Source organism: Castor canadensis, chromosome 4, assembly GCF_047511655.1.
Source record: "Castor canadensis chromosome 4, mCasCan1.hap1v2, whole genome shotgun sequence".
Lineage (NCBI taxonomy): Eukaryota > Metazoa > Chordata > Mammalia > Rodentia > Castoridae > Castor > Castor canadensis.
In genome coordinates, this window is record NC_133389.1 from 109,772,606 (window position 1) to 110,060,963 (window position 288,358).

General features: G+C 34.2%; 3 non-coding genes and 1 pseudogene across 3 annotated transcripts; 2 read left to right on the forward strand and 2 right to left on the reverse strand.

Annotated features, from left to right (window-relative positions):
• The first annotated feature begins 20,038 nt into the window (after positions 1-20,038).
• On the forward strand, positions 20,039-20,169 carry LOC141422975 (small nucleolar RNA SNORA33). The gene has a single exon (XR_012447657.1). It is a non-coding gene; the product is annotated as a small nucleolar RNA SNORA33 (small nucleolar RNA).
• Positions 20,170-23,137: 2,968 nt separating this feature from the next.
• On the reverse strand, positions 23,138-164,658 carry LOC109674574 (small ribosomal subunit protein eS1 pseudogene; annotated as a pseudogene).
• A 51,038-nt stretch (positions 164,659-215,696) lies between these two features.
• LOC141422806 (U6 spliceosomal RNA) lies at positions 215,697-215,804 on the reverse strand. The gene has a single exon (XR_012447529.1). It is a non-coding gene; the product is annotated as a U6 spliceosomal RNA (small nuclear RNA).
• Positions 215,805-283,064: 67,260 nt separating this feature from the next.
• Positions 283,065-283,192, forward strand: LOC141422958 (small nucleolar RNA SNORA51). Its single transcript, XR_012447647.1, has one exon. It is a non-coding gene; the product is annotated as a small nucleolar RNA SNORA51 (small nucleolar RNA).
• Positions 283,193-288,358: the final 5,166 nt, after the last annotated feature.

The window sequence follows — 288,358 nt, forward strand, 5'->3', positions numbered from 1 at the left end:
TTATGCTTGTTTTGTGTATATGTTTATGTTTTGTACCTATTTTCCACATATGAGAGAGAACATGTGTTTTTGGGCCTGGATTACTTCACTTAATATAATGTCCTCCAATTGCATCCATTTACCTTCAAACCACATGTCATTATTCCTTATGGCTGATACTCAATGTGAATATATATCATATTTTCTTGATCTATTCATCAGTTGTAGGGTACCTGGGTTGTTATAGAGCTTGGATATAGTGGATAGTGCCACAACACTCATTCAGAAAAGTAGCAGGATAAAAAACTAACATACAGAAATCAGTAGCCTTCCTATTTACCAATAATGAATAGACTAAAAAAGAAATCAGGGAAATGGTCCCATTTATAATAGCCTCAGAAACAATTAAGTTCCTTGGAATAAAAGAAATCAAAGACCTTTTTAATGAATACTATAAACCACTGAAGAGCGAAATCGAAGAAGACATCAGAAGATGGAAAGAACTTCCATGCTTGTGGTTTAGTAGAATCAACATTGTGAAAGTGGCCATACTACCAAAAACAATCTACATGTTCAATGCAATTCCTATTAAAATCCCAATGACATTCTGCAGAGAAATAGAAAAATCAATCTTAAAATACATATGGAAGCATAAAAGACCTTGAATAGCCAAAGCGATTCTGAGCAAGACTGAGAATATTTCTTAAGCTATAATTAGTCATACTCTTTATCTGCCATAGTCGTTTTTATTATAATAAAGTTTTTAGGTGGTATTTGAGAGAGGGTCTGGACATAAATTCCTTGCTGTAATTCTCAGACCCTAACAACCCTGCTACCTTGGAGAGTGTCTTGTCAGAACTAACACTTTAGACAGCAGTGTTAAGTGTCTTAGTGTGATTCATATTCTCATGTTTGCTGCTCTAGAATATGGGAGTTGCATTTAATGTATTTTATTTTGACTGCATCTCATTTTTTCCAGTCTTCATTTCCTGTGTTCCTAGCTCTCTTCAATGTTCACTTAAGCAAGAAATGTATTTTGTTGTTTTGTTACTGTTCTTTCTTTTAAAAAATGCATGCTGGCTTCCTGCTTCTGTTTCATATAGTATGTTCTTCTGTTCCTTGAGTATATTTTGCTCCCAGGTTATAGTTACTCACATATGCAGTTTAGTATGTCTTCATTCTTATTTGCTGGTGTTTATTATGTACATCTTGTAATTTTGCTTTAAAAAGTTTATTGTGTAAGTTTCAATGAACTGGAGAAGAGAAGATAAATGACTGGAATGTTTCTCTCTTTCTAACTGACATGCCCTTTCTCCTGCTTTATTTGTCCACAGTGACTTAATTACTGATATTTTCTTCAACTATGATTTTTGAAGGTATGTAAGAGGTATTAATTGCATTATCATTTGTCTGTTTATCCTGTATTTGTTAATATGTTTTGAGAGTTGAACTCATATTATTGTGATCAAATCATAACTCTCCTCTTCAAATGTAATATATTATATATTTGTTTTACACCTGTTTTTCAGATAGGATCTTGGTTGGGCTGGCTTTAGACAACTATCCTCCTACCCAAGCTTCCCAAGTAGCTGGGATTATAGATCTATACCACCATGCCTGGCTCTGTATATATCTTTAAAGTATTCAGCTGAGAGTTCTTTTGCTTTTATAAAGTGAGGATCTTGAGGACTTTTTTCCTCTCTCTGGAGGGATATATTGTAAGTACATTTTCTAAGTTTTTGCAATTCCTGGAAATATCTAGGAATTACTTCACACACAATTTTGTACATGGGAAACAAATATTTCAACAGCTATCCATGTGTTTCCTCCTAACATTTCATATTGAGTGACAAATTGTGAGCTCTCTCATTATCCATACATATGCTAGTTAAATTCCATGCTTAGAAAGCTCTCTGGAGATGTTAGAAAAAAAGGTTGATGTGAAGATTCCCTAGCAAAATAAGTCTCTGTAGACATTTTCTTATTTCCTTCTATTTCCCTTTTCTACAAAGGTCCTTCCCTGCATTTGCTGTTTGATACTCTAGTATTGAAACACTGAAACACCTGAGAAATAGAGTCCTTGGAGATATCGCACATCCACACACAGAGAGACTCAGCAAGCCTAGGTATTCCCCCTGCAGATGTTAGAGTGACTTGTTAATCTGCAAACAAAAGTACAGACTTGAATTTGGGATCCAGCAAACAATGCACAGGTCACCTGAAAGTTATAAACCATCATTATATATAGAAAAAATAGTTGTTTTACTTAACTGGGACTGTCTTTTTTATTAGTGGAAATACTTTCTTGTATTTATTAGTTCTAAATTTCAATGGGTTGTCTTTCTTTTACTTTTACCTTATTGGTTTTTCAGGGAAAAATATGAAAGATTTAACGTTTACCAGACATTACTTACTCATTCACTTCAATGTCAATGCTTTTATAATACAGGTTTTAAAAGATTGAGCATTAGATTAATATTATTAATATTATTCCCTATTTTATTCCCTTTTATTGTCACTTATTTAACACTATTAAAATGTTCTCAGGTCCAGCCCTTGGGGTAAACCTAAATGTCTCAGTGTTTATGTCCTTCAATTTTCTTGATATCCTCTGTTATTTACAGGGAGAGGGGGGATAAAGGAGAATGATGGAGGGGGTGAATTCACTATGATATATTGCAAGAACTTTTGTAAATGTCACAGTGTACCCCCATTGCAATAATAAAAAAAACTTAAAATTATATTTTTAAAGAAATAATTCCACTGGCAATCCAAAGTAGCTCTCACAAATGGAATTAGGTTTCTTAAATGCCTCAGATATGTATAACAGCTAGTTGCTGGTGGAAGCAAAACATTTTAAAAATTAGGCATTGTCTCCTTCTGAGAAACCATTTAATTCTAGGGCTGGCAGAGTGGCTCAACTGGTAGAGTCCTGCTTAGCAAGTGTGAAGCCCTGAGTTCAAACCCCAGTAAGCCAAAAAAAATTAATTCTACTCATATTGATTCAGCTTGCTAAAAACCACACTCTTTAGAAACTAGTTTTTTGGTACTTCGCCAAGAATATTATAGGTTCTATATTAATCCATAGATTAAATTACATAAATTATAAAATTTGAGTTTTTAAAGTAAAAGTAAAAGAAGATAAGTTATGATGAAAACGTTCAAATCAAAATAATAAACATGGAATAAATTTTATATAGGCTTTACATTTATTAGAAGTCTTTGTAAGAATCTCAACTTTAGAAGGACAGATGTTAAAACAGTAGTATTAATATAAATTATCTTGATTTTATTACTTGTATAAGTATGGAAACTTAATTTCTTAAAAAAATATACTTTGAAAAGATAATTTTCTCCAATATATAGTCTTTTCCTGAAGCTTCTATGGGAGGAAATCATATCTAATAGCAATCACAAAATAATTACAACAACAGAGACAACCATTTATTAAAATTTGAGTTCTCTGTGAAAATTGCTGAAAATTTTGATAATTTATTTCTTCCAAACATTGTATACTTTCTTTTTTCCCTCAGTCAAGTGTAAAGTTTTTAAAACTATTTTCAACATACACAAATAACTTTTTGTAGTATAGAAATTAGAATGGAAGTTAGATTTTTAAAGCACTTATACAAAATGATTAATTAGAATTTTCTCTAAGAGACATAGATTTCCTCATTTAAATTTGGGCTACTTAGGCATTACCACATGACTATTCCAAAGACAGAAGAGAGCACTTGGTGATTAAAAGGGAAGTTCTGGACACATAAAAAAAATCCTGAAGCTTTATTAATATCCAACAACATTATCTCTAAAATAAGAAAGGGAATCTGGCTCCATGAAGAAAATATGTAATGCAGATGTATGCAACATCTCTAGGAAAATTATGACACTTCTTAATTTTGTAGAATCAAATACAAAAAAGTTTTGGGTGTGATTTACAAGTTATAACACTGAACAAAAATGTGACAATAGTAATGTCATTCATATGCAATATTCTCTCTATGTGTCACTAAAACCATAAATGTAAAGACTCAACCAAACTAGAATGTTTGAGATTCCTTAAAATGGTTTGTAAAACATTCATATATGTTCTGAAGAAGCCAGTTCAACAGTTAGAATGTAATATTATTGCAAAGCCCACAGTAGATGCAATGATGTTTATCTTTACAGAATAAAATTCACTCTGAATCTAATATAGAGAAAAGTAGTTTTTAAATCAATTCATGTTTTAACATATAGTGGAATATTTAACAACTGAAGGCAATGTTTGAATCTATTTTTGTAAATTCAAATTTATATTCTTCATTAATTCCCTTTGGAAATATGTTCTTCACAATGGACATTACCATAGCAAATGGACTGACTGGGAGTTGACTTTATGATATGCTACATATATTTTTTTGTCACTAGCATGGTATCTTTTCCCATTGTTTGTGTATTTAGAAAAAAGAGTAAATGTTCAGAGCAAAATGACTATTCGGTCTCCATCACAATTACATTTCTCACAGAAAATTCATAAATAGGCATTTTATGCATATATATCAGTGTTAATGTCTACAACAGGCCTGGTGCGCCCACACATCCACACACATTTAGGTCATTTTTTGTTTTCATTTTTAAATTTCATTTTTGTGAAGAATGTTACAATCTTTTTTGTTGGATTTTCTTTCTTTTCTTTTTTTGCAGTACTGGGATTTGAACTCTGAGCTTCGCACTTGCAAGGCCAACACTCTACCACATGAGCCACTCTGTTAGCTAGAATTATAATTCTTTAGCATACTCTAGGAATTTCACTTTATTCTATGTCAAGGCATGTGACAGGACTTATATTCTAAGTTACCTAAGTAAAGGGACTGAGCTCATCAGTACTGAGTTCATAAAGTTAAAGTCCATCTTGTGATGATAATTCCTCACTTTTCAGTGATCTTTTCTCAGATGACACTACCCATTTTTCATGATGGCAAAGCTGCCTGGACACAGTAAATTGATGGGGAGTGGTTGACAGGTTTCATGGTGTTATTCCTGCATAAAAACTATTTGTTACTGTTGGGAAGGTAGAAGTTTATACAAATATATTTAACTGCATAACAGATATCTTAAAAATATAGTATCTTTGCTATTTCTTAAAAATGTTGACTTAGATACCTTTAAACTTAAATGTTTAATTGAGCTTTTGATCAACATAATTAATATTTGAACATAATGTACTCACCTCCAAATAACCTACTTCCATTTTGAACAATACAAAAATGGGTAAACTATATGGTATTCAGAAATAATCACCAGACAGCAAAGAACAGCGGCCTCTATTGGAAGATATTGGAAATGCATAAGGTTCTATCCTAGAACCTTGAATTACTACAGTAGAGAATAGGGATGGGAGCCCCAGAGTAAGCGCTGAGAACTCTCTGAGTGGAGCAGATATATGGGAGGAACTATACAAGAGAGCTGCCATAAAGAGCAACTGTACGAGAGTAGAGAGCTGCTCATAGAAAGAATTTCAGAATATTGTAGAAAGTCTCAAGTATTTAGCTGAGTACTGATTACTGAATGCATATGAGAAAACTACCTAAGTCTAAGGACTGAAGTTCCCAAAGGATCAAAGGAAACAATGACAGGCCATCACACAGGGCTTAGAAAGAGTACTTGATCCCACTGGCTGCATTGGAAAACCTCATGGCTCATGCCACATTGAGTAGAGCTCATCTGAGTTTTGTAACAACAGTAGTGATTACTTCTAGACCAAACACTGCTCTACTTATGACTAATCCAGAAATATCTCAAAAGACTTATACATGTTTCAATAAACTTAACTTTGTCCATGAAAAATTCCATACTATTTATAGAAATATAAACATTTTAAATCCAAAAATTAAAAATTGCTGACAGCCAATAAAAATCAACAAAGAAGAACAGGAATGGGGAAAACACAAACCACTATGACAAGAAAAAACTGATCCATAAGTGATCAGACAATGAAATTAAAACATTATAACTGCATTTAATGTCTAGCCAAATTTAGGGGAAACTGGAAGATATTTTATCATACAGTTTTTTATTTCTGTAATAGAATACTTAAGACAATTAACTTAAATAAAAATGGTTTGGTTCATAGTTTTGGAGATTCTAGTCTGCTGTCTGTTGGCCTCCATCGCCTTTGGTCTAAAGTGATACATCACATTATGATGGGAAGACATGATGGAGCAAAAATGATGCACATCATGAACCTGGAAGCAAAGAGGAAAAGGAAGGGGACAGACTCCTACCACCTAAAGACCTCCCACTAGTCTTCACCTCCCAAAGTTTCCACCAGTTACCAATATACCACCCTTGGGACCAAGCCTTTAAAATATGAATTTCTGGAGGACATTTAACATCTGAAGTATAAAAAATAATGTCACAAATCAAATTTGTACTGTAATGAAATGGAAAATAACTGCATTAATAGAAACTTAGATACTATAGAAGAAAAGAGTAGTGAAATTTAGGACATGGTGATAAGCGTGATCCAAAATAGAACAGAGGACAAAGAGAAAAGAAACAAACATAGAATGAGTATATAGGGTAGGGAGTATACCTCAGTGGCAGAACAATGAAAAACTCCTTAGCAATGAAAAAGAATGAATTATTAATGCATGCTCATTGTATGTCTATTATAACACAATAAAGCTATTGAGGAGATAGTGGTTGAACTTAATGGTGGCAAAATCACCTGAAAACATTTTGCAATATATGTATACCACCAATTAAGTATCAATAAACTTTAATCCAGTTATTGGTAAATTTAATTATGGTTACAAGGAACATTAGATTTCTAAAATTTCAAAATATGTAAAACTATGTTTATAGAATAACATTATTTTATAGCTGGGAAGAAGAAAGGAGGAAGGGGAAAGTGAAACAGCACACCCACACTTGTGTTGGAGATGGGGAAAGCAAGCCTATGTAAACTTTCTGGTAGTGAGAAGTAATGTCCTAATTCCCATTACTCTAGATCTGCTTTCCTTTTTCTTACATTGCTTCAGCTAATTTGCTCCAGAATATTTTCAATTATATTTTTCTGAGAAAATAATAGTACATACTGGCACTGATGTGTCTCAATTAATATAAATTGTTCAGTTATTATAATTTGTTAGCCATTGACAAATTAAAATGTTTCATTTAGGGACACGTCATAATTTCAACAACTTTATGAAATGGTATCACTATCTTCATATGATTTTGAGCTTCACCTTCCTAATCTAAAGTCTTTCTGGAGTTCTTCTGTCTTAAATTATTTTTACAGTCACAATTCTTTTTTTGGCCATACTTACCTGACTCTATTACTTGAACACTTCACCATACAAATATATTAATTTTATTTTTTTGATTGTATTTTAATTCATAGCTATAAGGCTCATTTTGTTAAAGTTTTACTTTTCCCAATCTATTGCTCACAACCCAGAAGAGATTCACTGATTCTTGTTTTCACTTGTTAATAATGGTCTTTTGTATTTGGATGCAAATTACCATAATGGCTTTCTTTATCCCTATACTTCATTATATGTTATATGCAGCTTCTTGCTTTTACCCAAAGAAAAGCACCAGGTATTTATTTCATGTGCCTATAATATTCCTTATCTTGTTATATAAATTTTGAGATCTTACTAAATTTAATGTTTCAAATTTAATAATGTCATATAACACCTCTAGCAAGAACTACCTGTAAATATAAATAGCATCTTATTCTCTTATATTTAATCATGCTTCCTTTCCTTAGAAAACACATTCAGTTTTGACTAAAACATATACATCTGCCAACATATTCAAAAGTTTAATTGTATTTAAAAATTTAAATACAACTTCCTGTATGTTCATGTTTGCCTAGACAATTTGGATATGACTGTAACACAGGAAGTAAACTTAAAGTGGTATAGCTTTCATTGATGTTGAAGTCTTCAGGCACAAATTGTTTTCTAGTCTCTACAAGTCAGAATATTAATATTTAAATCCTCCTATTTTCCCTCTTTCCCTACAGAATGTAAAATAGATGAAAATTTCTTTCTGGTGTAAAAAGATCGCAGTAGTTAATTTGCAGAATTGAAGGACAGTTGAGGTTCTTGGGCTTCCTAAATCAGCATAAAACTCTAAGATAGTTAATGGGAAAACAACAGCTTTATATTTCTTTGACAAAAGTAATAAAGTCACAGCCTTAAGCAAGTCTAGACAGATATTGAAAATTTTCAATTTTTGGTATCTTTGTATAAGTATGAAATATACAAAACTATCAGGAATAGTCCACTGAAGACAGTTAGCCACGTCACGTGTTATTTGTACTTGAACAAAAGAGCCATTTGTTAATTAGAAAAAATTATAAGAAAACACACTTCATTCTATTTGTGTATGAAGTTAGCTGCACTCGAACTGTTACTTGTGTTTGAGGAATGTTCTTTTTTTTTTTTTTTGCCACCCTCAAGGAGACAAGCTGTAGTGACCACTGGTCTGGCTTTGATTATAGGTTTCTTCTTACATACACTTACCTCTAATCTTAGGAAAGATATCCTCCACGTGATCCTATATTCTCTCATAATTCCATACTGGGATTTTAAGTCAAGGACCAGACTCATAAAACCTGACTTCACTGCTTGGGTTCTCTGTACATGTGGTCCTTCATAGTGAGGATGGTTGGTGGAGAACATCTGAAACTTGAATTCTTCAAAGTAATCATAACATCTTAAATTTCCCTATTTCTATAAGTTTTGAAGTCATTTTGACATAAATAATGTTATTTGATCATCATGTTTTGATGTCTCAAGTGAATTATTATTGTCTTCATTTTGCAATGGTTTTGATCAGACATTGTGATCAGTGTTGGAGATGCATTTTTGAACAAAATTGTCATCCTTACCGACCTCATATAAATTATAGTGCCATAAACAAACAAACTACATTCTTACAAGCTATAATACATCATGTGAAGAAAGAAATAGGGTTCCAGGAGAGAACCCTATATTTGGGAACCCTATGTTTGGGAGGGCCACGGAACCTCTCTCTGAGTTGGCAACCATAAAGCTGAGACATAAAGGACCTCATACAGTGTTTGGTGAAAATAGTTCCAGACTTAGTGATTTGCTCTGAGAAAATTATAAAGTCAAACATCTAGCTACATAGAAGAATTGAAATTTAGAAGAAATTTCCAAAAATGAGAATTAACATTTGTGTGGCTCTTTTAAAGTGTTTTCATGTGTATAATTTCAATTAAGAATCATGCTATGAGGTGGTAGGAGAATGATTGATAGGTAGATATTTTGCCATCCTCCTTTTGACTTATATTCTATTGTTAATTGTGAATGGGAAGTCTAAGATTATGTAAAAGACATTCTGAGTGGCATATTAATTATTTGTAGCTAAAATATTCTCTCTGATATTTCCCGTTTGAACAATGTTGAGAATGAAAGCATCTCTCAAATATTCAGAACATATGATTAGATGCTAATCACTTACCTTTATTGAGCCTACACCATATTTAGAACTTTATGTGAAGTATTTTGAGGAAAAAATTAACTGCACAGAGAAGTGAGTTTTAAAACATTCTAATAGTCTTTCAGCAGGAATTTGGTATACGTTTACATATGTCAATTGTGTAAGTGGTATATATGTATGTGGGCCATATTGTGTATCTATACTATCTATATTTAAATTACTCTACACAATATGAACTCATACATGCAAGTGTGTAGAAATATATGCATAGTGCTTGCAGTTATTTTAAATGTTTATATAACTGATTTATCATAAGTTTTGATTACTGTATTTCACTAACTTTCTCAAGTCACAGTCATATAACATACCTAAATGGTTGCTACATTAATTAACAACTTGGTAGAAATTATAAATAATATACATTATTAAAAGACATATTTATATTCTTTAATTAAAAGCATTAGGTTGTATACTCTCTTGAAATAATTTATTCTGTTTTATTATTGTGCTGGGAGGGCATTATGACATTTACAAAAATTCTTACAATATATCAAATATGTCATAGCTGAATTCACCTCCTCCATCATTCTCATTTATCTCCCTCCCCCATTCCACTATAGTTACATTTTCAAAATATTATTATGTTTGTGAAAATTTAAGTGCAAGTCTAAGAGTATACCTGAAACTATCCATTGTAGTGAAAAATTTTCTTATAAGTCACCTTAAATAATTTCCTCTCCTATACCTCTGAAACAATATGGTCATTACTCTACTTAGCCAACTAAGTGGGCCTTCTGGAACATAATGAATCCATGAGCAAAATGCATTTTAAGAATCCCTATACACAACTGTGTATTAATGTTAAGTGTGATTGGTTAATTTCGGTTGTATGCTATTCAATTCTAAAACTCAAAACACTGAACTGTAGCCATCTCAGTCAAAGCCAAAGGGTTTCAGAGGCCAGCAAAACCACATAATTTATTCCCTCACTGCTTCCTGCTTTGTCTCCTAACATTTCCTGTTTGCACACTCTACTGTGTCTATACTGGCATTGGTAGAACACATTAAAAATGTTCCTAGATTAAAATCTTTTTACTTACTCCCTCTTCTTGAAGTATTTTTCCCTCAAACCTACAATTCCCTCATTTCCTTAAGGACATTTAAGAAAAAATTACCTGATCAAATAGGTCTTTCTTTTAGCACTCTTTAAAAATTGAATATAGACTCTCCAGTCTTCCTTAGTTCTCTACTCTGTTTTATTGTTTTTCCATACTGGGACCTGAACCCAGGGCATCATGCATGCTGGCAAGGCACATGCACTCTGCAATCTGAGCCACACTCTCAATCCTTTTGTTTTTATTTTGTTTTTGAGATAGGTTCTTGCTACCCTTTTCCCTGTCTGGCCCTGAAATGGTGATCCTCCTACCTCCACATCCTAAGTAGTGAGATGACAGATGAATACCACCATTCCTGGGTTTCTCACGATGTTCATTGTCATCTGAAAAATAGTTTTATTATTAATCTTTTTTTTTCAATTCTTTGATAGACTACAAACCCATAATAGTAGAGACTGTCGTTTTGTTTTATGTTAACTACCAGCCTGGGAGAATGTGGGTGCTCAAATATTTTTGTATGGTTGAATGACTGAAATTATCACAATAGTTTGTTATAAAAAATGTTGATAAATCTCTACTATCATAGTTCTTAACTTTTTATAGAAAGACATTTTCAATGTAGAAGTAAGATTATGCTAGCCATTTTCCAATACTTACCCCTCTGGGGAACAATGATATAATAAGTATTCATAGCAGAGAGGCAATAACAAAGTGAAGAGAAATTTATTTATGATCTTTTTTTTCTGGGTAAATAAATTCAGTGGTATTGAAATTGAAAAATTGTTCAATATTGTCTAGAGAGTTACTGATATTTGCCTCTCAACACATGCAAATATAACTTCATTCAAGTGAGAGCAAAGAAAACACGAACATGATGGATAACATTTGAAATGATGTAAAATTGACGTAAGATACCAGCTTAAAGCAAGAACAAAGCAGTCTCATTTGATCAAGATGGAGATCATTGTTTAAACATCATCCATCTCCTCTAACAAGGAGGGGCAAACATTAATGAATGCAATGGAAAAAGCACTTATTTTCAGAGATATATTCACATTTATTTACTTTATAACTCCAAAATAGGAAACATAAAGAACCTTAGATGTTATCTGAAATATCCTCTTTAGCCAAAGTTAAAACTGATACGTAGTGAAGCAAGAAAGACTCATAACAGTTGATTTAGCAGTAGATTGACAAGAAATCACACACAAAAAAAAACCAGAGTAAGAGCTGGAATAATGACATAGTCTCATATTGAGAGAGGAAAATGATACTAGAACAAGTGTTTATTGACCATACTCATTTTACATCAAGAGGTATCCATTTATTATTATTATTTTATTTATATTTTTATTTAATTATATTCACTTTTAACTAATATATAAAAATTACATATTCTTATGGAGTAATATGATGTTGCTATACATGTAAACATTACATAAGATTTAAATGAGGTTAAATATATCTACCACCTTAAACATTTATCATTTTCTTGTGGAGAAAACATTCGAAATCCTTTCTTCAAGCTCTTTAACATATGCAGTACATTTTCATTATGTTCTGTCATCCTACAATGTAATAGTACATCAAAAATTCTTTCTCCAATCTAACTATACCTTAGTACCTTTTGATCAACCTTTCCCTCTTCCTAGGCACTGGTAACCACCATTCTTCTCTTAGCTCCTATGAGAGCAACTATTTTATATTCCACATACGAGTGAAATTGTGTAGTATTTGACTTCCTATGCCTTGCTCATTTCATTTAACATAATAATCTCCAGTTCCATTCATGTAACCAACAAGATTTCATTCTTTTTCATAAATATCATTCCATTTTGTATATGTACCACAGCCTGTGCTATCCATAGAAGGTTATTTGGGTCACTTCCAATTTTTGGCTATGTGAATAGTACTGAGATGAGCATAGAATGCAGATGTCTCTTAGACATACTGATTTCATTTCCTTCGGTTACATACATAGTGAAATTGCTGAATCATATTGTAGTTCTATTTTTAATTTTTTCAAGAACCCATGCTGTTTTCCATAATGGCGATGCTAATTCATAGTCACACCAACAATGCATAAAAGTTCCTTTTTGTTCATATCTTCACTCAAACTTGTTACTTTCAGTATTTTTTTTTTGCATCACAGGGATTTGAACTTGGAGCCTCGCACTTGCTTGGGAAACCTGTTACCACTTGAGACACACTTCCAGCCTTTATTTTGTTGGTAATTTTTGAGACAGGGTCTCAGTGATCCTCCTATTTGTGTTTACCTGTATGGATGGGATGACACATGCACACCATGGCACACAACCATTGGTTGAGATGTGGTCTGAGAACCTTTCTGCTCAGGGGTGGCCTTGAACCAAGATCCTCCTGATCACTACCTCCCAAGTATCTGGGATTGATTGCATGAGCCTCTGCATCTGGCCTTTCTTCTTGATAGTAATCAGTCTTACTGGGATCATTTTAGATCTGATTTGCACTCCTATATGGTAATGAGCATTTTCAAATGTATTTATAGTCCATTATTGTATTTTTTCTTTTTGTAAGTATCTACTCAGATCATTTGCCCACTTTTATTGAATTAATTATTTATTGCTCTTATTTTTTTATTTCTTTGAACATTCTAGGCATTAACTGTCTATTCATTATTTGACAAATATTTCCTCCCATTTTGTAGGTTGTCTTTTTGTTGTTTCCTTTGCTGTGCAGAATCCTTTTGGTTTGATGTCATACCATTTGTCTATTTCTCCTTTTGTTTCCTGTGGTTTTGGAGTCTTGTCTGAAAAAAAAAATCCTTGCCTATTCTAATGGCCTTAAGCATTTCCCCTATATTTTCTTCTAGTACTTTTATAGTTTTAATTCTTTCATTTAAATCTTTAATCCATGTTGAGTTGATTTTTATAACTAGTAAGAGACAGAAATCTAGATAGTCTTTTGTATCATGTATATCCAATTTTTCTCAGAACCATTTGTTGAAATGTCTATCATTTTTTCACTAAGTGTTCTTAGCACCTTACTAAAAATTAGTTGGCCATAAATACCTGGTTTACTTCTAAGATCTTTTATTCTGTTCCTTTGGTTTATGTTTCTGTCTTTATGCAATTTCATGCTATTTTTATTACTGCAGCTGTGAGGGAATTCTTCCAAACAAATGCTACAAAGCCAGCATTACTCAGATACCAAATCTAGATAATGACAAAACAAAACCACCAAAAATATTCTGAAACAAAACAGAAAAAGCAAAAATAAAATAATAAAACTGTTGTCAATATCTTTGATGAACATAGATGTAAAAGTCCTTAGCAGAATATTAGCAAACCATACCTAGTAGCACATTATGAATAATTATTTTAATCAAGTGGGATTCATATAAGGTATGCAAATATGCACACTAAAAGAATGAAGGACAAAAGTGATATAGTCATCTCAATAGATGTAGAAAAGGCATTTGATAAAATAAAATATCTCAGAACAATAAAAACCCAGAACAAATTAGGTATATTAGTTAGCTTAATGCAATAAGGGTCATACATAAATAACAAGAACTAACATCATACCATATGGTCAAAAGCTGAAAGTTTTCTTGTAAAGACCTGGAGCAAGAAAAGATCTCCCACTTTTATTCAACAAACTGCTGCGAGTTCAATGCAGAACAATCAAGCAAGAGAAAGAAATGATGGTCATCAAACTGGAAAAGTGAAAAATAGTCATTGTTTGTAGATCACATGATCTTATGCATATAACAAAAGCCAATGATGCCACCAAAAAGCTACTAGAACTAATAAATTTAATAAAGTTGCAGTATACAATCAATATACAAAAATCAGTGCCTTTTCTGTATGTCAATATCCATTTATATGAATTAGAAATCAAGAAGGCAATCCCATTTATAAAAGCCATGAATACAAAACAGTAAAATTCTTAGGAATAAATTTAAACAAAAGTTGAAAGATATCTACAATGAAAATTATAAAACATTAATGAAGGAAATTAAAGAGTACATACAAAATGGAAAGACATTTGTATATCCAGATTAGAGAAATCAATAATGTTACTATGTCCATACTACTGCAGAATCAGTGTAGTCCAGACCAAAGCACGAATACCATTCTTCATAGAACCAGAACAATCCTAAAATCCATCTAGAATCACGAAGAAGCCAGAACAACCAAAGCATCTTGAGCAAAAAGAATAAAGCAGACCTCAAAGCAGGTATCTTTTTCCTTTCCTTTTTCTTTCTTCTTTTTCATTTTTACCATTTCACATAATCTTAAAACTCCTTTTCATGTGTGGCTTGCTTGTAGTTTACTGATAAATGTTTTTGAATTTTTGTGTTTTCACATGTTTTCCAATATTATCTTGGACATCAAAGTCCTGTTTTTAGATTTTGTGTGAAAATTTTCAGTGATAGCAGATGGAAATACTCCTGCCAGAATTCACAGTTATGGAAATCCATAGAACTTAGAGAAAAACTGAAGAATTACAAGTGTACATTATGTCAATGAGGTTAACCAACAAAAATAATTTATACTCTTTTTATTTTCGGTGCATATATATCATTTTGTAAAGAAAGTACATTTTGCAGTTTAATACAGTGTGCTTAACACATATAAAAGAATTAAGTATTTTAAGTTTTTATATGATAAGTTCCTTGAGGAGCAGAATGAATAACAAAATATTTTTGGACTTTTTATAGAAATGTATTTAAAGAAAATATAAAAATATGCATGAGAGACTAATTGATTCTTATTTCTTCTTTATCATTATACACCTAATTTTTCTGTTTTCCCAACCTTATTTTTTATAATTTTTTTATTATTATTTTATTGGGGGCACATTGTGATATTTACAAAACTTCTTACAATATGTCACACTTAAATTCACCCCTCCATTGTTCTCCTTTAGCCCCCCCTATTTCTAGACTAGTTTCAGCAGATCTCATTTTTCCATTTATGAACATGTGTAAAGAATATTTCCATTATATTCACCCTCCTACACACTTTTGTTATATCCTCTCCCTCCCACTGTTACCCACTCCCAAGATAAGACCTATTTTACCTTTCTGTTCTCTGTTTTTGTAAAAAAAAATTATTTTTTTGTTTCAAGTAGCTGTACAGGGTGTTTCATTGTGACATTTCAATGTATATATTATAACCCCAATTGGTTCTTCACCTCTATTTTTCTCCTTTCTACTTTAGTCCTCTTCTTATGGTGATTTCAACACATTTAAAAGTTCTATATTCATTCTTGTATAGGAAGTATATCAACCATATTTGCCTTCTTAACTTCCTTCTTTTACTCTCCCTCTATCATATGTGACCTTCCATTAGTGTAACCTACTTTTCATAATACTTCTTGCATTTGTATTGGGTCAATATTCCACATATGAGAGAAAACATGCAGCCTTTGGTTTTCTGAGCCTGGTTAACTTCACTTAACATGATCCTCTCCATTTCCATCCATTTACCTGCAAAGGACAAAATTTCATTCTTCTTTATGTTTGAATAAAATTGTGTTGTATATAAATTCTACAGTTTCTTAATCCATTCATCAGTAGTGGGACATCTTGGCTGATCTCATAGCTTAGCTATTGTGAATAATGCTGTAGTAAACATGGGTGTGCAGATACACTTATTGTAGCCTGACTTACATTCTTTTGGGTATATCCCTAGGAGTGGTATTGCAAGATCATATGGCAGCTCTATTTTTAGTTTTATGAGCAGCCTCATAATGTTTTCTGTAGTGGTTTTACTAATTTCCATCCCCACCAGCAGTGTAAGAGTATTCTTTTTTCCTCACATCCTCACCAACATTTGTTATTGTTTGTGTTCTTGATAACCATTCTAACAGGAGTGAGGTGGATTATTAATGTGATTTTGATTTTCATTTTCTTTATGGCTGGAGATGTTGAACATTTCTTCATGTGTTTTTTGGCCATTGGGATTTCTTCCTTTGAAAAAGCTGTGTTCAGTTCATTTGCCCATTTCTTCATTGGGTCATTGACTTTTGACGAGATTAGTATTTTGAGTTCTATGTATATTCTGGTTATTAATCCCTTGTCAGATGTATAGTTGACAAAGAATTTTCTCCTATTCTGTGGATTGCCTCATCAATCTGGTCACCATTTCTTTTGTTGTGTAAAAGCTTTTTCATCTCATATGGTCCCATTCATCAATCATTTCTCTTAGTTGCTGAGTCATTTGTGTTCTATTCAGGAAGTCATTGCCTATGCCTATTAATTCAGTGTATTTGTTGCTCTTTCCTGCACTAGTTTCAAACTTTCAGGTCTTATATTAAGGTCCTTAATCTACTTTGGGTTGATACTTGTACAGGATGAAAGACATGAATCTAGTTTCAGTTTTCTGCCTGAAAATATCCAATTTTCCCAGCAACATTTGTTGAAGAGACAGTCTTTTCTCCCTTGTATGTTTTGGGCACCTTGTCAAAAATCATTTGGGCATAGCTGTGTGGAATCATATCTGGTCTTCTCTGTTCCACTGGTTTTCTGTTTTTGTCCCATTTCCATGCTGTTTTTATTATAGCTCTGTAGTATAGTTTGAAGTCAGGTATTGTGATAACCCTTAGTGGTTTTTTTTGCTCAGTATTACCTTGGCTATTTGCGGTCTTTTGTGCTTTCAAATGAACTTTTGGATTGATGTTTCAATCTCTCTGATGAAAGTCACTGGAATTTTGGTGGATATTGAATTATTAACTTTTTATTAAACTAAATTTAGCAATAAAAAGCAATAATGATCATCTAGATAATTGTTTCCTTAATATTTTAATCTTAGAGAATAGGTTGGTTCTCTAAAATATATTTTGTAGTAATTTCTCACATTATTATGTAGTTTTAGATAGTAGTAAAGTAGAGCACAAGTGAAAGGGAAATCTTAAAATTATTTAGCCAGAAAGGGCAGATGGAAAAAGACATGATAATGAGGAAATCAGAACAGACTTTTACTGACATTGACTGAAACAACAGCCGATGTCAGCTGCTATGAAGCAAATATTACCCATTTCCACATAGCATAAAGGGGAATTTGCTTACATTTCTGTAAAGAGTATGTCACATCTTTATAAATGAATATTTAGAAGCCACAAGGTGTAAGAAAGTGACATGTGCTATCAAGAATGGCAAAGAATCCACTTTTCAACAGCTCTTTTAAGAATAGGGCAAATAATTTTCTCCTTGCAAGAAACATGCAAAACTTTTTCTCTGGATTCTAAGAGAAAGTTTGAGACTATATAGTCTTAGGGCTAATTGTTTCTATTCCAAAATATGGACTAGTGGACCAAATTTCTCTTTTCGAATGTCCTGGTTATTTGGCCTCAGCCAAGTTTGTAAACCTCTCTTTATATATTTCCTCATATGTAAAATATAGATGATGGTAACATCTACTTCATAGGATTGCTGTGAGAAGCAACTGACTCAGAGCATAAAAAGTACTTACAACAATGTATGGTAAAGGGTATATACAATTTAAAGGCTTATTATTACATCATTTCCACTACTTCTGTTTTTCTTTACTATTGCAGATGTTTCAAAAATTCACAGGACTGCAACATATTTAACTCATAAATAAAAGTTTTGTTATTCCACTTTGATTCTCTTATATGTATACATTCTCTCTTCTTTTTCTTTATTCATTTATTCATATATGCATACATTGTCTGGGTCATTTCTCCCCCTTGCCCGACACCCCTTCCCTCTCCACTCCAACCTCCCTCGCTTCCAGGCAGAACCTGTTCTGCTCTCTTCTCCAATTTTGTTGAAGAGAAGACATAAGCAATAATAAGAAAGATATAGCATTTTTGCTAGTTGAGATAGGACAGTCATACAGAGAGATTCTTAGCATTGCTTCCATGCACAAGTGTGTTACAACAAGAATTGATTCATATCTACCAGACCTCTTCACTACTTCCCAGTCACCTTCCCATATCGACCTCTCTTGTTTTAAGGTTACTATATTAACTCCTCTGCAGTGGGCACATCAAACACTTTCAAGTTTTGGGTTTCCTACCTTTCCCTATTCCTCCTGTATGTGTTCTCCCCTTAGCATGTGACCCAAGTCTAATAATATTACTGCATTTGTTTTAGATCTAAAGACCACATATGAGGGAGAATATACAATTTTTGGTTTTCTGAGCCTGGTTAATTTCGCTTAAGATGAGATTCTCTCTTATATCAATGAAAAGTAACCAGAAAAGAGTGTAAAGAAAGTAAAAGTACAAAGAGAAGAGGAGAAGGGAAGAGAGGAGACTGTACAGAGTAAGAAGGGGGAGGGAGATACAGACAAGAATTAAAGACAAGAAGATGCAGATAAGGCATAGAAAAGGCAGGATCTAGTGTTAGCTTTTTCTGACTAAAGTGAGAACAGGGTTTATGTCTGGAGCTTTCAGTCAATGGAAACTGAAATTAGGTTCTCTCTTTTATCATGCATATGATCCACATGAACTCACTTCATTATCTTGAAACAAAGTGACATTAAACTCTCCCTTCCCATGATGGAAACTGAGGATACAAAGTATTTTCCCTCTGATGTTTTGTATGACCATCAGATGTTATTTGAAGAAGTACCTGAAGCATGATACAATTTTTAAAAGATTGAACTTGATCTAAAATATAAAAAATAACAGGGTAAAACAGAAATAATATTCATATACCTTGGGAAGGGGAAAAGTTGGAAATCTAGTTCCATATTCCAGGCACATTAAGTCACACAGATGCAATACCAAAAATTATAACATAGAAATTGAGAGAAAAACATGGGCATTACTAGAGGACAACATTTTGAGTTAAACACACATTTGTGAAGACTGACATATATTGCATTTAGAACTACTTTCATATGAAACGAATTTTATTTTAACACAATTTTGGAAGATAATATGCCAAAGATCTACAAAAATAAATAACATGTGAAATTCAGAACATTTTACTTTTTCAACTTTTTTATATATATATTTTTTTTACAGCTGAGAGTAGCAACGAAAATTGTAGTTCACTCTTAATTATAGAGTTGCAAAAGCAGCACTGTAATTAGAGCTGTGAAAATTGTCTGGCGACAAATTTTCTTTGTAGTTTGAAGGAGTGAAAAGTCCTATTGATAGTATTTGATATGATTTTCATCACAGAACACCAAAAGGATACACTAACTTCTTAATATTTCTCTAACACATCTAAAGTGACAACTGCTAATTGTAATCATTTTAGTATGTGGTAGCTGTTTTTAAATATCCAGGCTTGAACTTATAATAGTTTTACTGTTTTTCTTTCCTATATGGAATTATACATTTAGAATATTTGAGATGTGTACAGGGTATAAAGATCAACTGAATGCTAGAGTCAAAGTTATTACCGCTTAGTTTTCATATCACATCAAAAGTATTACCTGCTTCTAAATAATATATGTTGCATGATTTGTAACCAGTTATCTGATCCAAGGTCCTCTTTTCAAGTCTTTATTTAAACTATGTAAGATAAATGCTTAATACTTACCTGAATGTATTTCTGCAGAAATTTAGAAAAAGCTGGCAGTAGTAAAGCTGTGTTACCTTAAGGAGAATATTAAGATCATTAAGGTCCCTGAAAGTGGCTACAAATAATGATAATGATGGAACGCATTTCCCTGAGACACAGCAAATTATTAAAACTTCACTGTGGAGAGTTGCAAGAACATTACGAAATTTCTCAATGCTAACAGGAAAACACATGAAAACAAAATCTTTAGGAAGTTTCATGTTAGCTTGTTCTGGTATTATTTTTATTGAGTGGAAATTTGATTCCCATTGTTTCACCCAGTCAAATATGTGAAACTCTAGAAATAAAATGAATATACTTTTGATTTAAAAAAAAATATCTTAGCCCAGCCTTCCTGGCTTTATTAGCTTCAAGTTAAATATGTAGAAATATGTTTTCAGTCTTAAGAAAATCAGCTTCTGGAAAGAACTCTTGAAAAACAGATGATTGAATAAATTGATATAATGGTAGTGATATTTCTTTCTTTAGTTTTTATTGTTCCAATATGTGATATGAAATAAAATAAACATTTTGCATCACATAGAAATAATATGTTGAATACATAAACATGGAATTTAAGAGTGTTTTTGGTACCTGCTGCCCAGCAGCTGGTGATTAGATCAGATGGCAGTTGATTCTGCTCTGCCCGTGCACTAAGGCTTAGAAAATGGGCTTTCCTTTTTCCTTTCTATTGTGTAATATTTAACAAACAACAAAGAAACAACAAAACATATTTGCTTCATATTAAATAAAATCAATTCATGCTCTATTGAAAAGAGTACATACCGGCAAACTTTGATTTGTCTTATTATTTTAGCCAAAGAAAGATATGGTTGTTTTTAAACATTACATCATTGCCTTCATATACAAATGAGTACATCAGAGAAATCTTTTAAATGTTTTTTCCTTCACAGCATACCTACAAGAAAGTGATAAAAAGAAAAAGTAACTCCATATTTTTACTATTCTATTAAAAATACATCCAAAGATATATTTTATAATGTTTACTTATTCCATCTGCATAAATATGAGCATGGAGCATCTTTAATGATAGTATCAATCTTTTCCTTGTTCTGGTTACTAGTTACACAGGGATTTTCACTTTTGGCCCAGGCAGTGATTCTCAGCTATAGTCCTAGCTATCAGGAGGATCTTGGATCAAGGATAGCCCAGACAAAAATTTAGTGAGACCTGCATCCCAACAAGTAAAGTAGACATGGTGGCACATGCTTGTGGTCCCAGCTACAAAGGAGGCGTATGTAGGAGGATTGTGATCTGAGGCCAACTCCAGGGTAAAACACAAGACCCTACCTGAAAAATCACTAAAGCACAAAAAGGACTGGAGGTGTAGCTCAAGCATGGGGACATGCTAGAGAACCTTGCCTAGCAAGCATGCAACCCTATGTTCAAACATCAGTACAACCAAATACATATCAAGTTTACAATTATAATTTGCACATTTTTCTGTATGTATGTTATACTTCAACAGCTAATTTTGTAAAAATTTGAATAATGTTCTACCTCTATGCTCACAAACATTTCCCAAACTGTGAACAAAACCAAAGTTATTTCCTAGAGTTCATAAGCCATTTTAGTTGTTTTCTTATTTCTTTTACACTATTGCTTCTCTGTCTTTCACTTAATGACAGTTTCTTTGAAACCATAGGACTGACTGGAAAAGTCATACTCTTAATATTTTCCCCACCAAACCAAAAGCCTTTCTTTGACAGTTTCTTCACAGGTTTGTATTGCTCATAGTCTTTTGGGGGTATCATTTAACTGTCTTTTTAGAGTCTTTGATGTTTGCAGTTTTATTTCAGTTTCATTTTCTGCTGTTTGGGCTGTAGTAGTAATTGTTTTTTCCAACCTAGGGAAGAGTTTAAGCTCTGGATTCTTTTTATTGCCTGTCCTCAATATTGTTGAAACCAGTTTGTTCATTCTCTCACCTCATTGCTTTTTGTAATATCTTTTTAAAAGCAGCAAGGAGAAGCCAATATACTCTGACATATTGACATTTTTTTCAACTGTATCTCCTGGAGCTATACACTCAGTAGGGTCTTTGTATGCCTGCCAATTAATCATAGGTTGCTGTTTTCCCAAATGTTTGTTAAGGTGTAAAAAGGACTTTCAGCTCTCCTGTTGGCTAAATCTGAATCTTTGTTGTCTAGTACCTGACAACTAAGCTGAAGTCATGACTTACTTATTCATATTTAGCCCTACAACTTTAGCATGGCTTTTACACTTAAATTTTCCATTTCAAAAAGAAATTATGTCTTTTTTGGCAATTGTAGTATTTACTAGTAAAAGTTAAAGTATATATTGTTGTAATTTTTACATACATGTTTACAAAATGATGTGTAGTACCTTTTCAAAGGTTTTATTTTCTGTTTCATGTCTTGATGTTAAATATCCTACTTCTTGTACTTTAGAAATGTACCTATACAGAGAACTTCGACATGAGTGATTAAAGAGCTTTTTCTGCACTTGTTCTTAAAACCTTTTAATTGAATCAAAATATTTTTGTCATTTTTTTAAATAAAATTAAACTAACCACAAAATATTAGTTATATAATATGAATTTGGAATGTTTTGAATCATTCACTTATAAGACAAAGTGTATTCATGTCAAGTTATAAATGACATTTTTTAAAGGTCCAGTTAAATCAATGAAGATGAGTTTTTGAAACTTATCCCAAATGAGTCTCAAAAGTAAATGGCAGGATTAGTTGACAGAACAGAAGATTTCACAAAGGTGAGTTTAATTTTATTCTTTTATTATCACAAAGTATCCACAATTGCTGGGCAAATTGAGTGCATAAATAAAATTAAAGAAATTTTATAACTGAGAAACCAAGATGGTTACAATGTAGTGCTACTTCAGAAATGTTTTAAGCACTAGGGAGGCTGAGGTAGGAGGACCAGGAGTTTGAAGCCAGCCTGGAATACATAGTAAGACAAAGAACTGGTGATATAATTCAGTGGCAGAGTGCTTGCATATGATGTGCAAGGTCCAGGGTATGATCTCCAGAGCACTGGAAAAAACATCTGAGTTTTAAACAGATCTGTGGAGTTGTGGCTTAGGTACATCGGTTAACTCAATTTCAGCACATGTCTCAATCTCAGTAACTTTTTCTTAACTACTATCTTCATCATGAAGCTCCATGAGTTTTCTCAAGTCAAACTTGGGCTGCTTCAGCATTTTAGCATTTCTAACAAAGACATTTTGAAAAAGATATTTATCCTAGCACACTTTTTCAATGTCTTTGAAATTAATTTGTTGATCATTTCTTTCAAATCACTTGTACGTCTCAGGTCATGATTTCTATCATCTTCCAGGTTTAGTGGATCCTTTGGTGCTGACCATCAAAGTTCTTCTGTATCTGATTGTTACATTTTAAAAATAACTATTGATAGTAGTGACGTCAACATGAGCTTCAATTATAGTCTGACTTTTTTTTATTATCATGGAACACATTTTGTCACAGTTAAGATCCATTCTATGGAAGTTAGTCGGGCAATTTTTTTTTTCTGAACATCCTCAGTAATTAGCTTTAATTTTCTAAGTGCAAGTTCATCATTCTACAAATCAGAAGACTCACTTTACACATACTACCTATGAGGTCAGAAGACGGAATTTTGGTTCCTAAAGTCCTGTGACTAAGATTTTTCCAATATTTCACATATTAAAGGAGCTTGTTTTTTTATATCATGACAGTCATTCTAGAAAATGGATTACTCAGTGGTTCTTTTTTTGCCACATTTTGTAAGGTGTTTGTTCTTACCAGCCCCTATAGCGCTGCTCACATAGCCAAAAGATTAGACACTAACTTTTAATAAACTCTTTATTCTTCTTAAATTATCTTAAGCACAACCAATTTTGGAAGCACATTTAAAGAAGTGTATAGATTTCAATTATGACAAGAAGTGTATAGAATTTAATTGTGACAAGAATTTGCAGCACAAAAACTGCTGTAGCTGCAAAGTACATGACATTTTATAGGCTCAATATCATTTGTGATTCACAACTCTATTAGGCATACAAGATATTTTATGAAAAATATTTTGTGGTAAATTATACAATGAAGAAAATTATGAGATATAAATTTACACACACACACCAAACAGAAAGATATTTCTAAAAAATAAAGCAATACTCAAAAATGCAAATTAACTACGTTAAAAATATAAAAAAGAAAAGTCTAATATTCCAAGTTGAATAGTCATACTTAAGGAAAAAATACAAAGGATGTTTTTATAATTTATTCTTTTTTAAATTTATTATTTAAATTCTCAACATTGAGATCTTAAAAGTCATGGTCTTCCAAATGTAAGGCTAGAAAAAAGAATTATATAGTTGACAACAATCATATTTATTGTATTAAGCATCTTAAATAAAAATAAACTTATTAAATATGAAACCATTCCAACCATCTGTTCTCTCTGAAATAGGATATGTCAGGATCACAGCTAATGAGCAGTCCTGTTACATGGCTCAGAGGTCACTCTTGGATTCTGCATTTGCTATCCTCTAAGCATAAGACTTTGGCAATTAAATTCCCGTTCTTCAGTTTTTCTCAATACAACTATAATGACTTCATTCCTGTGTTTTTCTGAGAACCAAGTATACCACACTATTCCTAGCACATACTGTTACCAAAATTGTAAGCAAGTGGGACTCAATGTAAACACAAATCAAATTTCTCTCTGTTTATACCAATCCAACTTATTCTGACCTTTGGATAAAATCTGGGGTAGACTTCTGCCTTTTCTGACCATCTTTAAATAACAAAAACATTCCTCTTCAGAAAATCTAAGATGTAGAAAAAATACTCTCACTTCCATAATTAAAATGTATATTCCCCACAACAACCAGGCTAATTTTTTTAAATTAAGATGTTCTTCACCTCATAGCAGGAACTTGAAATAGAAACTTGGAAACAGCAGTGGGGAGAATAGAAAGGAAGGTACAATGGATGTCTTCTCTCTTTAATTTTCTAGCTTCTCTCTCACCTTCCATTAACCATTATTCCTCATTCTCCATGGCCAAAGTGGATATAACAGACTAGAATGGAAGAACCAAAATAAGTCTTATTTGCTGTGATTAGATGAGACATATCCTAGGCTTGACAGACATTTATAACACATGCTTCATGCTTTGAAAGCATTTCTCTCCTTTCCTCTCTCTTCTTCCCTTCCTTCCTTTTTTTTGATAGATAGATACCTAGTCCACATGAGTCACCAGTATTTCACTTCCTATTGGTGGAAGAGCAGTCACTTCCCTTCCATAACCCTTCACTCTTCTGCTACAGTCAACTTCATGGAGCCTCTTGCCCTTTAGAGGTTATGATCAGGATTCAGATGGACATGGAATTGCTGTTGATTCCATCCCTGTTCCTCTCTCCTGTCAAGTTCCTAAGAATACTTAAAAAGTCTTCTAAATTGGCTTCTGAGAAAACCCATGATTATTTCTGAGTTTAGTGAGAGGAAACCTTGCTGATTTACCTTTCTAGTAAAATTCCTTCTCTAATATCCTACTTCTTTCTTGATCTTTCCATATTAATTTTTGACCGAAACTGGATAGTTAGCTGTAGATCAATTATTTGAATAGATAATTTAGTCTTATTTTGGAGTAAGGGAGTATGTTTTAATTTGTGTTTCAGACCAACAAATTATCCCCAAACTTAGTGGAAATAACTGATTATTATTGTCCCCTTCCTCTCCTCCCCACCCCCTCGCTATCAGGCAGAAACTATTTTACCCTTATCTCTAATTTTGTCGAAGAGAGAGTGTAAGCAATAATAAGAAGGACAAAGGGTTTTTGCTAGTTGAGATAAGGAGTCTACTCGCATTGCTTTCCTGTACTATGTGTTACATTCTAAATTAATTCTTCTTGAAATAACCTTTTCACTAGTTCCTGGTCCCCTTCTCCTATTGGCCTTTGTCACCTTAAAGTATCTGCATTAGTTTCTCTGCACTGAGGGCAACAAATACTATCTAGTTATGAACAAACTGAGAAAGAATATATGAAAACAATTCCATTTACAATAGCCTCAAAAAAAATTAAAATTAAATACTTAGGTGTAATCTTAATAAAGGATGTGAATGACCTCTACAAGGAAAACTATAAACTTCTGAAGAAAAAGATTGAAGAAGACTATAGAAAGTGGAGAGATCTCCCATGCTCATGGATTGGTAGAATCAACATAGTAAAAATGGCTGTACTCCCAAAAGCAATCTACATGTTAATTCAATTCCCATCAAAATCCCAATGACATTCATCAAAGAGATTGAAAAATCAACTGATAAATTTATTTGGAGACACAAGAGACCACGAATAGCCAAGGCAATACTCAGTAAAAAGAACAACCGGGAAGTATCACAATACCCGACTTCAAACTATATTACAAAGCAATAGCAATAAAAACAGCATGGTACTGGAACAAAAACAGACGTGAAGACCAGTGGAAGAGAATAGAGGATCTGGATATGAAACCACACACCTATAACTAACTTATCTTTGACAAAGGCACTAAAAATATATGATGGAGAAAAGACAGCCTCTTCAACAAAAACTGCTGGGAAAACTGGTTAGCAGTCTGCAAACAACTGAAACTAGATCCATATTTATCACCCTATATCAATATTAACTTAAAATGGATCAAGGATCTTAATATCAAACCCCAAACTCTAAAGTTGGGACAGAAAAGAGTAGGAAATACTCTGGAATTAATAGGTATAGGAAAGAACTTTCTCAATGGAACCCCAGCAGCTGCATTTGTTTTAGGTCTAATGTCTGCATATAAGGGAGAATATACCATTTTTGGCCTTCTAAGCCTGGCTAACTTCACTTAAGATGATGTTCTCCAGTTCCATTCATTTACTTGTGAATGACAAGATTTCATTCCTCTTCATGGCTGAGTAAAATTCTGTTGTGCATAAATACCACATTTTCTTACTCCATTCATCAGTGGTGGGGCATCTTGGCTATTTCCATAACTTGGCTATTGTGAATAGTGCTGCAATAAACATGGGTGTACAGGTGCCTCTGGAGTAACCTGAGTCACATTCCTTTGGGTATATCCCCAGGAGTGGGATTGCTGAATCATATGGCAGATCTATGTTTAGATTTTTAAGAAGCCTCCAAATTTTTTTTCCATAGTGGTTGTACTAGGTTGCATTCCCACCAGCAGTGTATGAGGGTTCTTTTTTCCCACATTCTTACCAACATTTGTTGTTGGTAAGGTGGAATCTTAGTGTTGGTTTAATTTGCATTTCCTTTATGGGTAGAGATGGTGAGCATTTTTTCATGTGTTTTTTGACCATTTGAATTTCTTCTTTTGGGAAAGTTCTGTTTCACTTGCCCATTTCTTTATTGGTTCATTAATTTGGGGAGGGTTTAGTTTTTTGAGTTCCCTGTATATTCTGGTTATCAGTCCTTTGTCTGATGTGTAGCTGGCAAATATTTTCTCCCACTCTGTGGGTGGGCTCTTCAGTTTAGAGACCATTTCTTTTGATGAACAGAAGCTTTTTAGCTTTATGAGGTCCCATTTGTCTATACTTTCTCCTAGTTTCTGAGCTGCTGGGATTCTACTGAGAAAGTCCTTGCCTATACCTATTACTTCCAAAGTGTTTCCTACTCTTTTCTGTACCAACTTTAGAGTTTGGGGTCTGATATTGATCCATTTTGAGTTAATACTAGTACAGGGTGACAAACACGGATCTAGTTTCAATTTTTTGCAGACTGCTAGCCAGTTTTTTAAAATTTTTATTCATATGTGCATACAATGTTTGGGTCATTTCTTCCCCCCTTCCCCCCACCCCCTCCCTTACTCCCTCACTCCCTCCCTTACCCCCCTTACCCCTCGCTAACCAGTAGAAACTATTTTGCCCTTATCTCTAATTTTTGCTATCCAATTTTCTAAACAGCTTTTGTTGAATAGGCTGTCTTTTCTCCATCGTATATTTTGAGCACCTTTGTCAAAAATAACTTGGTTATAGTTGTGCAGATTCATATCCAGGTCCTCTATTCTGTTCCACTGGTCTTCATGTCTGTTTTTGTGTCAGTACCATGCTGTTTTTATTGCTATTGCTTTGTAATATAGTTTGAGGTCGGGTATTGTGATACCTCCAGCATTGTTCTTTTTGCTGAGTATTGCCTTGGCTATTCATGGTGTCTTGTGTTTCCAAATGAATTTTAGGGTCAAAATTTCAATCTCTTTGATGAGTGTCATTGGGACTTTCATGGGAATTGCATTAAACATGTAGATCACTTTTGGTAGTATAGCCATTTTTACTATGTTGATTCTACCAATCCATGAGCATGGGAGACCTCTAGAGATAATCGTAATTAAAAGGACGTTATTGGAAAAAAAAAAAACAATAGTTTTAGAAGACATGGCATATTTATTATTGATTTTGATGAGGAAGGAAAATTTGAAGTCAAGGAAGAAATGTACTAAAACAAAATGAATAAACAGCAATAAAAGGAATATTTTGAAAATTTGAAAAGGTAAGTATCTAAATTGAAAGGTCTGGCTGGATGCCAATGGCCCATACCTGTAATTCCAACTATTTTGGAGACTGAAATCAGGAGGTTCCCAGTTTGAGGCAAGCCCAGGCAAAAAGTTCTCCAGACCCCCCATCTCAAACAATAGTTGGGGTACAATGGCACAGAGCATCCCAGCTACCACTGGGAACACAGAATAGAAGGATTATAGTCCAGGGCAGCCTGGGCAAAAAGTGAAACCCTATCTTTCTAAACAACCAGAACACAAATGGCTGGAAAAAGCAGAGTGCCTAGCAAGCAGGAAGTCCTTAGTTCTAATCACAGTACCACCAAAAAATATGAATAAACAAATTGTAGAGTCTGATCACTACTAAGCTAAATGAATGAAAAGGGACCTACATTTAACTGCATTTATTAAGATCTTCAGAAGTGTAAGGAACTACTAGATAGCTTTCAAAATACAAGCCAAATAAAGAAAAACAGTGATACCTGCAAAAGTAAATATGTTATAGAATATTGTAAAATAGAATATAGGACAAAATAGATGCAGTTTTAAATATTTAGTGTCTGAAGTATTTCCTAACATGAATGTTTTGTGAGAGATTTTACTTGAATTTATGTCTTAGAAAAACGAGACCTGGATCTATGAATAGAAAATACAGAGTACAAGTAGCTGCTAAAATTTTACAGTTTGGCTTAAATAGCTGCCGAGTTTGTGAGTCTATATTTATGTATGTTATATTTTATATTTATATATGTTAAAAACTTATTGGAAAAGGAATGTCAAACTGTTAAAGTATGCACTTAAAATTTATGATTTTACAAAAGCTCATGAGGTCAGGAATTCATACAATGAAAAGAAGTCCTCTTATTTTGGGGATGGCAGCTAATTACAATAATTTTAGTATTGATAAGAAATATTTGCATTTTTGGTACTAAAATTAAAGAGCTTGAGTGATGAAGGTCTATCTCTGGAGAAACAAAGCAAAATATGATGGATAAATCCAATTAATGGAAGCAAAGGGGAAAGAAGAGACAAAACAATGAAATTTGATAAATAAATAGAAAATAAGCTGGCCTTGATGAAGCAGGCCTATAACTCCAGCTACCCTAGAGACTGAAGCAGGAGGACTGAGAATTTGAGACCAGCCCAAACTCTACCACAAAAACAAAATATAAACAAAGGGACAGGAGTAGAACAATTGCTTAGCAAACATGAGGTCCTGGGTTCAAACTCCACTACTGAAAAAAATAGAGAACAGATTGTAAAAATATGTTCAAATATATATATATATATCGCTAGTGCCAGTGACTCTTGCCCATAATCCTAGCTACTTGGGAAGCTGAGATTGGGACAATCATGGTTCAAGGTCAGACCAGGAAATTAGTGCATGACATCTCCATCTCCAAATTAACCAGAAAAAAAATGAGCTGGAGGTGTGGTTCAGTGGTAGAGTACCTGCTTTACAAGTGGGAAACCCTGAGTTCAAACCTCAATCACACAAAAACAACATACAAAATAACATATTAACTGTGAATGGGTTTATTAATGGGAATATATTTCTGATGGTAGATACATCTGTTTTTTTTCAAATCCAGGAAGATGCTCTTTAACTTCTCCCATCTCCAAAGTGCATATTGGTACAAAATCAAAACGTAATTGAGTAGTGAAAAAGTCAATTGATAGAAATTAAAAAGCTCTGCAAAACAAAACAAATGGTCATGAGATTGAAGATGCTGCTCACAGAATGGGATAAAATCTTTGCCAGGTATACATTTGACAAGTATTTAATAACCAGAATATACAGGGAGCTCAAAAAACTAAACTCCCAAAAAATCAATGACCCAGTGAAGAAATGGGCAAATGAACTGAACAGAGCTTTTTCAAAGGATGACTTCTAAATTACTAAAAAGCACATGAAGAAATTGTCAACATCTCTGACCATAAAGGAAATGCAAATTGAAGCCACCTTAAGATTCCACCTCACTCCTGTTAGAATGTCTGCCATCAAGAATACAAACAACAACAAATGTTGGCAAGGATGTGGGGAAAAAGGAATCCTCATACACTGTTGGTGGGAATGTAAGGAAGGTGAATATGGTTGATAGACTCTCTATAGAAGAATGAATATAGAATTTTTAAATCTGTTGAAACCACCATAAGAAGGGGACTAAGGCAGAAAAAAGAAAAATAGAGGAGATGAACCAATTTGAGCAATAATACATATGTACATGGAACTGTCACAAGGAAACTCCCTGTGTAGCTATCTTAAACAAACAAACAATGTCATTTTTTTTTCTTTTACAAAATCGGAGAACAGGAGGGCAGAACATTGCCCCTAGTGGGAGGGGTGAGGAGGTGGAGAAAGAACGTAGAGGGTGAATATAGTGTAAATACTGTGTACCATGTATGCAGATGGAAAAAATTATACCTGTTGAAACTGTTCCAGGAACATAGGGAGAGGGAGATAAAGGAAAATGATGGATGGAGGGGGTGAATTCACCTATGATATATTTGATATATTGTAAGACCTTTTGTAAATGCCACAGTGTACCCCAACCCAGCACAACAATAAAAAAGTCAAATGATAGAAAAGAATGCAAAAACCTGATATATTGACAATACTCAGTGAAAGCAATGTGAAAGTAACCTATGGCATTTAAATGTTTAATTCTCTTAACACTTGAGAGCAGTAGTACCTTTGTCACAATATCAGGTGACAAACCCTTGTGTTTAAATATTAATTCTTCAACTTGGGAACTATTTAACATTAAACATGAAGACTGAGATAAACTGAATGATAGCATATGAATGAGTACTTAACACAAAGACATGTAAGAATCTGTAATAGATGAATAATCATTGTAGAAATTATACAAAGAACTTTCTGTTATAAAATCTTTTATTCAGAAAATATATGGGAAAACTAAACCTTTAAGAAACAGAAATTTTCTGTTATTTAAAATCTCTTGTCTCATAAGTTTGGAAGTACATTGGTATAGCTATACTAATACACTGCCATACTATATAATTAAGATGACAGAAAAATAATAAACTGAGAAGTCTTAGGAAAATAAAAGACCCAATATAATTAACTCAAAATCAAAAGCAACAGAATAATAACAGAACATTATTAATTTGACCAAGAATGATATAAATAACAGATGCAAAAATAAGCAACAGTGAAATATAATTGCATTAGCACTTCAATGAACATTATCTAATATTTATCTATTTATCTGTCCATTCAATTTACCTATCAATCACCTGTCAGTCTATTTCAAGAGATATGAAAATGTGTTTAAAACATTGTTAAATATGAAGCTTAGTAAGCAAAGATAGAAAAAAAAACCATTTTCGTGAACATGTTGCAATTTAAGAGCCTTATCCTTGTCAAAACTTTAAAGCACGTTCATAATATCAGACTGAAAACCGTGACGTTAGTTAGTACAGGAAAGAGCAGAGAATATTATGGAAGCAATAGGTATAAGCAAGGACTTCCTCAATAGAACTCCAGCAGCCCAGCAACTAAGAGAAAGGATGGACAAATAGGACTACATAAAATTAAAAAGCTTCTGCACAACAAAAGAAATGGTTTCTAAACTGAAGAGACCATCCATAGAGTGGGAGAAAATATTTGCCAGTTATACATCTGACAAAGGACAGATAAACAGAATATACCTTTTTCAAAAGGAGAAATCCAAATGGCAAAACAAACAAACAAACAAACAAAAACCAAATGAAAAAATGCTCACCATCTCTACCCATAAAGGAAATGCAAATTAAACCAACACTAAGATTCTACCTCACCCCTGTTAGAATAGCCATCATCAAAAACACCACCACCAACAAATGTTGGCAAGGATGTGTGGAAAAACGAATCTTCATGCACTGCTGGAGTGAATGCAAACTAGTACAACCACTATGGAAAAAAATTTAGAAGCTTCTTAAAAATCTAAACATAGATCTGCCATACGATCCAGCAATCCCACTCCTGGGGATATACTCAAAGGAATGCAACTCAGGTTACTCCAGAGGCACCTGCACACCCATGTTTATTGCAGCACTATTCACAATAGCCAAGTTATGGAAACAACCAAGATGCCCCACCACTGACAAATGGATCAAGAACATGTGGTATTTATACACAACGGAATTTTACTCAGCCATGAAGAGGAATGAAATCTTGTCATTTGCATGTAAATGAATGGAACTGGAGAACATCATCTTAAGTGAAGTTAGCCAGGCTTAGAAGGCCAAAAATGGTATGTTCTCCCTTATATGCAGACATTAGATCTAAAACAAATGCAGCAATATTATTGGACATGGGTCACACACTAAAGGGAGAATGTACACAGGAGGAATAGCAAAAGGGAAAGAAACCTAAAACTTGAAAGTGTTTGATTTCTCCCCACTGATAAGGAGCTAATAAAGTAATCTTAAACTGACAGAGGCCACTATGGGAAGGTGACCTGGAAGTAGTGAAGAGATCTGGTATAAATGAATCAATTCGGGTTGTAACACATTTGTACATGGAAGCAATGCTAGTAATCTCTCTGTGTAGTTATCCTCATTTCAACTAGCAAAAATGCTTTGTCTTTCTTATTATTGCTTATGTCTTCTCTTCAACAAAATTGGAGAAGAGGGCAGAACAGTTGATTCTGCCTGGAAGCAAGGGGGGTGGGAGAGAGTGGAAGGAGGTGGGGGGCAGGGGGGAGAAATGTCCCAAAGCATGTATGCACATGTGAATAAATGAATGAATGAATGAATTTTAAAAGACTTTAAAGCACACATTCATTATTTGAAGAGCAAGAAGACAGGAATTACCATAGCTGTCAGTTGTGTACTGAAGACCGTAACTAATGAAATAACATACACACAAATAAGTACAAATATGGAAAATAAAATGAAGATTTCTCATTATATGTACATCATATGAGTATATTCTCACAAAAAAAATCTCCTATTTGAAGCAAACATGAGAGTTTGGGGAATTAATTAATTTCAAGATCAATTAAAAGATTTCATTACTCATCAGCAAAATTCAGGTAAAGATTCTAATATGAACAATAACAGATTTCAAAACTCACAAACACATAATATTTATTATAATGATACATTTGAAACTGTATATGCAAATAATTTATGAAATAGTTTAAATTTAGAGAACATAAGGTATCTGGATAAGAAACCTCAATATTCAGAAGGAGAGCTGGTGTTAGATTCTTAGAGTGCCTACCAGCAAGCATGAGGCCCTGAGTTCAAGCCCCAGTACAACCAAAAAAAATTTAGAAGGAAAAATACTTTAATATAATTTAAAACTACAAACTCAAGTGAAACTTCAAAGTTTATCTTGAGAAGTAAAAATGCAAAAATAACCACAACAACTTTTTAATAAAAGAATAGCAATAGAGGCTATTCTCAACTATGTTAAACGTAAGTCTACTATACATAAAACAATGGATTAGAACAAAAAATGAGGGAATAATTAGTATTTTGTCATTGATAGATTGTGGCTAGGCATGGTGGCACACAAATAATCCTAGGTATGTGGGAGGCAGAGATGGGAGAATTGTGGATTGAATCTAGTCCTGGCAAAAAAGTTAGTAAGACCATATCTCAAAACACATCATGTCTGATGTTACATGCATGTAATCCCAGAGAAACAGAAGGTGGAGGTAGGAAGATCTCTGTTGGAGGTCCACTCAGGCAAAAGAGAGACCCAATCTGAAAGACAAACAAAAGCAAAAAGATCTGGAGGCATGGATCATTTGGTAAAATGCTTGCCTAAGACAGAATTTCAATTCAGTGGAGAGGAACATACTTTGGCTGTGTGAGTGCATGTATATGTACATGTGTGTGCATGTGTGTATGTGTTAAGTATACACACTCAGGTACATTTTCATGGTATATCAATATATATAAAATCTGCATCTATATGTATATGAATATGTATGTCCATATCTATTTTTTTCAATCTTTTCATTATATTGAAAATTAAAAACTTAAGTTTTTCAGTAAAGCAATAATAGTTAAATAATATGATATTAACATATTATTTTCTCCATGATATTAATATGATAGTTTGTCCATCATAAGAAATGATATGCATACCTACAACACCATAAATATTTTTGTCCTATATTTTTGAATAGAGTAAATCAAGAATGAGAATAAAAACACAGCATAATTTATACCAACATACCATAATACTTCTATTAATACACTTATATCATTCCCTTTGCATCAGAGAAAACAACAGATTTGTACCAAGTCAAAGGTATATACACACATGTTCCTATGTGTTCGAGTGTGAGAGTGTGTGTGCATACAGCATGTATTTTATTTAGGCACAGGAAGAGTTGAAGCATGGGTCTCTATGTATGTGAGAGGGAAAGAAGGTAGACGTGAACTTTAGTTGGCATCCTCTTAATTTCTGTAGTCTTTCAATATTTTATAACTAGAATGGATTAACATGTAAATTTTTTCATAATACAAAATTTATGAAAAATTGAAAATAATATCAGAATACTATTAACTAGCAAGTGATCATTAGTCCTTTCCTGTACTTGGCTTACATTTTTAAAAAATATATTGATAATCTGAAATGTTTTCTTTTTAGAATCTTTCTTGCAAGGAAGAGAATGTGAGCATTATTTTTACACATTTAGGTTACAAAATTAGGTTTCTATGAAATTCTTGTGACAATTAACTTGCTGTCATCTTATTATAGATAACACAACCAATGCTGTCCTGATAATGCATGTGAACTTTTGACCTCAGCAACCACCACATCACTTATAATTGTGATCTATAGAGTAGACGTAGGATGAGCTGTCTTCATTTTAATTTCAGTTTTGATCCTTTATCACTGTCTCTCATCAAGCAGGTAGAATAAATAACAGCTCCCATCTGTGACATTCTGTGGCCTGTGAAATTCCAAGGCTGATTTAATGGTGAGCCTATTGGCCTAAAGCCCACATGCTATTGTGCGGTTCACAGTAATAACACTGGCTTACCATTTCTCATCCCCACACAAGATTTAATCACACCACTACTGTGCCATATGGAGAATATAATTATGCACATTTACATTTCTAATTCAAATTTGTAGTTATAAATTTTTATGAATATTACAAATTAAATGTCCGTCTAATCTGCATGTATGTCCCAAATACTAGGAAAGCATGTTTAAAGTGAATTTAATAATGCTAGCAGACTCATATTTTTAGTGATATCTCAGGTGGGGATATTTGAATAAAGCTGGCATGTTTTTGCTTCAGAGAAATGAACAACAAACAGTAAGTTGATTGATCAACTTATGGTTCCTAACATTTTGATCTATGAAGTGAGCGCGGGATGTTTATCATGTGAATCTCCTGGGGACTAAGAACAGTACTTATCAATGCATCATTCTGGTGGGAAGAGAAAATGGAGCAGTACAGGAAATAGAAAAATTCCATTATGAGCCGATGGAGAGGATTAAGCTCTGAATGCTTAGCAAGGAGTTAATAATTAATAAAAATATCTGGGTCCCTGCATAACCACATTTTGCTCATCTTCATTCAAATGATATCTAATTGTGGGTGCCTTCCCCTCTTCCCTTTCCCTACTGGTACATTGTGTGTGTGCACACAAACACACACACACAGATTCACCTGAAGATTTCATTCATTCAGGATTTCAATGTGCTTGACAATGCCTACTAACATATGCAACTAAGTAGGTCATGCTAGGATGAATATACAAGACCCTATGTTTCTTGTTTTAGAATTTTTTAAATCAATTCTATCTTTGATCCTTACAGGTCATAAAGTCTATGAAAAATCCTTTGGGTTTCACAGTCTTTGGAAACTGGTACCTTGTGTTTCTTCAGTAGTTTTCTTTGATGACTTTCATGTCTGTGTTCCCTAAATGTTCCCATCCAATCTTTTTCCTTAAACAGGCCTTTTTTTTTTATTTTTAAGACTTTTCATGTAACCACACTGGCACTATGGACAGAGAGAAAAAATGAATAAAAAATTTCATGCAGAAGAACTGTATCTTTTAAAAGCATTTCAAATTATTTTCTTCTAATATAATTAAGTTTAAAATTTCCTAATTTTCACAGCTTTCTCTGATAAATTGATATTTTTCTAATCCCCTCCCCTTTCTATTGAGATGGTAGGGATCAAACCCAGTACATTCCACATGCTAGGCAAGCACTATACCACTAGGCTATACCTTCAGTCCCTTGTTTTTCTCTTTACTTGATTTCCATAATGCTGCTATTTCTGACTAATATGATAAGATTAATTCTGATCTTCTCTGAACATTAACTTAGTCTTATATTCTCCATATTTAAGAACACATGTATGGGCTGACAGAGTGGATCAAGTGGTAGAGTGTCTGCCTAGCAAGCATGAGGCCCTGAATTCGAACCCCAATCCCACAATAAACAAAAACAAAAAAAAATCTATAATTTAAGTTGCTAATATAATTTTGATATATGAAAGTAATGAAATATCTGTTCTTTTTTAACTTGCAAAATGTATGTACTAATTCCAAGGAATGTTCCTATTATCTTACAGTTTAACTTACTTAGTGGTTTAAGTGTTTGTATGTGGTGGGGGAAGGAGGTTTCTGCATGGTATAGTTTGCAAGATAGCCATTTCTAGAGACTTTCACTAACCCATACTTTGTGAGAAAAGGCAAATTAATGGGTCAATTAAGAAGGGATGAATTTATAGTAAAAAAGGAGTACATGTTTCTAAACACTTGAGATAAATTGAGAGCTAAACATAACTCTGACAGTTTTTCTTAGCTTTATTGAAACAAAGCACAAGGAAACATATTGGATTATAATAACCTTTCATCTGAAAGCATATGTGTATCTCCACAGACAACACATAGCTAGATCAAAATCCTAGGGAAGACAATATTCATTCAACAGTATGTGCTCAGAGTCAATGTTTAGAAGTTGTGTTTAAACAAATTTTAAAAACTTTAAAAGAAATCTATCTTAAATTTAATACACTCAGAAAAGTCCAACAGTAATGACAAAAATATAAACACTTATTTGAAAATCCTAAAGTACCCCTATGGGAAATAAAGGAGTTGGGTGATCCTGATCAGATTCCCAAAATATTAGGACTAAAACTAAGAAGGAAAATAAAATACTTTAAAAAATGACCACAGAAGTGGAGGTAACATCTCTTTTAATTTCTGAGAGTTGGATGTTGGTAGAACATATTCCCAGTTATTGTGGTCTGAACTTGAACTTTAAATGTTTGGAGATCACAGACAGGACTAAGCACAATGGGATCACATATATACTTTGGAATAGCCACAGTGACATTCTTTTAAATTCTCCCAATATAAGATATATGTATTTGTAAATGTAGTTGAAGAAGTGAATACAAGTGTTCCAAGCTTCTGGAATCAAGTAGATCTTATAGGAACTGAAGGAGGGAAAGTGTGGGCAAAATAGTTGCTGCAGACGTGATCAGTTGTAAGAAACATGTAATACTATAGGAGAAGCAGAAGTTGGAAATGAGAACACAAAAATGAGTTCAGGCATTATTAAAACTTTAAAATAATTCTTAACATCTGGTAATGTGAGTCCTCTCTCTTTGGTCTTTATGATTGCTATAATGAATCTTAGTGCTATTTTCCAGTTAATTTTTTGAAAAATTGTTAAGTTCTTCAAAAACATGGTGCCATGTTGACTGGGTTCACATTACATCAGTGCCTAATTGATAGCGACTAATGGATCAGTTTGTAGAGTAACGGCATCTTTACATTATTCAATACACACGCATACACAAGGTATGCCTTGATATCGAAGGAAAATTCCATTAAATATTTTTGGTTTCATTTAATTAATTTTATTCAACTGTATTTGTCAGTTCTAAAATTTTCTTTTCTTTTAATTCCATTTCTCTACCTACCCCTCCCCCATGCCACCTCCCCCTTCCCCTACACACAACCCTGTCCTACCCTCCAGGCAGAACCTGTTCAGCCCTCCTGTTCTCTGATTTTGTAGAAGAAAATACATAAAAGATAATAAGAAAACATGGTGATTTTGCTGGTTTGAGGTAAAGATAGCTATACAGAAAGATTCCTTGTGTTGTTTCCATGCACGTATGTAGTACAACCCAAATTGGTTCATCTTTACCAGTCGTCTTCACTATTCCCTTCCTCAGCCAGTTTAAGATTACTGTATTTGTTCCTATACAGTAATCATATCAATCATGTTCAAGTTTTTAGTCTCCCTTGAGCTGTCTCTCCTTAGTATGACACGTGTCCATATCCAATATTGTTGCTGGATTTGTTTTAGTTCTATTATCCACATATGATGGGGAATGTGCAATTTTTGGCCTTCTGAGCCTGACTAACTTCATTTAAGATGTTCTCCAGTTCCATCCATTTACCTGCAAATGACAAAATTTCATTCTTCTTGTGGCTGAATAAAATTCTGTTGTGTATATATACCACATTTTCTTAATCCGTTCATTGGTAGTGGGACATTTTGGCTGTTTCTATAGTTTGGCTATTGTGAATAGTGTTGCAATAAACATGGGTATGCAGGTTCTTTGCTCTTCATATGTTACATAATTTTGGACTGCATCTTGAAATTATGAATATTGTTAGGCAGAATCCTACTTTGTTTTTACATCAGTTAATTATTCACTTTTACTTTAGGATAGTTCTCACTAGAGATGTGTAGTCAAACTGCTTGTATGGGAAGTTATCTGCAAAGTTATGTCACACCATGATTAAATATCTCTTTTAAGTTGATCTATTAGCATTATACACTTCTTTAAACCAAAAGACATAAAATAAAAGTGAAGGGATAGCAGTGTAAAGTATTCAGCATGAAGAACAGATATACAATGGCAAAAAAAATAATGCTTTATAGTTCTGTTAGATGATAGGAAGTGGTTAAGTATATGCATGTGGTATACCAAAGATAAAGTAGATGGAGAATAGGACAGAAAAATGTATTTTAAGAAGTAATGGTCAAAACTTTTCAGGTTTTATGAAAGAGATATTTCCAGATAAGAGTTGTTAATGAAATTTAAATAGAATAAACATAAATAACCACAAACCAGTGGGCATAAAAATCAAACATTTGAAAACAAAATCTAAACAATGAATCATAGCATTCATACCTATATGTTTTCCTCTTAGGACTGCCTGCAATGTACCCCATAGATTCTGATAAGTTGTCATTTCATTTTCATTTAATTCAAGAATTTTCTAACATAAAATGTTATTATTTATATTAATTGCACAGGATAATGGTTTTAATTTATGACATTTTCATAAATTACACAAGCTATATTAATCATATTTACATTTCCCTTTTCCCATGCTTATCCCCCCATTCTACCTCCCATTAATTAGTCCCCTTCCTATTTTCTGAAATTCCCCCTTTCACTTCTGTGGTTTGCATTTTTATTTTTGTTTTTATACTCCTCAAACGAAAGGAAATGTGCAATACTTGTCTTTCTGAGTCTGGCTAATTTCACTTGACATGATCATCTCTAGTCACATCTACTTTCTTATAACTGATTCGTTTTCTTTCTGGCTGAACACTGCTACATTATATATATTTGTACATCCAAATATTATATAAACATTTATATTTATAAATATAATATTATATATTTTTTATATTTATATATATATATCCTGCTTCTATTTTCATATTTCTTTCTTTCTTCTAGAGTGCACATATGAAAGAAAATGGGATATTTCTTTCTGATTCTGGTTTATTTTGCTTAACATAATGAGTTCCAGTTCCACCAATTTTCTTGAAAATAGTATGATTTCATTTTTACTTGTGGCATAATAATACCTCATTGTGTCTACTTGCTACATTTTCTATCTATCTATCTATCTATATTGATCCATTGATGGGCATCCAGGCTGATACCATATTTGGCTATTGTGAAATTGTGCTGCAATAAACATGTATGTGTAGGTATCTCTATTATAAGCTAACTTTGATTTCTTTAGGTATATACCTAAGAATGGTACAGCAGGATTATATACAAGTTCTATTTTAGTTTTTAAAAGAACATCCATACTGGTTTTCATGTTGGGTGTACAAGGTTACATTCCCACTTACAGTGTATAAGGATTGCTTTTTTCATGGAATACTCACCAGCATTAGTTGTTGTCTTGATGGCCATGCTGATTGGAGTGAGAAGGAGTCCTAAGGTAGTTTAATTTCAGTTTTTTAGTAAGCTAAGATTTTTTTATATTTTCATTCCCCCATTTCATATATTTATTGACCATTTTTTGCTTCCTCTATTTGAGAATTATCTGCTCAGTTCGTTGCTCATTTATTGATTCAATAATTTCTCCACTTGATGCTCAATTTTTTGGTTCCCTGTTAGATAAATAGCTGGCAAAGATATTTCTCATTCTGTAGACTGTCTCTTCACTCTGGTAATTGTTTCCTTTGCTGTGCAGAAGCTTTTTAACTTGAGACAAACCCATTGGTAAATTCTTGATCAGTCCTATCCAGAAAATTGTTACCTATGCCTATTACTTTGACACATTTTCTCTGTTATCCTCTTGTAGTTTCAAAGTTTTAAGTCCCATATTAAGGTATATGACCCATTTTCAATTTATGTTTGTACAAGATGAGGAATAGGGATCTATGTTCAAAAACACATGCATATGGATATCCAGTTTTCCCAACACCATTTGTTAAAGAGGCTATCTTCTCTTCTATATATGTTTTTGGCTCCTTTGTCAAAAATCAGATGGCTGTAGATTTGCGGGTTTTTTTTCTAGATCTTCTTTTTTATTCTATTTGTCCACATGTTTGTTTTTGTGTCAGTACCATACTGTTTTTGTTACTGTGTCCTGTCATATAATTTGACATCATCTGTTGTGAAACCTCCAGCATTACTCTTTGTGCTCAAGAATAGTTTGTCTATTTGGAGACTATTATGATTCTATATGAATTCTAGGATTATTTTTCCGATTTCTGTGAAGAATGCTATTGGAATTTTGATGGGGGTTCCATGGAATCTGTAGATGGCTTTTGGTAATATGGACATTTCATAATTTTAATTCTGCTAGGCCATGAACATGGAAGGTCTTTCCATCTTCTAGGGTCTTATTAAAATAATTTCACTTTTTTACAGTTTGCATTGTAAAGGTCTTTTACCTCCTTGATTAAATTTATTACTAGCTCTGTGTGTGTGTGTGTGTGTGTGTCCATCATGAATAGAATTGTCCTCCTAATTTCGTTGATAGTCTACTCATTCTTGATAAATAGAAAAGCTACTGGGTTTTGTATGTTGGTTTTGTATCCTGCTACTTTGCTGAATGTGTTTTTAGAATGTAAGAGTTCTGTGGTGTAGTCTTTAGGGTGTATTAAATATAGGATCTTATCATCTGATTTCCTCCTTTCTTATTTGTCTTATTTGTTCTTTCTTCTTTTTCTTGCCTTACTGTCCTGGATAAGAATTCATACAATATATTGGATAATATTGGAAAGAGTAGACATACTTATCTCACTCTTGACTTCAGAGGAAATGCTTTCAGTTTTCCCTGATTTGGTGGAATGCTTGCTCTATGTTTGCAACATATAGCCTTTATTAGGTTAAGGTATGATCTTTCTAACCCTACTTTTTTCAGGGTTCTTATCATGAAACGATGTTGAATTTTTTCAAAAGCTTTTTCTGTATCTATTGATATGATTTTGTGATGTATGTCCTTAGCTATGTATATATACTGTAATACATTTATTGATTTGCATATTTTGAATATCATTGCTTCCTTGAAATGAAAGCAAATTGATCACGGTGCATGATCTTTTTAATATGTTGTTGAATTTGGTTTTCAAGAGTATTATTGAGGATTTTTTAAAGTCTATGTTTATCTAGGAAGTTGATATATATAGTTTTCTTGACTTGCTTTGCCTTATCTGGTCTTGGGATCAATGTCATATTGGTATTGTAGGATAGGTTTTTAAGCATTCCTTATTTATCCATTTTATGGAATAATTAGAAGAGAATTGCTTTCAGTTCTTCTTTAAATATCTGGTGGAACTGAACTGTGAATTACGCTGGACCTGGAATTCTTTTTTTGGGGTGACTACATTGCTTCAATCACATTGCTTTCTGTAGAGATGTTCAGGATGCTTGTATTCTCTTGGTTCAATTTTGGTAGGCCATATGTGTCTAGACATTTATAAATTTCTTCTGTATTTCCAATATATTGGAATGTAAATTTTCCCTAATGAGTCTCTGGATTTCAGTGGTACCCCCTTTTGTCTCTGATTTTACTGATTTTCATCTTCTCTCTCTCTTATGATTGGTTTGATCAAGGGTTTTTCAATATTGTTTTTTGTTTCAAAGGACAAGCTCTTGGTTTCACTGATTCTTTGACTTGTTCTTTTATTGTCCATTTCATTCATTTCTACCCTGATTATTATTATTTCTTTCCATCTACTAATTTTGGGTTTGGTTCGTTTTTGTTTTTCTAATACTAGCTGATTTTAAAATGTAGGCATTCATAGCTATAAATGTCCCTCTTAGAACTACCTTTTCCATATCCCAAAGGCTCTGCTAAATTGTCTTTTCATTTTCATTTGATTCTATAACTTTTTACTTTCCTCTCTGACTTCTCTAATGACATACTGATAGTTCACAGTATAGTGTTCAGTATCTATATATTTCTACATTTTCTTTTAGATTGACTTATAATTTTATCTTTGTACGAGCTGACAAGATACAAGAAACTATTTCAATTATTTCCTATTGGTAAAGACTTGCTTTATGGCCTACAATACAATCTACTGCATTGAATATTCTATGGGTTCCACAGAAGTTCAATAGAAGATTGTGCAGGTGTCTCCTGAGCACATTTGATTTATGGCATAGTTTAACTATGAAATTTATTCGTTGACTTTTTTGTCTAGAGGATCTAACTTTTGATGATAGTGGAATATTAAAGTTGTGTCTGGCCCATACATGTTCCTTTATATACATATTGTTTTTATGAAATTGAGTACACCAACATTCAGTAAATATATATTTGCAATCATCATATCTTCTTGATGTATTATAACGATGTATAGTGGTTTTCTTTATCCCTTTCATCAATTATAGTAATGTTTTAAAACTTCTCCCCTGACTTCTTCATTGATCTACTCATTGTTCAAAAATATATTTTTCAAATCCATGTATTAGTATAGTTAATATAGTTTCACTTGCTGTTGATTCAGAGCTTTATTCTATTATCATCTGAGAGTATTTCAGTATTTTTAATTGTTTTTTAATGGCCAAAAAAATAAAGCCTGCAGTGTAGTTAATAATATGTTATGAATGTTTATTGTTTTTGACAAATGAATCCTGATCATGTGTCATGTTACTATTAGGATATGGGGAACTGAATGCACGTTACATAGGAACTTCCAACATTTGCAACAACAACAAAGAAAACTGCGGGAAAGAATGTGAAAACAGGAGAAGAGAAATGTTAGTATGTAAAGACACCCTGCCCTTCTAAAAACTCACTCCCCAAGCAAACAGTTAGCCCTGGTATAAACTGAGCCAACCCTATTCATGTTCCATTTATCACCATTAATTACCAGTAGATGTTCCAGATAACAGCTCCACTCAGAAAAGATGTCATTGCTCTCTGAGAAGGTGGGCTAGAAAATTCTGACAAAGTGACATTTTTTTACTCTCCTTTTATTAATCAAAAATAGTTGGGCTTCTTTTTATCTATTTTCAAAAATCAAACAAAACAAATTATTTTCCTGAGCATTTAACAATCTCTATAATTAGCTATATTTTAGTACCAGAAGACATGGGATATGGTATAGGCAAATTTTGTGACTTTTGAAAAGTTCCATGGAGTGTTGTGAAGTTATAAATTCCACAGCTGTTGAGTGGAATGTTGTACAGATGTCTGTTAAGTCTGTTGGTGCATGGTACAATTTAACTATGAAATCTCTTTTTGAATTTTTTTGTTTGGATGATCTACTGATAATGACTGGATATGAAATTACCTACTATTATTGTATCTGTACCTATTTGTTTCTTTAAACAGTAGTATATGTTTTATAAAATTGGGTATATCAACTGTGTGTGTGTGTGTGTGTGTGTGCAATCATTATAACTTCTTGAGGGATAGTTTCCTTTATTAGTAAGTAATGACCTTTACCTTTTTTATTCATTTACTCACATGTGCATACATTGTTTGGGTCATTTCTCCCCCCTGCTCCTCCCCTCCCCCCACCTCACTTCCAGGCAGAACCTGTTTTGCCCTCTTCTCCAATTTTGTTGAAGAGAAGTCATAATCAATAATAAGAAAGACAAAGCATTTTTGTGAGTTGATAAGGATAGCTATACAGAGAGATTCCTAGCATTGCTTCCATGCAAAAGTGTATTACAATCCGAACTGATTCATCTCTACTGACTTCTTCACTACTTCCTGGTCACCTTCCCACGTTGACCTCTGTCGCTTTAAGGTTTCTGTATTAGCTCCTGTGCAGTATGAACATCAAACACTTTCAAGTCTTGGGTTCCCTATCTTTCCCTATTCCTCCTATATATGTTCTCCCCTTAGTGTGTGACCCAAGTCTAATAATATTACTGCATTTGTTTTAGATCTAAAGTCCACATATGAGGGAGAACATATGATTTTTGGTCTTCTGAGCCTGACTAACCTTGCACAGAATGATGTTCTACAGTTCTATCCATTTACTTGCGAATGATAAGATTTCATTCTTCTTCATGGCTGAGTAAAATTCCATTGTGTATAAATACCACATTTTCTTAACCCATTCGTCAGTAGTGGGGCGTCTTGTTTGTTTCCATATCTTGGCTATTGTGAATAGCACTGCAATAAACATGGGTGTGCAGTGACCTTTATCTCTTCTGGCTAATTTTGTCTTGAAGTCAGCTTTGTTGGATATTACTGTTCTTTACTGATTTCTGGTTCTATTTGCTTGCAATATTATTTCTTAGCCTTTCACTTTTGGTCTGTGTGTGTGTTTGCTAGTGAGGTAAGATTCTTGCACACAAAAAACAGTTGAATTTTGTTTTTAATCCAATCAGCCAATCTGGATCTTTAATTAGACTGTTAAGACTATTTACACTTTGAATTATTCTTAAAAGTTATGTTTTTTCAATTTTTTCCAGAAAAGTACCTGTTTGTTTCCAATTTTCTTGTATTGTTTCAATTATTCTGTGTTCTTTTTAGTTTTATCTCCACCGTTAATCTTAGAGTTTTGCTTAGTTTGATTCTTTCCTAATTATTTTTTGTTTGGTATTTTTCTGGTAATATTTACTCCTTCCTAAACTCTCCTGATTATAAATGCTTCTCTTATTCTTTTCTGTGTAGTATTCCTTTATATATCTTCTTAAATGCTGTCATGGTGGTCATGAATTGCCTTAGCTTATGTTTTTTTCTTCCTTTCATTATTTCTCCCTTGACTTCAAAGTATAGATTTGCTGGATCTTGTAATCTTGTCTGGCATTTAACTTCTTTCAGGACTTGAAATACATCATTCATTAACTCCTTGCTTTTACAGTTTAGTTGAGAAGTCTGCTCTTATTCTTATGGGGTTGCCTTTATAAGTTACTTGGTGTTTTTTTCTTGCAACTTTCAGTATGCTTTCTTTGTTCTTTATTCTTAGTATTTTATTTTATCGATAACATGATGTAAAGTGGCTCTTTTCTGGTCATGCTTATTTGAACTTGTCAATGCCTCCCATACTCGATGTCCATTTTGGGAATTTTCTGCTAAAATTTTATTGAATAGGTTTTCTATGACATTAAGCCTATGTTCCCACTTCCTATCCAATGCCAATATTTGTAACCTTGTTCTATTAGTTGTGTCTCAGAGGTCTTGAAAATTGAGGTTATAATTTTAATTTCTTTCTTTTTACTATCTGAATGTAAGTATTCCTCAACCTTGACATCAAGTCCTGAGAGTCATTCTTCAGTTTGATCTATGTTATGTTTGTTTCTCCCTTTCATTATTTCTCCCTTGACTTCAAGTATAGCTTTGCTGGATCTTGTAGCAATGATTTTCCTGAATTTTAAATTTGATATATTGACCTTTTCATTTCTAAGATTTTTGTTTGTTTATATTTTTTATAGAAACTCTATCTCTTTGCTTAATTTCTTTTTTAAATAGTGTATTTATTTTCCTTTATTTATTTTATTATTTGCACCCTCTGCCCCCCACTTCCAGGCAGAACCTGTTCTTCCTCTTCTCCAATTTTGTTGAAGATAAAACATAGGAGGTAATAAGGAAGAAAGACATAACATTTTTGCTAGTTTGAGATTAAAGATAGCTATACAGAGAAATTCCTAAGCATTGCTTCCATGCACTCGTGTATGGCAACCCACATGGGTTCATCTCTGTCAGACCTCCTCATTACTTCCTGGTCCCCTTCCCACGGTGGCCTCTGCCACATGCTGGTGGGAATGTAAGCAAGTACAACCACTTTGGAAAACAATATGGGGGCTTCTTAAAAAACTAAAATAGATCTGCCATATGATCCAGCAATGCCACTTCTAGGGATATACCTGAAGGAATGAAAATCAGATTATCAGAAAAGCACCTGCACACCCATGTTTATTGCAGCATTATTCACAATAGCCAAGCTATGGAAACAGCCAAGATGCTGACTAAGATGCCACTACTGGAAACGGATTAAGAAAATGTGGTAGTTATACACAATGGAATTTTACTCAGCTACAAAGAAGAATGAAATTTTGTCATTTGCAAGTAAATGGATGGAACTGGAGAATATCATCTTAAACTACATTAGACAAGCTCAGAAGGCCAAAAATCAAATGTTTTCCCTCATATGCAGATTATAGACCTAAAACAAATTCAGTAATATCGTTGTACATGGGTTACACACTAAGGGGAGAACATGCATGGGAAGAATAGGGAAAGGAAAGGAAACCTAAAACTTTAATGTGGTTGATGTGCTCACTGTAGAAGAGCGAATAAAGTAATCTTTGCTTAATTTCTTATTCAAAGTCTGTATCATCAAGTGGAAATTATCAGAAAAGAGTTTTGAAAAAGCTAATATTAACACGGCCAATGATTTATTGGCTGCTCATTAATAAGTACATGAAAAATAAAAGCTCCCTAATATAAATTTTAAATAAGGAAATCCAAAGTACAAAAATTTGTAATTCCCACAATTAGTTAAACAAAATATTGAGACTTAAAAAGAAATTAAAGTGAAGGAACTTGAATATTTTCTAGCCACTAGTGGTGAAATACAGTGTTTAGCTTTATAATTTAGGGTCTATAAATCAACACAAAATGAGGGGTGTAGTATTTTTCAATCAATGGATTATAAATATTATGGATTTATAATGGATTATAAATATTAATTTTAATATTTATAATTAATAACAATATTAATAAAATAAGTTTACTTACTTAAAGTAAAAATAATTTCCTTAAATAGTGATGAAATATATGAGATAGCTAGCAAATGACTAAATGTAAGCAGATGATATTGTCAAAATGCTTTACAATTTGTAAGAAATGAAAGGCTAAATTGTCTTTAGTAATTATATAAGATTGTGTGGTCAAATCAGCATTTAAGCAAGTAATTAAAGAAATACATATATACCCTTTACCAACCTTTATTTTGTATTTTTCACATATACAATTGATTTAATTCTCAGCCAAATCTTACAAGAAGATAATGTCATTATCTGTACTTTACAGTTGTAGAAACAAAGTCTCAAAGTAAGTAAGTACAAACTATTATAAATCAAAACCATAAGATCTGAATCCAGGCTGTGTGTATCCAAGGAAAAGCTCTTAAAGTACTTCATTATATTGACTCAGCAAGCTGCATCTCATCAAGACTAATGGGAAAGTATAAGCACTAGCCTTATTCAGAGGAAACAAAGGATGGCTCTGGAATAAGTGGTTTGAGTTGGGCTTGTGGGGAGGTAGGGACAAGGCAGGATAAGATCGGCACTTTAAGGCCTTCTCTGTTGATAGGTGAAAACTTTGAGGCTTTTTTCAGCACAAATAGAAGCTCCTGTCATCTCAATAATATTTGTGTGATTTCTAGGCTAAGGTAGAGAATGGAAATTGCATTGGTTTAAGTGATGGATGATCCCCTTTAAGTGAAGACTCAGCTAAAAAACATCAGCAGAAAAATTCAATTCGCAAAGTACTACTTCACATGACACAGAACAAGGTATTAGCTCAATTGGTATTTTTTAATAGAGCTCCATTTTGTGATTCCATTATTGCTTCTCAGAGGCCATTGCCTGGAGATTCTGGAATTATTTATTTAGTAAGACTAGAAAAATCTCCCTCTGAGAAAATCAACTTTCCCCACGGAAGAGATGTTTTATTGTATATTTTGTTTTCCAACTACAATTTAAAAGCCCAGGCCTTGGTGTAAAGTTCTTAAACAAGAATGAGGGAAAGTACTGCTCTATATGACTGATTTATTTATGGTAGATGTATATCCTGCTTCAACCTAGCATTGGTTAAATAACTGTCAGCTTATTTACAAGTATACATACTATGCACACATATGTATGTGTATGGTCACTGGAGTGTACCTGAGTAGCATTACTTGCAAGGAGCATATTAAAAATCATGAACATTAAGGACTTCTCAAGGAAATAGTTTATTTGAATTTATTTTTTGAGGAGTTGTAATATGTAGTCATGGCTGGCTAATTTGCCCAGCATGTACTCAGAAGTAAGCATTTGTATTCATGCAATTATTTGAAATGATGTGAGGAAAAATGAAAAGCCATCCAAGATTCTGGATTTTTCCAACTGTTTCTGAGTGCTAGTTTTAGATAAATTAGATAGAAATAAATATTTTTTTAATACATTGAACTTAAAAACTGATGAAAATAACTAAATCCAGTGTCTGATAAAAATGTTACATGGGAATCCATCTCCCCTTGCTAAAGCAGGAAGACATTTTACCCTATGGTATAAAACTAAAGTCATTTTAAGTAGGCAGAACAATATCAGTTTTACAATAGTCACTCAACAAATAATTATTGAATATGCTTATTGATGGATGAGGATATGAAAATGAGTCTTCAGTTACAAATACACACATAACCATACACCATCAACATGCAATTCTTCTTAGGTTTCATGGTTACTAAAATTAACTGTCTTGACAATGGAGAGAGATATGAAGCTTCAATAGTATCAAGTTATACTGAAAGTAATATTTGTGATTTTGCTCAAGGCTTTGTGAAATCTTTGTGCACTCCAATTCCCTTAACCAGTTAGTTTCAGGAAAATGTCTTTTGTCAAAACTGAGGTACATATTTTTCTCAAAGAATGAGATTTGTGCAGTCTGTTGTGTTTTTTTCCATGTCTCGTAGAAATCATACTAGTTTAAGTAGTATTTTTATTTTTGATTCTTCTGTTTATACTTATTATTGACTTGTAATTGAATTGTTTCTTTCATTTGAAATTGATTTATCCAATGCTTACTGTATTATTTTTTAATCTAAATTATTTAATACCTTGCTCAATTGCTCCTTGGGTGCATAGATAGGAAATTGAGTATAAGAGATTCTGTACTATGCAAGAAATTAGTTTCAGTCATTTGAGTCTTGATTTCTTTACCTTATTTCATCATGCCTAAGACCAAGAGAAAAATGAGTCCACAATTACAGAACTTAAAGGGGGCATTGGGATCATATTGATAAGTCAGAGGTGTTTATAAGTCAATAGATGGCTTGTATGAAGATAGAATTAAATTCAGTGATTACCTCTTGGTAACCTAAGTTGGTTTTGGTTTTTGATTATGTTTTTATTAGTATATAATTTTTATTTGGGGGTTTCTTTGTGACATTTCCATGTATGCATGCAATGTACTCCTGTTTGGTTTATACCCATCTATTATTCTCTTTCTTCCCCCACCCACTTCTTAAAATGACTTCGACAGGTTTCAATGTTTCATATTTACACATGGACAGAAAATACATCACTCATATTACCATCCTTTGCCATCTTCATTTATTTCAAGTTCTATGAGAAAGCCCTTCCACATCAAAAATATGACAAAATTCCTATAATAAAAAGTAGATAATCAAACTAAATCAAATCCTTTAGTGCCAGGCATAATGATTCAATCTTTTTGCATTATTTTATATGGGTTAGATATTCACACCTTGTATGCCTTGATGATATAGACTTCTCTGCTAAAAATATGTTTTTATTTACTTTTCTCAGTCTTTTCAAATTCTACATCAAAGTCATTGACTTCATTTTCTTTAGGAATTTCATTTATAGAGACAGAACAATTACTGCATTTCTTTAATTCAAGGAATTTCCCTTATATTTAAATGAATATTTTGAAGGTCCCAATAATTTGCAAGTCATAATAAATATTCTAATATTGGAATGACTCATATTAGATATAGACTTCTGTGGCATGTTATTTTGCTTCTTATTATTGTATTTCCTCAGAGGGAATGAAGTACACAAATAGAGTTAAGGTGGATAATTTCTAACTTTCTTTCTAGGTTAATTCTACTATATGTGACTATAATTTAAGTGTGGTTTAAAAAGAAAAGGAGGATAATCAGAAATGCTAAGGGGACAGTCTGAACCATAAAACAATTCTGAAAAAATTTTGACCAAATGATCAATATGTAGGTTAACTGAATAAATTTAACAGTTGTATTTACCTCATTTCATAAAAGAAAATTATCATAAATACAAGAGTTCTTTTCAAAAATACTTTTTTCATAATCCTTTTAATAATATTAGTAAATTGACATTTTGTTTTTCTGATATGATGCTTCATTTCTCATATAAGTAGTATTTGATTTTATGAAATTCTTTGCAAGACTGCTTTTTATATTAAAATGAATATTTTATGACTGGTATCCAATTAAATTCATGCTTGAGTTTTACAGGCACATATGACAAATTATGTTTGGGCAACCTTGGCTTTCATTCCACTATCAAAATAAAAATTACTTCTTCTTCATTGATGTATCTTTTGATCATTATGTAGTTTATATACAATAAAATTTACTCATACAGGTATGTAGTCCTATGATCTTTGACAAATGAATACAGTCATGTAACAAACACTATAATCAGAAAGCAAATCAATTATATCAACTCAAAGTTTCTGTCTGTGTTTCTCAGTAGAAATCCCTCTTCTGAATCATGGTTTGTGGCCATGTGATTTGGTCTTCTTTAACAAATCATGATTTATTAGAGATTTATATATTTTTCCATATATCAGAAGTTTACTGATATTTTTCTATGTTGTATTCCAAAGGATAAATGCATCCTGTCTGTGTAGTCAGTTACATGTTAAAAAACTATGAACATACAGATTTAACTTTTTCTAGTTTGAATCCTTTTTAGTTATTTTACTTGATTTATAGGTTAAATAGTGAGAAATTATCAACTGAAATTTAAAACATATTTTCAATTACATAAAAATAGAAAGGATAGGGATATATTTGATAAAATATATACATGGCCTACACAGTGCAAATTATAAAATATTTCTGAAAGAAATTTAAGATGACCTTAAATAAGAGAAGAAATTAACCATCATAAATTGGAAGACTATATTAAAATGTAATTTTTCACAATTAATTGATAGATTAAACATTTTACCAATGAAAATTATTGTAGGGATTTTTTATTAAAATTGGCAAGCTGATTCTAAAATTCATGCAGAAATGTTTAGAATTTATAATAACCAAAGCAGCTTTGAATGAGGACAAATTTGGAAAACCTTAACATTATGTGAAAATTTATTATAAGAGCATATTTATCAAGTTTATGTGTCATTGATGCCAAGATAGACAAATAGGCAACAAAAAAACAGAGCATCCAGTAATAAGCTTACTCATAAGTGGCCAATTGATTTTCAAAAATGAACAAAAGCAATTAAGTATAACATAGTCTTTTCCAAGCATCATTACTAGAACAATTGGAGATTATAAAAAACAATATGAAAACAATTAACTTCAATGTATATTTCCGCCCTCAAAAAAATTAACATTAAATGACCAAGAATATAAATTTAAGCTTAAAACATTAAAATTTTAGAAGAAAACTTTGGGTAACTCTTGTTGAACTTGGGCTAAGTAAAGATTTTTTAGATAGAAACCCAAAAGTATGACTCATTTATGTAAAAAACAATAAGCTCTGGTCTTTATCATTTAAGAATTTTGCTCTTATGAAAACTTTGGAGAAAACAACACAAGCCACAGTGAAACACTGTTAGGAGAATAAAAATCTGTGAATGATAGCTAATAAAAGATATGTATAGAAAGTAATAATTCCTTTAAAAAATAAGTAAATAACTCAAACAGAAACTATCCAAAGAAAATATGTGGATAATAAATGTGCATAGGAAAGATAGAAAGCATACCTAGTCTTTAGGAAAATTCACATTTAAAACTCAATGAAATATCATTTCAATCTCATTTGAATTGTCTAATACTAACAGTGCTAACCACATAAGTTTGACAAGGATATAGAAGAACTAGAATTAATATGTACTTATGGAGTGACAGTAAAATGGAGCATGTGCTTTTGAAACCAGCTTAGCACTTTCTTTAAAAGTTAAATATGCACATATCATATGACATTTCAATTCTGCCACTGTGTATTTACTCAAAAAAATTGATAGCATACGTCCTGTACGAAGACATGTATATAACTATTCATAATATTTTTATGAATAATTATTCCAAATGTAAACCAAAATCAAAGGCCCACTTACTTTTGAGTGGATAAAGAGGTGAATGGATAAACCAAGTATAGTATAGCTATACAATGGAATTTTAGCAATAAAAATGAAGTATTGATATGTGATCCAGTGTATAGCAACAGTAAAAGATATAAAGCTTTGACACACGCAAAATGTAGATGAATCTCAAAGTAATGAAGCTTATTTCAGAAGTCAGACAAAACGAGTCCATATTGTTAGATTTCATTTATAATATATAAAACCTAAAAATGGCAAAAAGTACAAATATTGTTGCCTATGAATGGCAACAATAGGGATATGTGTTTTCAGGATTACCAAGAATTATGAAGAAGCATTAAAGGGTGATGAACAATTTCATTACTTTTGTTATGGTGATGGTTTTATGAAAAATATATCAAATTACACACCTTTACGTATGTGCAATTTATTTCATACAAATGGTATCTCATTAAAATGTAAAAGTAAAACCCTACAAAAATTATGAAAAACAAAAATTATATTAGTATCTATTTCTATGTGCCTATATATTTGTATTGATCTATCATCTGTCTGTATATCTGTCTATCTCTTTATCTATCATGTATCTACCAACTAGAAGAGAGAGGGGATAGACAGAGCAAAACACTGAAAGAAGAAATGAGCAAAGAAGTTAAAGGAGTCAAAGCATTTAAATTAAGAGAAAAAAAAGATTTACTTACATAAACCTAACTTCAAAGGTTATTGAAACTATAGTAGTCAAGATAGTGTGGTATTCATAAAAAAAATTAAGCTCAGAGTCTTTACGTCAAAATACTGTAATTGCCTGTATATGTGTGTTTAAGTATATATTACATATGTTTATTTCTTTTTATTAGTGTATATTAATTATATAAAACAATAGATTTTAGTGTGATATTTTCATACATAAGTATAATGTAGCTTAATCATATTCACCTCCTCATTAACCTCTCTTGTCTCCTGCCCACTGGTTTTGTTCCTCTCCCCAAACAGTCCCCTATCTACCTTTACAATTTGTTTTTTAATTCCCAGTTCCACCAATGAGAGAAAAATACAACATTTGTCTTTCTGAGTCTGTCTCATTTTGCTTAAAATAATGATCTCTAGTTTCATCCATGATTTGCAAATTACATGATTTCATTCTTATATTTTTTCTAAAAGATAATGTTTATACTTACTCCAGATGTTTCCTATAATTGGAGTAAGCTCCAGATATAATTATGATTTAATACAATACAATTTAATGTAATATAACATAACAAACATAACAATATAGTATGTTCTATTATATTGTAATATAATATAATGCAATATAATATAATTCTGATGCCTCACGTATTTCTCCACTGGAGATAAGGAGCAGGTTTTTTTTCTTTTTTTATGTTATTTATTTATTAACATGTGCATACATTGTTTGGGTCATTTCTCCCCCCACCTTCTCCTCCCCTCCCCTCTTGCTTCCAGGCAGAACCTCTTCTGCACTTTTCTCCGGTTCCGTTGAAGAGTAGAAATAAGCAACAATAAGAAAGACATAGCATTTCTGCTAGTTAAGATAAGGACACCTATATAAAGAGATTACTAGCATTGCTTTCATGTACAAATGTGTTACAACCCAAGCTGATCTACCTCTAACTGATCTTTACACTGGTTTCTGATCCCCTTCTCATGTTGACATCTGTCACTTTAAGGTTTCTGTATTAATTCCTCTGGAGTGGAGACATCAAATGTTTTCATGGTTTGGGTTTTCTATCTAACCCAGTAACTCCCGTAACCCAAGTCTTACAACATTGCTGTATTTGCCCTACATCTAAAGACTGCATTTCAGGGAGAACACACAATTTTTGGTCTTCTGAATCTGGCTGACCTCTCTCAGCATGATGTTCTCCAGTTCCATTCATTTACTTGATAAGATTTCATTCTTCTTCATGGCTAAGTAAAATTCCATTGTGTATAAATACCACACTTTCTTGATCCATTAGTCAGTAGTGGGGAATCATGGTTGTTTCCATAACTTGGCTACTATGAATAGCACTAGAATAAACATGGGTGTTCAGGTGCCTTTGGAGTAACCTGGGTAACAATGTTCAGGTATACCCCCAGGAGTGGGATTGCTGGATCATATGGCAGATCTATGTTTAGATTTTTAAGAAGTCTCCAAATTTTTTTCCAGAGTGGTTGTACCAGCTTGCATTCTCACCAGCAGTGTATGAGGGTTCCTTTTTCCCCACATCCTCGCCAACACATGTTGGTGGTGGTGTTTTTGATGATGGCTATTCTAACAGGGGTGAGGTAGAATCTTAGTGTGGTTTTGATTTGCATTTCCTTTATGGCTAGAAATGGTGAGCATTTTTTCATGTGTTTTTTTGCCATTTGAATTTCTTCTTTTGAGAAAGTTCTGTTTAGGTCAGTTGCCCATTTCTTTATTGGTTCATTGACTTTGGGAGAGTTTAGCTTCTTAAGTTCCCTGTATATTCTGGTTATCAGTCCTTTGTCTGATGTATAGCTGGCAAATATTTTCTCCCACTCTGTGTGTGGACTCTTCAGTTTAGAGACCATTTCTTTTGTTGTGCAGAAGCTTCTTAATTTTATGAAGTCCCATTTGTCCATTCTTACTCTTAGTTGCTGGGCTGGTGGGGTTCTATTGAGGAAGTCTTTGCATATACCTATTAGTTCCAGAGTGTTTCCTGCTCCTTCCTGTACTAACTTCAGAGTTTAGGGTCTGATATTGAGGTCCTTGATCCATTTTGAGTTGATAATAGTACAGAGTAATAGACATGGATCAAGTTTAATTTCTTGCAGATGGATAATCACTTTTCTCAACAACATTTGTTGAAGAGGCTGTCTTTTCTCCATCATATATTTGTCAAAAATAAGATGTGTATAGTTGTGTGGATTCATGTCTGGGTCCTCTATTCTGTTCCACTGGTCTTCATCTCTGTTTTTGTGCCAGTACCATGCTATTTTTATTGCTATTGCTTTGTGATACTGTTTGAAGTCAAGTATTGTGATACCTTCAGCATAGCTCTTTTTGCTGAGTATTGCCTTGGCTATTCATGGTCTTTTGTGTTTCCAAATGAACTTTAGTGTAGATTTTTCAATCTCTGTGATGAAAGACATTGGGATTTTGATGGGAGATGTATTAAACGTGTAGATTGCTTTTGGTAGTATAGCCATTTTTACTATGTTGATTCTACCAATCCATGAGCATGGGAGATCTTTCCATCTTCTGTAGTCTTCCTTAATGTCTTTTTTTCAGGGGTTTGTAATTCTCCTTGTAGAGGTCATTCACATCTTTTGTTAAGTTACTCCTAGGTATTTGACTTTTTTTGAAGCTATTGTAAATGGAATTGTTTCCATGTGTTCCCTCTCAGTTTGTTCTTTGTTGGTATATAGAAAAGCTAGTGATTTTTGTAAGTTGATTTTGTATCCTGCTACCTTGCTATACCTGTTTATGGTATCTAAGAGATTTTGGGTAGAGTTTTTGGGTCTTTAAGGTATAGGATCATATCATCTGCACATAGAGATATTTTGACAGTTTCTTTACCTATTTGTATTCTTTTTATTTCTTTTTCTTGCCTAATTGCTCTGGCTAGAAATTCCAGTACTGTGTTGAATAGGATTGGGGATAGTGGACACCCTTGTCTTGTTCATGATTTTAGGGGAAATGGTTTCAGTTTTCACTATTAATTATGTTGTTGGCTGTAGGTTTGTCATATATAGCCTTTACAATGTTGAGGTACTTTCCTTCTATTCCTAGTTTTCTTAGAGCTTTTATCATGAAGTGGTGTTGAATCTTATCAAAGACTTTTTTGCATCTATTGAGATGATCAAGTGGTTTTAGTCTTTGCTTCTATTAATGTGCTGTATTACATTTATAGATTTGCATATGTTGATCCACCCCTGCATCACTGGGGTGACGGTGATTTGGTCATGGTGAATGATCTTTCTGATGTGTGTTGGATTTAGTTTGCCGTTATTTTATTGAGGATTTTTGCATCAATGTTTATTAATGAGGTTTGCCTATAGTTCTCCTTTTCGGAGGTCTCTTTGTCTGGTTTTGGGATAAGAGTAATACCAGCTTCATAAAATGAGTTAGGCCGTGTTCCTTCCTTTCTAGTTCATGGAACAGTTTAAGGATGGTTGGTATTAGTTCTTTAAACATCTGATAGAATTCAGCAGAGAATCCTTCAGGTCTTGGACTTTTCTGTTTTGGGAGACTCTTTGTTGCTGCTTTGATTTCATTTTGTGTTATAGATCTATTCAGGTGATTAATGTGCTCTTGGTTCAGTTTTGGATGGTCATAAGTATCTAGAAATCTGTCCATTTCTTCAAAATTTTCAAATTTATTACAGTATAGGCTCTCAAAGTAGACTCTGATGATTTCCTGGTGTTTTTTGTTATCTCCCTTTTGTATATCTGATTTTACTGATTTGAGTTTTTTCTTTCCTCATTTTAGTCAGGTTTGGCAGGGGTCTGTCAATCTTATTTATTTTTTCAAAGAATCAGTTTTTTGTTTCATTGATTCTTTGTATGGCTTTTTTTGTTTCTATTTCATTGATTTCAGCCCTTGTTTTAATTATTTCTTGCCTTCTGAAAAGATTCTCCAAGGATTTCTGCACACAGAAGGTGAAAGCAAACAAAACCATGAAAGGGCAGGCAGTTCCAAACCACAGGAGAATAAAAGACAAGAAAGTAGAGAATAACATTGATTCAGCTGCACACAATTAAACCCTTAATCAACAAAGATAACTAAATGACAGGGATCACCACATACCTATCAATAGTAACACTAACCATTAATGGACTTAATTCTTCCATCAAAAGACACTGATTTGCAAACTGGATTAAAAAGGAAGATCCAACAATCTGCTGCATACAGGAGACCTATCTCATTGACAGAACCAAGAACAGGCTTAAGATGAAAGAATGGAAGAAGATCTACCAAGCCAATGGCACCTGTAAACAGGCAAGGGTAGCAATACTTATCTCAGATAAAGTAGACCTCAAATTTACATTGATCAAATGAGAAAGGAAGGATACTTTGTACTACTAATAGGGGAAATACACCAAAAGGAAATAACAATTATCAACCCATATGCATTCAATGCCAACACACTCAATTTCATCAAACATACTCTAAAAGGACCTAAAAACATATATAAACTCTAACACAGTGATAGTGAGAGACCTTAATACCACTCTATCACCAATAGATAAGTCATCCAAACAAAAAATTAATACAGAAATCCTAGAATTAAATCACACCATAGACCAAATGGACTTAGTAGATGTCTACGGAATATTTCATCACACTGCTGCACAATATACATTCTTCTCAGCAGCTTATGGAACCTTCTTCAAAATAGATCATATCCTAGGGCACAAAGCAAGCCTCAGCAAATACAAGAAAATAGAAATAATCCCATGCATTCTATCTGATCACAACGCATTAAAACTAGAACTCAACAACAAAAACAGCAGTAAAAAAACATGTAAACAATTGGAAGCTGAATAACACATTGCTCAATGATCAATGGGTCACTGATGAAATAAAAGAGGAAATTAAAAGCTTCCTGGAAGTTAATGAAAATGAACCCAGAACCTATGGGACACAGCAAAGGCAGTCCTGAGAGGAAAGTTTATAACAATGAGTGCATATATTAAAAGGTCAGAAAGATCTCAAATCAATGATCTCGTACTACAGCCCAAACTCCTAGAAAAAACAAGGAGCAGTGTTTTTGACCAATTGAAAAGCATGGACTACATTTTCCTTTTTCTGGGGAGCAGACAGCCTTCAAGAAACCAACCTTCTCACCAACTGTAGGTGAAAAGACTTATTCTGAAGGTTTGAATCTATTCAGTATTATTTCAGGAGAGGATGAGTCTAATTATCTAAGACACAATCTTTTCTGATATCTGGCTTTTAACCAACAAGGTGATGTTTTGATATCTGTAAATGAGATACTATTTTAGTAGCTCTTCAATAGAATCTATAAAATCTTATCTAATTTTATGAACAACATTATAATTCATCATGTTCATGCCCCTGATGTCATACATAGCAGCGTAAGTTCATAAGATAAAAAGGCCTAAGAAGTTACTTCACTAGCAGGTTTTTTAAAGACTACTTATGTTGACAAATTTATTAATAGTTCTTGAAAGCCTACTTCAACAAGTAATACAATGTTTTGTTTTGAAGTGAACACCTATTTGATATTTTCCATCACTATTCCTATAGGCTCTTCCTATTGTTTTTATTCTTTTTTTAAATAATTGGAGACTGGTCCAGGATCCTATTGGATCTTCTTATGCCAGTTATAAGACTGCTTAACAAGTTTTTCAAGAGCCACAAGTGAACCAAGATTGTGTAAACTGCACAATCTTCCTCCCTTTGTCAATCTTTCCTTTGCCACTTATTCTTAAATTCAAAGATGAGGTCTTAGCATAATGGCTAGACAGTAAATTCTATCTCTGTCTGCTTCCACTTTCTGAATTACAAGGAGGTTTGTCAAAAAAATTTTATTTTAGTTTCATATGCAGGTCTTACTTATAGAGAATCTAATCTCACATATAATCAATTGGCCTAGATATTATAAAACTAGAGAAGTAAAATAGTTTATAAGAGGGAACTTAGATTACACTAAATTTACATTTACATCAGTAATAACAGAAAATTTCCCTCAAACAATATATGTACAGCAGATATTTAATTCCTTTGTTTCTGTGTTAGCATTATTATCGAGATTAGCCATGAAAAGATGTTGAATAGATTTCAAATGAAGGTGTAAAGAAAACAAGAAGTCAAGAATTATCTAATTCATTTCAAATTTGGACTAGGCACAAAAATGTCTGCAATTTTTATGCATTTTCATACTTATAATTTTAAAAAACGTTTTTAATAATTTTGATAGAACATCAAATAGTCATATAAACTATACACATTTACTTAAATTTAGAAGTAGAGAAAAGGAAAGACTATAGTAATTGACAAATGTAATAACAGGAACTCAAATAAGAACCTGAGAAATGCATTTACTGAAAAAAAATAAAGTATCAGCCAGAAACCTACACTAATGTGATCTATATTTTCAGCCTCTAAGAACCTTGGTGACTGCTGTGGTCACCCACAAAAATCACTGAACCTTATGCAATTCCATTTTCTTTACCAGAACCTGGACAATAAAAAAAAAACTGAAAAGGTTAAAAATTGTTGCAGTTTAAATGCAGGTTTCCTTCTCAGAACTTTTTTTAACAACTGATATGCTGTAGCTGTTGGAATTCAGTCATCCAGGGTTTTTTTTTACCCCACTATGGGACTCCATTCATTATTTAATGACTAGATTAGCTTAAAAGTAAGTCTACTATAAATTGAATTAATCTTGAGAAAAACTTTTGGTCCTTTTAATAGCATAAATAACTTTCTAAATCTTACCTATTTTTCCAAAACAGGTCTAGATTAGACCAAAACTGAAGCAAAATCCCTTGTTTTCCTGGAAAAGAATTTTGTACTCAGGGATTTTGGTAGAGATGGAAAGCAAAAATACAGGAGTTACCTTCTTTTAGCTGATAAATCTATGTATTACTGTTAAGTCCTGATGACATTTGCATGAAATTCCAGCAACTGAAGGTGGAGGCAGGAGGATTTTGAGTTTGAGGGCAGCCTAGGCAACATAGCAAGCTCAAGTCCAGCTTGAACTACTTAGTGAGAACCTGTCTCAAGAAAACATAAATTATGCATTTTTATACACTTCATAAATATGTAAGGTGCTGAGCTTTCCCAATTTCTTTATATACAAGTCCTCTAAAAGGACCCAGTTTTGCCCATATCCTATTTATATCTTACAACTCACTCAGCACCACCAGGGACAATTGAAGTCATATGTAGATTTCAGAAAATCATTGAGATATCTTACTATCACTTTTATGTTTCCCATGATTCAGGACATAAACAACCCACAAGGACTTTCTGGAAATGAGTGTGCATCTGATGGGAGTGAAGGTAAACTAGAGGACAACATTGAAAAGTAAATCTTTGGTAAGTACATCTGAAACAATTGCTACCTCTGTTGTTTTAGTTACAATCTTTCCAGAAACCTACACTAAGTACATGATAGCTGGGATCCCACTCTAATTTCTAACTTTCAGTAACCTTTTGTTAGACTTATTATTTTATGGATATACAATAATAAAGGGAGATAGAGTAAATCTTCTAGAAATATGGAGAAAAATTCTTAGATAAGGATCTTTCTTAAATACTTCACTAAAATTAAATTTCCTTTATTACATTATATGACTCTAAAACACAATTTTAAGAGCTCACAAAAACATTTTTGACTCCTACAGTTATCTTATTCCATGTGTCCTAACAATATCACACACACACACATACACACACATGCACACACATACACACATATACAAACATATATACATATGCATACACACATATGCATGCATACACACACACACACATGCATGGACAGAGTCATTTGGTATTTGGGAGAAAATTGATGCCTCTGAGCCTCTTGTTGCTATTTTAGGTATTGCCTGCTGTCCCAGTATTATAGCCAGCTTGAATCTACTAGCAAATGATGAAATCTTTTGAGGCAGAAACTCTATTTTTAATTTTATTTTTCTCATTATGCATTTTCACCATTTTGGATTAAATTACCTGAAGGGAAAACATTTCTGCTGAAGATATATCTGTATATAAAGGGTAACTTTTCACAAAACAGATAAGCAAAAATCTTCCTGAAAACTAGGTCATTATGTGAATCACCATGAAAAACAACGGGTTTTTTGAAAATTATTGTGCTTTTATTTATGACAAAAATTAGTTTATATTCAATAAATAGATAAACTTTGATATTGATGTTAAAGAATGTATAACAATTCTGTTAAATGAAATTAGCTTAATACAACTCTTAATGTACTATAGAGTATATATTAGTCACAAAATTAAGCCTATATTTTTGTTATGTGTGTAACTAAATTAGGTTATTAAAGTATTCTGGCTGTAGTAAGCATTCAATAATATCTATTAACCATATTAAATGATTCTAAAACTATTTTTGTCAACCTAAGATTTACAGAGTTCTGTGGGATGGTGTTGATAATATTATAACATCTTTAAAATAATGTCCAAATAAATTGGAAGTGGTGACTTAATTTTCATGTGCACTTTGAACCTATCTCTTTCAAGAAGCTGATCTTATGCACTGCAAAACTTCTACTCAAAGAACACCATTTTTAATCAATTCTGACAGTCTTTTAATTGTTAGGTTTAAATCAGTTATATCTACTTATAATTGTTGATACACATTAATTTTACTTTATGATTTTATTATTTATTTTGTTTTTTCTCTTCTTTTTTTGGTCTCCTTCCCTCAGATCCTTTTCTTCCTTCTTTTGAGTTATTTGACCTATTTATAGCAATTCACTTTACTTTTTATTTTGTTTTCTGCTGTATCTCTTTGTATACTTTTTAAAAATGTTATTACATTGGATTAAATTGTATTTATATATTTGTTTGTTTATTGATTTAGGACATACTGGAATTTGAACTCAGAGCCTTACACTTGTTAGAAAAATGATTTTTGCCCAGGCTGGCTGCTATTCTCCCAATCTCCACCTCCAGAGTAGCTAGAATTACACACATAAGTAACCATACCCTGCCATATTTTAACAATTTCAAGAGAGTAATTTATTACATTGACCTACCTATATATCATTTTTGCTTTCTTTGGTAATAATTCCCACACTTTTTTCTGATTCCATTTCTGCTTTGTATGTAAAACTGTCTTTAGCAATGAAAAATGGTCCATTCACAAAAATATTCTCCTGTTTTCTTTCTTCTTAGTATATCTTCAGCTCATTCATAGAATTTAGTTTCAGTGTATGCAGAATTCTGGATTGAAAGTTCCTAACCACTCAACAAATATTACAGCACTTCTGTCTTGCCTCCATGCTTTTTAATGGAAATCCACCATTATAAAATTTTTCCCTCTCTAGTAAGCTTCTCAGTTTTGCATATTTGACATTGTTTGAGTTGGTAATTCTTTGCTATATGGTGGAGGACTGTTCTGTGTATTGTAGGAATTTAATGGCATCTCTGCCCCTCTACCCAATGAATGCCAGTGTCAATATCCTCTTTCTCAAACTCAAAACAAACATATATGTCTTTAGATATTGTTCAGGAGGGCACAACTGCCCATTATTCCAAACCAGTGCTCTGAAGATGTGTAATTTTCTCTGGCTATCTTTCAGCACTGCAAGCTTTCCTCTTTTCCTAGCATTGTGGGGACGCAAGTGCTACATCTTACAGTTTTTCTACATGTTCCTGAGACTTCATTTATTTTGTCCTCATTGATGTTTTTCTCTGCACTGTTCAGACAGGATAATTTCTACTGTTCAAATTTCAGATTTAATGATTCTGCCATCTGCCATCTCAGTTTTCCTGCTGAGGCTATCTTGTCACTTTTCTCCCTTATTAAATTTTTCATTTGCTTCACCTTAACATATTTTTTGTTAAGTGTTTTAAAATCTTTCCATGACTTTCAAGAATGTATTTTCCTTGCAAATCAAAACCACACTAAGATTCCACCTCATTCCTGTTAGAATAGCCATATCAAAAACACCACCAACAACATGTGTTGGTGAGGAAACATGTGGGGAAAAAGGAACCCTTGTACACTACTAGTGGGAATGCAAGCTGGTGCAACCACTCTGGAAAAACTTTGGAAACTTCTTAAAAATCTAAACATATACCTGCCATATGACCCAGCAATCCCTCTCCTGGGGATATACCCAAAGAAATACAACACAGATTACTCCAGAGGCACCTGCACACCCATGTTTATTGCAGTGCTATTCACAATAGCCAAGTTATGGAAACAACCAAGATGCCCCACTATTGATGAATGGATCAAGAAAATGTGGTACTTATACACAATGGAATTTTACTCAGCCATGAAAAAGAATGAAATTTTATCATTGCAGGTAAATGGATGGAACTGGAGAACATCATTCTGAGTGAGGTCTTCCACGCTCAGAAGACCAAAAATAGTATGTTCTCTCTCATATGCAGACTTTAGATCTAGGGCAAATGCAGTAATGTGGTTGGACTTGGATAACATGACAAGGGGAGAGCACATACGGGAGATAAAGGAATAGGTAGAAAACCCAAAACATGAAAGCGTTTGATGTCCCCACTCCAGAGGAGTTAATAAAGAAACCTTAAAGTGACAGAGGTTATTATGAGTAGGGGATCAGTAACCAGTGCAAAGATCAGTTAGAGATGAATTAACATGGGTCATAACACATGTGTACACGAAAGCAATCCTAGGAATATTTCTGTATAGCTATCCTCAACTCACCTAGCAAAAATGCTTTGTCTTCCTTATTAGGCTTGTGTCTTTTCTTCAACAAAATTAGTGATAAAGGCAGAACAGGACCTGCCTGGAACTAAGAGAGGGGAGGGGGGGAGAGGGTAGTGGAAGGGGGTGGGAGAGAAATGACCCAAACAATGTATGCACATGTGAATAAATGAATAATATTTTAAAACGAATGTATTTTCTTTTAATTATTGCTACTTTAGCTTTTTTTCAGATTCAACATCTGAGTCATCTCAGTCTTCATTATTTTGTCCCATATGACTTGAGATTTTCCTGCTTCTTTCTATACAGAGCAGTTTATCATGCTATTCTGGACATCTTTAATACTATTTTATGGGAATTTGAAATGATAAAATCTTACAGAAGTATGTATACTTTGAAGTAGATAAAGGCCAACAGTTTTAACCTATGTTCTGTGGGCTGGGCCACCAAAGACAGTTCAGTTTTCAAATACTTTATGTTCCTTTTCCCCAGGTATGCCACCATGACTTTGGTAGGCTACATGAGGCTCACAAAAGTATTCATGACCTAATCCCCCGGATTCTGCGATGTTACCATGTGGCAAAAGAGACATTGCAGATGAGATTAAGTTAGGAATATTGAGAAGGAAGATTATTCTTGATTATCCAAGCACAGTTGTTCTTGTAAGTAAGAGTCAGTGAGAAATAGTATCATGAAAGCAAGAAGGTTGAGAGATGTAACGTGAGGCAAAAAGAAAATACCCAGGAATGCTGGTAGTGTCTAGAAATTGGAAGAGATGAGGGGTAAATTTCCATGAAGCCTCCATAGGGGGCCAGTTCTACGAACACACTGATACATATTTCATCAATAAGACTTTTAAGACTCATTTTAGACTTCTGATTTCCACAAGTGTAAGACAACACATCTTTATTGTTTAAAGTCATTAGGTTTGTTTTAATTTGTAAAAGAATAATAGGAAATTAGATTAATTACCATACCAGCATCTGGTATTTGTCTAACTTTTAGTTTAATTTTCAAATTCTTTGTTATGATGATCAGAATCAGATCCATGTATGTTCAACTCAGAAGTGAGCAGGGAATTGTCAACTTGATGAGGTACTTTCCCTGTCACTTCCATTTCTATAGTACCCCTAATATCTGCTAGTTCCTTTTGCTACTCTGGACTAAAATTATATGCTTCACTTATCTTGCTCTGCTGAACGAGTTCCAAAATGTATTCATATATTAACCTAAGTAGCAAGAGGACAGAGGAGAGGGGAAAAAGGAAAAGAAGGAAATCACACTCTTGGAATGGCAACTCCAACAATTATGGAGGAAAATTTCTCTGCATTGAGACTCTGGTGAGCTCCCTTTGCAGCTGGGATCAAGGGTGCTGCTTTAGGATAGCTGAGAAATAGGACTGAGAAAATGGAGGAAAAGAGGAAGCTCACCGTGTATGAGTTCTGTTGGCCTCTTCTTGAACCACATTAGAGAAAGACTGTCTATGTCTCTGCATTGGAGGTCACCTCTACATTTAAAAGATTTTTTGAGAATCAGGTGGTGAAGGTGTCCTGTGATACTATAATATATGCTTTAAAAAGCCATAATTATATCTTAAATACCATATCGAATGTATATTTATAATAATTGAAAATTACAGAATGTTTTCACACATGCTAATATATTTCATCTCAAAAATGGTCCTATGAAATACAGAACAATACTACCTTTATTGCTGAATTGAAGAAAAGTAAAACAAGTCACAGAAAGACTTAGTGACTTACTTTACATAGGAATTCACAAAGTCAGAGACAAAATTAAGGTTTATAACAAGCCTGGGATAAGATCATTTAGTACTATACTATTAAGGAAATTGAAAAAAATTTACAGGTTGTAAGACAACTGGGTTATGTGGGACTTCTGAGAATTGAAAAACATCTGGTCACTCCCTGTCCAGAAGACAGTACCTATTCAGCTTTGCCAATCATTGTCCCATCTCTAGTGTTATAGGATATATCTAATTTTCCTGAGAAGCTCGATATATGAAATTGTATGTTACATTCCTGAGTGTTAATTGCTGGTTCAAATACTGTTAAGACCTGTGAAAGGCAAATTAATTTGTTAGTGGGCCAGATCTGCAACCAGTAGCAAGCTACATCTGTAGGCAGTGAGTACTCCTCCAAATAGACTAAGTACAGCCTGCTGTGAGAATGCCCAGGCCAGGCTTTCTAAGCAGTCACATGTAGAAGGCAGGCATGGCTTCCCAGAAAGCAAGGTGAGGCTGAATTTCAGGGATGAATTCAAGTTGCCTGGGAGAAAATAAAATCAAAGGTCATTTATTTTTGAGTGAGTGGCATACATAAAATTACTGAAGGGAGTGTGTGCTATTCAAGAACTGCAAAACAAGTCCATGTAAAGCATAGAGAGTAAAGCATAGAGAGTAAAGTTAGCTACAGTAAGAGACTGAATAAACAAAAGCATTCTGTTGTGTACCTTGCAAAACTGTGCCTCAGCATGTTCTGTGGTAAGAGTGTTGCCCAAAGTGTTCCTATAACCTAGATGATCAGCCATGTTCCATGTCTTATAGCCCTGAATCCTATGCAAAGGTGAATGAGTAGATAAAACATCTGAACAAAGCAAGACAATTTTAAAGACTTGACACAGTTCTGGGTTTCTGAATCTAGCCTATCGTAATTGCTAGAAAATTAATTTCTTGTCTCATTAAGACAAAATATTTAAGTAGCAATTATGATCATATGGATTTGCAGCGGAAAATAAAGAGTACAGCAAGAAGAATAAAAATATGCACATAATGGTAAAAGTATTGTATGGTCAAGATCAAATATATGTATTGTATTTGATAAGCCAAGAGAAATATTGGCCACTGTTTAACAGTAGTGAAATACTGGAAATATAATTTGCTTTGTATAAGTGTCATGAAATCGTGACCAATTAAAGTTCCATTAAATCATATTACAAATACACTTGAGTTGACAGCATAATATTTATGACTGGGCCCATCTATAAAAGAACTCATTTGAAATTTTAGTAGTAAATTCTTAGTTTATTTGTTTTATTAATTTGGGTTAATTAGTTAATTAGTGTAACAACTAGGTGGGCCTCAAAGTATACACAGATGTTTAATCCAAGAATTAAGCCATCTGAATTTTAGTTGTACAGTAATTTTTAAAGCATACAAAATAGAAACTTAGAAGACAGCTGACATTCACTATGTGCCCACTAATATGTTCCTTTATAACCCTAAATTAATTGATTTCCAAATGACTGTAAGGGATTTCTAACCTACAAAGAATGAAATCAAGATTCACGAAAAATAAGCAAATAATTCTATATCAAATAATAGAGTCTGGTCTCCCATATGGCTTTGACTCAAAGATCACATTCTGTCCAAAATTCTATAAAGCTTTTCACTGACAGAAATGGACATTTATACCCTTACAAAGGTTATACTTTTTAAACATTATGAATTCTTAGCTCTGAAATTATTTACATTCACATTGCCTTTTTTGTGACACAGATTCAAACTCTTACCTTCTGTCAAAACTGGAATGCAGTACTGATCTTGTAGCAAGTTATAGCTGGTAATATTCTGTGGGGTCTGAGAATAATAGGTGCAACTTTATTGCAAATAAAATGTTAACAGTAAATAAATAGCTGAATTTTAAGGCAATTTCCTTTAACTCTAGCTATGCAATATACTAGTGGTGGTAGATTTATCAAAGTATAACCTTGCCTAGGTTCCATCCCAGACATCAATACCAGAATCACTGGAGAAGTAATCCAGGCATCAAAATTTTAAAGTGTTATCTTGGTGGTTGATCAGTTGGCTAGAATTGAGTACCACTACTTTCAAATTTTATTTTATTTATTTATTGTGGTGCTGGGGGTGGAATCCAGGACCTCATATATGCTAGGAAAGTGCCCTATCACTGAATCACTACCCTAGCCCAGAGAACCACTACTTTTAAATTTGATTCAGAGTAATACTGTCTAAAAGTCTTATATGAAATGATAATGAAAGCAAATAATTTTTAATAGCTTCTTCTTTCATTCAACAGTATATTGAAACTTGGTGCAATTGTTATTTGTTATAATCTATTGAGTAAATTGATTCCTGTGAAGGGGAAAGTGTTTTCCAACTGTGATGTTATCCATTTAGTGTATGATTTCAAAGTGACATATGACATTTTGACATTTTAAAGCTAAAGTGACTTTCTTTTCATCATGATACACAAAGAAAAATTCAATTATTTAACTTACAAGTGCACATCACTCAGTTAATTCTTTCTAGCTTTTTTATTTAGTACATAAGTAATATGCATTCAATGTAATGCAAGCATTTTACTATGTCATGTGTTATGTCAAAGATGCTGATTTTAAATGAGTGATCTATTTTTGAAAGTGCATATGTACTTACAAACAGTTAAAGTAATGAAGTATAGAGAGAAATCTCATTTTCTTTCTATAGGGAATTAACATTTTAAGTGCAAATGCATAAATAATTTAAGAAAAACAAACAATTGAATTATCAAAACTTGTCTAAATCTACAATGAATATAGCTATATAGTGTTTGAAGTAAGAATGTGGTGGGGGAGGTCGAAATCATGAAATCTTATTTGCTTTTCCGTAGTCCACTAATGAAGATGAAATATTTGTTCTTCAAATAAGAAGCCATTTTTATTATTATTAGTGCACTTTTTTGAAATGCTTAAAAAAGTTGCACTGCAACTTTATGATATATAGTTTGTTATTAATATGTCAAGATTCATCAAGAAGTAGAGTTTATAACTTTAACTATTTTTTACCTTCAACTCTAATAGAAAAGAACTCACAAATTTGTTTATGCTTATATCATTGTCTAAAATTCAATATCTATTTTAGTACTTCTAAATAAATGATTTTTATGAAAATGATAAAAATCATTAAACACTATTACCTTAGTGTCACATATGTTATAAATGCATACTAACATTATTTCTTGAGTATAGTCCCTATATATTAATCACTATTATTTTAATGTATTTCTAATTTTCTTGAACCTAAGAAGTCAGAAAGTAGGACAAAGCCATTTTTGCCATGAACAAAGTCCAATAAGCAGATTATTTTCTTTGCAAAATGGTGACACCTAAGAATTCTTACAAAATATTCAGTAAGAATTGAATTCTTGAATTCAAAGCATTAACAATAAGGAAATGTAATATAAGACATAGAGTAATAGTTAACAGTTACATATTTTTAAAAATTTTACCTGTATATTAACATACTTATATTGTCATCTACATATAAAATAAAGCATCAGTGCTCTGCAAACAGAAAGCAACTATTTAAATGACACAACACATTCATTAGCGTAGTCAAGAACCTAAGAATGATTTGTCTCAGGAGAAAAATATCAATTGGAGCATTGAAGTTGCCTAAGCATGGTTTCTGTGTATTCTTTCTCTTTTCAGATTTACCTGGCAATATTTTTTTAAAAGTTCAGTGACAATGAACCTATCAACTGGGAAATTTTGAAATAGGAATTTTCTTCTCTCCTTGTTTATTATTTTTCTCCTTTTTTGTGGACCATCCTGAACACATTGTAAACACATAAATAGCAGAATCTCCGCTTAGAGTCTACCTCTGTCTCTGTTCACATAGCACAGACACACAAGCACACACACAAATTTAATGCATATGACAAAAATTAAAGACATTCTAAGACTTTATTCTTTGTGCATTGAATAGTCAAGTATGCCTGTTTGAGTAAAGTATACTAAAGAAAAAATAAATTAAAAAAGGGAATATAAGAAACAGAATGTGTATTGAATATTCTTTTTGTTTTATACTTATCTTTATAAGAATTTAAAAATCAGACCCTTCACATCTAAGATCATATTAGAGACTTAGTAATAGAGAACTTTTGCTGAAGGAAACACTAGGGACTTCATTAATCCTAAATATACTCCTGGGTTTGAAATCAGACACATTATTTTGTCCTTTCTAATACAGATTCACGCATTTATGGCTTTATTTTTGTTTTCACTGACCTTTATATAGGGTGTTTTTCTAAATCTCCTTACTTGAGGCTTCATTTTTTATCCCAAACTGAGTTTTAAGTATGAAACTTGCTATAATATATATACACGATTTTAATTAAAAATTCCTTTACTCTGTCCTCATCATAATTTTGTTTAAAGATCGCTAATTAAGATAGAAATATTTATTGAAGAGAATTACAGTCCATTGCTACAGTTTTACAATACTCATTGTGAAATATGTGAAGCATCCATACATGTATGGTTAAATTACATAGCTGTATTCTATTCTAATAAAACCTATCTCAAAGTTTATACTATCTCAACATCTCAAATAAAAATCATGATAATTCTTTTATTGTACTCCTCTACTTTTTGCTTCTGCTAGATTGTCTTGATGATTTTTCCTCTTGACCTGTATATATGCATGTGTCTGCAGTATGAGGGTAAAGAGTTCTATAAAACATCGTATCAAGAGTGATCATTGCTAAGAGAGAAGAATATTTATAAGGAACTCTAATAAACAAACTCAACATACCCAAGAACTGGGAAACATAATCTTTGAGTGAGCAAGAGCAATCAGCTGATGCCAATATAAAGTGATTTACTATTTTGAGACAGATGTTTTAAAATACTCATCATAAAAATGCTTCAATAAGCCATCATCAGTGTTTTAAAATTAATGAACAAATCTGAAGAATCATAGTTAAAGGTCAGACCAGGCAAAAAATGTTGTGAGACCCTATGTCAAAAATAAAACAGGTGTGGTGTTGCATGACTATAATCACAGCTATTTGGGAGGCATAATTAAGAGCATCATAGTCCAAGACCACCCCTGGAAAAAAGTTTGAGCCCCTAACTGAAAAATAAACTGAAAAAATTTAAAAGTTCTGGAAGGATGACTCAAGTGGTAGAGCACTTGCCTAGCAAGTGCAAGGCCCTTAGTTCAAACCACAGTACCACCCAATAAATAAATAAATAAGAAGAAGAAAGAAAATTATACCACCAATAATGCAATGATCAAAACTAAATCCTAATGCATGGACTAAAAAACAGATTTACTCTAAGAGAGAATAAAATTAGTAAAGCTAAGGTTGCTGAATCCTTCCCAAAATTACTGAACAACACAGGAACATACTTATTGAAGAAGCTGGATAATACCAAAGAAGATGAAGGAAATTTATTCAAACACATATTATAATTAAACTTCTGAAAACTGAAGAAAAGAGGTTAACTAAACAAAAAGAAAACAATTTAAGTTTGTTGGTATACTTTTATCTTCCTTGTGTTTGTTTCTTCTCAGTTAGTAGCATTACAATTTCTCTATTTTCTAGTTACGCTCTCTTAAATGTGTACTTTTTATACTAACACAGTTCCATGTTTTTCCTGTGGCATGCCTTCAATTCCTTATTATACCTTCTTTCAAACTCTGATGTCCAAGCATTCCTTACTAACAATATTTACTCAGTTATATACTTATCTTTATTATTTAGCTTGTCTAAGCAATTTTAGAATTTAGGCTTTCATGATGAAGTCAGTGAGAGAGAATGAGATGGTGAAAAATAGTTTCATTACTGTGAACTTTAAAAGGATGGTGAGACTTTCAACAACTTGTCACGATCTAGCCTCAGAGCATACCAATCCTTTTAAATCTGAGCTGAATGATAATACCAAAACATTTGGGTGATTTTTCAGGGACAAAAACAGGAAGCACATTCAGTCATATATGCAAAAAATATTTTATAAAATTAAAATGTCCCACAAAGATTACCTAAATCTGTATACAGTTGTACATTGTTTGATAACAAATAAGTTCTAATGCCACTAAGGGACTGTGTTGCATGAACATCACAGAAGATATTTACACAAACTCAGATGATACAGACTACAATACCTCTAGGCTATAATCCATGGGACCACCATTGTACATTCAATGCATGGTTGATTGAAATATTACATGGCACATAATTATGTGTCTTTTCTCGAAAAAACATATTTTAGTGCTCAAGAGTGAAAGGAATAAAATAACATTTTAAGCATTGCTCAATTTGTCAAACTCTTTATGTATTACAATAAATTCAGATTCACAATGTGAAATTTCTAATCCTTCTTCAATGATTGTCCCATTCAGCAGTCACTTTGCAATAATCAACAAAAATCACCTAATCTTGCCACCGAAGTTCATAAGTACTTTCTCATCTTGAAAGCTGTTCCCAGACACAAAGAAGTTCGGAGCTGTTAGACAGAATGTGTTGGGTTATACATAACAGGAGAAAAAAACTGTCTTAGAGCTGAGTTGAGCAAGTTTGGGGGATCTGATAACACATATCTTTTTTTTTTAAATCCCTGAAATATTAAAGAAGACACACTTTCTAGCTTCACCTCTGTTTTGCTTTCTGATGACTTTTTAAGTAAGTAACTTTTACTTTTTCAATTCATTCTTTAATAGTTTTAATATTATTAAAACTATAATCAGCATTTATTGTGCTAAAACCAAAAGGTTTACTGTTCCACATTAGGAATACTGCAACTGGATTTCCTTTTTTATTATGAATCATATTGTTCTGTCCCCTTTCTCCATACTCGTGGAAATGGGAATAGATATTCTATGCCTAGAGTGTAAATGACAATCAAGACCTGATCTTTCACATTTATTCTATTAAAGGAATTATACTAGTGACAAAGATACAAACAAAATAGCTTGTCATGGTGAGACCATGAAAAACATTAGTACTTGGTAAAATGTACTTCATTGTAGTGTGAATTTCATAGATATAAAGTAAAGAATATTGCTACCTAAGCACAGTCTAAAGCTTTATTAGCGGTTTGGATATTTCAAAATACCAGACATTCAGGCAGAAAAGATGAGTTCAATTGAGCTCAACAAAAAGCTTGAAAAAAAAAATCCATTCTCAGGCAAAAATACAAATTGCTTATCTACCTCAGTATAAACTCTGAGCTGTATTTGTGTGACACATTTCCAGGATACAGAAGATTTTGATGAATCTTAACACTTTTTTTGAGAAGTAAACGACCAACCTAATTAGTACAATGTTTGTGGGAGGCAGAAATTACTTGTGACTTGGACATAGCTGGGATAGCCTTTTGGGACATTTTCTGAAGAATCATAGATATCCAGTGATAGTGCACAAAATATAAGTGTACCTGTCAGAGAATTCCCAAGGGTGAAGTGAATAAAGAGACTAATAGATAAAACTATCATGAGAGTAACACTAGCCACTGCTTCAATTTCCAAAGATTAAACCTGTCTCTTCCTATAAGAAATTCATACTTTATGTATTCCTTTGTGTCTGGTTTCAATATTGCAGACTGTAAGATTTACCCATGTTATTTGTGTATTAGTTATTTCTTGTTCAAATTTCATATGCATGCCATATGTAAATCATAAGTGATCAAGATTTATTGTTCTAATTTGAAACAATAAAGTTCTCTTTATACAGTTAAAGAAAAACAAGAGAATATTTTTCAAAATAGAGCTTATTTGTACAGATATGGTAATTTTATGATGTATCAAAGAGAACATCCTTCTGACTAACTAGTTTGAGGTAGGTGTTTTAATTTGAATATAAGGGAAACAATCTTTTACCCACTTCTTTTCACATCTTCATGGCATTAAAAAGGGTAATATATCCTCAGACACACATAAAATAAACAGTACATTTTATTAAATTACACCATGTCAGTTTTAATATACCCATTGATTTTTCACTAAACAAAGCTTAATGAAAGCAAAAAGGAGTATGAAATAATTATAGACTTAATCTATAATCAACAAAACTTACTATTTTAAAACTGGTAAAAATATTTGTGGAACACTTCCTAATTGATCAGTTCATCATGTTATGTCACAAATTAACACAGGTCTAATTTTTTAAGATACCCTAAATAAACCAAAGGCTAGCAAAATAAATGTCTTTCAAGGAGAGAGGGAGATGCTGAAAAGAAAGTCTTAGAGGCATAAATAACAAGCATGTAAATGAAGTACAACCATATAGTGGACTGACTGTCAAACTAACTGTGTCCAACAGGGAACTAAGAGGACTTGGAAAAAAAGCAGCAGCTGAAAGTTGAAACACCAAGATTTTTCAGTATTGCTCACCATAGGACAAAAGAGTATAGTTTTATTCCTCACAAATTAACTCTTTCCTAGAATGAAATCATACTTCAGAGAAATATAACAGAATCCAGATTCTCTTAAAAATGTCCTTCGTAATGCTATGATATTCATACTGCCATGATCTACCTGAAAATAATAATACAGGAATTTTCCTGTATTCTTTAGAAGAAATTTTAAATTGGTCAATGAAAATGAGTTATATTCCCTTTATTTGCAATAGGCAAAGGCTAAAGTAGCTAGTATTAATAGATCAGACTTAATTAGAATATATACATAATGAATGTACATATAAAGACTATTACTAGAAATATGTAAATTTTAAGAAAGAATAAGATGGAAATTCTAAAGCTTAAAACCAGATTGGAGATTTCACTAGAAAGAATAAATAAATTTATAGATAAATCAATCAATAGAAATATTCAGTCCGAAAGAAAAACACTAACAAAAATCAATAGAAATATTCAGTCCGAAAGAAAAACACTAACAAAATAATCAAAATGAATATACTGCATACTCTTATGAACTAATAAAACAAATTGTGTGTAACTGAATACCAAGAATGAAAACAAGTGACTGGATCAATAAAATGTATTTTCTTAATATTAGCCTCAAATTTGAAATTTGTTTAAAAACATGAACATACAAATCAAAGAATCGCAACTTATAAGAAAAAAAAAGTTGAAAGGAAAACACAGTTAAGTACATCATACTAGAACAACAGAAAATCAAATATAAGGAAATATTGTCCAGTTTTATTGAGATACAATTGGTAAATGAGGTTTTATATATATATTTTAAGGTAGATAATATTATTTGATATATGTGTACCTTGTGAAATGAATATCACAATCAATTTGATGAACACATTCATGATGTCACAGAACTAGGCTTTTATTTTACCTTATTTTTTCTGGTAAGAACATATAACATCTACTCTCTTAGTATACTCAAGTATAAAACTGCACCTGTATGGGAAAAAATATTATTCTGAAATCTTATTTACCTTATAATTGAAATTTATAACCTCTGGCCTCAATCCGCCATTTCTTCCATGCACCATCCCCTGGCAACCAGTACTCTATTCTCTATTTGCAATGAGTTTGACATTTTTAGACTTCACAAATAAGGGAGATTATCCATTATTTATCTGTATCTGTATTATTTCATTTGAACACAATGTCTCCAAATTCAGTGAATATTTGGGACAGTACATGAAATTACTATTGACGTTTTAAGGCCTTATCAGACCCTATCACATATAAACCACTTTCATGATGGAGTATTGTTGTGAATACACTTAGTGGAAAACAAAGAGTTACTCATAAAAAGGAGAGAGATTATCTATGGACTATGACAGGGCTTTGCTTAGAAACACTAAGAGCTTGCACTGTGATTCACATATAGCATCTCTATTTGCCAATAACATTTTAAGCATCATGGGGCCTTCCAGCTCACATGGTCCAAGTGCCATAGAACCCTTTGTAGCAGCTCATGTCCATTGTAGAGATTTCTCTTGTTCTAGTTCCCACTCAAAATTAATAGCATTTTGGGCAATTCGGTAAATAAGATAGAGTAACACACACAAATGAAGAATATGCTGCTCCTCTAACACACAGAGACCCATTAGGCACTGTGCTTGCTTGCTTTTTGTTCATGGGTGGAGTAGGTGCAGAAACTTATCATTCACCTTGAAAAGTATTCCTTGACATTGTCCTTACCAATGGACTTCTAAAATTTTAACTGAGCTAAAAGCTTCTGAATTTAGTTAGATTTCTTTCTGGCCTTGTGAAATGCAAATGTCTTGCCAATAAAATTTCAGTTATATTTACTTCTTGATCACTAGGTGCAGTCAAAACAATGTCATTAATGCAATGGACTAGTGCAATATGGTATGGAAGAAGAAGATAATAAAGATTCCTTCAAAACAAATTATGACATAGGACTGTCCTAACTCATACCAATGAGGTAGGAAACAAAAAGTACATTGCTGGCCTTGTCAGCTGGGAAAAACAGCTTTTGATGAGCCTTATGGAAAGGTGGAAAGATACGGAGAAAAGGTATTTGTCACATCAACAATGCATACTAGGAAATCAAGATGGCAGATAGCTGATGGACCCTGGGATGTTGACGTGCACAATTTTAAATGGCAGCAAGGATCAGGTAATACCACTTTTTCTGCCAACCAAGATACTGCCATCACAGAGCAGGCACATAATATTCATTGAGTGACGCTTACACTAACTTTTAAAAAAGTGCATAACAGCCAAGCACAAGGTCAGGTAGCTGCTCCTGGTCTGCCTATCTGTTTGCCTGCTTGGAATAGCTGGGAGCAGGGTCAGATAACCCAAGCTGATCCTCTGCTTTTTGTCCTTTTTTTTTTCTTTTCTTTCTCTCTCTCTCTTAATTCCCTCCTGCCTGAGTTAGTAAAGCTAAAACACAATGCAGAGAATGGCAGAGACCTGTAAACACCTGGAGTACCTGGACCCACCATAATATGTGCTGCTCAACTGCACAGATCACTCTCTGCCTTAGTGTGTCTGCAACCTCACCAACAATAATGTCACAAAGAGAACTGAAGAAAAAGAGCTTCTACAAGCATCTGGAAGACTGGGACCTACCAAACACAAACATACACAAACCTCTGTCTGCTGCCTGCCTGTGCTGCCCTGTAACTGATCCGTTTTCAAACAAGTGAAACTACTAACCTGCCACCTGAGTGCAACACACTAGGAGGGAGTCACATATTCTAGCACAGTTGAAGAGCCAATTGCATGCCCTCTGGACAAAACTGGTGACCAAATAAATGGTGGGAACATTTCCCTTCTTCCTGGGAAGAAGGGGCAGAATGCAGAGCTGAAAAAGCCCATTTGGGTGGTACAATGCAGCAGCCACTGTGGGGAAAGCCAAGCACTGCACAGCCTTGGTGAAACTGGGAACAAGCTGAAACTGACAGTTTCACTAAGAGAAAAGCTCGTTTCTATCTCATAGGCTTTCCCAGTGAGTGGAAGGGGCTATCAATTGCTCATTTACCAACCCCTCATGGGACCACTTCTGAGAACCTGCTTGCTCCAGAGGCCCCACTCCACTAAGGAAGCCTGGACTCAAACACTCAAAGCTAAGCCTTCCCAAACCTGTCCTATGGGAAAGAGTATTGCACACATTGCCATGCAACCCAACATAGCAACATTTAGAAGGGACAGTCTTGGCCAAAGCCCCTATAAAAAAAAAAGTGCCACCACCTCAACCTAAAACAGTCTAGAATATTTGTTTTTCATTTTTTCTTTTATTTTCTTCATTTTTCCCTTCTAACTTGCTCTTGCCTAACTCTCTTCTCCATTCTGTCCTAACACTAACTCACTCAGCCCTCTAATGCCCACTTTCCTTTCTCTTCCCCAATTTTTTAATTCTCATCTCTTTCCATCCTCTCTTCTCCTCCTCTTCTTCCTCTCTTCCTCTCCCACTCCCGCACTACCTTAACCTTCTCAAAAGGCACCACCCACTGTATAGTCTATTATACCAACTTTACACATTACTCCAGCTTTCTTATTCCTTGGCAACCCTGAAAGAGCATATTCTTCCAAAATGACTGATATACACCTCCTCACACATTAGGGACTTAGAACCCTGGAGCCCCCATGCCTCACACCCCTCTCCCTCACCAGATTACCCCTTTCCTGCCCTTTACTCCAGCAACAGCATTTTCAATACCTAAGTATCCACCTCAGCCCAAACAACAGATACCCCCACAATCTCCATGGCTTATAGATAATATCACCAAGGAGCTCAGTACCTATTTTATAAATAACTGGTCCAGCACTGAATCAGTGAAATTGTTATTGTTAACTTTTACCACCTAATCAGGGAACAGAAATAGCAAATCAATCTAGCTTATGACTAAGTCAGTCAGAGCACAGTAATTGAGTCAAGGGGAAGATAAGAGGTGATTGAAATCTCCAATTAGTCACTCAACAACATAGGAGTGCAGCACATAATAGAAGCATGGGGAGAAAACCCTACCCCCCATAAGACCAACAATTCAATAGAGGATTTAGTTGAAAATGAAGAAAATGAATATTCAGTTCCTAACCCCAACAGAACAATGATAAATATCACAAATGAGCTCGGTGACACCCACAAAAAAAATCTTTCAAATTGGAAATTATGGACAAGATCACTGAGAAACTCATGGAGAAATTGCAAGACATGGTTAAACGGAAAGTAAAAAATGCACTCAAGAAATATCAAGACACCACAAATAAAAAACTTGAGAAGACACAGAACATCTAAATGAACTCAGAGGAGACTTAAACAGACTCCAAAGAGAAACAAAGGAGAGTATAAAAAAGATATATATGAAATAAAGAAGACAACACAAGATATGAAAAAGGAATTTAACAAAGATGTGCAAAACCTCATGACAAAGAATCAAATGAAACCCTGGAAATAAAAAGTTCCTTACATAATTATTAATATTTTAAAGGGAGAGTAACATTTATCTTTAATAAATCAAATAAAATAATTGCAACATGGAAAAAAAGTTCCTTAAATCAAATAAAAAATACAAAGGAAAGCCACAGCAGAAGACTCGAACAAGTGGAAGACAGAATCTCAGGACTTGAAGACAAAATAGATATTAAAGGAAAAATAATAGCAGAAAAATTTCCAAATCTCAAGAAAATGTTGTCCATTCAGGTACAGGAAGCTTCCAGGACACCAAACAGGCTTGACCAAAACAGAACCTCACAACATATTATCATTAAAACAACTAGCACAGAGAATAGAGAAAGAATATTGATGGTTGTAAGAGAGAAAAAACAATTAACATATAAAGATAAGCCCATCAAAATTACAGAAGACTTCTCAACTGAAACCTTGAAAGCAAGAAGGGCATGAGTGAGGTATTTTGAGCACTGAAAGAAAAAAAAAATAAGCCCTCAGATACTCTACCCAGCCACACTATCATTCACAATTGATGGAGGAACAAAAGTCTTCCATGATACACAGAAACTAAAACAATATATGACTACCAAGCCACCTCTACAGAGGACTCTGAAAGGAACACTATACAGAGAAGATGGAAACAAACATAACAATGAAAGGATGGGAAGTATGAAAACTCATTAGAAGAGCAGACAAGCACTCAGAGAGTAACATTGAATGCACACATTGAAATTCTTAAACAACAAAAGCAACTAAATGGCAGGAATCACCACACATCCCTCAATACTAGCACTGAATGTTAATGGACTCAATTCCCACATCCCAAGACACTGTTTGGAAAACTGGATTAAAAACAATTAAAAAGTTGTTATGAGAGACCCACTTTTTTGACAGAAACAAACAGTGCCTTAAGGTGAAAGGCTGGAAGATGATTTACCAAGCTAATGACCCCTCAAAACAGGCAGAAATACCAATATTTATATTAGATAAAATGGACTGCAAACTTAATTTACTCAAAAGAGATAAAGAAGGTCACTTCATACTAACAAAGGGAGCAATATACTAAGAGGAAAAAACAATTATCAACTTATGTGCAATGAATCTCAGTGCACCCAACTTCATCAAATATAAACTTAAGGATTTAAAACCACATATAGATCCTAACACAGTGGTATTGGGAGATGTTAAACCCAGTATCAATAATAGATAGGTCATCCAGACAAAATACCAAGAAAGAAATCATAGATCTAAATGACACCATAGATCTAATGGAACCAACAGTTGTCTATAGAGTATTCCATCCTGCAAAAGCACAATATAAATTCTCCTCAGCAGCCCATGGAACTTTCTCTAAAACAGATCACATCTTAGGACACAAAGAAAGTCATAACAAAAATAAGAAAATTGAAATACCCCTTACATACTAAATGAACACAATGCAATAAAACTAGAACTCAATAACAAAATCAGCAGCAGAAAATACTCAAACAATTGATGACTGAACAACACATTGCTCAACAATCATTGGGTCATAGAAGAAATAAGAGAGGAAATCAAAAAGTTCCTGGAATTTAATGAAAATGAAAACACAGAAACTATGACAAAAGCAGTCCTAGGAGGAAAGTTTATAGCCATGAGTGCGTATACTAAAAACACAAAAAATCAACAATTTTCTCAAATTGTGTTTCTCAAATAAACAACCTAATGTTATTTTCAAACTCATAGAAAAATAAGAACAAGCTAAGCCCAAAACCAGAAGAAGGAGAAAAAAATAAAAAGAGGGCAGAAATCAACAAAATAGAAAAAAAAAAAAGAAAAGAAAAGCAATGAAACAAAAAGCTGATTCTTTGAAAATAATAAACAAGATTGACAAATCCCTTGAAAATCTGACTAAAATGAGAAAGGAAAAGACCCAAATTAATAGAATTAGAAATGAAAAAGGGGAGATAAAAACAAATACTAAGGAAATCCAGAGACTCATCAGGGACTACTCGGAAAACCTATATACAAATAAATTGGAAAATTTAGAAGAAATGGACAAATTTCTACATATATACAAACATCCAAAACTGAACCAAGATGATATTAATTACCTAAACAGTTCTATAACATGCAATGAAGTTGAAGCATCAATAGGGTCTCTCCAAAAAGAAAAGCCAAGGACCTAATGAATTTTCCATTGAATTCAACGAGACTTTTAGGAGAAACCACTACAAACCAACACTCCTTAAACTTTTCCATAAAAGAGAAATGGATGGAACACTGCCTAACTCATTCTATGAAGCCAGTATTACACTCATCCCAAAACTGGAAAGGGACACATCCAAAAAGGAGGACTATAGGCTAATCCCTTTAATAAATATTCTTGCAAAATTCTGCAATAAAATAATGGCAAACCAAATCCAGCAACACATCAGAAAGTTCACACACTATGACCAAATCAACGTCATCCCTGGGATCTAAGGAAGGATTCAATGTAAGCGAATAATTAAATGTAATACAGCATATTAACAGAAACAAAGACAAAAAGCACCTTATCATGTCAACAGATACACAAAAAGCTTTTGTTAAAATTCAAAACCATTTAATGATAAAAGCTCTCATATAACTAGGAATAGAAGAAATCTACATCAACATTATAAAGGCTATATATGACAAAGCTATAGCCAACATCATACTTACTGGGGAGAAACTGAAACCATTTCCCCTAAAGTCAGGAATGAGACAACAGTGCCCACTATCCCCACTCCTATTCAACATAGTCCTTGAATTCCTAGCCAGAGCAATAAGGTGAGAAGAAGAAATAAAAGGTATACAAATGGGTAAAGAAATAGTCAAAGTATCCCTATTTGCAGATGACGTGATCTTATGCCTCAAAGACCCAAAAAACTCCACCCAAATACTGCTAGACACCATATACAGCTTCAGCAATGTAGCAGGATACAAAATCAACTTAAAAAATTGGTAGCCTTTCTATACACCAAAAATGAATGATTGAGAAAGAATATAGGAAACCAATTCTATTTATAATAGCCTCAAACAAAATTAAATACCTAGGAGTAACCTTAACAAAGGGTGTAAATGACCTGTTCAAGGAAAACTACAAACCATTGAAGAAAGAAATTGAAGAAGATTCCAAAAGGTGGAATGCCCTCCCATGCTCATGGATTGGCAGAATTAACATAGTAAAATGGCTATACTACCAAAAGTAGTCATGGTAGTATAACCAAAAGCAATCTACATGTTCAATATAATTCTTCTCAAAATCCCAATGACATTCATCCCAGAGACTGAAAAATCAACGCTAAACTTCATTTGGAAACATAAAAGACTGTGATTAGCCAAGACAATACAAAGCAAAAAGAACAATGCTGGAGGAATCACAATACCTGACTTTAAACTATACTACAGAGTCATAGGAATTAAAACAGCATGGTACTGTCACAAAAACAGAGATGAAGACCAGTGGAGAAGAACTGAGGACACAAGTATTTAGACAAAGGTGCCAAAAACATATGATGGAGGAAAGACAGCCTCTTCAACAAGGTTTGTCACCCCGTACAAGTATCAACTCAAAGTCAGTTAAGGATCTTCATATTATACCTGAAACCTTGAAGCTAATACAGGAAAAAGCAGGGACTACACTGGGCAGAATAGACATAGGCAAGAATTTCCTCGGTAGAACACATGCAGCTCAGCAACTAAGAAAGAGGATTGACAAATGGGATTACATGAAATTAAAAAGTTTCTGCACAACAAAAGTAATGGCCTCTAAATTGAAGAGGCCATCTACAAATGGGAGAAAATCTTTACTAGCTATACATCAGACAAAGGACTGAAAACCAGAATATACAGGAAGCTCAAAAAGTTAAATTCCCCCCAAATCAATGACCCAATAAAGAAATGAGCAACTGAACTGAACAGAACTTTTTCAAAGGAAGAAATCCAAATGGCTAAAAAACACATGAAAAAAATGCATCTGGCCATAAAGGAAATGACAAACTAAACCACACTAAGATTCCAGCTCACTCATGTTAAAATAGCTACCATAAAGAAAACACCAAGTGTTTTTGGTGAAGATTTGTGAAAGAAGGAACCCTCATACACTGTTGGTGAGAATGTAAGCTAGTTCAACCACCATGGGAAACAGTATGGAGGATCATTAAAAATTTAGAAAAAGATCTGCCATATGATTGAGCAATATCACTCCTATGGGTATACCCAAAGGAATGTGAGTTGGGTTACAACAAAGGTACCATAATGCCCATGTTTATTGTAGCACTATTCATAATAGCAATGCCATGGAAATGGCCAAGATGCCCCAATACTGATGAATGGATTAAGAAAATGTGGTATTTATTCACAACAGAATTTTACTGAGCCACAAAGAAAAAAGGAATTTTGTCATTCACAGGTAAATGTATGGAAATGGAGAATGTCATATTAAGTGATGTTAGCCAGGCTCAGAAGGCAAAAAGCTACATGTTTTCCCTCACAGGTGGATTATAGACCTAAACAAGATACAACAATATTTTGGGACATGGGTCACACTAAGGGGAGGCTGTGCAATGGAGGGATAAGGCAAGGGATAAAAACCAAAAACTTGAATGAGGTGATGTGCTCACTATACAGGAATGAATATAGAAATTTTAAACTGGCTGGGTCCACCATGGATCTCATAGATAAGAAATGTAGGATCAATTGTGGGCTTGTTGCACAGTGCCCATCAAAGCTTCTGAGGTAAATGCAGTCTCAACTGCTCATATACCATTTGTACCACAGCTTATGGATGCAGAAGGACAGCTCTCTTTGCAAAGGGACTCACTGGGTTAAAAATTTGAATGACATTCTTCTAGGGGTGATAGTAATAAAGCCAAGGATTTGCTGAGTAATTCCTTCCAAACTCAAGGTCTTATATTTCCTATAAAGGGCAGAAACAGACTGAGATATATCAGATGGCTCCTTCCTGTCTCAAGATACAGTATTAACACATAATAGAGTTTTTAAAATTAATGTTTTAATGATTGACAAATGTTGCTTATGCATATTTATGAGATAGAATGTTATTTTTTAATTCATATATACAATGTGTGATCAACTCAGGGTAATTATTATATCCATCACCTTAAGCTTTTATTATGTTTTGTGGTTAGTGCATTCAAAATCCTCTCTTCTAATTATTTTGAGATTTACAATGCATACTATATTAAACCTACTATACTATTAAACATGAGAATTTCTCCCTCCTATCTAATTATAATACGGTACTTATTGAACAACTTTCCCCATCTTCCATCTCCACTTCTGTCCCCTGGGTTTGATAACCTATATTCTATCCTAAACTTCTGTGAGATCACAGATTCTGATATGAGTTTTAGATTCTGCATATGACTGAGATCATGCACTGTATGTCTTTCTATGCTTGACTTATTTCTCTTTATTAATGTCCACTAATTCCATCCATGTTTTCATCAGTGACAAGATTTCAAGTTTTTTATGGCTGAATAGTATTTCATTCATTCACATGGAACCACAAAAGAACCCAAATAGCCAAAGCAATCTTAAGCAAAAAGAATAATGCTGAAGACATCATCATACCTGACCAAAAATATGCTGAAAACTTATGTTACTAAAACAGTATAATATTGATATAAAAATAGATATACTGACCAATGGAATAGAATATAAAGCACAGAAATAGTTTCACACATTTATAAACAATCAATTGTTGAAAATGGAGCCAAGAGCTTAAAATGGAAGAAGATCACTCTCTTCAATAAATGGGGATGTGAAAACTGGATTTCCACATACTCATCAGCAAAACTAGACCTTTGTCTCTCACCAGGTACTATATTAACTCAGAATAGATTAAAGATAATTGTGAGGCCCCAAACAATAAAACACCAAGAACAAAACATAAGAGAAAGGTTTTACCATACTAGCCAGGGCAAAGACTTTTTTATATAACCCTGAAAGTACAGGAAACAAAAGCTAGAATGCACAGATGGAATTATTAATACATAACCTTTTGACTGGGAGAAAATATTGGCAAACTATACATCTGAAAAGGGATTAGTATCCATAATTTATAAGGGAATACCCTCAATAGAATGAAATAATGTGATTAAAGGTAGGCTAAACATCTCAACAGATATTTCTCAAATGAAGACATGCAAATGGCTAACAGGCATATGAAAGGATGCTCCATATCACTGACTTCAGGGAATAAAGGTCAAAACTGCAACAAGATCCTAACCTCACACAGAGTAGCCACAATAACTAATCTCAACACACACACACACACACACACACACACAAAAGTTAAAAATGCTTTTAACAATGCAGAGAAAATGGAACTTTTACACACTGTTGGTAACAATGTAATTAGTACATCCATTATAGAGGAGTACAAAGGTTCCTTTAAAAATAAAGAATAGAGGGATCCAAAATGGCAACTGGGACACATATACAGACAGCATGAACTTCTTGAATTAGGGACCTTGCTGAGATTCTGGACACATGCTTGGCTGAGGTAAAGCACAAGGGAGAGCTGAAACTTCAGCTCCCTGAAACTCTAGTCCATGGAAAATCTTCTCCACTCAACAATACACTGAGAGAAAAGGTAGCCATCGCATAAGCCTACCAGCTGGAGGCCCACCAGACCTCTGCCCTGCAGGTCAGCTGGGCAGCCACCCACTGGCCCAAGAGGCTGTTACCCTGCAGACCCACCAGGCTGCTGCCTACCAGTCTGCTGGGCCACCTCCCACCCACCAGCCTGCCGGCCACCAGCTCCAAACATACTTGGGAGACCTTCAGCAGACCAAACAGAATACTTTTCTGCTGGAGCTACACTTGGCAATAAAAAACCAAAAAGAAGAAAAAAAACTTCCAAAACCCTGAACCCCCAGCCTGTAAAAACTTCTCCACACAACACTACACTGAGAAAACAGGAGAGCTCCAGCACCACCAAACGCTGGCTCCAAACCGGCCTAGAAGACACATACAAACAGGACTGGATGCTAAAGGAGTAACACCAGAACTAGAAATGCTGAAATTCTACTGTTCCTGAACTGGGAATTTTTTTTTTTTAATTTTCATTAAGTGTTACTTTGTCTTGTTCACTCATGATTGCTCACCAACTCTCCCTTTTGATTTCTTTGGTTCTCCATTTTTTTCTTTTCTTTCATTTTATTTTTTCTCTTTTTTTCTTAGTTTTCTTGGTTTTACTATTGTAAGTTAGCTAATATTAAATTACACATAAACCAGGGACAGAAACAGTACCAAGTGGAATGATGGGAAGATGAAAAAGGGATGGAAATCAGTCTCCCTCCCAAAAATTAGTACAGTATTCAGAGGGAAATGAAGAAAACGGACACCCAGATCCAGACTCCAACTAAACAAAGATGAACTATACCAAGGAATGCAATGAAGGCCACAAGAACTCACTGAAAGAAGAAATCCTGCAAGTAATCAATGAGAACTTCATAAAGATGTTACTAGACATGGTCAACCAAAACATACAGGAGGCACTCAAGAAATTCCAAGACAACAAAAATAAAGAATATGAGAAAACACAAAAACAAATAAATTAATTTATAGAAGCCCTGAGTAAACACCAAACTGAAACTGAGAACACCATAAATAGAGAGGTAAATGTAATTAAGGGTGAAAATTGACAATATTAAAAAGAAGAGAACCATAATATGGAAAACCTCAGAGAAAAGGATGAAACAGAAATACAAAACAAAATGGAAGGCTATTCCAGCAGACTAGAACAAACAGAAGACAGAATCTCAGAACTTGAAGATGAAATGGAAATTAAAGGAAAAACTGAAGAACTATTAGTCAGAAAACTCAAGACCTATGAAAGGAATATGCAAGAACTCATCAACTCCTTCAAAAGACCAAACCTGAGAATCATGGGCATTGAAGAAGGAGAAGAAGTGCAAGCAAAAGTAATTTGTAATATATTCAACAAAATAATAACAGAAAATTTCCCAAACCTAGAGAAAACTATACCCATTCAGATACAGGAAGCTTCTGGGTCACCAAACAGACTTGACCAAATTAGAACTACTCCATGACATATTATCATTAAAACAACAAGCACAGAGAATGGAGAAAGAATATTGAAGGCTGTAAGAGAGAAAAAACAAATAACATACAAAGGTAAACCCATCAAAATCACAGCAAATTTCTCAACAGAAACATTAAAAGCAAGAACAGAATGGAGTGAAGTCTTCCAGGAACTGAATGAAAATAACTTCAACCCTAGGATACTCTAACCAGCAAAACTATCAATCAAAATAGATGGAGCAATACAAGTCTTTCATGATAAGCAGAAACTAAACAATATATAAGCACCAAGCCACCACTACAAAAGATTCTTCAAAAAATTCTGCACACAGAAAGTGAAAGCAAACAAAACCATGAAAGGGTAGGCAATACCAAACCACAGGAGAAGAAAAGGCAAGAAAGAAGACAGTAACATTGATTCAGCTGCACACAATCAAACCCTTAAACAATAAAAACAAATAAATGACAGGAATCACCACATACCTATCAATGCTAATACTGAATGTTCACAGACTTAATTCCCCCATCAAAGGACACCTCTTGGCAAATTGGATTATAAAGGAAGATCCAACAATCTGCTGCCTACAGGTGACCCATCTCATTGACAGAACCAAGAACAGGCTTAAGATGAAAGGCTGGAGGAAGATTTACCAAGCCAATGGCCCTCAAAAACAGGCAGGGGCAGCAATATGTATCTTGAACAAAGTAGACTTCAAACTTACATTGATCAAATGAGATAAAGAAGGAAACTCCCTACTAATAAAAGGGGAAATACACCAAAAGGAAATAACAGTTATCAACCTATATGCACCCAACGTCAATGAACCCAATTTCATCAAACATACTCTGAAGGATCTAAAAACATATATACACTCCAACACAGTGGTAGTAAGAGACAATAACACCCCCTCATCACCAATAGATAGGTCATCCAAACAAAAAATCAACAAAGAAATTCTAGAACTAAATCACACCATAGATCAAATGGACCTAGCTGATGTCTACAGAGTATTTCATCCAATTGCTGCACAATATACATTCTTCTCAGCAACTAATGGAACTGTCTCCAAAATTGATATCTTAGGGCACAAAGCAAGCATCAGCAAATATAAGAAAATAGACATAATCCCATGCATTCTATCTGATCACACTGCATTAAAACTAGAAATCAAAAACAAAAGCAACAGTGAAATCATGCAAACAATTGGAAGCTGAACAACACATTGCTCAATGATCAGTGGGTCATTGATGAAATAAAAGAGAAAATTAAAAGGTTCCTGGAAGTTAATGACAATGAAAACATGACCTACTGGACCTATGGAACACAGCAAAGGCAGTCCTAAGAGGAAAGTTTATAGCCATGAGTGCATATATTAAGAGGTCAGAAAGATCTCAAATCAGTGACCTAATGCTACATCTCAAACTCCTAGAAAAACAAGAACAAGCAAATTCCAAAACAAGCAGGAGAAAATAATAAAAATAAAGGCTGAAATCAATGAAACAGAAACAAACAAACAAAAAAAAAAGAATCAATGAAACAAAAAGCTGGTTCCTTGAAAAAATAAATAAGTTTGACAGACCCTTGGCAAGCCTGACTAAAATGAGGAGAGAAAAAAACCCAAATCAGTAAAATCAGAAATGTAAAAAGGGATATAACAACACACCCCATGGAAATCCCTGAAGAAATAGATCAAGGGAGACTACAAAAGATGGAAAAATCTCCTGTGCTCATGGATTGGTAGAATCAACATAGTAGAATGGCTGTACTACCAAAAGCAATCTACATGTTTAATGCAATTCCTATCAAAATCCCAGTGACTTTCATCACATAGGTTGAAAAATCTACCCTAAGGTTCATTTGGAAACACAAGAGACCATGAATAGCCAAGGCAATACTCAGCAAAAACAATTATGCTGGAAGTATCACAATACCTGACTTCAAACTATACTACAATGTAATAGCAATAAAAATAACATGGTACTGGCACAAAAACAGACATGAAGACCAGTGGAACAGAATAGAGGACCTGAGTATGAATCCACACTATACACAGCTTTTTTTGGACAAAGGTACCAAAAATATATGATGGAGAAAGGACAGCCTCTTCAACAAATGTTGCTGGGAAAAGTGGTTATTCATCAGCAAGAAACTGAAACTAGATCTATGTTTATCACCCTGTACTAGTGTCAATTCAAAATGGATCAAGGACCTTAATATCAGACCCAAAACTGAAGTTAGTATAGGAAGAAGCAGGAAACACTCTGGAAGTAATAGGTATAGGCAAGGATTTCCTCAATAGAACCCCAGTAGCTCAGCAACTAAGAGAATGAATGGACAAATGGGACTACATAAAATTAAAAAGCTTCTGCACAACAAAAGAAATGGTTTCTAAACTGAAGAGACCACCCACAGAGTGGGAGGAAATGCTTCCAAGCTGTACATCAAAGGACAGATAACCAGAGTATACTGGGAACACAAAATACTTATCTCTCCCAAAATCAATGAACCAGTAAAGAAATGGGCAACTGAACTAAACAGAACTTTCTCAAAAGAAGAAATTCAAGTGGACAAAAACACATGAAAAATATGCTCACCATCTCTAGCCATAAAGGAAATGCAAATCAAAATCACACTAAGATTCCACTTCATGCGTGTTAGAATAGCCATCATCAAAAACACCACCAACTACAGGTGTTGGTGAGGATGTGGGGAGAAAGAAACCCTCATACACTGCTGGTGGGAATGAAAGGTAGTCCAATCACTCTGGAAAAAAATATGGGGGCTTCTTAAAAATCTAAACATAGATCTGCCATATGATCCAGCAGTCCCCCTCCTGGGGATATACCCAAAGGAATGCGACACAGGTTACTCCAAAGGCACCTGCACACTCATGTTTATTGCAGTGCTATTCACAATAGCCAAGTTATGGAAACAAACAAGATGCCCCACTACTGATGAATGCATTAAGAAAATGTGCTATTTATAAACAATAGAATTTTATTCAACCATGAAGAAGAATGAAATCTTATCATTCACAGGTAATGGATGGAACTGGAGAACATCATTTTGAGAGAGGTTAGCCAGGCTCAGAAGATCAAAAATCATATCTTTTCCCTTATATGTAGACATTAGATCTAGGGCAAATACAGCAATGTTGTTGAATTTGGGTCACATGACAAGGGGAAAGCACATACAGGATGTATGGGGATAGGTAGAAAACCCAAAACATGAAAGTGTTTGATGTCCCTTCTCCGGAGGAACTAATACAAAAACTTTAAAGCAACAAAGGTCAACATGAGAAGGGGATCAGGAGCTAGTCTAAAGATCAGTTAGAGATGAATCAACTTGGGTTGTAACACATTTGTACACAGAAGCAATGCTAGGAATCTCTCTGTATTGCTATCCTTCACTCAACTAGCAAAAACACTTGGTCTTTATTATTCTTTTGACTTCTCTTCAACAGGTTCTCCCTGGAAGAGAGGGGAAGTGTGGGGCTGAGGGTGGGGGTTGGGAGGGCAGGGGACAGGAGGTAGAAATGACCCAAAAAATGTTTGCACATGTGAGTAAATGAATAAAATTTAAGAATAGACCCACCATAAGATCTACAAACCCCACTCTTGGGTATATACTAAAGGAAATAACATTAACATGTTTAAGAGACACCTGTACTTCTATTTATTGCAACATTGTTCAAATAGTCAAGGTATGGAATCTACCAAATGTTTGTCAATGAGTGAATGGATAAAGAAAATGTGGTGTATCTGGTTAATTTTGAGAACTATATAAAAGAAAGATGGGAAAACTGGGTCAGTTTAGGCTATCCAGGAAACTAATTTGCGGATATGGTATCTGCTGTGTATGTCTATTCCCATTATGTATTCCCAAAATGGGGAAGTAAACTACCAGAGCCACAGACATACACAAGATAAAACTCCATCTATCATTTGACTTTAATAAACCTTACTCTGCCTATGGGACCACAGTGCTGTTTAGGGTTTCCTGGGATTAGTGTTAATTAAAAGCCAATTGCCCATGACCTGTGTGGGTGTGCTGTGTGAACCTGACTAGGAGCAATGGGGAATGAGTAATAAAGATAGACAGACATAGACACACATAGACATAAAAGAGAACACTGGGGTCAGGAGGGCTGAATGTTCTTGGTGGGATACTTGAGCGCCTACCTGAGCCAGAGTGTTTATTTTATAGGTCAGTACAAGGAAATGACTCAGATAAAAATGAAGCTTCAACAATTCTTAGATTTAAGATAAAAGGAATGAGGTCTAGTGGGCTAATTTCCCTAAGGCTGTAGAATCTTAATTGCAACACATCTGCTCTGGAAATCGTCAGGGCCTGCAGGACACCTTATCTAAGGTATTGATTAATCTGGCATCAGGGGGTCTCCAAACAGTTCTGGTACTTTATTTAGTTTTGCACCAGGGGAGATGTGGGAATAAAGGTCAAGATACCAGATACTGGGGAAAATATGGTAGGAGAGGCTTTTCAAGCTCCTACTATGAAGAGGCTCTGAAAGCTCCATTATTTCCCAGTCAGGGTCCATGCCTAGTCCCCAGTGGCCAATATCAAGGGGTCCCTGGAAATTCATAATTTTTCTCTTTTTCCCCAGTGTATACTTGTCCTGTTATAAGGGAATGGGTCCCTTTGGGGAAAACTTGGAGAAAGATTAACAGTACAAATTTTGTGTTGTATACCAAGGTCTTTCCTTAAGGTGACCTGACCTCCCCTTCATTCATGTGTTTCTGGGGTTGCAGAAGAGGTTCAGGTCTGGGAATTGACTTAGGACACATGATTTTCTCCTACCATCTGAATGTGCTCCCCAGTTTCATGTACTGTAACCTAATCCTCATTGAGGTGGTATTTAGAGATAGGGTCTTTTGGGAAGTGAATAATATGAGCACTCTCTTGCTCTTCTGTTCTTCTGCCATGGGAAAACACAACATTTGTCACTTTAAGAGTGTATTGGAACCAGGCACCCTCTTGGAAGTAGGGATTTGGCCCTTAGCAGACACCAAATCTACCAGACTCCAGACCCTGGACTTCCCAAACTCCAGAACCATAAGAAATAAATTTCTACTATTTATAAATTATACAGTTTGTAGTTTCGGTTATAGGTGATCTCACAGTGAGTAGGAAGAAGCTACCACTCACTGGGAGCTGGAGAGTCACTTCTGCATTGGGATAAGGTAGGCCAAATCCCCAGTGAGTGGGAAGGATACTTCCACTGGGGGTGGAGAGAACCTTTCCCCTGGCAAAGAAGACTCAAATCACTATCCATATAGGGGCTTAGTGTCCACAGCTTCATCAGGGTGTTTCTATATGTTCTTTTCCCAAAACCAACTCAGAAAACTCATCCTTAACACCATGCTTAACACCAAAACCTGTACCATTTGGTATTCCTCAAAGAAACTGACTGCATAAGAAGATACACAGGGGAAGAAAGGACGGTGGGGGAGAAGAATGAAGGGAGAACATAAAACATGCAAATTTGAATAACATGAATATGGATGCTGAGATATCTCACCATTCACCTAAAAGCTAGAAACTCAGGAAAGACACTAATCTAATTATAGCCTAAGTCTGAAGGCTTTAGAACTAGAGGGCCCAATGGTGTGAATTCTATTACAAGAACAGAAGATGCCTCAGTGCAAGCAGGCACACACAAAGAAAAGGTAAGAAATTTATCCTTCTGTCTTTTTGTTCTATTCAATACTTCAGTGGATTCAATAATGTTCTGGTTACCAAATTCCTGAGTTCTTAATTTAAATGTTAACCTCATCTGGAAACACACTTACAGTTATACCCAGAAATCCATTTCATCTGGACATTATATAGCACAATGAAATTGACATATATAATTAGCTATCCCAATGCTCATCTAAACCAGTGAGGACCAAAAAACAAAGGAATAATAATTTCAAGATACTGAAACAAAAGTAATATCTAAGTGGAGATGCATAGTTTTCTGTATTAAAAAAAAAAACAACAGAATTCATCAGCAGAAGAATTTACTGGTCAAGGACCAAAAATCAAGGGGAAATTAAGCCATATTTTAGTCCATATGCATAGGAAGGAATGAAGATACCAAAAGTGGGAAGTGTAGGTGTAAATATAAAAGAATACACAGTCTTTCCTTTCTTTTCTTAATTTTACTAAAGGACATACATGAGAACTTTTCACACAAATATGGTAACATCTCTTTTTAGATTTTTTTAATTGTTTTCTTGGGTGGGGGTACATTGTGGCATTTACAAAAGTTCTTTTTTTTTTTTTTTTTTTTTTTCATTTTTCTTTTATTATTCATATGTGCATACAAGGCTTGGTTCATTTCTCCCCCCTGCCCCCACCCCCTCCCTTACCACCCACTCCACCCCCTCCCGCTCTCCCCCTCAATACCCAGCAGAAACTATTTTGCCCTTATCTCTAATTTTGTTGTAGAGAGAGTATAAGCAATAATAGGAAGGAACAAGGGGTTTTGCTGGTTGAGATAAGGATAGCTATACAGGGCATTGACTCACATTGATTTCCTGTGCGTGGGTGTTACCTTCTAGGTTAATTCTTTTTGATCTAACCTTTTCTCTAGTTCCTGGTCCCCTTTTCCTATTGGCCTCAGTTGCTTTAAGGTATCTGCTTTAGTTTCTCTGCGTTGAGGGCAACAAATGCTAGCTAGTTTTTTAGGTGTCATTACCTATCCTCACCCCTCCCTTGTGTGCTCTCGCTTTTATCATGTGCTCATAGTCCAATCCCCTTGTTGTGTTTGCCCTTGATCTAATGTCCACATATGAGGGAGAGCATACGATTTTTGGTCTTTTGAGCCAGGCTAACCTCACTCAGAATGATATTCTCCAATTCCATCCATTTACCAGCGAATGATATCATTTCGTTCTTCTTCATGGCTGCATAGAATTCCATTGTGTATAGATACCACATTTTCTTAATCCATTCGTCAGTGGTGGGACATCTTGGCTGTTTCCATAACTTGGCTATTGTGAATAGTGCCGCAATAAACATGGATGTGCAGGTGCCTCTGGAGTAACAGTCTTTTGGGTATATCCCCAAGAGTGGTATTGCTGGATCAAATGGTAGATCGATGTCCAGCTTTTTAAGTAGCCTCCGAATTTTTTTCCAGAGTGGTTGTACTAGTCTACATTCCCACCAACAGTGTAAGAGGGTTCCTTTTTCCCCGCATCCTCACCAACACCTGTTGTTGGTGGTGTTGCTGATGATGGCTGTTCTAACAGGGGTGAGGTGGAATCTTAGTGTGGTTTTAATTTGCATTTCCTTTATTGCTAGAGATGGTGAGCATTTTTTCATGTGTTTTCTGGCCATTTGAATTTCTTCTTTTGAGAAAGTTCTGTTTAGTTCACATGCCCATTTCTTTATTGGTTCATTAGTTTTGGGAGAATTTAGTTTTTTAAGTTCCCTGTATATTCTGGTTATCAGTCCTTTGTCTGATGTATAATTGGCAAATATTTTCTCCCACTCTGTGGGTGTTCTCTTCAGTTTAGAGACCATTTCTTTTGATGAACAGAAGCTTTTTAGTTTTATGAGGTCCCATTTATCTATGCTATCTCTTAGTTGCTGTGCTGCTGGGATTTCATTGAGAAAGTTCTTACCTATACCTACTAACTCCAGAGTATTTCCTACTCTTTCTTGTATCAACTTAAGAGTTTGGGGTCTGATATTAAGATCCTTGATCCATTTTGAGTTAATCTTGGTATAGGGTGATATACATGGATCTAGTTTCAGTTTTTTGCAGACTGCTAACCAGTTTTCCCAGCAGTTTTTGTTGAAGAGGCTGCTATTTCTCCATCGTATATTTTTAGCTCCTTTGTCAAAGATAAGTTGCTCATAGTTGTGTGGCTTCATATCTGGATCCTCTATTCTGTTCCACTGGTCTTCATGTCTGTTTTTGTGCCAGTACCATGCTGTTTTTATTGTTATTGCTTTGTAATATAGTTTGAAGTCAGGTATTGTGATACCTCCTGCATTGTTCTTTTGACTGAGTATTGCCTTGGCTATTCGTGGCCTCTTGTGTTTCCATATAAATTTCACAGTAGATTTTTCAATCTCTTTAATGAATGTCATTGGAATTTTGATGGGAATTGCATTAAACATGTAGATTACTTTGGGGAGTATCGACATTTTTACTATGTTGATTCTACCAATCCATGAGCATGGGAGATCTCTCCCCTTTCTATAGTCTTCCTCAATCTCTTTCTTCAGAGGTGTATAGTTTTCCTTGTAGAGGTCTTTCACATCTTTTGTTAGGTTTACACCTAGGTATTTGATTTTGTTTGAGGCTATTGTAAATGGAATTGTTTTCATACGTTCTTTTTCCGTTTGCTCATTGTTAGTGTATAGAAATGCTAATGATTTTTCTATGTTGATTTTATATCCTGCTACTTTGCTATAGCTATTGATGATGTCTAGAAGCTTCTGAGTAGAGTTTTTTGGGTCTTTAAGTTATAGGATCATGTTGTCTGCAAATAGGGATATTTTGACAGTTTCTTTACCTATTTGTATTCCTTTTATTCCTTCTTCTTGCCTAATTGCTCTGGCTAGGAATTCCAGTACTATGTTGAATAGGAGTGGAGATAGTGGGCATCCTTGTCTGGTTCCTGATTTTAGAGGGAACGGTTTTAATTTTTCTCCATTAAGTATAATGCTGGCTGTAGGTTTGTCATATATAGCTTTTATAATGTTGAGGAACTTTCCTTCTATTCCTAGTTTTCTTAGAGCTTTTATCATGAAATGATGTTGGATCTTATCAAAGGCTTTTTCTGCATCTATTGAGATGATCAAGTGGTTTTTGTCTTTTCTTCTGTTAATGTGGTTTATTACGTTTATTGATTTTCGTATGTTGAACCACCCCTGCATCCCTGGGATGAAGCCTACCTGGTCGTGGTGTATAATCTTTTTGATGTGTTGCTGAATTTGATTTGCCATTATTTTGTTGAGAATTTTTGCATCAATGATCATTAAGGAGATTGGCCTATAGTTCTCCTTTTTGGAGGTGTCTTTGCCTGGTTTTGGGATAAGTGTAATACTGGCTTCATAAAATGTGTTTGGCAGTTTTCCTTCCCTTTCTATTTCATGGAACAGTTTAAGGAGGGTTGGTATCAGTTCTTCTTTAAAGGTCTGATAGAATTCAGCAGAGAATCCATCAGGTCCTGGACTTTTCTTTTTGGGGAGACTCTTGATTGCTGCTTCAATTTCATTTTGTGTTATAGGTCTATTCAGGTGATTAATTTCCTCTTGGTTCAGTTTTGGATGATCATATGTATCTAGAAATCTGTCCATTTCTTTTAGATTTTCAAATTTATTTGAATATAGGTTCTCAAAGTAGTCTCTCATGATTTCCTGGACTTCCATGGTGTTTGTTGTTATCTCCCCTTTTGCATTCCTGATTCTACTAATTTGGGTTTTTTCTCTCCTCATTTTAGTCAGGTTTGCCAGGGGTCTATCGATCTTGTTTATTTTTTCAAAGAACCAACTTTTTGTTTCATTAATTCTTTGTATGGTTTTTTTGGTTTCTATTTCGTTGATTTCAGCTCTTATTTTTATTATTTCTCTCCTTCTATTTGTTTTGGGATTTGCTTGTTCTTGTTTTTCTAGGAGTTTGAGATGTATCATTAGGTCATTGATTTGGGATCTTTCAATCTTTTTAATATATGCACTCATGGCTATAAACTTTCCTCTCAAGACTGCCTTAGCTGTGTCCCATAGGTTCCGGTAGGTTGTGTTTTCATTTTCATTGACTTCTAGGAACTTTTTAATTTCCTCTTTTATTGCATCGATGATCCATTCTTCATTAAGTAATGAGTTATTTAGTTTCCAGCTGTTTGCATGTTTTTTGTCTTTACTTTTGTTGTTGAGTTCTACTTTTACTGCATTGTGGTCAGATAGTATGCATGGTATTATTTCTATTTTCTTATATTTGCTGAGGCTTGCTTTGTGCCCTAGGATATGATCCATTTTGGAGAAGGTTCCATGGGCTGCTGAGAAGAATGTATATTGTGTAGAGGTTGGATGAAATGTTCTGTAGACATCTACTAGGTCCACTTGATCTATTGCATATTTTAGATCTTGGATTTCTTTATTGAGTTTTTGTTTGGATGACCTATCTATTGATGATAATGGAGTGTTAAAGTCTCCCACAACCACTGTGTTGGCGTTTATATATGCTTTTAGGTCTTTTAGGGTATGTTTGATGAAATTGGGTGCATTGACATTGGGTGCGTACAGATTGATGATTATTATTTCCTTTTGGTCTATTTCCCCTTTTATTAGTATGGAATGTCCTTCTTTATCTCGTTTGATCAATGTAGGTTTGAAGTCTACTTTGTCAGAGATAAGTATTGCTACTCCTGCTTGTTTTCGGGGGCCATTGGCTTGGTAAATCTTCTTCCAGCCTTTCATCCTAAGCATATGCTTATTTCTGTCGGTGAGATGAGTCTCCTGTAAGCAACAAATTGTTGGATCTTCTTTTTTAATCCATTTTGTCAAACGGTGTCTTTTGATGGGTGAATTAAGTCCATTAACATTAAGTGTTAGTACTGATAGGTATGTGGTGATTCCTGCCATTTAGTTATCTTAGTTGTTTGAAGGTTTGATTGTGTGTACCTAACTTGATGTTACTCTCTACTGTCTTGCTTTTTCTTATCCTGTGGTTTGGTGCTGCCTGCCTTTTCATGGTTAAGTTGGGTGTCACTTTCTGTGTGCAGGATCCCTTGCAGAATCTTTTGTAATGGTGGCTTTGTGGTCACATATTGTTTTAGTTTCTGCTTATCATGGAAGACTTTTATTGCTCCATCTATTTTGAATGATAGCTTTGCTGGGTAGAGTATCCTGGGGTTGAAGTTATTTTCATTCAGTGCCCGGAAGATCTCACCCCACGCTCTTCTTGCTTTTAATGTTTCTGTTGAGAAGTCTGCCGTGATTTTGATGGGTTTACCTTTGTATGTTACTTGTTTTTTCTCTCTTGCAGCCTTCAATATTCTTTCCTTAGTTTCTGAACTTGTTGTTTTAATGATGATATGTCGTGGGGTAGTTCTATTTTGATCTGGTCTGTTTGGTGTCCTGGAGGCCTCTTGCATTTGTATGGGAATATCTTTCTCTAGATTTGGGAAATTTTCCGTTATTATTTTGTTGAATATATTACGCATTCCCTTCGCTTGCACCTCTTCTCCTTCTTCGATGCCCATGATTCTCAAGTTTGGTCTTTTGATGGAGTCGGTGAGTTCTTGCATTTTCTTTTCACAGGTCTTGAGTTGTTTAATTAATAGTTCTTCGGTTTTTCCTTTAATTACCATTTCATCTTCAAGTTCTGAGATTCTGTCTTCTGTTTGTTCTATTCTGCTGGATTGGCCTTCCGTTTTGTTTTGCAGTTCTGTTTCGCTCTTTTTTCTGAGGTTTTCCATATCCTGGCTGTTTTCTTCTTTATTGTTGTCTATTTTTGTCCTGAGTTCATTTATCCATTTATTCATTGTGTTCTCTCTTTCACTTTGGTGTTTATACAGTGCTTCTATGGTTTCCTTTATTTCTTCTTTTGCTTTTTCAAATTCTCTATTTTTATTGTCTTGGAATTTCTTGAGTGTCTCCTGTACATTTTGGTTGACCCTATCCAGTATCATCTCTATAAAATTCTCATTGAGTACTTGTAGTATGTCTTCTTTTAAATTATTCTTGTAGGCTTCATTGGGTCCTTTGGCATAGTTTATCTTCATTTTGTTGGAGTCTGGCTCTGAGTTTCTGTTCTCTTCATTCCCCTCTGGTTCCTGTACTAATTTTTTGCTGTGGGGAAACTGGTTTCCTTGTTTTTTCTGTCTTCCTGTCATTGTCCTTGGTGTTGTTACTGTCCCTGTACTGTGTGTAATTAAGTATCTTCTAGCTTGTAATAATAACAATGGTAATATTGAGAATGGAAGAGTGAGCTGAGATGGAAAGCAAGAAGTTAAAGAAAAGGGGAAAACAAATATACAGACAAGAGGGAGAAAGCAGAACAAGGTATCAGACAAGAGAGTTTCAAAGGTATAAACAGGGAGTGTTAGTGTACTAATCGACAGTAAGCTGAACAGACAATAGAGAGAGAGAGGATTGAAAATCAAAGATAAAAAAATAAAAAATAAGTATATGAAAGTAATATCTATTTATAAAAATGAATTAAAATAAAATGGAAAATAGAAAATTAAAAAAAAAAAAAACCAAAAAACTTCCAAGTTTATATGCAATGCAATTTCAGTCTTAATAATTTGGATGTCCGTCTCAATCTCCAGTCCTGGAGTTGGTGCCTCAGATGTTGTTCTGTAGTTGTCTCATCAAAGGGGATGCATAAAGTAGAACAAAACTACACTCACACACACACAGAAGAAAAAAAAAAAAAAGCCCCACCAAGTGTCCCCAGTTCAAATGCAATACAGTTTCAGTAAGTTTTTCGGCTTGCAGGTGTAATTCGGTTGTTCTCTCATCAAAGGTAGGGAGAAAAAGAAAAAAAAGTGTCTGGAGGCAGTTCTGAGAGTGGTATCTGCAACTGTGGCTTGCCTGCCTGCTGCTCTCAGCCTGTAGCTGGCGGCGTTATTTATGCAGATCTCTGGGGTGAGCTAGCACTCACCTGGTCCCACAGGCTTTGTTTGCTCAGAGTTCTCCTGTGCGGCGGCCTCTGCTACAGGCTTTCCCCTTTCCAAGCACTGGGAAAGGTGGCACTGCCCCGCGTTGTCAGGCCTGCGTGTTTATTTACAGTTCACGTGGGAAGTGGGTCTTCCCTCCTCTCACAAGCGTCCCCGCTCCTGGTTGCTGGGCGCGCACCGCTCCCGCCAGAGCCTCTCCGGCCCGCCCGGCTTGTTTATTTACAGTCCCGGGAAGGCTTCCCTTCCCCCAATCTTCAGCGCTCCGGGCGCCCCACCCTCTTTCCTGCGTGTCTTAACTGTTTTTATTGCTTAGTACTCAGTTTCTCTTTTTTTCCCGGGTGGAGGTCAGTTTGTCCAGGGGGCTATGCTGCTCTGGCCCAGGCTTGTCTGTGGGGGAACCGCGGTACCGCGAAGCTCACCTGGTCCGCGTCTTCCCAAGCCGTATGGGTGCCGGCCACTGGCGGCCCCAGGAGCCCGCCTCAGTTCTCCGTTTAACGTGAAGTGGAGATTCTCTGTGCTGGCTGGAGATGTGGAGGGGTCAAAATTATGCCTTTTCTCGGTGATTATGCCTGCAAAGTGTGTCTCCAGCGTCTCTCCAAGATTTCACTATAGGAGGCTCGCTTTCTGCTTCCTCCCTCTAGCCGCCATCTTGGAATCCTCTACAAAAGTTCTTAACAATCAATTCATCCCCTCCCCTGCTCTCTTTTATCCCACCTCCCTCATTCCTGAAATAGTTTCAACAGGTGTCATTTTTACCTTTCCATTCATGTGTACATAGTATTTGCATATCCACCCTCTTACTTCCTTTCCCTGCCACCTCTTCCCTCACACTGGTACACCTCCAATCCCAACCCCTTACACCCATACCTCCAGCAGGATCTGTTCTCCAATTTTATAGAGGAAAAAAATGACATTTTTTATTATTTGAGATAAAGGTAGCTATATCAGGAATTTCCTTGTGATATTTCTATGTTTATATATACTACAATCCCAATTGGTCCATCTCTTTTATTTTTCTTCATTTTATTTTTCTTCATTTGTATTCATTCTTTTATAGAGAGTACATTAACCATATTCATCTCTTAGTTTCCTTTTTTTACACTACCCAAATCTTATATGACCTCCCCTTAATATGACCAGTTTTTCATATTGCTGCATTTGTATTAGTTCTATATTCTACATATGAATGAGAACATGCAACTTTTGGCCTTCTGAGCCTGATTAACTTTGCTTAAGATGGTGTTCTCGAGTTCTATCCATTTACTTGTAAATGACAAAATTTCATTCTTCTTTGTGGCTAAGTAAAATCCATTGTATATAAACAGCACGTTTTCTTAATCCATTAATCTGTAATAGGGCATCTGACTGTTTTCATAGCTTAGCTATTGTGAATATATTTGCAGTACACATAGGTGGGCCTGTGGTGAGTTGTAACCTAACTCATATTCCTTCAGGCATATCCCTAGGCATTGTATTGCTGGAACACATGTCAGTTCTATTTTCAGTTTTTTGAGGATCCTCTATATTGTTTTCCATAGTGGTTATACTAATATACATTCCTAACAGCAGTGCATGAGGGTTCCTTCTCCCCCATATCCTTGACAACATTTATTGTTTGTCTTCTTGAAGGTGGCTATTCTAACAGGAGTGAGGTGGAATCTTAGTGTGGTTTTGATTTGCATTTCCTCTATGAGGTATGGGCAACGTTTTTTCATTTGTTCTTTAGCCCTTTGGACCTCTTCCTGTGCAAAGGCTCTGTTCAGTTCATTTACCTATTTCTACATTAGGTCATTGATTGGGGGGGGTGTACTTTTTTGAGCTCCCCATAGATTCTGGTTATCAGTCCCTTGTCTAATGCATAGCTGGCAAAGATTTTCTCCCATTCTGTTGGCAGCCTCTTAAATTTAGGATCCATTTCTTTTTTTGCACATAAGCTTTTTAATTTCATTGTAGTCCCATTTGTCAATCTTTTCTCTTAGTTGCTGAGCCATTTGAGCTGTACTGAGGAAGTCATTGCGTATGCCTATTGCTTCCAGTATAGTCCCTGCTCTTTTCTGTACTTGCTGCAAAGAGCCAGGTCTTTTATTAAGGTCTTTAATCTACTTTGAGTTGATAGTTGTATAGGGTGAAAACCTGAATCTACTTTCAGTTTTCTGCAGGCAGATACACAGTGTTCCCAGCAACATTTGTTGAAGACTGTCTTTTTTTTCCATAGTATGTTTTGGCTCCTTTGTAAAAATTAGGTGGGCATAGCTGGCTGGACTCATATCTGGATCTTCTATGCTATTCCACTGGTCTTCACATCTGATTTTGTTCCACTACCACACTGTTTGTATTGCTATGACTCTGTAGGATAGTTTGATGTAGGGTATGTGATACCTCCAGCATTGCTCTTTTTTTCTCAATATTATCTTGGCTATTCACAGTCTTTTGTGCTTCCAAATGAAGTTTAGGGTTGATTTTTCAATCTCTATGATGAATGTTGTTGGGATTTTGTTGGGAATTACATTGAACATGTAGATTGCCTTTGGTAGTATAGCCATTTTCACTGTGTTGATTCTGCCATTCCATGAACATGGGAGATCTTTCCACCTTCTGTGGTATTCTTCAATCACTGTCTTCAGTGGTTTGTAATTATCCTTGTAAAGGTCATTTACATCCTTTGTTAAGTTTATTCCTAGGTATTTGATTTTTTTTTGAGGCTATTGTAAATGGTATTATTTTCCTACACTCTTTCTCAATCTGTTCATAGTTGATATACAGAAAGTCTACTGATTTTTATAAGTTGATTTTGTATCTTGCTACTGTTTATGGAGTCTAGGAGTTTTTTGGGTCTTTTAGGTATAAGATCATGCCATCTGTGAATAGGGATAGTTTTATTTCTTCCTTATCAATTTGTATTTCTTCTTCCTGTCTTATTGATCTGGCCAGGAATTCTAATCTATGTTGAATAGGAGTGAAGAAAGTAGATACCCTTGTCTCTTTATTGAGATTGGAAGAAATGATTTTGGTTTTTCCCCATTAACTTTGATGTTGGCTATAGGTTTGTCATATATAGCCTTTATTATATTGAGGTACATTCCTAGTTTCATCAGAGCTTTTATTATGAAAGGATGTTGAATTTTATCAAAGACTTTTTCTCAGTCTATTTAGAAGATCAAGTGGTTTTAGTCTTTGTTTCAGCTAATATGCTGTATTACATTTAATGATTTGCGTATATCCAACCATCCCTGGATTGCAGGGGTGAAACCAATTTGGTCAAGGTGTATAATCTTTTTGAGATGCTGTTGCATTCTTTTTGCCATTATTATGTTGAGGATTTTTGCATCTATGTTCATAAAAAGAGAGACCTGTAATTCTCTTTTTTTGTTGTGTCCTTGTCTGGTTTGGGGATGAGTGCAGAATGAGTTTGGCAGTGTTCTTTCCCTTTCTATTTCATGGAAAAATTCAAGGAGTCTTGGCATCAGTTCTTCTTTAAAGGCCTAGGAAAATTCAGTGAAGAATCAGGTTCTGAACTTTTCTTTTTTGAAAGACTCTATTGCTGCTTCAATTTTATTGCACATTACATATCTGTTAAGGTGGTTAGTATCCTCTTGGTTTGGTTTTGGATGGTCATGTGTCTAGAAATTTATCCATTTCTTCCAGCTTTTCCAATTAATTTATATATAGGTTTTCAAAATGTCCCTTATAATTTCCTATATTTCCTTGGTGTTTGTTATTTCCCATTTTCATTTCTGATTTTATTAACTTGGGTCTTTTTCCTAATCATTTTTGTCAGATTTGCCAGGGGTTTGTCAATATTTTTTTTTTCACCTTTTTGTTTTATTGATTCTTTGTAATTTTTTTGTCTCTATTTTGTTGATTTTGGCTTTTTAAAAAATTTTGTTCTTGTTTGACTATGAGTTTGAGATGCAGCATTAGGTCTTTTGTTGAGATCTTTCTATGTTTTTAATATATTCACTCACGGCAATACACTTTCCTCTTACTACTGCCCTTCCAACATCCCATAGTTTCTGATAGGCCATGTTTTCATTTTCATTAAATTTCAGCAACATTTTTATTTCCTTCCTTATTTCTTCTATAACCCACTGATCATTCAGCAACATGCTGTTCAGCCTGGAATTGTTTGAGTATTTTCTGCTGCTTCTTTTGTTGTTAAGCTCTACTTTTATTGCATTGTGATCAGATAGTAGGTAGGGGGTTATGTCAGTTTTCTTATATTTGTTGAGATTGGCATCGTAACATAAAATATGATGTGTTTTGGATAAAGTTCCAGTGGCTCCTGAGAAGAATTTATATTGTGCTATTGCAAGATTGACTATTCTGTAGATGTATGTCAAGTCCATTAGGTCAGTGGTGTCATTCAATTCTAGCATTTCTTTTTTGATATTTTGTCTGGATGTCCTATATGTTATTGATGGAGGAGTATTAAAATCTCCAGCCCACACTGTGTTGGGGTCTATCTGTATTTTAAATCCATTATTGCATGTTTAATGTAGTTGTGTACACTGACATTGGGAACATATAAGTTGATAATTGTTATTTCCTTTTGTGACAAAGCAGTGACCTTCTTTGTCTCTTCTGACTAATGTAGGTTGAAGTCAACTTTATGTGATGTAAGTATTGCTACTCCAAGATTGAAAAACCCCTGGCAAATCTGACTAAAAGGAGGAGGGGAAAGACCCAAATTAGAAAAATCAGAAATGAAAAGGGGGAAGATAACAAAAACACCAAGGAAATCCAGGGAACCAGGGACTACTTTGAAAACCTATCTTCAAATAAATTGGAAAATCTAGAAGAAATGGACAAATTTCTAGATACATATGACCATCTAAAACTCAACCAAGAAGATATTAATCACCTAAACAGATTTATAACACACAACAAAATTGAAGCAGCAATAAAGAGTCTCCCCCCCAAAAAAAAGACCATGAAAAAGAAAGTTAAAGAGCACTGTCCAACTAATTTTATGAAACCAGATTACACTCATCCCAAAACCACACATGGACACATCCAAAAAAGAGAACAACAAGCCAATCTCTGTAAAGAACATTGATAGTAAAATGCTCAATAAAATAATGCCAAACTGAATCCAACCTCATATAAGTAAGATCATATATATACCCTAAGTCGGTTCATCCCAGGGATCCAGGGATGGTTCAAAATATGCAAATCATTAAATGTAATACTGCACATTAACAGAAGCAAGACAAAAACCACTTTATCATCTCAATAGATGTGGAAAAAGTTTTTGGTAAGACTCAACATCCTTTCATTATGAAAGCTTTGATGAAACTACTAATAGAAGGAATGTACCTCAAAATAATAAAGGCTATATATGACAAACCTACAGTCAACATCATACTTAATGGGAAAAACTGAAATCATTTCCTCTAAAGTCAGGAATGAGACAAGGTTGCCCATTTTCCCAACTCCTATTCAACATAGTCTTGGAATTTCTAACCAGATCAATAAGGCAAGAAGAAGAAATAAAAGGAATACAAATAGTAAAGATGTAGTCAAATTATCTCTATTTGCAGATGACATGATCTTATACCTAAAAGACCCAAAAAGCTCCACCCAAAGACTGCTAGACACCATAAGCAGCTTCAGCAAAGTAGCAGGATACAAACTCAACTTACAAAAATCAGTAGCCTTTCTTTATACCAGCAATGAATGGATTGAGACAGAATACAGGAAAAGAATTCCATTTACAATAGCCTTAAAAAAAAACTACCTAGGAATAAATTTAAAAAGGATGTGAATTACCTGTTCAAGGAAACCTACAAACCATTGAAGAAAGAAGTTAAAAAAAAATTACAGAAGATGGAAAAATCTCCATGCTCATGGATTGGCAAAACCAACAAAGTGAAAATCGCTATACTACCAAAAGCAATTTACATGTTAAATGCAATTCCCATCAAAATTCCAAAGACATTCATCACATAGATTGAAAAATCAACCCTAAAGTTCATTTGGAAGTACAAAAGACTGTGAATAGCCAAGGTAATACTGAGCAAAAAGAGCAATGCTGGAGGTATCACAATACCCTACATCAAACTATCCTACAGAGATATAAAAACAAAAACAATATGATAATGGCACAAAAACAGACATGAAGACCAGTGAAACAGAATAGCAGACCCAGGTATGAATCTACATAGCTATCCAATCAAATTTATGACAAAGGTGCCAAAAACATATGATGGAGAAAATACAGCATCTGCAAAAAAATGTTGCTGGGAAAACTGTGTATCTGCCTGCAGAAAACTGAAACTGGATCCACTTTTATCACCCTGTACAGTTATCAACTCAAAGTGGATTAAAGGCCTTAATACACTTATACTTTGAAGCTAGTGCAAGAAAGTGCAGGGACTACACTGGAAGATATAGGTATAGGCAAGACTTCTTCAGTAAAACTCAAATTGCTCAGTAACTAAGAGAAAGGATTGACAAATGGGCCTACATGAAATTAAAAAGCCTCTGCACAAGAAAAGAAATGGCCTTTAAATTGAAGAGGCCACCCACAGAATGGGAGAAAATATTTGCCAGCTATATATCAGACAAGGGACTGATAATCAGAATATACAGGGAGCTCAAAAAATTAAACTCCCCCAAAACCAATGACCCAATAAGGAAATGGGCACATGAATTGAATAGGACTTTTTTCAAAAGAGGAAGTTCAAGTGGTTAAAAAACATGTTGAGAAATGCTCAACATCCCTGACCATAAAAGAAATGCAAATCAAACCCACACTAAGATTCCTCCTTACTCTTGTTAGAATAGCTACTATCAAGAAGACAAAGAACAACAAATCCTGCCATGATGCTGGGAAAAAGCAACCTTCTTATACTATTGGTATGAATATAATCTAGCATAACCACTATGGAAAACAATATGGAGACTCCTTAAAAATCTGAAAATAGATGTGCCTTAGGATCCAGCATTATCTCTCCTAGGGATATGCCTAAAGGAATGGGGGTTGGGTTATTACAAGGCACCTGCACACCCATGTTTATTGCAGTACTACTATTCACAATACTAAAGCATGGAAACAGCCAAGATGCCCCACTACTGATGAATGGATTAAGAAAATGTGGCATATATGCATAATAGAATTTTACTCAGCCACAAAGAAGAATGAAATTTTGTCATTCACAGGTAGATGTATGGAACTAGAGAACATCATTCTATGTGATGTTAATTAGGCTCAAAAGACCAAAGGTCATCTGTTCTCCCTCATATGCAGATTATAGACCTAAAACACATGCAGAAATATTATGGGATATGGGTCATACTAAGGGGAAGCTATGCACGGTAGGGATTGGACAAGGGACAGAAACCAAAAACTTGAAGCGGTTGATGTGCTTGTGGCACAGGAATGAGTATAGAAATCTTAAACCAGCCAAGGCCACCATGGGAAGCGGACTAGTTAGAAGCAAAGAGGACTGGTAGAGATGAACCATGTTGTCCATGCAAACAACACAAGGAAACTCCTTGTAGAGCTATCTTTATCTAAGCTAGCAAAAATTCCATATTTCTCTTTTTAAAAAATTTTTTTCTTGTTCTCTGTGCTAGTTGTTTTAATGATGATATGCTGTGGAGAGGTTTAATTTTGGTCATGCCTTTTTGGTGCCATGGAGGCTTTCTGTACCTGAGTAGGCATTTCTTTCTCAAGATTTGGAAAATTTTCTGTTATTACATTGTTGAATATATTAATCATACCTTTGGTTTACACCTCTTCTATTCTTCAATGCCCATGATTCATAGGTTTGGTCTTTTAAGAACCCAGTGATTTGTTCTGCAGTCCTTGAATATTTTGTCTAAGAATTCTTTGTTTTTTCTTTAATATCTGTTTTGTCTTTAAGCCCTGAAATTCTGTCTTCTGCTTGTTCTAGTCTGCTGAAATGGCTTTAGACTGTATTTTCTATTTGAGTTCAGAAAATTTTCATTTCCAGAATTTCTGTTTGCTGCTTCTTTCTGAGATTTTCCATATCCTTTCTTAACTCCTCTTTCTTATCTTGTGCTATCTTCTTTATTTCATATATATATATATATATATATATATATATATTTAATAGGCTCCTTAGTTTCATTTTGGAGTTTGTTGAAGTCCTCTGAATTCATTAGTTGTTCCTGTGTCTTCCTAACTTTTTTATTTGTGTTTTCTTGATAATCTTTTATTTGTTTTTGTATGTTCTCTTTAAGCTTCACTTTTAGTTCCTCTCTGAGATCCCGTTTGATTTCCTCTTTGAGCACGTCTTTGAAGTCCTCATTGGACATACTTATCATCATTCTATTGGGGTCAGCAAGTGGGATTTCATTTCCTTCATTTTCTTCTAAATCCTCCATTGAATTATTGTTAGACTTTTGCCTTCTTCTCCTCCCCATCTTTCTATTTTGTGTCTTGCTCCTGTGTTATTGGCTGGCTATTCAGGGGGTTTAATCCCTTGTATCTTTTCCTTGACTATGCTGTGACTGACTTAGTCATTAGCTAGGTTGTTGTGCTCTGTCTGTTCTCTGACCTGGAGGTATAATTTAGCAGTAACAAAATCACAGATTCAATGCCAGACCAGCTATTTACATAATATAGAGAGAACATTTGGTTGCATTATCTATAAACAGTTGGAACTGGGAGAATAATGATTGACTGAATAGAGATAAGTACTTAGGTAACTAAAAAGATGGCACTGGAAAAGGGGACAAAGAAGGGAGATAGGGTGAGAGGAGGGAGTGGTATAAGATATGTGGGCTATAGGTTAAAATGACCCTAATATGTGTTAAGGCGCAGTTCAGTTGTTGTGGAGAAAGTGCTTTTGTAAGGAATTGCAGAGGGATAGGACAGATGGGAGTAATGTGTAGAGTTGGTATAGTAGATTATTCAGGATGTGGAAGGTGTGAAGGAGGTAGGGGCACTCAGGTGAAAGGCAGGGGGAGGTGAGGAGGAGAAGGTGGAGAAAGGAGGAGAGAATGGAAGAAAAGGGCAGAAAAAGTAGTTGGTGGAGAGAAAGGAAAGTGGGGCAAGAGAGGGCTAAGCAGATTGATATTTGGACAGAGAGGAAGAGGTAGATAAGTAGCAATGGATTATAGCACAAACAAAAGAGAAGAAACAGAGTAAGAATAAAGACAAGAGAATAATAGTAATATAATTAACAATACTTAATAAAAAGGGGAAAATAAAAAATAAAATAAATATTTAAAAAAATCAGTTCACTGAAAGCTCTGGACTTATTCTTTCACTTCAAATACAGTTGCTGGTGCTTTTGATAATGCTGGTGCTTTCTCAGTGTACCTGTCCCATTACAAGGTTGGCATGCTGGGCTGTGTGATAATGGATGTTGGCCCCCCCCGTCAGACATTTTTGTGGAGGGTCCGCTCAAGGTGTTTTAACTCAGTGCTTCCTTGGTGTGATAGGCCATCTGGTGCAGGCAGGATCTCTGAAGTGGTCCGGCCAGGAGGCTAGTTTATGAGCAGTCACTACTCCCTTCTGTCCATAAGGCAAGTTGCAATTAAACTCTATGATCACTCACTACCATAATTACCAAGGTTATCAAATATGTTTTTGATTTAACCAGGCCACTGCTGTGTCACTCCACCACTACTTTGGCTTTAGCAGGTCAGTCTTTACCCTGATAAGGTAGGTAAACTCAGCTTTGCGCTTTCACCCACAGTCCTGTGAAATAAGCTCAGTGTTCCACCCCACCCCTCTTGTGGGAGGTTGGATTTGTGTTTCACCTCGCCTCTGCTCTGGGAGGTCATATCTGCATTCTGCCTCACACCTGCATTGAGAGGTCAGGTCCACATTTCACCTTACCCTCACAATCAGAAGTGAACTAGGTTCTCCCTCTAAGACGTTCAATTTTTTTCAGGGCTGAGGAGAGGGTGCAGTCTGCCACTGAGCTGCATTGGACTTTATAGTTCCCTCAACGGTGGGTGCTTTGTGGTGCTCACCTGTTTGGGCTATGGATTCACTCCCACAGAGCTGTATCTATGTGACATGGAACCAATATATTGCAGAGTCAAGTTCAGTTTGTTCCACAGTCCTCTGTTGCTTACAAGAAAAAGAAAGAAAAAACAGAAATAAAGAGGAAAAAAAAAAAATGACCTGGCTTCCCCTGGGGCATACCAGTGGCTGTCCTCTACTCAGCCTGCACTGGGACTTTCCTGACTGTCATGTGCAATTAAAAGCTGATTTAAGGGTAGGTTATTGAATTTTATGTGCACCTTATGTGTTGAGGGTAATTTAGTTGGCTAAAAAGAAAAAATCAGAATTACTCAAGTCTAGCTACCCTGACTCAGAAGTGTTTTTCTGAAATCATGGAGCTCAGGGTTTCTGTTTCGCTTGCCTCTCTGCCATCTTGAATCTCCCTGGTAACATCTTCAATGTGTGTGGATACAATGCATATAAAAAGAACAGTATAAACTATGAGGAGATAAATTGAACTATACTCTTACAAGATCCTTGTATTTCATAGGCAATATAATCAGTGTTATAAGTTAAAGTTGTATGTTTTAATCCCCAAAGAAAAGAGTAAAATCACAATGCAAAAAGGTATAATTAAACTTCAGTGAACAAATCTCACTCAGGGTTGTTCCTTCTTCATACATGAAGAGAAAAGGAGATTCCAGGCAATTTGGGTAAGAGTAGTGAATTTAAAAACTTGATGGCAATTTCACACTTCTAAGTGTGGATAAATGGCTTTATAAAATGCTGTAAATTTAGCCACAATAATATCCCATAAAATAGTCTCCTTTTTAGATGGCAGGATGAAGTCTCTAGATTTGAGTTAGGACATGTATAACCTCTTCGTCAGCTTCATAGTACAAAATTAAAATATTAAGCTGATCAGGTTAGTTCAATTATGTTGATAATATATTATTACAAAAGGAGAATTTTGGTTCTAGTTTTATTTTTATAGATAATCAAAAGAAATAAAGAAAAGTACTGCATTAGAATCAGTAGTGAAAAACAACTACATTCTGCTATGATGGCATATAAATGTGTGCTCATTCCATGTCTCCTGAATTTAGGTAAGGCTGAGATGGAAAGAATTGAACCAGGCTAATGCTGAGATCCAAAAATAAGCATCTAGTTACAGTAAAAATGATACCAGTAAATTTTACTGACATTCCATTTTAATATACAAAGTGTTCATTTACAGTTGGTTTATTTTTTAAGATCATGATTGAATTTGTTAATGACAGTGAATAACTCTAGTTTTTAATTTAGTATATGTAATTGTAAAAATGTGAAATACGGATTTATTAAAAATATCAGCCTTAAATGAACATTTCATCTTATCTGAACATTTAATATTTAATATTGATTTTTATTATTTATTTTGATAGCGTTCTCATTTTGTACCTTTATGTAAACTTTAAATAATATATAAGTAAGGGATATTGTGTCCAGATTTCTACTTTATTTCACTCATTTGTATTCTTTAATCCCTTTCACAAAATAAATTTGAAAGCATGGAAAAGGCAATTACTCTGTACTTTCCTAAAAAGCATAAAATTATATGTCTAATTCTTTTGTGTAGTCCTTGCATTATGATTTATTAAATAACTGAAGCAATTTTTTGAAATTTTGTGCATATGTAGTCTACTGATTCTCTTGGAAAACTCATTGAAAAGTCCCCCAAATATCTCCTTTTAAATTGATTAACAATGCAGGGAAACTAATGCAGATACTTTAAGCGACGGAGGCCAATAAGAGAAGGGAACCAGGGACTAGAGAAAAGGTTAGTTAGAGAAGAATTAATTTAGAAGATAATACACATGCACAGGAAATCAATGCGAGTCAACTCCCTGTATAGCTATCCTTATCTCAACTAGCAAAAACCCTTGGTCCTTCCTATTATTGCTTACACTCTCTCTTCAACAAAATTAGAGATAAGGGCAAGATCATTTCTGCCTGATAGCGAGGGGGTGGGGGGGAGAGGAAAGGGGCTGGGGGAAGGGGGGAGAAATGACCCAAACATTGTATGCATAAATGAATAAAAAAAATGCATTCTTTTCTGGAGGGAAATTGGGTATCTGCGAGTTAGCAGTGACAGGCAAACTTTATATTGTCTAGCTCTCGGTAAGTTTCAAAATGTGTACAATGTACCTGTACTCTCTATTAAAAATGTTTAAAACTTGACTGATCAAGCCTAAAACATTCTGGTTTATCTTTATAATAAAATGATATACAATAAATATTTATATAAATAATATAATAAGTGAAATATTTAATTTTACATCTCAGTCAGAGAGGAAGGAAGAGAAAGATTCTTGTAGAGAATGTAGAAATGTACTGGAAAAGAGAATCTGTAGTATGGTAAGAGGTGAGAAGGATGAGCTCTGAGATATTCACAGTAGTGGTGATATTTATAAACAGGGATATCATTTATTCTATATTTATTTGCTGCCAGTATTCCTTCTCTCTTTTCCGCACATTTTATCACATAGTATTTTCTAATTACAGATGCTATGACTTTTATCCATGGTAACATCAGTCAAAAGAGAATTCATTTGCTCATATATAGTCAAAAACTAGAGTTCCCTTTGGAACTGTTGGCTCACACTGGAAATTGTGTCTCCTAGATTTACCTTTCTGTTCTCTTACCTGTGAATTTATTGATCTGATCTGCATCAGGTGATCAAATGTGACTGTTAAGCTTAAGCTTGGGTTAGCTGAGGCTACATGACTATCTCTTGAATCTTGGGCTGGAGTGAACTTCTTGTTGGAACATGCAGCGTCTTCATGCTGCTATTTACCCAAAAGAAGTAGGGATTAAAATGCTGGTGACACAAAAATGATCAAAATGTACTTCATATAACAAATTTCTACTGTGAATAGCTGACTTGTATAAATTATGTTTGAGCAAACTATAAGGAAGATAAGATTGTTCACATTTGGGTTGATGGACAAAAAAAGGAAAAGATATATGTAAACATCAAAAAGAGTGACGTGGCTAATTTACCAACAGTAAAAAGAAAAGCACAAGAAAAATCTACAGAAGTTGTCCATCTCTTAAGAAAAAAAAACAAGTATCTGGTTCATGAAACTCTATGTATGCAAATTTTTCTTATAGTGCCTTAGTAAATATAACAGAACTGCATATCTCCAGCAATCCAGACAGCATAATTAAAAGAGTCATGAGACTCACAGTGACAATAAAACTAAGCTCAGGGATTCTACATCAGTTTAACGTTCTTTGGGGGATATTTGCATTTATGTTTGTTTTATGTAGCTTAGCTTTATTGGAATAAAGGTGGATGTGGTCAAATAGCCTCTGGCAAACACATCACAAAACCTGAAAAAAAAAAAGAAAAGAATTCTGAAGATACAGTCTCTTCCCAAGAGTCAGTCTGCATAGACAAGCAGCTACGTTAACTCTTACTATACTGAGATCAAACATAGTAAGTCTAGAGCCTAATAAAAGGACTTCAAGTTTAGGATGACCTTATCTTTCACTATTCTCAAAATGCTCTTAGTTTTGCTACTCTTGGTTTTTTAATACAAAATTAATTAGTGGTACCTGGGCTACTACAATTTGAAAAGATTTCTGATTATGAAAGCAAATGTAATGAGGGAAGTTACAACCATTTTATTGCATACTGGAAACAAGAAATAAGGAAGAATAATTAATCCATGCCCATAAGTAGAATACTGGCATTTTATACTGTTAATAACAGTGTCAGTGATTGCCAGTACTTGGTCTAAATTCTGCACATTTGCAGAGTTGGGATGCCCAGTGGAAATCACTCAAGCCTCAGAGTGACATAAGGTTTTGAGATCAGTTCCAACATTTACTAGCTTTGCATCCTTTGGCAATTTGTCCAGTATATTTGACCCTTGGTTTCCTGTTCTGTAAAATGGCAATTTCACTGACTTGCACCATTTGTAGATTGTGTTGTGCTAAAAAAAAAAATGGTAGTTTGTTACCCTTATACAGGTAATAATCACTTATACTGCTTCATAGAGATTCTCCTCTGTGTAGGAGAAAATATTTTAAATATGAATTTATATAATGAAGTTTAAATATGTGCTATTTTTCTGGTTTGGGCGGGGAGGGTTGGAGTGATTCAGGATCTTGCTATGTAGTCAGGCTGGCCTCAAACTCATGATCTTCTGCTCTCCACCTCTCGAGTGCTGGGATTCCAGGCCCGTGCCATCAGTCCCAGCCCACATTTATGCTCTTTATTGTAGCTAACATTGGCTGAAGGCACAGTGTTCCTGACTCTCACCTCTTTCTATGATTTGCAACTAGTATTATGGTGACTCAAATCTTGACTTGGACTTGTGGTTTACTTCCTAGGTGGACCCAGTAGGAACATTGCTCAAGTGTCCTAGGGAGTAAGTGAGATTTCCATTGTACCAAGGGCAAGAAATGTGAAATCAGTCAATAGGACTATCCAAAAAAAAGAAAAAAAAGAAAGGTTAAGTCTGTTGGCTATGAGACATTACTAGAATGAGGAATATCCAAATACTATTTCCTCTTTATCCACTAAGAAATAATCTGCTTCAAAATGAATTAATGGCCAAGGATGTCAAGAATCAGTTGTATGATGACTATAGTATATCATATGATGTACTGTATGATGACTATATGTACATTATCAATTAAATAAGAATATCATGGGTCAGTATGATTCTTTCTGTGTTCATATGTGTTGTTTCCCATAGAATGTGAAGTTGTATTTAAAAGTTAATATTTTTCTTTTTGAGAATGGTGACTGTTGTAGTGCAGATCTGAAATGTCTCCATGAGGACAGCAGCTTGCTTCACCATGTGTGTCATGGTGTATTGCTCACCACAGTACCCCCAAAATGGGGACAGTTTACCATGGACTAAAATCTCGAAAACTGTGAGCCTAAACAAACCTTTCACTTTCTAAGTTGATTTATCACAAGAGTTTTTTCTAAGGTAGCAGAAGCTGATTATCACAATAACCAAATATTAATGTTTTACTTACAGTGTCAATACTCGTATGAAATGGTAGAATACCCATAGAGTCTGGGAGGCTGAATGCAGTACCAGATGTGGTTGGTAAGAAGGCATAAAAATGTTGCAACCAATATTCTAAATATTCTTTTACATATCTTAGAAATCAAGACTATTAGGTCAAAACCACAAATCATTAATATTGGTAACACTGCTATCAATAAACTTAAGAGTAATGTGTTAATGATGGATTCATTCATAAGTTATAAAATGACATAAAGCATGTGAGTGAACATCTTTCTTTTACAACAGATAGATGGCCATCTAAAGAAATTGTCTTAAAAACTGATTTTGCTGAGACGATTGTGCTTTGATCCCATTAATATAAAAATTAAAGATCAAAATAATTGTATTATGAAATGATGTAACATCTTTCATATACATTTTTAAATATCACAAAAATGCAAAATAGTGAGATCAATTTAAATAAAAGGAAGAAGACTATCATGCTGTTTAACATCATAAATTTAACCATGCTTACTTAGAATTAGCACTACTTATTTTATATCTTTGCAGCATTAGATAAATGTGGGATTCCAAAATCATTTTACTAAAATATTATTAAAATACTTAATGATTTTGTTCATCTAAAAATGTGTGAAATTTCAATATGATTTAACCTAGATTTGAATTAAAATATAAATGTGTGTATATATATACATATTAGTTAACATTCATAGGCGATATTATTGCGTTATGAAAGAAATAAAGGCTTCAATGCCAAACTTAAGTTGACTCATCTCACTAGAGTATGTTTTGGGCTCAATTAGGAAGACATAAATAGATTTACAGGGGATATAGATAAATTAGTGAACTTGAGCAGGAGTAAAAAAAATGATTGAAACACAAGTCTCCCTTTTGGCAAACTTAAAATCAAATATTATGAAACTAGTAGTGACAAAAGAAATGAAAGAATTTCATTAATAAAATGTTTACTTATTTTTCTAAGTGACAATGTATTGCTATTTCATCCAGTTGGCCCCAAACTCATGGACTCAATCAATCTTCCTACCTCAGGCTCCTGAGAAGAAGGATCTACAGGTTTGCACCATCACACACGGCATATGTTTCATATTATTTCCTTATCATATTTGTCATTTTTAGGTGCATGATAGAAGATATTTTTGAGAGTTTTCCAGAGAGTTCCTGTTCTCTGACCTAACTGGAGGCAACTGGAGGTGCAGAAAGGACAAAGGTTAGAGGACAAACATGCATAAAGCTAGGGCCAGGTGTGCTGGGTGCTTGGATGGTGATGCTCAACAGCCTCATTACTTCTTTTCTCCATTATTCTCTTCTTTTACTTCTCTATTCTTCTTTTCTCTTCTTTAAAACCTTACTTCTAAAGTTTTTCTTCTCTTCTTTTCTTTAAAGTCTCTTTCTTTAGACTCACACTGTCCATGTTTTCCTTAATCTTAATCTTTCTTTAATCTTTCTTAAAGTCTTAGCCCTCAGACTTGCACCATCCCATGTTCTCTCTTAAAGTCTCAGTACTTAGACTCACAGACACACAAACAGCCAGCATTAATAGCAGCATCATTCTCACAAGCTGCCCACTAATCCAACCATCCTCCAACCCTATCCTATCAATCCTTCATCAGTCAATCCTTTGCATCTTCCTTCAGAGAGTCTTTTATATACAGTGGTAAACAAGGAGGTGGAGCAACAGTTCTTAGGGAGGGGCATGACATTTTAACAGGAGAAACCTGCTCTCCTACTGAATGTAAACAACTTAGGAAAAGCAGCTGTGCTACATTTTGCCCTGTACTCTTCTGCCGCTGGGGCCATGCCAAATGCAGCCTGCCAATTATTTGACATAGCTGTGCTTATGTCAGTTTCTCATAGGCTTTTCATAATTCGCTCCCAACAAGATATAGGCTTTGAAATTTACACATTAAATAATCTTTGTAGTTTATTTTTTAAATTTTAGTGTGTCATATGCTGTTTCTCAAAATAAGATGGTTAGGTCAGATGACAATGTACCACCCCCTTATCCTATGGCATAATTTAAATAAAGAAAGCCAGATCTTTGGCACAGCAAGTTCATCATGAGTTACTCAGTGACAATGGTCTATTAAGTGACTCTAGGCTTTTCCTAATTGTAATAAATCAGTTTGCTTTTTGCCATAGCAAACACAGCTCTAGTCTACTGTTTTATAATCTATTTTTATTTTTATGTATTCATAAAAGTTCATGTTTAATAAAATTCATTCTCTCTTGGGTAGTTTTATCAGTTAGCAAATATAAACAACTGTGTATATACTACCATTGATAAATACACAGAAAAAATCCCACCATGTCCTTAAATGTCCTCTTACTGCTGTCTATTACCCCCAACAATTAACCAAGGAAACTGTCAATCTGTTTCTGCTATATTTAGGATGCCAAATTATTAGAATCATGCAGTCTAGCTTCTTTTGCTTGGCATGATATGTTTAAAATTCATTTATATCATTGTGCATGTCACTCATTACTTGCTGTTGCTGAGTAGTATTTCATCATATGGTTGTACCACAGTTTTTATATCCATTAGCCCAGTGGAGAATAATTACATATTTCCCCTGATTTTTTAAATTTATTGTTATACTGGGGATACAATGTATCCTTTACAATTATTCTTACAACATATCACAGTTGAATTTACCCCCTCCATCATTCTCCTTTAACCCCACTCCCTGCATTCCTGGAATAGTTTCAGCAGGTCTCATTTCTCCATTTATGCACATGTGTACATAATATTTCCACCATATTCTCCCTCCTACACCTTTTCCTTGTATTTCTTATGATGAATAAAGATGCTAAAAGTATTCTGAGAGGCTTTGTTGTAAATATCTAGGAGCAGGACTGATGGAGCACATATGGAGAATATGTTTAACTTCATAAGAAATGGCTAAACTGTTTCAAAAATAAGTATGCTATTTTTGCATCCCTCCTAGAAAAATGTGAGAATTCTACTTTTTCAGCTTACACACTGAGACTTGGAATTTTCGGTGCTTTTAAAAAAGACTTTGTCATTATAATAGGAGTATAGTGATATCACATTATAATTTAAATTTTCATTTTTGAATAATAATATTGAAAATCATTCTGTTTACATATTTCCATCTTTACATCTTCTGTGGTGAAATTATTTTTCTGATATTTTTTTCAGTTCCTTAATTGGATTTTTTTTGCTTATTACTGATTACTGAGAGTTATTTATATATTCTGGATAGCAATCTTGTGTTAGATATGTAATTTGCTAATGATTTTCTTAGTCTGTGGTTTGTCTTTTCATTCTCTTGACAATGTCTTTCACAGAATAAAAAGAAGATTCATTAATGTACTAATTTTTATGCTTTTGGTGTTCTTAGAAAATATTTTTTAAATTCAAAGTAATAAAATTTTTTCTTATGGGTTTTATAATGGAAAAGCAGAACTTTTATAATTTTAAGACTAACATTTATATCTACACTTTATTTTGAATTCATATTTGCACAAAGTTTGGGTATAGTTTAAGATTTGTTTATTTATAGATGTCTAGTTAGTCCAGTATGATATTTTAATTTTTACTTGTTAATTGACATAATATTTTATGAATATAATTTAAGGGTTTCCATGTGATGATTTAATACATGTATAGATTGGATTGTGTTCAAATTAGGGTGAGCTATTTGAGGAGACAGGCCCTCCGATGTTTTCACTTCCTTGTTGTGAAAACACTCAAAATTATTTGATCTAACTTTGCTATATATACAGTATAGTCTCATTATTTATGGTAGCACCATTTTTTATAAAGATTATACTTTCTCCAATTATTTCTTGCATGCTTTTGTCAAGATTCAACATATTATGTACATGTGGGTTTATTTCTACAGTGTATTTTAGTTCATCTCTTGATGTATCAATCTTTACCAGTATATATTGTGTCCATTACATTAATTGTGCAGTAATCCTGAAATCACTTTTTGTTAGCCCTAAAACTGTTTGACTACACTAGTTCATATACCCTTTTGTATGAATTTTAGACTAACCTTTTTAACATCAGTAAAACATCTTCTGGAGACTTTGATTTGTATTGTGTTAACTGTTTAAAACACCTTGAAGAATATTGGCACCTAAATACATCAGTTTATGAAATCCATGCACACAGTAACCCTACGTATTTGTTTAGGCATCTTTTGATTTGCTTCCTTTATTTTCGCTAATTTTCAACATACACATTTTACATACATTTTGCTAGATCATTATCTAAACTTAGCTGTTGCTTTTAGATTGCATTGCGATTTTTTCATCACTGTTATTGAGGAATGCCATTTATTTGTTAAATGTTAATCTTGTCTAACATTGGTTTTAATTATTGTGTATGCTTACTCATATCTCCACCTGTATACTTATTTATGATTTTTATATAGAGTATATTCTGGTCTTCATATACTCCTAAATATCTAATCCTAAATACAGGAAAGAAATGCACAAGTTTGTTATGTCTTCTAATGCACACTGACAATTATTTTATTATTAATAACTTGCAATTTATTTTTCCTTATCACTTTTAAGGCATTATAATATATGTAAATACATATATATTTATGAAAGTAGCTACATTGCATGAATTTTATTTCACTTGTAATCTTCCAGTTCAGAAAGGGTTATTATATCTGATATGATGTATCATCCTTTTTAAACTCTGATCTAAGAAAAGGGCCTTGTGTGAGAGTTACTTTCTTAATTGTCTAGCTCTACTTGATAGTGTATATATCATTACAGAGGACACAAACTGCATCATTGATAGCAAGTAAAAAGAAAAAGACAGATAAATGAAGTAAGAAATATTTGAAAAAGTAATTGTAATATATTTGATAACTTATTGAGTATATTGCATGAAGGGGATAGAGACAGCTCCAATCATAGGATTATGGTCTTCTCTATTCCTTGTTAGAAGTCTATTCTGTTCTTATCTTAATTTAATTAACATTTACTGGGTCACATATCTGTTAGGACCATTTTCTCAGCTAAGTTATATTGCCAATCAGCTATTTCTAATAATAGTAATTCTTTACTATGACAATGCCAATATTAGTCTGTCAAGTCGTTTACGTATTGATGAGCCAGGAGGAATCCATTTCTCCATTTGCCAAATGCTATGAATACAATTATTTCCCTTAAAATAATTAGCCCTACATTAAGAACTTTTGGCAGTTTTAAAGCAATTTTTATAATTTTAGGTTGCTGATTTTCTTTAAAAGATTCTAAACTTCATTTTATGCTCCAAAAATTAATAATGGGAATCCTGTGCTTTCTAAATGTTAGACTTGAGAAATTGTTTTATCATCTTATTCTTTTATTTTCAGGACAGGAAGACATTGTTTAGCTGAAATGGAAGTTTCAACAATTAAATAAGAATTTCTAAAAATGTCTGGGTACCTTATGAGATATCTGCAATTATTAATGCTAAATTGATATAAAAATTGACAAAGTATGAAAACAATGATAAATTGCAAAAATCACTTAAAATAACTTTTTGTTTTTCTACATGTATGTATGGTAAGAATTAGTGAGTAAATTCATTGAGAATTGTGAGAGATTTTAAGAGTGACTGACTCACTTTCCTTATGTTATCATATATAGATGATATATATGCACATATATATGCCAATATATATATCATGTATATGCCAATTAAGAAAATTAAAATACTGCTGTAGTGTTCTTAAAGTCTTGAAATAATGAAGTGAAAAACTATATATCTGTTATTTAGCAAACAATTTTACAGTAAGAAAGAGAATCTTCCCAGAGGCATATAAATTTAAGAGCACAAAAGATTAGTGATGTGGTGACACGTTTCTTAAACATCTAAATTGCTTTGGAAATTCCTTTCATCATCACTTTGGGTAGCTGAGCAGAGAATGCTTTTGGAAGGTCTCAGTTACTCCATAAAGGAAGGGGTTAATTCTAGTCTACAAGTTTCAGAACTTCCATACCCGTTCACTCTGCTACACTGAAAGTTTAAGCTGTAGGGTAGTAAAAACAAGAGTGATTACACAGCTGTCTTTCAAATATATTCATAACTATTCCTTGTAAAAAAAAAGATGTTAACAAATCTCATTAAATAAATTAAAACTGAGATAAAATACTAAGGTTTATATATGCAATAGATTCATATGATTATTATAGATTCAAGATGTCTATTTGCAATGAAAATAAGACTTGGAAGGAGTTTTGGTAAAAAATAGAGGGTTCTTGTCATGGTATATTATTTATTAACATTATACTGCCAATAAAGATACATAAAACAGTGATTCCAACATGATCTGAATTGGGTTACTCAAGTCTACTAATTTTATGGTTTTATTTATCAAATAATACTTAAAGTGTTAATGTGTTCTCATATAAGAGAAAAATGATAAAAAATGATTCATTAACCTGATCCACATTATTTTTTTGACTCCTTGTTCAGGAAAAAGGAATGATTCCAGTGAGTACAGGCAAGAAAAATACAAAAAAGAAAAATAAAATACAATGAGGGAAATGAATCATTAAAATCACGGGTAGAAAAATCTCAAATAAATAACTCAGTTCTGTGCCTGAAATGCCTAGAAAACCAAAAACAATGCTAAACCAAAACTAAAAGAAGGAAAAAAATAAGGGCTGAAATCAACAAAATATCTACCAAAAAAAAAAAAAAACCACAAAAAGAATCAACAAAACAAAACAAAAAAACCTGCTTTTTTGAAAAGATAAATGAGATTGATAAATCCCTAGCAAATCCGACTAAAATGAAGAGAGGAAAGACTGAAATTAACAAACTCAGAAACGAAAAAAGGGAAGATAACAACAAACACCAAGGAAATTTGGGAAATCATCAGGGACTACTTTGAAAACATATATTCAAGTGAATTGAAAAATCTAGAAAAAATAGACAAATTTCTAGATACATATGACCATCCAAAACTGAACCAAGAGGCTATTAATCACCTAAACAGATATAGTGAGCAATGAAATTGAAGCAGAAATAAAGAGTCCCCCAAAAGAAAAGTTCAGGACCTGACTGATTCACTGCTGAATTCTACCACACCTTTAAAGAAGAACTAATACCAACTCTCCTCAAACATTTCCACAAAATAGAAAGGGAAGGAACACTGCCTAACTCATTCTATGAAGGCAGTATTGCACACATCCCAAAGCCAGACAAGAACACCACAACAAAAGAGAATTACAGGCCAATCTCTTAGATGCAAAAATCCTCAATAAAATACTGGCAAACTGAATTCAACAAAATATCAAAAAGATCATATGCCATAATCAAAACTGCACAGTATCTTGATTTTTGCCTTTTCAACTAAAATGAAAGTCTCTGAACTGTTTTTAAATATTCAATAATGAGAATAGCTTCCAGTTTTTCCATTAGACAATTTGTGTGTGTGTGTGTGTGTGTGTGTGTGTGTGTGTGTGTGTGTGTGGTACTGGGGTTGGTTCAGGGCCTCACATTTGCTAGGCAGTGCTCTACCACAATCAATGCCTCCATGTCTTCTTGCTTAAGTTAATTTTGAGGTAGGGCCTTCCTTTATGCCTGGGCAGACCTAGGTGGGGATGCCACTATTTATGCTTCTAGCTTAGCGAGGATGATAGGCATGCCCATCACACCCAGCTGTTAGTTGAGGTAGGATGTGGTAAACTTTTGCCTGGTCTGGCTTATAATCCTGATTTTCCTGATCTCCACCTCCTGAGTACCTAAGATAATAGGCTTGTCTGAAGCTAACCTCCCTCAGACAGTCTTACAGTCATATTTTTCTTTTGTCTCACTGAAAGAAGAAACATGGACAAATCCTCAGTTTGTTGACGTTTTGAGGACTGAAACCATTGGTTGCCAGAAAGTAGCTTGGGAGTTGTGCGTGGTTTCTCAAAGATGAAGGAAAGATGCTTATCTTTATTACTCTGACAGGATGCAGAAACCCAAGAGTTCAAGGTATGAAAAATGAAATAACATTAGAAGAAAACTTGGAAAGGATGAATAAAGGAAGGAAGGAAGAAAGAAAGAAAGAAGAGAGGAGGGAGAGAAGAAGGAGGGAAGGAAGGAAGGAAGAAAGGAAGGAAAGAAGAAAGGAAGTTTACAGACTTCAATGAATCCATTGACTAAATTGTTTATTTGATAAGCTCACAATGAAGAAAGATTTTACTGAAAGTTATCCATATTAACCTTGATATAAAGCAAAATTTAAAAATGATTTAAGACTAAATATCTTATATTCTTATTTCAGTGAAATGTTAATAAATACACAATAAGTACTTTCAGGTTTTCTTTTAACTCTGCTCTCAAGTTTTGTGTTTGTTTTTCATTATAAATAGGTAATATTGCCTTTTAATTTCTAATATTCACAGAAACAGTTTTTAAAAAATTAATTACAATGAACAGAGCAAAAGTATGTGAATGTATGTGAGTACAATATTTATGTAAATATATATGTTTTCAGCATAAATGTGATGCTTTGAGAAGATTCTTCATATTGAGAAATTATATTATCTATTTTTATCCACGTAATTACTTATATATACTTGAGGATATTGAAGTTTTGAGATGGAAACAAAACTTAGAATAACATTTTTTTGTGATGGCTGTTGTTTAACAGCTGCAGATATAGTTGGAAATCAGTTTGGTTTTTGCTACTTAGAGAAAAATATGATGAGGACATTCACTTTAAAATGCTGTATTTAATAATATGAAGATACTTTGGAAGTATAAATCTATATGAATAATCTTATATAACCTTTTAAAACAGTCACTTCTTACACAAATATACCAGAGCAAACAAACATGAAAGATTGTTAGTAAGTACACAAACCCCTATTAACTTCTTGTTTGGGATTACTACCTGATTTTTCAAGCAGTTTAGTGTGCTAATTCACATACTTTAAGTAAAGTGACATGTCTAGTCTTAATATCCTTTCATCAGTATAGTTCTCAGTATTGTATTATAAATAAAATACTTAACAGGTGAGCATTACAGGATATGGTTAGAAAATCACAGCATGAGTTAGGATAAATATCTAAACTCTAAAGAGTAAAGGATTCATTATGGTTATGGTAATCAAATAGTAAATGTTTATTCATAACAAAATATGCTAAGAATTTAGAAGATGCTATGAGCTCTATAGCTAATTTTCTATGTCTATGAAAAATTAAAGTGAATTTTTCCAGTATCCTGCTACTTATGTATTCTCATTATTTTGTGTTTCAGAAATGTGATCTCAGTAATAAAACAAATTGAAGTTAGCCAGACACTCATACTGTACTATTTGTTCTGCTACCAACACCCATGAGATTTCTGTTTGACTTTTCTTCTCTCAGTCACAACTTTCTCATTGTAAAAAGATGGTCTGTAGGATGGAATTATATCTAACATTCTTTCTATCTCTAATATCTTATCATTCTGTATTTGTGTTATTGTTTAATTTTGTAAGCAATTCTGTACATTATATAATGCTCACCAAATTAGAATGTGAGAACACCATAATATTTTCCTCAGTTTGGGATATATTGTACTTTATGATGATTTCCTCACTTCCAGATATAAGATTCATGCCAGGATCTTCTTTAAAACTGAGTCCATAATGAAACAGAATACACAGGGAATTCTGGGAGACTCCATTGTTAATAAGTACAAACTGATGGTTTGATCATGCAATCTTGAAAAACACAAATTTATAATATGAAACCCCAAAAGGAATTGTTATATATTAGGGAACTTGAAGATGCAAATAAGTGGTTTAAACACCTAAAAAACATTAATTTTATCTCATGCTTTGATTAATTGGATCGTTTAACTAAAAATCCAACAGCAAAATATTCTTCAGTCTCCAGATAATTCAGGACTCAAATGATATCAAGGTCTGATTTCTCTTTGTGACACTTTATGTATATTGATTTTTTTGCTTATGACCCCACTCTCCTTGTCTCATTTCCTTTCCCTTATTCATTCAGGACAGTTACAATCCCTGGAAGCTCCTGATGTACATCTGTACTATCCTAGGTGAAATATAATAAACAAATTTCTTAGTTTATCGCTTTGCAAAATCTCTAGAACTTCTTTGATTGATTTGTTCACACTTTTTTTTCCATGGTACTGGAGGTTGAACTCAGGGCCTTGTGCTCACTAAGTAAGTAGTCTACCACTTGAGTCATGGTCCCAGTCCTGTTCGCATTCTTGCATTCTTGTCTGTGAAGAGTAAGATGCAACATTCTGCTAACCAGGTCTGTGACACATATATATCCCTGAAACATCTGATCAATGTGATAAAAGAATATTAGGTTGGAGAAAAGAATATTCTGACAGAAAATCAGAATTAGAATTGATCTTGGTCAAGACATTAACTATCTACAAATCATGTGTGCATTGCCTGGAGAACTTTCTACTGGTGTGGGGAATCAGTAATCCACATCAGACAAATGGGAATATACATTTTCTTATGGAAGATGACCTTCATTGTTTTTTGTCAATATGTTTTGATTCAAGTAGACCTATCCATAGTGAAAATCATTCAGAGTTTGAGAATTAAAAAGTAAAATGTAAAAATATATTGTTGCATCCTAAAGAAAGAGGTTTAACTTCATTTTCTAATTCAAAAGAAGAAAAGTAATATTTTAAATTTAAAACTCTGGTCTATATTTATAATTGGATTTGATAAGGGTTGTATATCTTAAATATTTCTAGATATTTTTCTGTAATACAATGTCTTCCTGAATATTAAAAATATATATATATTTTTGTAGCACTGGGGTTTTGAACTCAGGCTTCATGCTTGATAGACATGGGTTCTATTGTTTGAGCCATACTTCCAGTGCTTTTATTTTTGTTGATGAGATAGTGGTTCATTTTTTGCCTTGGCTGGCCTGGATCACAATCCTGCTTTTTTATGCTTCCTGTGTGGTAGGATGACAGGCATACACCAGGCCTAGCTATCGACTGAGATGGGGATATTGAGCTGGCTTCAAACTGTGTTCTTCCTGCTCTTAGTTTCCCAAATAGCTAGAATTACAGGCATGAGCCCCCTGTTCCTGGCTGAAAATATTTTTATTTCTAGTATTTTCAAATATAGCATATGCTTTAAATAGAATCACTTAAACATATTAATACTTATAAGCACATTAAGACACTTATTTTTCATATGAACATGACAAATAATTTGTTTCCATTTTTCATATTTTAATTAATTTTATCATACATTTTATGTTTGATATATCTGTGAGCAGAGGATGCACAACTTCTGTCTTGGAGGTACACCTTTGCAAAAGTGACCATGATAAAAAAGAAAATGTTTTGATACATGGATCTGGCTAAAGTGAATCAGACTAGCGCTTGAAACCCTGGGCACCATATAAGAAACAAATATTTAAGAGTCTTGGCAAGAAAATGAGAGTACCAGGCTATTCAAACTCAGGGAATGACCAATATATCTTCTGTTACCTTATCTGTTCTCATATCCTGACTTAGACTCTCTGGAAGTCTCAATTCCATGTCTGTGTGATCACATAAAGTTCCACAAAGAATTTAATTTTGGCCACAAAAGTGATTAATGTAGGCTCTTTGGAGAAGGAGAGTATGTGGGAAAATTACTAATTTTGTTCATTTTCATTTTGTTTTCCTATCCCCACTGCACAGTGACAAGATGGATCCTTTCAGCAGTTGGTGGTGGCCGTTATCAGGAGTAACATAGCATCTAAGCAATGAGAAGAAAACCTGCCTCTCTGCTCAGAGGGAAATAGGGCCCCTGTGGCCTGAAATGTGAGAAGTCCCTGTTGTGTTTTTCTCTCTTTTCCTTCTCCACTTTGTCCCACTACAGAATTAGTCTCAGAAAATACATGGCAATGGAGCAAACCCTGGTGCTTGCTCCCAGAACACCAGGGAGGGTGCTGGTTGTGTAACCGAGTGGGTCTCTAGAGAAGTAGCAACAGAATATTACAAGGGGGTTGCAAAGAGTCTGTGAGGAACTTCTGAGTGGCCTTGATGCAGGTAAGTTTAGGGTTATCACACAAGTGGAGGAGAGTTTCCCTCAAGAAATGAGTGGTTCATGATCCCTGCAATCACATGTGTAGACCCGAGAAAAACTGTTTGTGTTTTTCACATGTCAAATATTTAAGGAGGATACTATTAAAAAGAAGGGAACACCATTACACTGATTTAGTTTAGTTTTTTGTTGTTGTTGTTGTGCTGTGTGGGGGTACATTGTGGTATTTACAAAAGTTCTTACAATGTATAAAATATATCATACTTGAATTCTCCCCCTCCATCATTTTCCTTTCTCCCCCCTCCTCCAATTCTTGAAATAGTTTCAACAGGTCTCATTCTTCCATTTACATGGAATATAGGATATATTTCATGTAATATATTCTATATATTTGCTCTATATTCACAGTATTTGCTCTCTCTATATATTTTTTCTTTTATTATTCATATGTGCATACAAGGCTTGGTTCATTTCTCCCCCCTGCCCCCACCCCTACTTACCACCCACTCTGCCCCCTCCCTCTCCCCCCCCTCAATACCCAGCAGAAACTATTTTGCCCTTATTTCTAATTTTGTTGTAGAGAGAGTATAAGCAATAATAGGAAGGAACAAGGGTTTTTGCTGGTTGAGATAAGGATAGCTATACAGGGCATTGACTCACATTGATTTCCTGTGCGTGGGTGTTACCTTCTAGGTTAATTCTTCTTGATCTAACCTTTTCTCTAGTACTTGTTCCCCTTTTCCTATTGGCCTCAGTTGCTTTAAGGTATCTGCTTTAGTTTCTCTGCGTTAAGGGCAACAAATGCTAGCTAGTTTTTTAGGTGTCTTACCTATCCTCACCCCTTCCTTGTGTGCTGTCGCTTTTATCATGTGCTCATAGTCCAATCCCCTTGTTGTGTTTGCCCTTGATCTAATGTCCACATATGAGGGAGAACATACGATTTTTGGTCTTTTGGGCCAGGCTAACCTCACTCAGAATGATGTTCTCCAATTCCATCCATTTATGAGCGAATGATAACATTTCGTTCTTCTTCATGGCTGCATAAAATTCCATTGTGTATAGATACCACATTTTCTTAATCCATTCGTCGGTGGTGGGGCATCTTGGCTGTTTCCATAACTTGGCTATTGTGAATACTGCTGTAATAAACATGGGTGTGCAGGTGCCTCTGGAGTAAACTGTGTCACAGTCTTTTGGGTATATCCCCAAGAGTGGTATTGCTGGATCAAATGGTAGATCAATGTTTAGTTTTTAAAGTAGCCTCCAAATTTTTTCCAGAGTGGTTGTACTAGTTTACATTCCCACCAACAGTGTAAGAGGGTTCCTTTTTCCTCGCATCCTCGCCAACACCTATTGTCGGTGGTGTTGCTGATGATGGCTATTCTAATGGGTGAGGTGGAATCTTAGCGTGGTTTTAATTTGCATTTCCTTTATTACTAGAGATGGTGAGCATTTTTTCATGTGTTTTTTGGCCATTTGAATTTCTTCTTTTGAGAAAGTTCTGTTTAGTTCACTTGCCCATTTCTTTATTGGTTCATTAGTTTTGGGAGAATTTAGTTTTTTAAGTTCCCTATATATTCTGGTTATCAGTCCTTTGATGTATAGCTGGCAAATATTTTCTCCCACTCTGTGGGTGTTCTCTTCAGTTTAGAGACTATTTCTTTTGATGAACAGAAGCTTTTTAGTTTTATGAGGTCCCATTTATCTATGCTATCTCTTAGTTGCTGTGCTGCTGGGGTTTCGTTGAGAAAGTTCTTACCTATACCTACTAATTCCAGAGTATTTCCTACTCTTTTCTGTATCAACTTTAGAGTTTGTGGTCTGATATTAAGATCCTTGATCCATTTTGAGTTAATCTTGGTATAGGGTGATATACATGGATCTAGTTTCAGTTTTTTGCAGACTGCTAACCAGTTTTCCCAAAATTGGATAATCTTGAAGAAATGGACAAATTTCTACATATACATGACCATGCAAAACTGAACCAAGAGGATATTAACCACATAAACAGATCTAAAACACAGAATGAAATTGAAATAACAGTAAAGAGTTTCCCAAAAAAGAAAAGTCCAGGACTTGATGGATTCTCCACTGAATTCTCCCAGACATGTAAGGAAGAACTAGTACTAATATTCCTTAAACTTTTCCACAAAATAGAAAGGGAAGGAATACTGCCTAACTCATTTTATGAAGCCAGTATTACATTGATCCCAAAACTGGACAAGGACACATCCAAAACTGAGAACTATAGGCCAATCTCCTTAAAGAACATTGATGTAAAAATCCCCAATATAATAATGGCAAACTGAATCCAACAATATATTGGAAAGATCATATACCATGAAAAAGTCAGCTTCATCCCAGGAATGCAGGGGTAGTTCAACATATGAAAATTATTAAGTGTAATACACCACATTGACAGAAGCAAAGACATAAACCACTTGATCATCTCAACAGATGCAGTAAAAAACCTTCAATAAGATTCAACACTATTTCATGATAAAAGCTCTGATGATCTAGGACTAGAAGGAATGTACCTCAAAATAATAGAAGGTGTATATGACAAACCTATAGCCAACATCATAATTAAGGGAAAAAACTAAAATCATTTCCCCTAAAGTCAGGAATGAGACAAGGGTGCCCACTCTGCCTACTCCTATTCAACATAGTCTTGGAAATTGTAGCCAGATTAATAAGGCAGGAAGATGGAATAAAAAGGAATACGAATAGGTAAAGAAGTAGTCAAATTATCCCTATTCGCACATGAGATGATTTTATACCTAAAAGACCAAAAAACTCCACTGAAAAACTCCTAGACACCATAACAACTTCAACAAAGTATCAGGATATGATATCTACTTACAAATCAGTAACCTTTTTAAACATAAACACTGAAAAGATTGAGAAAGAATATAGGAAAATAATTCCATTTACAATAGCCTCAAAAAAATCAAATACCTGTGTATAAACATAACAAAGGATGTAAATGACCTCTATAAGGAAAACCACAAACCACTGAAGAAAGAAATTTAAGACTACAGAAGATAGAAAGATCTCCCATGCTCATGGTTTGGAAGAATTTGCATCGTAAAAATGGCCAACTATCATAAGCAATCTACATGTTCAACACAATTCCCACCAAAATCCCATGACATTCATCACAGAGATTGAAAAATCAACCCAAAAATTCATTTGGAAACACAAAAGACCACAAATCTATACTACAGAGCCATAGCAATAAAAGCAGCATGGTACTAACATAAAAACAGATATGAAGACCAGTGGAATAGAATAAAAGACCCATATATGAATACATGCAGTACGCCCACCTAATTTTGACTAAGTTGCCAAAATATACATTGGAGAAGACAGCCTCTTCAACAAATGTTGCTGGGAAAACTGGATATCTGCATGTGAAAACTGAAGCTAGATCCATATGTGTCACCCTGTACAAGTAGCAACTCAAAGTGTATTATATACCTCAATATCAGACCAGAAACCTTGCAGTTAGTACAGGAAAGAGCAGAGAATACACTGGAGGCAATAGGCATAGGAAAGGACTTCCTCAGTAGAGCTCACATGGTTCAGAAACTAAAGAGAAAGGATGGACAAATGGGACTCTATGAAATTTAAAAGATCTGTACAACAAAAGAAATGGTCTCTAAATTGAAGAGGCCACCCACATAATGGAAGAAAGTCTTTGCTAGCTGTATATCAGTCAAGGAAATGATAACCAGAATATAAAGGGAGCTCAAAAAATTAAACTCCCCAAAAAATCAATGACCCTATAAACAAATGGGAAACTGAACTGAACAGAATTTTTTCAAAAGAAGACTAAATGGCTAAAAATCACATGAAAAAATGTTTGCCATCCACTCCTCACCATAAAAGAAATGCAAATTAAATCCATATTAAGATTTACTTTAACTCCTATTAGACTAGCTACCATCAAGAACACCACCAAGAACAAATGTTGGCGATGATGTGGGGAAAAAGGAACCCAAATACAATGCTGGCTGGAATGTAAGCTAGTACAACCACTATGGAAAAAAATATCATGGTACCTTAAAAACCTAAAAATAGATCTGCCATGTGATCCAGCAATACTACTCCTAGGAATATACTGAAAGATGTGAGTCAGGTTTACAACAAAAGCACTTGTACACCCATGTTTATTACAGCACTGTTGAGAACTGCCAACTATAGAAACAGCCAAGATGCCCCACTACTGAGGAATGGATTAAGAAAATGTGGTTTTTATACACAGTGGAATTTTATTCAGCCACAAAGAAGAATGAAATTTTGTCATTCACAGGTAAATGGATGGAACTGGAGAACATCATCTTAAGTGAAGTTAGCCAGGTTCAGAAGGCCAAAAGCTGCATGTTCTTCCTCATATGTGGGTTACAGACCTAAAACAAATGCAGCAATATTATGGGACATAGGTCATACTAAGGGGAGTCCATGCACAGGGACAATAGGGTAAGGGATGGAAACCAAAATCTTGAATGTTGTTGATGTGCTCTCACTGTACAGGAAGGTATATAGAAATCTTAATCTGGCCAGGGCCACCAAGGCTTCCTGGACTAGGGAGGAGTGAAGAGGACTGGAAGAGATGAACCAATTAGTGTTGTAATGATAGATGCATGGAAATAACACAAGAAAACTCCCTTTCTAGCTATCTTTATCTCAAACTAGAAAAAATGCCATGTTTCTCTTTTTATCTTTTATGTTTTTTCTTCTACAAGACCAGAGAACAGAAGGGTGAAATAGGTTCTGCTTGGGGGGAAGGTGGCACCTCTGGGAGGGAGGAAGGCAGTGGGGAAATGGGTAGGAGGATCAATATGGTGCAAATAAAGTGTACACATATATGTAAATACAAAAATGATCCTTGTTGAAACTGTCCAGATATCTGGCAGGAGGGATAAAAGAGAGCAGTGGAGGGGGTGAATTCAAGTATGATATATTTAGTACATTGTAAAAACCTTTGTAAATCATACAATATACCCTCACCTAGCATAACAATAAAAAAATAAAGTTTAAATAACAGTAAAAAACCATTTTGAATTCAAAAAACTTCAGATATGTTTATATACACCAATATAAAAAATGTTGCATTTAATTTAGCAGCTTCATGAAGCTCTTAAAGTAAATCTATGAATGCTCTAAAGATCCATAAAATTTAGAAAAGAATCCTTAAGTTGGGTAGGCACACAGCAAGGGCATGCAAGGGCACATTTATGAGGGAGGTTATTTAATAATTAGGGGAATGACTGGAATCATTAAATGTCAATATGAATGAGGTAACAATCCTTCTCTAGTTCTAGGCACAGAGGTTCTAAAAGAGGAATAAATTTCAGAGAGAATTGTAGTGCTTGGTTGAGGAAATGTAAAACAGAACTGAGTCAGGCAAAACCAAAATCAACCTAGGTATTAACTATAAGCAAGACAACAGAGAATGATTATAAGAATACCATTTTCAGGAAATAAGAATGGAAAGAATAAGCCATTAAGTTATTTCAAGTTGTTATGACCTCATCGAGATTTGAATGGAGCAGTAGAGAACTGAAGTTGTGATACTGAAAGCCAGGTCTGCAAGCTAGCATCTATGTTCAGCAAATCTCAGCGGAGAGATTAAAACCAAAATAACTATTAGCAAATGTTATGCAATAATAACTATTTTATGTCTATTGAGTGTAATATTGGAAATTTGGGGCTTGAGTTTGTAGTCTTTTTAAAAAATACTTTAGTTATTTAATTTAATTCTATGAAAATATTGATGCATAAAACTGATACCTTGAGAAAAATATTTTAAAAAAGAAACATACACACATACACAAAAAGAAAAACATGTTTTAACCATAGATAGCAAGGGGAGTACCTATGTAAAAGGAATTGGAGAATCGTGTCCATACAAATGATCAAACAAGAAGGACATGTTTTCCTTGTTGGAATTTAACATATATAAAATTATGTAGAAGATAGGAAGTTCCTAATTACTTCTACTTCAAGTGTAGAACAACAGAATAAGTTATTGTAAATCCTCTGCCACTCAGATTAGGTGACTTGTTCTACCTCTAATTGATTCTGGCAGAATAGTAGATTGTGTGTCTAGAATACATGGCCATTAAAAACAACTCTGAAAAAACTATTAGAAAACAAATTGGCAGAGATACTTTTCTCATAATTTTTTGTTTGGCATTTAATTTCTACTTTTCTTCACAAAAATTCTCCATTCAGAAGATAATTTCCCCTGACAAAATATGAGTACAGATTTTCAATGCATATTCCTGCAAATTCACAAAGCAAATGGAAACAATTGCTCATTCATTTGATGTTGGTTAACTTTGCCCAACTTTGAAATATTTAGAAATTTTTATTAATAGATTAAATTTTCAGGTGTTTTTACAAATAGGTACATGCTTTTATTCAGGAAAATCATCAGAATCATTTTAGATGGTAGGTATTTTGTAAGGGTATGGCAGATGTACTTTATGTGTATGGGAATATAACAATGAAACTTCTTGAAATTGTTTTAAGAAAGATTGAGGAAGTTTAAGGGAGAATGATGAGGTGGTTAATCTAACCAAGGTGTATTGCAAACGTATATGGAAATATCACAATGAAACTCCCTTATAGTACAACTAATATATGTTAAAGTGTTTGAAATAGTAATAATTACTCAGAAGTTTTTGAAAGATTGAGATAATTTACAATAGAGTAATTTTGTTAAAGAATAATCATGCTTCAGTTTCTACTGGCATTGCTAAGTTACTCTTAATTATGGTCTTTCAAGTACCTCATTATAGCTTTACAATAATTTTGACAAAAAATGATGAATCAGTTACTTTTTCAGCTAAAAATATATGTGTGAGTTAAATGTCCTTATGGATGACAAACTCACAAAATTTGCTAAAGCCACACATATTGGAGACAGATTTGATAAATGAGCAGTGCTAAGCGATGCTTATAAATCACACCTAAGCAATTTAGAAACAATACCAGGATATTAAAAATCACAAAGCATTTTATCAAGTATTAAAATGCTTTCTGGATCTTTACCCCTACCAAACAATGCAAACAAGAATAATAGATGAGACTAAATACAGGCCAAAATAAAACTTAGAGAATGGATGTGTAATAAAAAAAAGGACTTGACACAGATTCAGCAAGTTTTTCTTTTCCAATTTCTTGTCACTAACTCTCTACATAATTTGAGATTCTTTATTGCTATATCTCTGAATTGAAAGAGGTAGAGTCAGATAAAGTTTAATTTCTATGTAAGCTCACAGCCCCAAATTAGCCAACTATTACAACATATTTGTGACTAAAAGCCATGATACATTTTTAATAACATTAATATTTGCTTTTTAAATTCAGAGCATTTTTCATATGCCAGGCAATGTTATAAAAGTATGTGTTTAGCAATTTTTCTAATCTTGATGATTAACAAATAGAAATATTTAAAGGCAAAATATCTCACTCAAATATCTTACATTTCTGTGTGGTGTTCAAAATAAATATATTAATCAGTCACTATACTTAAAATATTGTGCTATTATTTGGCCAATTGCCCTTTACAATTTTAATTGTTTATATGTTGTGATGCGATTGCAAAAAATTAATATTGGGAAAAAATATATAAATTATACTCATTTATGCTTTACAAATATTTCTTACTTTATTCCAAATTTAGAACAGCTCTATAAGCAATTTGTTGAAGGATCCTTTTTCAAATTATAGTTGACTTTCTTCACTTATTTCATATAACTCTTTTTGTAAAATTTTATAAGCATACAATAGTTGTACGGGGGATATAGTCCAATATTTACATATGTGCTTACAATATATCTTAGTTAGATTTACTCCCTCTATCCTTCCCCCATTTCACCTTCCTCACTTCTAGAGGTTTCATCTTCTATTTTTATGTAGGGATACAAAATACATATACCATATTTAACCTCATTACCCCTTTATGGGAAGTACTAATAATTATTTCAATTATATTAGTTGTAATTATATAAAAATTATTCTGTTTGATAGTTAATGGAAACTTTCCACTGAAAACAATTATATAGAAATATATGTAGACTTCAGAACTATTTTCTACTATTTCCATATGGTGTCCATATTTCCATATGGTTTTTGCATTTATCAGTTGATCTTCAACAAAATTTCACTATTTGGGCTGCCCTTTGATACCAGCAAGAAGTCTGAGTTATCTCTTTTTGGAATATGTGGATATACAAAATATTATATTTAAAAGGCTAGACATTATATTAATTTGTTAATTTAATATATGTGTATATATATAACCAATTCTATAAAACTAATATAATTATGTGTTGCTTATAACTAATATATACATAATTGTTATTTAAAATTTTTGAATAAATTAAAAACAAGTTACTGGGCTTTATGTTTAGAGACTCTATTAAGTGAGGAGAATTAAAAATCATTTTTGTGACTAATATTTTGAGTTCACTCAGAGCATTCTTGCCAATAAATATTTCAGACTACAAAAAATGAATTTAAAAAGCATTTAAATAAGCTATTATTCCATAGATTGTAAAATAAAAGAAAAGGTAGTTAATGCCTCATTTTTATGAAACAAGGCAAGGGAAGTGTGGGAAGGTGTGTGAGGTGGGCTCTGGAGGTCTAGGGATAGGGTGGAAAAGTGAGCTGTATGGAGCCAGGGGTTGCAGGAGGCCATGGAGAATGTGCAGCTGAGGGATGTGCTGATGAGGTAGCTTGAATGAAAAACCAGAAGTGTTTAATGTTGTAGAGAAACTTGGATAAGGATGTGCAGTAGTGTTAAACCCAATCCTAGAGTACATGGAGTAGTTTTTCATGGATTACTTCCTTGTAAAAAGCATTAGTCTTCAAATTTCTGTAAGATGGAAAGATACTGTTTGGAATCCAGTAAAAATCAAGCACAGAATGGAAAGAAAAGATAACACCAGCTCTGCTGCCACAAGACAAGTCCAGGATGACTGAAGACTTCCAGTTGGTTAAAATCATAAAATATCTACGGATGTCTTCAACAAAGCAGTTGGAAAATTCCCCATAAAGATATCACCAGGAAGAAAAAAATAAAACTTCAACTTTACTTTTCATCCTATCACCTTATTGCTCTTTCAAATAATACACAAATACTTGCATTTCTGTTATTCTGACTTAATAAGCCTGAGAAATTTTCATGGAACTATCAAGCTCCTGAGCTGTGCCATACCATCTTTAAATGTTTCTGAGGATGAATGAATTGTGAACTTTTACTGTCTTGTGTCTAGTGAAATGAGCTCTTCTAATTAACAATATTAGCTTCTGGAAGCTAAAGTTCTGCTATGTTTTGAGGAAGTCATGTGGATCTGTGATAGATCAAACCCATAACTTGAAACCAAGATGAACGGAGAACAGTTGAAAAGTGTTTGAACTGGAGCCCAGCACTTTTTTTTACTTCTATTATATTCAAACTTCTACGCATGGACTCATTTATATTTTTGTCATAGAGTACTAAAAACAGCATTGTGCCCAAGGTTTCATAGTTAGTGAGTTGTATTGTTTAGGTTGGCCTCAGACATTGTATTATTTGCAGTATTCTACATTGATTCTTGTCTCGTGTGGCTTGTGTGAAACACCGAGCTCATTATGTTTGTTCTTTCAAAGTAAAATTCTTTTAGTCATTTAGTTTTTGTTATAAGTCATTTAGTTCTTCCTATAAGTAAGCATGATTGCTGAAGTCTTCTAACTCCTCTCCATATTACTGTAATTGCATTATGGTGAATCGTGAATCTTTGTTCATTGTTCACATGAGCTACAGGAGTTTTCTTTGCTATCAAGGCAGCATAGGAAGGAATAAAGATTGGTCATGATTGCTGAATGCTGCTTTCATTTCTAATAAATAATAAGTGAAAAATCTTTTAAATATTTAATCTTATTGTGAAGAATACTTAAATCAATATACCATGTATAATAAGGATTATAAATAAGTCATTTATCAGCTAAGCAGCAGGATAGAAAAGCAGCTATCATGATAAAAGAAAGGACAAAAATGGTCTGTTCTTGTCAGGAGATTGCAGTTGGGCTTCTTACATAAAGTTGTGAGCTACAATTAGAGTCCCCATCTAAATTAAAGCTGAAATCAATTGGTCTGACTACTGTTAGAAAGTCTTGGATTAGAAGTATGGCTCAAGCGGTAGAGAATCTGCCTAGCAAACATGACATCCTCAGTTTAAATGTGAGTACAGCCAAAGCAAGAGTCATAAGCATCATTTGCTTGTGACCTGAAAAAAAAAGTTGATGGCAGTGTTCTGATAACAGTAACTGGGCCTACACTGCATTTAGGTATGGTATTTTGAATGGCACGAACCCCTCCCTGCTGCTGCCAAAGCCTAATGTAAGATATAGACACACTTTCAATTGAACAGCCAGACAATATCTCACTGAGCATTGTGTAGAGGAAAATAAAAGGAAATCCTTACAAGTTATTCACTGCCATGAGAAAATCAGAAGACCTAAGAAATGGGAGAATTCATACCCAAGGAAATAGAAATAATAGTGATTGGTACGGAGATTGAATGTTTGTTATGTTTTGAACCTGTAATGTCTCCTGGCTTGGTTGCCAGTCAATGGGCTTTGGGAAGTGATTGGATCCTGAGGACTCTGATCTAACTAGTTATTAATCCCTTAACAGATTCCTGATATGATGACGTTATTGGGAGGAAGTGGAAACTAGGAAGTAGGGTCTAGTTGAAGGAAGTAAGTCACTGAGATGGGGTTAGGGGTGTGCTCTGGAAAGCTATATCTTACCCCAGTCCCCTTATTTTCTTTCTCTGCTTCCTGTCCACCATGAGGTAAGCCACATCGCTCCATAACCAGCGTCTACCATTATGCTCTGTCTCACAACATATGGGCTGAGAAACCGTGGAGCCAAGATGGCCTGATACTATACTTGACCTTAGCCAAAAGGTCAAGAAGCTGACCATAGACTGAAACCGCTTCAACTGTGAGCTGAAATAAGTACTTCTCCCTTTAAAAAAGAAAGAAAGACAAAGGAAGGATGGAAGAAAGGAAGGAAGGAAGGAAAGAAAGGAGAAACAGTAAAAACTATCCATCACACTTAATATGACTTTTGTTTTTCACCATTTTCTGTAGATGTATATAGATCTTCTGTTTCACAGAAGTCCGGAATCAGTCAGTCCAACAAAAAGTGTAGTTTTGTCACTTGAGATAAAATTCTTTGCTAATCCACACTATGGTTTTTTTGCCAACAAACTGTTTTACAGAGTATTCACCATTTTTTTCTTTGACTCCTCCCATTGAAGTTTGTGATTTTAAAGATTTCTAAACATTTAGCACATCAATATATCTAACACTTGTATATACTGAAGATAATATAATGTGTGAATTTTTTTTTAAAGGAAGAAAATTGACAGCATACTTTCTGTAATGGTTATGTGTCAACTCAACTGAATTATAGGATGCCCAGATACTTGGTTAAACCTTATTTCTCAGTGTGTTTGTCAGGGCATTTCTGAATGATATTAGCAATTGAGTTTGTAGTTTGAATAAAGGTCATTGCCCAGTGCAGTATGGACAGGCATCATCCATTCTGTTGAGGCCATGAATAGAACAAAGTTTCAGAGAAAACAAGAATATGCTCTCTCTGTCTGATCACTTGGGCTGAGATATTGGAATTTCAGTGTTCAGGCCTTTGAACTCAGACTGTAATTATACCTCCAGCTTGCCTAGGACTCTGGTTTGTATAGTCATGTGCGTCAATTCTCTATGGTATATAATGTAAGAATAATAATATATTGTAAAAGGAATAGATGTAGATGTCATGTTCATTCTGTTTTTCTGGGGGAACTCTTGTTTATCCTATGAGCATGATTTTACATTTTAATCAATTGTTCTTTGTCTCAAAAACCTGGCTTTTCTACAATATTTTCCCTTAAACATCACTGATAACTGCATTTAAATATAGCATGTCAAGCAATGAAAGTAAACATCTTTTTTTGTTAAGTGTAATACCTTTTCTTTGCCATTACTTTTGTATTTTGTCTTCTAATTAATTGTCATTTTGTGGAATAGCTTGGGAATGATCAATAATCAAAATGTTTTGTTGTCACTGTACAAAGGAGAAATCAACATGATATATTCTAAAACATGAAAACTTTAATTCAACTTGCTTCATGACCTGAAGTCACTGTCCTTCAGCAGCTGTTTTCAGACATCTCCAGAGACCTGAGGGCAGAAAGTGGTATGTCAAAACTGGATATGTGACCTATAAATAATTAGAATACAACCGAAGTGCGAGCAAAAATCCTCAATGTAATTATTAACTGTTGACACAATAAGCAACACCTGATGCCTGCCCTTCCCACAGCTCAATCCTCCTGACTCTCTGAATCGTCTCTCCCATCCCCAACATCTGCTAAATGCCACTCAGCTGAGCTGTATTCAAGCTCTCTCTTCTAAGTGATTTAAACAAACAAAAAAAACCCAAAACTGGCAAAGTCTCTAAATTAATACCTCAAATTAATTCCAAAACTAATTCCAAAAAAATTTCCAGAATTTCAAGAGCATGTAATCTCCACTTTGTTTTATGGTATTTATTAGTTTTTTTCTCAAATAATACTAAAAGTAACAGAGTACAGAACAGAATAGAACACTGTACTTCCATAAACTACAGACGTGCCAGAGGTATGACTGGTAAATGCATAAATGAACCTTTAAATTTGTAACTTGGAAATTCCTACCATTGAACTTTTTAAACTTATTTGGTAAAACCAGACAAAGTGATAAATAACACTATTATAACAATTTACAAAGTGCTTCCCCATATGTTTGCCTATTTATTTATTCTTTATAATATCTCTGGGAAAATACTACTATAATGAACTGATGGGGAACTTAGGAAATTTTTACAAGGTCACAAAATATGATGGTTAACTTTTGTGTGAATTAGACTAGACAACAGCATGTTCAGATAGTTGGTCAAACATTATTCATAATACTTCTATAAGAGACTTGATGGATGAGATTAACATTTGAATGTGTAGACCTAGTAGTGCATATTACTCTCCCTAATGTGGGTAGAGGTCATCAAATCATCAGAAGTCCTGAATAAGACCAGAAGGCTGACCCTCTCTTGAGCAAGAGAGAATTTCTTCTACCTGACCATCTTCAAATGTAAACATTTCTTTTCTCCTGTTTTCAGATTCAAGGTGATGCATCCACTCTTCCTAGGTCTGTAAGCTATTGGCCTTTAGATTAAAACTATATCATGAACTCTCCTGAGTTCCTAGACTGCCTGAATTTTTCTGGGACTTGTCAGAATCTGTAATAGTGTAAGCCAATTCCTTATAGTATCTGCCTACCTTCCTTCCTACCTACTATGATCATGTCTTGATCACCTTAACTTCCCCCAGTAAGGAGTCAAGGAAAATACCAAATAGACCTTTTCTGTCTGCCAAGAATTTCTTCTTTTCTCCCAGAATTCCATTAGCCACTCTCCCACCACCTTCCAGCTGAGTCTGGCAGAAAACTACTCTTAACAATGATTGCATTGTTTTGCATCATTGTTGCAATAGCTATCTTGATGTTTCAGTTTCTCCACCTATAAAGTAGGCAACCATAGTCATTTGTGAGGTACTTGGAAATGTTGAGGGCAGAAAAAGAACACAAGCCACCCTGGAAATTTTTTGTAGATTTTGTACAAAACCATTTGGAAGCAAGCATATTTCTTCCAGTCAGTTTTAGTAAATAATGGTAATGTGTCAATGCTATAATCTACTCCATTTATTCCATGGGAATAAATTTGTATAAACTAGAAACCCAACAAGTAGAACAAAATGGATTACTATATCATATGTTGCATCTCAAGCATTTTACAACAATATCAGATCCAGACAGATTATGAGGAACTCAAATCTACCTGAAAAATGGTTTTCTGCACAAAATATGTGTGGTTTAATGATTTTCACAAATGATAGGAATATGGTATGTATTTTAGTAATAACAATCATATTTTATAGAACTTTAAAAAAATGGATACAGAACATGAATTTAATTTTTACAAAATGCTTAGTCTAGATCTCAGCTGATTATATGATAATCATATTGATTTTATTGGCAGATACAATGATAAAATAATTTTTTAAATTATCAATTTCCTTCTCAGCTAATGTGACCCAGATTTTTGCTGCTCTTCTAAAAGACAAGCTCACTGTTATTCTCAATAACCATATTACTGCTTGAATTGCTCTGTGGTTCAATATTCATTTGTTTGACCCTTACTTGTTGCTTAGATTTTCTGGGAAATGTCAGCTGGCAAGAGACTTCTTCCCAAATCTTTAGTAATCACCAGTAATTCTCTGCACTTTTATTATTATTTTATATTTTTCTTGGTTGGGTATTTGTTCTGTTGCTCATATAACCTCCAAATAACTCTGTACTCTCAATACATTTTTTTAGGCATCACTTTATTTCCTGAATTTAGAAGAATTTCTACTACATAGTTATGTAGTCAAACAGCACAACCCTTTTTATGGCATTTCTTAGCAATTGAACTGACTCCTTTATTATTGTAATAAATGCAAGTCATGAAAAAACATTAAACTATCAAATAAAACTTGGCATTATGATTTCTGCATGCATGAAATAATATTTTAGGATGTTTAGTATTTAGGACACATTTAAGATTTTGTTTTGCTCAATTTGTAAAAACAACAGATTTTAGGATTTTTTTTCAGAGATTCTCTGTTTTCACTTAAAATCTTTCCTGTTACTATGGAAATAGCACCTATTTTTATGATGTCAATAAAATTTTGTTCCACATATAAGCATTCTGCAATGGCAACATGAGGTGATCCATGGAGCGACTCCGTGAAATTGGTGAGACGTACACACACGCAAACACACACGAGCACGTGCACAAGCACACACACACATACACACAAACACTCACAACCTACATTTAAGTCTTTGGAAATGGTTCTAAGAGTATATAAGAAATGAAGAAACATTATTCATGAAAAACTACCAAACTCAGTAACAGTGACAACCTGTGACCCTCGAACTATGATCTTTTATATTCCTCCTTCTTCCAAGCTCACTGTGACTTACAATTCAGGAAAGTGAAGCCAAGAACATAGAATACAGTTCTCCCTGCTCACAGCTGCCAGTTGTGAGCTACTGCATCTTTCTGGAAGGGGTAGGATTGGAATATTTCTTCCCCCACCGACAGATCTGTGTTTCATAGGCTAAGTTTTAGTTGAATGTGTCTCAGAGGTTGGGGGCTCTTTTCTACTCAGCTCCCATCTGTGGGATCTATTTTGAGAACATTTGCTGAAAATTTTGGACTAGGATATGGAGGAATTTATGCTCCAGGCACTGTTATGAACAATACATTAATCAGCAGGAAATTAGAGGATATTAACAACTAGCTTTTGCCTATGAGAAACAGGCAAAGAGAGCCTTAATAAAGCACCTATCATCCGAGGTTGCCTATGGGCTGCTCAGGGCAGGAAAGGCTTCAAACTGTGAGGGATAGGGAGTAGTATCAGACTTCACTAAAATAATCCATCCAGTCAGTAACCAAAAATATCACACAAATAACAAAAATAAGCACCAGAAGGAGAAAAAAGATCTGTTATATTATTTAAATTTTTAGTTTGATAAGAAAAATGTTATAATACATTCAAAGAAAGAACAAAAAATATAAGCCATACTTAGGAATAAATGCAAGCAAAAAACTACTTGATGAGGGTGATGAGATATTGTATTTAATAGACAAATATTTTAGAATAGCTATCATCATAAATGTGTTCAAATAAGTTAATTAAATTATGTTTAAAAAAGAAAAAGAAGGCAGGGCACAGGAAGCTCATGCCTATAATCCTAGCTACTTGGGAGACTAAGATTGGGAGGGTCATGGTTTGAGGCCAGCTTGGGGCAAATAGTTCGAGAGACCCCCATCACCAAAATAACTAGATCAAAAGGGACTAGAAGTGTGGCTCAAGTAATAGAGCTTCTGCTTTGCAAGCTCAAAGCCATGAGTTCAAACTCTAGTCCCACTGAAAAAAAGAAAGTGTGATGACATCTCATCAAATAGAGAATGTCAAAAAGGAGTAGTAATATTGAAAACTACCAAATGGATATTGTAGAGTTGACAATTTCAATAACTCAAATGAAAGTTCACTGAAGTATATCAATAGTGGACTTAAATATGTATAAAAAAAGAATTTAGAAACTCAAAAAAAATAATAGATTGATAAAGACTATGCAATCAAAGGAACAGAGAGAGAAAATAAAGAATGAGGAAAAATAAACACGAGCTCAGACGAAGATGGAATACCATTTGTCCTATCAACAGATAAGACTGACATAGAAGAAGAGAGAGAAAAGGATTAGAAAACTATTTTAAACATGCTGAAAACTCTCCAAATTTGATGAAAGACATGAGTATACATATTTAAAGAACTTACCTAACACCAAGAAGGATAAAGGCAAGAGATGTACACATAGATGTCATAGAAAAATACAGAAAGTCAAAGATAAGGAGAAAATTTTGACAACAGCAAGAGAGAAATGACAAGGAAAACCCTGCACATTACCAGCTGATTCCTCTGCATAAAAAATTAGATTAAAGGCAGTAGAACAATATATTCAAAGTGCTGAAAAGAAATAGTGTCAACTAAGAATCTTACCCAGCAAAACAATCTACCACTTGAGCCATACCTCCAGCCCTTTTCTGCTTTAATTACTTTTCAAGTACAGTCCTATGGTTTTTTGCTCAGTGCTGTCCCCCAATTCCATTCATCATATATAATTGCCTCCCACATAGCTAGGAGTGTGTACCACCATGCCTGGCTTATTGATTGAGATGGGCATCTTACTAACTTTTATCTAGGCTGACCTCAAGCTATGGTCCTCCCAATCTCTACCTCTAAAGTAGCTGGGATTAGAAGCATGAGCCACTATGCCTGGCCTTTTTCTTTTTCTTTCTTTCTTTCTTTTTTTTTTAATGATTTAAAAAGAAAGTGTTGCTGGGGGGTTGGCTCAAATGCTATAGTGCCTACCTAGCAAGCCTGAAGCCTTGGGTTCAAACCCATACCTCCAGAAGAAGAAGGAGAAAAGGAGAAGAAAAAGAGGAAGAAGAGGAGGAAGAAAGGAGGAAGAAAAAGAAGAAGAAGAAGAAGAAGACAAAGAAAGTCTGTATCTCTATATCTCTGAAAAATCTACAGGTAAAAACATAATAGTAAAAAAAAAAGTCTCAGTGATTGTTCTCTAAGATCAAGAACAAAATAGAATGTCCACTCCTACAGTGGACATCCATTACAGTTCTGTTTGTAACTGTACCCAAAGTCCTAGTTAGGGCATTAGGAAGGAAAAAGGAATACGCACTAGCCATGGTTGTGCATGGCTCTAATCTTAGTACTAAGAAATACAGGCAAGAGAATCATGAGTATCATGTGTTTGAGGCCATCCTGAGCTACACAGAGAATTCAAAGCCTATCTGAGTTGGATAGTGAAACCCTGTCTCAGTAAAACAAGGGCTGGGTATGTAGCTCAGTGCATCTGCCTATCATCCACAAGGCAGGGTTCAACCCCTGGAAGCACAAAAAGGAGGAGAAAAGCAAACAATTCATATGGAAAAGGAAGAAATAAAACTGTTTCTGTTCATGAGTGACATATTCTTATATACAGAAGGTCCTAAGGAATCTATTCAAAAACTCTTAAAATAATAAGTGAGTTTCGCAAAGATACAAGAAATAAGACTTAAAAATCATCTGTATTATGTCCAAGAAATTGAAAAATAGATTAAGAAAATGTCAGTTATAGCAGCACTAAAGGTAAAATAATTCTTTCATTTTTATTTATAAATTTTATTTCTATAAAATTTATATTTATTAAAGTAAAATCTATAAGAATCTATAAAATCTATAAGAATAAATTTAGTAAAATACATGAAAAAATATTTTGGGTGGTATAGGAGCTTGAATTCAGTGCTTTGCACATGCTAGGCAATTGCACTACTGTTTGAGTCACACCTCCAGCCCATTTTTTGCTCTAACTACTTTGGGGTTAGGGTCTTGCTTTTGTCTCAGGCTTGCTTAGACTATGCTTCTTCTATTTTTTGCTTCCCACTATAGCTGGTCTGACATGTACATGCCACCACACCTAAATTTTCTGTTGATAGGGGACCTCAGGAGCTTTTTTGGCCTTGGCTAGTCTGGAACTATGTTTCTACAGATCTTGGCCTCCTACATAGCCAAAATGATAGGTGTAAGCCACCAGTGCCCACCTATTGCTTGAGATGGGGACCCCCACTGCTTTGGAATTTCAATCTACCCAATGTTAACCTCCCAAGTAGCTAGCATAATAGGCATGAGCCTATGATACCCTGATAATACATGAAAATTTTATACTCTACAATCTATACACACTTGAAAGAAATTAAAGATATTTTAGATAAGGGAAAACTATTCATACTTAAGAAGTGGGAACCTAATATTGTTAAGATGGCAATACTTCCCAAATTGATTTATTGATTTAATATAAGCCCTGTTAGAATCTCAGGTGACTTCTTTGTAAAAATGGATGAGTTACATTGAATTCAGGTAGTAATTAAGGCAATTACAGAATAGACAAGAGCATTCTGTAAAGAAAAAAGTTGGAGCACTCACAGTTCCTAAGTTTAAAACATCCTGAAATACTTTAGTAATCAAAACAGTGTAATAAAGGAATCAGGATAGACATATTGATTAACAGAATAAAACTGAGAGTTCAAAAATAAATGTATGTGTATATCTTTGGCAAATTGAATTTTGACAAGACCACCAAAACCATCCAACAGGTAAAGAATCTCTTCAATGAATAGTTTGAGACAAGTAGGTATCCACATGCAAAAGAATGAACTAGAACACTTCTCTCACACCATATCCAAAATAGACTCAAAATGGATCAAAGACCAAAATACAAGAGCTAAAGCTATAAAAGTTTTAGAAGAACAGCAAGAAAATCTTCATGATCTTGGAATTTGCACCAAAAATGGGAGCAACAAAAGAAAAAAACTAGATAAATTGGGCTGCAACACAATGAACACTGTGAAGTCAAGCATGGTGTTGTATGCCTGTGATCCCACAACTCAGGATGCTGAGGCAGGAGAAACATGGGTTAGAGGCCTGCTTAGGATACACACTATGACCTTATATTAGAAAAATAAAGAAAAATAGAAAAGAACACTGTAGGGATTATCAACAAACTCCCCTACAGAATACCTATGAATGGCAATAGACATATGACAAAATTCTCAACATGATTAGTTATCAGGAAATGAAAATCAAAATCACTAGGAAAAAAAATGTTTCAAATCCCATAGTATGGCTATAATCGAAGAGACAACAAAAAGTATTATCAAAGATGTAGAGACATTGAAACTTTCATAAACTACTAGGGATTATAAAATGAAATCCAGTTTTCTAAAAACAAAATGGCAGGTCTTAAGTACTTAAATATAAAGTTATCACTTGACTAGCAATTCTATTTCTAGGTATGTATCCCAATGAGATGGAAACACACACACACACACATACACACAAAATTATACCTGAACTTTTGTAGCAGAATTATTAAGAATGCTCAAAAAGTGAAAACCAATATCAAACAACTCATTAATGGATAAATAAAATGTCATATGTTCATACTATGGAATATGGTTCAGCCATAATCAAAACATCTGTGATGAACCTTAAATTATTATGTCAAATGAAAGAAGCCAGTCACAAAAGATCTCACTTGATTTAATTCCATCTATATGAAAATGTCAAATAGCAAATCTATTTGAGAAAGAAAGTAGATTCGTTGGTAGTCTAATGGTTGGAACTATGGGTGTGATAGCTAAAGTTATGGTTTTCATTATGAGGTGACAAAAATGTTCTAACATTTTGGTGGTAGTTATTGCAACTACATGGAAATACTAAAAACCTTCTCTTTTTTGGTGGTACTGGGGTTTAAATTTAGGATTTTGCACTTTCAAGGCAGGAACTCTACCACTTGAGCCATGCTCCCAGCCTACTAAAATACCATTGAATTGTAAATTCTAGTTATTCAATGGGTACTTAATCTGAATAGACTAATAGACTAAAACAAGGAACTGATAGAAAAAACTCAGGGAGATGACTAGGTGAAAAAAGAGACTGTGATATGTAATGTTTATGTATTGGCGAAATGAAATATACCTGATACCAAAGTTTATTTATATTTCCTCCTCCTTTCATAATTTTATTGATATTAGTGTTATAGGGACATGTCTATTGGATCCAGATGTGAAGGTCATCACAGCAGGCCCCGAGAAGCTCGCTCATTTTAGGATTTTTCTTTCAGAAGAGACCTCAACATCTCCAATACACAAATAGATTCTTCTTTGCCTATCTAACTAACTCAATAAATTGTTATGTATGCTTATATCTTTAAAAAATTCCTATATTATACTTTCCCAGAAAGAACTTTGTTCACCTGCAAACAAGCATCTAATGGTCCTCAGTTCACAAAACATTTCCCCCAGATCTGAACTGTAGTATCAAAGAATGCATAAGTGACTGCATATGTATACATAAATGGTCCATCTATCTATCTACCTATCTATCTATCTATTTACCTATCTATCATCTATCACCGATCACCTGTCATCTATCTGTCTATCATCCATCTATCTACAGAGAGTAAGAGAGGAAAGAGGAATTGACCATTCTAATTCTTCCCCTTAACCAACTGACCAGCATATTATACTAATATTCCCCATTTTTGGTTATGCATTTGATTACAACAATCTAACTCTGAAAGTAAAAATATGACTTCTGAAGACTGACTTATTTTATGACTCATTTTCATTTATTACCACAAAAACTCTATTATCTCTATATATATATTAAAAAAGATGAAGTTTCAGAATCAAAAGTTCTGACAGAATAATGAAGAAAACTATAAAAATTAAATAAATTATTATTTACTTGAATTATAAAAGATTAGAGATAATGTTTATCAAATGCTACATGTTATTAACATGCAATCAATATTATCTATTAGAAGAATTTATAAACAAAGAGAATCATAACACAGAGAGTACAAAATATTTATACTATGAATTATTTTACCTTGGTTAATTCATCTTTTTTTTTTCAGTTTGGTACCATGGTCAGATGTATTTTCTTAGAGCATTGTGAAATATTTTAGGATAAATTGCATGGATAATTGTGGTATCTAACTAGGCTTTCAGGCATGACTTTGAAAAGTGGCAATGTCTACAACAGGTATGGGGTATGGTGGTTCACACCTGTAATCCTAGCTACTCAAGAGGCAGAGGTCAGGGGAATCACAGTTCAAGGGCAGTCCAGTTAAAAAGTTAACAAAACCCCATTTCAACCAATAGCTGGTATGGTGGTCACATGCCTGTTAGGTCAACTACATGAGAAGCACAAATAGAAGGATCACAGTTCAAGCTAGCAGGGTAAAAAGCAAGACCCTATCTCAAACAAGACCCTTTCTCAAGCAGCAGAGCACCTGCTGAAGAAGTGCAAAGCTCTGAGTTCAAACTCCAGTACTATAAAACAATGGCAATGTCTACTACTTAAGATCACTATTCTAGTAGCCCTTCAAGCATTTTAATTTAGCAGCTCAAATAATAATTAACTGCAATTTAGTGAAGGAAGAAAATATAAAATTAAAACTATGCCTTTGGTTTACAAGTTGTTTTGTCATAAAAGTCTCTATATACACATTTATTCATAAATGGCCACACACTGCCTCCTCTATTTCTATTTTTTCATCTCATTCTCTGATCACACATTATGCTTTTTTCCCCCTGAGAATGTAGTTGTCTTACTTCAAAGAAACTCCTCCAATTGCAAATTTCATCTCCTCCACAGAGCACTTTGCAAGCAACTGGATGTCCAAATACATACTTGATTATACTTGTAAAACATCATCTCACATAAACTTGTGCATAGGCCTACATGTGTGAGAAATTCTGGAGGGAGATATGGTGCAATTTCTTGGGAATTTCAATGTGGCTATTAATTTCTTTCTGCGGTAGCTTGTTCTGCTCTATAGCTTGTGGTGAAATCTGTGTTGTTTACTTTGTTAACTTGAAAGAATAAAACTATGACTTAGAAAAAAATCCTTAAACTCTGGATAACTTTTGTTTATTATCAATTGACAAAATCCTAAAGATTCCAAACTGCATATTGAAAATTTGCAGTAACCCCTGAGGATACCAGTATTCTTTTTTTTTGTTTGTTTGTTTGTTTTGAAAATTAGCAAATGTTTATTTAGTAAATCAGAGCAAAGCAGGGAGAAACAGAAAGAGAGAAAGGAGCACCCCTGACATGCAAGGGGTGGAAGCAGAGAAGCTTTGTTAATATTATGTTAACAACAGAGGAATAAGGCAGGTAAATTTCACTCAATTATGACATATTTACATCTGCCAGAATCTTGATTCAAAATAAGACCACAAACGGACAAGCACATTTTTCAACTCAGTTATTGTACTTGATTTTTAGTTTTTGTGACATTTTAAAAACTAATTACATTGCATAAATTTGCAATGTAAAGTTTTTGTTATCATTACCCATATAAGAGTTAAGAATCACCCTATAATCCTAGATCCAAGCCCTTGAAGGAAAAAAACCAAACACCTCTTTATTCTTTGTCTCTGCCTAAACTTGCCTTCTACCCACAGGCAAGACCACCCCACTCCCTTGTGGTCCTAACCTTAGGAGAAATTATAAGCACAAAAAGTTCTATCTAGGTTTTGCTGGAGCCTGTACTTACTAATATTGTATAATGACCTACAGAAACTTATGAATTCATGAACCCAGCTTGCCTGTTTTTAGCTTATTTTACCTGACTCTCCAGTCTTCAAGGTTGCTTTTACCATTGATCTCTCTCTCTCTCTCTCTCTCTCTTTCTCTTCTCTATCTTTCTATTTATAAATCTAATTCTACCTAGGAATTTTCCTATAAATCTTGGTTTTCAGTCTTGACTAGTATCTCTTTAGAACAGTTTGAAAATAAACACACCAAGCTCAAGGTAACACACACTGTGTCTCATAGACACAATAAAGCAGTTCCTTTGCAGTTGCCCAACATGTTACAATCTTCAGGAAGCTACTGATTCATCTCTAAGAATTTCCAAATATAACTTTAATGTACCAGGGAGGATCAGAAGAAAACAAACTAGGCCTGAGTTCTGATAAAGTAGCAGGGGGGAAGGGATGGCCTAGCAGAGAGATAAAACCTAAAGAATTCAAAGGTGAAGAAGGTCACATAGCACTAGGGGTAGAAGGGCACAAAACAACTAGGGTGAAGTAGCCTATAGAATTGCATGTAACCATATATGGATTAAACCTTGTTTTTTAATTTTATTGCCTCTGTAACCTACTTGCAAGGGTGTATAAGGTGAGACCCCTTTGTTCAAAGGGCTTAGCCTTTGGATGTGAGTCCCCTGGGTCTGTGCTGGCAAAATGAAATGTTGCTTCCCACTAAACTGCCTCAATGTCCCCATATCTCAGCTAGCAACTTCCCGCAGTATTTCTTGGGGGCTCCTTGTCTGGGATTGCGGAGACAAGGTGAGTTATCATCTCCCTTGTCACTGGGGTGCATCCACCTCCCTCCCCCCCTCGACTACCGGGAGGAAATCCCACAGGGCACCAAGGGACAGCTTCCTCCCAGCAAGTTGCGGTGGAAGCCTCTGATGCACAATGGAACCGGTGAGGCACAGGAACCAGCAAGGGGACAGGAGCACTGGTCATCAGACTAGTAAGATCCCAGGTCTGAATCCAGGCCCACCTCAGGAGGCAGAAGGGGAGGTGGGTCACTTCCCAGAGACTGCTAGTAACCACCTTTTGGGGTGAAGCCTTGTGTCTTAGGTTCAGGGAGTGGGACAGAAGTACTGTTTTATGCAAAAGTGTGTAAGACACCTCCGAGAGTTAATGGGGGTTTGAGCTTTACACGGAAAACAGTCACAACTGAGGTTAAGGGATGAATAAAAAATTCAGTTCCAAAGGAGGGAGACTCCCAAGAGAACAGATGCATTATCCACCATTCCACCAGATAACCCTCTGGGTATAATTTAAACATTTTTTTCTTTTTTTAGGAGTGCACTCTTATTGTGTATGTGTATGTGTATGTAAATTTGTTTAAAGCACTGGATTTCATTCTCTCTTATAATACATGGGTCTAGTAACAAATGGGCTTTCTATAAATTGTTTTTATGCAAAAATAATTTTAAGGTTGCTTTCTTTCTGTTTTTTTTTCCATCCAAAGATAAGGTTCTAAGTGAAAAGATTTTTTTGAGTTAATTTCAACAAGTAACATGTATATGTATATATATATATATACATATACATATATAATATTAAAGATATGTTTTTTTAAAATTAAAGGACAAAATATACTTTTAAATAAAAAAGGGATAAAGACAAGCTCCCCCAGAAGATACAAAATAAGTTTTCACAAAGATACAGAGTAAGTTGTCAAAAAAGATGGAACTCACAGATGCTATGTAACTGATTAAGTTAACCAAAATCCTAGTTACATTAAGGGTTTTGTAAGGTCAAAATTTAATGTACTGATGTTAAACTTAAACTTAATTCTCTAAGCTCATAGCAGCAAGGCTATCTTAAAAATATCATATTGTTCTTGAAAACATTTACAAAAAAATTGTTTTAAAAATGGTTTTTGTTCTGTCAAGATAACTGTCAAAAATTTTTGGTGCTACAGGTTAATCCACAAAATTGTCAAGACAACAAGAGTTTATTAAAACACAGAGAGACAAGAGGCAGCTGAACACAGGGAGTACTGCTGCACTGATATGAAGGCTGAGACAGATGTACTTACATAAAGCAAAGTAAAAAAAAAAAAAAAGCCAAGTGCATCCTCCAGATAGGATAAAGAAAAAAAAAACTCAAAAAGGAGCACTACAATGGAAGTCAAGACCTCCAGTTTTTTTTTGGACTCAACAGAGTGGAGATGTTAGTCCTACTCCTTCCACATGCAGACAGAGGGAATTTTTGATCTGTTATTTTAGGGGGGCTCCATTGACTACAGGTTGGTGGGATCCTCCTTTATGTCATGAGCCATCTGTTAATATTAATAATCTGGGATGTGATCCCTTATTAGCAACTGAGCCACGATTCTTGGCCACTATGTTTCCTAACTCTACACCTAATCCCCATAAATATTTTTCTTTGTTCTCTGGTGATTTTTGTCAGGGTTTTGACTAATAAGTTAACTGAGTCATGTTCATTTTAAGAGTTGGTTTATGTAAAATTCTCTAGATGACTTAATGGTTAAACTATTGTCTTGGGTGATTCTAATGCAGTTGGTATCCTATGAGTTTCTGTGACTGGGCTAGTTGGGGTCACTGACGCTGTGCTTCTACCACAAGTGATGAAAAAATCTAAAGTTTTACTTCAAGAGCAACAACTAGATAAAAAGGAAAATGGTGACTGCAGCACAGATAAAGACAGTGTGAACTCCGTGAATCGAGGACCTTGCTGAGATGCTGGAGACACTCTTAGCTAAGGTAACAAAACAGGGAGAGCTGAAACTTCCGCACCCTGAACCCCTAGCCCATGGAAGGTCTCCATGCCATGATACACTGAAAGAACAGAGGACTACCTCTCCCACACCACCGCCCACCTCCCTGCCTGCCCACCAGTTCACTGGCTGCCCACCACCTGCCGGCCCACTGGCCACTACCGCCCACAAACCAGCCCACCAGCCACGAGCTCCAAACCTGCTTGGGAGACCTTCAGCAGACCAAACAGAATATTTTCTGCTGGAGCCAAACTTGGCAAACAAAAAAAAAAAAAAAAAAAAGAAGAAGAAGCAAAACCCCAAACCCCCCCAGCCTGTAAAAAGCTTCTCCACACCAATGTTACACTGAGAAAACAGGAGGGCTCCAGCACTGCCAGACGCTGATGTCCAAACCTGCCTTGGAAACATAGACCAACAGGACTGGATGCTAAAGGAGTAACAGCAGAACAACTATTCTACTGTTCCTGAACAGGGAATTTTTTTTCCCTTTTTCCTTAAGTATTTGTCTGTCTTGTTCACTGTTTGATTGTCCACCATCTCTCCCTGTTGATTTCTTTGGTTCTCCTTTTTTTTTCCCCTTTCTTTTTCTTTTTCTTTCTTGGTTTTGTTAGTTTTGCAATTGAAAGACCGCTAATACTAAATTACACATAGACCAGGGTCAGAAACAGTACCAAGTGGAATGACGGGAAGACAAAAAAAAAAGGATGGAAACCATTCTCCCCCCCAAAAATAAATTAGTACAGGATTCACAGGGAAATGAAGAAAATGGACACCTATATCCAAACTCCAACAAAACAAAGTTAAACTATACCAAGGAACCCAAGGAAGCCCACAAGAACACCCTGCAAAAACAAATCCTGAAAGTAATCAAGGAGAATTTCATAAAGATGTTTCTAGACATGGTCAACCAAAACATACAGGAGGCACTAAAGAAATTCCAAGACAACAAAAATAAAGAATATGGGAAAATACAAAAAGAAGTAAATGAACTCATAGGAGCCCTAAATAAACACCAAGTGAAATGGAGAACACCATAAATAGAAGGATAAATGAATTAAGGATGAAAATTGACAATATTTAAGAGGAAGTGACCCATGATATGGAAAACCTCAGAAAAAAGAATGAAACAGAAATACAAAACGCAATGGAAGGCCACTCCAGCAGACAAGAACAAGCAGAAGACAGAATCTCAGAACATGAAGATGAAATGGAAATTAAAGGAAAAACTGAAGAACTATTAGTCAGACAACTCAAGACCTGTGAAAGGAATATGCAAGAACTCACCGACTCCATCAAAAGACCAAACCTGAGAATCATGGGCATTGAAGAAGGAGAAGCGGTGCAAGCAAAAGGAATTCATAATATATTCAACAAAATAATAACAAAAATTTCCCAAATTTAAAGAAAACTATGCCTATTTAGGTACAAGAAGCCTCCAGGGCACCATAACTTAGCATAATTCATAATTAGTAACTTCCAAGTACTCCTAGAAATGTCATTAGAATAAATTTTAATAAAAAATAGGAAATATAAAAAACACATAACTGAGAATTTCATTAAAATTCATTATAATTTAAAAGCAAAAAGAAATGAAAAATATTTGGTGAATGAAATGATATATTAAAATTGTTATTAATTTATTTTGATTTTCTGGGAAATGAGCACACATTTGGAACTTATGTAGACATGGCTTAACATTGATGCTAGGTTAGAACATTTCCTGTGCAGATCCTAGAATAATGAGTTAATTTGTTCCTTTCCTCTGAGAAGAAAGACAAGGTTTGGAAGAGAGTAAAAAAAAAAAATTCACCATTAAAATCTTCCTCAGCAAAAAGAAAAAAAAGCAAAAGAAAAAATGAGAAAAACATTGCACTTCAACTCAATATAATATTTCCTTGTCTTTTTGGGGAAAATATTTGATAACTGTTTAGATCTTTTCAGCTTAGAATAAAAGATCAGTTTTTTGTAATTTTCCACCTAAAATCAGTGTGAAGATCAATACTACTCTTATCATAATCAAAACTGAAGGTCAAGCTTCAGTCTTGATTCTTTTTGGAGCACACTTGAATGGCACTGTTGTAACCACTCTTTTTTGGTCTCCATACTAATGTTCTTAATTTCCTTTTCTTTCTTTTTAACTTCTTTCATTCTTTCATTCCTTTCTTTCTTTCCTTCTCTCTCTCTTCTATTATTTTGACAAAATCTTTGAACATTCTTTATCTCTTTTATGCATTGACATAGTTCAAATACATATAGTCACTCACTTATGTCTGGGAAACTTTGCTCATGTCTGGGAAACATTGTTTCTTCATCTTTCTGGCAGGGTATTTTTTAATAATTCTTAAATCAAATGGGAGTTAAGGTTTCACAACATACCCAGCATTATTTCCTAGAACCCCAAAGCATTTGTAAATGTTGGTGTAATAGCAATTATGATCCAATTATTAATGTAATGAAGTGTTTCATCTTTTTATCTGCAGGTTCTAAGATAATGGCAATCATGGAAAAATGTTTGTAGAGGGAAGAGTAAGTAGACTGATGAATGACTCTAACTTACTAATTATGATATATATCTTTTACTTGGATATCTGGATCTATTTCCTACCTCTCTCTGTGAACATATGACTTATATTTGTTGTTTCTCTTAAACTCTCACTTTCAGAAGGGTATTGACAGATCAGGGGAGAAAGGAGAATATTATTGGGATGTTTATTCCACTAACTCTACCTGCTTTACTTTCCTTTTAGCAAGGTTGCTGTGGTCTGAGGGTGTCCCTTACTGAATTGACCCATCTCAATATAGCTGGGGTAGAGAGAGAATAAGCCAACTGTGTTTATTATTTGTCCTTATCCAAAGGAAAAATAAACTTTCTTGTATCTTTATGACTTTGACTAGTTTTTATAACTTGGAATGGTTAGAGATGATGGCTTATGGAAATGTCATGAACAAGCAAATGAGAGTAGTTCAGTAAGTCTAAAGCACAGACAGAGTGTAAAGAGCCAGCATTTTGAGAGGTGAAGTCATTAGCAATTAGAAAATAAAATCTTACAAGAACATTGAAATATAATCTGGTTTAGCTAATTAAAAAATAATTTCAAAACTAATGGAAACACACAAGTATGACATGGATGCAAAACCCGAATAAAAATGGTGTCACTGAGGCTTAGAGAGAAGAGCATTTCAATAATAAACAGTGCCAAAGGTGAAGGCTTAGAAATGAGTATAGATTTAGCAATTAGAAGTCTATCCTTGGCCTTCAAAGGCAGAAATCTTAATACAATCATGGAGACAGAAATTAGCTTGTAAAGAATTCATGTGAGCAAACAGAGGTGGAAATGTAAAGGCAGACCACTTTATATTGTTGAAAGGCAGGTCTTTCAAGAAATATGGCAGTAAAGTGATAAAAAGGTAAAAAGTGTGATTCTCTATACTGAGCAACGATTTCAGGATGTTTCTGTACTGATATGTGCTTATTAACACCAATGGCTTGGCTAGTTGGGATTTTTCCCTGTTTACTTACTGGTCTACCTGTTTGAGTCAAAATTTGCTTGGTGTACAAAGGCAAACTTTCCCATCAGGCATATTGTTTCATTTTTTAAAATATAGACAATATGTTTTAATGCATTTTTAGTTTGAATTTTAGGAATATATTTAAAAACCCTGGACCTCAGTTTTTTATTTTTTTCATCTCTCTACTCCATGGGATTGTTGTGAGGCTTGAGTAAATAAAGAACATAGAAAATTACCTGGAGCATGAAACTTAGTTAATTTGAAATATTATTATTTTCATTGTTGACAAAATAAAAATTTTAAATTTTAAATCATAGACTTTTATATGTATTATTTTATCTCAAACCATTTTATTAAATGATAATTATCCTGACTTGTTTATATCAATTGGTTATAATATATTAAAACATGATTACAATATAATACTAAATTGATAATATACTCTTGAAAACAAAATTAAGAGTAATAAACTATCATACTATTCATTGATAACTAATACATATCAGGTATACAACTTACTTTTAAGTCATTTCTTTTTAACAAAGATTTATGTGTTTTTCTATAGGTAACAATTACAGCATAGTATGAGTGCTCAGTGAATTTGCAAATAGAGTAAAATTATCTCCTTAAAAACACCTCCTTATTTTTTGCAATGCTTAGTTTTTGCAATGGATAGTTGGAGTGAGATTTAAAAGTCTTAAAAGAATTATACATTTATTCTTGGTTGTAAAGGAAAAAAATAATGAAATAAATATTATTTTTGAAGTGTCTGACCTAGCATCTCTATCATCTTTATTATATTAAAAAAAAAAAACCTAAAAGCAATGCTAGTTAAGGAAGTTAATTATTTTCATGGAAATATGTGCATATATATGCATATTCTTTAGAAGTATCTACATGATAATATTAGCCAAGATATGATAACAGTAAGGGGAAAATGGTCCTCCATATATCTAGGGCTAACACAATAAAATTAATATTTAGTTCAGTACATTTCGTTCGTCTTGTGTTGCTCTTGTGGACAGCATTTTTCTAAGCTTTGTCTCCGGGAGCTTCTTTCTTATATTATTCCTGTTGTTTTCTACAGTCCTAGAAAAAATAGTGTGTTGATGATCACTTTGGGGTCTGCTCTGGGACAGTATACAGTTCTGTCATGCACCAACCAGAATTTTACCTTGCTACTCTCAGAAGCAAAGAGCCTGAGGAATGAATGTGTGTAGCTATGTCCAAGAAGCAGAAGAAAGTTATATACATATATATATAAAATTTTTTTACATATATATGTAATCAACCTCTACCACAGTAAGAAAGCAATCTTAATTTCTCTCTTATTTAGATGGGGTTTTATAATCTAAGAGAATGAAGAATTCAAATATTTCTTGTTTTCTTAGAGATGAAATTGATGCACATTACTACTTGTACTGTCTTCTTTTGTTTCACTTCATAAAATTAGATTCACATTAAACAGTATAATAGCTCTTTGAATTGCACATTTCTTTTTTTAATCACTTATAATAATGTATTTCTTATTCATCTAACAAATACATAGCCTTAATACAATATAAATTCCTCTCTGGTCCAAATCTTTCATGTAGAGATATTATAATACCTGTGCTGTCTTTTACCTGCCACAAAGCCTGTCAAAATGCAAATTGCTTTTTCTGACCAAAAGTACAGCAGGAGCACAGCCTGGCTCCTTCATACACACAACCAACAACAGATTTGTTAACAGCTGTTCTTAGGGTCTGTGCACGTAATGGAAACTTCAGAACCTTGCAAGGCACATAGTTTCTCTGTCTATAGCACAGGAATCATTAACAGTAGGTGACATTTTTTTTGGCAATGTATAATTAAAGAGCCTGTTTTAGCAAAATTACACCCTGTGTAACACATATTGAAAGAAAGGGGAAAGGTGATAGGCATGAGTGCTCAGTTTAGACTGCAGCAGAGAATGAGCACAGTTGGGAGCTTGACTGTTTTGGCTGTGGCTCATAAGGTCATATGGACAAAAATAAATCACTGTATTTCTACATTATTCAGGTGACAATTGGATCAATAAGCTAATTAAAAATATTTTTCCTTTCTAATTTGCCTAATTGAGACCAGGCAAGAATATAAATGGGTCTACAACATAAAAATCAGAGGTCATCATTTAATTTGGATGCCACTGTCCAAATTATTGATATTCACTTTACAGGGAAATAAAAGATGGAGAATCTCACTGAGTTTGGTTCACGTTATTCTGAGCACACAGATTTGATTGAAGTTCATTGTGGTAACAAGTTTTAAAAACAAGGTAGCTTTGAATCAATGGAATTTGCATTAGATTATACTTCTTACAGAATCTCTTTCTTAATTTTTCTTACCCATTTGTTTTTATTAGATTAAGGCAACCCTTTAAATTAAGAAGGCTTAATTTAAAAAATAAATAAAGAAGCAAAGAAAGGAAAAGGTTAAGTGAACTGTTTTTCATAATTGTATATCCTGATACTTTTTAAAAACATCTTTTGCTCTGCCATTACCTGTTATCTATTAACCTATCTAAACTTCTATCAACATTGATTACCTTTATCTACTTGCAACACGTATATAAATGAAATCGAAAGGCATCTACATATTTGGGAATAGAGTTTTTATTTATCTTTTTGTTAGTGTGATTTATTAATGTTACTACACATAATTGCAGTTCAATTATTATTGATATAATATGAATGTTATGCTATATCTATTTAATATTAGTGGTCACTTGGTTATTATAAATAATGAAAAACGATTATTTTGCATATATTTTGATAAAATATATAAGCATCTTTTCGGGGATATACATAGATATAGAATTACTAGTTTATAAAATATGTGAATGGTAAGTCTCAGTAAATACTGTCAACTTCCTAAAGGGATCCTACCAAGTTACTCCCTTACCATGAGTATATGAGTTTGATATCTACTAACACTTAAAATGACAATATTTCATGTTTATCCATTCCAGTAAGGATATTGAAATATTTTGTTGATTTTTAAAATTTTTTTGGTAATAAAAGGAGGTTGAACATCTTTTCATACGTTCATATTATCAATTAGATGGTTTTTATTTAAAGTATCTGCCCTATATTATCTTTTTATTGGATTGTCTGTCTTGATTTTTTTTTTTCTTTTGGTGGTACTGGGGTTTGAATGAAGCCCCTCATGCTTGCTAGACAGGCACTCTACCACTTGAGCCACTCTACTAGCCCTGTCTATACTGATATTTTTTATCTGAAATACTTCTTTTTGTATTCTCATTTGTTATTTTTATGTTATTTTTCTGATCCTGGCTAATTTCACTTAATATGATGTCCTCCAATTGTATCCATTTACCTTCAAAAAACACATCATTATTCCTTGTGACTGAGTAGTACTCCTTTGTGTATATATATCACAATTTCTTGATCCATTCATCAGTTGTAGGACCTCTGGGTTGTTTCCAGATCTTGGCTGTTGTGAACAGTGCTGAGATGAACATCAGTGTACAGATGTTTCTACAGTATCCTACCTTATGTTCTTTTGAGAAAATACCCAGGAGCAGTATCACTGGATCATATGGCAGTTCTACCTCTGGTTTTTTTGAGGAATCTCCATACTGTTTTCCACAGTGGTTGTATTAATTTACATTCCCACTAGCAGTGTATATGGGTTCTGATTTCGCCACATCCTCACCAGCATTGTTGTTATTACCCTTGATTTATGGCCATTCTAACTGGAGTGAGATGAAATCTAAGTGTTGTTTTGATTTGTATCTCTTTTATAACCAGGGAAGTTAAACACTTCTTCATATATTTACTGGCCATTTGTACCTCTTCCTTTGAGAATTCCCTGTTTAATTCATGTGCCCATTTGTTCATAGGTTATTGATTCTTTGGGGGTTGAGTTTTTTGAGTTTCTTGTAAATTCTGGATATTAGTCTCTTATGGCATAAGTACCTGGCAAACATTTTATCCCATTCTGTGGGCTGTATCTTGAGTTTAGTGACTGTTTCCTTTGCTCTGCAAAAGTGCTTTAGTTTGATGCAGTACCATTTGTTCATTGTTTCTTTTAGATGCTGAGCCTTTTGAGGTCTGTTTAGGAAGTCTTTCTCTATACCTATCTGTTCCAGTGTATTTCCTACTACTTCTTGGAGTTGTTTCAAAGTTTCAGGCCATGTAATAAGGTCTTTGACCCACTTTAAGTTTATTTTGGTACAGGGTAAAAGACAGTGATCTAGTTTAAGTCTTCTACATGTGGATATCTAGTTTTATCAGCAGCCTTTGTTGAAAAGGATGTCTTTTCTCCATCGTGTGTTTTGGGCTCCTTTGTGGAAGATCACTTGGCTATAGATGCGTGGGTTGTCTATATCTTCTATTCTGATCTGTTGGTCTTTCTGTCTGTTTTTGTGCCAATACCATGCTGTTTTTATTTTTATGGCCCGATAGTATAGTTTGAAGTCGGGTATTGTGATGTCTTCAGCATTGGGCTTTTTGTTCAGAATTGCTTTGGCTATTTAAGGTCTTTTGTGTATCCACATGCATTTCTCTATACTTTTTTCTATGTCCATGCAGAATGTCACTGGAATTTTGATAGGAATTGCATTTAACATGCAGATTGGTTTTGGTAGTTTGGCCATTTCCACAATGTTAATTCTACCAATCCATGAGCATGGAAGGTCTTTCCATCTTCTGATATCTTCTTTAATTTCTCCTTTCAGTGGTTTACGGTTTTTTGTTGAAAAGGTCTTTGGTTTCTTTTGCTAAATTTATTCCAAGCGACTTTACTGATTTTGAGGCTGTTGTAAATGGGATTGTTTTCCTAATTTCTTTCTCAGCCTGTGTATTGTTGGTATATAGAAAAGTTATCAATTTCTGTATGTTAATTTATTATCCTGCTACCTTGCCAAAAGAGTTCATGATTAAAAGACTGTGACACAGGTTACTCCAGAGGCACCTGCACACCCATGTTTATTGCAGCACTATTCACAATTGCCAAGTTACAGAAACAGCCAAGATGCCCCACTACTGACGAATGGATTAAGAAAATGTGGTATTTATATACAATGGAATTTTATGCAGCCATGAGGAAGAATGAAATGTTATCATTTGCAGGTAAATGGATGGAACTGGAGAACATCATTCTGAGTCAGGTTAGCCTGGCCCAAAAGACCAAAAATCATATGTTCTCCCTCATATGTGGACATTAGCTCAAGGGCAAACACAATAAGGGGATTGGACTTTGATCACATGATAAACCGAGAACACATAAGGAAGGTATGAGGATAGGCAAAACACCCAAAAAACTAGATAGCATTTGTTGCCCTAAATGCAGAGAAACTAAAGCAGATACTTTAAAGCAACTGAGGCCAATAAGAGAAGGGGACAAGGATTCAATAGTTTTTTGGTAGAGTTTTGAGGGTCTCTTAGGTACAGGATCATGTTTTCTGCAAATAGAGATCGTTTGACTTCTTCCTTCCCTATTTGAATTCCTTTTATTTCTTGCTTTTGTCTTATTGCTTTGGCTAGGAATTCCAAAACTATATTGAATAGGATTATAGAAAGCAGACAGCCCTGTCTCATTCCTGACTTTAAGGGTAATGGTTTCAGTTGTTCTCCATTTAGTATCATGTTTGCTCTACGTTTGTCATATACAGACTTTATTGTGTTGAGGAACATTCCTTCTATTCCTAGTTTCTTCAGAGCTTTTATTATGAAAGAGCATTGGATTTTGTCAAAGGCTTTTTCTGTGTCTATTGAGAGGGTCATGTGGTTTTTGTCCGTACCTCTATTTATATGCTGTATTATGTTTATGGGTTTATGTATGTTGAACCATCCATGCATCCCTGGAATAAAACCAACTTGGTCATGCTGTATGATCGTTTTGATGTGTTATTGAATTCTTGAATATAAGCTTTCAAAGTTCTTTCTAGTGATTCTCTGGATTCTTTAGTGATTATGGTTATGGCCTCTTTTTCTTCTTCATTTTATTAATTTGGGTCTTCTCCCTCCTCTGTTTTGTCATGTGGGCTAAGGGCTTATTGATCTTGTGACTCTTATTAAAAAACCAACTTTTTGTTTCATTGATCCTTTGTATAGTTTATTTGATTTTGATCTTATTGATCCAGGCCCTGATCTTTATTATTTCTCTCCATCTGCTGCTTTGGGGTTTGGTTTGGTGTTTTTCTAGGAGTTTAAGGTAGATCATTAGATTTTTTGAGAGGTTTCTGTTTGTTTGTTTGTTTTTTTAATGTAGACACTTATTGCTATAAACTTTCCCCTTGGCACAGCCTCTGCAGTGTCCCACAGATTCTGTATTTTCATTTTCATTGGATTCTGGGAACTTTTTATTTCTACCCTTATTACTTCAGTAACCCATTGGTTTCTCAGCTGTATATTGCTCAGTATCCATGTGTTTAAATATTTTCTGGACTTTCTTTTTTTGTTGAGGTCTAGTTTTATTCTTTTGTGATCTGACATGATGCAGGGAGCTATGTTGATTATCTTGAATTTGTTGAGACTTGCTTTGTGTCCTAAAATATGATCTATTTTGGAGACAGTTCCATGAGCTTCAAAAAGGAATGTGTATTGCCTAGTTGTTGGTTGAAATATTTGGTAGATATCAACCATATTTATTTGGTCTAATGTGTGGAGTAGTTCTGAAGTTTCTTTGTTGATCTTTTACCTGGATGATCTGTCTATTGATGACAGTAGGGTAGTCAGTTCTCCTACTATGACTGTGTTAGCATCTACCTGTGCTCTTAGGGCCATTAGAGTTTTTTTTTAAATGTAGATGGGTGCCCCTGTGTTTGGTTTATATATGTTAATGATTGATATTACCTCTTCATGAATTGTTCCTTTCATTAAAATAAAGTGACCTTCATTGTCTCTTCAGATTGATTTTAGTCTGAAATCTACTTTGTCAGATATGAGTATGGTTAATCCTGCCTGCTTTTAGGGGTCCATTTGCTTAGGAAAATTTTTTTCCACCCTCTGACTCTAATCCAATGGGTTTTTTTTGTTTTGTTTTTTCAGTGAGATGAGTCTCTTGTAAGCAACATATTGTTTAGTCTTGTTTTTTAACCCAATTTGCTATTCTGTGTTTTTTTATTGGGGCATTGTGGCCATTTACATTCAGTGTTAAAATTGAAAGGTGTCTGTTGTTTCCTGTAATTTTTATTCCCCTCCAGTTTAGTTTTACCTACCCCTGTTTACTGGTATGCTTGCTTAAAGGGTTTATTATTTCTTGAGTCTTCCTGTCTCATTCTAGTTTTTAATTCTGTATGTAAAAGTCCTTTAATTATCTTCAATAGTGCTGGTTTGATAGTAGCAAATTCCTTTAGTTTTTCCTTGTTGTGGAAGGTTTTAATTTAGCCTTCAATTATGAAGAATAGTTTTGCTGGATAGACTAGTGCAGTTGGACAGTTGCTTTCTTTCAGGGCCTGAATTATATCTTTCCATGACCTTTCATTTAGAGTCTGATTTGAGAAATCTGTTATTTTAATGGCTTTGCCTTTATATGTGACTTGTCTTCTCTCTTTTTCAACTTTCAGAATTCTTTCTTTGTTCTTTGTGCTGAGTGTTTTGATTATGATGTGTCTAGGAGAAATTTCTCTTTTGGCTCTGACAGTTTGATGTTCTATTAGCTTCCTGAACCTGGGTGATTCTCTCTCAAGGTTATGGAAGTTTTCAGCTATTATTCTATTGAATAGGTTGTCAATGCCTTTAGTTTGTATTGCCTCTTCTTCTACACTTCTGATTCATAAGTTTGGTCTTTTCATGGTGTCCCAGATATATTGCATGTTCTATTAATATTTCTTAGTATTCTTTCCTGGTCTTTTACTGTTTGGTCTAATTCCTCTACTTTGTCTTCCATTCCTAATACTCTATTTTCAACTAGTTCCACTCTATTTGCCACACTTTTCAATTGAGATATGTATTTGGGATATTGGGATATTGAGTTGTTTATTTCAGGTTAATTTTTTTTTCAGGGTTTTCATCTGTTTATTGATTTCACTGTTCATATCTTGGATAGTCTTCTTAATTTCATTGATTTGTTTGCATTCTCTTTGAGCTCATTAAATTGTTTATTCATGTCCTTTTTGAGGCAAATACTGACTTTTGAGTTTCTTCTTTAATGTTGTTAATCAATTTTACTATTGTTTTTGGAATTCATTATTTGATAATTCTTAATAGTGGAATTGACTTTTGATGGAGAACAGTTGTCTTGCTGTTTCATTCTGCATTGACATTTACACATCTGGAGTTGTTTTTGGTCAGGGTTTTAATTTCCTGTGTCCCTGTAGTTGGGGTTTTGAGTTTTTTTCTCAGTGAGATCCAGCAGTATTCCTCAGAGAGGAGAATGCTGGATATGTTGCCCCTTGAAGGATTCTTATTGTGTTGCAGATTACCTCTTTTCTCACCACAGTGAGAGGGCTGGAGTTCTCACTCTTTGATGGGAGTACAGGGGCTCTCTTGCAGTCACAATGGGGAGCACTGAGTCTCTGTGCACTGTTGGGAGCAGGCCTCCTGAGTAGCAGATTGCCACTCATTGGAGGAGCTGGGCTTCCAACTCATGGACAGGAGAGATGTGGCTCTCCTCCAGGGAGGTGCAGTGTGAAGTGCTGGGCTTCTGTATACCTTGGGGAGACAGGCCTTCTGGTGCTGCCTGCAGAGTAGCAGGTTATGGATTTCTTCCCCTTAGTAGGAAATCTGGAGTTCTCACTCTCTGATGGAGGAGTGAAGACTCTCTTCCTGTCAGGGACATTGAAGAGTGCTGGGCCTTCATGCTCTGTGGGAAGGGAAGCCTCCTGTTATCAGCAGAAAAACAAAGCCTGGAGTCTGGGATTCATTTAGGTGTGTAGTAGTGGGTTCTTGGCACTGAGGAATAAGTTGAAGGTACTTGTGGAGCAGTAAAGTTAGCAGGCTTGAATCATCTTGTGCCCACATGGCAGCATAGGCCCTGGGGTCTGCTTGCATTCGTGCTTGGACTTCCAGGAGCCATGGCAGCTGCTGCAGGCAGGGGGAAACCAAGCCTTCACGGAGCAGGAATTCTGGGGCCTGTTTTCCAGGCATGGGCTCCAGGAGAGCAATTCAGTACCACTGCAGGGATGGGGCAACTAAGTCTTTGAATAGCAGAAGCCCTGGGGCCTACTTGTTGGTGTAAGCTAATGGGAGCCACAGTTGCTGCTGCTGGCTTGGTGGAACCAAGCCTGCTGGATTGAACTTTCTGTTACCTGTGGAGCAGCAGGAGCCATGGTTCCTGCTTACATGGGAGCACCAGTTTCCCTGGCATTTCAAGGCGAATGTAGCAAGTTGTTTAGTAGGAGAGAATGTGGATCTCCAAGTTCCTGTGTGTGCTGGGAAGCAGGACTTACTACCAAGCATGCTGAGAAATGGAGCCTGGAGCCACAGGGAAACGTTGGGGGGGTGGGAGAGTTGTTGAGTGTGAGTTGTTCTTCCCATTATTCCTATGGTTACTTGCTTGTCTATTTGCAGATCTGGAGAGGGCGTCACTTCTCTCTGGTTATGATTTCCCAAGGGTAGCTTTTGGGGTCCTCTGATCTTCCTTTTTCAGGGTAGTTAGTAACTGCTGGCTATAGAGATGTCAACAGTCTGCCATCTTTCCTCTCCCCCAGTCATCCAGAATTTTATGAGTGTGTTTTCCTTTTATTTTTCCTTAAGTGGAGCTACAAAATGTATCACATGTGGAAGGAAGACCATATATTTTGTAAACAGATTTTAGTTAACATGTACTTTACATCACTTAGCTTTCCTCTTACTTCTCTAAATTCTGACTCTAGAGATATACTTTGGCATGTAATTTTCAAGCAGATCAACTCCTTCCTCCTGTGCAGGCAGTTGTATCACCTGCATCCTTGTTTGTATCTTCCTTTGCCCTCCTTTGTTGAGGAACCACATTCTTTTTATTATCTCTACTTCTTTCCCAAAATGTTGTCATTTTGCATATGCTAATTCCCTAACATCCTCTGATGTTTAGGTTAAACCATTTTATTTCCTCATTATCAGTTAACTAGATATAGAGTACACTCTTGTGTTTAGCCTACTGTTTTCAACTAAAAGCCTATATTTGACATTAGGAATCCATTCAATTATTGTCTACCCTTGAGAATGAACAATGTTTCCTAATTTCTCTGTCTTTGTTAGGAGTCATCTCCTATCTGAACTTTCTTCCCAACTTCCTAATCTGCTCAGTGCTTCATGTTTGTTTGTTTTTAAATCTGCTTCCTGTTCTTCAGTGCACTCAAAATATTTTTCCTTAACAGTGGGAGAGTCAAGCTCATAAATTACTTCTTTTCTTTTAAAGTGTCTGAACACTTGAACATTGATCCTCAGCATTTTGATTTGTTTCTTGAGAATAGATTGCACACCTAACCACCAATACATTACTTATATTTTAAAAGAACATTTGTCAGATAACATTTCTAATTTCATGAAAGAAAATTTTCAGCTCTAAAATCACATTTGGTTTTATTAATTTCTGCAAACATTACTAGAATGGTTTACCAATCATTGTACCCAGATACAAGCACATGTAAAAAAAATATTGTTTGTAAATATATTTGAAAGCTCCTTTTAACTTCTTCCAAAGTTTAGCATAGGGCTGGAGAATTGATGGATGAATATGAAAAGCTAATAAAGTGAAGGGCAAATAGGTGAGATATGCAGTGGGGCAGCCTTATGGTTGCACAGGTGTGGTTTACCACTCACTCAGGTTGTGTCTCAGCATGGTTCTAGATGTGTTTGATGAATGAAATTTGTTTTTATAAGCAAGAAAACAAAGTGGGAATTTCAGATGCCATTAAGAAAGATTCTCATTTCTAGGTTACAAATGCTTTTAAGTAGAGGTAATGATCTCTTTTTCTTATGTTTTGAATAAAAAATATGCTTGTATATTAGACCTTGTAAACATATCACTCAATCACAATATATTTGAATTCAGTAGAATAGACTTCAAATATGTCTTTAAGACCAAAAATAAGAACAGGGCACTTTAATATCAGCTCTAGAGAATATCAGAATGGTTCAATCTACCTACTCAGATTAAATGAAAAAGGCTTTAAAAATCTTTTATGTCATTTTGCTAAGATTTATACATCACTTTTAAGAAAAATATTTTTGAATATTAATTTATAATGTATCTATTGAAAATATTTATGAGTTATATGTACATATTTAAAATATAATTCTAATTCTCCAGTGATTTGTTTGGTTCAAGATAATTTAGAATTACCAAAAAGATAACTTTGATTTAAACATTGGAGTACAGTCAATAATAAATTACACTTATTAGACTATCTACCTGCTGGTGAACTATTCTTCTAGTAACCATTGCATCATAGCATGCAAACTATGTGCTAAACTTTGCGTGCAAACTCTCATTTAATTTTCATAAACTAAGTACTTTAGCAAGCCTATTTTTTATATTAAAAAAGTTGAGTTTCTAATCTAGTGAAAAGTTCTATGATCACGAAACAAATAGATGGAAAAACTTAAAAGTTAATTCACTTCTATCTGATCTAGGAATATAGGATACACCAAGTAAGAACAGTTTATTTTCTCAGAGCCTAAATTCATATTTTTTCTATAATTTACAACTATAATTTTCAACTTGTTCTATTTTTTTCATAGACCTTAGTAATATGTGCTTCTAAGTATAGAATGTGTAGTTGCTTTCAAATCATAGGGCAGTCTAAGCCAAGAGACTGCAAATTATTACATCAAACCCTTAGGAACAAATTTTATGTTATATTCTATGAGATTATCAGTGTCAAGAGAGTTGTTTCAGAATCTTGACTCCCAAGGTTTTATTAACATGTTAAAGGCTTAGAATTAAGTTAAAACTCCAAAAAATTTGCTTTATGCCTTGTTTAAATTATGGGCTTTTATTATACTTTCCTTCAGATTAAATTCAAAGTTTGAAGCTCTTTCAGAAGAACTTATGTAGTGATATGCAATAGTAAATGTCTTTATTCTTGTCGTTCTTTTTTCTTTCCCCTTGTAGTTGGCAGTCCAGGATCCAAATGCACTTTTATAACGACTCAAGTATATCTATACTTGTGTTATCTAGTGTTCTGCTTTCAATCTGTTCAGTGCCTTTACAAATCTTTGATACAGGTATGTAGACAATAGTCCAAATCACCCCTCTCAATTGGCTACTGAAAACATTGGACCATTGTGCTTGCTATGCAAGAGAGCATATTACAGAATGACTAGAGGTGGTGATTTCCTGAACTATAACAAGATAACAGAGCATTGGTGACCTTCAAATGACATCTGTTTTACCTGAGTAAAAGTGAAAAGATTGAATTCATATAATTGACCAAATCAGCATTTTAAAATTCTTGGGAATGATGGAGTTTTCGGATATATTTTTCCTTTAAAGAACGAATTACATGATTATTCTCAATTATTTCCACCATGCTAGACATTTTTGTTTTCTACCTCACAATTCGCTTCTCTCTTTTTGAAGCCATGCTTTGGATACAATGGGTTTAGAGGAAGATATAAGCTCCTGTGAGTTATAACTGAATGACTAGTCATAATTTCTTTCAAGATTTCCCTGAGGCAGCAGATGCTGAGACTGGTGATTGCAATTAGGAGGTTTATCAGCTGATGTTTTAGAGGAAAATGCCTATGTAAGAAAGGAGAATAGACTCACCAGTAGCAACAGAATCCTTACTTATTCAGTGAGTTCCTGAAAGTGCTATGCTTGCATTAGATTTGTTGTTTTTGACACCAGGGAGCCTGGACCATGCTGAGTGCCCCAGAGAGGGGTGAGAAATGATACCTTTTATAAGGCATTTTCCTTTGGCTGCAGAAAATTCCTGGAGAGACAGTAGGCTTTTAGGTTCCAGAGAAATCCTTCATTCTGAAGGAGGATCCAGCAGCACCCCTCCATATCTACCACATCTAAAGGGCACATTTGAAATAATGAATCTACTTGTATCTACCTGCTTATATGTCTTATATTTTGAATGAGGCTCTCTTAGCTTTTAAAACTCAAGCCTCTCAGTTTTCACTGTTTCAGTATTCATTATTTCTTCTCAAAACACAAGAAAGTGGTTCTCTTATTTCTAATAAATATTTATATTATTTCAATCAAGTAGGAGGCTAGAAAAATGTGAAAGATAACAGCACTGAATAAATTAAATGCATATTCAAAATTTAGTTGAGATGAATTCCAATTTTACAATTTAATGCTCCTTTAAATATAGCCTAAAATAATAAAATTAGAAAACTGTAACTGTAAGTGAGCTTTCTACCTAGTGTTTCTTGATCTTTTTATTCACATGTAGATTAAAAAGAATATTGATGTGCCTTTACCATTGAGATAATGATGGCATTATCAAAATTGGACATTTACTTTTTTTAATAGTAAAACTCACCTGAAATAAGAATTTGTGCAAAATCAATTACCATGCCACAAAAGAACTCTTGAAAGCCATGTGTTCATTTCCCCCTCATATGTAGCAAGCCTAGACCCATAATTTCAAATTCTATGATAAATGCAGAAAAAAACTGAACACTATAAAGAGTAATGAGAATGCTAAAACATATCTCAGTAACTGCTAGCATTTACTGACTACTACGTTAGGGACTTACTGTTACTTAATGTACTGTATCTCATTTAATTCTCATACTAGGGCACAAAAATAACCTTAGTAAATCTATTTTTCACATGAGAAATGTGAGACTTAGTTTAAAGAGGTTGCCCAAAGCTACAAGGTTAATAAGTGGAGAAATCACGAAATAATTTTTTAGTTTGATCCAATACACTCTACTGCCATGCTGTAGACTTCAACAAAATTGTGAGTCATTTAGATGGAATCTAAGTACTGAAAAGTCACAGTTCTTGGAACAGTACTCAGAGACATTGCTACCCATGTGTAGAGTGAGTGATGGAAAAAATACAGAAGTAGCAATAGTTATTCCAAAGTATTTTACATATGTACCTGTTACAAATAAAAGGAAGAAAATGAAGAGCAATTTCTAATGTTTTGGGCCAATCTCTTTTGAACTAATCACATCCCAGGACTCATTTCTTTAGGATTCATTCCATGTGATTTTGTGATTTATATTAGAAATAGATGCATATCTTCTTCAGAAGAACAGGCACACTAAGGTCACAGCTACAAAATGACTATATCATTATTATTTAGCATTGCAAAAACTAAAAGAAAAAAAATCACAAATAAAAAATAAACAATAAAATTAGGAAATTTGACTGCATTTAATTGTCCAAATCAATATAATATGATATAATATATTGATAATATATTTGTTATAAATTGAGTAATTCTGCTTGGGCAAATCCAAACATTCTCAATTACTTTTCATCTCAATGCTATTTGTTTCCTCAGGCTGCCATATAAAATTGTAAAGCTGGAGTGTCTTAAACTGGAATTTCTTCCCTCACAGTCCTGGAAGCCACAACTGCAAGATCAAAGTGTCAAGTTTCTCCCTCTGACTGTGTCCTCCAGGATGTCTTTCCTTTGTGCTCATGCATCTGGATGCCCCTACTCCTCTTATAAGGACATGCGTCTTATTTGATTTAAGCTCCACTCTTATCATGGTATTTTTTTTTTTTCTGGCCAAGAGATTCTTTATTGCCAGGTGGGAGAGGGAGAGAGCGGAGAGAGGAGAGGAGAGAGAGAGAGAGAGAGAGAGAGAGAGAGAGAGAGAGAGAGAGCCTTATCATGGTATTTAATTGTAATTATCTCTTTAGTGATCCTCTCTCCAAATACTTTAGCTAGGGCTAAAGTATAAATATAGAAGCTAGGGCTTCTTTATTTGAATTTGGCTTTGACACAATTAAGACTGAAACAAAACGCCAGTAATCTAAATTCTCCACTGAAACAATCTACTGATTTTGTCAAGCTAAGATGGAAGGCATTGAGACAGAGTTATAGAGATTTAGAGGGCAGAAGAGGGTGTCAAAGTAGCTCAACAATGTAGAAGTAGGTAGTATTTCCTTATGATAAGAGAGGCGGCAAAGTGGAGACTAGAAAGAGACAAGAGTAAGACTCAGACTAATCTTGCACAAGGTCAAGAAAAGGGGCGGTCTAGGCTTTTAAACAAAATAGCAGTCAGTACAGAGATCATAGTGTGCATACCATGTAACCAGTAATTGGAAAGTATCTGGTTTAAAAAAACAGCCAGGAAAGAATCTAGGCTAAAAGTCAGATTAACTGATGTCCTGACCCAGGCATAGGACACTAGAAGCAACTTGGTACTGAGTCAGTAACTTTCTGATAATGGATGTTTCTCCTAAATTCCTTCCTGATGGAATCAATTTTTCTACGAGGTCATACAAATGGAGACGATTAAACACATCTTGCTAAAGGAAGGAGATGGGGAAATAAAAGAAAACACTTGCAATAATTGTCTCTGACTTTGAAGGATACTTTGTACAGAGTAGCCTGGGAGGATGCCTAAAATGAAGGACCAAGGAGAGAGTAAATCACATTATTCAAAACTATTAGCAGGATTAGGTCTTGATGCCTACACAAATCAGATTCAAATTCCTTCATCTTTTTTTGATAACTCATGCAACTGGCTTCCAAATTATTTACTATTTTCCAAATTCTGAAAATAACTGTCATCAAATTCACATGAAAACAAATTTCTCTGAAAGCATGTACCAACACTTCTCAATGTCACATCACCACAAACCAGGAAAGCTCATACATTAGATAATCTCCATTGTCTTCTCATACAACTTTTCACGCAAGATCATAACAAAGGATATGTTATCTAACAGAGACAAAAGATATGTTGTCTAACAGAGACTGAAAAAAAAAGTAAGAAGCAAATATCATATTACTTTTGGAAGGACAGTTTTGCAATTTTAGTAACTTCATTTTGAGTCTTTCTAACTAAAAGCCAGAATGACGGCACACACATGTAATTCCAGCACTGAGGCAGGAATATTGTACATTCAAGGCAAGCCTAGGCTACATAGCAAGATCCTGTCTCAGAAAAATAAAAAAAATTGACACAAATATTTCTTTTGAATTTCAGGATATGACTAATGTCATGTTATATATTTCTATAAAAGAAAAACAAATATATATATATATGATCTATTTATAGGAAAATATTTGGATTAAAACTCCACAAATAATATGATTGCTCTGTATGAATAGAGATTAAAGAAACTATCATTCATTAACTGTCCCTGGGGAACAAAGCTGCCCCAGTTAATTTCATATCCAATTGACATATTTGGCTTGACATTTTGCTTATTAAATCATTTTTCAGCACTTTCAGACAATAAATTATTTTATCTTTAATAAAATAAGGTTGTCACAAGCAATTGATAGACCATAATGCCTTTTCAAACAATAATCAGCTACTCAATAGAGTGTTAGACCATCTTAAGATTGTTTAAGATTGAAATTCTAAAGAGATAATTTGTCATTTTTAGAATCTTATTAAAATTCCATTTCAGGCTTCTTAAGTTTCTATCTTCTAATTTTCATAAAATATTAGAGACGTCATCTTAATTATTTCCATTGCTTAGGGTACACACAATTTAAGATTTTTAAAAAATATCATAAATAGATCAGAATATCATATCTTTACTAGATTTTTATTGTTTATTTCTAGTTTGTTAATGCCAGAGATTAACAATATTTTTAGTCAGTGGAGGACTTTTTCACACAAAGTAGTCATACATATTTTTTAATTATGTTCATTTCACAAATTGTTTCAACATTTGAAATTCTCTTTAATTGCTGTTTTCCCTCTTTGTATTATTTTTCCAAAGTTTCTTAACTTACAAATATGATGTGAAAAAATTAAAATGTAAAATTGAATTACAAGCTACAATCTTCTTGCCTCATTTTTCTGGTTATGAAGTGGTGTCCATCTTCAACAAATGTGATTTTATTGGATATTCTGTTTGTTGCTTTCTTCTTTTACTGTAATTTTATATGAGCGATTCACTAGACCAATTGAATTTAAAATAACAGTGGAATTCCATACATGTTTTCTATTTTTGATAAGAACAATTCCCAGTAGAAATGTTTTTCATACTATAGCAATTACATTTATAACTCACTGAGATTCAATTTGTCACTGGGCTCATTGAGTCCTAGGAGTTCCCCCAGAGGAAGAGGAATTCAACTTATTCCCTAGGTTCTTGGCTTCATTGCATTAAAGAATTTCAGGACTAGTCAGAGTGATAGATAGATAAAGGTTATTAACAAGCAAATCGAACACAAGAGTGAATCCACTCAAAGTGAAGTATGGACAAGGAAGACACCCTGTGCCTTTGTTTCTTATGAGTATATATACATTCCTTAATGTTTATGGCCATATGGAATTTCTAATTATTTTCTATGTAACAGTACTCCTTGATTGTATCTTACATATTTGGAGCCAGAAACAAAGTCCTCAGTTGACAAAATTGATACATTACTGTGTTTGAGAGTCCCACCATATACTCCTACCTAGGGAATGTGTTCTTGGGACTCAGGAACAACTAATCCCTAAATCTATTTTAGCATTTTAAAAAGGCAAAAAAAAAAAAAAAAAGGAGAGGATGAGATGGTGGAGAACTAGAAGCTTTCTTGAAAAGTACCAAAGAGAGGAAGAGCACAAAGAAAAACAATAGAGTGACAGGAAGCCGAGTAAATCAAGAAATAGTTTGCAGATCAAGCCTGGGCTCTAGCCCATCTACCCTGGAGAGAGGGAAAGCCACCACAGACTTGCAGAGCTAGCTCTAGTATGATATACCACCAGAAAACCCTAAAGCCAGTACAGGGATATAATGGGACAGTAATTTCTCCTGCACAATCAGCCAGCAGCAGACAAAACAACCCTTCATTCCCCATACCTCAGAGAAATATGGCAATTCCTGATCCAGCCTGAAGTACTCAGGGGATCTTGAAAACAATGAGCATTCACTGCTCAGAGCATCTTGAGACACCTGGCCACAGAGAGGCTTTGACCTACAACAAGCTAAGAAATCAAAAGGAGTTGGGGAAGGAAACTGGCAATTCCATCTAACTGCCTGTGAGAAATTTCCAACACACAGCACTTAGCCTTTACTGGCAGAGAGCTCAGATATCTGAAGCTCCTTTCAGACAGGTGGTCTTTAACAGTGAGTAATTTAAGAGATTTTAAAATCACAGCCCAGAAATTTTGGGATTTCCAGTCTCAATGCCTATATGGAAGTTCTCCATCAGAGGCAAACTTGGCGAGGGAGACAGTTTTAGAGGGCAATCTGAGAGCTCCCAATAGTAAGCAGGAAAGCAGAGAAAAGGTCAGTAGCTCCTCCCAGTCCCACTGTAGCACCTCCATGAAGAAGATCAATTTAAAAAACAAACACAGAACCCTTACTTATTGAAAACTCAAGTTAGAGCAGCTCTTGACTGCAAACAATGTCAAGCAGCAGGCTTCTAAACTGATCAACTCTGGGGCTTTAACAAGTTGAAGCCTAGGGAGTTCTAAGTTTTGGAACTACAATGTCTTTGTAGAAGCCTACTACCAGAGGAAGATTTAGACAGGGTGAGGCTTTGAGTGGGCAATCTGAAAAGTAACAAAAGGCCCAGGTCAATGTTTTTGCAATGTAAAGCTACCCATGCCCTACTCACAGAACAAATGGCCCCACCCTCTCAGAGCTCCCCCCCCTGCCCCCCCATTTCAACAGAAAGTCTCACCCCTATATACAGAGGCCATGTAGACCCAAAACAACTCAGGGAGCAAAGCTGTTTAAGAGGATTGGCTCAGCAAGTGTTAATCATGCTATTCCAGCTGCCTTCTCCTTGACGTTCCTCTGCCACAACCTAAACTTGAGGTTCAATCCTCCTGAAGCTGTAACCATAACAACCAGGGAAAAAAAGGACTAATTTGGACAAATGCAGGGAATAGCAACAACACTTCTCTCCAATAAGAATATATTTCTTTTCTTTTAACTGTTTATCTCCTTTTTCTTTGTTTTATTTTTTACTCTTCTTTTAAATTTGCTTTCTAATTATTGGGATCTGTTTTTCCTTTTTCTCCCTATTCCACAAACCATTCTTGACTTCCCTGTTATATAGAGCTATCTCATACTATTATGTCCTACATTTATCTCCCCTTTGCTACTCATCCCACCCCCCACCCCTTTCTCAGGCCTAGCTTCTATAACACTCAATTTCTGATCTCTATACCTTTCAAACAGTATTAAGTTCCCAGATCATCCTCCTAGAAATCAGTTTTGGTCCCACAGAACCTTAGCGGAGTGAACTTAGGTAAGGGTTCCAATTGTTCCTTGCTCATTCAAATATTTGATGTATTGCTGAATTGTTAAGCTTGTTATTGCAGTAGGTCCTGTACTTACCCAAGGAAGTAAAAGGAAAGAGACCAACAGATGTGCAAATTACAGCATAGAAATTTAAATATGAAAAAGCAAGGAAATGTCTAACCTCCAAATTCCCCCCACAACAGCTAAACAACTAAATACGAAGATAATTGACTGAAATGTCTGAGGGAGAATTCAAAAGCCTGGTGTTATAAGTGACCTCAAAGAGGATTCAAATAAACAGACAAATAAAGTTAGGAAATCAATCCAAGGCCTAATCAAGAAAGTCAGCAACATGGAAGAGAAATTTAGCAAGGAAACAGAAATTATGAACCATAACCAAGTACAAAAGTTAGAAATGAAAACCTCAGTAAATCAAATATAAATCACAGTGATATTACCATCAGCAGACAAGATCAAATGGAAGAAAGAATATTAGAGATGGAGGAAAAGAATCAAAGAATTATCACGTGCAAACAATAGCAAAGAAAAAAATGAAAATACAAATGAATCTAGTCTCTCTACTCCTATTCATATGTTGCTTATATTCTTAGAAAGAGCATTAAGGCAAGGGAAAGAAATAAATTGGATTTAAACAGGAAATAAAGAAGTCAAATTTTCCATATTTATAGATTATTTTCTCTTATATGTAAAAGACCATAAAACTCTAATAGAAAATTCAGATTTGGTAATAATTTTGGTAAAGTATCAGTTTACAAAATTAACATAAAAATCAGTAAGTTTTCTGTATACTTATTACAAACATTCTCAGAAAGAAATCAGTTCAACACTGCCATAGCTGATAGCATCCAAATATGAAGCTCCATAGGCATAAACCTAATGAAGGACTTCTCCAATAAAAACTATAACACGCTGAAGAAAGAAATTAAAGAAGACATCAGAATATGTAAAGAATTCCCACGTTCATAGATTGACTTCATTAGTAGTGTGAAAGTAGCCATATTATGAAAAGTGATCTCCACATTCAATGATATCCCCATAAAAATTGCAGTTTTTTTTTCACAGAAATAGAAAAAGTCCAAAATTTATACAGAACCACAAAGACTCATAATACATAAAGCAATAATGATCAAAAAGAGCAATGCTCTTTAGGAATTATCACAATACCTAATTTCAAATTATACAAGAGAGCCATAGTAAAAAAGCATCATGGTACTGACACAAAAACAGACATGTAGTCCAATGGAATAGGTTAAAGGACCAAGAAATAATCCCATAAAACCATATAATTCTTGACAAAAGTGCCAAAAATTTATGTTGGAGAAAATGCAGCTTTTCTTTTAACAAATGTTTCTCAGAAAATTAGGTACCCACATGCAAAAGACTGAAACTAGATTCCTGTCTCTCACCCTGTACATAAATCCATTCCAAGGTATCATAGACTTTGATGTAAGACAGGAAACTTTGAACCCATTAGGGAAAAATCTATGGAATACATATCAAGACAAAACTTTCTGAAGGACTAATATTTCAGGAAATAAAGAAATAATTGACAAATGGGAGTGCATCAAGTTAAAGAGCTTCTCCACAGCAAAAGAAACAATTACCTGATGTACTGTAAAGATTTAATACATTTTTTGCTAGGCACATTCCTAGGTATTTTTTTTTGTACATTTCATAAATTTTATATTTTTATGTTAGGGATTGAGGGATACATTTAAAGTAAGCATAATTTCTTTATACATCCATAAATGACAGTGGAAACACTCATATCTTTTTTCTGTTTTTCAGTACCAAGTTTTAATATGTTATGGACACTACCTTCACTTTTTTCAGTAAATAAAATAGTTGTACAGAAGGTATACATTGTGACATTTACATATGTGTTTTCTATATATTTTAATTAGATTCACGCTGTCCATCCATCCTCCCCCTACTTCTTAGAACAATTTTAACAGGTTTCATTATTCTGTTTTCATACACGAATATAAAATACTTCTAATGCATATGCCCTCATTCACCCTTTCCTAGTTTGGTGTTCAACAATTTCCCTTTTGAGCTTTATTCTTTCCTAACTTCTCATGTTTATGATTTTTTTGTCCTCTTCTGTACGAATTATTCCCTTGAGTATCCTTTGTAACACAGGCTTGGTGGACAAAAAACTGCTTTATCTTATTCTTGTCTTGGAAGGTCCCTGTTTCTCCATCCAGATTGAAGGACAGGTGTGCAGGATAAAGTATTCTGGGTTGTAGGTTACTCTCTCTCAGAGCTTGAATTTATCCATGCTTTCCTATCTTTTAAGGCTTGGGTTGAGAGGTCTGAAGTGATTCTTATGTGTTTACCTGTGTATATAAGCTAACATTTTTCTCTTGCAGCTTTCAATATTCTATCTTTCGTCTCTATTTTTGGCATTTTAATTATGATATGACATGGGGTTGTTCTTTTCAGTCATGTCTGTTTGGAGTTCAAAATGTCTCCTGTACATGGATGCCTATATCATTACATAGGTTTGGAAAACTTTCTGTTATAATTCCATTGAATATTTTTCCTATGCCTTTTTAGCTTGTATTTCTGCTCCCTTTTTAGCTTGTAAGAATTCACCCCGTGAATTCTTAGGTTTGGGTTTTTGATCAAATCCCAGAGTTTCTGCAGGTTGTACTCATCTGTATTCATTTTTATTAACATATAAGAGTTGTACAGGGGAGTACATTGTGATATTTACATATGTGCTTACAACCTTAGTTAGATTTACGCTCTCCATCATTCTCTTCATCCACCCTTGTTAGAACAATTGGAACAGGTTTCATTATTCTATTTTCCTGCTAACCTGATTTTCAGATCATGGCAATACTGGCCTCATGCAATGAGTTTGGAAATGTCCTCCGACAGATTTATGGAAGAGCATTGGTGTCAGTTCTTTTTAAAAGGTTTTGTAGAATTCAGCAGTGAATTTGACCAGCCATGGGCTTTTCTTTGTTGGGAGGTTCTTCAATACCACTTCAATCTCAGTACTCATCATGGATCTGCTCAGGATTTTTATATTCTCTTGGTTCATTTTGTATATTACTAGTAATTATCCATTTCTTGTAGCTTTTCCAATTTAATCAAATTTCAAAATATTCCCTAATGATTTATCTGTATTTCAATAGTATCTATTGTAATATCCCTCTTTTTCATCTCTAATACAATTCAGATCTTATCTTTCTGTTAATTTAGCTAAGCATTTGTCAACCTGCTTATGTTTTCAAACAATCAACTGTTTGTTTCATTGATCTCTTGTGGTTTTTTTTCTCAGTTTTCATCTTATTAATTTCTGCTTTGGATTTTTTTTTATTAATTTCTACCTACTAACTTGGGGCTATCTTATTTTTCTAAGACCTTGAGATGAATCATTGGGGTATTTACATGTGATCTGTCTGGGTTTTTTCTTTTCTTAAAATTTTTTATTTATTTATTTTTTGTGATACTGGGGTTTGAGCTCAGGATCTTGATGCTTGTTAGGCAGGTACTCTTCTACTTGAGTCTTGCCTCCAGTCCTTTCTGATATTTTAATGGAGGCATTCAATGATATAAAGTCCTCTCATAGAACTGCTTTCATTTTATCCAAAAGGTTATAGTAAGTTGTGTCTTTCATTTGATTGTAGGAATTTTTTTATTTACCCTGATTTCTTCACTGATCATTCAAAAATTGAATTGTTCAATGTCTTTGGGAATATGTAGTTTATATTAATTCTTTTGCTGTTGATTTCTTTTTTTTAATTCAATGAATATTTCTTGAGCACCTGAAGTATAACAGACCTTTTTTTTAAACATAATTGAGTACATAAACTGAACTAATTACACAAAATCCCTATTCTCAATATTAACACTTGTGAGAGAAGACATAAAGATGAAACAAATACAGTAGACTCTTTATACATGGATCTCACATCCTCAGATCAACCAGTTATTTGCTTGTGATTTCTAATTTTATTCCATCATGATCGTGTAAGATATATGAAATTCTTTCAATTTCTCTTGTATTCCTTAAGACTTGTTTTATGGGCTAAAATGTGACCAATTTTGGATAAAGTCCTACAGGATGCTGAGAAAAATGTATATTCCATTGCTGTTGGATGGAATACTTTGCAGATGTCTGTCAAGTTGATTTGATCTGTGCTGTAGTTTAACTCTGAAGTTTCCTTCTTGACTTTTTGCCTGGGTGATTGATCTGTTAATGAGAATGGAGTATGCAAATCACCCATTATTATTATATCTATACCTTTCTGTTCCTTTATGTCCAGTAGTTTTTGTTAGAAACAACAAAACAGGTCTAAGAGAAAGCTCAATATAAATGGAAGAATATACTATGTTTACGTATTAGAAGAATAAGATTATAAAGATATCAATTCTCTGCCAATTTATGTATCTTGTTTGTATAACATATCATACAAATCAAATTCTGTTTACTACTCTTTCTTTGAAATTGGCACAGTGATTCTAAAACTGGTATGTAAATACACAGGATGAAGAAGAGCCAAAGCAATGCTGAAAAAGAAAAAAAAAATAAACCTACTTGGAAATTAAAAGAGCATAATGTAAGCAATATTGTACACAGAATAAGCAAAAGAACTGAATTTAAAGTCCAGAAAAGGATGTATGGTTATACAATTGCAAGATTTATGATAGTGAAACAAGATAAAGATAACCTTTTCAATAAAATATGCTGGATCATTTGGAAAAATATACTCTGGCCATTGACAGTGATTCATGCCTATACTCTTAGCTGCTTGGGTAGCTGAAATTGGGAGGATAATGATTTGAGGCCAGTATGGTTTGAGGCCAGATAGTATGACCCTATCTCCAAAATGACCAGAGCAAGATGGACAGGAGGCATGGCTCAAATGGTAGAACACCTGCTCTACAAATGTGAAGTCCTGAGTTCAAACCCCAAATAAAAGAAATAAAAGAGAAAAAATAATACTCTTGTATATATACATATGTATGTATGTATATATTTGTGTGTGTGTGTGTGTGTGTGTGTGTGTGTGTATATATATATGTATATATATATACCCTTACTTCACACTTTATGCACATTTAACTTCAGAGAGTTTATAGAGCTAAATGGGAAAAAACCAATAAAGTTTATGGACATAAAAAAGCAAAATATGTTTACATATTTGGAATAGACTAAGTTATTTTAAGCAAGTTACAAAATGTGTTAATCATTTTGGGGAAAATTGATTCATGGATTATATTAAAATTGAAATTTTCCGCTTTATAAAAGGTCTTAAGTGAATGAAAAATCATTTCACATAAGGAGTGAAGACATTTGCTTTACATATATAAAAAAGTCCCATCTGAAGCATATGATAAACTCCTACAAATCATTACAAAACACATACACCTTGTATTTAAAAACCTGCAGAGCGAAATTCAGTGTGGTCTACTTGTAGAGAAGCCAGCACCTGAAAGAAAGGAGTTATTCTACGAGTGACTATACATAGATAAAAATTACTATAGAACAACACAGAGCATTTACCCAGAATTTATTTATTAGACAAATTCTCAAAGCAATCTCAAACAAACTGTGATTATTTATATGCTTGCTAGCTCACAAATTCCAGGTGGTGCTTTTGTAGTATCCTACTTGCCTGTCCTTCCTCCCACTAACTCTGTGGAAATTGTGTTAGGACACTGAATAAATTGTGTTAGGACACTGAATAAAACTTGATTTGTTTGCAGGGAAAAGGAGAGTAGCAGCTCTTCATAAAGACACTACAGTATCCTCAAACTTCTGATTCTCTTTTCTTCATATGTTTATTTCTGTCAAATAAACTATATTTCACACAGATGTTTCGAAATAGATAATGTCAATGTGACACAGTTCCAAGGAAAAAAGACTTTACTACATCAGAGTACAAACAAAACATACAAAAATATACTCAGTAATTTAGTCATCAGAGAAATTCAAATGAACAATGCAATGTAGTACCATCACACACCCACTAGAAATGATGTAATTTAAGGAGATCACAATACCAAGCACTGACAAAAATATAGGGTAACTGCAATTCTTTTATGTCTCTCATGGGACCAAATTGTGATTCAGTCACTTAGAAAAATCACATGAAAGGCATCTGTGAAAGCTGAATATACACATCTATCCTTTATACACAAACAAGTCCATTTCTAGGTATCCATCTAACAGGAAGTATACTTAGTTTCCTCAAAAGACAGATATCAAAATGGCCACTTCAGCGTTATTAAAGTAGCTAAACACTAGAATGGCCCAAACGTTCATCTGTAGGTAAATGAATGTGAATAAATGCATAAATAAATGACAGTAAGCATATTAATACAATGAAATAATTGTATAATCATTTGTGTAGGATTAAAATATGCAAAACAGATGCATGCTTTTAAAAATCAAGGCTGGGGACTGAGTGTAAAACTAGTGGCAGAGCACTTGCTTAGTGTCCATGAGATCCTGCGCTCAATCCCTGGCAACAAATCCATAAATAAATATATTGTATATACTTGAGGTTTACATGTTTTAGGGTGCAGGGAGATTCAGATCAAAAGGTACACATACTAATTAAGTGCTAGTAAGTTACAATATTTTCAATACATAAGCAAAAATGTTACCCAAATTAAAACAGTAGAGATTTGTGTGAATGTACACATATTTTTATATTTAATAGCAGATTACTTGAAATATCAACCTGTTTGTTGCTCAATGGTTATAACTTCAGTGTATTTGTAAAGGAGAGTAACCCCAACAAGAGTAGAAACAATGATAATTTCAATGACATTGGGAATTTCATTATGAAAGAGTTTGTGAGGTAAATTCAAATTCTATGGAGTACTTGCTTTAGAAAGTACTTTTTAAGATTTTCTTTTACTATAAAACAATTAATTAAGAATTCAAGACAATGCACTACCCCTGTGTATACAACATATGTTGTAAATGGCTCCTGGGTGGCTTTGCTGAACAAGTTTATAAAGTTGTTGCAGTATATTTTCTTTGCCAAATGAGAAAATAAACTATGCTTCTGTATTATCATTTTAAAGTTAGTACCATTCTTAATGGAAAACTCTTTGGCAATGCAACAGTAGCCTTATTGAAATAACTCTAAAAATATCAAGTGAAACGTATCAAGATGACTCTGTGAAGCATTTAAAAGCATGAAAAAATGTATTTTTGGAAATAGCTATATAAAAATTTACCCTTCAGGGAAATGATCAGATGGCAAGAAGATGAACAAATATAATTAACAAATGTCGTATGTTATGTTATTATATGATATAGAGGTTAAAAACTATTTGCATAAATCAAGGATATATTGCATCCTAACTCAATTGAAACATCAAAATTTTAAACTAACACAAGTTAAAACTTCATTATCATTACAAACACACTGACAAGGGTAAAAAAAGCAAGACTTGCTTTTTCTTTGTCCATTAACTGTCACAGAGAAAGATAACTACATTCTCTGTTAGTAAATGTAGGTGAGTTATCTATGTGGCATTTGTGGGTGCCATGGCTTTGGCCTAAGAAGAGATGACAGGTATGAGCAAGTCAATCAACATTTCAACATATTCCAAAACCCTGCAAAGGGGCATAATATCTGTCCTATTATTTATAGGAGTTGGATATAATGGAACTGTTATAAAACCAATTGACAAAATGTGCATGAAAACGTTTACCATAGAATGCTATAAAAACAGCAATAGCGGGATAGGAACTGAAGGATAGACACTGGGAAGATACAGTTTCTTAGGTCATAAAAAATAAACCTTATTGAATGATAATTCACCTACAGTAGTATTCATAGATTTAAGTCACTCCACTCAAACTGAAATATAGAATATTTCTATCTTTGCATTTTGTGACGGCAACCCCACCTCATCTGAGACTATCACTGATGTATCACTGTAAGTTTATTTTGCCGGTTCAAGAATTTTATGTAATAAGCATCATACAGTGCACACTCTTGCAACTTGCTTCTTTCACTTAACATAACCCCAGTGAGATTCGTCATGTTCTTATCAGAAATTTGTTCAGTTCCATTCTGAGTTGATTTCTACTGTATGAATATACATTTTTAAAAATCTATCATATCACTGAGGAATTTTTATGTTGTTTCCAGTATTTTTTACTATTATGAGTAAAATTTCTATGAGCATTCATATAGAAGTCTGTCTGCAGACATTTTTTTTTATTTTTCTTGGCTAAATACCTAGGAATAAAATTACTCTGTCATCTACCTAATATTTACTTATGAAACATGAAAACATATGTCCACACACAAAAATATTCCCATGCTAATGTTTATAGCAGCTTCTTTATTAATTTGTTTTTATTTTAAGGGATATTCTTTTAGTTCAGAATGAGATTGAACATTAATGTATGGGACAGTCTTTCCTTTCCTAGTAAAGAAGCTTCATAATTGCACAGTCAAACATCCTGTGAACTAGTTTATCCTAGGGAGAAAAACGAGACTGATATAAAAGAGGAAGTGATGTGTAACTGTTACTAGGGTTTTCTGCTTAACTTAGGCTCTGAAGCATGCAAAGCTGGAGTGTCTTTGGAGTGGGGAGGAGAAGAAACAGTAGCTGCTGGGGTGGCACTGATGTGGAGGCACAATAGGCACAAAAAGTCTCTACTTTTCTTTGAGTAGCAGTAGCAGCAGCAGCTCAGGAGACCCCTTGAGGCACCAGTGGGATCAGAGGGAGAGCTGGTCAGCAGAGGATGGACCTTCCCAGTACAGCAGTCTTTTCACAAGGTTCAGCAAACAGCAGTGAGCACTGCAATAAAGAAATCTACTTGGAACATTTCACCTATGGAAGACCCAGAAATAACTGGAGAAACACTTTTTGTAGGGGATTAATAGCTGGTGAAAGGGCCTTGGAGACTCATGATATAATAATGTGGGTATAAAAACTCTGTATGTTTTCACTTTGTTGTCAGTAATTGAAGACTACTGTAGAAGTAGGTTTTGTGCTTGTTGATTCTTATATTCAGGATATAAACAATACCTAACATTAATGTAAAAACAATCAACTCAAATCATATCCTTTTGGAATAATTCTATTTCAGCTTTGGGAAATCTCAGAAAATTAATGTTGAAAATATGTTGAAATATTTCTACAATGCAGGCATGGATAGTTAGATGAGGCTATACTCACAATTTTCAAAGACTAATTCCCGCTTCACCATTGTACTAATAAAAATACTGAAATTTCCCACTGGGTAATTTCCCACTTCCTCAGGAAAAGTCAGGAATCTCTCTTCTGTCTTTCTTGGCCATAGGTGATCATTTTGCATTTTTCAAATAAAAATACCAGTTTTAATAATTGCTTATTATTTTAGAAGAATTTAATTGAAAATATTGCAGAAACGCATTGCAGTAATACATTTTGACTAGGACTTAACAATGCTAGTACACCCACAAGGTAACTGAGAATAAGAAATCCATTCCCAGGCATTTCTGAACTGGCATGTTAAATTATAGATGTAAAATATAAAAAATAACATGGTTCCATCTTTTTTCTTTAAGCAGGTATAATTTAATTTTAATTTTGGCTTTTCTCCATCATGTAAAGATTGCAATGCCTTGGGAAAGGAGCATCTCCTCCATAATTATAAGTGGTACATTTGAAGTCAGAAAACCGTAACAAAGCATCTCTCTAAATGCCTCTGTAGAGTATAGGCTATCACTGGCAGTATAGGCTTACCTCCCACTCTTAGCACTGATCCATGAGTAACTAAAAATGATCCTTTAATATGTAGCTGCTGTAAAAACTTGTAGACAAAGGTATTTTTGACTCTTAGGTTTGAGAATTGACCAAAAATCATTATTCAAAACAAAATACCTTCTTTCTAATTGCTCCTTTCCATGTGCAATTATCTGTGTCTCTTATCAATGGTCACATCTTTGCTACATTTAAAATATGCTTAAAATTTCCACTTTTATTTGTACATGTCTTTTCCACTCATGCTATATAACTTCCTTGAATATCACTCTTCCACATAGTAATAAAAAAATTTGTTACACTGTGACAATCTCTACCTTTTTAATATATAATATACATTGCATTTAATATAAATTATTAACTAATTTGGCATTCTCAGTAACAAATGTTTGGTTTGACTTCCTCTTCCTATTGAAAGATGTCTTGTCAAAACTATGGATATGATTCACTATATTTCTTATATGCTGTTTGTTCTTTATTGTCTTAATTCCAATTTCATAAGGAGATTTTACTTTTTAATAGCAGGTTGATATTGAAGGAAAAAAGTCTCAGAGTTACAGGTATTACATGGGGATCATATGAAATGTTTTTTTGGACATCTGGAAACTAAGAATAGCACTCACTATTGTTGCTACAGGTGCCAGAGACAGAATCAGATTTTGGAAAAAAGGAGAAGATAAGGAACAGATGACATTCCCAAGATTTTCCCATAGAGAACAGCCATGATTTTTGTACAGCTTTCTTTTCAGTTAAAATAAATTGGTTAAAATATTTAGAATTCTTCAGTTATTTTGATAAAAATTAATAAAACCAGATATCTTACTTGTAGTAAAATACTTCACATCAACAATAAAACTCTTAATGAACTTTAATGTACTTTTGAAAATTTGAGGAAAACAAATTCTCATCTAACTTAAAGTGGTGTGGAAGACTCTTCACTGTCTCACTGCAACTTACTTCTGTTGCATCTCCAACTTCATTGAAATGAATTCTTCCCATCACAGCTTCAGTGCATAGCATATGTGTGTGTGGTCCTCTCAAGCCCGCATGATTGACAGTTGCATTTTTCTGGAATGCTCTTGCCAGACTGTCTCTCAGTGCTTAGTAATTCTTCTATAATGTTCCTTTACACAGAACAGAGTAATTGTGTTCATTCCCACATTCCCTTTTCTTTTCTTTTTTTAAGAACTTTTGAGGTAAAGGTATACTAGAGCACTTCTTATATTGTATAGCATCTGTTTGTTGAGATGTTTCCCTATAAATGTTGAAAGAAACTTCAATGCATGCCTGGCTCTTATTTACACATGAATCTTCAATTCCTCTTATATTCCTGACATGTAGTTGATCATCAGTAATCATTTGTTGAATAAATAAAATTATATCAAAAGGCTTCGTGGACTGTGAATATTATTTCTAATCCAAAATAAGCTTTTTAAAAACACACTTTGCCTTCAGGGCTAGCAGCTTGAATTTATGTTATTATATCAACTGTGGGTCAATCTAAAGAACATTCTGGCTTCAGTGTGATTCAAAATGCGACTAAGCTGTGAGCTATTCATTTAATATTAGATTAAAAGAACCAGATATGCTCTTATCTATTAATGTGAAACTTTCCTTAGTGATACCGTAAGGGAAAGGGAGAAGTGGTGAGACCACATGCTTTACAATGGCATAATACTATATCAAAAACTTCTATCAAAGAATTTGTAACACTTGATCATCCTCCCTTTCAGATAACACATGACAGACAGCTGGTGATAACATAAGAATATCTGTTCCTTTAGAAATAAAATGAAATGTCCTGACTTTTCAACTTAGGTTTTAGACCTTGAAATATTAATCATTGTGTGATATAAAAATCCATAGTTTTAGACAATGAATTCTAAATATAAAACATAAAATAAGAATGGTGAGGGGTGAATATAGGTATGATATATTAGATATGTTGTAAGAACTTTTGTAAATGCCACACCCCCACCTAGAACAACTAAAAAAAGAGAAATAAAATAATAAAATAAGACTAGAATATTAAAGTAGTAGACAGTCAACAATATCAAATGGAATCAAAATGTTTAAACTTCATCTTTTACCACACAAAGCACTAGACTGTTATATGGAGCAGAAATATCACTGGAAAGTATTTTGGAATGAGTTTCTTTCCTAGCAGAAATCATGACTTGAAGAACTAAATGTAAGAAATTTTTGTGATTTACTTTTCATTAACTTATAAAATATTTACATGCAAATAATGACAAACTTAAGAGTATGGCTGATGAGGATCCTGCTCAGAATAAAGCTGGGAAAATACAAGTACAAAGAAGTAAAAAGAAGTCAAGGGTACAAGTTAAAAAATTAAATATCTATGTTAAGGAAGTATATATTCTACAAGAAGAAGATAGTAACAGAAAAAATTTTAGATTGATATATTAATATTTTTACCATAGCACAAATTTCTTTTGCTTATGTAGTAACAGAAAAATTAGAACAAATAAAATATTGAAACAAATCCATATGTTTGTTCTTGAAAAACTTAGAAAAACACCTTTTGTTTTTAGAAAAGATATAATTAAAACCAATCACTAAGTTAAAAAAAAGATTAACTCAAGATGATTATCTCCTTTTAAAATAAAGGAAAAATGGCAATGAAAGAATTCTCATGCCTTATATTTAGGAGAGCCAGCTGAATGAGATGATGCAGAAGACAGTGTATTCCATAAACTCTCTAATCTGAAATTCAGGAAAAGGACAAATCCTCATGACAGTGAAAAAAAAGTATTGAAAAAGATATATACCATGTTATAGGAAAAGTCTTAGATTGAATATCAAAGACAAAAAAGCAAAGCACAAAGGAAATCTTCATTACCAAAATAGACAAATCATGGCATTCCTAAACTCCAAAACATGAAGAAAAAATTTAGAACAATAACAAAAGAAGTTCTGGTGCCTGAAAAAGTAACATACCACTGGGACCTTTCTTTTCTAATCTGCACACAGCATAAAAAACTGTCTGCAACAGACTCCACAGAGAAACAATGAAGAGTATAAAGGTTTGGGCTTTTGTCGTCTGGTGTTACTACAAGAAGGGGTGAACATAAGGCCAAATTACACACACACAAATGCGAATATTTCTAAAATAAAAGCAGACCACTGCTTCCTTATTTTTGTGGTTTTACTTCTATTTCATTATTTGCATCCAGTTAACTTCAGTGCAACTTCAAACCTTATTTTCTATATGAATTTTGTAAAATCAGGTTCTCAGAATGTTTACAATATTCTAGGAATAGCAATTCAAGTCTTGAACATTTGGTCCACTACTCTAAATTTACTCATACCATCTATGTCAATAAAGACAGAGAACATGCTATGCCTTTTTGTATAACTTGAACTTTTGAAAGCACACGGCCTCGCATGTAGCACTCTTATCTTCAATTTTCTTTCACATTTTTTTCATGTGCTTTCTAATCTCTTAAATGTCTTTGGTTCATTGGTATTCCAAGATGGAATTTCTTTCTCTTCCATACTCATGGTGGTTGACTTCTCTGAAACAGATTCAGATTTTTTTGATTTAAATGCTTGTGATTCCATCCAACATTTACTTAAGAGTGGAAATTAGTACTCAAATGTCAACATCTAAGGTTATAAACTTATTTTAAATACTTGTTTTGCACTTAGAGTCCATATATGATAAAAATGGTAATTTAAATATGTGGTAAATAGATTGTTCAATATATAGGACAATAACCAATACATATAAATACATATTTATATTTCAGTTCATAAAACTATATTCCATATTCATTTAACATTAAAAATATAAGTTATAAGTGAATCATGTCAAGAGTACTTACTTTAAATTAGTAATTTTAACCATAAATATAATGTATTGTTCACAGTATTGAAACATATTTACAGTTTTGAAACTAGTAAGGTTCACTTGAATTATATTTATAACAGAATCTTAAGTCCTTTATTTTCATAAAAACATGTTGACTGGCAGGTTATATGTTGCTTTTGACAGTTTGAAGACATATGTAATCACAAAATGTACACTAAATACATGTAATAAGAGCTTTATTGTCACATGACAACAATGGAAACTTTTAAAAATACAGATCTTCCATAAATAAGATTATTTACTAAATCGTCATGCTCAATAATCATTTTCAATGCATGTCTTCTCATTAAACACATCATTGGAAGGAAAATATTTTTCATATTCTTTATCAGTAGAATGTGTTCAGATATTTTTATCCTTAAATCCTTTCTAGAAACAAAATATTAAAAAGAAACCAGTGAAAAACACCTAATGTTCCGTTTCTTTTGTTTGAGTGGACTTAAGAATTACAGATCCCAGAATGTGGAATGATATGCAAAGTCTGCATGAGGAACTACTGAGCTCAGTGGAGAGCAGTTCTGTTTTGGAAATTATCATTTAATATCTAAACCATATTTTTACATCATGCTAATGGACCTCTAGTTATTTTTACTCATTAATAACTTTAATTCTTTACCTCTTCTCTGAATTTATATTTTCATTCATTAATATTATATAATTTTTAATTTTTGCTAAGTATGACATACCATTTTAAGAAATGATTACTTAATAATTAATACTATTAATTATTTTTATATTTTCCAATATTTACATGTAATTATACCTATGGTATAAAATTATAAATAATAACAATGTATACTAAAGATAGTATTTTTCATATTTTGATAATATAGTTGGAAAAAATAGCAGCCCTCAGGTGTAAATTTATAACTTATAAAATCTTTCTTTACAAGGCCAAATGCTCACCAAAGCCAATGAATATTTTCAGATCATTGTATGTTACCAGTATCAACATTTTAATGATAATTTTTAAAATATAAATTCTGTCTTTTTGTCTCACCATATACTGTCTTGAAATTCTACCTTCCTCTGAATATACTCTTCTTTCAAAATGCCAATATGCAAATAGGCTTCTAATGTAAGAGAAAACTAAGTGAAGCTGGATTGTGCATTTCACTTGTTGTAGAATATGATGTTCACAGAAAAATGAAAACATTTGTTTATATCTTTACGCTGAGCATTCGCTTATAAATCAATTGTATTAAGTATTAGTCTGCTGCATGTGAATGTTCTCAGCATTGCTGTTATTTCAAGAATTTGTGTGAAGAATATTCTGAAATAAAAACATTTGCACACTTTCTTGTCAATATTGTAAGAAATTTCAAGTGGCATCAGTGGATTTTAATTATAAATACATTAAAAATCCCAACATAAAAATAACCAACTTCCTCACCCAGTCAGCCCCGTGTTTTGTTTATATCCTTCAAGATTTTTTTGAAGTTGGAATAAGTATATTTCTTACACTTTCAAAGAAAGGTTATATACTCTCATCATTAAAACTATTAAATTTCACATAAATTCTTAATTATTACAGGATAATTTCCTCATATGGCATTACAGAACTGAAGAGAATGCATATTTTAAAACTTTTCATACATTTTTCTCTATTGAAAGCTTGGAGTTTTCCAGAGCCATTAGTTATTGTAATTGTGTACCAGCATTATACTTCAGCTTAAAATAAGTATTGTCACTTTCATGTCATTTAACTAGTTGCATTATTATTATTATACAATAAATTACTGAGTGGACTATTTTTCATGTGTTTATTGGTATAGATAATCTTTATTTTGTAAGTCAACAGTTTTTCCTTATATTATTTCCTAATGTATAATTGCTTAATATTCCAGCAATAAACCTTACCTTTTATTGTATATATTATTTTCAAAATGACAGAATTTTACTTGCTGATAGTTTAGAATTTTTCATGTATATCATTCTTGAGATTAGTCTATAGATTTTATAACTTGATGTTTTCTTGTCAATAATTTTGGATTATGTTTGTATTTGATAAAATAATACCAGCTGTTTTAAAATCCACCACAGTAAGAAGGTGAATATGGTTGATGTACTTTCTATACAAGAATTAAAAGAGTTTGTAAACCTGTTGAAGCCTCCATAAAAAGGGGACTAAGGTAGAAAGAAAAAAATTAGAAGAGATGAGCCAATTTGGGTTATAATACATATATATATATGTATATATATGGAAATGTCACATGGAAACTCCTGTATAGCTATCTTAAACAATCAAAAATGTTATCTTTTCATCTACAAAATTAAAGTGAAGGAGGGCAGAACAGGGGGTGGTAACAATGTGAGGGGAGAAGAAGGCATAGGAGGGTGAATATAGTGCAAATACTGCTTACACATGTATGTAAATGGAAAAATACCTGTTGAAACTGTTCTGGGAATAGGGGGAGGGGAGATTGAAGGAGAGCAGTGGAGGGGGTGAATTAAAGTATGATATATTTGATATATTTAAAAAATTTTTGTAAATGCCACAATGTACCCCCACCCATCACAACAGTAAAAATAAATACATACATACATAAATACACAGATAAATACCCCCCCACAGCATCTGAAGGACTTAGCATGCCCACACATAGTCAAAATTCAGATGCTATGGGTCCAATGGTCTATGAGGCATCTCCCTCCAAAATTATGAATTCAAACTCCTCTTGTTCTGTAGGTATATGTTCTTTAAAACATGGCCTTCACTCAAAAGACAATATTACGTCTTCCTTCATATTAGGAATCTAGACTAATAATAATAATACATGCTTGTGAAAGGGGGTCTGTTTGGGGGAAACTGGAAAGGTAAAAGGAAAATATGATTGAAGTTCATATATGTATGTATATGGATATAGCATGAAGAAACCCACTAAAAACTGTTGGAAAGCAGAGGAAGGATGGAAGAGAAACAAAAAGGACTAGTAAAGAGGCAAATTTGATCAAAATACATTACATGCATGTATGGAAATACTATAATGAAATGCCTTTGTACAACTAATTTACCCTAATTTAAGAAAAATTTAGTTTTCATGTTTGATGCATAAAGGAAAGTCACAGCCTGGATAATCATGTAAGGAAGTTTTGATAAGTTTAAAAAACATACATGAATTTGTTCAAATACCCTTGGCCAAATGAAAACCTGATCTCAGTGCAACTTCAATAGAGGGGCAGAATCTAAGTGGAGCATGATAGTGCATGACTGTAATTCCACTATCTGAGAAGTGAAGGAAAGGATCTGAAGCTTGAGGCCAGCCTGGTCTACCAAGGGAGTTCAGGCCAGGTTGGGCTACATTAGGAAACACTGACTCATTTGAGAGAGGTGAGAGAGAGAGAGAGAGAAAATATGTTTTCTCTGGATAAAGAAAAAAGAAATAGTAGTGATGAACTTATAACTTCTAAATAATTTCTAGTTCTTTCATTAATCTGTCTCTCTGTCTCATATATTGAATTAGGAGACTATTTGGCTGAAAAGTTTAAATAGCATGATATTACCCAATACTTATGTGTATGAAATAATTCAATTCTGTATCTCCACTGCACCAAAGGCTTGAGTTCAATAACAAGCCTTTATTTCTTCTCTAACCTCTTAAAGCAAGAGTGAAAGTTCGTGTCTTCCTGTAAAATGGTTACTTCTGTCACAATGAAGCATTTTCACAGATATGGTTTCAGTAGTTTCTTAATTTTTGTATTTCCATTAAATTATGTTGAGAACAATTGTAAGATTTCAAGCTTTAAGATTTTTAACTTCTTATATTCTTTTAAGTTGTATGTAAGTAACTTGAATGAACTAACACATTAATACTAAAATTAGAGTAATTTTAGATGCAGAAGCTTAGGAACATCAATACCAGCCAGGCAACTTTATAGATCAACACACTGAGACTCAAATAACCTTGACCTCTACTCAAACCATGGACGTAATGGTTGATGAAGCTGTTAATAACAGCTGCTTCCCTTCTCACATAGAATCTTTACAATGTTCATTTTGGGTCAAACACCCAAAAATATTACTGGCACTATTTCAAAATATATTACCTTTAGATTTTAAAAAACTCACTGTCACCTTTAAGTATCTTATAGAATTTGTAACACCCTAATACCAAATATCCAGTTTGACAGTTTTATTTTATGTATGATAGGGTAAATTGGTATTTGAATCATGGGTTAGACTAAGTCATAAGAGCAACTCATTTCCACTTTATTAATGTGAATTCTTGCCTTAAAGGTAAGTTTACTTTCCCTGTATTATGACTGAAAGTAGAAACCCATACTCCTCTTGTAGTTTCTGTTTAACGGTTCAAACCCAGACCTGGGTGTTCAGTATATGTACGATATCTTTTATTGTTCATGTAGTCTACCCGTGATGTGTAATACTGTACCTACAGCATATCTATCTTATAATCACAAATAAAATTATAAAATGCTGAGCCTACTTTATTTCCTGGAATTAACTGGTCATTTTGATCAATGAGACATTCCAGTATAATAAATTGGTTGTAAGGAAAAATGGGACCAGGAATCTGTTAAGTACTTAGGAATTAATTTGTAGTATGGTATGGCAGTAGTTAAGTAGGTGAGCCTTAGGCAATTTACACATTTCTCAAGAAATTTTTCTAAATATAATGTACTCATTTGGAGTTTTTGAATTGTTTATAATTTGTCACATTATGTAAATTATTAAGTAATTTAGTTTATTTTTACATTTCACTTTTGAAATTTTATAATAAAATATCTATCACTGTGAAGGAAATTCCTTAATGCAATATCAATAGAAAAATCATAATGCTTATTTATTCATAAGCATATTGAAACTCATTAAACAGAGAGTTTCTTAATTGTGTAAATGGCATTACAGAATGAAATAAAGTTACATGTCCTCAGATAGAACAAAGATATTATTGTACTGCCAAACAAATTATTTTAGCTCTATGCATAAAATTAATGTTCCACATTGGTGTCAGTGAAGATAACTAAGTACAAATTTTTCCTTGAAATTGCTTTTATGTGACATCAAAAATACAGCAAACTTAATGCAAAAGCAAACACAATTAAGAAGAATAAAATTCAAAGGAACACAGTAAGTCATATGACAAGTGTTACTTGATAAAAGAAACTGTTATGCCCAACAATTATGGTATTGACTACTCTGGCAGATGTGTTTTGCAGTCTGCCCTCACACCAACAAGTGCTATGTAAAAATTCAATTTTCTTTCCTCTTTTTACTTATTTGAACTACCTAGGGGCCATGGACTCCAATTATAGAAACAAGCCAGGAAGAGTCAGAATTTCAACATGCATAAAGGAGAAAATTTTGTTATTACAAAGAAAGTGGAAGAGGGGCACTAATACCACAATGAGATTTAGTTTTACTTTAATTTTTAGTAATTGAACAGACTTGCCTATGCTATGTGATCTTAAGTCTACTAAGTAATTTAATAAAGTCTTATGACTAATATTAGACACAAATATAAAATATTAAGGCATTGAGCAATCTGAGTAGTTATAACTGCTTATAATTTTAACAATTTAGTCCCTAAGGTAATTTTCAAATAAGAGATTTTGTGATAAAAGATTTAAGTCAGTGCATAAGTAAAAAGTAGTTAAAAATATTTGCTAGTAGTGATTTGAGAATTAAATTGTAGGAGACTTAAAAATAAAAGAGAAGTTAGCCATGATTCAATCATTTTATGATACAGAAATGCTTTCCCAGCTTAAAAAATGATTAGCTTCTGAAAGGCAATTTTATAGCATGATTTCATAAACTCAAAAAGAAACATATGGTCACAGCTAACATTCTATATATCCAAATTGATGAATTTTGGCTCTTGGTTTTTCTGATGTGCTGAAATTTGGTGAAAAAGAAAAACTTAAGTGGATAAAGAAATAGAAATATATCTTCTTCACTTCCAATCTCATTATTTTAAGATGGTCTAAGATAGTTACAATGTATTTACTAAAATATTAATATGTAATTTATATTTATATGTTCACATATACAAATGTATGCTCATATATAATTAAGTATATTAGTATGTCAGTATATTTTTCCAAATTTTGCAATACAAACATTTCAAAAATTAATCTGATGAAAGGAATTTAGCTAGCAAGTAATGCAAATTAGCTTTTCAATTCTTCAACAATAATTAATTTTTCCCCTTCTCTATAATAAAGGTAGCATGGCAAGTCTATTTCTAAAGCAGTATTTTTTTCAATTATGTAATTAACTGTTATTGCAATAAAAGCTTACATATGATAGCATTCCACAAAAATCAATGTCAACTAAATTTATGTGCATTATTTTAAGAAAATCAAGTCATATTTTCAGAAATTCTAGGAAATATATCTCAGTTACCCACATTATCACATAGTCTCTAAGAAGCTGTTCCTCTGGCCCTGTCCTCTATAGTTTTATTTATGTATCTTAAAAACCCTAAGTCAGACAATCTGGTACCAGTTTTCACTGACTATATTGAAAAGATTTTAGAATGGTAGTCCTTGTTAGCCTTTTCACATCCTGAGAGATTTTTGGCAATAATTGCTGCTATATGATTATGTGGATAGTATATTACCTCATTAATAACTGAGCATTACTAAATGCACAGGTATCCTAATTCAGTCACAAAAAGAAAGCAGCATGTTCTACTTGATGTATATCACAGGTGTATCCACATCAACATTAGGGGAAAACTGGTTATGACATTAGGAAGTAAAGACCATATACCAATTATTTAACTCATTAAAATCAAGTAATGATACTTGTAAGAGGTATCAATATCTACCTCACAAAATTATTGCAAAGTTTAAAGACATCTATGTGGAACATCTTTGCCAAAGCCAATGTACTGTACCAAAATAAGTATTCCTAAAATACAAATAAGATTAAATCAAGCATTTGTGCCTTAATTTAAAGAAATTAAATGCATGGAAAATTCAAATATAGAAAATATAAACTAGCAAGCAAAATTTTGTATGCACAGCCCTTTAATTTTAATGCTAGATCATATTGTAAGAAAGATAGGATCAGTATTTTAACATTTTAATCTGCATTTTGTAGTTGCTGGTGTGACAACTCATTGAGATTAAATTACTTACTAAAGGTCCAAAGGTAATAAGTAAAAGGACTAGTGCCATGATGTATGTATTAAAAGAAACTAAAATGTTTCACAATGAAACATCAGACATGTCATGTCCTGTAGACAGTATTACATACTCCACATCTTATTTGGACTAGCTGGCCCCTTACTAAAACTAAAGAGTTTATCTCCTTTCACATTGCTACTTTAGTTTTTTATCTTTGCATTGACTTCTCTCCCTGAACTGGCTGCATATTCTAGCCTTCCCTATTAAAAGCAATGGAAAAACAAAAACAAAACAAGAGCAAGCAAGTGAAAAAAAACCTCTTAATTTTTTTGGTTTTTAACCCATGCACATCATAAACTATTACAGTCTGGTTTCTTCCTAGACTTTCTAAACTACTACCTCTTTCTAACTCTAATTGTGAAGAATTTCTATGTCTAGTCTTTTGTGACTAGTTAGACTGTTACTGCCTACAACATTCCTTGCTTTAATTATTCCTACATATAACAAGATACCATCTTAAAATGTATTCATGTACTTTCTCTTTTGATACTTCCTTGTTCCATCCTCTAACAACCATTAACTCTAGAAGAATTAAGATTTTATAGTAGAACTGCAAAGATAATGGAAGTAAAACTTCAGCACTGGGATTTTAAACAAGGTTCCTGAAAGCATAGACATGAAATTCAAATAGTGGAGGAAAAATGTTTAAAGGACACATATTTGTTCAACAAACTGAATTTAAATGGTTTTAAATTCAAAAAGAAACAGAGAAAATCCTAGAAGACCACTATTTTCTAAAGGAAAGAATTGAAATTGCTCTTAGTAAGAGTGAGATAGAGCAGGCAAGAGGAGGGGGTCTGGAAGGACTGTTGTGCTCTGGTGTAGGCCACAGAGATGATAGAGTCAGCATCCAGTTCCTGCCCAGTCTCTGACCAATGAGCACATTTGTGACCTATCCACACATGCTCCAAGGAGAATGAAGCCTCTGTGTGTGGGGGGGGGGGAGATGTCTGAGGGAGCTCTACATATTACAGTTTTGAAAGGTTAGTGGTCCTTTTCATTGCTATCTCTATGGACAACCCATTTCAGTTGCCTGAAAATTTCCCATAGGCTCTCCAGGAAAAGTAAAACTTTTCCTGCCTAAACTATAACCTTGAATGCAAGATATGGCTCTGTACCACCATCAAGGTTAGTATGAGTGGTTGGAAACAAAACTATTCCAACACCCAGGCCCTTTATTTGGCTCAGCCTTATCAAAATTAGCTTTAAATTTCTTCCCTTTAGAGGTCAGAAATGGAATTCATTTCCAATTTCTAGGGCTTTATTTTCTACTTCTTAATACAGTTATTTTTAGCTGTTCTACATGTCTATAGTCTGTTTTTTGTTCTATTTCAAACCTCCATAAATCATAGAATTATTTTTTGTTTTGCTGTTTTAGGTATGAATTTATATCAAACATTTTCTAATAAATACATGCATATGTATTATAGTATGCATATTAATTACAATATTCCCAAGAACAGTCACTTGTTGCACACTGATTTCAAATTCTGAAGTTTCCAAATACATGTCATACTGCTTTTACAATGCCATCTGTATGATTCCCCAGTTCAAATCCAATGTACTTATCTCACTGATCTACCATTCTCTATCACTCAAGTCTACTTTCAACATTATGCATGTGTCAACAAAAACTAGAAGCAAAATCCAGTATTTCTATACACCTTTTTTCTTGGAGATAAATCTGCCCTCCTTATTGGGAGAAAACACGAAGGGGAAAGGAACTTCAGCTGTTCTTTTGTTCTCTTGAATTCATACTTCCCCAGGAAGAGGACCTACTTCTCTGAAAGTAGGCTTGAATGATCTAAGTAGTTGTGACTAAATATCTTCTTCCCTAAGATTTCTTGCTGTTTTTCAGGCACACATGTGTGGCTTTACCCTACACTAAACCAACAGGAGCATTTCACTTCTTGGAAGTGGGCCTTCTCTTAGGACTGGTGTTTTACATAAGTAAGTTTAACTAGGAGTGTGAGTCAGTTGGAAATTTACATCTGGTCACATTATAAATAATGCTGATCTGCTCACCATTTAGCTGAGTTTTTCATCTATTTTTGATAGGTTCAGAATGAAAACATAAGAAGAAAGTATCATCCTCAAACACATTCGTTTAATTTGGGAAATTTTGAGAAAATATCTAGGATCAAGGAACCATTTGGAAAGATTAATCCTTCTGTTGTGGCAAAACCACAAGCCTTACTGATTGTTTTAATAATCTTGAGCCTTGCAAAACTTTGAACTTGATAATTCACAGATGCTTATTGTGGTTTATACTTGAATCTAAAGGTGACTTTCATAAGGCAAGGGATTGTTTTCTAAAAGGTGACATAGGCAGGGAGGACTGTAACAGAATATGAACTAAACAGGTAAGCCTGAGAAGCAGCTAATGTTACCTTCATACTTGAGGACCACAAAGAACTTTAGAGTTTTCTATACCTAACATTCTATTTCAGTTTTTGCTATGGAGAGAAATAATTTTTAATCATACTTCTCAGTCACTGCTAAATTAGAAGGTGAAGAAAGAAAAATCTGATTTAGTATATAAAATATTAATATGTTTTAGGGAGTATTTAAGTTACTAATATGGTCCCATAATTAGTGAATAACTGTTTATCTTAAATTCTCCTGTTTTGGAAATGCAACTTGCACAAACTGGAAAGAATACTGAAAAAGACTGTGATTCTGAAATTTCCCCACTGCCCATGAGACACATACAAAATTTGCTGTAGGAAGATGATACACACTTTAATGCTGGGAATTAGGTTGACCCAGAAGAATGACAGGTAAGGTGACAGACAAAAAGAAAAAAACTGGGATGTTTTAGATGCTGAGAAAGTCATTTTTACTTTGGAAGTTGGAGAAAATCAAAGAATTTGAGAGAAAGATCAATTTCTTAGGAGAGCGTGCAATGTTGATGTTGATTGATAGGTGAGAGAAATATCAAAGTTAAAGCAGATAAAACAAGCTGGAAGTGATACTCAGACAGAATTACCAATGGCATAACACCACTTATTAAAAATAACTACTTGGCCAGTTGTTAGTTGTCTGCTTCCTTGAGCTCTGAGGGCCTCCTCAGTGTCCAGCGTAATCCAGACTTTTCTTTTAGGTGTGTTATTCCTAAAGCTAAGCATTAAGAGTTAACACCAGTCCCAGCCAGAGACTTTCAGGCCTTCTTTCAGCTTCAAAATGATGATTTCTCATTGATTGGCACCAAAGCAGTTGATAAATAATCTGAATGTTATCCTTGCCATGGGATATAGATTGTTTTTAAGATGAACCATAAAAATGGGAGCTGTTCATTCATTATTAGATTAATGGGAGATCATTGGGCTAACAAAGAAAAAATTAAGGAGAAAAGAAACAAAATCTCAGGAAGTAAATTATAATAGTATTTAAAGGAAAGCAGAATTCAGGAAATGAATGAGAACTCTTCTGAAAGTGAAGAAAGAGAAACACAAGCATATTTGCAACTCTTCCTTAAAGACTGGAGCAGCCAAACCAAAGGATTATGCAACATTTCTCTCACATTGAGAAGTAAAAAAGGAACATCTTTAGAGATTGGGTCAAATGCTATTATATTAATTTTTAAAATAATTATTATAAATAAGGATTCAGATATGTTATTTTCCATGAGGAATATTTTTTCTTTTATTTATATGTGCATACAATATTTGGGTCATTTCTCCTCCCTTCCCCCCTCACTCTTCCTTATCGCCCCACCTCCTCCCTCTCCCCCCCTACCCCCTTGCTACCAGGCAGAAACTATTTTGCCCTTATCTCTAATTTTGTTGAAGAGAGAGTATAAGCAATAATAGGAAGGAACAAGGGTTTTTGCTAGTTGAGATAAGGATAGCTATACAGAGAGTTGACTTGCATTGCTTTTCTGTGCATGTGTGTCATCTTCTAAATTAATTCTTCTTGAACTAACCTTTTCTCTAGTTCCTGATTCCCTTCTCCTATTGGCCTCTGTTGTTTTAAAGTATCTGCATTAGTTTCTCTGCATTGAGGGCAACAACTGCTATCTAGTTTTTTGGGTGTCTTACTTATCCCATGAGGAATATTTTTAGGACACTAAGGAGAGATCTGAAAATTAGTTACAGTCAAGCTACTCCAAGAAGTTTCTAATGTCCTGTATCTTAGCCTACGTAAGCTTATTCTGTCATAGAATCCTTCCATGTGGAATATACAACTTGCTAAAATAAAAGTGAGCATAATATAGATAAACAGCTGACTACTTCAATTAATATTTTTGATAGAACCCAGAAGTACTTGATTTATTATCTCTAATTATGGGAGGGCATATAAGACAAAAGTAGAAATACATGTTATAAAGATCAGTTTGAAGCCAAAGAAACAAAATAATCTCACAAAGAGTAAATATTTAGCATATAGTAACAGAGAAAAGAGAGAAACATAAAAATCCAGTGTTATCTGACTGAAGCAAAGGCAAGCACATGGCAGAAAGAGGAGATGAAACCCACTGTCCGTGCTGCCCAGGAAGTTCAGAGAGGCACAGGCCTTACAAGGAAAACACATATAAGGTGTAACATGAAGAGGCAAAATGGTGCCTGTGTTCTGTGCCTGCTGTTATTTCAGATTTTGAAGCACCCATGCAGCAAATGTGGTTAAATTACCTTTTCTGGGTAGGCACACTGTATTCATAAGCTGTGGATATTACCCAGGGTCTTGTACATGCTAAACAGAAGTCTTCTACTGCTAACCTATACTCTAAACCCCATAGGTGGATTTTTTTTTCCAGATACAGAAAATTTACTGGCATCCTTAAACCTACAATGTCATATTTCTAAAAAAAAAAATAGGTGATTCTAGGAAGGTTTCTTTTTCTCCAATACCATCTTTGCTTCCTGCTTTTAACATGGTGTGAGTCTACTTTGATCTTTCAAAGTGATAACACAGTCTGGGACAATACTAAAATCACTAACTGCTGCAGGTGCTGGGATATGTTTGTGTTTTCTTAACTTCAAGTGTTTAACACTGTGATGATTTTATGTATGGAGCACTTGGGAAATGTGGGGTTGATTTGATTTAAGATCAGAGGACCTGAAGAAATTACACTTGTTCAGGGAAAGGCAGCTGATGTCACTGTTGCCAGGGAACCATGACTCTCCACAGGCTTCAGAGTAAAACGTCATTTGTTGGAAATGGAAAAGAATAAGACATTGGCTAGAAAATATTTGGTTTATGAATCTTTTAGACTGAAACTTAATTGATTAGAACTTTGCTTTTTTTGTTAACAATGTGAAGGAAAATACAATATCTTAGAAGAACTTTGATTAGTCTTTGAGAATGATAATCAAAAGAGATTCAAACAATACATACATAGCTACTAATGGGTCATATTGAACATCGACTACACATTCTGAATAAGAAATGGGAAAGAGAGTCAAGCTTTCACTAGGGAGCAACATGGTCTTATACTTAACTATCCAGATCCACTCCAGAGCCATTCTTGAAGTGAAAACTAAACCATTCATCTTGAATTCAGAAAACCCAGGGGAGCAACTGATAGTTTAAAGAGAACATTATGGAAGTAATGCATTTCATTCCCTTTCTTTTCCATTAAGAGGTTTATTATTGACTTAATTTTCAAATAAGACAGAGATAAATGCCTACTCTTGCCACTTCTATTTACATATTACTAGATGTTTTAGGTAGAAAATTAAACAATAAAAAACAAAAAATTTAGAAAAATAAAATGAAGTTAAATAATCTCTGTTTATGGACACCATGATTTTATATAGAGAAAACCCTAAGCATCCAGAAAAATCCATTAGCAAGCACTGATAAACCTATTTAGAAATGTTATGGGATACAAAGTCAAAAATTACTATTGTTTCTACATGCTAAAAACAAACTATCTGGGAAAGAAAAAAGAAACAATCCCATTTACAATAGCTACAAAATTAAAATAAGTAAGAACAAAATAAGCCAAGAATTATGAAAGATATATACACTGGAGATTATAAAATATGGTGAAGGAAACTGAAGATACTAATAAATGGAGAGTTATCCTATGTTCATTGCTTATAAAAATTAATATAGTCTTGGCTGGTAGAGTAAAAGCCAGAGTAAAGTGGTAAAGCACCTGCCTAGCAAGTGTAAGACCCTGAGTTCAAACCCTAGTCCTGCCAAATAAAAAGAATTAATGTAAACAAAGTATTCATCTGACCCAAAGTGATCCATAGATTTAATACAATCTGTACAAAATTTCCAAAGATATTTTTCACAGAAATGGAAAAAAATCCTAAAATTTTTATGATTCAAAAAAAGACCCCAAATTGCAAAGGCAATGTTGAACCAAAAAAACAAAAATCAGAGGCAACACCTTACCTTATTTCAAAATATTCTTCACAAGCTATAGCAATTGAGACAGTGTGTTAGTAGCAAAAAATTGGTAAGGATTATGTGGAAGAGTTCCTGCCTAGCAAGCATAAGACTCTGAGTTCAAAATTCTAGTGTTACAAAAAGACAAAAAAGGAAGAAAGAAATTAGAAATTTGGTTGTAGGTAGATAGATAGATGATAGATAGATAGGTAGATAGATAGATAGATAGATAGATAGATAGAGGAAAATATTCAGCTTTTAAGAAGTAGATATTTCCATTTGTGGCAACATGGATGAACTTGGAGGAATTTATGCTAAGAGAAATTAGCCAGGAACTGAAGGACAATTGCAGCATGAGTTCACTTACATATGGAATAAAAACTATTGGAATTTTAGAAACAAAGTAGAATGGTGGTTACCAGACACTGAGGATTTGGAAACTGAGAATATGTTAATCATAGAATATAAAATTATAATTAAAAAGAATAATTTCAAAAGGTATATTATACATGACAATGACTACAGTTAATAACAAAATACCTTATCCTTGAAAATTGCTGAGAACAAATTTTAAATGTTTTCACCACATACAAAATAGCTGTGAGGTAATCTTTAAGAAGCTTCATTTATCCAATCTACAATGTATGAATACATCACAATATTTGTAAATATATAATTTTTAACTTTTCAGTTAAAAAATAAGAGCAGAAAATATTAGGAGGCATATCCATCACTTACATGAAGGTGTCCAGAAAGAACCTACCACTCCAAGTATAATGAATAGTAGTAGAAAAGTTATTTCTGAAGATTATGCTTCCTTTTCTCCACTATTTTCTGGAAAGAAATGGCTCCCTAATGGTGAATTTGGGGAAAGAACATTAGCATACAATAGTCTTTTCTGTGAGTCTTTGGGTTCTGATATTCAGTAGTACATGTGATTAGCATACTCACAAAGTGGCTGCTTCTGCTGGGGAGGCACCTTCAATTTTGAGTGGGAAAGTTAAATTTTTAAGCTGATATATTGTTTAATATACGTCCAACTATCTTATTTTCAATCTTTAAAAATTATATAAATAAACTAACGTGGTGATTATGATCCTCAAACCTTAGGCTGATGTATTTTCTCCATTTGCATGTCCCAACCCCCCTTTTAAACCTTGCATAGTTTAGATAGCCACCAAGATCAGCTCACATGGTGTTAGTTTCATGAAGACTTTATCTGACACCCTATACATCTGGTTGCCCCATTTTCAATGGTGACATAACAGTATACTGTGTATTTATTATTGTTGCTTTCACTTGTTATATTTCCATGTTTATCTCCAAAGAATATTTGATTTGACTAACAGTTGAAAGTCTTTAATTTTATGCTCAGTCCACATATTATTTAACAAGTATTAAATAGATTAATCACATCCCACCTTCATTGCTGAAAAGCATACACAGGCTTCTTAATAGAATAATTTCTAAGGAAAACTAAAACAAAGATTTGAAGCAAAACAAAAATCACAGTTTGATACCATTACTGTACCTCATTTTCTATGTAGAAGATTCTTAAATTTTTGATTCTCACTTTCTTTATCTCAATAAAGAAGAAAATAATGTTCAGGATTGTTTTCAGAAACAACAACAACAAAAAAGACAACATATAAGATTCCCACTAACTGCCTGGATTCTAAATAAAAACTATCCACTAAAAACAGAATGAAAAGAGAATATTGCTTTTAAAGGAGGTAATTTACCTCTTGGCAACAAGTAGCAGTAATTTAAAGATATTATTTCTCATTTATTTCTAATAAGTAAGCAGTTTAGACAAATTATCTATTTTGAAGAATAACTCTAATCAGCAATGCAATCTAACTTATTTTCCTGATGTATTGAATTTATACTTTTAAGAATATCATCTGACTTTTATACATATATGTTGAAATGACATCAAGAATTAGAAGGGTGTGATTAAAAGTTGTAAGTTGTACTCAGGAAATAAAGACATATTCTTTTTGGTTATATGAAATTCACATGAAACTTTAAAGAAGTATTAATACTATTCTACTTCAAAATAACCATTTATAATTATAGACTGACTTCCTGAAGAATAAAGTTTAGAGTTTTACAGTCTCTGAAATACTTTTGTGAAAATCTATAAAACAAAAAACATATCCAATTCATTAAGAAAAATGATATGGAAAAATGAAATAGCTCAGATAACTTAAATAAAATCTGAGTATTTATTTTTAAATGTGTCTTTTTTCTAGTATTAATTAAATAATTGATGCAGACATTTCTGTCTACAGCATTTTATCTGTGAAGGATTGTTTTGTTTCAATTGAAAGTTTAAACCAGAATTAGACAACCATAATTTTTGTTGTAGATTCATAAACTAGTGATATTTTTCTTTATTCTGCCAGAGTTTAACACTGCTTAACATTCTTCCACTTAAAACTTTGCGGCGTATTGGTGAATAAATCTCTACTGTGAATTTTGAATATATTCTGATTTTAGCATAACTATAATATATATTTTATAAATGATTCATCTCAGAGAACCAGGCCGTTCTCAACATAAATGGCATTCTTAGGTAAATATTTTCTATATGTTCTTTATAGTATACAAGCTATGAGAAAAGAAAAAAGAACCCTCATATAAAAATTGGAGAGTAGGAAGGATGTTGAAAAGATAGTCAATAGCCTCCAAACTTCATTTTCAAGGTACAGAAAATGAATTTAATGGCTCAGTGTTACTGGTTAAGCAGGTTGATTTCTTTCTCTTGTTCATTTATTATTAATATATTCAAAAATAAGCTTTTCTAAGTGCCTACATTGTGAAAAGAAGAACTGTGGTAGAAGTAAGAAATAAACTATTATACAAAAATGCAGCTCCTTCTTGGCTATCCTGGCATTTAAAATCTCAGGGACACTGGTTAAATATAACAGATTTTTGCCATTGTACTCAAGAATCATATAGTACAGTGATAGAGTGACATAGACAAGACATTAAGGATCTTTAATTAGCAGTTGTGAAAACAAAAATGAATTATAAATATGGAAACACACACATATATAACAATGGGATTCTTTGAAAAGGTGATATTTGAATTGAGATCTGAATGATGACTAGTAATTGTTAATTGGAATCAAGAACTAGTCAACTTTAAAGATGATAAAATAGCTTCATTAAAAGAATAAGACAGAAGAAAAAACTATAATGTTGCTTGAAATTATAATAGGAAGCTGTTGAGCACAAGGACCAGATGCTATAACATCTGATGGAATGTGATGGTTTTATTGTTGTTGTTGTTTTGCAACTTCAATTGGTAGGCCTGAAAGAGTTTTAAGGAGGAACATTATATTATGTATGTTTAATTGTTTGTTTTTGTTCATGAAGGAACACTCTGCACTGTGGAAAAATAAATTGGGCTATTGAAAGTATGAAAGGAGTCTTGGAGGAAATCTATAATAGTTAATCTCAATTGTAAACTTCATTAGATTAAAGAGAACCTAGGAGATTAGTAAAACACACTTTTGGTTATGTCCAGGAAGGCCTTTCCAGAGATGGTTGACTAAGGGTGGAAGACCAACCCTAAATATGCAGCACCAACCCATAGGGTGGGGCATCGATGGAATAAAAGAGGAAGAACAAAGAAGCCAGGTAGAATAGGCATTCTCTCTCTTTCTCTCTCTGTTTCCTGCTCCTGCAGACCCTCCCTGCCATGGTAGACTGAAACCTCTGAGACTGTGGGCCAAAATAAACTCCTACCTTTAAGTTGTTTTTCTCAGGTATTTATTGCAGGAACAAAAACTAACACAATATCTCAGTGAAGGACATAGGCAGTATGTGAGAGATTATAGTATTTTAGAATAAATTATCGGTACCAGAGGAAAAATTGCAGATTTGAAGTTATTTAGGGAGAAAAAAAGACTAGATTGCATTGCTGATTGGTAAAGCATGGTGAGGCCTGAAGTCAGAAATCATTTGTACCTTTTGGACTTTCTGAAATAATATCCAAAACAATGCTTATCTTCCTCTATGCTTTTAGCTCTTACCTTCTGAACAGATTTGCATTGGTTGGAAAAATATCTAAAATTCTTTCATAAAATATGGACTACATTAGACTTGTTTTTTTTTTCACATTTTTATATTTAATATCATCTTTTGGGATGAACAAGTTCACAACTGCTAGAGCTGAATGCCAAGAATAATGATCCTTAATCCTCCCTGTAGCCATATGGGGATGTATTAACCCCATTTTCTTTTTTTTTTTTTTTGTGGTTATTTTTTTTTTCTTTTATTATTCATATGTGCATACAAGGCTTGAGTCATTTCTCCCCCCTGCCCCCACTCCCTCCCTTACCACCCACTCCGCCCCCTCCCTCTCTCCCCCACCCCCTCAATACCCAGCAGAGACTATTTTGCCCTTATTTCTAATTTTGTTGTAGAGATAGTATAAGCAATAATAGGAAGGAACAAGGGTTTTTGCTGGTTGAGATAAGGATAGCTATACAGGGAGTTGACTTGCATTGATTTCCTGTGCATGTGTGTTACCTTCTAGGTTAATTCTTTTTGATCTAACCTTTTCTCTAGTTCCTGTTCCCCTTTTCCTATTGGCCTCAGTTGCTTTTAAGTTATCTGCTTTAGTTTCTCTGCGTTAAGGGCAACAAATGCTAGCTAATTTTTTAGGTGTCTTACCTATCCTCACCCCTCCCTTGTGTGCTCTCTCGCTTTTATCATTACATTAGACTTGTTTAAGTACAACTTTAAGCCACTACTGAACTCGGTCTTCTAAACACTAACTTACCTCAAATTTCTGTTTTCTGGCTATGAACAACCACATGTTATGTAATTTTGGTCTTTCTCCTTTTCTATCCACAAAATTAGACTGTAATTTTCTTTGTGGCTTGACTTAACAATAACAACAAAAAATAGGATTTATCATTTCAAGAAAATATTTTTCTACAAGTGAGTACAGAATGACTTGTTAGTCACCCCCACAAGCTGAGAATCTCATTTCTGCTAATAAAACTCAAAGTTATGAACACAGAGTTCAGAATTATCCTCAACAAAATTCTCATGGTCATGGAGAATTACCTACTCTATAGCTCTACTTTTTCAGATTCTTCCAAACCTCAATGGCCTGTTCTCATTCCATTTTTCACCCTTAATCTGTTCTTCCTAGTAATTTTTGAATATACCAAACTTGTTCTTGACATATAACCTCTGAAGCAGTTGTTCCTCTGCTGAAAGGGGAAAATGTCTTCTGCCAGCTCCTCTATCACTTCTTTCTCTTGTTTTATATACATTTCAAGATCTACTCTTCCTAGCTGTGATCATATTACCTTTAGTATTTCCTTTTACACTGTATCTCTTCACTAGCTTATTTTTTTATTCATCAGAACTTGATATCTTATATTTTATTATTTTATATTTTTTATATTTATATCGCTTACTACAGAAAGCAAAATAATGCTCCCCAACCTCAAAGCATCTAGGTGCTAATCTCTGAAACTTCTTACCTTGCAGGGTAAAAGGATTTTGCAAATATGATTAGGCTAAGGATTTTGAGGTAAAATTATCCCAAATTATTGCCCTGATGTAGTCACAAAATTCCTTAGAAAATGGAGTCAGAAAGACCAGAGGGAGTTAGCAGTGGATGTGTTGTTGGGAATGAAAAGTTCCAGAGAATGTGAGGGAGGGGGCTTCAGCTTCTTTTTTTCTGTTTCTAAAGGGAGATCCTATCTTAATTTTGGACTTCTGACTTCAAAAACTATAAAGGCATAATTGTGTTAAGCCAACATATTTGTAATAAACTGTTATATAAGCAATAGGAAATACTATTCTTGATTTCTACTTCTTCCACCAGAATATGAATATAACAAAGCCAGAGACTTTATCTTGCTTACCACTATACAAGTACTCAAAGTAGGTAATTAATACCCTTTTCCAAAATTATACTAGAAATCAAAATTACAAATAGCTGAATATTGTATAGATTAAACACTCACATAGACTACACATATACTTGTGCATACACACGTGTACATACACACAAATATCTGACATATATGTATATATTTATGAAATATATATAAATATAGTATTCATCATCCTATATGTACAAATGTAATATATGTATATATTTATGAAAGGTACAAAATATATTTCTTTGCATATGTTTAAAAAACAGTTGATTAAACCTACTTCAGTCCTCACAGATCTTCAAAGGATGCAGGCAAGGTAAGAAATGTTAATTTAGTATGATAACTGTATCCGGGTGCACTGTATGACCACATTAATCAAGTAGATAATCTTCTAAACCAGCATCCATTGCTTCATGTTCAATGTTCTTGACATAAATGCAAAATTGCTATTATGTTGATTAGAGCATGATTTTATTTCTTGAAACCAAAAAGAAAGGAAAAAGAAAAGTTCTTTTGTAACTCAACTAGCTTTTCAGCAATAGGTAGTTCAGCAATAAATAGTGTTTTAATGTTTTGTGAGAAAGAGTAAATGGTCATAACTCAATGCTGAACCAGAATACATTTTTCCACCATTACTGAATCCAAAGTCTGATATTTCAGCTTTCCTGGTGAGCGCAATTACTACATAGTCAGCCAGGAGCCCAACCAGCTACTGTTGGCTGTCCTGGTCAGCCACCTGCCATGATATCCTGGCAACCCTGAATGATTATTATAAAAATCCTTGTAATACTTTGGATTTAAGAGTGAGATTGTAGCCAGCATGTTTGTACATGACTGCAGCCCCAGCACTTGGGAGGTGGAGGCAGGAAAGTTACCAGTTCAAGGCAAGTTTAGGAGACACAGTGAGGCCCTGTCTCAAATGTCAAGAAATGGGATATAGTGCTTTCACAGCATGCATGAGGCTCTAAATGTGACACCCAGCACTGCAAAAAAAAGAAAGGAAAAAAAGATTCTGATAGGGGATTTGTTTCAACTTGAAATAAAAGTCCATTATCAAATGTAATTCAGATGCTTGTATCATGAAGTAATTTATCTTACTAGTTACACCCTGCATTCCCTTTGTTCACTTGTTATATAAAGAGTATCATCTTTAGCTTCTCCCTTTGCCAAATGAATTCCTTACCTGCATGATGATGTGATTTCCTAGTCCTCCAATGCATTCAGCTATTAAAATAGACTAGCAAATGTTGGAAATTTACATAGAAAGCGGCTGCAGTGTTCATTTTTAGAAAAACTAGGATTCCAAAAAGAGATACCGGGGAGTTGCAATCTGCCATTTTTGTGTTTGAAAGAAAGGCCTACTCATTCACCCAGCAGAAACGAGAAATCACGGAGCAATTATGTTCTTTATATTTCACGGTCAATGTAAAAATTTTAAATATGTTTTATTTTATGGAAAAAAAACCTCATGTATAATTAAAACCTCTCTGTTGTTTATTTAGTTATAACATTTTAGGCAAAGCTGGTGTACATATAACTCAGCACATTTAGTTTATAGATCTATGAGATATCAAGCTACAATTTATGCAGACAACATTGCCAAGAAATCTGACACATACTATAGTTCAAAAGCATTTAGGGAAAATATAACAATTATATCTTATATCTGATTTAGCTTTTGGGTTGATTTGGATATTTCCAATTGTATTCAAAGTTACTCCTAAAAATGAAACTTCTCTGAACTCAAAAGCTATCTCATGCAACAAATTACATATAGCTGTAATTGCCATTTTCTATATTGCTTCAATTTCTCAGTTTAGATTAAGATATTTGATTTAAATTCTATAGTAAACTGTTTACCATCTTGAATTTAAAGGTACACTCAAGGTTAGAACTCTTTAACTTTGTGCTTTCTTATTTGGTTTTTCAGGAAACACTGACTATAGAAATTAATTAATTAAGCTGTAGTTTTTAATAAACATAATTAAGGGCATTGAATATAATTTCTACTTTATAACTTAAACTGGGATGGGTTGACAATGGCAGACATAGTAAAGACTTTTTTTTTTTTCATTTTTCTTTTATTATTCATATGTGCATACAAGGCTTGGTTTGTTTCTCCCCCCTGCCCCCACCCCCTCCCTTACCACCCACTCCACCCCCTCCCGCTCCCCCCCTCAATACCCAGCAGAAACTATTTTGCCCTTATCTCTAATTTTGTTGTAGAGAGAGTATAAGCAATAATAGGAAGGAACAAGGGGTTTTGCTGGTTGAGATAAAGATAGCTATACAGGGCATTGACTCACATTGATTTCCTGTGCGTGGGTGTTACCTTCTAGGTTAATTCTTTTTGATCTAACCTTTTCTCTAGTACCTGGTCCCCTTTTCCTATTGGCCTCAGTTGCTTTAAGGTATCTGCTTTAGTTTCTCTGCATTAAGGGCAACAAATGCTAGCTAGTTTTTTAGGTGTCTTACCTATCCTCACCCCTCCCTTGTGGTCTCTAAACTGAAGAGAACACCCACAGAGTGGGAGAAAATATTTGCCAATTATACATCAGACAAAGGACTGATAACCAGAATATACAGGGAACTTAAAAAACTAAATTCTCCCAAAACTAATGAACCAATAAAGAAATGGGCACGTGAACTAAACAGAACTTTCTCAAAAGAAGAAATTCAAATGGCCAGAAAACACATGAAAAAATGCTCACCATCTCTAGCAATAAAGGAAATGCAAATTAAAACCACACTAAGATTCCACCTCACCCCTGTTAGAACAGCCATCATCAGCAACACCACCAACAACAGGTGTTGGCGAGGATGTGGGGAAAAAGGAACCCTCTTACACTGTTGGTGGGAATGTAGACTAGTACAACCACTCTGGAAAAAAATTTGGAGGCTACTTAAAAAGCTGGACATCGATCTACCATTTGATCCAGCAATACCACTCTTGGGGATATACCCAAAAGACTGTTACTCCAGAGGCACCTGCACATCCATGTTTATTGCGGCACTATTCACAATAGCCAAGTTATGGAAACAGCCAAGATGCCCCACCACTGATGAATGGATTAAGAAAATGTGGTATCTATACACAATGGAATTTTATGCAGCCATGAAGAAGAACGAAATGTTATCATTCGCTGGTAAATGGATGGAATTGGAGAACATCATTCTGAGTGAGGTTAGCCTGGCTCAAAAAACCAAAAATCGTATGTTCTCCCTCATATGTGGACATTAGATCAAGGGCAAACACAACAATGGGATTGGACTATGAGCACATGATAAAAGACTTTTGAAAATTCTCTTTTAACAGACCAATGAAGACTGCCAAATATTTTTTAAGTCAACTTTTTCAGAGCTCTGCAAATTAACCAAAGGCTTACAATAATCTATGGAGCATTTGGGTAAGAAAGAATGGATACGTTTGGTAAAAGCAGCAAATTTTGTTGTATTTTAACGTGAACTATTCCCATTTCCTCTTCACAGTGCCATAGTAAACTTGAACCTTAAAAGCTCCACAGTCATAGTGAAGATCAGAAGTCTGTCAACCACTTGAGGAGGCAGAACAGAGCTGGAGCTCAGCCAAAGCAACTTTGCCAGATAACTCTCTTTAATTACCTGTGTAATCATGAATCTAATAAGAGAATTATAACTATAAAATACAAGGAACTCTTGTAACTCAGTAACAAAAAATGGAAATTCAAAATTGGGTGAAAAGTCAGGCTTATATTACCTCAAAAAAGATAGTCAGTTGGCACATGAAAAGGTTTACAATATCAGTAGTCAGCAGGGAAATGCAAATCCAAACCACCATGAGATACCATTTCTCATGTCCCCAGGGTGCCTTGTACAATAAGACAAATGATAACACATGTTGGAAAGGATGTAAAACATTTAAAACCCTGGCAGAATCTACATGGGGACTTAAAATACTGCGATGCTGTAGAATACTATTTGGTAGTTTCTCAATAAATTAAATATAGAATTATCCTATGGCTTAGCCAATTGCATTCCTGGGTATAAATGCAGAATAATTGAGAGCATAAGCCCATGCTAAAAATGCATATTCTATTTCTCCTTGCATCATTATTTGTAACAGCCAGAAAGTGAAAGCAACACAAATGTCTATCAACTGGTAAATGGAAAACAAAATGCTTTGTATCTATACAATGTAGCTATACAATCATCCATTCACATGAATTACACACATAGCCTATTAACACATGCTACAACATGATGAATATTGGAAATTTTATGTTCATAGAAAGAAAGCACATGCACACATAGAATGGGAGGCAAATGCATACAGAAGTAAATTAGATGAGTCTTTGTCAGGGGATGGAGAAGGAGGAATTGGTTGTGGGTACAAGTACATGTAGGATTTCTTTTTAATGATACCAATGTTCTACAACTACATATGGTAAGCCTTGCCCAACATTGTGAGTATACTAAAACTACTGAATTACATACTTTACAGGATGAATTTTATAGTATGTCAACTTTATTAAAAAGTATAAAAATTGAAACTGCTGACTGTAGTTGCAATTTTAAAACAATTCATTCTTTTCCAATAGTAAATTTAATTTTCAAAATGAATATAGAGAAAATGGGATTTAACCTCAAAATTGTACTCATTGATACAATTATTATTGTATTATTATCAGTATAATATATTAGCAATAGTGTTATTATTGTTGCTATTATTTAGCATTCTAGCTTTTTAAATAAATATTTTAATATTTTAATAATGTGCTTGATTATGTCTTTCCTTGGTGGGTTAAAAAACCTTATATTAATTGATTTTACCCACTTATCATAGATTAACTCTGACACAATATTTTGGTACTTATAGTTGAAGGAAATAGGCCATGTTTTCAACTGCATTCTCACAAAATGAAAAGGAGTGAAATGAGAGGCAACAAATGTGGTCTACTTCATATTTTAATAGGTACTTCATACTAATAAACGGAAAGGGTTTGGAGCTCACAGTATTCCTCTGAAGCACTCATTTAAAATCCACTAACACTGCTACATTTCCATCTATGAATTTACAGAAGTGCAAAATCATGATAGGTATTTAGTACTCCACATAAGCAATAGGCTTTTGATAGTCAAATATAGCTGTTGTAACGCTTTTAATAGATGGTAATTCTGCATTTTTACCCAGGGATATGTTTTTTCTCAAATATCAGTAATATTTACCACAAATTACTGAATAAATAGCTTAAAGATTACAATAATGACTTTCTTCTGATGAAATAGCTTCATCATATTCAGTGTCTTCAGTTGGAGAGCACAGGACCACAAAAAGTCCATGTAAAGATTAACAGAGGGAGTGAATTCAACTATGATATATTGTAAGAATTTTGCAAATGTCACAATGTAACCCTAGTACAACAATAATAAAAAAAGAAAAGAAAAGAAAGAGTGTAGATAACTAATGAATCTATGAAAATGCAGAATGAGTGCCAGAGCACTTTCTAAAGATGTAGTTCGTACATTTAACTAGACTGTCAAAAAAACTGACAGATCAGTTTATTCTCTACCTTAATGGTACATACATTCTTAGTCTATAATATTTTGTCATGACCATGTTAATCTGTAAATCAATGCTGGCAAAAAAAACCCACCTGTTAATAATTTTAAAACTGGAGGTATTTCCTTACTCCTTAAGTAACCTGAATTTTAACTTTTAGAAAAACTAGATTCAGTAACCAAAATGTCTTAAGGTATTAATATTGATCCTTAAATTGTTCATGTGGTATTTCACATATTTATTCATAAGTAATATTGGTTCATTTGTGATGTTATTAATCTTCTGTATTCATAATGAATAGACTCACAACACATAACATATTTACAACTTCTGAGTTTTTAAATTTTTTTCCCTTTTTTTATTGTTGTGCTGGGTGGGGGTACATTGTAGCATTTACAAAGGTTCTTACAGTGTATTAAACATATCATACTTGAATTCACCTCCTCCACTGCTCTCTTTCATCCCCCCTCTCCTGATGCCTGGAACAGTTTCAACAGGTATCATTTTTGCATTTACATACATGTGTATACAATAATTGAACCAAAAAGTCATGACTTTTCAAACTTGCAGTCAGATAAAAGCAGTCTAATGTACATTCCCAGAGGAGCTGCTTTAAAGGAAACTGGACTGCAGGAGAGTTAATTTTATTAACACAATGATTTTTACTTTAAATTAAGATACACTGACTGCATTCTTGCAGGATTAACGTGCTGCAGCTCAAGCAACTGTCTGAAAGGAAAAGTTCATGTAAAATACAAATAATCAAAAGCCTGCTGACCTGGAACATCCCATTCTAATTGAAACACCTCAGACAAATTCCCTCCAAGAGGTGATACTGCTAATGAGAAAATGGAACCCAAACTGGTACAAAAATCCACAGACACCTCCACTTGGGCTCTAAGTGCAAATGTGAGCTGATCACATTGCAGAACATATCTGTCTCCAGTTGACATCAAAGGCAAGTAACATAAAAGATAAAAATCACATTCTAAGACATTTTTACCCCTGAAAAACTGTATAAATGTGTTCACATTTTGAAAAGGAAAATTTATTATTAGCTCAAATGGCAAGAAATTATTAGAATCTGATGAGGTTATCTACATAAAGTTGAACAACTATGCTTCATAGCTGGTCATCTCGTGCTATTTTTATTTTGTTTTTACATGTCTACAAAAATATAACATGCAAACTAGGCAGAAAAATGTTTGTTGTTGATATATTTTTCACCTTCTGAAACACTGAAAATCTGCAGATACTAAGGAGAGCAGAGAGACTGGGTTTGAAGACATTGAAATTAAGCATTAGGACTTAGGAAACAGGATTCTACATCTAAAGATGACTCTAGGCACAGCTTGCTTTTGCCTTTGGCAAAGCTGTACCTTTGGCAATAGCCATTAATAAAGTCCTAGATTTATAAATAAAATGTTTCCATAACACATTTACATTCTATCCATTTTCCATATTTCAATCATGATTTTACTAATCTTTTATATCAACAAAAATCTGTATTATTAGAATGAAGAGAAAAAGTGGGGAGGAAGAATTTTTATAATCTAGTAAATCATAGTACATGCCTTATAAGTGAATCTTTAGTCTTACTTGAGTAATTGATATTCATTCTTTTTGTTGTTGTGCCGGGTTGGGGTTTATTGTGGTCTTTACAAAATTTCTTACAATATATTAAATCTACCATACTTGAATTCACCCCTTCTACCGGATGCTCATTCTTTTTTTTTAATATGGAATGCTTCACGAATTTGCGTGTCATCCTTGAGCAGACGCCATGCTAATCTTCTCTGTATCGTTCCAATTTTAGATATATGTGCTGTCAAAGCAAGCACTAGGTGCTCATTCTTGATAGTGGAGAAGGGTAGACACATTTATTGACTGAAAAATAAAAAGTAGAAAATATTACCTATAGAAATTTTAATCCTATTTAATAACACACCAGATAATCAAATATTATCTTTCTCCCACCCACATTTAACCATCTTATAGGTAAATGACTCTTAAAATAAAATCCAAAGAAACAATCTCCTGTCATAGTGAAGTGTCAGACAACTCAGATCCTAATTTAGATACAATGATCTTATAAAACTACATTTGTTTCTTTGTTTGGTTTTTCTCTTTTGTAAAATAGAAAAGGCTTATTCAGTTCCCTCCTTTAATTTACCATCATCTTCAAAAATGTATTTCATCTGTCAGAGTACAGAAGAATCAAGTATGTGTGCTTACTGTGGAACAATAAGTCCCATAATCTTGGAACCAAAGAAACATTACCTGGGTTGAACTCAATCATTTCATTGCTTATTGGTCTTCAGCCAGATTTGTTTTTCAGAAGCTACTGAATTCACCTCCATGATCTTAGAGATTCATTATAAACAAATAATCCTGTTTTCCATTTTGTCATTGACCTGTTAGCTTGCGCATAACTATTTCTTAACCTCAGGTATCAAATTTACTGCTAATATTTACTTTTCTCTTTTGAAAAGTACCAGTTTTCAAAATTGTTCCAGTTTGTTAGATACTATAAATATTTGTTCTTTACAAGTGATGATATTAATATAGACAAAGAGTATTATCTCTGTGAGTACCGATCAACTCCATGAAATATTAACAAAATGAAGTAAGTGTTCTAAGGGCTTCACCATAAATTTAAAAATAAATATAAAAATAGCTTTAGAAAATATAGCATACTACCTTTAAGCACACAATGAAACCTTTAGCCTTAGGTATTCGTTAAACTTATTGATATAATTTCTTTCTCTTAAGTTGTTGCCCAAAATCTGCAGTAATTTCACATTTTTGTTACACAGTCCAAGGAGGGGGTAGTCCTCATTTATTTATCTAATGCACAGTAATTTATCATATACTGTATGCTGGGCACTGTGCCTAGGCAAAGGCAATTTCAATAAGATACTTGATCCATACACTGAAAGTTCAAAATTTTTCTGTAGTGCCTCACAAATGAACATAAAGCTTCATATAAGGCAATTTATAAAGGGTGGCTAGAGAAAGAAGCCGAAGGTTGAGCAGGTCACATAGGATATAATTTTAATATAAAATACTATATGTTACTGTCACAGGTATTTATTGAAATGAATTGACGCACATTAGAATTTGGTTGAGTGGAAAAAATCGAGATAGAAGATAACATGTAAAGAGGAAAGAAGGGACATGGATGATTATTGTTTGGTACAGAGGTTTGATTTGGGACAATGAAAAAGTTTTGGAGTTGGGTACACAACAATGTCAATGTAGTGAATACCCCTGAAGTGTACACTAAGAAGTAATTTAAAAGTACACTGTATATAATGCATATTTTACCAGAGTAAGAATATAAATCATAATTTGTATATAAAATGAAAGAGACAGGATAGATATATTTGCTCTGCAATATTGTGAAATTCCAAAAGAAGTTTCACACTTGATAACTAAACATTGAGAAAGTCAAGAAAGGTGGGGAGCAATAGGTGTCATCATATACAAGTAATATGACAAACTAATAATTCCCACCAAGCTAAAAACTCTGAAAAAAAAGTGTCAAAATTGCATCTTTCAAGTTATTTAATCCTCAAATAAAAAACTAATTTTCATCATAAGGAACATTTTAATTGGGTATCAGTAAGAAATGAACGGTTTCTTCAAACACAGGTAAATGAGAGCCACATAGAGCATAAGATTCACCAGTTTTAATTAAAGCCTATTATATGTATGTATAGAAATATCACAATAGTCATCCACATTTTACAATTAACAGTCCCTAATAAAAATGTAGAAAATACTAAATAAAACTTATAAAATTTAAGGCTAGTAATTTAAATGCAATTATTAGAAAATAAACAGATATTTTGACAAATATAAGTGAAAAAAGATGTAATAGGATTGAAATAGTTGTTTCTGTTGTCAATTAGACTTAAATTTTGGCCATTTTTAACTTTTTAGACATAGTCTGCATCAATTTAATACTGAAAAGCCCACAGCCTTCTAAGGAGTTTCTTTGAAGTGAGTCAATACCAGTTGAAAAAGAAAAGAAAAATTTTTAATGGTTTTGACACTTAACTCTTACCAATTTTTATTCTCAACAATCAATTTTACCATGTAGATAGATCTCTGTTATTTTTTTGTTTTGGAGGTCTGTAACCTACATGGAAGGCATAGGTAGGAGGATCATAGTCTAATGCCAGCCTCAGGCAAAACCTGGAGACCCTTCTTAAAGAATAATTACAGCAAAAAAAAAATGGCTTGGAATGTGGGTCAAGTGATAGAAACCCACCTAGATACAGGTACCTGAGATACAGGTTCACACACATTAGAATTGCTATTATTAAAAATTAGCAAACAAGAAATGTCAGTGAGGAGGTGTAGAGAAATTGGAACTCTTGGGTACTGTGGTGGAAATGTAAAATGGTGCAACACCCACAGAAAACAGTATGGCATTTCCTCAAAAAGTTAAAAATGTAATTACCAACAATTCAGCAATTCCTCTTTGTAAATACACAAAAGAATTGAAAGCAGGGGTCATTAAGACATATGTGCACAACCTTGTTTATGGCATCATTATTTATAATCCTTAAAATATTGGAACACTCAAGTATCCATAAATGAAATGTGATACATATCGAGAGAGATGTATATGTAAATATATGTACATAATGAAATATTATTCAGGTTTTTCAAAAGAAGGAAATTCTGACATGTTACATGGATAAGCCTTTAAGATATTATGTTAAGTGAATTGAGACAGTCACAAAAATGAAAGCACTGAATGATTCTGTTTTAATGAGATACTGATAATAATCAAAATTATAGAGATGGCTGGGCCTGGTGGTATACCCCTATAATTCTAGCACTTTGGAGACTGAGGCAGGAAGATCATGAGTTTGAGGCCAGCCTGGGCTACATGGTGAATTCCAGGTCAACCTGGGTTATATAAGGTTCTGTCTCAAAAAACAAAACACACACACACACATACACACACACACACACACACACACACACACACACACACACACCTTGTAGAGACAGAAAACAGAATGGTTGGTTCTAGGTCCCAGGGTTGCAGAAAAGTCCAGAATTCAGTTTTTTATAATAATGCAGATTTTCAGTTTTATAATATGAAAAGTTATGGAGATTAATGAGAGTGATGGTTATATAATATTTTGAGAGTATTTAATTTCACTGAACTGTGTAGTTAAAATAGTCGAAATGATAAATTTTGTATTTTGTATATTTTGCTGCAATAAAAATTATAATAAGTAACTCTTCTAAGAACAGGGCTGTGTGGGGAGGAGAAGTTGCCTGGATCCAGCAGTCACCTCTTAATATCTACTTTGTACTTCTTAAGTAAAGTTAACACTGTCACTATAACCTGCAGTTGAACTAGAGGGTTAGGTTTTCGGATTCTTCAAAATGTATTCTTTTGAGGCTTAATAATACCTGTAAGAAAAAAGGAAAAGGAATATAATGATGCTCTGCTAAGTTAAGCAAGTCTCATTCTAATCAAAAGTGAGATTTAAAGAGAAGAGTTCCATAAGCAAAAGGTTCAAATATTGGGAACAGATCCAAATGATGGACAAGAATCAGTATGTGTTTTCTGACTTTCCTGTTCCTAGAATCAACCCCTTCCCTACTGTATCAAAATGGAAGAGTTGAGCATCTGTAGATTTGTGTCATTAATTTAGAGAAGATTGGGGGTCTATTGTTGCTAGGTATGCATACCAGTTAGGGACTGGTAGAGGGTAAGCAAAACTATTGCCCTTATGAGGCTTACAGCTTAGACAATTGTTCATTAGAGATAGAGTTAGCACTATGGTTTTAGAACTGAAGTTTTGCAGACTTATCCTGCATTGGCATCACCTGGAAAAAATGTTTTTAAAAAATGAAACAGATTTCAGAGTCCCATCACTTGATTCAGTTAATGAAGCCTGAGAACTTGCACTTAGGATAAGGTAGTATGGTTCTTGCCAATGATAAGGGTCATTTGTTGGCGGGCTTCTAGGAAAGTTTCCTTGCTATTGCATGGGATGCCCAAGAACACAAAAGCATTCCCTTGCTTGTCTGTATAGACAGCTTCTTGTGACCATAAGAATCAAAACCAAAGTGAAGTGACAAAATTTTAAGGATGATGGAGAAAAATTGCACTAATCTTGGTAAATGTTCTACATTTATACTTCTTAATGAGATAATAAATGTCTTTATTGTTTAAAAATAAGAGGGAAAAACAGGCTATCATAATGTGATATTTTAAGACCAACTGAGACTAGTAAGTATATAGTAATTGCCACAAGAGAAAATGATTTGAAATGATTTTGAGAGAACTAAAGGGATTTTAGGACATTTTCCTATATGAAAAATGTTTTTAAATTCTGAATGCTTTAAAGTTTTTGATGTTTATAATGGATGAGATTAGTCTATAGATAGACTAATTCAAGGTGGCTTACGTATAATCTAGTTGTGTGGTATGGGAAGAAGGATAAATTATCCTTATAACAGAAGTACGCCTACTATGATGAAATGTATGGAATATATGAGAGTAAGATGGAAGGATTTACCTAGTTTGGCATTATGGTTTGGATCTAAAATATCCCCCAAAGGCTCATGTGTTGAGGCTTGGTGCCCAATGCATCAACGTTCAGAGGTGGGACTTTGGGGAAGCGATTGGTTCGTGGGGGCTCTGATGTCATTAGTAGATTAATCCATTGATAAATTCACAATGTGATGGGCTATTGAGAGGTAAAAGCAACTTTTGTAGGTGCATCTTAGTTGGATGAAATAGGTCACTGAGGATGTGCCCAGGACTGTCTCTCTGTGCCTCCTATTCACCACCATGAAGTGAGCTTCTTTTCTCCAGGATGTTTTTCACCATTATGTTCTGCCTCTCACAGACCCAGAAGCACTAGTCAGGTGGCCATAGAAAGAAGCCTCTGAAACTGTGAACCAAAATAAATCTCTTTCCGTTTAAGTTGACTTTCTCAGGCATTTTTTAATTTCCTTTATTCATATGTGCATACCAATGATTGGGTCATTACTCCCCCCTTCCCCCCACCCACTCCCTTTCCCCTCACCCCTTCCCTTTTGCCCCCACCCCTTCACTTCCAATCAGAAACTGTTTTGCCCTTATCTCTAATTTTGTTGAAGAGAGCGTATAAACGTTAATAAGGAGGACCAGGGGTTTTTGCTAGTTGAGGTAAGGATAGCTATATAGGCAGATTCCTAGTTCTGCTTCCATGTACATGTGTGTTACTTTATATTCTTTTATAGTTTCTCAGGTATTTTGCCACTGCAACAGAAAGCTAACACATTTGCATAAATATTTCCTGGGAGTTTTCTTTAAACCACAATGAATTTGGGATTAAATTAGGCAAAGGCATTGGTGGGTCAGCTGGTGGTGGGTTAGAGGAGGGAACTGCTGCTACAAGAAAGAACTAGAGGATGGCAAAAAAATATTTTCTGAAGAGAAATTTTAACATATATTTTATCCTCAATTAATTTGTATTCTCCTATCATAAAATCATAATATTCTTGAGTTGAATTATGTAATTGATTTATAGATAGCATAACATGGCAAGGTCTCTTTTATCTACCATTCTACTATTTTTCAATGTAATACTCATTTTGCATATGCAAATTATTTTCCTTAAAGTATTCATGGTTTAAATCTGAAATACTTAAAACTGACTTTCCTCCATAGCAAGTTAGATTGAAAATGCACCAACAGTCTACTTCTCTAACACTACTTGTATAGTACTTGTAATTCCTTATATATGCTGTTTTTTGTATGTAGATAAAATTGTAAATTTGTAAATTGTAAATTTGAATGTAGATAAAATTAGATTTGAGGTTATTTTAGAAAATAAGAAGACAATTATCCCAGTAATTATTCTCATCTATTTGCCCATTTTATTTTCGTCAAATATTATTACTAAAACATATATCTCACATGTTAATTTTTACTTTTTGTCATCTGCCACCGTATCCCAATGCTGAAGATAAAAGTATCAGCTCAATAAATATAAAAAGAAAGGAAAGGAGGGAGGAATGGGGAAGGGAGGAAGGGAGGGAGGAAGGAGAGAAAAGAGCAAGGAAGGGAAACAAAGAGGGAGGAAAAGAAGGAAGGAAAGCAAATGTGGAAATGTGGATATTGCATAAAAGATATATGTGTTATCATTATCTGGCTATAAGAAGAGTAACAATTTTGCACACATACAAAAAAGAATTTTTTCCTTTAGTCTTTGTGCATATATATAAATATGTACATATTTAAATATTTAATTATATTTTATCTTTACTTTTGCATTTAATTTAAATGAGTGCTTAATTCTATAAAATATTATTTGCAGACACATAAAAAGAGACAATGAGTACACATTGTTTAGCAGAAGCTGTGATGAATGTGCTGTTCACAGGATTGTGAGAGAAAGAAGGCTGACAGTGAGCCCTGTGGAGGGAGGTTCCTGGCAGATATTAGCCTTCACCCTGCCTACTTCCTCAGAGAAGCAGAGCACAGTTTTGTGTTGAATCAAATGTCAGAGGAAAGCCATTATGCTGAAAGTTTCATGAAAAATAAAAATGGATAATTTTAGCCTTGGTTAGAAAAATAATTTTATTGCCTTGACACATTCTTTTTTTTATGATCTAAAAATGGCCTGAACTCTGATTTAAAGTAAATCCCATAAAATAATTATGAAACACTTTTACTAGAAATAATGAACAACATAAAAATTTGTGAGGCTCTTAAAGCAAAACATTCTTAGGTAAAAACCTTGTAGATAAAAACCTTGAAAACATACATATTCTTGAATATTTATAAATTCAAGGTTGAATAATAAAAACATTTGAGGTAAACCTTATTTTTTCCTTAGCAATCATGAATGTAAATATATGGATATTATTGCCTTCGTAAACATGAATGGAAAAGATGCTAAATTCAAAGGACTTCTGCATCCTTTGTGTTTATATTGCATATTTATTTATTTTTAGATTTTTGCATATTTAATTTTCTTCTACTAAAAATTTCTTTTCTTCCATTTTTTAAGTATTTTTGGTGGGACTGGAGTTTGAATTTAAGGCCTTGTGATTGCTATGCAAGTGTTCTACCACTTGAGTTATACACCTGGCACTCTTTATTTCAGTTATTTTTCATATAGAGTTACCTGGGTTTGACCCAGGACCAAAATCCTCTTATCTTCAGCTCTGTCAAAGGTGGGATTATATGTGTATACCACCACACCTGTCTTGTTCTTTGAGATAGGGTCTCAAATTTTTCCCCTGGCTAGACTTGAACTAAAATCCTTTTATCTCGGCCTCCCAAGCAGCTTGGATAAGTCATGTGAAACACTGTGCCCAGCCTCTAATGAGCCTCTATTGAGACAAAATAAATTGCTAATATCAGTTTGTTTCTAAGAAAATGCAACTCACATATTATTTACCAAAAAATGGGTGAATTCATAATAGTCTTAAAACTTATGACAAAAATAATGCATCAAAAAGAATTCACACTTAGACCACAATTAAACCTACACAGACATTGCCATTGTATTTATCAAAAGAGCCTATAATGTAACTATCTCTATGCCATCATTTCAGTTTCCCAACTCATATAATCATCAGAAAAAATGATATAATTTCTAAATAGAGTTCATATTATAAAGAATGATTATTGGAAAACAAATTTTGCAATTTCTGAATTTTTATAACTTTGAATACTAGTAAAACTTTACTGGTAAACCTTACTTTGCCTTAGCAAAATTCTTAACTATTGGCAAGCTATGAATGAAGACTCACCTTTATAATAGAATACAAACCTAAAAGAAACTAGTATATTTTATTTCAAAATATACTTGTATAACATAGACCTTGAAATTCCACATCAATTTCCAGGACACTGTATTCTAATTTAATGAGTGAATATACAAACATTTTAAGCATATGCATGTGTCATCTTACAATTACATCTCTGACCCTTGTTTTATATGTAGCTCATTTCTTTTTATCCCCTTACTAGAAATCAATTTTATAAAAGTAATGATACCTAAGCTTAATTTTATTCATAAAGATAGATGCCTGGACTCGAAGTCATTGACCAGCACATGATAATTAAAATATAATTACCTTTGTGTAGCATAGCTGGTCATCATAAAATAAAGCCAGCATTCCTGTATCATGTGTTTTGTTATGTAGTGAAGCTTTCTTTTACTACTTTTTCACATTCTTAAATGACTAGTCATGAAGCAAACAGGAAGAGAAAGTAGGTGCACTGGAACATATTTAAGTATTGTTACTCTCAGAATTATCTCCTTTAATTAGACTATGACATTTTCTCAAATACAAGTTCAAGCCAAAGATTCTATGAAATAATTAAAATCTGAATATTGTGTTAACTTTATACCATTCTGGAACTCACAACTTTCTAAATGCACTGTTTTGTTTCTTAGTGAAAATTCTAAATATAACTATAATAGATGTGTAATAAAGTAATTCTCCTCAGGGCAGTTAGCAGCTACAGTGTACACTGGCCATGTCTAGAGTCAATTTTGGTACCAAGTGTGGAGTGCTACAGGTATTTACTGGGTAGAGGCAAAAAATGCTTCTAAACATCCTATACTACCCAAGACAGTCCCCACAAATAAAAGAATATTTTTAGCTCAAAATTAATTTAAGGTTGAGTAACTTTAATCTAAATGACTTCATCTAATGATCATTTAGTCCACCTAAATGGGCTTATTGCTAGAACTGACTCAAACATTTTCCTGTAAGTCCTTAATTTGGAAGACATGCATAAGTTTTCATACTTGGCAAAGCTAACACTCACATACAGCAAAAATGTTAGTGCCACTAAATTGATAAATTTAATCAGTGATTTCTTTTAAAAGTATCAGAGTGACAATTTTCCTAAAATGCTATAAGGAATAGCAAACAAGATATCTGAAAAGAGCAGCCCTTTTTTGCCCTGAGGTAGGTAAATAAACTTCCATAACTTCATTTCTAGGAAACAGCATTCCAAAACCTGAAGTTTCTGACACATGCAGTCAAAATTGAGCCAAATTTACAGAAGGTATCTGACATTAATAAAGTCTCCCTTACAAGAGACCAGACAGAGTTATGGGAAGAACACTGTAGACATTTTGGGAAATCATTGGAATATTTCCTATTTGACATACAGATCTAGGAGGAAGGCAGAGTCAAGGGGTGTGGTATATTCAGTGCTATGAATTATCAATCATACAAGCCAACCTCCTTCGTGTATATGTGCCTCTATTGTAGAGCAAAGAAACATTCCCTGAGTTCACTACAGCTTAGAATTCTAAGTATGATCTTCATTTTTATGCTTAGATATGTCCATGTGAGATCTGACTTAGAAACTGTCTTAAAATAAAGGAAGAAGAGAGAGAAAGGGAGAGAGAGACAAAGACAAAGAGGAGGAGAGGACAGAGAGAAGAAAGAGAAGAGACAGTAAGCAGAGGTTCTGCTTTTTGAGCAAGTGGGCAAGATAGTTACATCTTGGTGTTTACATTGAAGGATGTGGTTAAAGTGATGGGAACCTACAGTGCCATTGGTAAACCAGCTTTCTCAACCTCAAGTTTGCAAGTGAGGCAAGTGGTATGTATATAGATTAATGGATTATGTATTACCACTGCTTTACTGAAGTTAGACAAAATGTGAAAAAAAAATTAAATGATCCTTAATGTTTGTCACTTAGATGAATAAATATATATTCACTGAATTTATATACATTCATTAAAATAATTTAGATCAATATTATTGTCAAGAAAAGATATTATGTTTCAGATATTCAGGCACTCATTCACTTAATAAATATTTCTTAGACAGCTGTGTACTTGGTAATATACCAGATACTAACAATGACAAAATAAAAATATTTCCAGCCATCACATAAATTACTGTTTACAAAATCATGACACATATTTAAATGAAAAAAAGTTAAGAAACACGATTTTCTGACATTACAAATATGTATTTTCATATTATAGAGAGTCATCCATGAGATCTTCAATAAGGACTAATAGTGGCTTGGTTCATGGCAGCCACCATGAACATTGCTTCAGTTCCTCTAGGCCTATCTGTACCATCTGCCTGCCACACTCTCCAGAGTCATAAGCCAATCTAAATGACTCCAAGAAAATGGATTCTCCCCTGAAGAAGGTAGTCAATAATAAAAGTAAAGAAGTGTCAGATAATGAAGAAGGGAACCACAATGGAAAAGAGATTATTATTCCTCAGGGAAAGAAGACAAGAAGACTGCTATAACTCCTACAAAACCAAAATGGTGGTTTCTACAAAGAAAAGGTTGAGATTGCCCCACCTGCTAAGAAAGCAATTGTCACACCAGGCAAAAAGACAGCAGCTAAAAAGGCAATTACAGCAGCCAAAGCAGTTGCAATATTTGGTAAGAAATGAACCACCCTAGCGGAAGGATAGGTAACAATCCCTTGTAGGAAGGAAGTCAACAGAATAAAAAATGTCAAGACAGTGATGAGGCAGAAGATGATGGCTAGAGTGAGGCTGATGTTTAAGATAAGGATGAGGGAGTTGAGAGAGAATTTTAATCAACAGTAGTGAAAACCACAGCTGCTATTCTTCCTTCAAAGGATGAAGATTATGAGTATGCTAATGAAGATGACAATGATGGTGAGTTTGAGGGGGAAAACGACTCTGAAAAAGAAATTATAGAGAACACACTAACCAAAGGAAAGACAATTCCCACAAAATCTGTTCCTATAAAAGCCAAGAACATGGTTGAGAAAGAAGAGAAGGAGGATGAAGATGCCCAAAACACTACTAGTCCTTATTGAAGACCTCATAAATGTTTCTCTATAGTATGAAAAATCGCATCTGTAATGTCAGAGAATTGTGTTTCGTAACTTTTTTTCATTTAAATATGTGTCATAATTTTGTAAGGAGGATGAAGAAGAGTTAGAATTGGAATCAGCGTAATGAAACCAGCAGCTACTGCCTCTGTCATAAGATGAGGAGAAACAGGAAGACGATGATAAAAATGACAAGGATGGCAGGGATGAGAAAAATGACTCTTTAAGTAACTATAGAGACTACACAAGGTGGTCAAAGAAAGTTCTGGACAAAGACTCCACTTGAAGGCCAAGAACATAGCTGAGGAGGAAGAGGAGGAAAAACCGGAACAAGCAGGGATGAAAGCAGCAGCTACTGCCTCTCTATCATAGGAAGAGGAGGATGAGGATAAAGATGGGGACAAGGACAAAGATTACTCTGAAGAAGCAGTTATAGAGACCCCACCAGCCAATGCAAAGAAAGTTCCTGAAAAAGCCATCCCTGTGACAGCCAATAGCTTAGCTGAGGAAGTAGAGGAAAAGGAGGAGGAGGAAGAGGAGGAAAAGGAACTGGAGAAGAAGGAGGAAGAAAAAAAGCTTATCAAAAAGCACATGGATAATCAAAGAGGGAGACCTCCAAACATAAAGCAGTACCTGAAGTCAAGAAACAGAATGTGGAAGGCATACAATCAGCTGCATTACTCAATCTCTGTTAGAAACTGAATTTTAACAAGTCAGCTGGTTAATTAAAAAGAAGGGCCACTAATATTATTGTTAAAAATGACTTTATTATTGCAGATGTCAGAATCGGTATAAATCACAAGTTTGGCTGCGTGGAATTTGAATCTGTTAAAGATCTAAACAAAAAGCTTTGACACTCACTGGCTTTAAAATCTTTGGCAATGAAATTAAACTAGAGAAATCAAAAGAAAAAAAACAGTAAGAAAGAATGAGATGTAAGGACAGTTTTGGCCAAAAAAATTCTTTATCAAGTCACTTAGGATAAATTAAAAGGAGTGTTTAAAGAGGCCACAGAGATCATAACAGTCAGCAATCACAAGAAAGATACAGATTGCTTAAATTGAGTTTAAGACAGATGATACAAAGAAAACCTGTGAAAAAAAACAGGGAACAGAGATCAACAGGCAATGTTGATCCCTCTACTAACCTGTAAAAATAGGTAAAAACCAAGACTTTAGAGGTGTAAAGAATAAAGAAGGGATGAAGAATCAAAAACTCTAATTTTAAGTAACTTCTACAATGCAACAAAAGAAACATTTCAGGAAATATTGGAGAAGCAACTTCTATCAAAGTAGCCCAGAAACAAAATGTCAAATTTAATGGGTATGAATTTGGAGAATCTGCTTCATTTGAAGATGCTGAAGAAGCTCTAAATTCCTATAATGAAGGGGAAACTGAGAACAGACCAATTAAGATGGAATTGCAATGACCCAGGGGATCACCCAATTCAAGAAGCCAGCCAACCAAAACTCTGTTTGTCAAAGATTTTTCTGAGGATACTACTGGAGTGACCTTAATGGAATTGCTTGACAGCTTCATTCATGCAAATTCATTGGCCTGCAAATAGGTCCTCTAAAGACTTTGGTTGTATAGACTTTGTCGGTGAGTAAGATACCAGAAGAGACTATGCAAAATAGTGAAATTGATGACAGCAAAGTTATCATGGATTGGGCTAAGCAGAAGAAAACAAAAAGGTGGCTTCAGTTGTGACAGAAGAAGCAGAAGAGGCTTTGGAGGGTGAGGGGGCTTCTGAGGAAGCAGAAGGTAGAAAGAAGTAGAAGCCATAGGGAAAGAAGACAAAGTTTGAGTAGCTTCTTCTGTCCCTGTCTTTCCATTTTGCATTGTAAAGAATGGACTCAAGTGTTTTAAAGAATGGATGCAGGTTGTTACTGTTACTTGCACAATGATAGAATGTTCTAAGGGCATTCCAAGATAGTATGTAGTTCTGTGGTCCACTTGGATATCCATCTAGGTAACATTTCAAGGAACGTTCCCTGTTGGTTTTGACTGCATATTCACATGAACTTTTTAAAGGGGTAAATGGTAGGGCAAAATAAATAAACAAATTCTGAGTGAACATTTCTATGCTATCTGGATAAAAGTTACTATCTTACATCTATATATTGCTTGAATTTTTATATCACACTTTCATTTTTTTATAAGCTGAGGAAATAATTTCCAGTTTTAAAATGAAATAATTTAAGTATCTATAATGTATTATAAATCTTCTTTTTCTATAATACATTCCTCCTTCTCTAATCTAACTTGCCTGATATTTTAATATTACATACCTGTTACTAATGAACTTAATTTTGTATGTCTTCTTATTTTGCAATATAAAAAAAATTAAATCAGTCAAAACCAACTATAAGTATGTTGTAAAATGTCATTTCTTCCAAATAGTAATAATTTATTGAGCATTTACAGTGTGCAAGAAATGTACTAATTGATCATCACCACAAGCCAATATATGACATATAAACTTAGCTTCTCTTCACACAATAGGAAATTATTGTGCAGAGACCAGAAATACCATGCCAATATGACTAGAATGTAATAACTTATAGATTTGGAAAGAGTTTTGTAAAGCTACTATTCCAAGTTTAAAACACTCTATCTTTTTTATTTAGCTGTCATTTTTATTTAGCTTTATCCTTCAAATATATTTTCCAGAAGATTGTTCTTTTAAAAAGGAGGATGTTAGTAAGGTCCTTATTATCTTAACATGATTTCAATTTAGAACTTAGTTTGTCTTCTCACAGCACAGAGATGAAAAGGAATAAATTCACCCTGTATATCTAGAGCTTAAAGTCTGAGTTTAGTGGATCCAGCTCATGATAGTCTTAGAATTAGCAGGAAAATTTTTCTGCTTGCCATTCACAAAGCCATGTAAACCTATCTGTTTTAATTTGCTTTGTTCATCATTATTTCCTTCTCCATTAAAAAATAGCCTTGTTTTGGAACATCTATTTAACCACTTTGTCAATAATACAATTAATAAACAAAGAAGCCTCAGAAGCTTTCTTTGTAATAGCTTCAAAAGGTCATTATATAAGTTTAGCAATATTCTGATGTCCTTCTTCAGTTCTGCAATAAAGAATACACTTGCCTATCTTTTTTTCTGTGTCTTCTAAGTAGTCTTGTTTTTAATTGCTGTACAGACCTTATGAAGTCATATTATTCTAAGGAAAGTTAATGATTGAAAGTTACCGTCCTATTAGCCAAGTGATTGATGCTAGATAATTACATGGTGACAGAGAACAGCTACAAATAAAAGCCCCCTATTCTCGCCAGCTTAGCACCCTTTCCCAACAAAGTATTAGAATGTTACTTCACAAATGTTATTATTCACACTTTGTTTTATAACCAAATTACCATGTAAGAAACAATAAGGGTGGCAGTGAAATATGAAGAGCGATAGTGTTAAACATGAACACGATCATGTCTCCAAAATTTGGAATAACACTAAATACGCTGGCAGCTCTGAAGCAAAAGCAACCTCATAAGCCTTGAGTGTAATATGCAGAGAAGGGGGATCACTATGAATTACAAAATCAACAAAAAATGCTTGTAAATATAATAAATAATCTGATTTTTGGAACTATTCTTCAAAGTGAAAACATGCCATCTAATAGATTAGAGCCAGAACCAAGGGCTGTATCCCTGTGTGCAAATGATTTACATAAATTGAAGTAAAGGAGATCAGAAGAGGTGCTATAACAGCTAAGCTCTATGGACACATAGGGTTTCTTCATACTAAGAAGGAAAAATAGATATTTCCAGAAAGAGGAAACTGAATAAAAGAAGCAGATATGGCAGGGCACCAGTAGCTCACAACTATAATCCTAGCTGCTTAGGATGCTGAGATCAGGTGCATCATGGTTTGAAGCCAACATAGGAAAAAGTTCATCCCTATTTCAACTAATAACTAGATGTGGTAGAGCTCATCTGTCACTTCAAGCTCTGTAGGAGGTTGAGATCAGGAGGATTAGTTCCAAGCCACCAAAACAAAAGTTCGTGAGATCTCATACCAATGGGAAAATGTTGAGACATGATTTATCCCAGCAGGAGAGCATAAAATAGAAGGCTCACAGGTCCTGGCAGATGTGGCCAAAAAGTGAGGCCTTATTTCCAAATTAACCAGAGCAAAAAGGGCTGGAGGCATATTCAAATGCTAGAACACCTGCCTAGCAAGAGAGAAGCACAGAGTTTAAACCCCAGTACTGCCTAAAAAAAGCCCCCTAAAACCACAGATATATTATAACTATATGGAATATTTGCATAAAAGAACAACAACTTGCAATCCAGTGCAGCTAACATGGAGAATTAATGGTAGCAACTGGTAGAAGATAAAACCAAAATCTTGATTAGAGGCATACTGTACAGTTTAAATAACAAGCTCCATTTTAGATAGAGAATCTGAGTCCATGCAGGAATCAAAGTGAGAGATGATGAGAGTACAGTCCAAGCTGAAAGAGGAGCATGGGAAGGACCAGAGAGGTATGGAGGCAAATGAACATCAAAGGTACTCAACTTTACTGGGAGAGTTAGTGAGTCAAACAAACCCAGCTTTGAAAAATGTGGGATGCTTTAAGAACTTTCATACAATTCATTATCATCTCTGTGAGACAGCCAGCAGCACTCTGGATTTGAAGATAAGGTGACTGAAAGCAAGACATCAAGGAGTTTACTTTAGTTCACAAAGAAGAATCAAATATAAAAACAACAGTTTCCCTATTTCTCGGATAGTTTTTTGAAAAATAAAATAGCTTAAGTAAATTTTATACAGATAAAAACTTCTAGGAAATACTATTATTCCATTGAATATACGTTCTTATTTGTGTCTATAACTAATCATTATCATATCTATTATTCACTTATCTACTATTTAGCATGAACCAAAACATAGGAGATAATTAACTCAATATAGTAGTTTTATTAGTTTACATCTGACATACTCACAATGGGACTTCTAATATGTTCTCTTTTCCAACTCAGTTCCTATTGGCTTTATATGACTTCTTACCTAACTTGGACAACAGTATTTAGAAATTTCTGGAAAGTCCATACAAACTTTCCATGTATCCTGGTTCTAATATAAACTCCTGCCACACTAAAATCAATGAAAGGACACTTCTTCCTTTTGTCTTATTACATAGAGTGATTCTTCCATTTTGTTTCTTGTTTGGGTTTTTTTTGTTTTTGTTTTTTTGATAGTTTCTGACTATGCAGCCCAGGCTGGACTCTAACTTGTGGTCCTCTTGCTGATTCTTAAACAAGAAAGGACAGGTTAGAAACAGCCCTTTGAACACTCATCACATCTCATTTCAATTACATCTTTTCTATGGCTTGGAAATGCTTATATTTATCAATCAATCAATCTAAAAAAATATTAATCCTAGAATATAAGAAGCAATGTTTAAGCAAATCAATCATTATTGTTAACATCAATGACAAACTAGCATTTGTTGAGTATCAAATATCATATCAAATAATGTTTGACATGCTATGCATTCATTATCCTATTTAATCCACACAATAGATGCATCATTATTGTCCTTGAAAATAGAACTTAAATGCATTCTACCTGAATCTAAAATTAATTGTTATATTATACTTTTATTGCTTACCCATACAAAGTTTCTACCACAGTACATACTAAAAAGTAGAAATTAAAATGTCTTTTAAATAAAGGTGATAGTTGCTTACATAAAAGATAAATATATCAAAATAAACATGAAAATATTAAAGAAAGCAATACAAGAGGTTTAAGAAAATGTATTATTAGTTGAAGGATGCATGTATATTAATGTTTAGTTATCAATTAAAACCATATGGTCATAATTATCTATCTCTCATTTCCTTTATCCAAGCAGTTCTTGAAATTATAACAGGTTTTACATACTTTTAAATTCATAATTAGTCTAGAAAACCAAAATTGTGCCAACAGCAGATCCTATATTTTAAGAAATTCTTGAGAAATAGATAGAGATGTGGCATGAATAACTGACAACAAAAAACAAAGGAAACTTGAAATGAAGTTAACTTATTGAGGAGTAGAAAAACTCTGAAATGAAAATGAATAACCAAAAGCCATAGGGAATCAGCAAGAAGTGAGGACCTTCTTTGGCACTTTTAACATCCTTATTCTGGGAAGCTAAGAAGTACCATAATCTTCTCTCTTCACCTCCCTCACACATTTTCTAAATAGACAAAACTACTTGCTGAGAGAGATCCTATTGGAATAACTGAGGTTAAAGAGTCATAGGAACACAGGTAGCCACAGACCCCAACAAGGACTAATGAGGCAGAAACAAAAATGTGAAAAAACATCTATAATTCAAGCTCCCATCCTGAGATTCAAGCTACACACCAAAGCAGGGAGTCTACAGAAGATGTTGGACAAGGCAAGCTGTGGCTACAAGAATGAAAGTTTGGGAACTCAAGTGACACTTGAGCCTGTGACAGAGGGAACCACAACCCTGGACTCTAACTATACACCATCTCTACTTCATCATCACTCAGAATTCTTAGCTATACTAGCACACAGGTTTAATAACAAGGAACTAATAATAATAAAATATAATTGGGAAGAAACATTAGATCAGCAGATATTTCAGAAAAGCAATTCTCAAATAAAGATAGGAATTCCTAAAATAGACTACTCAAAGTTAATCAAGTTCAAGTAAACTACATATTCAATGTCACCAGTAAAAAATTAACAACTAACTGACAAAGAAAAAGTTCCTTTCCCCCCAAAAATTTAAACCATATACTTAAAAAGTAAACAAAAACTAACATGGGTGAATATTGGCTTCATAAATTAGAAGGCCTAATCAAATGTTTTATCTGAATACTAAACTAAGAACAAAGTAATGGAGAGCATGCGGGAAAAACTGAAAAAAATGAGAAAGTGAGTCCATATGTTCTAAGAGTCATCTAATACATTTACAAAAGAAATTTATATGAAGAAGAGTACAGGAAGAATGAGCAGAGTAAGATAAAGACACGTTAATTAAATTTTCCTAAATTGTGGAAAGCTACTCTTCAAATTCAAGGGGCTTACAATTCTGTAATCAGAAAAAAGGGAGGAAAAATGCATTCAACATTTATAATGAGACAAATTCAAAACAAATCCTTATTATGATTCAGACCTCAAAAGTAAAATAAAATAAAATAGAAATAGAAAGTGATTGATATAATATTTTATCTCCACAAAAAGACAATATTAGCTAATTAGAAAATTATTTTAAACATATCATCTATGTCAGAAAAACTGATATTAAAAAATAAGGTTCAAAATATACTTGCAAATTTCCTAGGAAAATTCATAGATTCAGATTGTTGAAAACAGATAAGAAATCCAAAAGAAATTGTGACTAAAAACATATCATAAGTAAACCAAATAAAGCAAAACATGTAATCACATCTAAGTAATGATTTGTAACAATAAATATTAAATTGATTTGAAAATATGAAATGATATTGCATGTAATCTTCAGGCTGTTTATGGGGAAGGAAGTATATAGTTTAAAAGGGGCTCTTAAATCATTCTAACACAAATGAAACTAGAATTTAAGAAAATCTTTCAAATGGAAATGAGGGCATATTTTTATGTTTAAAAAAAGCTTAATATACCCAGGACATTTAATAACAAACATTTTATATTTAAAAATATAGCTGTGGATTGTATCAAGCACAAAGAATATTAGAACATGAGAAAAAATTAAATTTTTCATTCATCCTGAGAGATCCCACCCAGCAAAGCTCTCTTAAAGAATGGCAAATTGAGCATTCAAAAAACAAAATAAAGCGCAGTTAATAAATATTCCCAAAGAAATATTATTTTGTCAATTTCACATATCAGACAATATGAGACATCTCAATGAGTTTCATAAACTTAAGAATCTTATATACTAGATTCCTTAACCAAAGTGCAAGAAATCCATAATAAAATAACAAAAAGATGATCCTTAAAGTTTATTCATTATAAATTCACTTGTAATTAAAATTTTAAAAATTGGCATGAGACTTAAGATAATTTAGAATCACAAGGCAATTATAATTTTTCTTGCCATATCTTTGAAATACAGTCAAAATAATTCTCAGGTAAAAATGATAGAAGTCTGCTATAATTAATAAAATTTAAAGTAAAAATGTAGGCTTGATCAAATAAACTAAAAACAACTTGTTAAAACCTTCAAAGATAGTGGCATATCCCTGTAATCCCACTTACTCCAGTAGTGGAGGCTCAGGAAGATTGTGGTCAATGCAAAAATGAAGCCCTTTATATCAAAGAAAAACAGAAAGCACTAAAGGATTAGGGGTAGAATTCAAGTGGTGGAGTTAAAACCTTGAGGCCCTGAGTTCAAGCCCCAGTTCTGCTAACTAAATAATTAAATGAACAAATATCAAAGACAAAGGCATTATGCTAAGTGAAAAAAGTCAGGCACAAAGAGATGAATATTATATGTTCTCATTTACGTGCAGAATCTAAAAAGTCAAACTCAGAGTAGGAAGAATGGTGACTGTCATAGGCTCACAGGGGACTGAAAATGGAACTGCTCTTCCTAATTTTTACATGTAAAGCTGAGGCATTTCAGATATTTCAAGATTTTTTGAGGGAGAGTGGGGCCTTGAACTCAGGGCCTCAAGCTTGCTAGGCAGCACTCTACCACTTGAGCTACTCCACCAGCCATCCTAAGATTTTTAACTTATGTGCAGAAACTACTATAAATTACATCTAGCTGAAGGAAATACTGAGCTATTTTTCCACTTTGCACAAACATCAGATTTATTCTGTTATTCACTATTTTCTCAGAGTCTGTTATGTGCATATCAACAAGCTAAACTCAGATTTGTGCCAAAACCTATGATTGACTTTCATTTGGTTGAAATCACAAACTGCAACAAACACTTCCCTGATTTTAGCATACACTAATAAATCTCTGGATTACATTGCCTTATGACTCTTAATAACTTGTTAACATAACAGGCAGACATTTTGACTGTCTTCTTTGACAAAACCAAAAACAAATAAACTTCTACTTAACACTTTTATTACCTTGTATCCAATGTGTTGAAAGACAAATTTTCTTGAGAATGATATTCTACAGAAAATATTTCCCTTTCCATAATATTTATTAGATAATTACAAAAACAAAAATTTTATACCTAGATTAAAAAGTTAAAAATTGTTAACATGTTTTTAACAAGAATATATGTACTGTATGCAGCAGTATATCAATTAAAGTTCTTGTTTGAGTTGCATAACTCAGCAGAAAGAATATGGGAACTCAGTGGACAATTGATTTAAGAAAAATTTAGTGGAAGTTACTGATAACAAGATAAAGGGTCAATACCACCTTCACCTGCAAGAGAGGGAAAACGTTATCAAGAAATTCAAGAAAAATATTCTACAGAGAATGTAGCCCTGTTGTACCTCATTGTGTTTTTATATTCTAGAAGTTTGCAACATAGAGAATTATTCAATCTGTTTATGAGCAAATAAACACATGTCTACATGAGCTAACAGTTAAAAACTAGGGAAATAGAAAAAGATACCTTACCTTTCAATAAATATATGTAGAATGAAATAATTATTTGGAAAAGTTCATTACATTTCATATAATTTCATTGGGGCATATAATTAAATAAGCCAGAAATCACTTTTGCCCTCAGAGAAGTAAATAGCTTAGCACAAGATAAAAATCATAAAAAGAATTAAAACTTAATAAACTAAAAATTAATATAAGCTTGGTGAAGTTAGATGTATGTGACAGGTTATATGACATTTCCTTGAAAGTCTTCTTAAGCACAGGGTAGATTTCTAGACTTCCCTTTTCTTAATACCTCAGCTAAAGGTCGTGCAGGAAGTCTGCCCTTTTTGTCTCCATGATCCAAATGCTACGCAATATAACTTTTTAAAAATGTCTCATGATACTGCCTTAATTCAGACGCTCCCAATGTCTGTCCTGGGTAACTACAGAACACTCTCATCTTGACTTCCCACTGTAATGAGTGAGTTTTCCAGTGCATTCTTTTTTATAGTGATTTTTATATTTCAAGAATTCTATACCAGCCTGTAACACTTGTCTTTTAACAAAGTAACATGTTTCCACACATTAACATTCTTACCATAGTGAAGACAGCATTTCTTGACATCCATCTTTCTTTTCTTTTCTTTCTCTCTTTTTTTTTTTTTTTTTTTGATATTCTGGGGATTGAACCCAAGGCCTTGTGTGTCCTAAGCATGTGCTTTATGCTTTACTACTATGCTACATCCCCAGCCAAGCTCTAGCTTACCTTTCTATTGTTTTATTTACTAATTTCTCTATGAAACCTGCATTACAATTACAATAGAATGAGAATCAACTGTATCACTTTACTAATATTTTCTCAACCTTTTATTTTTTACAAACGTTCTCCATCATTTCCACATCCACTTATTATGAATGAGACTACTGTCTATACTAGGTGCTATATTTGATATTAAGGACATTAGGTATTAAAATGAGTCCCTGCCATAAAAGGAATAGAGTCAAATGAGAGAGCAAGACAAGTAAACCAAAACCTGTAATACAATACACTATTGTAACATTTTTTACCTTTCCTTTTATAATACTTCATATATATCTCCATTAGGATGCTTATTTAATTCCTTGCCTTATAATTAGTTCATTCATTTATTCAACGAATAGTTGTCTGGTTAGTGTGTGCTTAAGATGTTTCCTGTGTGCCCTCTACTGGCTCCTAAATTCTGTCAAGATAGTATTATAAATCCTGTTTTACTCCAGCACGGTCTAGAATAAGTGTAATATTCTATTTTCTGACTCAAAAACTAACTAAATAATGTAAATTTGGCACAGGAAGAAAATTATAAGAAAAATAATCGTTGATAAAGTTATATGTCTCTAAGACATATTCTAAGAGCAATTCTGAGAGCAATTTAAAAGCCATACTTAGAAAATTGAAGTATACATGAAGACACATAAAAAGAATGATGCAGCTTTGGGACAGGTAATGGCAAAAGAGTTGGAAAACTAGAGAAATTGAAAATGTTTATCCATAAAGAAAGAAACATGGTGGAGAGAAAGGAGAGGATTGACTTCTTTACATTTTACAAATAATTGCTGACAAATAATTTATAATTAAGGCAAGATAGATAATGAAGATCTAAAGTCAGATTCTGATTTTTTTTAAAAAGGTAGATGATACCTGCCATTGGGGAGTGCTTTGGCAGTGTTTCTGGAAAGGCGTGATAAACACTGAGTTGGAAATCCCTAATAACACTATTGAAGTAGAAGCAGGATATTGACCTACATGATTTCTAAGACTTCTTTTCAAGTTACAAGCCTAGGATGATTCATATATCTGGCTATATTGCAAATTTTTCCATTGTACTGTTAGGATTTCATTGTTTTCACTAGAAAGAATAGGTAAGCAAGTATACTTATGCATTAAATGTTTGTGCTAAGTAGTGTTTTTAAAAGCACATTTCTGAATCACAGATTTTCAGAGTAATAAAATATTTTCTAGTTCTATTCATAAATTAACAAGTCATTAGAAATGTATTAAGTACCTATAAGGTATTTTTTTAATTATATAAACTCATAACTGAAGGTTCACTACTTTGATTTCACATACAATTTTCTATCTCAATATAAGTACATAGACAATTGTGCAGATTGGGCACAAAACAAAATAATAAATCTATGCATAGCCTCAAATGCATGACATTCTTTACATTCAGCTGTAATATTTAGCATATTTATATAATTTTAAGACACAATATTTTTAAAAATAGGATTATGAAACTGTAAAATTTTATTTTGTGACAGATGACATGAATACGTTCATTAGAGAGAAAGAATAGAAAGCTTTAAAGAGCAAACAGAAATTCCAGGAAGTGAGGGAAGCAGCAAAGTGAAAACATCTTTTAAAAAGAAAACTTAATGCTATGCATGTTCCAAAAACACACAGAAATGCATTAGTGACTATGCTATTTATCTTGGCTCTCAATTGTTTCTCTCTATAGTAAGGATATCAGTAGATTCCTTGAACTGTAAACATCCAATTTTATAACAATTCCCTTTACATCCACCATCAAATGAAATTCATCTAAAATGCTTTGAGATGTAGGCAGAATTTCTTCTAATGAAAGGAAAAATAGAGCTGTTTTGGATTTGAAAATATCTCAGCGCTCAATGATCTAGCCTTGACATTTACCTATTGCTTTTATTTATCTTTGGTCTTTGTATTGGCCCCTGATTTCTCTGTTTATTAAGACCAGAAGATTTGTGAGGAATAGGTCATGTCAAAAATTGAAATCAGCAAATGCTGCTTTTATTTGGTGCTTTTAAAAACATAAGAGAGAGAGATCCAAAATGGCGACTGGGACAGAGGTGTGGACAGTGGGAACTCCATGAATCAGGGACCTTGCTGAGACTCTGAAGACTTGCTTGACTGAGGTGAAGCACAATGGAGAGGAAACTTTGGCACCCTGAACCCCTAACCCGTGGAAAGCTTCTCCATGTCACAATACACTGAAAGAATAGGCAGGCTGCCATCCCTACACCACCACTGCCCACCTGCCAGCCTGCCTACTGGGCCGCTGCCCACCTAGTGGCCACCAGTTCCAAATGTGTTTGGGAGACCTTCGGCAGACCAAACAAGTAAGCCCTAAGCATCACGTGGTATCCCTCAGACACCCCTGGGATAAACCAGCACAACCCCCTGGACACACTGTTCCCCTCCACACACACACAAAAAATCTGAATAAACAATGGAACTGAGAGGAATATGAAATGGTGACTGGTACACTGACACAGACAGCGTGAGCTCCAGGGATGTGGCTCAGATGCTGAAGCCATGCTTGATGGATGTGAAGCATTAGGGAGAGTTGAAACTTGGGAACTGTGAACCCCTAGCCTGTGGAAGGCTTCTCCACACCACAATACACTGTGAGAACAAGTGGGCCACCACCCCAACATCACAACCACCAACCACTGCCGCCAGCCAGCAGCAGCCACATACTGGCTGCCATCCAGCATCACAAGCTGCCTGCTGCTGCCTGCCAGCCTCTGGATCCAAATATGCTTGGGAGACATTCAGCACCAAACAGAATACGTCTATGCTGGAGCCACACTTGGCAGAAAAAAACACAAAGAAGAAAAAAAATCCAAAACCCTGAACCCCCCAGCTCATAAAAAACGTCTCCATGCCACATTACACTGAGAAAACAGGAGAGCTCCCATACTGCCAGACACTGGCTCAAAACCTGCCAAACAGACACAGACAAACAGGACTGGAAAATGAAGGAGTAACACCAGAACTACTAAGACAGAAATTCTACTGTTCTTGAACCAGGAATATTTTTAAATTTATTACTATTATTTTTTTCCTTTAAGTGTTTTTTTGTCTTGTTTACTGTTTTATTGTCTACCATCTCTCCCTGTTGAATTCTTTGTTTCTCCATTTTTCATTTCTTTCTTTCCTTTTTCTTTTTTCTCTTTCTTTCTTGGTTTTTATAGTTTTACTATTGTAAGTTAGCTAATATTAAATTACACATAGACCAGGGATAGAAACAGTACCAAGTAGAATGATGGGAAGATGGAAAAGGGATGGAAACCACTCTCCCCCAAAAAATAAATTAGTGCAGGATTCAGAGGGAAATGAAGAAAATGGATACCGAGATCAAAACTCCAACAAAACAAAGACGAACTGTACCAAGGAACCCAACAAAGCTCACAAGATCAACCTGAAAGATGAAATTCTGCAAGTAGTCACTGACAATTTGATAGAGATGTTAGTAGACATGGTCAACCAAACATACAAGAGGCACTCAAGAAATTTCAAGACAAAAAAAGTAAAGAATATGAGAAGACATAAAAACAAATAAATGAACTCACAGTAGTCCTTAAAAAACACCACAGTGAAACAAGAACACTATAAATAGAGAGATAAATGAATTAAGGATGAAAATTGACAATATTAAAGAGGAAGTGACCCATGATATGGAAAACCTCAGAAAAAGAATGAAACAGAAATACAAAACACAATGGAAGGCCACTCCAGCAGACTAGAACAAGCAGAAGACAGAATCTCAGAACTTGAAGATGAAATGGAAATTAAAGGAAAAACTGAAGAGCTATCAGACAAAAAACCTCAAGACCTCTGAAAGGAATATACAAGAACTCACTGACTCCATCAAAAGACCAAACCTGAGAATCATGGGAAATGAAGAAGGAGAAGAGGTGCAAGCAAAAGGAATTTGTAATATTTTTTACAAAATAATAACAGAAAATTTCCCAAATCTAGAGATAACTTTGCCCATTCAGGTACAGGAGGTCTCCAGGACAGCAAACAGACTTGATCAAAATAGAACTGCCAAATGATAACATAATATCATTAAAATGACAAGCATAGAGAATAGTGAAGGCTGTAAGAGAGAAAAAAAACAAATAACATGCAAAGGTAAACCCATCAAAATCACAGCAGATTTCCCAATGGAAACCTTAAAAGCAAAATGAACCTGGAGTGAGGTCTTCCAGGCACTGAATGAAAATAACTGCAACCCAGTGTGTTGTACCCAGCAAAACTATCATTCAAAATAGATGGAGCAAGTAGAAACTAGAACAATATATGACCACCAAGCCACCACTACAAAAGATTCTTCATGGAATTCTCCATACAGAAACTGAAAGCAAACAAAAACATGAAAGGACAGGCAGTACCAAACCACAGGAGAAGAAAGGAAAAGAAAGTAGAGAGTAACATTGATTCAGCTACACACATTCAAACCCTTAAACAACAAAGACAACTAAATGACACTGAATGTAAATGGACTTAATTCCCCCATCAAAAGACACCATTTAGCAAACTGGATTAAAAAGGAAGATCCAACAATCTGCTCCCTACAGGAAACCCATCTCATTGACAAAAACAAGCACTGCCTGACTGTGAAAGTCTGGAAGAAGATTTACCAAGCTAATGGCCCCTGAAAACAGGCAGGAGTAACAATACTTATCCCAGACAAAGTAGATTTCAAACTTACATTGATCAAATGAGATAAAGACTGACACTCCATACTAATAAAAAGGGAAATACACCAAAAATAACAATTATCAACCTACATACACCCAACGTAAATGCACCCAATTTCATCAAACATACTCTGAAGGACCTAAGAACATATGTAGACTCCAACACAGAAGAAATGGGAGACTTTAATACTCCCATATCACCAATAGATAGGTCATCCAAACAAAAAAATCAATAAAGAAAATCTAGAACTAAATCACACCACAGATCAAATGGACCTAGCTGATGTCTACAGAATATTTCATCCAACTTCTGCACAATATACATTCTTCTCAGCAGCTCATGGAACCTTTTCCAAAATTGATCATATCTTAGGGCACAAAGCAAGCCTCAGCAAACATAAGAAAATAGAAATAATCCCATGCATTCTATCTGTTCACAATGCATTAAAACTAGAACTCAGCAACAAAAACAGCAGTAAAAAACATGCAATCAATTACAAGCTGCACAACACATTGCTCAATGATCAATAGGTCATTGATGAAATAAAAGAGGAAATTAAAAGGTTCCTAAAAGTTGATGAAAATGAAAACATGACATACTGGAACCTATGGGACACAGCAAAGGCAGTTCTAAAAGGAAAGTTTATAGCCATGAGTGCATATATTGAAAGGTAAGAAAGATCTCAAATCAATGACCAAATGCTACATCTCAAACTCCTAGGAAAACAAATCCCAAAACAAGCAGACGGAGAGAAATAATAAAAATAAGGGTTAAAAATCAATGAAATAGAAACAAACAAACAAAAACCTTACAAAGAATCAATGAAACAAAAAGCTGGTTCTTTGAAAAAATAAATAAGATTAACAAATCCCTCACTAAATGAGGAGAGAAAAAAACCAAATCAATAAAATCAGAAATGCAAAAGGTGAGATAACAAAAAAACCCACAGAAATCCAAGAAATTATCAGAGACTACTTTGAGAACCTACACTGTAATAAATTTGAAAATCTTGAAGAAATGAACAGATTTCTACATACTTACAACCATCCAAAACTGCACCAAGAGGAAATTAATCACCAGAATAGATCTATAACACAAAATGAAATTGAAGCAGCAATAGTCTCCAAAAAAGAAAAGTCCATGACCTGATGGATTCTCTGCTGAATTCTATCAGATCTTTAAAGAAGAACTAATACCAACCATCCTTAAAATGTTCCACAAAATAGAAAGGGAAGGAACACTGTCTAACTCATTTTATGAAGCCAATATTACTCTCATCCCAGACAAAGACACCTCCAAAAAGGAGAACTATAGGCCAATCTCCTTAATGAACATCAATGTAAAAATCCTCAATAAAATAATGGCAAACCTCAGCATTGTAAAGGCTATATATGACAAACCTACAGCCAACAACATAATTAATAGTGAAAAACTGAAACCATTTCCCCTAAAATCATGAATGAGACAAGGGTGTCCACTATCCCCAATCCTACTCAACACAGTACTAGAATTTCTAGCCAGAGCAATTAGGCAAGAAAAAAGAAATAAAAAGAATACAAATAGGTAAAGAAACTGTCAAAATATCTCTATGTGCAGATGATATGATCCTATACCTTAAAGACCCAAAAACTCTACCCAAAATCTCTTAGATACCATAAACAGGTAGAACAAGGTAGCAGGTATAGCAAGGTACAAAATCAACTTACAAAAATCACTAGCTTTTCTATACAACAACAAAGAACAAACTGAGAGGGAACACATGGAAACAATTCCATTTACAATAACCTCAAAAAAAAAAACCAAATACCTAGGAGTAACATAGCAAAAGATGTGAATGACCTCTACAAGGAGAATTACAAACCCCTGAAAAAAGATATCAAGGAAGGCTACAGAAGATGGAAAGATCTCCCATGATCATGGACTGGTAGAATCAGCAAAGTAAAAATGGCTATACTACCAAAAGCAATCTACATGTTTAATGCAATTCCCATCAAAATCCCAATGACTTTCATCACAGAGATTGAAAAATATACCCTAAAGTTCATTTGGAAACACAAAAGACCATGAATAGCCAAGGCAATACTCAGCAAAAAGAGCTATGCTGAAGGTATCACAATACTTGACTTCAAACTATATCACAGAGCAATAGCAATAAAAACAGCATGGTACTGGCACAAAAACAGAAATTAAGACCAGTGGAACAGAATAGAGGACCCAGATATGAATCCACACAACTATACACATCTTATTTTTGACAAATATATGATGCAGAAAAGACAGCCTCTTCAACAAATGTTGCTGAGAAAAGTGATTATCCATCTGCAAGAAATTAAACTTGATCTATGTCTATCACTCTGTACTAGTATCAACTGAAAATGGAACAAGGACCTCAATATCAGACCTAAAACTCTGAAGTTAGTACAGGAAGGAGCAGGAAACACTTTGGAACTATTAGGTATATGCAAAGACTTCCTCAATAGAACCCCAACAGCCCAGCAACTAAGAGCAAGAACAGACAAATGGGACTTCATAAAATTAAAAAGCTTCTGCACAACAAAAGAAATGGTCTCTAAACTGAAGAGTCCACACACAGAGTAGGAGAAAATATTTGCCAGCTACACATCAGACAAAAGACTGATAACCACAATATACAGGGAACTTAAGAAACTAAACTCTCCCAAAATCAATGAACCAATAAAGAAATGGGCAACTGACCTAAACAGAACTTTCTCAAAAGAAGAAATTCAAATGGCCAAAAAACACATGAAAAAATGCTCACAATCTCTAGTCATAAAGGAAATGTAAATCAAAACCACACTAAGATTTCACCTCACCCCTGTTAGAACTCTGATCATGAAAAACACCACCACCAACATGTGTTGGTGAGCATGTGGAGAAAAAGGAACCCTCATACACTTCTGGTGAGAATGCAAGCTAGCGCAACCACTGTGGAAAAAAATTTGGAGGCTTCTTAAAAATCTAAACATTGATCTGCCATATGATCCAGTAATCCCACTCCTGGGGATATACCCAAATGAAAGCAACACTTTCCTTTGGTTACTCCAAAGGCATCTGCACACCCATGTTTATTGCAGTACTATTCACAGTAGCCAAATTATTGAAACAGCCAAGATGCCCCACTACTGACAAATGGATCAAGAAAATATGGTATTTATACACAATGGAATTTTACTCATCCATGAAGAAGAATGAAATCTTACCACTTGCAAGTAAATGGATGGAACTGGAGAACATCATTCTGAGCGACGTTAGCTAGGCTCAGAGGACCAAAAATCATATGTTCTCGCTCATATGTGGACTTTAGATCTACAGCAAGTATAACAAAGTTGTTGGACTTGGGTCACATGACAAGGGGAGAGCATATACAGGAGGTATGGGGATAGGTAGAAAACCCAAAACATGAAAGTGTTTGATGTCCCCACTCCAGAGGAATTAATACAGAAACCTTAAAGTGATAGAGGACAACATGAGAAGGGGATCAGGAACCAGTGTAAAGATCAGTTGGAGATGAATCAACTTGGGTTGTAACACATTTGTACATGGAAGCAAGGCTAGGAATTTCTTTACAGCTATCCTTAACTCAACTAGCAAAAATGCTTTGTCTTTCTTATTATGCTTAGGTCTTCTCTTCTACAAAATTAGAGATAAGGACAGAACACGTTCTGTCTGGAAGCAAGAGGGGGTGGGGGGGAAGTGTGGCAGCATGGGGCATGGGGGAGAAATGACCCAAAAACGTATGCACATGTGAATAAATGAATAAAAACACAGAGCATGAAATACGTTAAAATGAGGGCTTTGTATTAACCATGAACCAAAGGGTTCTCCTTCTCAATAGTGCAGAAATTTATGACTTAGCTACTAAGACTGTAGAACATCTTAGTGAGACTGTCCTAATGAGGACTTAGTAATGTCCTCAAAAATCTTTTAAATATAACAATAATTCTATACTTATGGATACATAGAGTCATTAGAATCTTGCCTAATAGAATATGCACTTGAGGATCGATGGGAACTGAATCCTTAAGGAACAAATAATCAAAAAGTTCACTGTAAGAAACCCCATGTCATCTGCATGTGCAATAGTGAAATGGAGACATGTTACCTAAGTGAATAAGCAGATTAAATATGTATAGTAGGTTTTCCAAGATTGTGGCTAGAAGGAGGAAGCAGAAAGCTAGCCTCCTACAGTGAAATCTTGGAGAGACACTGGAGACACACTTTGCAGGCATAATCACTGAGAAGAGGCATAACTTTGACCCCTCCACACCTCCAGCCAGTGCAGAGAATCTCCACTTCACATTAAATGGAGAAACCAGGAGGGCCCCCGAGCCACCGGTCGCCCGCGCCCAGACAGCTTGGTAAGACGTGGACCAGGTGAGCTTCGCAGTACTGCAGTACTCCCACAGACAAGCCTGGGCCAGAGCAGCATAGCCCCCTGGACAGACTGACCTCCACCAGGGGAAAAAAGAGAAACTGACTAATAAGGAATAAGAACAATAAAGACACACAAGAAAGAGGATGTGGTGCACTGAGCACCAAAGATTGGGGGAAGGGAATCCTTCCCGGGACTGTAAATAAACAAGCCAGGCGGGCTGGAGAGGCTCTGGCGGGAGCAGGGGCGCACACCCAGCAACCAGGAGCAGAAAAGTTTGTGAGAGTGTTGGAGGGAGGAAAACTCCACAGGAGAGGAGGGAAGACCCACTTCCCACATGAACTGTAAACAAACATGGTGGCTGGCAGGAGCAGCAGCACTGCCCAGTAATCAGGAGCAGGAAAGCTCGTGAAAGTGGCAGTGGGAAGAAAACTCCACAGGAGAGGGGGGAAGAACCACTTCCCACATGAACTGTAAATAAACATGCAGGCCTGAGAATGCAGGTGCAGTGTCACCTTTCCCAGTGTGCTTGGAAAGGGAAAGCTTGTAGCAGAGGCTCCCACACAGGAGAACTCTGAGCAAACAAAGCCTTCGGGGCCAGGTGAGTGCTAAGCTCCCCCCAAAGATCTGCATAAATAACGCTGTCAGCAACAGCAGGCTGACAGCAGCAGCGGGCAGGCAATCCACACCTGTAGACACCATTCTCAGAACTGTCTCCAGACTCTTTTTTTTCTTTTTCTCCCTACCTTTGTTGAGAGAACAATCAAATTACACCTGCCTGCTGAAAAACTTACTGAAACTGTATTGCATTTGAACTTGGGACACTTGGTGGGTTTGTGTGTGTGTGTGTGTGTGTGTGTGTGTGTGTGTGTGTGTAGTTTTCTTCTACTTTATGCGTCGCCTTTGATGAGACAACTACAGAAATACATCTGAGGCACCATCTCCAGGATTGGAGACTGAGACGGACACCCAAATTATTAAGACTGAAATCTCATTGCATTTGAACTTGGAAGTTTTTTGGTTTTTTTGGTTTTTTTTTTAATTTTCTATTTTTCATTTTAATTCATTTTTATATATGGATATTTCTTTCACTTACTTATTTTTTATTTTTATTCTAATCTTTTTATTTATTTTTGATTTTCAATCCTCTCTCTGTCTCTCTAATGTCTGTTCAGCTTACTGTCCATTAGTACACTAACGCTCCCTGTTTATACCTTTGAAACTTTCTTGTCTGAAACCTTGTTCTGCTTTCTCCCTCTTGTCTGTGTATTTGTTTTTCCCTTTCCTTTAACGTCTTTCTTTCCATCTCAGCTCACCCTTCCATTCTAAATATTACCATTGTTATTATTACAAGCTAGAAAATACTTAATTGCACACAGTACAGGGAAGTAACAACACCAAAGACAATGACAGGAAGACAGAAAAAAAAGGGAAACCAGTTTCCCCACAGCAAAAAATTAGTACAGGAACCAGAGGGGAATGAAGAAAACAGATACTCAGAACCAACTCCAACAAAATGAGGATAAACTATGCCAAAGGACCCAATGAAGCCCACAAGAATAATTTAAAAGAAGACATACTACAGGTACTCAATGAGAATTTTATAGAGATGATAATGGATAGGGTCAACCAAAATGTACAGGAGACACTCAAGAAATTCCAAGACAATGAAAATAGAGAATTTGAAAAGGCAAAAGAAAGAAAGGAAACCATAGAAGCACTGTATAAACACCAAATTAAAATAGAGAACATGATGAATAAACGGATAAATGAACTCAGGACAAAAATAGACAACACTAAAGAGGAAACCACCCAGGATATGGGAAACTTCGGAAAAAAGAACGAAACAGAACTGCAAAACAAAATGGAAGGCCAATCCAGCAGAATAGAACAAACAGAAAACAGAATCTCAGAACTTGAAGATGAAATGGTAATTAAAGGAAAAACTGAAGAACTACTAATTAAACAACTCAAGACCTGTGAAAAGAAAATGCAAGAACTCACTGACTCCATCAAAAGAACAAACTTGAGAATCGTAGACATCGAAGAAGGAGAAGAGGTGCAAGTCAAGGGAATGCGTAATATATTCATCAAAATAATAATGGAAAATATCCCAAATCTAGAGAAAGATATTCCCATACAGATGCAAGAGGTCTCCAGGACACCAAACAGACCAGATCAAAATAGAACTACCCCATAACATATCATCATTAAAACAACAAGTTCAGAAACTAAGGAAAGAATATTGAAGGCTGTAAGAGAGAAAAAAACAAGTAACATGCAAAGGTAAACCCATCAAAATCACAGCAGACTTTTCAACAAAAACATTAAAAGCAAGAAGAGTGAGGTGTGAGATCTTCTGGGCACTGAATGAAAATAACTTCAACCCCAGGATACTCTACCCACAAAACTATCATTCAAAATAGATGGAGCAATAAAAGTCTTCCATGATAATCAGAAACTAAAACAATATGTGACCACAAGCCACAACTACAAAAGATTCTGCAAGGGATTCTGCACACAGAAAGTGAAACCCAACTTAACCATGAAAAGGCAGGCAGCACCAAACCACAGGAAAAGAAAAAGCAAGAAAGTAGAGAGAAACATCAGCTTAGGTACACACAATCAAATCTTCAAACAACTAAGACAACTAAGCCAATGGCCCCCGAAAACAGGCAGTAGTAGCAATACTTATCTCTGACAAAGTAGACTTCAAACCTACATTGATCAAACAAGATAAAGAAGGACATTCCATACTAATAAAAGAGGAAATAATAATTATCAACCTGTATGCACCCAATGTCAATGCACCCAATTTCGTCAAACATACCCTGAAAGACCTAAAAGCATATATAAATGCCAACACAGTGGTCGTGGGAGACTTTAACACCCCATTATCATCAATAGATAGGTCATCCAAACAAAAATACAATAAAGAAATCCAAGATCTAAAATATGCAGTAGATCAAATGGACCTAGTTGATGTCTACAGAACATTTCATCCAACCTGTACACAATATACATTCTTCTCAGCAGCCCATGGAACATTCTCCAAAATAGATCATATCCTAGGGCACAAAGCAAGTCTCAGCAAATATAAAAAAAGAGAAATTATACCATGCATACTAACTGATCACAATGCAGTGAAAGTAGAACTCAACAACAAAAGTAAAGACAAAAAACATGCAAACAGCTGGAAACTGAATAACTCATTACTTAATGAAGAATGGATCATCGATGAAATAAAAGAGGAAATTAAAAAGTTCTGGGAAGTCAATGAAAATGAAAACACAACCTACCAGAACCTATGGGACACAGCTAAGGCAGTCCTGAGAGGAAAGTTTATAGCCCTGAGTGCATATATTAAAAAGACTGAAAGATCCCAAATCAATGACCTAAGATACATCTCAAACTCCTAGAAAAACAAGAACAAGCAAATCATAAAACAAATAGAAGGAGAGAAATAATAAAAATAAGAGCTGAAATCGACAAAATACAAACCAAAAAAGCCATACAAAGAATTAATGAAACAAAAAGTTGGTTCTTTGAAAAAACAAACAAGACCAATAGACCCCTGGCAAACCTGACTAAAATGAGGAGAGAAAAAACCCAAATTAGTAGAATCAGGAATGCAAAAGGGGAGATAACAACAAACACCATGGAAGTCCAGGAAATCATCAGAGACTACTACGAGAACCCATATTCAAATAAATTTGAAAATCTTAAAGAAATGGACAGATTTCTAGATACATATGATCATCCAAAACTGAACCAAGAGGAAATTAATCACCTGAATAGAACTATAACACAAAATGAAATTGAAGCAGCAATCAAGAGTCTCCCCAAAAAGAAAAGTCCAGGACCTGATGGATTCTCTGCTGAATTCTATCAGACCTTTAAAGAAGAACTGATACCAACCCTCCTTAAACTGTTCCATGAAATAGAAAGGGAAGGAAAACTGCCAAACACATTCTATGAAGCCAGTATTACACTTATCCCAAAACCAGGCAAAGACACCTCCAAAAAGGAGAACTATAGGCCAATCTCCTTAATGAACATTGATGCAAAAATCCTCAACAAAATAATGGCAAACCGAATTCCACAACACATCAAAAAGATTATTCACCACCACCAAGTAGGCTTCATCCCAGGGATGCAGGGGTGGTTCAATGTACGAAAATCAATGAATGTAATAAACCACATTAACAGAAGCAAAGACAAAAACCACTTGATCATCTCAATAGATGCAGAAAAAGCCTTTGATAGGATTCAATACCATCTCATGATAAAAGCTCTAAGAAAACTAGGAACAGAAGGAAAGTACCTCAACATTATAAAAGCTATATATGACAAACGTACAGCCAGCATTATACTTAATGGAGAAAAACTGAAACCATTTCCTCTAAAATCAAGAACAAGACAAGGATGCCCACTATCTCCACTCCTATTCAACATAGTACTGGAATTCCTAGCCAGAGCAATAAGGCAAGAAGAGGGAATAAAAGGAATACAAATAGGTAAAAAAAACTGTCAAAGTATCCTTATTTGCAGATGACATGATCCTATACCTTAAAGACCCAAAAAACTCTACTCAGAAGCTTCTAGACATCATCAATAGGTATAGCAAGGTGGCAGAATATAAAATCAACATAGAAAAATCATTAATATTTCTATACACTAACAATGAGCAAACTGAAAAAGAATGTATGAAAACAATTCCATTTACAATACCCTAAAAAAAAAATCAAATACCTAGGTATAAATCTAACAAAAGATGTGAAAGACCTCTACAAGGAAAACTACACACTTCTGAAGAAAGAGATTGAGGAAGACTATAGAAAGTGGAGAGATCTCCCATGCTCATGGATTGGTAGAATCAACATAGTAAAAATTTCGATACTCCCCAAAGTAATCTACATGTTTAATGCAATTCCCATCAAAATTCCAATGACATTCATTAAAGAGATCGAAAAATCTCCTGTGAAATTTATATGGAAACACAAGAGGCCACGAATAGCCAAGGTAATACTCAGTCAAAAGAACAATGCTGGAGGTATCACAATACCTGACTTCAAACTATATTACAAAGCAATAACAATAAAAACAGCATGGTACTGGCACAAAAACAGACATGAAGACCAGTGGAACAGAATAGAGGACCCAGATATGAAGCCACACAACTATAACCAACTTGTCTTTGACAAAGGAGCTAAAAATATATGATGGAGAAATAGCAGCCTCTTCAACAAAAACTGCTGGAAAAACTGGTTAGCAGTCTGCAAAAAACTGAAACTAGATCCATGTATATCATCCTATACCAAGATTAACTCAAAATGGATCAAGGATCTTAATATCAGACCACAAACTCTAACGTTGATGCAGGAAAGAGTAGGAAATACTCTGGAGTTAGTAGGTATAGGTAAGAAGTTTCTCAAAGAAACCCCAGCAGCACAGCAGCTAAGAGATAGCACAGATAAATGAGACCTCATAAAACTAAAAAGCTTCTGTTCATCAAAAGAAATGGTCTCTAAATTGAAGAGAACACCCACAGAGTGGGAGAAAATATTAGCCAGCTATACATCAGACAAAGGACTGATAACCAGAATATATAGGGAACTTAAAAAACTAAATTCTCCCAAAACTAATGAACCAAAAAAGAAATGGGCAAGTGAACTAAACAGAACTTTCTCAAAAGAAGAAATTCAAATGGCCAAAAATACATGAAAAAATGCTCACCATCTCTAGCAATAAAGGAAATGCAAATTAAAACCACGCTAAGATTCCATCTCACCCCTGTTAGAATAGCCATCATTAGCAACACCACCAACAACAGGTGTTGGCGAGGATGCGGGGAAAAAGGAACCCTCTTACACTGTTGGTGGGAATGTAAACTAGTACAACCACTCTGGAAAAAAATTTGGAGGCTACTTAAAAAGCTAGACATTGGTCTACCATTTGATCCAGCAATACCACTCTTGGGGATATACCCAAAAGACTGTGACACAGGTTTCTCCAGAGGCACCTCCACACCCAAGTTTATTGTGGCACTATTCACAATAGCCAAGTTATGGAAATAGCCATGATGCCCCACCACCAACGAATGGATTAAGAAAATGTGGTATCTATACACAAGGGAATTTTATGCAGCCATGAAGAAGAACGAAATGTTATCATTCGCTGGTAAATGGATGGAATTGGAGAACATCATTCTGAGTGAGGTTAGCCTGGCCCAAAAGACCAAAAATCGTATGTTCTCCCTCATATGTGGACATTAGATCAAGGGCAAACACAACAATGAGATTGGACTTTGAGCACATGATAAAAGCGAGAGCACACAAGGGAGGGGTGAGGATAGGTAAGACACCTAAAAAATTAGCTAGCATTTGTTGCCCTTAACGCAGAGAAACTAAAGCAGATACCTTAAAAGCAACTGAGGCCAATAGGAAAAGGGGACCAGGAACTAGAGAAAAGGTTAGATCAAAAAGAATTAACCTAGAAGGTAACACGCACACACAGGAAATCAATGTGAGTCAATGCCCTGTATAGCTATCCTTATCTCAACCGGCAAAACCCCTTGTTCCTTCCTATTATTGCTTATACTCTCTCTACAACAAAATTAGAAATAAGGGCAAAATAGTTTCTGCTGGGTATTGAGGGGGTGGGGGGAGAGGGAGGGGGTGGAGTGGGTGGTAAGGGAGGGGGTGGGGGCAGGGGGGAGAAATGACCCAAGCCTTGTATGCACATATGAATAATAAAAGAAAAAAAAAATAAATTAATAAATATGTATAGTTGTCAAATTAATGTGTAACACCAATAAATGTATGTGAGTATTATAACAACACAACAAATAAAATTTGTTAATCTGATTTTTAAGCTTGTGTGTAGAGGAAAATATTTCTGGAACCGTTCTTGGAGAATACAATCTATCACAATGCATAAAAATTGCTCAAAATTCAGGACAAGGCCAACATGGCTCTGGGCTCTGACTCTGGGCAGTTTCCTGGTCTTCTTACAGGTTTTAGATATTTTAACTTTTGGTCATCCAAGTTCAGTAGGAAATTTTTGCTCCATATAAATACTTGCTCGCCTTGGTTTGGTTATAAAATTGTTGATAAGTGGAAAGCTGATTGACCAAATGGATTATATCTTGAATTTTTCTCTCTACAGACTTATTTTGTCTACTTTTTTTCTTTGGTATCATTGCTTTATATATTGTCCCAATTTTATGTATATTTGTGTTTGAGAAAACTGGCCAAACACAATTTTTTTTACCATGTACACAAAAGGAAGTCATTTATCATTTTGTCCAAAGCTCCAGAAGAAATTTGTTATTGGCTCAAATGTACTTTCAAAACTATTAAGCATGACACCGTAGAATTTTTTCCATTGGCATTGAAGAAAAGGTTATCAAATAAAACAAGAACTGGAAACTATTCAAGATGGCAAAGACAGGTATTCATCAGGAATTATTGCAATAGAAGAAAAGTTACTGCTATATAGAACTGGGCTCAATTCTCAGTCTGACGAAAGGGAAAACAGGATTTATAGCAAAGAAGCTGGGTTGGGAAAGGCATGTCAGTGTGTAGAAAATTATTGAGAGATAGTATCAAGAATATAAAGTTTGTCTTTTCTTTTTTTCCAGTGCTATGTATAGAGAGTCTTGCTAAACTGATTTAACAGGATTATTGTTGAAAGCAGGACGGGCAAGGTCTGATTTAACACAGTAAGCATGGTGGCATAGGCCTGTAATTCCAGCACACTGGAGTCTGAGGCAGGAGGATCATGAATTGGAGGACACCTGGGCTACAGAGCAGATTCTGTCTCAAAAAACAAACAAAAAATTAATCAATTAAAATAATGAATAAACTGATTTGACAGGATTCTTATAAATGGACTCTGCAGACTCAGCAAAAATGAGGTCAACATCAAGACAAAAGCACATGAATTAAAGTTTGTTCAAGGAGTGAATCTTTGCCAGGGTCTTGACTTAAGAAACATGTTACTAGCTTGATCATTATTCTTACCCCAATTTAATTGTCTATGATGTTATGTTGTTACTGCTGCCTTCTATAATTTCACACTTCTGAAACAAGATTTCAGTTTAACATTGAAGTGTATATTTAATCTTAGTATTTTTTCTTAAACGATATATCACAATACACTATAAAATCACCATGTCCTTAAAATTAAGAAAATGTGATACTTATCCATATTGTATGTAATATGTGGGCAATAATATGTTCTTCCTAGGACAGGTGATGAGAATAGAATACGGAATTATTTGAAAAATGATCTAGTAGTTGATACTAAAACTATATGTCTAATTGCCAAAGATCAATCTTTTATGGCATTATTTGATAATGTATCAAAATGTACTTTACTTTCTGTGGTGCTTCATGTCTGTGTATATGGGAAAAAAATAGATAACATAATCTGAATCCTAAATTTCCAGAACATCTTTCTATTATCTTCTCTTCCAGAAACTACTTACACTAAAAGATAGCCCTCTGTGTAGAAATATTAATATATCTGCGTTTTAAAATTATTTCCAGGACCTGTACTTTAAATATTTTCTCTATTATGTTTGCAAATATATCAGGTTCCCTTTTCTGAGTAAGGAGTGGAGACCAGAATCCTGGACCAGCAAGATATGGTCTGTGTGCTATACTACAGAGGCAGAGGTTGGCCAGAAATAAAAGAGCATATAAAAAATAAATCAATCCAAAGCAGTAAGGGCAAGTTCAGCAACAAGCAACTGGAAATAAGTTCTCAAGAAAAGTGAGAGCTGGAAAAATCTCCAAAGACAATGTTACAAGGTATAGATTTGAAGTAGTGAGCCTTTTATAAATGCCAGTGGAAGAGTTGTGGATCTGGCAGATGAATATAAAGGGCCCTGAGCTAAACAGACAAGTGAAACCTGTGTGAGTCCTAGGAAAAGGGTATCTTAATTAGAGCTACAAAGGCATTCAGACATGTTTCACTCACCTATTAGCAAGAGACACTTTAAAGAACAAGGCAGAGCTGTAAAGTCAAACTGTGGATCTAGTAAGATCATAAAAGGAAATGCATTAAGTTGCATGGAAACAGAACAATGAAACCTGTTAAAATTGTTTTACAAAGAGGGCAAGAGGGATGCAGGGAGAGGTAGAGGGAGTGAATTTGATTAAGGTACATGGTAGGTATGTATGGAAATATCACAATGATATTTCCATTGTATAATTCATATATGTTAATAAAAATTTTTAAAGAAAAAATAAAGTTTTAGTGGGAAAAATACATTGTGTTTTAAGCAAATGGTTTAGAAAGAAAAAATTACTTGTTCTTAACCAATAAGACTATAAATGAGGAAGAAAGCATTGTTAGGAATGGTGGTGCCCATCTGTAATATAAGCACTGGGAAGGCAGTGGCAGGAAGATGGAGAGCTTAAGGCAAGCCTGGGCTACATAGCAAGACAATCTCAGAAAAGAAATAAAGCAAAAACGGATCTTGCTTAGGAATATTTACAATTTATAATCATTTATTGCATGTTTTTTTTGGCTAAAAAGAAGTATGATTTTGGTTTTAAAACCAGTTAAAATGTACCTAGTCATCCCACAACTTTACTTTCTCTTGCTTTATAAATTAGCTGACTAATGAATAGGCGCCTCACTTTCATTTTACCCTGTGACTCATGTTAATGCAGACTTCTGACCTAACACATTAATTTTAGTCCTTCCCTTATTACTACACATTTGCCACTCCTTTCACAAATTTCTCCATTTCCCAATCCAAGTCCTTGTGCATTTGCCTCTTCCCCTTATTGCTATAGGATTCTTGAGCACAATTTTCTCAATTTCTCTCCTAAAAGTCAAAGAAAGGTGCACTTTCATTTGTTTGTTATAATTTATTTGTTTTGGTTTTCCCCAGACAATTTTTGCTTTGGGCATGACTACACAGATAAGCCTAAATCAAAGATTCATAAATTCATGAGGGGAGGAGAGAGAAAAACAAACACTTGGAAAACAGAACATGAATCAATATCTCTATAAATTATCTTGGCTTTTCATATTCACTTTGGTCTCTGAAAGCAAAGCTCCTGCTTCCTCACTACTACTACACTACTTTTACTAGTCTACATCTAGAAGCATGGAGTTTACCTACAAAAATTTAGTTCCATTCCTGGGCAAGGACCAGAGAGTGTCTGATAATTTAATTCAGTTCTGACACTAAAGGGAGTTAGCATATAGTCCTCAGTTTAAGGGCTCAGTGCACAAAACTCTACCCCCATAAATTCTGATGCCAATTGCAAACCCAGCTTATTACCTATGCTGCTGATCAGATGGATATAAATTGGAGATTCCCATGACTGCTCATCAGTTCCATAGTTTGCTAGAACAACTCAGAAATCAGGATGACAGTCTGCTTTAGTATAAAAGGGTAAAACTCAAAAATGCCCAAAGGGAAAAAAATTGTCATGGCAAGATAGGGAGAAAGGGGGGTAGCTTTCCTGCCCTCTCCACACAGTCATTTCCCAGGACCTCCATATCTCCACCTGTTCACTGGGAGCTCCACAACCCCATACTTTTGGCTTTCTAGAGAGGTTTCAGAAGTAAGCATGCATGGCCATTGGTAAATAAATAAATCTCTAGTCACTCTCTCCTACCCAGAGGTGAAGGAGGGTAATGTTGAAATTTCCCTTCCTCAAATTAGAATCATGTGGTTCCTTCTCCTGGCAGCCAGATCTCCATCTTTGACTTTCCGAAATTCCCTTCATTGACATAAACACAGGTTAGTTGTAAATGGCTTAAAAAATGTTTATTTTAGCCAAGTTATGGAAACAGCCAAGATGCTCCACCACTGACGAATGGATTAAGAAAATGTGATATCTAGACACAATGGAATTTTATGCAGCCATGAAGAAGAATGAAATGTTATCATTCGCTGGTAAATGGATGGAATTGGAGAACATCATTCTGAGTGAGGTTAGCCTGGCCCAAAAGACCAAAAATCGTATGTTCTCTCTCATATGTGGACATTAGATCAAGGCAAACACAACAATGGGATTGGACTTTGAGCACATGATAAAAGCGAGAGCACACAAGGGAGGGGTGAGGATAGGTAAGACACCTAAAAAATTAGCTAGCATTTGTTGCCCTTAACGCAGAGAAACTAAAGCAGATACCTCTGAGGCCAATAGGAAAAGGGGACCAGGAACTAGAGAAAAGGTTAGATCAAGAAGAATTAACCTAGAAGGTAACACACACACACAGGAAATTAATGTGAGTCAACTCCTGTATAGCTATCCTTATCTCAACCAGCAAAAACCCTTGTTCCTTCCTATTATGGCTTATACTCTCTCTACAACAAAATTAGAAAAAAAAAAATAGTTTCTGCTGGGTATTGAGGGGGTCGGGGGGAGAGAGGGAGGGGGCGGAGTGGGTGGTAAGGGAGGGGGTGGGGGCAGGGGGGAGAAATGACCCAAGCCTTGTATGCACATATGAATAATAAAAGAAAAAGATGTTTATTTTACCTTTAATACTTTTATCATTTGGGACATTTCAAGGGTTTTAGGAACTCCATGCTAGAAATAGAGAGAATATATATATATATATATATATATATATATATACACACATACACATACAGAGAGTGACTATGCAGTGTGTATAAATATTATAATAATCTTTTGAGTTACTAAGGTTTGAACTCAGGGTCTCATGCTTGCTAGGCAGGTGCTCTTACCACTTGAGCCACTCCACCAGCCAAATATAATTATACAAATATATTATATATTGTAAATCACATTATTATAGTCATAATTAAAGCAGGGAGATACCTTTGACTTAAAGTTGCAAATGCTTTAAAGACCTGGTAGGTCTTTTAACCCAAAAAGCCATATCTCACTTTACTTTTCATTTGGTTTTTTTATATTTCTCTAAGAAATATCAAATATTCCTTTCTTCTATATTTGTATTATACATAGATGAGATCAATGATGAATTAATCCAACATTTCCTGTTCTTTATTTCATCAGAGATCTTATTTGCCTTTTCTTTTAATTCTCAGGGGAATCCTTAAGCTGGACCCTTACTTCAGTGGTTCATTTTCATGCATTGTTTTTATTTACTAGTTCCTTTAAGTTATATTTTTTAATTTAGAAATAGTGATTTACAATGATTATTTCCTATCAGAATTTTTGTGGGAACATCGATAACTTAAATTCTGTCAATATTATAATAACAATATTTAAAAACCTTTCCCCATTTATTCACATTTCTTTAAGAGGTTAACATTTAGTTGTTAGTCTTTGTGTTAATTGCTTTCTTTAGACTGTTTATGTATGCCAGATATTTTTGTCTTTCTTTATCCTTTCAGGGGAAAACGTATGTTTGTTCCTCATTAGAAATTAGATAGAAAACGGATGTTTTTGGGTTTTGTAGGTGGAGCTAAAAAATTTAGTTTAGACAAAGAAGGAAGAGGAAGAATTATATGACCATGCTGGTAACTGGGAACTGTGGCTTTTTGTGAAGTACAAAGGTGTGGAAAGAGCATTCCTCAGAAAAACATGTGGAAATGGAAGGAAGTCACTGCTGTGGGGATTTAGTGTGACAGCTGGGACTTAGCTTGGGCCAACACTCTCTTCTCTAACTGGGCACACTTGACCTATGGAGAGTCTATCCTAGCAACAACTCATTCCACAGTGCTCTCTGTGTGTCTGAGAAGGTTCAGTGAAAACAAACCACAGCCTCTTGCTTCTGGTACCAAAATGCACAATCTATCCTTATTCCTTTCCAGGAGTTGGCACTTTCTTGCCTTGAGCTTTCCTGCCTGGCTTTGTCATAGTCACCCTTTAACTCTAGTGGCTGGCACTCTAATTTGGGGTATTTTGGAAAGTCTTATTAAACTTATTCCACTGAATTGATCATCCCACAGTCTTGGTAGCATATGCCTACATCTAACCCTTTAAGTATATTTTTCAGAACTCCTCATATATTTTGTACTTTCAATGAGAATTTTAGAGGAAAGTCACTCAAATTTAATGGTTCAAATAATCAACTTAAAATGTTGGTCTATCCTTAATTCTATCAGAGCATATTTACCACCCAAGAAAAGTAAGAAATTGTAGTTTGACAGCACCTTTTGAATTTCTTGATCATGTTCTATGACATATGAAAGATCTGCATAAGGCTATTGTTTTATGTGTGAGAAAATCTTACATAATTGCAACTTGAGCTATTCCTCAAGTTGAAATGTCCTTTTGTATAACTTGCATAATAATTTGTAATTTTCAATAGCTGTCCATATGCTTCAAAAAATACAAGAAGGAAGGAAAAAGAAATAACCTTCCTTAAGAATTCTGGCTCTCATTCATCACAGAGATTGAAAATCAACCCTAATATTCATTTGGAAACACAAAAGACCACAAATAGCCAAGGCAATACTGTGCAAAAAGAGCAATGCTGGAGGTATCACAATACCTGACTTCACTATACTACAGAGTCATAGAAAAACAGCATGGTACTGGCACAATGCATATATGAAGATCAGCGGAACAGAATAGAGGACTTGGATATGAATTCATGTAGTTATTCCCACCTACCATTTTGACAAAGTTCCAAAAACAATGGAGAAAAGACAGCCTATACAACAAACATTGTTGGGAAAACTGGATATCTGCCTGCAGAAAACTGAAACTAGATCCATGTGTGTCACCCTGTGCAAGTATCAACTCAAAATGGATTAAGGACCTTAACAATAGACTTGAAACCTTGAAGCTAGAACAGGAAAGAGCTTGGAACATACTGGAAGCAATAGGCATAGGCAAGGACTCCTCAGTAGAACACAAGCAGCTCAGCAACTAAGAGAAAGGAAATGGGACTACATGAAATTAAATAGCTTCTGCAAAACAAAACAAATGGTCTCTAAGTTGAAAAGGCCACCCACAGAATTGAAGAAAATCTTTGCTAGGTATGTATAAGATAAGGGACTGACAATTGGAATATACAGGCAACTCAAAAAACTCCCCCCAAATCAATGCCCCAATAAGGAAATGAGCAACTGAACTGAAAAGAACTCCTTCAAAGGAAGAAGCCCAAATGGCTAAAAAAAAACATCAAAAAATGCTCATCATCTCTGGCCATAAAGGAAATACAAATCCAAACCACACTAAGATTCCATCTCACTCCTGTTAGAATAGCAACAACCAAGAACACCAACAACAATAAATGTTGGCAAGGAAGCAGGGGAAAAGGAACCTTCATACACTGCTGGTAGGAATGTAAGCTAGTACAACCACTATGAAAAACAGTATGGAGGAGGCTTACAAAACTAGAAATAGATCCATCATATGATCCAGCAATACTACCCCTAGGGATATAACCAAAGGAATGTGAGTCAGGTTACAACAAAGACACCTGCATGCCCATGTTTACTGCAACACTAATTATAATAGCTAAGCTATGGAAACAGTCAAGATGCCCCACTACTGATGAATGGTATTCATGCAGAATGGAATTTTATTCAGCCACAAAGAAGAATGAATTTTGTGATTCACAGGTAAATGGATGGAACTAGAGAACATCATCTTAAGTGAAGTTAGTCACACTCAGAAGGCCAAAAATCACATGTTCTCCCTCATATGTCGATTGAAGACCTAAAACAAATGCAGCAATTTTATGGGACACACATTGCAGTCACACTAAAGTGAGACTGTGCAAGGGAAGGAAACTAAAAACTTGAAGGTGGTTGATGTGCTCACTGCACAGGAATGAATATAGAAATTTTAAACTGGCCGGGGTCACCATGGGAAAGGGACTAGGGAGGAGTGAAGAGGATGGAAGAGGTGTATCAATTGGGGCTATAATACATATATGCAAAAAAACAACACAAGGAAACCCCATGTATAGCTATCTTTATCTCAAACTAGCAAAAATGTCATATTTCTCTTTTTATGTTTCATGTTTGTTCTTCTACAAAATCCGAGAAAGGAGGGCAGAAGAGGTGCTACCCAGGGTGGATAGGGGTGGTGGTGGGAGGGGGTAGGAGCATGATGCATGTAAATACAAAAATGATACCTGTTGAAACCGTTCCGAGAATCAGGGAGGAGAGAAGGGGAAAGCGGTGGAAGTGGGGAATTCAAGTATGATATATCTGATACACTGTAAGAACCTTTGTAAATACTACAATGTACTCACACCCAGCACAACAATAAAAATAAAAATAAAAGAATTTGGTCACTTATTTACCTTCTTTGCATGTTCAAGAATGCAAAAAGAGAGCATATTTAAATTATTTGTATTGATTACATCAAGTTCCATGTGGTAGACCAAGTAAATTTAATGTGTTCATTTATGTTCTTTACTCACATTATAATTATCAATTATAGTTAATTTAAAACTCCACAGCTTCAATATACTAATTGGAAAGAAAATAACTAGATACAAGTTCTTAGACACTTGAATTTCACTTAAATCTGTACTTGGTTTGAATTGCCTGACCGATATCGATACTTGATTGTCTTTAGCAATAGAAACATTGAAGTTAGTAATGAGATTATTTTTCCCTTTCTTACAGTAAGATGAGCAAGTTATTTGATTGCTCCAATATTATTAGATATCATCTTTTTTTTAGATGTCATTTACACCTAGCTTGTATAAATCATCTTTTTCCTTCTTAGTGAGTTTATGCTGACTTATGATCTTATTATCACTGATCTGTATTTTGCAAATAAGCATGTAGGCCAATGCTACTAGAAAATTATAAGATTGATTAATGGCATAATTGTTCATTATTTCAGGTAAATTTTATTTTTCTCAAGGTGATCCAATCCTACAAAAGAAGAAAGAAATTATTGGTCATAGACTTCTCTGTAAGAAAATGTATTGAAAATATACACCTAGCACTTTTAGAGTTGAAATACTGGGGAGTCATTTGTTTGGACACTGGTTTCAAAAGGCAATCTTTTTTCAAAAAGATTGTAGCTTGCTGCTTATAATAGGTAATAATGCCTAATGGTAGTATAAACAATTAAGTAGTGTTTTATAGATGGTAAATGCAAAGAAAGAAAAATGGTAAGGTTACAGTAAAAATTTGATATTCAGATTTATTCATTGTGTAACTTCAGTTTGAACTTATGGGTAGTCAGATTTGAATGTCTTGAAGGAAGGAGAGGCATTTCAGGACAAAGGTTCCTTCACTTGAAGAAACAAAGGTAGAAAAGAACACAGTATGACATTTTCTCAGGAAAGGAGACATGTAGTCATAAATAGGTAAAAAAATACAATACAGCTAAAATTTAATAAGAAAAAGGAGTTTCATTTGCAGGAAAAGGGACATTATCAGAGAACGTCTCATTATTGAATGTTTTGTTGTATTCAATATCTCAAGATTAACATGCACTTTCTGCACTAAAAAAGTAAAGCTAGGAGATCTGAAAATATACCTCATGTATGGTTCTGATGAATAGAGGCAAATTAGTAGATGGTCTGACAGACAGAGGTAGAGGCAAACCAAACACATACTACTAACATGTTTACAAAGGGCCTGAATACATTATATGATAACATGTTTTCTCAAGTGGGGAAAAGATTGATTTCTTAATAAATAGCATTGTGACTAATGATTCCCTTTCAAACAGAAATGCAATTGTATTTATAACTGGCACCAAAAATGATAAACTCTAAATAGATCATAGATTAAATGAAAAATAATAAAACCATAAATATATTAGAAAAAACATGGATGAATGCTTTTATAACCTGGATATAGGAAAAGATTTACTAACAGTGTCCTAATATCAATGTACAACAAAAATATGATGGTTAAAATTAGGCATACAATATTAAATTCTCTCTGAAAGGCAATAAACACCAAGCAACATTTCAAGAAAATATGAACTGGAGGGAAGCATACAAAATAATGAATGACAAATATACCTAGTGAGAAGAGAACCTTTAAAATAGCACATTGAAAGACCAATAAACTAGCAGAAAAACAGAGGAAAAGCATGAGCAATTTTTTAAGAATACAATATAATGGGCACAAAAGCAAATATAAAGATGTCAAAATTCACATATGATAAAAGAACAGCCGACCAACATTACATGAAACTATTCTTCATGTCAACTTGGAAAAAATTAAAAACCTGACAGCATTTTCTGCAAATAAGTCTAAGGGAAAGAGAACTCTTTTTGCATCACAGTGTACTAAAAGGTACACTTAGCCACATAAATATTTCATAGAGCTTGAGAATTCAGCAATTCATGAACCTCGCAGCACCAGACTTTAAGTTGTTCAGTGCCCTACCTAGGAAGTACAAGTAGAAACCTTAGGTAAGGTGTTTATAGAATTGATACATGAAAAAAGCATTTCATCAGTTAAAATGGAAAGTCCTTGGTGAGGATTTTGCTTGTTGGTTTATGAAGGATCAAGCTGAAGTTTCCTTTCACTATGGAAGTTGAGCTTCAGTTGGTTTATATAGGAACCAAAGACATCACAGCCACATCAGCCTGCTGACTTCCCAATTAGTTAACAATTCTCTCCTTTGGATCAGCCTTTCATTTATGAGAGATTACTCAAAATTTGACTATTAACATGTCATTTTTGTGCCTGGTTTGTTTGTATCTCAGTATAGAACTCGTAAGTTGTGGCATTAGGTTCATTGTAGAAGTTTTTCTTTTTTTTTTTCTCTTTATTTTTGGTCTTGTAAGTACAATTAGATTAGCATACCATCAATGATGGCAAATATTCAGTAAAGACAATAAAAACCTGCACACTTGATCATTGTAAGTTAATTTAAAGATAGCAAAAGCAGAGAAGTTTTTAAAAATTGAGAACAGTATTTTAGTGACTTAGAAAACAAGGTCATCACATAATCTCAATAAATAAATAAAAGCTCATAAATGTGCAACCATGGTGGACAGGTTCTGTGTGAGTTGTTACACTCTCTAATCCATATTTCAAACACACATAAAGAAATAGAAAGAATAGGGGCTGGCGAAGTGACTCAAGTGGTGTAGTCCCTACCTAGCAAGCATGAAGTATTGAGTTCAAACCCCAGTACTGCCAGAAAAAAGAAAAAAAGAAAAAGAACAACTATGTGAAAGCCTGGGTCTGGTCAGTGCCACCATGCCTTCTTATCCTTTAATAAATGCATTTCAAGCTACAAAAGTAGCCCAAAGTGTCCTTTTAGCTGATTATCCAACTTTTTTATATAAGATTTTATTTTTTTTAATTACTGTTTTGCTGGGGGTACTTGTGACATTTACAAAAGTTCTTAAAATGTACCATAGTTGAATTCACCCGCTCCATCTCTGATGTGTAATGTTTCCTTGATAGTCATTCACTACTAAAAATTTCAAAGTTTAACTCACAGTTATTTAAGAGTTTTTTAAGTTTTCCTGAGCATATTTGTCTATCTTTTTATTATTGACTTCTAATTTAATTGCATTGTTGCAAGAGAATTTTAAGTGATAAAATTTCAGAGAACTTGTGAACACTTGTTTCAAAATGATTTTGAATAGAATGCATAGTCTCTGTGAACTTGGGTTAATGTATATTGCATTCATTTTTATTTTATAAATGCTATCTTATCCTGGAGTCTCAAAACTTTACACATTTACCTCAGTGTGGACACTATAACATGCCAATTTACAAAGAAAGATGAAAAAATTAAATTAAAAGCAACTGTCACTGTTAAGAGAAACTAAAACTTACTAAAATTAGCTAATTTCTTGACTGATCCAGGAGGGAGAAAAAGCATCATTTTTTGCCAAAACATAATAACATAATTGAAAATTATAGTGGTTATCTCAAAAGGATAGAAGACCTGGTTTAAGGGGGCTCCTGGTCTGAATAATTTAACTACTAAAACACATAATAGAAGGGAAGTGATACCAACCATCACTCTTCTTCATAGGCACACTTTGCTGAGCAAATCTCACACCTAATTCTCTGCAGAACTGCTAAGAATAAATACCCCAGGAGCAAAAGATAATTGCCACAGCAAGGAGCAAGGACCCATGGACTGAGGTCCCTGAAGCCCCAGCCTGGGACATCCAGGACACAGTCCCTGAGTAAACCCAGAGACTCCTACCAGACACACAGAAACCTGCACTCTGCCTATGAAACTGCTGGTACACTGTCTTCTATACCCTGAAGCCCACACCTGATGCCCTGAAGCCTCCCAGTTCCCAGAAACCCCCAAACTGCACGCAAAAGTCCATCCCTGGAGTAGCCACAAACTCACTGAATTCCTGACTGCCTGTAACATGATCCTATGTGCCCAGAAACCCCAACACTTTACACTAGGATGTCACCAGGGGCCAGAAGTTCCCATGCAGAGCTCCCAACTGGCTTACCTGGTGCATGGATTGTAACATGACAGAGAAACCAGTGAGACACAACAGCCAACAGAACTATCTCCAAAGACAAAAAATAGAGTCCTTAGGACTGACGGTGCACTTCTGCTGTGTCATGTCGTGCAACTTTGCTGGGAGTTGCCTGACTGCTTCCCATCCTACTGCAGAGGCATGCACCTGAGCAGACACCCAACAAGACTCCACCTAGATTGCAATAATAGTCTATAACTAGTCTGGGGCTTGTGTGAAAGGAAAGCAACAAGTGATGGGGGTACGGTATGAGACAGGCAAATTGACGGCCCAACTACAGAACCCTTCACTGGAGATAATATTCAGATATCCAAATCCCTCCCACTCTGAACCCCCCCACACACACACAGTGGAAAGGAAGCAAAAGGCAGTAAAACTGACACTATTCCAGAGTTCAGTATGCAAATAGGCTGCCACCTAATGAACTGAAAGACTCAGACACCAAGGGAGGAGAAGGTGACACCCATACAAAAATATAGAAAACTCTGAAATGTTTTAATATGTTAATTTATTTTTGTTGAGGTTTGGATATTTAGATTTCTTTGTGCATTTGTTTGCATTGGGTTTTTTCCTGTATATCTGAGTTGGATAATTTTCCACTGTCTTTTTTCCATTTTCTCTTTAGTTCTGCTTTTCTTTCCCTCCTTTTCTCTGCAAACATCATAAGAGAGCCACAAAACTTGCCTTTCAGTATTCAGTCTTTCCATTTCCTATCCTATCACTCTTCTGCATTTATAATTTCCTCCCCTCTACAACTAGAACTGCTCTCCAGCTCATATTGTCTTGTATCTCTGTTTATCCACCCAGAATTTTTCTTTTATATCTATACTTTCAGCTGGTAAATAGATTGTCAGATCATATTATTATTATTAATTTTATTCACATGTGCATACATTATTTGGGTCATTTCTCCCCCCTACCCCCCTCCCTCACCCTCTTCCCTCTTCCCCGCTTAGTTCCAGGCAGGTCGTGTTCTGCCTTTATCACTAGTTTTGTTGAAGAAAAGAGACAAGCCTAATAAGGAAGACAAAGTGTTTTTGCTAGTTGAATTAAGGATAGCTATACAGAAATATTCTTAGCATTGCTTTCATGTACATATGCTATGACCCATGTTGATTCATCTGTAATTGATCTTTACTGTGGTTACTGATCCCCTTCTCATGATAACCTCGGTTGCTTTAAGGTTTCTGTATTAGTTCCTCTGGAGTGGGGCCATCAAATGCTTTCATGTTTTGTGTTTACTACCTCTTTCTATATCACCAAAATGTGCTCTCCCCTTATCATGAGATCTAAGTCCAACCACATTACTGCATTTGCCCTAGATCCAAAACCACACTAAGATTCCACCTCACCCCTGTTAGAATAGCCATCAGCAAAAACACCACCAACAACATGTGTTGGCAAGGATGTGGGGAAAAAGGAACCCTAACCCACTGCTGGTAGGAATGCAAGCTGGTACAACCACTCTGGAAAAAAATTTGGAGACTCCTTAAAAACCTAAACATAGACCTACCATATATCCAGCAATTCCACTCCTGGGGATATACCCAAAGAAATACAACACAGATTACTCCAGAGGCACCTGCACACCCATGTTTCTTGTGGCACTACTCACAATAGCCAAGTTATGGAAATAATCAAGATGCATCACTACTGATGAATGGATCAAGAAAATGTGGTACTTGTACACAATGGAATTTTACTCAGCCATGAAGAAGAATGAAATCTTATCATTTGCAGGTCAATAGATGGAACTAGAGAGCATCATTCTAAGTGAGGTTAGCCAAGCTCAGAAGACCAAAAATCGTACGTTCTCGCTCATATGCAGACTTTAGATCATCTTTTCTGTTGCTGTTGTTTATGCTTGTTTGATTGCTTGATTTTCTCCATTTCTTACACTGGAACAGATAGACTTCCTAAGCAGAACTCAAAATGCTTAACATCTAAGATAAAGAATGAGCAAATGGAACTGCATCAAACTAAAAAGTTTCTGCACAGCAAAAGGAGCAGTCACTAGACTCATGAGACTCCCTACAGAATGGGAGAAAATCTTTGCCAGCTACTCCTCCAATAAGGGACTAATACCCAGAATCTACAGGAAACTAAAAAAACTCAACACTCAAGAAATCAACATCCTAATGAAGAAATGTGCACATGAATTAAGCAGGGAATTCTCAAAGAAAGAGATAGAAATAGCCAGTAAATACATGAAGAAGTGTTTGACTTCACTGACAATAAAAGAGTCCAGTTACAATGGCCATATTCAAGGACAATAATAACAATAAATGCTGGCAAGCACACGGTGAAATAGGAAACCTTATACACTGTGTTGGGAATGCAAATTAGTACAGCGATTATGCAAAGCAGAATGGAGATTCCTCAAAAAGCTAAAGATAGAATTGCCATATGATCCAGTGTTATCACTCCTGGGCATATACCCAAAGAAACGTAAGTCAAAATTTAATAGAGCCACCTGTACATCAATGTTCATCACAGCATTATTCATGATAGCTAAGCTATGGAAGCATCCCAAATGCCCTACAACTCATGAATGGATTAAAAAAATGTGGCATATATACAAAATGGAGTTTTACTCAGACATAAAGAATAATGACATGTTGTTTGAAGGTAAATGGATGCAACTGGAGGACATCATGTTAAGTGAAGTAAGCCAGGCTCAGAAAAAGGCCACAAGTTTTCTTTCAAGCATGATAGGTAGATCCAAAAGATAAAAATACTCAAAATAAGCATGATCATATACAAAATCATGTGGAACATGTTTGCAATGTGGAACTATTCCATGGAACTTGAGGAAAGAGGGAAAGGAAAAGAGAATGATAGAGCATCATCAGTGTTATAAAATAGAACACCTGCGAAAGTAAAAGATACAGGAATATGTATTGAAAGCTGTCGAAAAATGGGGGTTGGGAGGTAAAGGAGTAAGGCAGAGTAATGGAAAGGGTTGAACATTCCAAAGTAAAATATACTCACAGCAGAGAGACATTGAGAAACCCATTGAACATTGACTTAAATATTAATAATGAAAGACAGGACTGTAAAATAGATACAGTGGGGGGCAGTACTTGTGGGAGGAGGAGGGTAAATGAAGGCGATTAAGGTGAAAGCTTATTGTTGATGGACTTCATATACTTATATGAAATAGAACAAAGAAACCTGTTGCAACTGTTTTAAGTTGGACAAGAAGAGAGGGGGTTGAGGGGAAGAGAGGGTAGAGGTAATGTAACCAATATACACAATAAGCTTATCTGGAATTGTTTATAAATCTCCCCCATACAAAGAATATCCTAATTTCAAAGAAAAATTAAATTTTCTCTCCTCCTCTCTCCTTCAACACACTATTAACTAGATTGCTTCTACCTATCTCACTTTGCTTTCTCGTTAACCCTTTCTATTAAGCTTAGCTGCCAGCTTGTTCTGCCACATAAAACCGCATATGTAGTAATATCCATTAGAGTTATTTTTCCATCTCCTTCCCATTACCACCTTTATTACCTTGAGTAATTATCTAGATGAAAAAGGTTTATCTTTGCTTCATTATACCTCTAAAGATACTGGAGAAACAGCAGTGATTGATTTATATGGGATTGCTATAATCTCAAGGATGTGATTTATAAACTGTAATAGTTTTAGCAGCTAAGCTTTCTCTCCCTGTGTGGAATAGGGGCTGGCAGTCAGCATATTAGAACTGCAACTGAATGTTTGACTACAGAGTCACACACACCATGGGTCTAGAAAAAGGAAAACATACCATGATCTAGCCACTATGCAGACCTAAACATTCTTTAAGAAAGAATATTCAACTAAAAGGATACAGGATTTAATCTTCAACCAAAAATGATCCCAGATGTATTAAATGTCAATGCAGACAGAACCTTGAAACAACAAGGCAACAACTCTAAGTCAAAAGCCAACAATTCCACAATAAAAGATTTGAACAATAGTGAACAGGAAGAAGTATCAAATGATGAGTTAAAAAAAACCAATGACAAAAATGATTAATGAATTCAAAGATGAGATGTATAAGCAACTGAATGAATGCAAAGTGTATGCAAATAAAGAGAAGTAAAATACATTAATGAAATAAAGAAATACAGAATATTAAAGAGAAATTCAATAGATATAGAAATTCTGAAGAAAAAAACAAATTGAAATCTTGAAAATGAATAACTCAATATTCCAAATAAAAACCAAAATCAAAAGGCTGGCTAAACAAGTGGAGCAAGTTAAAAATACAGTATTAAGGGAATGGAAGATAAAGTAGAAGATTTAGAATAATCAACCAATGACAATGAAAAAACTATTAAGAAAATATGAATGCAGTATTCAAGACTTCTGTTATACCATCAAAAGACCAAAACAATGAATCATGAGTATAGAAGAAGTAGAATAAACACAAACTGAAGGCATAGATAACTTATTCAATAACACAATAGGAGAAAGCTTACCCAATCTTGAGAAAGGGAGGAACATCCAGGTACAGGAGGCTTTCATACACCAAATAGGCAGGATAAGAAAAAAAACAGACATATTATAATAAAAACACTAATTGTACAGAATACAGAAAGAATCTTAAAGAATGTGAAGTGACAGATCACATATAAAGGCAAATATATCAGAATACCAGCAGACTTCTCCACACAAAGTCTAAGTGCAAGGAAAGCATGTAATAACATGTTTCAAGCCCTGAAAGAATTATCAACCTAGACTAGTCTATTCAGCAAACCTATTCTTCATAATAGAAGAAGAAATAAAAACCTTCCTTAATAAGCAAACAGTGGAGGAATGCATGACCACCAAACTAGAGACCACAAAGAAAACTCCAATTGCTCAGCTATTAAGAGAAAGGATTGACAAATGGGATTGTGCCAAACTATAAAGCTTCTGCATAGAAAAGAGTCACTAGACTGAATAGACAGCATACAGAATGGTAGAAAAATCTTTGCCAGCTATACCTCTGACAAGGGATTAATAATCAGAATATACACGGAGCTCAACAAAACCAAACTCTCAAAGCACCAACAACCCAATGAATTAATAAGCAAATGAATTAATCAGACAATTTTCAAAAGAAGAAGTACAAATGCCAATAAATACATGAAGAATTGGTCAACATCTCTGTCATAAATGAAATGAAAGTCAAAACTTTACTGAGATTTCACCTCACTCTCATCAAATGGCTGTCATCAAGAACACAAACAACAAAAAATGTTGATGAGGATGTAGAGACATAGGAACCCTTATACACTATTGGTGGCAATATAAATTAGTGCAACCACTATGGAAAGCAGTATGGATGTTCCTCAAAAAACTGAAAATAGAACTACTGTATGATCAGTAATACCACTCCTGAGCAAATATTCAAAACAATGTTAGTCAGGATATTATGTAGATACTTTTATACCCATGTTGATTGCACTGCAATTCATAATAGCCAAGCTAAGAAAATGTGGTATATATACACAGTGGAATATTATTCATCCATAAAGAAGAATGAAATTGAAATTGATATTACTAGAAATCATCTTGTTAAGCAAAGTAAGCCAGGTTCAGAAGACAAAGTTGTTGATGTTTTCCTCATAAGTGGATGAGAGACCCAAAAGGCAAATATATACATCAATACAAACATAACCATACACACACACATGTATATATAAAGAATATGTTCATATTAGTCAGACTGTTTGAGGGACTAGAGAGCATAATAGAGAATGATAGGATGAGTAATATCAAAATACATTGCATCTATGTAAGAAGGTGGCATAACAAAACACACTGAAAGCTATTAAATGGTAGTGGATAAAGGTAAGGCAGAGTAATGGATGTTTAATCTGATTCAAATACAATATATTCCTGTGTGAAATATCACAATGGAACCCCTTTGGACAATGAATATACAATTATAAAATGAAGGACAGAAATGTAAAACAAGTTATGTTATAGTGCTGGTACTAGTGGGAAGGGAGAAGGTGAATGAAGAAGGTGGAGGATGGTGAATGTGGTTAATGTACTTTATATACTTGTATGAAAATAGACCATTAAAACCTGTCGAAAATGTTTTAAGTGGGGCATGAGTGTGAATAATGGAGGGGGTGAACCTAGCCAAGGTTCATTTTAAACATATATGGAAAAGGCACAACTAATCCCTACTATATAACTAATATATACTGATAAAAATGCTTTAAAAAATACATAACAGTAGTGATTGCAACATAATGAATGGAAAAAAGTATCGGTTTATACTGAAAATGGTAGGTAGGTGGTTGACACAAAGATAGTCATATTGGAAAATGTTGTCAGGAAGAAAAATGATGTGCTATGTAGAATGCCAGCTAATAAAATGCAAGAAATTATTGAAAATTGCATTTGAAAATCTTCATAATATTATTTAATTAATGCAAGAAAGATTAGTGGATGCAAAACATGGGAGCAAGGCTGAACCTGGTGGCCCATACCTGTAGTCCCAACTATTTAGGAGGTAGAGATAGGGAAGACAGCAGTTCAAAAATAGCCAGAGCAAAAAGTTAGAAAGACCCATCTCCTGAGGCTGGTCCTGGGCAAAAATATGAGATCGTATCTTAAAAGTAACTAAGGGTTGGGTTGTGGCTCAAGAGGTAGAACAGTTACCTAGCAAAATCCTGAGTTTAAACTCTAGTACCACCAAAACAAAAACCAAAAAATAGTTTGTAAAATTTTTACTTTGATTAAGGATTACATATTCTTCAAAAGTATTTTTCCATAAAATTTATGAAAAATATTAACTTGACTATAGTAAAAACTGATTAGACCCCAGATATCCAAATAATCCAAGTTAATATTACCAGTGTTGGAACAAACTTTCGCCATTTCTCCTAATGTAATGCCCTGAGAAGGGCATGTCACTTCTATGGTAGGTATGCTTTCCCAAGCATAACCTGAATCTAAATGAGAAAACACCAGAGAAATAAAAATTGGGAGACTATGTTTACCTCCTGTTGCTATTATAACAAATTACCACATACTTAGTGGTTCAAAACAACATAAATTTACTACGTATGGTTCTGGAAATAATACCTCTGAAATGTGTCTCATGGAGATAAAAGCAAGATATCAGCAGAGCCATGTTCCTTCTAAAGGTAAAGGAAGAGAATCCCTTTGCCAGTTTCTTGGACCTGATTATAATTTTTGACATACAGCCCTTTCTTCCATCTTCAAAGACAATGTATATCTTCAAATCCTTCTCCATATACACCTCTCTTTTTCTCCCTTTCCCAGCTCTACTACATTGACAAATACCCTTTTCTGACTCTGATATTCTTGAACACTCCTGCCAGCCTCCTTGTGGATACATTTGGCCCACCCAGTTAATACCAGATAATCTTAGATCTTTAGACCTTAATTCAAGCATATCTGCAAAGTCACTTTTTCCACATAAAATGCAGTCAGTTTTCAGGGACAAGTATGCAAACCTCTTAGTGAGGCCATTATTCTGCCACAGAGACATTTTACAAAATACTTTATTGTACCCTAAACAACTGCCAATGTCATTTAACAAAAAGAACTTTTGACAATTCATTGCAATTAAAGAAGAATAGAAAGTCACAAAAACTAAAAGGAGTTCATGATCCTAGACCAGAAAAAATTGCTATAAAATGTTAGGATAATTGCTGGAAGTTAAATAGACTATGACTGTGTAGGTGAATGCCCTTGTTCTGAGAAAAAATACATGGAAATATTTAGGAACACATTGTCAGTTTTCTGTCACATATCAAAGCGCATGACATGAGCTACTTATGAAATTAAGAGATGTTATATACACAGTTCACAGTTTTATAGTTTCAAAGTTGAAGATCAGGTGGCTCAATTGTTTTGACCTTTGATGAGGGCATTTGATGGTGATACATTATGACAATAGTGTGTGAACTGGAGCAGAGAGAAAGAGGGTGGGGTCAACTCAGAGGCTTTTATAGCAAAGAGTACCATGAAAACTACATTTCAAGGTCAATGGCACACTTCCATTGACAGAAGGACCTCCCAATAGGCCCCACCTCCTAAAGGATCCCCCAGTATTGCGCCTGGAGTCCAAGGCCTTAACACATGGACATTTCAGGTACACTCAGTGTCCAAATCATAGCAAAGAGTAAAGGAGCACACTAATGTGCTATAGTATGAAAAAAGTAAAAAATTATAATAAATCCATACGAAGACAGAATGGGAGAGCAGATGTGGTCAGATACCAAGAATTGGTGAATGTATTTAAACTATATAAGATTACTTGAGAGATTCTTGCTAATTTTTGTATATTTTAAGTTATTTACAAATAAAACTTTTAAAATGTACTTTCCAAAAGAACTTTCACATTACAACCTTATTACCTAAAGTGTTCATTATCAGTACACACATTAACAAGATTATACAGAACGGTTCTTCATGGTCATAGAAAAAATATATATAAATTGAGGCTCAGATAAGAGCCAAATATTCACACTGCTGATATCTAAAAGGAGGTTGCATTAAAGTGCAAGAAGATAGTATTAAATAGGAATTTAAAGTCAGTGATAAATTAGACTTCTATCTGAGGTACAAAGTACTTCAGATTTTTCAGTAGTGGGGGAATATAATTCAAGCAATAATTCAGACATCAGAGTACATAATGGGTTGGAAGGAAATAACTTTGGAATTTGGCAGTGAGAGTGACATAGAACATTCTAATTTTTAGAGAATTAGGAATAAAACTGGGATATTAACAGGTGGCTTAGAGAGGAAGAGATGCAGAATTTTTGCTGCAAAGGAATCTATAGGACTTGTTAACAAGCAGGATCTATCAAGACAGAGAGAAAGATGAAACTAAGAAGAATAAGATATTTTTATTTGATTCTTTTAGTTTGCCTAACTAAGCATGCAATGAAACTTATGACAGGAACATTGATATGTGAAGATGATTAATTCAATATCTGCCATAATAAGTCTGAATACTAAGATTAACAATAAGAATGGCAGGTATAGGACCAGATATCAATAGATACAAAAGGAAGTTTAGTTATGAAATTCAGTTATCAGAAGATGCCTACTGATTCTGTTACTCCTACAATAACATTGGACCAAGTTATTTGATGTTGTGGTAACATGGAAAATCTAATATGGTAATTAAAGAAATCTATCTTAACTTAATTTATTTCCATACTTATACAGCAATATGTTGTTTATGCACTTTCAAAATTCCATTTCCTTTCAAGATAAAATGGATTTTTGTATGTAGAATTTGTCTCTAATTTTGTGAGATAGTGCTATTTTAAGGTAATGTAACAGCTCTATTTTAGTCAAGCTATCATCATAATTTTAGAAACTGTGTAGAAATTAACTTCAAAATCTATAAAATCACACTCAATTTGTCATCAAATTGAGTATCTTCTGATACTTTCAGGAAAAAAATAATTCATTCCCTTCTTCAAATATGCAATGTACATTCTACTATGTCAATGGACTCTGTAAAACTGATGTTTATCACTTGGCAGTTAATATTCTATAGGATTTTCTCTTTTACATTTTCATGTTTTATAACTCTCTGAAGAACTTCCAGTTTAAATTTTTTTCCTTTTTTTCTACATCCTTTCTATCTGTATTTCTACCTAAAGCCAATGGACTACACATCGACTCCTCCCATATTTAGAAAAATAGCCCTGATCGTATCTTCAATATTTATTGAGTATTTGCAATGAATTAAAAACTACATAAAGTAGGCAGGCACTTAAGAAACATTAGACTTCTTTTGCTCTGTAACAAGTTACCAAAAGTTTGATGCCTTGGAAAAGTGCAAATTTATAATTTTAGGTCAAAAGTCTAAAAAGATGTTGGATTAGGGTGTAGGTAGAGCACTTGTGCAGCCAGCATGTGTGAAGTTCTGCACTTGGTCCCCAGCACAATAAACAAGCAAATAAATAAATAAATGTGAAAACAAAGTCTTAGCAGGTCTGCCTTGTGTTTGGCGGCTTCACAGGGAAATTTGTTTCCTTATGTTTTACAGCTTCTAGAAGCCATTGACATTCTTTGACTAATGGCCCTTTCTACATCTTCAAAGTACATGGCTCAAACCTTTGCTTCTGTTATCCCAACTCCTGCATTTCACCTACTGACTTCCCTCTTACAAGGACCTTATGATGGCACTGGACTCATGCAGACATCTTAGAATAACTTTCCCATCTCAACATCTTTAACTTGACCACATCATCAAAGTTCCTTTTGACTTGAAAGTTGACTTAACCACAGGTTCTGAAAATTTGGGGGAAGCCATTATTCTGTCTACCAGAAAAATCAGAAAGACAGTTTGCCATTGTTGCTCACTTTTTGGGCAGTAGAAATCAGAATAAACTCATAATTTTGTGATTCCAAAAATGTGCCTTCGATCCCTACTCCTACCTTGCCTTCCCAGATAGTTCTTAAAGCCTCTATACCTGTCAAAGTTCTTGCTTACATTAACTCCCAACGTGTTGTAAATTACACATACCTAACATTGTAGGACTGTGGAGATGACACTGCCGTAAGGAAATCTGTTTTACTTCTTCAAAATAATCCATTCATATATGCTACTTCTCCATAAACCTTGGTAAGAGTTCTATATTTTTAATTTAAAAAATATATCAGTCCCTTTTTTCAGGTTCTTTGTTTTTTAATGGTGTATATTAATTGTGTACAGTAAGGGGTTCCATAATGATATTTTCATATGTCCATAGAATATACTTTGATTGTATTCATTCCTCATTGCCCTCTCTTATCCACCCACTCCCTTTCCCTTCCCTCCTTACCTTACTTTTGATTTTTGTTTTTGTTTCCCCCTAAATTCCACAAACAAGAGAAAACATGCAATATTTCACTGTCGCCTAGAATAGAGGCTACAGAACTGGATTCCTTGATTTGGCCCTCAAAAAGAAACAAAACAAAACTAAAATTCTTCTTTATCACATTTTCTCTCCACTTATATTTCCATCTAAAGTCAGTGTTCTGTGCTGTTCTGTAGCCCATGTTTATGTCATAGCTTGAAAAAATATATCTAAAATATAGTCTCTATTTCACAGTGAAGACTATCCATTTTAACATCACTGCATGAGAAATCCTAAAGAATTGATGCAAACACCAAAGCAAATGTAATGGACCAAAAAACTCCAGTTAAAAGTATATTGTCATTGTCACTGACTTCTTAATCTTCTTCTTTATGTATTTTTGGTGCTATGACCAGATCCATGTGCTTAGCAGAATTTCAGTTCTAAAAATCAAGAGCATCAACATAATGTTATTAAAAAAAGTGAATGAGGAGGTCTTCAAATACTTTTTAGAACACATTCCCAGCTACATAAAATACCTTGAAACAGTATTTACTGAACAATTAAGTTAGAAATTAATCTGCAAGAGATTCAATATCTCATTTTATTAAGTTCATAAAATATAGATTTGTACTTCTCTGGTTCTGGTGGTTTGTCCTTCACTATATTTTGGATATTCTTACCTCTAACCTATATTTTTGTATACTAAAAAATAGTCCTTAATGTGAGTCTACATAACTATAGTGCACATAACAAATATGAACTCGTGATTGATTATAGTGTCATCTAAAATCTCTGGTTTATTTTAGTATATTTCCATTACCACCTTTCATTTTCAACATCAGTTATAAAAGGATCCCTTTAATTTGTTGATAGCAAATTATTCCAGTAATTTATTAATGCATTTGCGTTTCAATATTTCATGTCCTCATAAAATCATCACTCAACCTGTTTTGCAAACCCTGATCATTTTTGGCATAGAACTAGTTCAAAATGGTTTCACTTCTACTTCCTTTTGTATCACTTTTTTATAGAGCAACAAATTCTTAATACTCCTTTTCTATTTTCTAATTACACTTGAGAAGACAAGCCATTGTAACCTGACACAGTATGATATATATAATTTTCATGGCTTTTTATTAAAGATTAGAAATTGAAAGCAATCTTATGATTTATTTTGAATAAAATAATGTTATCTTTTTTTTCAGAAAGAATAAGAAGAAAGTTAAAATTATTATTTCCTGGGTTTGACACAAATAATCTCAAGAGAACTGACTATTATAGTAGCTCTACTCTTTTCACATTAGTAAGGTTATAATTCAGAGTTTGTCACATCTCAATTAAGGTTAGCACATCAAAGCATCAGATATGGATGACATGAAGTTTTCCTGACTATAAACTGAAAATAGATAAGCAATATGATTCTTAGTATGCTCACGTTTTCCGCAGTTGTTGAGCTCTTATGCATTACGTTTCAGATGTAGATGAGTATGGTTATTACTATACGAGGGTCTGAGACAGCACAAACAGGAAAATTGTTATACCTCCATTAAGGAAATACTTCCAAGCTATTTTAAAAGGCATTTTATTTATTATATTTTTATTTCCTAGAAAGTTTTGAGTAAAATAACTAGCCAGAAGTACAAGTTCAACTTTGGTGTAGTTATTTATTAATTTGTTTCATAGTACACTTTCAAAAGAAAAATACATTAATTCTTTGCAGAAGTTCTTACTTTGTTTTAAGTGCATTAACTGAATTAAGTAGTTTGGCTGATGCACTGCTAAAAAATGTCCAAGTAATTTCTTACTGCATAATTTCCCATATATAGTATTTACTTAGAATGCCATCTTTTATAGTAGTTTTTTATATTTAAATAATTTGAACACAATCCAGCTACTATATAATAGTCCTTGTCAGGAGATCAGTTGATGAACACCCAAGGGAATACATTATAAAGGTGTTTCATATAAATTATATACTTAATAATAGCACAGTGAACATTTTAAGCATTTTTAAGGTGCCTCATATTGTAATAAATGCCAATGCTTTACAATATCCATTCATTCTCCATTTTATATAGTCATAAGTTGAAGATCAAGGAATTTAACGGGTCAGATTTCATAGGTTATTTAATTTTCTCCAGTTTTTTGAACAGCATGCACAAATCTAGCAATTCCAGAATAGGGACTATGATGAAAAAAGGACTCAAATCTTTTATCTTATGCAAATGAATTAACAGCTTCATAATATTTAAGATGTATTATGCCTATCTTATCACAATTTTAAAGGAAAACATATTTGTTGTATAACCATATTTGTTCTATATAACCCTAAAAGCTATTACTCTTTAATAGATGTTTATGGACGTCTTGTTGGTCACTATGCTAGGTATTGAGTGTGGTCCTAAGTTTGGGCTGCTATAACAAAGTACCATATGCTAGCTAGATTATTAACAAGAGAAACATTTCTTATAGTTCTGAAGGCTAGGGATCTGAGATCATGGCACAGCGTGGTCAGGATCTTGTGAGGTCCTACAGTGAACTCATAATTTTATGTTGCCTCAGTATTCTTTATGAATACGTGTTATACTTCCTCATACCAGAAACAAGGCTTAGTCACCTTTGACAATTTCTAGCTCCACAGCACATCTAAATAGCTCCAGCAGGTGACCAGAGACAAAAAACAAGTGCCATCTCTCTTACCCAGGTAAACCTCTCCATTTTCCTATCATTTTCTTTAAACCCATCTTTGCAGGAATCATTCAGGCATTTAAAGGTGCTCCATCTCTCCATCTGTCCCATACATTATACCCTATATATAGAACCAGCTGATCTCTCTCTCGCTCTGTTTCCTCCCTCCCTGCCTACTTCCCTCTCTCCTCTCCCTCACCTTCTTTGACTGACTCTTCATTCCTGCAACATATGGTTCAGGGGTAAAGTACTGCAGTCCTGACTCGTTATGCCCTCCTTGCCCACCTTTGAGTTTGTTTTCTGGTATGTCAAATGTGTGCCTTCTCTCTGAAGAGCCAAAGTCTACCTCAACCAGCTTTTCCTCTGGATGCCAAGGACAGTACAGTTGGGCTCCCAGAGCAAGACTGATGGCTAGATAACCATAAACTGTACACAGGTCAGACAAGAGCCACAAGGGCATCTGCTGGTACAAACAAGTTACTGATGTGAAGGACACTTTGGTCACAGATAAAACAACTCAGCAATAGATGTTCTTACCCTGTAGAAGAAATATCCCATGAGGGGCACATGGTGACCCCCACATCTAGCTTATTTTCATTTCCCATTAGGGTAGGGTTATTAGCCATTATGCTTTATGCTCTACCACTTAAACAGCTCTGCCAACCCTAAAAACAGTCTTATTCCCCTTGACATACTATTGTCTTCTCACTGTATTCTCATATGCAGGAAAGAGGGCAAGGGATCTTCTTGGAGTCTGTTTTATAAGGGCATTAATCCCACTCAGGAATTCTCCAATCTCAATATCAAATTTCCCTCCAAAAGCCTGAAATCATTGCATTGAGAGTTGGAATCTCAACATATGCTTTGTGAGAGAACACAAATTTTCAGTCCAGCATATTCAAATCTGAGTTGGATGGATTTCTCCAGAGAAACTAACTTACTATGGAGGCTGGTAAAAGCCATAATTTGCTGTGTACAAAATGGGGGTTTAGGAAATCCAGAGGCATAATTCTGTCCATCCTCAAATGATGGAAACCAGGGAAGCTTATGATGTAAACCAGAGGGCAGAAGATGAGATGAGATGAGATGCCCCAGTTCAGTGAGACAAATAAACTGGCAAATTTTCCCCTTCTTCTTTTTGTTATATTTAGGTCTATGGTGAATTAGATGGTTCACAACCACACCGAGAAGAGAGTCAATGATCAAACTGCTAAACTCACCCTATGGAACACTCAAGTTGACACACAAAGGAATTAAATTTACAAATGCACATTAAGCATAGCTTTGATTAATGGAGGAAACATCTCACCAGGTGACAGTGTAGAAGGACAACATTAATCTCTAAACAAATTATACCGTTCAGAATACAACAGATTCTCAAACATCTGTGGTGGGTGTTAATGCAACCTTGTCACCTGATATGTTCAGGGTCAGCAGATGATTAGATGTTGGAGTACCTCAAAGCCTTAGGATTATTTGAGATTTTCCACAGAATTATTTTTACCTTTCTATGTATATCTGGTCCATGGTGTGATGTAAAAAGTGGCAAGATTGTATGAAAAAGGCTATGCATGCAATTTTAGTTATGGTTTTGTTTGTAATTTTGCTCCCAAAACGAAGATTTTGATTGTTATAACTGGGAAGAGGTGAGTTGTCACTGCCATCTAACAGGTGGCTCCGGCATGTAGAGGGTTCTACTGCTGAACATTCCATAACACCCAAGGTAGCCCTCATCAACAAAGAATGATCCAGCCCCAAACGTAAAGATGGCCAACATTGAGAAGTTATGGTTTAGAACTAGTACAGTCATGATAGCTAATAATACATTAATAAGAATATTAATCTATCAAATATGGATATAAAGTGAATATTAAAATTATAAAGTGAATATAAACAGATGCAACTATTTTCAAAAAATCATTTATATAGTGAAATCCAAGAAAACAATGATAATTGCACTGATCTTGAATACTGTGGAAAAACAATACCTTTTCTGTTGTTTCACTATTGGGAGAGAAATCATAGATATTAAGTCAGGTTTACACAACATCTGATCAGAGAACTAAATGTTCTGTTTTGAGAAGTATAAAACCTTTTAAAAATTCACCAACACTTTAATTACTCTATTCTTTGCTCTGCACGAAAATTATCCACAGCTCCCTACAGAAGACAAGGATACAGATGTTGCTTTTATACTCAGCCAGATGATATCATTAAAGCCAAATGATAAACCCAAATGTATGTTTCAATCTCTTTTCTTCCTTATAGCTGAAGCATTTTAAATCCTAGATTATCAACTTTGTGTAAAATATAGGCAAAGAAATGAGCTTGGAACACTACAATTGATTCAAGAACAGCATTGTAATTTTTATGAATTGTAGACATGTATCTTAAAATCTATTTTTACATAATTATGCTATTAAGTATATTTCTGAAGTGGAATTGCTGGAAGTTTTGAAGATACTATTGAATTCAGTGAGCATACTATGACATCAATATAAAAGCTCTCCAAGTAGCAAGAAGACTCAATTCTTTTCCTAACAGAATAATTAACTTTCTTCTACCACTTGATCATGTTATTCAGGCCTATAAATACTTTGTATTTCATATATATGCTCCTTGGTCACATGCCATCTTCTATATTCATCTACCTTCTAAGTAATATAAAAGAAGATTATAGTTACAATTCATTTTTAAGCATGAAATGATTTATGAGTTGTTTAGAAATATCAAGTAGCCTAGCTACAAGTAGAATGATTTGAGAAACATTCAGTTAAGCAATACATATGGTGCTCAAGTGGATTATTTACTTACAACTATAATACTGTGAGATAATACAGTAACTTTCAAAAAAAATAAAGTTAAAAGAACATTTTCTGACTGATACAATTCCTAAGAGCCTTCCCCAAGATCAGTTTTTTTAAGTTAAGATAATAGTTTTCAGCATTTTAACTCTAAGGATTAAAAAGAAGCACTGAAAGGAATGACCACTGTAAATGAAGCTAATAATCAAACAAACAGTGGAACCTACTGTTTAACGACCACTTGCCATCACACATACTATGCTCAAAATTTTACAGATGCTGTTATTCCCACATTAATGTCTTCATATTTGCCTGAAGTTTGAGTTGTTCTATTTTGCAGATAAAGAAATTCAGTATAGAATTTTCCTGAAGGTATACAGCAAACAAAAGTTACCAGTAAAATATAAACACAGGTCTGTTAAATTTTAAATTAATATTTCTGCCAACAGACTAGAATCCCATTTTCCATACTCTGTTTTTAAACCATCCAGTAAGGTTTGACACAAAAGGATGATATATACTTTTCATCAATCCAAATTGAACAAATTATGGTGCCATATTATTCTATTTCCAAGTTTTCTTATCTAAAATATAATCACTGTTCTGAAAGACAGTATATGAGTCTGAAGTCATATTCATTAGGTTCAAATCCCTCTTCTGCCACTTTCTATCTTTGTGACAGTTGAAAAACTACTCAACTCTGTTACTCAAATTTCTCATTCCCATACTTCTAGATACTGCCACTATTAAATAAGATAATGCACTTAAAGTACTTGAAATATAAGATGTGGGCAATTAATGGTGACTCCTATTTCTGCTGCCATATTGTTGTTCATACTATTATTCTGGAGAGTATAGAGGACAAGTTTTTCCACTTAACATCCTCTTGCCACAGAGAAGAAAGAAAGGAAAGAAGGAAGAGAGAGAGAAGAGAAGAAAGAAGAAAAAAGGAAGGAAGGAAGGAAGGAAACCTGGGACCAATTTTAAGAGTAAACATTTGATTTTCCTTTCATGAAATCACAACACTATGGTTATTTTTTCAAATTATCTAAAATGTTAGTATTGCACTTGCATGAATTGCCTTAATGTATCCTTTACTTCCTAACTCTTTTGAAAAGCAAGGACTATTTTTCTCATGAAAAATTAATATGTCTTCTGCTTCCTGGTGCTTAGCACAGGTTGTGTTTTTAAACTGACTGTATAGAAGGAGGAGGAAAGTAAACCTGCCATACACACCTCAGCACAGGCCCTGTCCCTGATCTGTATTGTTAATGGGAGTTATGGGGTAGCAGAAAAAATTAAAAGGAAGAATTAATATATCTTATGATCTATAGGATTCGATTTATATGCTATTTTGCAAAATGTAAAATTCAAGTTTAGAGAAAATTGATGGTTACCAGAAAATGGGTGCAGTGGTAATAGTATAATTGCAAAATGGAAGAAGGAATGTGGTGTTTCATGGGATGTTCTGTATTTTGATTGTGACAATGTTTACACAAATGCATGATTTTTCTCTGAACTACAGTGCAAAATTGGAAAACTGGACATCTTCTCTTGTTTTTTTATCTTATGGGAAGGTCTTTAATCTCTTCTCTCATCATTGAGGGGTTTCTGTAAGGGTTCTTCTAAGTAAGTCCCCTCTATTCTTAGTTTGCTGAGCATTTTTATGATTAAAGCGTGCTGAATTTTGTCAGGTGCCTTTCTGTGTCTACTAAGATGATCCTCTGTGTGTATGTGTGTTTGCTTCATTACTATATTGTATATATTACACATCTTATATATCTTAGATACAACTCATATGGCATACTGTATACTTACTTCTGTGCATTGTTTGATTAGGTTTGCTAGTGTTTTTTTTTCTTTTTATCTGTTTACAAATTATATCAGTACGTACTTTTCTCATGGTAAGTTTGTCTGGCTTTGGTATCAGGATCACTATGGTCTCATAGAATGTCTGAGGAAATTTGCTCTAGTATTTTTTGGAAGAGTTTGACTAGGATTAATGTTAATTCTTCTTTATCTGATAGAATTCACCAGAAAATCTGTCTGGGAAGGGATTTTTCTTAGTTTTTGAATTTTGACAATTTGGCCACATTATTATTGGTATACATTTCTTTACGTTTATTCTACTTGGACTTTATTTTTTTGGTGGCACTGGGGTTTGAACTCAAGACGTGAGGATTACAAAGGAGGCAGTCTATCACTTAAGCCATACCTCAAGCCCCAACTTGAACTTCTTCATGATTCTTAGGTTTATAGATTCATACCCTTGCATATTTAGAAAGTTTTCAGCCATTATTTTCTCAAGTTCTTTCTCTAAATTCTCAATCTCATCTCCTTCTGGAACTTTCACAATGCATATTTGATCTTATTGATAATGTGTCCTTAGCTCTATTAAATTTTCTTAATCCTTTTCTTCTCTAATCCTCAGGCCACAGAACTTCAATTGCCCTATCTGTAACTTTGCTGAGTCTTGCTCCTTCTGCCTATTCAAATCTGCTGTTGTCCCTTTGGTGAATTTTTCATGACAAAAGAAAACAGAAAAAAATGATAAATACTTTATGATTCCTTTAAATTGCAACTTAAAAATTGGTCAGTCTAATGATAGAGGTTTCCCTTATATATTTAAACCCAATAATCTTTAGAGAGTGTGAGAAAATAAATTTGGTTGTTTTAGCCAAAAAAAGAAAAATACATCAATAACCAAATAACAATAACAAGATTTAAATTTAAAAGGTAGTAACTCATTAGAAAAGGAAGAAGTTTCAATAAAAAGACATATGAGTGCATATGTCTTTTTATATGTCACACATATAAGCCATGTGTGACACCTATAGGCTCTTTCTTGACCTAGATGGTAATTACATGGGTAATCACCTTATATTAAATAATTAAATTGGATATTTCTATTTTGTGCATACTTTCTGGTGGTACTTGGGTTTGAACTTAGGGCTTTACACTTGCTAAGAAAGTTATCTACCACTTAAGCTATACCTCCACCCCTTTTTGCTTTAGGTTATTTTTTTAGATAGAGTCTAAGTTTTTGCCTGGGGCTGGCCTTGGGCCAAGATCCTTCTACCTATGCCTCCTTCATGGCTTGGAGAATAGATGCACATCAACACATTTGGGTTGTTTTGTTGAGATGAGGTCACACTAACTTTTTTTCTGGGCTGGACTTGAGCTGTGATCCTCATGATCTCCCCTTCCCAAATAGCTGGTGAAACCACCACACCCAGTTTTGTATGCCTTTTAATATATGTGAGAAGTTAATCACTGTAGACTGTGGATGATTTTTCTCAGAAAAATAGTTGAGGGACAAATTTACAAGCCCAAACGTAAAAGTTGATAAATGTTAAGCAATCACAATAAGGAAAAGAAAATTAAATGTGGCATCTTAACTTTTCTCAAAATTTGTTAAATAAATAGGCATATTTAGCCTAATAAATCACTATCCTTTTGGTATCACTGAGTTGAATTTGAAAGATAAATTTGACCTATGAACAACTGTCCCATTTTCCTTTGTATAGATTTTTCACTAAAAGATCTTCATCTCCATTAAATCAGTTAGTAGATGACCATATCAAACACTGATGCTTATTTTCCTCTCATGATAGTATCTCTGTGATTTTCATTTCTTTTTATAAAAGGTTATTATTCATGAACTGAGGTTTCTTCCTAAGCTGATTCTCATCAAACATGACCTTTCATGTTTTTCTATGAAACACCATTGGTGGAAGCTTAGTATTCATATCAATCACAAATCTACTCACCATAGCTTTTATTCAGTCATCAGCCAGGAGACTCACACATTTCATTCCAAATATGAAATAATTTGTCTTGTTTGTTTAAGAAAAGAAGTCACCATCCATCTTTCTTGTATTGACTTTCATTTTTCATTTTCTTTAAGACTATGGATGATCACCACCTGCTGTTCTGGATCCATGGTGTTTTTTGAAGCAATTATGCCACAGGCAGGAAAAGTATATGGAGCCCTTAATCCACTCCGGGCTTAATTTCTCCAGATACAGTATCTTGGTAGCAGTCTTTCTCTAACTTTGGAATGAATGTGTAAAACAACAGTGATAAAGCATGAATTTTAACACTTGCTGAGGAAAGATCATTCAAATTTCAACAATTCACATTCCCACCATCCTTAACGCTGGTACACAGTGTGATAAGTCACACTATCTAGTAACACTCAATAACCTGTCACACTCTGACTCATATCCCCTGAAAAAGAGCATTGACTCTGCCTTGCTCCTTCCACCACCACCCTCTGTAGAAAGGCAGAAGCATGTCTTCTTTATATTATACCCACTCCTAGAAGTTCTGATGTTTGTGAAGAGTCTCGTATAATTTCCTCTCACTGAGCTTCCAAGGATGATTGGATGCTTAGATGCCCTGTCATTCAGTCTCATCTCATTTCACTCACAATAGGTAATTGCAAAAATCATGCTTAATGCTCAGAACATCTTTTAGACACTGCACCCATATATACAATTCATCTCCTTAGGATATTAACTGAAACACAGACATTTTTCCTCATTTCTCTTTTTGTCCTAGTGAGAGAATCTCTAAATCATGTTTTATTATTTCAACTGAATGAGGCCTCAATACATTGAGCCTTCCAAACACATCAGATAATTATAGCAAGTGCTAGCAAAATTGAGGAAGATAATTTTAAAATGGACATGACAAAACTTGCTAGGACAACTGTAAAATTCAACTATGTGGGCTCATGTAACCAAATATATAAATTGAATTGCTTTATATTTATAATTTCTCTGTTAAGTACCATATGGCCAAGTTGGCATATCATTCTAGATAAACCAGTATTGAATATGGCCCTTCCATATCTATATAACAGAATATATATGTATATCTACATACTTTCTTCTGTCCTTATCTGTAAACTTTCCTTAAATTTTCTTTATTTCACACTTTCTAATATTTGAAGCTAAAGCAAGCTTGAAAAATTTTACAAAATTTAGGTGGTATTAAAATTTGAAATGAAGTAGTATCATATAATTACAATAGCTACTCTTATAGCTGAAGTACAAGGAATCTAATGGATGAACTAATATCATTTTTATTCTATATTTCCCACATAAAATTATCTGTATTAATTGGATTATATATCTCTATTTTATCTATAGGCAACAGCTGATCTATCATTTGAAGATTAAAAATGATTTAAAATAAACAGTGTTAAGGGTTATTAAGTAAAGGAAACATTAATGAAAAATAGGCTGGTAATCCCAGTTAAAATACTTAGAGTTAAGAGTGTAGTTCTGTGATTAACTTCTCAGAACTAATACTGCACACAAGAGATAAGTTTATGGCAGCAAAAGTAATTCTAAGCCCAACTGTACACTGAAATACTCTCTGGTCTGTTTAGTATAATCTTATCAAGCAATAACTATAGGTAGCAAAATGTGTTGAACTTGCATAAATCAATAAATTAATTAAATAATAAATAACTTTCTATTAACATGTGATGACATTGCTAGATTATTTTTAATTAGGAAAGCTGCAAATAAGAAGAAACAAACTTCCCCTATAGTTCTCATTTAGTCTGACTTTAGTTTGACACTTTTGACCTTTTTTTGATCCTAAAACTTTCTGCATTTGAGTGACTTCTCCAGTATACCTATGTCTGCTGCAACTTTTCCTCAGTTCTATTTTCTAGGCCTAAGAATGCTTCTATATTTTTTACTTCATTGAAATTCTATTCACCTTTGAGGAAAATACCATTTTTATATTCTTTGTGTAACTTTTTATATGATTTTTGACTCCCAGGTAAAAATTATCCACCGTTCATAGTACTTAGTTCCTTTCTTTCTTAAGGTACATAAGGTTAGCTTTGTGTTTCTAACTCCTGATTAAATTGTAGCCTTGTTAGTTGGAAGGTATTTATTGAACACTATTCTGTTTCAAGCTTACCTGTAATTCAATGCTGACAGTAACCACACAGAGTTTACCCACACCCTACAAATTGCAAACACAGTCCTGCACAAAATTGTGCTCACTTCAGGCACCAGGCACACTTGGGATTCTATGTTGAAAATGCACCAAAAGGTTACAGATTCAGGGACTTGAACAAAGTCCTCAGGATTAATAATTTGAGAGAATGACACAGAGTTTAAGAAAGCATTATACTTAAAAATTATAATCTTTTCTCAGTGATCAGATGAACACCAGCCAAATGAAATGACACAGAGTGCAAGACCGGTGAGGGATGTAAATGCAGAGCTTCTGTGCCCTCTTCCTGTGGAATCAAGATGCATCAGTCTCTCAACACACCAATCAGTCAGGAGGCCCTCCTGAGGTTCAGTGTCCAGAGATTTTATTAAGGTTTCAGTACATAGGCAAGATTGATTTAATAATGGGCTAGATGATTTAACTCAATCTCCAGTCTTCTCACATCCCCACAGGATAGGCTGGCTCAAA